Source organism: Anser anser, assembly GCF_964211835.1.
Source record: "Anser anser genome assembly, chromosome: 19".
In the NCBI taxonomy this organism is placed as follows: Eukaryota; Metazoa; Chordata; class Aves; order Anseriformes; family Anatidae; genus Anser; species Anser anser.
The window spans coordinates 12,026,915-12,250,981 of NC_139740.1; the positions used below are offsets into that span (position 1 = coordinate 12,026,915).

The 224,067-nt window shown below is 42.4% G+C and overlaps 3 protein-coding genes and 2 long non-coding RNA genes across 11 annotated transcripts; 2 read left to right on the forward strand and 3 right to left on the reverse strand.

Moving 5' to 3' along the window:
- Nucleotides 1–6,830: 6,830 nt before the first annotated feature.
- LOC310883887 lies at nt 6,831–12,421 on the reverse strand. 3 transcript variants are annotated; one of them, XR_014573912.1, is made up of 5 exons: nt 12,201–12,421; nt 11,172–11,275; nt 9,361–9,557; nt 9,151–9,266; nt 6,831–9,036 (listed from the first exon to the last, which is right to left on the reverse strand). It is a non-coding gene; the product is annotated as an uncharacterized lncRNA (long non-coding RNA). The 3 variants fall into 3 exon arrangements; XR_014573913.1 differs by lacking the exon at nt 12,201–12,421 and adding an exon at nt 11,365–12,172 and having other exon boundaries at nt 9,361–9,582; XR_014573914.1 differs by lacking the exon at nt 12,201–12,421 and adding an exon at nt 11,365–12,165.
- A 13,532-nt stretch (nt 12,422–25,953) lies between these two features.
- CACNG5 (calcium voltage-gated channel auxiliary subunit gamma 5) lies at nt 25,954–42,709 on the reverse strand. Of its 4 annotated transcripts, none has more exons than XM_083804922.1 (8): nt 42,542–42,709; nt 35,763–36,054; nt 31,902–32,057; nt 29,769–30,085; nt 28,807–28,893; nt 28,488–28,628; nt 27,908–28,053; nt 25,954–27,566 (listed from the first exon to the last, which is right to left on the reverse strand). In XM_083804922.1, the coding sequence occupies exons 4-8, from the start codon at nt 29,974–29,976 to the stop codon at nt 27,309–27,311; spliced, it is 840 nt and encodes a 279-aa protein (XP_083661048.1). In that variant the 5' UTR covers nt 29,977–30,085; nt 31,902–32,057; nt 35,763–36,054; nt 42,542–42,709; the 3' UTR covers nt 25,954–27,308. The 4 variants fall into 4 exon arrangements, with proteins under 4 accessions (XP_083661048.1, XP_083661049.1, XP_083661046.1 ...); XM_083804923.1 differs by lacking the exon at nt 42,542–42,709 and adding an exon at nt 41,302–41,443; XM_083804920.1 differs by lacking the exon at nt 31,902–32,057 and having other exon boundaries at nt 42,542–42,708.
- Nucleotides 42,710–42,877: 168 nt separating this feature from the next.
- Nucleotides 42,878–55,379, forward strand: LOC310883888. The gene is made up of 2 exons (XR_014573915.1): nt 42,878–48,251; nt 48,430–55,379. It is a non-coding gene; the product is annotated as an uncharacterized lncRNA (long non-coding RNA).
- Nucleotides 48,601–203,134, reverse strand: PRKCA (protein kinase C alpha). 2 transcript variants are annotated; one of them, XM_083804917.1, is made up of 18 exons: nt 202,767–203,134; nt 199,959–199,990; nt 144,711–144,793; nt 108,823–108,934; nt 107,957–108,085; nt 96,807–96,963; nt 96,578–96,712; nt 95,770–95,866; nt 81,867–81,890; nt 76,659–76,802; nt 76,004–76,177; nt 73,100–73,191; nt 71,463–71,525; nt 70,814–70,952; nt 64,685–64,765; nt 63,081–63,188; nt 60,466–60,606; nt 48,601–55,836 (listed from the first exon to the last, which is right to left on the reverse strand). In XM_083804917.1, the coding sequence occupies exons 1-18, from the start codon at nt 202,937–202,939 to the stop codon at nt 55,672–55,674; spliced, it is 2,049 nt and encodes a 682-aa protein (XP_083661043.1). In that variant the 5' UTR covers nt 202,940–203,134; the 3' UTR covers nt 48,601–55,671. The 2 variants fall into 2 exon arrangements, with proteins under 2 accessions (XP_083661043.1, XP_083661044.1); XM_083804918.1 differs by lacking the exon at nt 81,867–81,890 and having other exon boundaries at nt 202,767–203,131.
- A 12,458-nt stretch (nt 203,135–215,592) lies between these two features.
- APOH (apolipoprotein H) lies at nt 215,593–222,539 on the forward strand. The gene is made up of 9 exons (XM_083804919.1): nt 215,593–215,738; nt 216,074–216,189; nt 216,794–216,970; nt 217,755–217,851; nt 219,242–219,318; nt 219,895–220,083; nt 220,400–220,579; nt 221,107–221,304; nt 222,134–222,539. Exons 1-9 carry the CDS (start codon nt 215,719–215,721, stop codon nt 222,202–222,204), a joined length of 1,125 nt encoding a protein of 374 aa, XP_083661045.1. The 5' UTR covers nt 215,593–215,718; the 3' UTR covers nt 222,205–222,539.
- The last annotated feature ends 1,528 nt before the right edge of the window (nt 222,540–224,067 follow it).

Here is a 224,067-nt window from a genome sequence, read left to right on the forward strand (position 1 = left end):
ATCATTTAAGATCAACTTGCTGCCAGAGCTAGAACTGCAGTCTCTGCAGCTGTGCACAAGTTACCAAAAAAATGGTCCTGATCAGACGTGCCTAACACATGTGTCCAAAGAGCTCTTTTGCCATCTGAATCTCTGCCCAGGAAATGATATCGAACCAGATAAAGCTGTACTGAGAGACTCCTAACTCCACTGGCCTGAGATTATCTAAATCGAGAGGCTTTAAGCCACTCTGTCAAGGATCTCTCTTTGCGTTACTGTTTTCTGCACTCGATGCAATCGGTGCTTTGATAGAGACACCAGCCTGCGAGGGGAAGATGGCAGGTGAGGCACAGGGAACCCAGGGGAAGCTTTGCCATTGTCTCAGCAAGGAAAGCAGAACTCGAAAACCACTCCTAATTCATCAGCTCTTTGAGATGTGCTGAAGGCATGGCCTCTTCCAGCACTTCTGCTTTCATTCTAAGTCCCGACTATTCCAGCTGATCTCAATATTAGCTGGAACTGTATGAAGCTGAACTGAAAGCATGCTGACACTGCCACCTTGCCCTCCTGGGCAGACTCCAGCAGTCACATCTGAAGCATCGGAGGTGAAGGTTGTCCATGAACCTTCTCATTGCCTCAACATGGAGGAAACCTGAATGGACTTGAAGCAGCTGAACAGCACCAAAATTCACATATGCTGATAGGAAAAAAAAAAAAAAAAAGACTTAGAGAAGCTGAAACATGTTGTCATACCCGTGGTTGTAAAACAGACACATCATGAAGACCTTCCAGCACCAAGGGAAGCCTGCAGGAGAGAGTAAAGATGCAGGGGGTCAGAAGATGGGCACACAATCAACCCAAGTGTGCTTGACAATTCCTGCTAGACTAAAAACGATCTCCACCAGCCAGCTCCTGGAAACTGCAATTCCGGTGTCTTTATACACGTATAGTTTCTACAGTTGATAGCTCCCTCCAACCTCAAGTAGGTGAAGCATCCTAAAAAGTTCTGCTGCCTGCTACGAAGAAGCTGCCCTGCTCCACTCCAGAGCTGCCTGTAAACAATGCCGCCTGTAAACAGCAACATTAACTCTGAGCTTATTAATAGGCTATTTGTTAGAATGCATCTTCTTTTATATATATAATCTGACCACGAGTAAAAGATGCTTCAGATAGTTGATTTGCTGCCTCCTAGTGTTTAAGGCACTACTTAATGGTGCCTTGGTAGGAAAGAGCAAAGCTGAAAAACTAGGAGGAGCCTGGCACGAATTCCTGGATCCCCAGTGATGTGGAACACGCATCTCTTCCCTGTTTAGCGACCAGGTACATGGACCGGCAGAAATCCTTCTCTGCTGACTACTGTGTGATAGCAGCAATGAGGAGAGGAAAAGCAGTAGCAATAACAACAAAGCACTGACATTGTGTTTTAAATGAGCTGTAAATATGGCCAGCAGAACGCCATAAAACCTTGCCGCACACATTTCAGCAGAACTGTAATTTGTACTGTGAATTTTTAAAGTTACACTGGTGTCTCAGTGAAGTATTTTATTTGGGCTGAGTAAATGGCAAATGTTGTATCTCTTGATTTTAGGTCTCTTCGCACCTCAAACACTGCCGTATCCCATAGTGATAGGATTGTGGGATTTTTTGGACAAAGAGCTCTATAACAAGCATTCAGCAATAAACTGTAAATACAGAAAATTTTGGCTACTCTAACAAGCTGATGCCACCAGTTTGGGAAGTGCTGAAGTGACTAGGGGACATCACAGGAGCTGGGGACAGCAGAGACCAGTCCCTATAGTGGAACAAACAAAACCACACGCTTCCTGCCCCTGAGCAGCAAAGGCAGGAGGACAACACCAGGCAGAACCTGCAAACGCTCTCAGCACCCATGGGTGCTGTGCTGGCCCAGCGCTGCCCTCGAGGGCTTGCGCAGAGCGCTCAGGAAGCAGGAGGCTCTGCCCAAGGGAGCGCGAGTCTCTGCGGCTGGAAAGTAAAACTGCTTGTGGAGAACGACGACAAATTGCAGCAGCCTGAGTTGTGAAAAGCCTTGACAAAATATTTAACGTGGGGGAAAAAAAAGGGAACACTTGCCAATTGCTAGAGCCTTCCTAATTCAGATTATTAGATGGTTACTGGCACTGCTATTAAAGAGACACTGTTTTCTGAGTGATCTGCTCAAGGAAGGGCTGGAATACACCTACGGGTTTTCAGTGTGCCTTCAGCTCTGCTAATAGAGAGAAAAAAATTCTTCTCATATGAGACTCAATTATTCAATTTGATTAACAAATAAGTAATGTGCTATTTATTTTGTGATGTATCCAGTAAATATGTGCCTAGGAAATTCAATAGATAAATCTCTAGATACTCTTTTCGGTTAATCACATTATATTTATTTATTTATTTTTAATATCTGTCTATGAGAACGTTGTTCAAGAATGAGACCGAGGTTTAAAAAAAAAGTCAAAAAACAAAATAAAAACCCACCAAACCTAAAAAAAACAAAAGGAATTAGCTTTCCACTGAGCTCCACACAACCATGGTGCCGTGTGACTAATGCTACTATAATTCACTTAATAGAATGAGAAAATAACAATAGCTTTTCTGGTTGGAAATGTAAATAACCTCTTTTTCATAGCAGAGACCCATTACAAGGTCAACATCTACTGTCAGACTTCGCAATTAGGCTCATTAAAACTGTCATGTTAAATTGTATTTTTTTCTTGAAAGAAGGACAACACTTTCAACAAGATTTTTTTTTTTCCTTTGGCAAAAAAGGCCTGCTTTGCTTGAAATTTAAACCTGTTCTTAGAGGGAACCCTAAATCCAAACCTCTGCTTCTGCCCTGTCCGTTTTTTGCATTATTTGGGTGACTGATTATATCAAATGTTTTTGCCTTTTTTACTGGATTTTTTTAAAAACATCTTTCACAGGAAATAATTCCAACAAGACCAGTGTTAAAAAAAATGGCTTCTAGGTAGCAAGGAAAAAACCCACAGCATCTTGACTGAACAGGCTGGCAGATGTTGACTTTTTACCCATAACTGTTATGCCAGTAATGCTTCTGTAAAAAGGTGCGTTCCCATCTTACAAGTGTTAGAATGGAAAATAAATAGGAATGGCAAATATTGCATGCCAAAGATTACATGCAAACGATCAGAAATTCAAATCCCCTCTCAGAGGGGACATTGCAGGGGTAATGAGAAGATGCAGAAGCTTTTCAATCTCCAAAATCAGTCCCTCATGCAACATTGTAGAGGCAGACGAACCAAACGGGGCAGCATGGGCGGAAAGGATTATTTAATGAGTATTGGCTGATGAGACACCCACAGACACCCCAGACCACAGCCTTGCAAAAGAAAGTGCCAGAAGCCATTCCAATTTGCAATAAACTGATTATGTGTTGGGGATTTTCTTGCTGCTGAGACAAACCATACAGCTTTATTTATGGTTCTTTGCACATCTGCAGCCTGGTAGATGCAGGAGAGGGCGCGTGGGTTTCCCATGCAGCGCCGTGGGAATTGGAGAGCACGAGGCAGTGCCGGGCTTCTGGCTGCCCTCCCAGCCCCTCTGGAACAGAGGGTATTAAATGGAGTAAAAACCATAGAGCCCTCGTGTTTTGGTAACAGGCAAGCGAGCAGCCCAACGCCATCCTCCCAAGGCACTGCTCTAAGGGCTGCTGAAAGCCCTGGGGACAGAGGGCTGGGGATGCACAAGCTCTGTGCCACCCTACACGAGCATCCCAGAGCCACTCGGGGCAGTGGGTGCCATAGGGGATGTTGTGGGGACCACAGGGGCTCTCTCTGGCTTCTGATGGGCAGGAGGTGAAGGACAGGACGATTTGGTTACTAAAAGTTTGAGCGTAACCACCTCAGTTACTGCACAGAACTCTGCCTTGCTGACAGTAACAGCCAGGTCTGGCTGCAAACACCCTCACATATTCACTCTCCTACCTTCACGGCTTTCAGGGGGCTCGCAGGCTGTACACACCAGCTTTTCTTACTTCAGTAGCATGGCCAGTGCTCATCCCAGAGTGCCAAGCCAGGACTGGAGAAGGAAGAGTAGCATGCTCCACGGGAGGAAAGAAAAGTGAAGTAGATTTTACTCAGTTGCTAAAAGCTTGGAGTAAATTGCAGTGTTGTAATTGCAGCAGTTGAGATAGCCAGAAAACTACATTTAATATTCCATTTTTCTGCTTCCCCACCCCCAAGGCATTTTTTCCTCAGTGGGGGAGAGCACTAACAATGACTTCAATAACAGAATAAAATTTAAAGCCCAGATCTTTCCAATTCTGCTCATTCCTTTAAGCTATTCCAGTCCCCTTTATGTTTTTCCTGCATACACACATCTGTCTTCTTCAAAGCCTTAACCATCTCTGACACACCTGACCTTTCCATCCAAGCACAATGGCTAGATGCAAAGAGAAAAAAAAAAACCCTTTACTTACTGCAAGTAACTCTTTGTTTTGCCAGTCCCACGCCTGAAAATTTTGCTGCTGCAGGAAGTAAAGCGGTGAGCAACCTTTCCTTCTCCTTTGAAAAATGGAACTGTCATCTCTTAGAGGGAAATAACAGCTTATCTTTATTTTGTCAAACAGACATGACTTAGTTATTAGAGTCTTCTAAGAAAATGCTACAAGAAGAATTAGGACAGTGTTGTTGCAGAAATGCCAAGAGTTCAGAAATTAATTTGACAAGATCTGGGAGATCTCTGATATCTAATTAAACTTTCTGTGACAGCTGTGTTATGTAAATACTGAAGTCATATTAAAAATAAAGAATCAGGTAAAACTATTTTCCCTGTTCAATTAGTAGATGGTGCAGCCGTTCAACAGCCACTGCTCTGATTAGGCCCATTCGCTTCCTACCAGCAAGTACAGTTTCATCTACATGCACACAGAGTTCATCCACTTAAATCAAGAGATCCAATAAATTTAATATATTTGGGTAATATTACTACATATTTGGCTGGAGTTTATACAAGCACCTCTCTCCTCCACTTAGTGAATGAGACCACACACTGCCATATGGTAGGGCACACGCAGCTCTGTTTTTGAAGTTCTTAGAATAATTTCTGTAGGAAAACCTTATTACACAGACGAAGAATTTAGGCCAAGAGGAATTATTGCTAATAGATTCTGACCTCAACAGCCTGTAACGCAGGCTGGCTTTGCACTCAGAAATGTTTGCATCAACCCTATATCTCATAGCTGTGCTAAAACATATCCATTTATCATTTAAAGAATCCACTACATCCATTAGTAAATTGTTCTAATGGTTAATTATCAGCAGTATAAAAAGGATATGATTATCCCCAGCTTGAGCCTCCAGGGGCTTCACCAGTGCGTGGATTATAGTGCTGCAATTCACATTCAAAACCATCAACTTAATGGAAATGCAAGAAACACTTCTGAAACCAAAGAGGTTGACTCCAATTAGCCAGCATCTGAACATCAGAGCAAGCCAGCCCGGGCTTACAGGGTAAACAGGATTCAAGCATAAAATATGGCCCAAGTCCATCCCCACTCACCTCTCATTCTGCCATGGGCTTGGTCTTTTTGGCCAAGGAAAGTCCATGCATCTCCAGGGCCAGGTGCTAGCCGAAGTGGGGCTGCAGAGCAAGTTGCTAAGTAAGTTTATCAACACCAGTTAATCCTGGAAGCCACGACTCTGGCACATGAGCACAACCACAAGGTGTGTGTCATGTAGCTAGAGAATGGGATTAATAACCCCAGCTTCGGTGCTTCCATCGGAGCTGCAAATGGGAACAGGAACCCTGAGTCCGCTTGTTGCTGCTGGACTCATCTTCAGCAAATGCAGATGTGCTAAACAAAGAACAATACTCAAAAGCTGCACTGCACATATGAAGTGTTTGACACTACAATAAAAGATATAATTGGTTCTGTTATTTGTGGCAATTTCTAACTGATTATTGGTGGTCTTAGTACTGGGGCTGGCTGGAGGAAAGAAGAGAATTTGCCATTAAAGTGTCTGAAAAACTCCAATAATTTTATTTGCTCTTCCTCCTACCCCAGATTTTCTGATGCAAAGACATGAAAATTAGTTGAATTTCAAGTTCAGTTTGTTCTTTGATAGATGAATATTCATTTTTCAACCAGTATTTTCTCCCCCTCAGAACCCCCAGCTCTTTCCCCCACCATCTTTTCCCATTTATTCTCCATTTAAGAATAATTTTCAGCTTGCTTGGCAGAAAACACATCTGAGGGCTGCAGGTCCTTTGGGGCCAGCAGTCACCTCTGCTCAGGCAGCCAGAGGGGACACGCACTGCTCCAGCTGTGGCCCCAGGAGGAGCGACAGCACCACCTCCATCAGCAAAGTCCATGAGCTTCTCCCTACCTGTTAAGCAGAAATAAAGGTAGAGTTTTTTTCTTAACATTTTTTTTTAGTTTGCAAGTTTTTTTTTTTAAAAACAAAGGTTTTTCCAAATTACTAAAAAAAAAAAAAAAAAGTAAAACCCAACCTCCCTACCACAGTGTTTTATTCTGGAGGCAGAGGACATCAAATCCCATAAGCAGTTTTCAGTGCTCTTGCGAAGCACAGCTCAGCAACATTACACCTCCCTCAAAACAGCTCTGTTCCTTGGTAGCCCCCAAACCCACAGCGACTAATGAATAAGACAACAATGGGTTGTTGTTTTACTTCCCATTCCCAACACTCATCCTGCATTAGGCTCCGTCATTTCACAGCTCCCCTGATGTAACACGATGTGGCAGAACATACCCTGATCCAGAAGTGAACCCTGATGCAAGGCAGAGCAGATGCCTTGGACTGAAGCTGCTCCTTCCTTGCATTTACTACCTTTGATCCACGTTTTCTGCTCGTGACAGGCTGTTAAATAAATACAAGTGACAAGGCTTAGTAGGAGTTTGTTTTTCTGCAGCTTGCTTTCTTTTTGTTCAGCTCTCCAAGCGAAGCGTCTTGGTGACAAATACACAAACTCCATTACCAATTAATGATTTTAGCCCTCTGTCCTCTACTCCCCAGTGCCAGTTCTACACATTAGCCTGAGTAACATTCAAAGATAATTGTGTTTTGTTTATTTGTTTTGGGGAGTAATGGTAATCAGACAGGCAAGTCCCAGTCCTTACCAAAGCTGTAATTCTGTTTTCAAACGTTGCCTGCTATGAAGAGAGCTAGAAAAGCACACACTGTAGATGCTTGAGGTAAAAACGTTACTTTCCTTCTCACAGTCTTAGTATTTTCCCCTTCCAAGAAGAGGGTATTTTTCTTAGCACCCAGGGCACTTTTAGGGGCAGGATTTCTGCAGACTCTTTATTCATTTTGTCACTTCTTAAAGCCCACCCTTATTACATACTGCAGTTAACAGAAGTGAGAAGTCGTTCTTTGTACTATGTCAGCCCCAGAACACAATACAAATGGTCAGAATAACACATTTGTACACAGAGATCCCTTTCTAAGTTTGAAGAAATGTTTTGTGACTATTTGCAGAAGTAGTTACTGACTCTGGGTACCTAAACATCCAACACGGCTGAAGCAGCATGACTTTCAAAGATTGGATACTTGGGACCTTTGCAAGCAGGAATATCAGAAGTGAGATGCTCTTCGGAACTGAGGTAAATCAATGCACGAAAACACTGCAAGCCCTCTGTGGAAGGCCAACGTTTGATTAACACTGAGTGCAGGCAGAGGCAATACAGCCTGAGCACTTCAGCACTGCTGCAGAGCACAGTGAGCAAGGGGCGAGCTTCAAACAGCCTCAGCTTGCTGCCTTCGGAGATGCAAAGCCTTGCTGAACAGCCGTGACCATGCTGCACGTTAACCGAGGAGCCGTGAGACACAGTTGGCAAAACATATTAGCCTCTTCCGCTCTGATAATTAGTTTAGTGAAAAATTATTGCATTATCTGTTTGGTTTCACTGGAGACCAATTGCAGTCTTAAAAAAAAAAAAAAAAAAAAAAAGGAAAAGCTCACATTAGGTGCTTTTAATAAGACAAATTCTATCGTCTTTCCAAACAAGATTTAAAACTCACTTACCACGTGAGTAATTAGCACAAGTCAGGTTGGAGGCCAAAAACATTATTTAGTAATAGAATTAATTTTGCTTAGAAAGAAACTGCATTCTGTGGATTTTAATGAGAAGTGTCAAGGCAATGCATTTAAAACACTGCAAGTGCACGGTTAACATGGCTCTGGGACGTGGTTCAGATTTTAGCAAATACGTTCCCAGCCTCGTGGTCAACATTAAAGATTTTGCTCCAGCTAAAAGCAGGGAGGTGTAATCCTAGCAGGGCCATATTGCACAGCAGGTGTTCATCTCGCAGATGGGTTGAAATCAATTACCAGCATTGACTGCTGCACCACTGGGCAAGAAGTCTGAGATCCTCCAAATTACCCTCAGATTGTCCATATTTGCATCCTAAAGTGGTGCTGGAGACAGTTTTCCAAGTACAGAAAGCCCTTCCCCTACAAAAACAACCTGTCTTTTTTCCAGGAACATGACACCAAGCTGTATTTTCTCATGTGCTGCATTTTTTTTTTCCAGTGATACAGGCAAATATACTTATCAGTACAAGGGATTCAGAAAAAAAAAAAAAAAGACTACATTCAGCCACCTCCAGCAAAACTAGCAGAATGCACTCGACAAAACTTGTGCTCCGTAATGAAATTCCTACGTAGGCATTCAGTGCTTAAGAACTAGGACAAACTATGCTGTAAGGAGCAGAATATGTAAACGTGGCAAAGAGCTTCATTTTATATGCTGGCTTCAGAGGGGTTACTTCCAGTTGACAGCAGTGTAAACGAGACCAGAATAGCACCCATGCCCACCAGCAGAAACACAAAACTGGCTTTGTATAAAAAAACAAGATAGAAACATCCCCCCCAAAGGTCCATGCATAAGGTATTTTCAGTAAGGAGGTGGAGTGTTTGCATCTCTGCCATGAATCCATTCAGATCCTCTTGAGTGGTAGTTTGAGACAACAGCTCTGGAGCCAAATTGTCAGCTTGCAAGCACCCTATGGACTCGCCAGCTCAGCCCTGTGGTAATTCTGCAAGCGCAGCGTTGCGCGTGCCATGCATCTGCAGCACAAACAGCACGGTGGGAATTTTCATCAAAATCAGTCAGCAGTGACAAATGGGGGAAAAAAAAAAAAAAAAAGAGAGAAAATAGAAGCAAGAAGTATGGCATCTCACCGCTGTCTGAGTGGTGCTTCTGGGAAGACAACAGGATGGTTGCTGGCCTCGGGGGTAGGTTTCCAAGCCCTCTCAGGGACCCTTCGGCTCTGGGGCATCTCCCACAAACGTGTCTCCTTGAGGCACAAGTTCTCATTGCAAACCAGCAGCGGAGTTGGGAGTTAGAGAAGGCGCCCAGCTCCCCCTGACAGGGCTCCCAGGCCCACTTACCAGCCAGCTGTGCCGGTGGCTAGCCCATCCTGTGAGCGTTGGCCAGGGCACCCCTTGCCAGAGCAAACCCACGGGCAGGGCTGCAGCAAAGGGCTTGCCATAGCAATGCTGGCCTGGCCTGGCGCAAGCAGCTTTCCTCCAAGTTCACAGCAGCACAGCCAAAACACAGATTTCTCACAGCAAGGTCTGAAAAAAGCCTAAGCACAAGACAGCCCGACAGTCCTGAAAGAAGTCAGCGATCTGAGGAAAATGGGTTTGTAGGTGATGCAGAGCTCTCACAGATCCACACTGGAGCTGCTGACCTCTTCACGTCTGCAAAACCTACTTTCTGCCCAGGTCACAAAGGAGGCTGTGTTTCCTAGAAGGCAGCTTTGAGGGTTTTGCGACTCCTGGAAAGCCATGACACAAGCAGCTGGGGCAGGACCTTTGCTAGTAAAACCAGCAGACTTAGCTCTCCACAGCGCGTTCAGCCTCCTTTCAGGCACTTGCCCTCACTTCTGAGCTGACCACCACATCAAGCAGCCATCCCCACTGGTGATGCTGAGCTCCACAGGCTGCTTTTGTACTCTGTTTTTTCTCATCCTGACCCCTCAGACATGTTCTCTAAAAGTAATCTCATCGCAGGGGCCTTATACTGATAATGTTAAGCCAGCAGCAGCTGGGCCAGGCAACACACGGCAAGATGTGTGGGTTGCTGCATCCTCCCCTGCACCCCTGGGCACATCCAGACCAAGCCCCAGCTCCCTGCCAACCCTGGCGAAATCCCAAAGATCTGCCCGAGCCAGGGTGGCAAAAATCTCAGGCTTTGGACCAAGAATAGTTATGTCCATGAAAGCATTTCACCATCTTAAACGAGTCAGTCTATTTTTTCTAGCAGCCATCCTGATTAATAAGGGTCTTGAAAATTTGACCAAAAGCAAACACATCGCCTGAAAATCAGTCCTGTGTCAAGAGCTTACGGACCAGCGAGAGCCCTGTTCCTGGCAGCTGTAGTGAGTTCAGCCAGAAAATCCTTTAGCTAATGACTGGGGCACACTGAAACCCAACTAGAATATTTGACTGGGGAGAAGATTAGACATTTCCATTGTCATCTTTAGTAAAACAGAGACCTGTTAAGGATTATGTGGCTGTTATGGCAAACTTCAATTGAAATGGGATGCTACTTGTCTCATTAATATTTCAGATGTGTTCGAATGCACTATGGCAAAAAATATATTACTCAGAAGCAAATTCAGGTAGGAAGAAAAAAACAAGTTTCATTAAATAATGAACACTCACTGTGCTAAACCATCCTGAGACTCAGCCCAATAGTGTCAAAGAAAAAGTCCTGGTGTTCTACTTATAAGGCAAAATTACCTATTCATTTAGGAAAAGTAATCATGCTCAGTTAGACACACCAGACAAGCATATGAAAAGAAAAATTGCTTTGAAGCTGCTCCTCATAGCAAGCCTAGACAGCTTGAGAAGAAAACTCTGCCACCGAGTATTTCTTTTTTAAATAAAAGTGTACATTAGAAAGTCTATTAAATAAGCGTTGTGAATTGGCAATCTTTTTGTTACGTAACACTTCTGAATCTTTAAGAGAACATTAGTGCAATATAGCTCATTTTGCCAGTTGAAAACACTTCCCAGCTGAAGGTATTCCTTGTGTTAGCAGGGGAGAGCAGGACACGCTCCCACAGCTGTCCCGCTTGCTTGGAGCACAACCTGCCAGTTTTAGGAAGGTACAGGGCTGGAAAGTTAGCTTTCACCTTTAAAGCTTTGAACTACTAGTAATTAGTCTAACCTGGGAGGGAAGCTTTGTTACTTACCTTTATCTGATCATAATAAGTGTTGAAGAAATAAGGATTTAAGCCAAAAGCTCCCACACGGATCTCAGAGGATCCAGCTCTGCACCAGGCTCAGGACTTTTATCCTGCGTTTGGACAAAGCCATAGGTAAACAAATAAAGGAAAAAAGAATCCTGGTGTGGAGAGAAAGCACAGCCAAGCTTGCCATGGTCACCTGGCAGCACAGGAAGGCCTGCTGTGGGAGGCAGCAGCCAGAGCCAGGCCCTTCCCCGGGCTGGATCCAGCCCCAGAGAACGGCCTGCCGCCGAGCTCTTCACAGAGCAGAGCGGGAGCTGCAGCTCCCTCCCCACGTAAAAACCTGAGGAGACTTTTCTGAAGCTAGGGAAACAGTTTCCTGGGACGCCAGGGTTTTATCATCCCCTCTAGCTAAAGCTGTCTGGAGCACAGGGCTTTGGAGAGGTCCTGCAGCGGGCAGCATCCAGCTGCAGCCGGGGATTAGGCGAAACCCCAAAGCCCCAGCGGTAACTGAGCCTTGCTGCAGTGGAAGATGGATGGAGGAATTTGCAGCACGGTTCATCCACGCAGGAGTTTACCACCTGATTACAGCATTCCCTGGCTGAGAGGTGGAGGAACTCATTAATGTTTTTAATCAAGGTATCCCTCACTAGGGTCATAATTGTTTACTACAGCCCACCTCCTCCACCCTGCTCCTGTTCAGGGGGTAACATCTCTCATTTCTATCCACATATGCTCTATAGTCAAGAGACAGATAAGATTGGGTTTTTGAGCTCTTTCTCCATGCATAGTGAGTGAATTTGCCGAACCTGCCTCATCAGGTAGCATTTTATTCCCTTCTTACAAAAGTATAAGCCCTTATTTTTTTCCCCTCCTCTCCCAGAAAACCTTCTCCCAGAGCTCTTCTGTTCCCTTGGTCACAGCCTGGCTACACTGATATCAGGAGAGCTTTTCTTGTGAAGGCAGGAACATAGAAATATGCTTTTTAAAGTTAGCAGAAAGCAGCTTTTGCTTCACACCAGCAAACCCTCTTACCTCCCTTTAGGCTCACTGGGATAATCCAAGGCAAAGAGGCTCCCACCTGCCCCAACAAGCAGGGATCTCACAGCAGCTGAGATCACCAGACACAGTTCAGTGGTCAGTTTGACCTTTTTTTTTCTAAGCAGGAAATTCACCTGTGGCGGCTCAAAGAGCAAACCCAGCAGGTTCTCCAGCAGCACAGGGCACCACAGGAGACCTCAGCTGAAGCCCACAGAAGCTCCTGAGAAAAGCAGGCTTCAAAACATTTTTCTTTTTTAAAAAAATAAAAAAAATAAAAAAGCATCAGTGCTAGAACAGAGAAGAGGAACCTTACCTGAGCCATTGCCTCCACCCTCCCAGCAGGGCAGCCTGCTGCAGCTTTGCTTGGCCAGAGCAGAAACCCCCTCACAGGTGCCTCATTTGTCACTGCAGACCTTTTATAGCCCCACCACTTGCCCCGCTCTCTCAAGATAAGCCCAAACTCGAGGGATTTCACCCCTAAACTCGAGGGATTTTGTCTAGCTGTGGGGCTAGGTGGGGACACACCGCTGTGATGCTGTGCACTGAAAAATCAAAAGCTTGTAAAGTTTTGGGTAATACCACAGCTGCTTGTGCCAGGCACTCAAAGCAAACTCGTCTGCCACCTTCTGTTCCTGAAGGGATATTACGGTCATGGAAGAATTTTTTCCAATTTTCCTTTGTGCCTGTGGGCAGCTCTGGTAGGTAGGGAGCGATGCGAGGATTTCTCCAACCAGAGGCTGGTTTCTGGCTCCCTACACCTGGCCAGGGGCACAGCCACACTAATTGGACACGATAAGCAGGAGAGGCACTTGCATTTCAGTGATAATTGGGAAACAGAAGGGGACAGATACACGATGAGTGCCAGGGCCATGGCTTCCAGCGTGCCTGCCCAGGCATCTCCCCCAGGTACGTCTGATAGTGACGGGAATTTCCTCCCAGACAAAGCTTGGCGTGGGTTTGCATTACAGCAATGCAAACTGACGGCTGCACATGGCCGTATGGCTAAAAACTGGGTTGCCTATAGCCATATCGATGAATCACAGCGCTTGCTTCGTGATGGACTTGCTTAATCAGGCAGGAATAGGTCCGTCTGCTGCCGAGCAGCCGTGCAGGAGCGCTGCTGCACTGCCCTCGGGGGGAGTGGGGACGGCACAAACCCGGGAGGCTTCTGCTGCATCCCCAGGCTCAGTGACTGAACGGCTAATTGAGAAAAATAATCAGGAACAATGACTGCTCCACAATGGCAGCAAATTGGGTTGGTGCTCTAAATGGTCCTCGATTGCTCTGTACAGATGCTAATTGGAATAGTTCCTTTCTGCAGCGCAGTCAGCACAAATCTCAGAACCCGAGCTAGCTTCTCTTTTTTGGCAAGCCATCTGTCATGCTAATACACCCCGCTGCTGAGAGCTGATGCCTGGCTTTTTCCTCCAGCACCGTTAGGAAGAGCGGGTGCTGCACCTCTCCTGGCCTTGGTGCTGGGTCCCAGTGGGCTGTGGGTGCTGTGCAGCACCCCACAGCCTTTCCACAGCTGCGTGCTGCCCGGCCCTGCCTGCCGTGATTCCTGCCACAGCACCCAGGTGCCCTCCTGCAGCAGCGGCCTGCAGACCTCAGAATTGCTTTGAGAAGGAATTGCAAATAAGCCCCTTGGCCAATGCTTCTCTTTCCCAGGGATTGATTTATCCTGGTACCTATGATTGCGTCTCAAGATGCATCTAATGATTCATTCCCTTTAATAATACAAGCAGATATTGAAGAGGTCTTCAGCTTCCTGAGATGGGCTCTTTTAATGAGAACAATATTCTCATTTGTTTTCTTTTCAAAATAATAACTGGGAAACTCAGGGGGATTCTTGGTCTCGGCACATCCTTAGTTTATGAGGAATTTTTTGAGCTCTCTGCCCCTGCCATGCTCAGCAAGCTGCTGATGGACATGGGAGGATGTGCTCATCCAGCCCTCATACATGCCAGCAGATTTTCTGTCCCATCTCCTCGTCGCCAGTGTTGTCACATCACTTGGCCAGGTCATTTCCCTTGTTCTCCCTGTCCCAGGCTGTCCACGTGTAAGCTGGGACAGCCCATCTTCCCTTCCCAGTGTTGCAGCCCAGCTGATGCAAGGCAGCTTTTATTAGGGCAGCATTTACTAAGGGGTTAATTCTGTCCACACCGAGCCATTCAATTCTTATCAACAAAAATCCATGCGTTATGTGTAGCTGTGTCCCCGAGGTGGTTGCAGAGGCCCTGCAAATCAAAGTTCAGCTGCCAGAAATCACACCAAAGAGGTGTTTATTGATTTATCCCTTTTGCCAGAATAAAAGCTGCTCCATTATATGAAAAAGCTTGAGTCCCGGAGCTATGGACCTGCAGAAGGGCAGGATAGTCCCCCAGGCAGGCTCTTTTTCCTTTGGGGCATTTGTTCCCATTCGGCTCACTTATATCTAACAACGTGAACACTGAGTATCCTCAATGCCTAAGCAAAGGCAGGAGTATGGTACCTTTTTCTTGATAAAAGCATAAAAGCAGCATGCCTACAGAATGGGAAATAGGGTACAGTGAGTCTTCGGGAATCATATTTGACAGCGTCTGGTGACTGGTGCCTGGCACCTGCAGTCAGCATCTCATCAAGGGGCTCCTGCCGGATTGTGTGCTCAGAGTCACTGGCAAAACACAAATACAGTGCAAAAACGGTTATTCAGCTCCAAAATGCCATCCATGGTACATGGGGTAGGAGGCGTGGGAAGATTTGCTGGAGTCGTTGAGGCCGCAGAGGAGGTGGGTTGTCAGGCTCACAGGGATGCTTTTACCTGGGTATTTGCTGCTGTATTTTTACCTTTGTTTTTCAGAAAGTTCCCAATTCCTTGTCTGCCCCATCCAGCACAAGACTCCATGATCTTCCCATTCCCCCCGCTGCTTTAGTTGGCTCCTTTGCTTCTGCATTCTCCGTTTCCTTTTTCCAAGCCCATGTTCTTGTTTAACATCGCCTGTTCGAAGGTGCTGCATTTTCTCCATCATGGTACTACTCAAGTAGGTCTTCAAAGGTCCTTCTTTCTGCCCTAAGGACCTTTCATATTCTATTCCCATTCAACAACATTTTCTCTGTCTGCTAACAATTCATAAAACTTTCAGGTTTTTTTTTGTTGTTGTTGTTCCCTTTCTTCCTAAGAAGCGGTTTGTGTAATGTCTGCAGTGCTGACTGCGGGTGTTTGTGTGTATGTAACTTTGCATGACCTGTCATTCTGTCTCCATACCTTTTGAACCTTCAAGACATTTCATCTCGATGTAGAATGCAAGCTGGAACAATATCCAAGCACTACAAAGTCACTGAAAAGTAGGGAGCTGGATAAAAGAAGCAGAGGATGCTAATGCCCCTCCTGGGGGAAGGATTGCTGTGGGAGTGCATCTCCACCAGCCATCATCAACTCCGCACACAGGCCCTGGATCCATCAGAAACCAGGCTTGCTTTGTTGCTCCACTGCTTGTGAAAATATTAGTTTCCATATTAACTTTTTTCACATCCTTCCACTGGCCCCAGGTTTTCTGCTGATTCAGCAGCGTGTGCTGGTTTAACTCAGAGCAGGAGCATCTGTGGGAAATAGCACCCTGATGGTGCCCAGCAAGGCACCAAAGCAGGTGCACTACCAGGACGGTGATGGTATCATTTACCTCCACTCTGGGCACTGCTTGCTCCCACAGCAACACTTTTTGCCACTGACTTCACCCTTTTTTGCCCAATTTAATTGCTCCAGCTGCACATTTGTACCACTGCCACAGCAGGTTTCCCTTGTTTTGACTGTGTTACGTTAGTACTTTTCTGTTCTTAAATAACACTATATATGTATATGTATAGAGAGAGAGAGCTGAGTCTACCCCAGTTTTTTTTGTTTTTTTTTTTTTTTTAAGTATTTCTGCTCTGTCAAAATCCCGGTAGCCTGTGGAATGACACCTGAACAACGACTCGAGCTCTGCTTTTAGGATCTGAAGAAACTACTTTCTGCAGGACGAACATAGTTTATAGAGGGGAGAGCCACTTTTGCCTCTCCAAAAGGAGTTTCATCTGCTTTTTTGGTGGCTCGTGTTCCCAGAAACAACCTTTTCCATGCCCAGACAGCAGGCACAGCAGAGCCCAGGGGTCCCCCAGACCGGAGCATCCCATGCTTGCTGTGCACCGCGCTGCCGGAGCTGCTCGGGTGCCTCCTGGCTCGCTTCCCTCCTTATTCACTAGCACAGGTCACTTCTCCGATTTGAAATAGCGTGTCATACCTGCCGAGAGCAGGGCTCGGTGCAGCTGGGGAGCCCTTACAGCATCCCTGGAGGGAGCTGCTGTGCGGCAGGGCCAGCAGAGGGAGCTGCGCTCCCGGCGCTCCTCTGCCCGCTGCCGGCCTGCGGGGCTCGGGGGGGCTCTGCTGCAAAACCTTCCAGCAGCCTTGTGAGGAGCAGGGCAAGGGGCAACCTGCTCCACAGGCTCATTCTGCAATATTTTTAACTTAAAAAAAAAAAAAAAAAAGAGATCCAGGTGTTGGTAAAATTAACAGCGAACTTTACAACCTCCCATCTCTTTCAGGAAGGAAGAATAGATGGGTATTTTCCTGTGACTGTTATTTAATTATTGATCCCTGCCTTGCCTAAATGCAAGTAGTGGAGCTGCCAAAAGTGGCATTCACCACCCTGCCAGGTGCTGTTCCCCTCTCAGCCCGGCAGTGACAGCACCTCTCAGCTGGGCACTTGGCATCCAGGCCCCCTGACACAGTTTGCAGAGGAAAAGCAAATGTTATCAATGCTCTGTGCTGAAAAGCATCCCAACCCGGGCAGGGAGCAAAGGGATGGTGCTGAGCCCCTGCTTTGCCTGTGGATCCCAGCTGCCGGGAGCCCATAGGTGCAGGGGCAGGCAGGAGACCCCATGCCCCGAATCCGAAGCAGCTGGTTTAAGCCCAGCTTGCACTGTAGCTCCCTGCACTGACCCGCTCAGGGCAAAAAATCCTTTGGGATGTTCAGAGGAGGGGGGAGCCCTCAAACGCAAGTGGCAAGAGCCTCGTGATGCCGCCTGCTACCACCCAGCCCTGCCTGAGACCAGCCCTGCACGCGCTGTCCATCGCCATCTCTGCTACGGGGCTGCTCTGGGGGCTGCGCTCACCCAGCTGCGGATGTAAGCGCATGCAAAGTGCAGAATCAGTCTCCTCAGGGTGGATACGAGAGAATCGTCCTGGCTACTCCTAAATATTTCAGTCTGTGGGCTTCCCTCAGCCTTGTCAGCAAAGCTCCCTCGCAGACTGGATGCCGCGCAGAGGCAGGCCGTGGGGAGCTCTCTGCATCCATTTGCATCATGAATATTTGATGCCACGAGTGCTGCAGCTGGGATGCCGCAGAAACCACGGCTCTTCCCATGCCCTCTGCCAAACCTTCCGGTTGGATTTTGTCCCATTTCACCTCCTCTGGCCCAGCAGTGTTTTTGTCTGCTGGACTGAAGGGTCCTCTCGTGTCTGATGTCTTCTGTGCTGCGATCCAGCTTCCCTCCGACCTTTTAAATAGCTGGTGCTTTGTCTCCATTTCATTGTAAATCATGAAAAATGTTAACTCCCTCACTGAGGGAGTAAGAAACAGAGACCGAGCTTCCTAAGAGTTTCTCATTCCCCCCAATCCACTGGAATTACCTTTGCATCTTTCCCATGGGCTTCCCCGTTGATGGAAGTTGGAGTTGAATTGATGGCCTCACCTTCGAACGTCCCAGTCTGAAGGTCTCACAGCCTTGACCAGGAAAATACAAAGGTCCACATCATTTATGTGCCAGTCTTTTAATTGAATTGCCTAAACAGGCCCCAGCCATTCCAAGTTTTAATTATTACTCCGAGCAAAATTATACCTAATTTATTTTCAAGCATCTTTCCTGACATCTTAAAACAAACAAAAAAGCAAAGACCTTCAAACAAATGGGATGGGCTTGTATATCTATTTGCACAAAACTTTAAGTTGTATTTCATATGCCTAAGGCTCGGGCAGGGGCTGTGCTGAGCCCCCTCACACAGCCTTTTTCTGGGGCTTCAGGGCATCACCATCCCATGGTCCTTCTCTAACAAAGGCCACATAGAGCTAACCCCCTTAGTTTTTTGTGCACATTATAAATAAAGCACCAGAAAAATAAGAAGGTATAGTAAAAGCACAATTCTTTGTAGCTAATTTTTACCTTATGTCTCTGTTTCAGGCTCCTCATTTTCCTGGGGGTGCAGGTCCCCAGGATGGCCCTTACAGCAGTTTCTATAAGCAGCTTCAATTTCTTTTGCACAGGAAACATGGGGAGAAAGCATCTTGCTCAGTGCTAATCACCACATAGGGCAAGCAAAACGTGAAACCTCTAGAAAAATATTATTATTTGTATGCATACTACAGGAAGCACGTTTCATCCAAAGTTCCCAATGTACCAGTGTGCCTATGAGGAATATTTTTTCTTTTTATAAATAGGCAAACAGAGAACCCAGACACGGTTTGCTGCAGAGGGTTTTTTTTCCTTTTGAACCTGCAGCAGCCCCATGCATGCCGTGGGTCCCTGCATGTGGCTGTCACCTCCTGGTGCAGTCTCCCATGGGAAACAGGTCAGATTTGCCCCCACATATTTTCCTGGACCAAATTAAAGTGTGGATGTTGCTCCTGAGCACTCCCTCATTACACGCCAGGAGAGGGACTAATGCCTTTGTTGCTTTACTTCAATGCTCCATCTTCTCCCCTCATACAAAGTGATTCCTGGCTTGCTTTCAATATGACAATTATTAACAAATGCTTGGAAAAATGCAAACATTTAAGAATTGTTGGGGGGAGGGGGAAGAAAAAGCCTCCAGGAGTGTGGAGGTGGCAGTGTTATAATCTCAGGCTGTCATGGGTTTAACGTTATTAAACAACTCCTTAAAATAGCAGCCGTAAGTTTTCCTGTGCAGAGCTCAATCCAGAGGGGCCATGGCATGCTGGTGCTGTCGGAGGCTCTGGGCACAGAAGCTGGCCACAAAACCCCAAAGAGAAGCTTTTGTAAGGTGCTCTGGGGCCCCATGTCCATGGCAGACGGGACAAGGAGCTTGTCTGGCTGGCAATGAAGCTTCGTGCCACGGTGGCCCAGGAATCAGCCCTCACCCAGTCCCACCAGGCTCAGCCCTGCTGACATGAACAGAGTTTCTGCTGCATTTTTAATTGTGGAAATGTATTTACATGAATAAAATACAGCTCAGTTGGGGATATGACCTACTTTTATACGGAATGATAAAACAACTGAAGGTTTTATTTTTACTGCATTTATTTCAACTGTTCTCTGTCAGACAGATGCTGAAGCAGATCAATAGGAAATCCACAACCGTCAGGCTGCTTTCTTCTGGAAGTGATCGCGTTTTGACTGAGATGACTGCGAGCTGCTCCATTTCCATGACGGAGCCTGTAACCTTTGGATCAGTAGAGCAGTTTTGACAGCATATAATTTATACGGGGATAAATTATTTGATGTGGGTGGGGAGAAGGGGTTTTCATGTACATGCTCTGCACTGCTAGTAAGACCCTCTCTGCTTACCTAAATTATGAATAATAATTCTAAATAATATATATTTATACTGTCATGGACAAGCACAGGTCACTCTGAAATTCATTTAGCACTGCAGGAACTGGGGATGCTCTGTCAAAAAACAAACCCTGTAATTCCTGCGAAAACAGAACACGCCATTTGCTTTTTAAGGGTAAATAGAAGACTGCACTCAGGTATTTGTCCAGTACTGAGGCAAAGCAGTTTTAAAAGCCATGTTATTTTAATGTCCCTGGGGGCCTGTGGGTGGCTCCTGGGGAGGACGAGGTCACCGGTCCCTGCTCTGCCCTCTGTCACTGGCCTCCAAACCCACATAATTCCTGCTTTTGTTCCTTTGCCACCTGTCCCGAGTGGGACAAACAGAGTCCCCATCTCACAGGGAAGGGTCACAGTCTGCTCACACACCTTTCCTCCTGCAAGAGCTGGCACAATGGGAGCATGACTGACACCCTGTGCTGGGACGGCGGCATGCTGAGACTGCAGACACGGCTGCTGCTTGCTCATACACGACACAGATAGCTCCCCCTTGCTCTGGGAACATCCCATTTCTCCCCCAGAGGTAAGACCACCCAGCTCATCTCCAGATAAGCAGAATGACATTTGGGTACTTAATCAAATTAACTCTCATTAATTAAACAACACCTTTCTGCTTTCTTCACAGACTTTCCCCCTCAAATTGCAGCGGGAAGCTGGCACATGTGAGGATGCCAGGCGGACACGAGGACCTCGAGGTTGTATTTTTGTGAATGAACACCCCATTGAAGACATTATCACTGCAGTAAAAGAAGAAATGAGAAGGCATTTCCCTCTACCACCCTCTCTGTGCCTTCCATTTCCTCTCCCGCAACAGCCCACCACCAGGTGCTTGCCAACACACACGTGCTCAGCAGAGCACTTTGCTTTTGCTTGGCTCTGGCCACAATCCGCATCCCGTGGGACGTCAGCGTGTGCCTGCGCACTTTGTTGGTTCAGCAGAGCGCTGAACGCAGCCTCACCTGAGTACTGTGTGCAGTTTTGGGCACCACAGTATAAGAACATAAAACTACTAGAGAGTGTCCAAAGCAGGGCTACAAAGATGGTGAAGGGTCTAGAGTAGAAGACACATGAGGAGTAGCTGAGGTCACTTGGTTTGTTTGTCCCAGAGAAGAGGCCTCTGAGGGGAGGCCTCATGGCAGCCTGCAGCTCCCTCACGAGGGGAGCGGAGGGGCAGGCGCTGAGCTCTGCTCTCTGGGGACAGCGACAGGACCCGAGGGAACGGCATGGAGCTGGGACAGGGGAGGGTCAGGCTGGGTGCTCGGGAAAGGTTCTTCACCCAGAGGGCAGTCAGGCACTGGGACAGGCTCACCCGGGAAGCGGCCAAAGCACCGAGCCTGTCAGAGTTCAAGAAACGTTTGCACAACGCTCTCAGACACATGGTCTGATTTTTGGGTGGTCCTGTGTGGAGCTAGGCTTTGGACTCGTTGATCCATGTAGGTCCCTTCCAGTTCAGGATATTCTGTGATTCGTCTACATGCAGACTTACAGGTGCTCGATGGTCACTGGGACTAGTTAGGGCAATGTGGACTTTGCTCCAGAACGAGCAATTTAAACAGAAACCAAGCAGGCCTGGCTTGGGCAAACAGGCTGGCTTGCACAGCCCTGCGAGCAGCATGAGCTACAGCAACCTGAGCTTATGCAGCTGCAGGAGTCACCCAGCACCTCCTCTGCACCCTCACACGTGGTTTTCCTCTCAGAAAAGTGAATGCACTCTGCCCTAACATTAAAGATTAAAAGCAGCTGCACCTCATCACAGCCAGAAGATTTATCGGGAGCCAATGTCAAAAATGATGGCTTATTGGGGAATAAACTAGAATGCTGGCACTGCGTATTTTCAAGGCATATAAATCACAACTTGTGTGGGAATAATCCACCTTTCAGTGGAAATGGAGAGAGGGGTGAGGTTTAGGGATTTCTGAGATGATTCAAACAAAAATGCTGGACAGAGCCTGCAGAGCACTGTGGTACAGATTGCCCAGGGCTTGAAAGCATCCTGGTAGAGCCAAGATATTTATCAAGTACAGCCCTCGGGACTGGAGTCTGGCAACACAGCCAAGTGGGGCTAATCTTTTGGTTGAAATACTGCTGCAAATAATCTGCAGATAATAATAAATTCATTTTTCCCCCTACAAAGTGAATTGGCCAGAGGCTGAGGGATGAAGTGGTGTGAAAACAAGAGAAAGGGAGGAGGCTGGCACATGACCAGAGGTGCTCTGACCTGCACCAGCGATGGGCACCAGGTCAGGGATGTTGACAGCGTCGCAACCTCTTCATGTTTGCTCTGGGTTCACCTTCATGGCACAATCCAGCACAGCAGACCGCCTAAAGGTTCTTTCACGTGCCACCCAAAAAGAGCTGGGGACACAGCTATCAGAGGACCCTGCACCACGCTGCCCCAAATCAATGTGGTCTGCAGGTCTGGCACACATCTGCAGCCCCGGGGGAGGACTGGGTGACGGGCAGTCCCATGCCATAAGGAACAACCTCTCCAGTCCTTTAAAATTGTTGCATCATGGTTTAAAATCAAAGGCACACAGGGTGATCACTGCAGCCATCGCCTGCCCTTTATAACCGCTGCCCACTGAGATCCTCATGATCCAAAATGCCAGGTATATAAAACCTTACACAAAAAGAAAGCAAAGAGGCAGATCTTCCCTTCCTATAAGGTACTGTATCCATGGGAACAGGATGCAGTTTGATAGCCACAAAATAGTGACAGGCAGGAGACCTGCAGTGCAGGGACAGAGGTCAGCAGAGCACCCTGACCACAGCGGGGCACAGGTGGCACCTGCTAGGCACCCAGGGTGCTGGGGATATCCTCCTCTGCACCCCACACGTCACAACTTCATCATATACGGGAGAGCTGTGGTGCAGACAGAAAAGTTAAAGAGCTGCTGTGGTCCTCAGAGAAAGGAGAGAGAGTGGAACAAAGGCGGCCTGGGCAGCAAGCGATGCTGCAGAGGGGTACAGAAGAGCCCAGCAGGAGGCCCTGGAACTGCAAAAGTGGGGAGGAAAACGCTGCCGCTTCTAGTTAAGCATGATGTCAGGCTTCTATCTCATTTTATTTTTTTATTCTGAAATAAATACATCTCATAAGAAAAGAAGAAGGGAAAAAAAAATACTCTCAATTACTTCTTCCCTTAGTGGAGGGCTATTGACCTGGGTGGCTGTTTGCCTGCTCACACAGCGCTCCCACCACGCACGCACCGGTTCTGCATCATTAACAAGCTAACAGCAGGGAGGAACGAGGCTATTTAATTTCTTAGCATACCTTGAATAGCCCATGGGGCTAACTCATGTTTGGGAAAATGAATACACAATGCTGACAAATAGCATTTATAAGGCAGAACAAGGGCTCACAAGCAGGGCTCTCTGCACTGGAAACCACCAACCTGCACACAGCATTCCCAGGTCAGCTCCTCACCCTGCACAGTGACACTTGGCTGAAACCCACCTAAACACGGTCTCTTTGGGGCTGGTCAGTGTGGATGTAAGGGCTCAGGTCCCCAGCCCTGCTTCTGTGGAGACAGCAGCAGGGTTTGACTGGAGTTCACTCTCCCTGGGCCTGCTACAGCAGCAGCTTCATGCATCAGAGCAGGGCTCGGTTGCTCCAAAACTTGCCCAAACCTCCCCACCCCACAGCAACAGCTTCACAAGCTTCCAGCCAAGCAGCATGCCCAGTCTGCACCCCTGCAGGTTTGGGGTTCCTTCCTTACCTTTACCTCCCCAGTGGCTCTCCATGTCCACTAGCAGTGCAGGTGCAAGAGAACAGCACTGGAGGGCATTTCAGCCACATCTTTATACATCTACATAGATACTTCTTCCACTGCGTGGAAAGGAGCTCTGGAGCTATAAGCTGCTAGAGCAGCAAATGAAGCAGAGCGTGCCCCAGCACAGCCTCGTTATTCCCAGCTGCTTAATTATTGCTCACAACTGGTCTCTAATGATCCTCTTGTATCCTCACCTCACAATTCAATGAGGTTTTTTAGGCCTCTCCTAACTAACAGCAGCCTGAGCTGCTCACTGCAGGGCCCTATTCCCCCCAGGGTGTGGGGACACCTCCGTGACAAGGGGCAGGACGCAGAGCCTGTGTGCTGGGAGAGGGGAGCTTCCATTGCCCAGGAGATACCAGCCAGACAATGCCTCCTGGGATGTCCTCGCTGGGGTTACACAGAGGGGCTGTGACTGAAAACAAACCCAAACATGTAATCCTGGGATTCTCTGATTCCAGGAAGAAGCTGCAGAGTTCAGCAGGGGCAGGGAGCACAGCAACCTGGGTGTGGATCAGGCAGCACTGTTTTTTTTTTTAACATTTAATCCCAGTAATTTGCTGTAACATTATGGTTCAAGCACCCACGGCCATGTGCACAAAGGGTCTGATACCAGTGTCGGTCATGCAAAACATGAGATTTTTTTTCTTCAAAGAGTGCAAATGGTTCTCTATGAAGCATCACAAGAGCAATTACCTTCCTGCATCCCCGTGAGCAGTTTGGCTCATCCTGCTGGGGTACAGAAGTGGAGGTGTGAGTTTAAGCACTCCAGTCCTGTAGGTGTTAAACTTCTAATTTAAACGCTAGCTTATCCCCAACCTTTGCTTTTCTTTTACTGCAATCCAAGAGACGGACACAGGACAGTGCGAGGCTGGCACAGAAATTAGGGTGGGAGAGAAACCAAAGCAAGTGACGTTATTTGGGGATGTGGCATAACAGAGATTAAGGTGGGGTGAGGACTGGGAGAGGTGGTCGAATGATGAGTAGGCGTTCCCCCTGGGTACTAAGGTTATTTTTTGGCACTTATTGCCCTGGAGCACATCAGCCACAGGGTGATGCTCTGAGGACATCACAGCATGGCCAGGCTCTGTGGCTCTCTTGCCCCACAGCCTCAGCCATGCCGTGCTGGTGTCCCCTGTGATGGCATTGACCAGCACGTGGGCAGTGACACCCCCCCACAGCCTGGGCTTCCCCAAGGACCACACTTCCCTGTCCAAACACAGCATTTACTGAGCCAACAACCACTTATTTTGACAGATTTCTGACCACAGTCCCGTGCTTATGAAGGGCTCCTGCTCACCAGGTAAATGTGTGAACTTCCAGGTTCACAAATGGAGCCAGATGATGACAACCTCCCCGGCGAATTAAAATAATTACTTTTCTAATTCACTCCTAGGCTCTGCTAAACCCTCTGGGGCCTTGAGGAACGCGTGAAGTTCTTCCATGCCTTCTGTTTGTGTAGGCAGATGCTTAAAGTGAGTAATACTGTATTTAATCACTACAAAGGAAAGCTCCACAGTGGGACAGGGATGTCCCAGGATGCCGGGCAGGATTAACTGCACTGAGCATCCCTGCATGGGGAGGGAGCCGGCTGGGACAGCCCACGTGCCCCTGGGCAGCAGCAATGTAATTCTGCATCTATGCAGTCCCAAAGGTCTCCCTTCCAAGAAGATGAGCTGAGAATATATAAGGGGCCCACCAAGAGGAAAATGCAAAGGCAGCAACCTTTGAGGCACCATCAAGCAGTAACACCAAGTCCAGCAAACTAGACTGAAATTGTCCTTCCTACAGGGACTGCAAAGCCACTGGATCAGCTGTCACAAGGCCAAAGGTGTTCAAGGTCACATTTTGGGACCAACTCGCCACTTTAGCCAAGTTTGCCTGGATGGATGGGCCCTGGGGCTGCAAAGGAGCTGCAGGTTTCATACAAAAAGCAGCTGCAAGGGGCAGTGCCCAGACAAGGCTGCAGTGGGGGCTGCTCCAGAGGCGTGGGGATACGTTGTGCTTCCACGCTTGGCCCTTCCTGGCAGCTAACCCCTCACAGCACGGTCATGGCGTGGTTTTAGTATGAGAACATGGGCACTTGGGGGAAGTACAAAGAGCAGGGGTAAGCGTAACTGTGTTCACAGAAAGCTGCCCTGGTTTTATACCTTAGCAAATCAGGAGTAAAGGATGCTAGATGACTTTACTTGCTTATCTGAGGGCAGTGGAGAGGACATTGTCTTGTTCGAGGGCTGGCTGGATATACTCTTACAGCGAGGTCCCCAGGACGGGCGTCAGCATCAGTGCAGATAGCAGCTCCTGCTCAAGACTTGGATCCGACTTTGGAGCAGTTCATGAATAACAACTAATAATAAAGCAATGCAAACATTCATTAAACATTATGCTACAAATGAGGTCAAAACTGCGTATATTCTATTTGTTTTAATTACAGTAAGACAAAACCAGCTCGAATATACCAAGAATCCCCAGAGGGTTTTGTTTTGCACAACGGAAATATTCAGAAAGGCTCAAAATAACAAAACCAGAACTCAAGGTTGGAGGAAGCTCCTTCTGCGAGGCAATGAGCTTGCAGCTGGCACAGAGCACGAGAGGGAGCGCCATGCTGTCATCCCCTGCCCTGTCCGATGGATGCTCTCAGCCTGGCAGCGGTCAGTGTTCTAGGACCAAAGTGCATCATATGACAGCTTAAAACTTAAACCTCAAAATAAGTTTCATACGCACACACATACACACAAAAAAAGCAGCTAAAATTGCATTTTTCTGCAAAAATAAAACATAGACCAACTACTTTGCTATTGTGGACTAGTGCCATGAATTTCAGCTGTGTCACTTCACACCAGTTTGGAGTCTTGCCTTTCACTGAAATAACTTGCAGGGCCTTGCTCAGATGGCTGTGATTTTCCTAAATCCTGTGCCTAATGTTTCCTATGGGAAGGTTTTAGGTAGTTTTCCACTCAATCCTGCACTGAAATCCTCCCAGTCACTCTTCAGACCTCATCAATGGGATGGTGGAGGAGACCTGGATGCCTGAGCCACCCCAGCAGCACGGGCACCCATGGCTGCAGTGTCTCCAGTTCCACATGGGATGGGGAAGTGACACTTTGCAAATGGCCACCAAGAAAACCCAACCTGCTTGCGTCTGAGCCTGCTGAGGTATAGTCGAGAAAGATGGCTATTTCCCATTGCAGCCTGGTTAAAAGTGATATCCAACGAGAGGTATCAACCAGTAAACATCGAATCAAGACAAAATTCTTATTTTTCTAATGATGACTATGTCTTGGAAATTTACATAGATCTTTTAGGCCTGCTGGTGCTGAGGCCAGTGAATCTACAATTAAATGATAGCCAAATGCACAAACTTTTGCAGCTTACCTAAACCAAAAAAATACACCTTTTTTTTTTCCTAGTTCTACTTTATATTCTTTTTTTCTGCTCTGGAGTCCAGCCCTGGATTTGTCCCTCAGGCAGAACTGCTGTTTGCTCAGCGGGAAGAGCTGGAAGAAGAGGGCTTCGGAGACATTTCAGTTATGTAGGGAAGAATAAATAATAAAAAAACAGGGACCAACAAAGAAAAGAAAATATCCCAATTCCCAAGGTTACATTATTGGTTATATAACCAATCTCTATGGTTATATTTACGCTCCTATAAATAGAGAATTGCCCTGAAAGAGAGGCCTAAAAATGATGAGTGGAGTCAGGACAGTGACCATCGGCTGGTGGGCCCGGGGAGGCACGGGGGAGGTGACACTCAGCACGGGGACGAGGACATCTGGTCGTAGTCAGGGCACTTGAGCAGAGCTGGGTAGCTGCTGTTCATCTGCAGGGACGCCTCGCTGGAGATGTCCGACGGGCTGCGTCCCCGTGCCCACGCGTCCGGGTGCAAGAACTGCCCCGAGTAGTCGGAGCAGTTGCTCAGGCGGGGCCGGTAGAAGCCAGGGTGAGGCCGGTAAATGTCCTCGGCGGTGTATCGCTTCATGAACAGGTACACGGACATCACCCCAGCGCTCTGGAGGGGAGAGAAGAAAAATAAATGGCTCTCTTTGCCCTGATGATGGCTCGCAAGTGCTCATGAGGAAAGTTGTTTCCCTGCAGTACACATGGAGGCCCAAGCCCCTCTCTGGCTCCTCTGTCTTCATGCTCTGCATCAAATCATGATCAGTTGTCCCCTTGCTGCTCCAGGCACGTGCCCCATTATATGTACCTCCCACCATACTGTATATTACCCCCATAATCTACCCTTAACACCTCTCCCAGTCCTCTTTCTGCTCCCAGCCTGTGCCCACACTCACACACAATGGCTGAGAACAGACAATGCTCATTACAGGGATGTCCCGGAGCCGCCGGTACCTCTGTGAGAAGGAAGGAGATGGCAGAGAACGCGAACGACCAGCCGTATTTGTAATTGAAGAACGTTTCCGAGTCCTTGGTCCTGTTGAGCATCTCGTCGTTAATGCTGGATATGTAAAGGACCAGCCCCACCACCAGGGACAGACCTGGGGAGAAAGAGAGGAGAAAGGCAGTGAGAAACGCTTCGGGGATTGAAGCTGGTGAAGCAGCAGCTGTCTTTAGGAGCAGAGTGGTGGGTGAAAATGTAAAACTGTGGAAGGGTGCTTGAAATAACCGGGAAAGGAGGCTGCTTTCCTGCAGAGCTCACCCAGGGCACTTCTCCCATGTCAGTCAGAGCATCACGTGCTCGAGCTTGTCCTCCCGCGCTCCCTGTGCACACCCAGGAGCTGGCTTCAGAGCTCGGCTGTCACAGCTATTTGTTCAACACTTGCATAATCCCATAAATAAAACACCCTCTTGGCTCATGCAGAAACATCCCGGCTGAGGAGTTTGAAGTTTCTGTGACCACGTCGCCACGAGCCAGAGAGCATCCTTCATACCCAAGGATTTTCCGAGGAGCACCTTGCTCATCAGTACTCACCCGACAGGATGAAGAATATCCCCGACACGAAGGCAAGGATGGTCCTGTGCGGGCGGACGTGGCCGATGTTGCTCAGGATGAAGCCGATGAACATGAAGAAGAGGCTGACCAGAGGGAAGGGGGTGGCAGAGCGGATCATCTCTGGTGGGAGAGGAGCAGAGGACAGGTCAGGGCCCCGGGGTCCTGCCTCGCTGCCAGGTGGATGTGGGTGCGTGGGTGGGTGGATGGAGCGTGTTCAGCAATGGCACAAAGGGCTTTACTGGGAGGTAACAGCCCTTTGATGTCTTACGGGACACAAAGACCCCACAGAATCACTTACTCAGGACATTGACTGTGGATTCGGATGTCAGCTGGATGTTCATGGGCATGACGTATTCTATAGTGAAGCACCGGCCACGCTCCTCACCTGCAGCAAACAGAGACCGAGTCAGGCCTGCAGTCTGCGTATCTGCTTGTTTTCAGGGGGGGAGGGAGTGCCTTTAAGATTAATTTCAGTGCATGCAAGAACATAATCTCGCTGTTTAGTGCTGCTTCCGTCTCGGATGTTCGTGTGGCACACTGAACAGCATGGTGAGTAAAATCCTTCCTCTCACACTGCCCTGTCCAGTGAGCTTGGGAAGAATTTGTTCATCTGAGAGCTCCAAACCTCACTGTGGTTTCCGGGATTTCCTTGGATCTTATAGGGGATCTGCTTGGGGAGAGGAAGGATTCCCTTGTGCCTAAAAATGTGAACTCTGAGGCCAAAGGGTTTGGAGTCAGCCCAGGGGAGCCCTCAGAGCGCCTCCCTCCTCCCAGCTTCCAAAAGCAGCGGCTGCAACCCCACGACATTTTGGCTCTGTCAGCCTGAAACTCCCATTCACTGTGTTTTGTCTACCTCCATCCCCTCAGCCAAACTGTTTCATCAAAACCAGCACGAGCGGAGGAGACGTTTCAGCTGACCTGAATCCCAATGTCGCAGGGACAAAGAGGAGGTTTGAGCAGCTGCCCAGGCTCTGGGATGGACGGAGGGAGCGAGGGGTTGCGGGGCTGCTGCCTCGTGGGCAGCAGGGTCCTGCACTGCAGCAACAAATCATCCCAATGCCTGCATGCAATGAACAGCAAATTTATCCATCCGGCTGCTCCAGCCAGCCATGGGGTGACCGCAGCACTTGCAGGGGCTGTGCCTGACTTTGGAAGTAAAACGGGCACAAACCTCTCCAAAGCCAGCTTCCCCCAGCCCTTCCCCACGACAAGCAGCAAACGCTGCCCTAGCAGGGCACATTTTGGGGCAAGAGGCCATACCTGCCAGGAAGCAGACCCTCCAGAGCCCCGCGTGCAGCGACAGCTTGATTTCGGCCGTCTGGTTCTGGGGCTGGACGATGCCCTCCTCCAGGTAGAGCCAGTAGTCGGTGCTGACGGAGATGCCCAGGAGGCCGAGGCCGCAGACGGCAAACACGCTGCTGAGCAGGGTCAGCGCCTTCCTGCCGCACGCGCTCATCCCCAAAAGCATGGAGGGGGGAACGCCGTGGGGAGAGGGGCTGGGGTCGCTGGTGTCTGCCGCTTCCGTGGGAGAACAGAAGTGTCAAAAGCTTTGTCCTCTGCCCTTGACGTAGGTGGAGCTGAAATAAGCCATCGAACAAATCACAGGGGGCTCTGATGGATGGGGGATGAGTGAACTGCATCCCACCTGAGGCTGCCCCCTGCCCATGTAGCCTGGTGGGTTTGTGGAGCACGGGGCTGGCTGCGAGCAGCCACCAGCAGTGGTTGGGTCATGGTAGGTGGCTGCTCAGCCACAGCCCCCCTGCTCCTCACCCTGGGTTTAGCCAAACCCGGCATCTGAGAGCTCCTGCAACAGGGGCAGCGTGAGCCAGAGCGCCTTGGCACGGGAGCTGCTGGGGCTCGAGGGCACTGCGTTAACACATCAGCAAGAAAACTGCCCGACTGACACACTCCTGTACAGCTCCGGTCACCACCGTGTCCCCATAATATTGCCATTTTTCCTCTTCTAGGGTAAAAGGCCACAAGTGCTGGTGTCAGCTGGGCACAGGCTGAACAGGCGCAAGTGGAGCTGGTGCTTCAGGGGGAGATGGGGCCAAGGAGCTGCAGCCGGGCTCTGGGCAAGCACGAAGGAAGCAGAAAACCTTCCCTCACTCCGTACTTTGCTCATGGGTGTAATATTCCTTTTTTCTTTCATTTTCACTAATTTGTGGAAGTTAGCAGTTCTCACAGTGCCTTGCAGGCTGATAAAGCATCACCAGAAATTGGACTTCGGATGCGGCAGAGAAGTACAATTAATAACGGGGGATGCAAGGGAAAAAGACATCCTAATGAAAGACTAGAGGAATAAAAGCAAGAAGGAAAGGATGCGTGAGAGAGATGGTGTTCTGGGGAGGGGAACAAGGCAGATAGTGCTGTTGATTGCTTTTATAAAGATGACATGAATCACAGGTAAATGTGGGTTGTGTTTATTTTCTAAGGCACATCGTGTTGTTGTTCAGCACTGCAGACAATAAGGAAAAAAAAGTCTGGCTGGACAACAAAGCCACCAAACCTAACACAGCAGCGACAAGGCACATCGTCCTTAGGCAGATTCTTTTAAAAATGGCCCAGGCCTTGTTCCCGCTGCGGGAAGTTTTGTGGGACAAGCGGGAGGTGACTGAGGACAGACCTGGAGCCGAGCACAGATTTTACCCACTGCACCTGATGGCGTGGCAGGGAAGGCAGAGCCCTCCTGAGCAAACACAGCACTTGAACAGCCATTCCCAAATAATGATGGCTAAGTAGCAGAGCTGGGGCACGCTGTGTCGTGCATCTCCCCAGGTGCCAGGTTTTGAGACCACGCAGGAATAACTCGATGCTGTCTGCATGCACGCCCTGTGCTTGGTGCCACAGCAGGTGCTGGGGATGAAGCTGTTTTGGGGATGAGGCTGGCTTGGAAGGGAGGTCCTACTGCTGTCGCTGTGGCAAAAGGGATGGGAGCCAGAGGGCAGGAGCCGAGATGGCAGCGCTTGCTGTGCTGACACACCTGGGTAGGTGAGCAGACTGCATTTTTCTTGCACCTCTGCTGTAAAGGTATTAATACTTACAGTGATTCGAAGAGATGCCAAAAATCCTCATAGCTTGCACTTTCACACTTGAAAGCCTCTGAAGATGCTGCTCTGCCATAGGTCCCTCCCAGAAGCAGACGGTGCTCTGACAGCTATTTCGGAGCAGCAGCAAGCCAGGCTCGTTTGGGGAGCTCAGCTCTTGCAGCGCACACCCTTGGGTAGCCCCCATACACATGCACCCCTGCAGCTGGTCCTACACACACCCCTGCCTGCACCTCCACCTTGCTGGGCAGGGGCAGGGAGGGAAAAGCAGGGAGCGCTGCTGGGAGGCGCGCAAAGTCTTGGGAGAGCTCGAGAGGGAAGGAGAGAGGCTTTTATTATCACATACCGCACCGAGGACAAAGCAGACAAGTACATCTCGGTAGGAAGCAGATGTACTTGCACCCTCAAGCGCTGCAGCCGCTCTGACAGTCCTCTCCCATCTGAAATCAAGGATTTGGCTCTTCCTACGTTCACACCGAGCTGCTTCCCAGAAGGTACCGACCTACGGGAAGGGGAGTGCTGTCACTTACAGACAGCCCAAGCAAATGCTCCGGCTCCTGCTCCTGCAAACTCTCCACCTTTGCCTTTGCTAAAGAGGCTCATTTTTAATGTTGTTATTTAACATTTTCTTCAGCCCAGGAAATCCAGGACGTCTCCCCAGCAGTGACTGTGGGTATTTGTGTTCTGTCCCCAGGCTGGGCATGGCAGCAGATGGGCAAAGCCCTCAGGCAGCTGCTGGTAGAGGTGCAGTGGGGGGGACATGGGGTCCTTTTCAGTCCTATTTACCTTCAGCTCTGTGTCCCTGCCACAATGTCTCTTGCAAGCCAGGCACATGCTGCTGGCTGCACGAGGTGCACGGAGGAGAAGCCCAGAGCTTTTTTTTCTTTTTTTTTTTCCTTTCTTTCTTTTTCCTGAGGAATAAGTAGGCAGCAGCTAAAGAAGAAATAGAAGTTTTGGGACAAGAGAAGCACATCCTGCAAAGGTGGCACTGCACCTCGATAGTCCAGCAGCAACGAGGGTACCCTCGCTGTCAAGGGAATGGGCTGGCATAAAGCTGCAGAAGTTAGGACACCACTGTAGTGCTTTACTGAATGGGAACGTGTCCTTTCCCAGCCCTGCACAGGTCCAAAAATATGACCATGCAAAGCGCAGATACTCTGGCTCAACTGTTCTCCTCCCTAACTTGCGACCATATTTTCTAGTTGCCGCATCAAAATGAACAGTGTTTACTACAGGATGCCTCATCCCTCTTGGCATTTTGGTGCCAAAATGGTAAAAGGAGCTGGAATCTATTCTTGGCTCATGTATCATCAACAAAGGTCCTTACTGCACTTTTTTGTTGTTGTTAATAAGGTACCAAAAATAAAAGTAGGGAGTATGTGAAAGTCCAAATAAAACCGTTCAGAGGGAAATAGATATATACGTGACTCCTTTGCTGTCTACCAACACCAGGGATTAGGAAATAGACCGGTTTGGCATCATTTATATTGGTCATTGGGGTGACGCTAGCAGCAGGAAGAGGGCTCAGGCAGCAGAATCACGCCTCTCAATTGCCTCATTTCTTTTCACTCTCACACTTCAATTTCCATGTAATCACGGGTTCATTAGAGAGCAATACTTATTACTGCCGAGCTGGAAAATAAAATCAAGGCTGATGAAGAGGGGGCCGGGGAGGCAGGGATGGTGCCCCCAGCACAACGCTTCCCCCCGTCCAGTGCTGCTGGAATTAGCTGGGCCCCAAGAGAAAGATTTTTCAAGGACACAAAGAGAAGCTGGCGTGGTTTTCAGCAGGGATTTAGTTCCTGGTAACCTTTACAAACTGTGCAATGCTCCATACAGATGAAAAGGTGATGCTGTTCGGTTCCAACAGTATCTGTATTTTAAATTTAAATGAATATCACCACCAAGATTTCCAAGAAGTAGGACCTTAGAACAGTTCCTGCTCCTTCAGCCACACTGTGCCTGCTTGTAGTAGCCCAGGAAATGTTAAAGGCAGCCTGCAGTGTAGCCTGCAGGTCTCATGATGAATTTATTTTTGTCTTGGAGCCATAGCTTCTGATGTGAAGCGCACATGCCCCTTGCTGGGACTGAGCCCTGCAGAAACCAAAGTGAATGTTGGCTTTGCAGCCACCAAGGTCCAGCAGTGACCTGGAGTCCTGCTCCATGGTCGTAAGTAGAAGACATTGTCCTCCTCCTGATTTCTGAGCCCAGCCCTCACTGATGCAACTCAGAGCAACAGGCCGCTGCCCTGGACTATATGGAGGGGCTGAGAAAAGTAAATGTCACCACTGAGCTGCCCGGGCTGGAGGAGCCGTATCAATACCTCTCTGCTGGCAAGTTGAGTGTAGCACAGCGCTCCCTCCTTGCCTGGGCGAGGGGAGAAAGAGCAGGGCTGAGCCAGGCCAAGCAGGCAGCTATTGATTTCCAGGAGGCTAGAGCACCATTTCTAATTCCCTGACATTTGCGGCGAAGGGAAGCACAGCCCAGGTTATCGGAGGGAAGGCTCGGTTTGTAGCGGGGTGCTGGGATCCAGCACGAGCCTGTTCCTCCAACAGCCCCGCTGCAAGCCAGAGGCAGAGGCAGCTCAGAGGTTAAGCCATGGATCTGGAGCAGTGGGAGAGGAGAACACAAAGGAGGAGGAATGAAACCTAGAGAAAGGGGGATAGGAAACCCACTGAGTGCGTGAGAGATGTACAAAGAGCGCCGGGGAACGGCACAAGAGGAGAGCGAGTTGCGGCGGAGCTGAACTGAAAGGAGCAGCGCCCACCAAGCTGTGACGAGAAAACTGGGCTGGCTAAAAATAAAGGGCCTTCAAGTAGCACGATCTGCTCCTCAGGATGCAGCACAGGCCACGGTGGGGGCAAGAACAAATAGGTCAAGGAGAGGGGCTCGCTCCAACCCCACTGCTCACAGCTGCGAACATGGGGGCAGCCAGGCACGGGTGGTCACCAGCCCCCAGGCTGCTCAGCACCACGCTGCTCCCTCTGGGCATATGCCCCAAAGCCTCACCTGGTCATTTGTAACCCTAACGCAGCAGGAAGGTGCTGGTGCAACCACGTAGTAGTGTCCGCTGAGCTCGCAGGGCACGTGGCCCCCTGCCGGTGCCCTGCTCGAGCCCGGCCACAGCACAGATCTCAGGACACGTATTATATAGGAGGGCATAAATATATAAGGCAGCTTTACAGAGCTGCATTAGTGTCACAAAGAAATGTGTCGGCTCGGTTTCTGAGAAAGAAATCGCATATTGGAAAAAATAAGTACAGAAATAAATCTTTTAGATGTGGAGGAGGTTTAGCCCGATATTAAGAAATGAAGCAGTCCAGCTCATGGCAGTGTGAACAAACGCTAGTAACTGCTCCATCCAGCAGCCATAAACTTCAAAAGAATCAATACCGGACTTGAAAGCTTCCCTTGGCTGCAAACAGCGGCGCTGCGCTGCCAGCCCGGCACGGTGCATAGCCATTACAGCGGGGTAGAAACACAAGCATTGACTCAATCAAGCACGCTGGGCTCACAGGCTCTTAAGAGAGTTGTTTCTTTGTTAAAAAAAAAAAAAAAAAAAAAAGGAAGGCTGGTTATGAGTTAAAGTCTAGCTTAAGCCACACCAATGATAATCCTATCAATTTTTTGCTTGTCATCAGACACAAGGAACACCTGAAAAACAATTAGGATTAAAATGTGCGACTGCCACACACTGTTAATGGTCACCAGTGACAAATTTTATGATGGGGTTGCTTAGGATTTGTCTTTTAACTGCCCTTTCTGCATGGACCAGATTTGCAGCTGAGTCCACCTTCAGCTTGAGAACCAAAGACAAGGGGATAAAACGATATTCCCAAGGTCACAGGAGCAGCAGCTGAGATTTACCTCCCAGCCCCAGACCTTTAACCAGATGCTTTCCCGAAACGGCCGCCTCTGCCGTGCCCGCGCCGCCACGCTCGCTGAAGCACTGGCTGTGTTCCAGCTCATTCACACTAATGGCTTTGGATGATGCCAGCGACTTCCAACAAATAAAACCATCGACTGAACGGCCCCCCCCCCCCCGGCCCCAGCTCCCACGCCGCCAGCACAGCCCGTCTGCACACACTCATTCACTCGGTCTTACAGGACCCACAAATATCCCCCCAAACCTCCCACCGAGCATCTCCTCCCTGCTAGCAGCAGCACCCGCGTGCCTTGTTTCTCCTCGGCATTTTACAGCACTTACCTCTTAATGCCAGCTGAAGCAACGTTGTCACAAGTGGAAAATCAGCGATGTTTGCTTCCGAGCTCAGCAGCTCAGGTGCTGGCAGAGCAGGAGGGGAGCTCGCAGCAAGGAGGGGGCCCCGGCTGGTGCTTTGGCTGCGGGGTGCTCAGGAGCAGCTGGACACAGTGAGGCTTTGGCGAAGGTCTGGGGCCACGGGAGAGGCTCTCTCTGCCCCGGACTGACTCACATAAGGGTGTCACAAGGCTGGGACACGGGGACAGGCAGATGGCAGGCAGGTCTCGCAGCTCTGACCCTGTGGTTTTGGAGGAAAGCAGCACATGAAATGCGTTTCTCAGGAGGGAAATAGGAGGTGAAGCATGGAGCTTGGAATATTGCCCATGCACCCAACTCCTGTTCTTGAGGAGCAAACTACGTATATATACACATTCAAAGTTTCCATCAGTAGCAATAGCTGACACCTTTCCTTACTGGACCCTTCCCAACACCCTTTCACCCCCTGCATATGAGAGCTGGCACCCGATAGTCACCCACTGCGCTGTGTCAGTACTCCCTGTCAGGGACACGACCCAAACCACTGGCTTCAATCCTCTACAAAGAGCTATAAAGGAAGAATAAAAGGGGGGATATTTAGCGCTGCAAAGCAGATCAGCTGGGGACTTTGCTATAAGATGAGCAGAAATCTCATTGCAGTGTCATGTGGAGCTGTGCTTGCCCATTAACTTCTGCATGCCGTAAATCACAGGTTGCAATTGATGCAACCTGATGATCCCGTGACCCTGTTCTGGCGTCAGCTTAGTGCTTCCCTCAGCTCACCTTGGCTGGCACGGACGGAGCCTGAGGAAAGGCAGCAGCACAGATAAATGATGGCAACATGATCTCCATTTGTACGTGGCCGCTGGGGCAGTGCAGCTGGCTCAGCTGCGGACATCCAGCTCGCTGCGGGACTGGGGTGAAATATTGGATCTCTAACAGTTGGTTTGTGTTCACTTCCACTTGTCATTTAGGATGGTATGAAGTCCTGTAACAGTCTTGTGTATTAAAAAGAGGTGAAGAAATCTCCTCCTTGCATATGACAGCTTTTCAATGTCTCTGTGTCCTTCCAGCAGCAAGGCTGCTGAAGAGCTCGGGCACCTCTTCCATAAGATATTCATGTTTTAAACTGAGGTGGGTATGGACAGAGAGCATGTACCACTGTAAGGTTTTTCCCTCTGCCCTTCAGACACCATGAGTTATGAACACGACTGCAGGAAGCTTCCCTGGGCTGGGAGCTTTTACTGCTGCAGGACATCTGAGGACAAGCCCCAGGTACGAGCCCAGGTTCCACCCGTCGCTGAGCGGAGCGGGGCCAGCACCCCTGTTTCCTTCTTCTCCCCTTAATGGCAGTGCGTGACAGCTTGAGCTAAATTAAGCAGCGCTGGGAGGAAAAAATAGCATCAGGAGCAAATTGAAACTCTTCCGCCTCCCCCGTGCCTGTGCTGGGAGAGGCGATCCCGGTACCTGCACAGGCAGCTGCGGGAGCTCCCCGACGCGCAGCTCTCCTCCGCAGCGCCCACGGCTGCACGGCTCCTGTGGATATTTTCCATATGATAAGTGAGACAAAGCAAGGAATCCCCCGAGCACCATTTTCACCACTGAGCGAGGAAGGCTGCAGGCAGTGGTGTGATGCACAGGCTGTGTGTGTGCTGGCCGCAGAGACCCGCCTGTCCCAGCTTTGCCACAAAGCCTCCGAGTACTGAAACACCCCATGAAGAAAGAGAAGGGCTGCAATATCCACACCGTGGATGAGCATCTTAAGACCTGAAAGGCTGTTAGCAGCTGTCATTAAACCCAGTTACCAAACGCTGAGGACTTCAGGACCCAGTTTCTGAGACACTGGGAGTGTTGTGTGGGTGCACAAGTCCTCATGTTCACCCACGGAGCTGCTGCAGAAGTTTGGTCCCGTCTTCACACAGGGAAGGTCTTTGCCTTGTGTGGCTTGTTGGGTTTAATAGTGAGGTTATGTGGTAATGAAGAACATAATAATCACTTACACCACATCTGGGGGTGTTAAACTTTCTAATGCCCTGATTTTAGCAAAGATTCATTGCCAGTGCCAGGCTGTAACTGAACACCCCAGCGGAGAGGCTAGAGAAAACCACGCAGGACACAGCAGCCTGCACCCAGGCAGTGGCGGTGGGGCTGGAGGAGCACGGCTGGGGGGGCCCAGCCCAGCCTGGGGATGACATCTGCGGGAGCAGCTGGGCGAGAGGCTCAGTGTCACCCCTCCACGGCCAGCACCTATAGCAGGTGAAACTTGGTCTGAGTGCATGGAGATGGTCTTCACCTGCGCCCTGCTCCTGTCCACATGCTCCCTCCGTAACATCGCCACTTGTTCCTGCAGCACCTCTCCTCCACCTCTGCATGATCTGATGTTTCTGCTCCGTTTGGTCCGGAGGGTGTTTTGCAGTTTACTGCAGGACAGTGGGCACACATGACAGTGACCTGGAGAAGTCGCTTTCTTCTTCAGCCATCCTCATTTCAGCTAGAAAAAGGGCAATTTTGTGTGGCTTTGCTTCCTGCCTATAGCCCACCGTTTCCGTACTGCAGGAGGGAATGTTGCTTCCAAGCAACACCTCCAGCGTCAGGACGATTTAGTGCAACTTTCCAAATCACCCAGTTTCCTAGGTCAGGTTTGCTGCCTTGCTTCTTCCAGGGTCTCCCAACGTAGCTGGGAGAGAGGACGATTTTCTATCAAACATCAGGTCAGTGCTGCTCCGAACATCCCTCCGAGAGCCACCACCGCTGAGCTGCCACAGCAGCAGGAACCAGGGATAAGAGCAGGGCCAAGGATGGCACGAAACGAAAGCAAAGATGCTGCTCAGGTTGGGCATTTTGGCCATGCTGAGGGCAAAGCTTTTGCATGGGACACAGCACCCGTTGAGTGGCTTTGTCCTGGGAACAGGAACACTGGAAAACTCTTCTGATCTGCACGTGTCTAAGCAATGGGTGGTGATTTTGCATTTTTCCCTCTTTACTAATTCTCCACTAGGTGAAGCTTCATCTCCTCCTAATCCACGGCACACCAGTGGGAACATCCTCACCTAGTCCTGATGTTACACTGCCAGCCTGTTGCTGATTTGGGGTTGTGCCCTCTGCATTCAATAGCCGAACCCGCTCAGAGGCCTCCCCCCCTTCTCCACCCAACTTCCTGACTGCCACCGGGCAGGAGGCCTCTACCTGCTGTGCTCCCAGCTCTGCCATCCCCGATCCCCGCTGGCTGTTCCCCGCAGACGGGGACGTCCCCCAGAAGCCCTGGCCCTGCACAGAGTGGGAAAATGGATCACCCGTGACTTGTCCTGGGTCAGCGCTTGCCATCTGCCATGCTGCTCAAATAACGCCCCCTTGGTGCGGCCCTGAGCACCGCTCCAGCAAGGTTTTCCACTGGTGAGCCGTGATAAATCTGCTTTATAATAAAGGAAAAGCAGCAAGTTCCCATCTCCCAGAGGGGCCGGCCACAAACCTCACTCACCTGTAACAGCACATTTTCTGAGCCTGACAATGCGTTAGCTTGGCTCTTGGACAAATCCCATGTTCCCAGTAAATATTTTACTGTAAATGTCAGAATTTTGTGGCTGAGCAGCAGTAAAAATTGATGTGACTTTATTCCAAATCACATTCCCAGAACACACCTAGAACCCAAACCTCCTTTAATTGCAGCAAGATTAAGACTCACAGGTAGCTTTTGAAACCAGGACCTAGACTCCATCACCTAATTGTTTAAAAAATGCCACCCTGAAACCAGGGCTTTAAATCTTTCCAGCTGGCTTCTGAAAAAGCTCCCGGTGCTTTCTGTAGCTGTACACTTGCGCAGATCACAGCTTGCTGATACTGTTAAAGCCTCTGTGGGCTTGTGAATTATTTCCTTTTCTTATCTTCTATTTCCTTCCCTCTCCATAACAGAAGCTGAAGCTGCAAATGTTGCAGGACAGATGCTGCCAGATGGGGATTCATTCAGCTCACTGAATATATTCAGCAGCTACAGAAATACAGGAACAGGAGAAGCAAGCACACAGAACCATCCCTGTCCCTGGATGCCACAGGGAACCGCCGCACGTCGAGGAAGAGAGGAAGGTGAGACGGCAGCGAGACGGGCTGCTGGGAGCCACCCCCAGCCCTTTGGCTTTTTCTGTGGCTCATGAAGTTTTTGAAACTGCCCCTAAAAGGCAGCAGCACGTGAAATTGGTGGGCAGATGAGATGGAGACAGGGGGACGGTCTCCTATCAAAGCTGCCTGCTGGGGTCATGCCACCGGCACCTGCTGTTACTGCGCAAAACTCAGCTCAAGTACTGCTTCCCAGTGCCCCTGCTGGAGCCGTGCTGCTTCAAGTGACCGCAACGCCCTCGCTGCCCTTCCCGAGGCTTGCCTGCACCATGCAGGCCACCTACCAGCCCGGTGCCCTCTGTCCCAAGGAGGTTGGGGTGTGTGAGGGACAGCGATGGGGACAAGTCAGACCCTTTGGGCTTGGGACACCACCAGGGAGCCTCCTGCTGCTTCGCGCCTGGAAGCCACAGCCCTAGAAGTGCCACAAGTCGTGGGCTGATGAAGTTTCACCAAATGCCAAGCAATTAATCAACAGCCAAGCTGCGTGTCAGAAACCCTCTCTGCTCACTGCTCTGGTGGCTGAAATATCACTTTTCATGTGTCACCACCTTTCGCAGGATATGAATAAGTGGTGTGAGGAGAAGGGAAGGCTGGCTCCACATCCCCATTCGCTTGTTCATATGGCAACCCATGATCCAGCATTTTTTTTCCCCTCTACTTTACTTCACTTAACAACCAGGTCAGATTTATGTCATGTAGTCTCACGTGAATTCACACTGCCTTCTCCAAGGGGGTTGCTGCACTGGAAACCACTGGCAGCCCGTGACTTCCAGTGGATTTTATATTCCCTGTGAAAAATACACTTCTTTCCCCCAGATCAATGTCCAAAAGTCTCAGGTGAAGCCCGGAGCTGCTCATGGCACCCCCGTGTCCCTGCTCAGCCTGGAAGAGGAACAGCCCTGGATGAAGAGCCTGGGTTTATGGGTTCGTGGTGTGCCAAGTCCACCGTGGGGCTTTCAGACGGGGCTCGTGTGCCGCCCAAAGGTCCCATTGCTGCTGGGCCAGAGCCAGGCAGGAGGACACGCGAGACTGTGGACACCTTGTGGGTGCCAGGACCCCCGGCACAGCCCCGCAGCAGGGTCTGAGCCCCTGGGGAGATCCAGAGGGACGGCTCCCCTTCCGAAGGGGATGGGGAAAATAACGGTACCGATCCCCTACAACCTGCCGCCCTGCACCCGAGCGCCACCCCCAGCCCCCCCAGCCTTCTGCTCGGCATTAAACTTTTTGGCTTTTCCACCCAACGCGGGGAGCCCCACGGAGGGCGCAGGGCTGTGCGCCCCAGTGCCCACCGGGGGCGGCGTGGGAAGGGTCCCCCCCCGTGTCCCCATGCCCCCTGTGTCCCCATCCCTCCCTTGTCCCCCCATTCCCCCCTCCCGGTGCCCCCATCCCCGGCACTCACCGGCCCCGGGGCTGCTCCGTGCCGTGCCGTGCCGGGAGAGCCCGGGGAGAGGAGGGGAGGGCATCACATGGCGCCGGCGGGGCCAGCCCACCTCCCTCCTTCCCTCCCTCCGTGCCCCCTTTCCCTCCCCTCCTCCCTCCCTCCGTCTCTTCCTCCAGCCATCCCTCCTTCCTTCCCCTCCCTCCTTCTCCATTCCCCCTCCCTCCTTCCCCCGAGCCACCTTCCCTCCATCCCTTCTTCCCGCTTTCCATCCTTCTTCCCACCTCCCTCCCTCCCCTCTATCCCTCCTTCCCCATCCCTCCATCCCCTTTCACCCTTTCTTTTTACTTCCCCCTTCCCTGTAATATTTTTTCCCTCACTCCCTTTTTTTCTATCCCCTCTCCCCCTCATCCTTTGCTTCCCCTCCATCCCTTCTCCCTCCTCCCCATCTGTCCCCAGTCCCTCGGCTGGCTCCAGCCCACCATCAGGGACCCAGCATTGCCCCTGCCCCTCCGTGCACCCCCGGACCCCCTCGGCTGTGCCTGGGCTGAGACCAGCAGTACGGGGTGGGCTGCGCTGCCTGGGACACACTCGTCTGGGAGCTGGGGAAGGGAAATCTGGCTGCGGCCACCGGTGTCACACAAAGGCACATCCGAGGACATGGCAGACAACAGGGAAGATCGGTGGGCAGAAAGCCAGCACGCTGGAGAAAGCCAACTTGGCAGGACTCGGGCCGGGGCAGGGAGAAAGCCAGGGCTAAAGGAGAGAAGGACAATGGGGCAGATGCCGCGGGCCCTGGAAACCATCGCCAGACTGAGTGATTCAGCCAGAACACAGAAAATTAACCGCAAAGCCAAGGATAAGGACGCGGCTCTGTCAGGGTATCCAGCGATGGGACACTTCCTCGGACCCAGCGGGGAGGACAAGAAGAGGGTCACAGGCCATGCAGGTGCCCCTTGCCATGTAGGTGACCGCTGCTGGGTGGGCTGCCACCACAGCACAGGAGGCTCAGGGCCAAGTGACAAATTTGGCCCCAGAGCCCCCCCTGCACAGGGCTTTGGGGGGCTCCTCCAGCCCGTCCCGGCTGTGGCAGCAGCGCAGGGCAGCAGCTCCATGGGGTGGCCCCAAGGGAAGGCACCACTGAGGTCTCCCAGCAGGAAAATAACAAAAGCAATTCATTAATGACAAGTCTAATAAATGCAGTCTCTAATAAATACTTGGTCACAGCTTCTGCACGGCTTTGCCCATACATTGCTCTTACCTCAACCACACTTCCCTAGTTCCCAGCACTCTTGCTGCAGCGTGTCACATCTCTGCCCGACACGTCCTCAGCTAGCGAAGCATGAATATCCTGATGGAATAATTCAGAATAAAGTGAGATATGAGATGTGGAGGAGGTGTTGGCTAGATAGCTGGTTTGAAGTCAATGGAGCCGTGTGCTCTGGCTTGTTGAGCTCTGTTTTGATTTACAGCAATAACAAAAGCTGATGCAGGTGTGTAAGTTTTGATTTTTTCCAGCCGTGTGGTGAAGCCTAATATGACAAATGCCTCTCAGACACCTTTCATTCGCATTTGAGGAGAACTGAAGGCAGCAAATCCACTGGGGATGGCCAGGAAGGACAGAGCGGGCGCTCGGTCAGCAGCACGGGTCCTGCGCTGGAACAAGGGGGCCGAAGAGGTGATGCCCTCCTGGGGAGGCCCCCACACAGCCCCCCAGGAGGAGGCTTCCTGGGATGGAGCTAATCAGCAGGGAATTACCACAGAAGTCACACAGCTGCAAGAGGCAGGTTAGACCTGGATGTTCATCATGTTCTGTCAGGGACATTATTTTAATGCAGTAATTGGCTGAAATTCATCATTCTTCTTTTCTTTTCTCTCTCTTTTTTTTATATATATATAAAGCGATATAAACAAAACAATGCAACACAAAAGAAAGAAGCTAACAAAACCAAACCCATTTTTCTCCAGAAAGGCAATCTGCTATATTAGTTTCCTGGGCACTGGGCAGGGTTATTTGAATACAATACAAATAGAGGCTGCAGTGCATGCAGCCAGTGACATAAATAACCATTACAGTGTAAGAGGTCCCCAGCAGCCATGCATATAATCAATTAGAAATACACATTTTGGGCCTCAGTCTCTTTTTTCCCCCCCTCTGCTTCAATGCAAACGTATTTAGGCTAAAGCATTCAGATGGATTTTCCACTGCTGCTCATCCTGCGCAGCACACGCCGCACTCACACCACGAGCGGTTCCCACCAGGGCACCAGGACCAGGCTGCGAGAGGGCACCCAAACACCTTGCGCAGCCCGAGAAGCACAGCTGAGATCTCCTGCCTCACCAGCAGCCCTCTTTAATTCCTTCCCTCTAAGAGCTGTCGCCCAGCTGACTGCAAAAAGCAGCGGAAAGCCCTTCTGTTTTTTTTTACAGAGCGCACGGCGTGGCAGTCCCAGGCAGGGCGATTGGCACCTTGTGTCCTCTCAGCATCCTCCAAACCTCAGGGCAGGACTTTGCCAAATCCTGCAGCAACAGGATTGTCTTTTTATTTATTTATTTATTATTATTATTATTTGCTTTTAATCTCTCAGCACTGGTGAGACAGTGCCACCTCAGCATTTCTGGAACAGATTCTCTTTAACGTCTCCACTGTTTACTATTTCTTGCTTTAATCCTCTCCCTGCCCCCATGCTCCCCTCCATGACAGGGAGGACCATGCCCTGCAGCCCCGGGGGCTGGAGGCTTTGTGGTTGGGGTGTGCAGGTGAGGGGATGCAGCACAGCTGTGCCGCTTTTACAGGGCTGAGGCAGGAGCAGCTTTGCCAGGCTGCTGGAGCCACCTTCCCTGGCATGTCCAAAATCAGCCTGGAAACACGCAGCTCCATGGACAGCAGAGCTGGCAGTGTTTGGGACAGGCCCGAGGTCCCAGTTGTTGGTGAGCCAGGGCCCAGCTGGCAACACAGTGGCCAAATGAGCACGGTTGGCTTTGACCCTTCCTTTAGTGCAATGCACAGAGACACCTGCTGTGGTCAGAAACAAGCAGTTCCTCAGGGGCTGTCCCTGTCCTTACACCGGGAGAGAAAGCTCTAGATGGATGTGATGTTACTTGTGGTGACTGCCCCTGACCGCACAGCAGATCACGCTGCCTTGGGAGCATCAGTCTCACAGAGGTCCCATCTCCTCTCGGCTCCAAGTGCTTAATTCCTGCAGGTTCCTCTGAAGACCTCCCTCCCGGCCCTTTCCTTTCTGGCAGGGGTAGCTTTGAAGGACTCAGAACCCTGTCCAACAAAACACCTGTCCTGGCAGCCTGACCGGCAGAAAATGGGCCACAAAGTGTTGGGAAGCCTCAGGTTTCCCTCCACTCCCACTCCCTCCGATTTACTCTACACTGAATTATTCAGCCCACGTGCTGCCTCACATCTGCTGTGGTGACGGGCATCAGCTACCGACCACCGGGCCTTGTGCAGCAGGGTTTAAGCAGCATTTTGGGTGCGGGAAGGAAAAGTCTGTGCCAGCCAAAAATTCCGGCGTTTGCTTGAGGAAAGAGGAAGGCAAGCAGGTAGGTGTAATGAACTGGGAAAGCGATGCTGAAGCTGCTGTTTCTGTGTGGGAGGTGACCGGCACTCCCTGCCAGCTGCCTTGGCGCCTGCTATTTCTGCCGTGCTGTAGGCCGCATGGCGGGGCGAGGCCTGTGGAGATGGTGGGGGAGGTGAATGGCAGCCCTGGCTCCTCAGGGAACCCGCTGCAGCTTGAGAAGATTGGGAAACGCTCAAAATGGAGGCTTCTAAGATATTCTTCTTCCATGAGCTTTGGTAACATTTGCAGCCTGGGTTTTGGGTTTTGGTCCCGGTCGCAGCCGTGACAGCAATGGCTCCTGTGGAAGCAGGATGCGGCCTTGGGACCTGTGCTACGAGGCAGCGCCTGCTGTTGTGATCGCTGCTCCTTACCCTAGCCTCATTTTTAAATCTTTCCAACACTGAAAATAGGGAACAAGGGAAATTCATGGCACCGAAGGACAGCAGCTCCTCCCCAGTCTCTGGGGAGGGTTTTCACATGCCGCTCACGCCGTCGCTAAATTAAAGGCATCAGCATTCGTGCGCTGCTGGAGCTGGGGCTCAGCTCGCTGCTTCCCTTGCACATCCCTTGGGCTCAGCCAGCAGCCCCCTTGTAGCAGTTCGGGAGGAAGTGCAAGAAGAGGTGCAACGTTATTTTTAGCTCTGCACCCACACGCTGTGTGAAAGCTTAAAAAAACGAAGTGTGGAGCCTTTCATAGACAGCCCCCCTGAGGGGCTCGGACTCACGGAACAACAAAGGCACACGTGTGAACGGAAGTTACACACTTTATTAAAATAAAACACCCTCTGTAATCATATGGGACTAATTCAAGCTAATAAAAGCCGAGGAGGTGCCAATTCGGAGTTTTGTCCCAGCAGCTTGGCCACTTGCATCTTTTAGCCGGCACGGTGGCCCCGGGCCAGCAGGCAGGGCACTGGAACTTGTTACCAATCTTTTAATGATGTTAGGGTCAGTCAGGCACAAGAACACTAAATTACTTATCCCAAAAGGACCAGGCACTAAGCCAAGGAGTTTTGGGATGCTGTCATTGCTGGCCCAAGCTCTTTCCCACTTTCTGCCCTTGCAGTCACTGCTGGTAGCTTTTATAACAATTTCCAGTGGATTTTTTTTTATTGTTTTTGAAATCACACCTACTCAGTGTCTCAGACACAGTTACACTTGTGTGAGGAGTAAATGAATCCTATTAAAAGAAGAACATCTCTGCCACTGGAAATGCTGAAGCTTTAATGAGGTTGACTATAACTTGCAGTGTTTTATATGGGTTAGGAAGCCTACCTGTTACAGGCACTGAGTTGCATGAAGTGCTCTGGGTAGAAGAGTGTGATAAGCGGGGGTGGATCAAGTCCCCAGAGCTGAACAACAAATCGCAAAGCTGTGGTCCCACATACGCAGCCTGAGAAACAAGGGGTTTGTGTGGGGGCTGCCAGCTAGCTGGGCTTCCTGGAGGCACGTGCAAGCGAAAAATGGAGAATAAACACAGCTTTACTGACAAGGCTGATCCCTGCAAACAGGCCTGGCTGTGCAATGCCAGCAGCTCAGATGCTGCTACAAAACCTGAGTGCCCTGAGCCCCCTGAGCATCCCCTGGGTACAGCCCGGTAACACACACATACATGAGAAGAGGGCTGGGTGGGAAAAAGCCTCCAGGAACAGGGACAAAACCATCAGTCGCGTAGAAACAAGTTGCACAAATACCCTAAATGACATGAACCCCCCTACCAGCCAGCAGAGAGCCACATGTCCATTTCCTCGGGGGAGCAGATGGATTTCTTCTGGCCCATCAGAGCTCCTGTGCTGCTGGGCCCCTCAGAGCGAAGGGAAATTCATCCTGAGCGTGTGAATCACTGCCTCTGCAGCACCAGTGGCAGAAAAAACGGATGGTGATTTTTGACAGCCTTGTCAGGTGAGAATAAGATATCAAACACTTCTCAGCAACCTTTCCATGATTTTTTTTCCCCCTTACTCAGATACTGTACTTTAAATTGGTTTTGGAATTTTTTCCACCCCTCCCCAGGTCATGCAACAGTTTCCCAGGGCAGGATGCAGGGCGCTGATGCAGGGCAGTGACGGGCACGTGTAGTGGCAGCTGGGGGCCGACACCACCACCCTGGCAGCAAATGCAGCAAATCCCTTTGGAAGGAGACAGCATTGATTCATTTCCCATGAGATCTGCCTCCTTTTGTCCCCGCCTTCAGGAAACACAGGACAAACACACACATACAAAAACCCTTGCAGGTAGCTCTGTGGCTGCAGCCTTGCCACTGCCTGCTCCTGGTCAGATCCCTCCCCATTTCTCTGGGTGTAGCAGGATGGTGGGAAGGTGACACCTGCCTGATGTATTTTGGGAAAAGAGCCCTTCGAGGTCAGCCCATCCTTACCTGGCAAGAGCAGCCCTCATCTGGGTCCCTCCTTGGTTTGTCTTTGCTTTACCACAGCTCCATGGGGCTCACTCATTTTTCACTCATTTTTTTTTCTCAGCCCAGCAGCGAGGGTTGCCTTTGACAAACTGGGTGGGATTACAATTACCTTGCAGTAATTAATGCAACCAGCATTTTAGCTACCCTAGCAGTTCTCGGGAGAGGTGGTTAGATTTGCTGCTCACGTACCAGCACTGTAAAAATATTTGGAGATTGCTAAACCAAATACCCCAATCTCTAAAGAGAAGCCAGGCGGGGGAGAGGGAGAGGGAGGACGTGCCTTCAGCCAGCCACAGGTAATTGCTGTGATTTACAGAGCATGGTGTGCTAGGAGCACTCCTGGTAGAGAGCACATTAGCTCTGTGTAGAAGTCAAATAAAACCAGCCAGGTTGAGCTTTGCACCTACTGCACCCACTCCTCAGGTGCCACCACTGGTAGCAGCTGCAGGCTGCAGTTTTCCACCTGTGCCTGCCTTCCCCAGGGACGAGCCTGGTGGGTGGAAATCCCACCAGCCCCTGTCTGAACAACCAAGGGGTTGGGACGGATCCGGGCACAGCAACACGGAGCCCTGAGGACCTCTTTCTGCTTGTGCTGGGCATCTGAACCAGCTCAGGGCAGCGCTGCCCTCCACCAGCTCCCTCTGGTGCTCTGCAAAAAGCTCCCAAGGCGGGAGCAAAGAGGGCTGCATGGGCTGCAGAAGAAGCTGTACATGCCAGAGGAACGCTGAGCAGCGTGCAGCAGCCTGGAAATGCTGTCTCTATGAAAAAAAAAAATGGATTTCAACCATTCCTTTGGGCAAACTCAGCCAGACTTTTCTGCAAATTAAACTAACCCAATTACTGAATTAGCAGGAGATGCAATACATTTGAGAGCAAGCAGAAAAAGAATTTGTCTGTCAAGTTGTCACGGCATTTGTACATCGCTTTCAAAATCTGAAAACAAAATGAGATCAGCCTCGGCAGGGGGAGTGCCCGGGCTCAGGGTGAGTACGGCTGGTGGGGCCGGGAGCCCACGGACCCCGCACATGGCAATCTTATTCCAGGAACTGTTCCTCCACAACTAATTCCCTTTTTTATAACTCTTACTTGTAACAGATTTGCTGACCTTACACACACACCCTTTTCCTAGTTGAGCCTCTTTTTCTCTCGATTTATTACCAGGAATTTAAAAAAGGTCCGTCCTAAAATTCTGTGCATGAACACTTCAAGTCACTGCCGATCAAAGTCTGGACCCGCGCAAGCTCTGTGGCCGATCACACCACAACTGCTGAAGCCTCTGCGGAGTGAGTTTTGAAATGAAATCCCAAAAAGCCAGAGCAAACTCTCACAAAGTAATGGTAAGTATTTTTATTCATACACACTTGCTTTGAAACTACAATTAATATTTAACAAAAGCATTTCATGCAAACAAAGATTGAAGATATTGAGAATTAAGAAAAAAAAAAAGATGCTGTAATTTATACATCAGTCTTGCCCACTATATTTCCAATGATTTTTTTTTTTAAATTAATGGTGTCTCCAAATTTTCTAGTAGCATCTTGCAGATAAATGATGAGAAAATAAATAATGTTCTCCTCTTTATAAATACAAAATGTGGGTCTTAAAATAACAATCAGAAATATGAATGAGTTCAAGGTGGTAGTATTTCTTTTTTAAAAAAAGGTAACATTAAAATAACATGCAATCATTTTAAACATTTCAGGTGTACTCTGTATTGTCGTGCAAAATCGTACATGTGTTGGGATTGCCTGAAGTGTTTTTAAAAGAGGCAACAAGCTTCAGTTTGTTGACATTATTTTTCTTACATTCATTTTAATAGTTCAAGAGAGAACAAATGAAAGGCTTTGTGGGCAGCCAGCCCCGGCTGAAGTTTGTGTTATCGCTGCGAGAATATTTTTGTGTGCCCCAAGTCAGCAAGGCGGCCAAGTGTGCAAGCTCTGCTGCCTTCCCCGGGACTGGAGGCCGTGCTGCTGTAAGGAAGCACAACAGCACGGGCTCTGCTGAGTGGGGCCGGGGCGGCCCGGTACCAGTCTCTGCTCCAGGAGAGCCCCGAAGCACAGACTGGGCTCCAGGCCCCTGGGGGTGCCACCTTGCTCCAGGACAGGAGCGCTCTGACCTCCGCAAGGACTGCGCCGTGGTGCCACCGCTGTCAGCAGCATTGCCCGCGCTGCTCAAAGAGGAGGGCAATAAATGCAACCATGCCAATTCAACTAATTCATGGGAAAAGGCTTATGAACCTCAGAAACCTAATCGTCCTATGAAAACGTTCCTGCCACCTACACAATTACAAAAACCATAACGTCAGCTGTAGACTTTGCAGTACGCCCTGCAGTAAGGGCTGACCATGCGGCCAGATCTGCTGCCGCGGGCTGGAAGCATCCACGGCCGGGTGGCCAGACACGCTGCCAGTGAGCCCAGGGGGCTTCCTGCCAAAACCAGGTGGAGACCCAGCACGGCGACCCCAATGGAAGCAGGTCAGGGCCAGCTGCCAGCGCTGCTGCTACTCTTCCTGTACTCCACTGTTTAGAATTATTAATTGGCTGCTGATCACTTTTTGGACAACGGACACGAATGGAAGAAAGAAACAGAGCTATGGTGGTGATTTGCTTTTAAAATTGAACCACAGCATCACATGTAAGCAAAAGAAGAGGGTGAGGATATATAACAGGAATACATTAAAACATCAATGGAATAAAACTGTCATGGACGGACCAGCTGCGTAACAAAAAAGCACTCCTCCTTCAACAGGAGTCAGTATAAACATTACTACAAAACAGCTGTGCTGACTTTATTTACCCATAGGGAACCACACCCTACAAGGTCAGTTCTGCTAAGACTTCCATTTACATGGAATTTTTACATTGCACGTAGAAATCTCAGGAATGGAAAAGAGGGAAGTGCAGCTGACCCACACCAGCAGCACGCGCATCCTCACGCTGCACCCAGACCCCCATATGCAAAAGCTGTACTCCAGATTCTGTAAGAAACATATCAGATCTGTTTTTATTTTTCTTCAAATGGTTTCAGTAGAATTACTAAAGTTATATAAAAAAGTAGAAATACCATGGTATAACCAGTGATACCATGCGAGTCAAATAAGCTGATATAATAGTAAAAATTATAATAATACTTACACAACTCTTTCCAGGTTAAAAGTGTATTAGAAACATTAACTAAGAAGCCCTCACGCCTCCCTGCGAGGTAAGTAAGTATTATTATCCCCATTTTACAGATGAGGTAACTGAGGCAGAGAGGTCACCAACTCGCCAAGGCCACCGCGGGCATCAGGGGCAGCCCTGGGAGGCTGAGGCTTGTGCTCCTGGCACCCCTCTCCGTCCAGGTTCTCTGAGGAACTGAAGGGCTTTAGTGCATGGTTATTTGTTATAAGGCTGCTGAATTACCAATCGCCACTGGCATGGTTACTGGCTGATATGAAATCACACGTTTATGGAGTCAGTTCTTATTTATCTCTTCAACTCAACTACTTCAGGTCCCGTCTAAGTGTGCGGAGCTGAGGAACAAAGTGCTTTAACTTCTCTACTTTTTTACTACCTTGCAGTTCAGTGTCTGCCTACCACACAGCACACAGGTAACACATTGCCTATAGCTGACACCCACGCTTGCAGACAGAACCTATGTACAATAAGTTATGCTAATGACTAAAAGAACTCAAAATCACATTAAAGGTTTCCAGAAGTTTTGTGGCAGGTCAGAAAGCCCACTGTAAACTCAATACTGCAAATGTGCTTTCTACTCATATGAAAGCTTGATTATTGTATTATTATTATTATTATTTCCAACAAGGTGTTTTGTTTAATAAGGACTTTTCCCCTCTGCTAATCGCATGCATCTCCTGTGGCATTTAACTGGGATTGCATCCAGATGCACCAAATGAGAACAAAAATAATGCAAGTGGTACTGGTCAGTCCTGGCCCTGGACACAGCAACTTTTCTGCTAGAAAGCAAGCTCCTCTCTTGCCTGACCTTTTTAACTTTACAAGAGCCCAGCATTATCTTCGCCCCAAAAGACAGGACAGATTTCAAAGGCCAGCGGCATTTATGTATGATGAACATCTCTTAAACTAACAGCTGATTTCTAGAAGAACTTTCTTCAGTTTATAAAAGGAAATTCAATTGTAGTTCTGTGAAGAATGATCAGAAGTTAAATTGCATTTCTCCTCTAAACTGGATTAAGGCAGAGTATGTTGTTACAGGAGTGTGCTCTCTGCTTCCCATGTCTCTGCAATCCTTGCTAAGAGCACTGAGGCTGTCCTGGAGACCTGCAGTCATTCCCCAGCGAATGAAGACACCCAAGATTTTGCCCAGATGATGAAATAATTTATCTAGAAGCATGTGAAGTCTTGCTTAATCACTGAAAACTGGAAATTTTACATGGCCTAAAGGCCCTACCTGTGCCCTCCGTGGGAAACGGCCTCGCTCCAGTGAAAGGGAAAGAAAAAAAAGACTGATTCCCCAACTTGTCCCTGCCTCAGCTGCCCTGTGACTCGGCCTGTGGGACAGGAAGAAGATCACAAAGTGAGCGGGGGAGTTTCTACCATCACGGAATCACACATCGCCTGTACAAAAAGCAGCACAGCAAATAGTTTAAAACAAAACAAAACAAAACAAAAACAAAACCAGCAGTACAGAAGGGCTTGGAGGTTGTCTTGAATTTGAGAAACTGGAGCAGTGAGTCCAGAGAGATTGTAGCTTTGTGAATCCCAAACAATCCAAAACAATTCAAGCTCTACACAAACCTAAACTTCTAGCACTCGGGATTGGGGTGGCTGCAGAGCCATGCCCCTTGAGGGGTGTTTGGGGGTCAGGGCGCTCGAGCACGTGTGGGACAGACCCAGCTCCCACGGCCCCCACCCAACCTCTCTGCAAGGTGGTGTTCAATTTTACTTCTAGAAATCTTCGTAATACCCTGGGTGCTCGGATTGCTGTTGCTATTGAGTACAAGGGAAAGCAAGGCAGTCCTAATGCCTCTGCTGATAAATGTTCTTTAAGAAGCCAGACTTTGTGGAAAACATTACATAAATAACACCTGCATTAAAAAAGACAGGAACGTGCTTGCCGGATATGTAATGTTATACTTGACATACATTTCTGGGTAACAAACACGCCAGCTGGTGCACTTTGAGTTCTTGCTAAAGGGCTGGTCCAAGTGTTCACGTGCAAGCGCGCATCAAAGAGCAGCGAGGAGTTCCACAAGAATTCAATCCCATTTGACCCGCTTGATTCTTGCAGCATCAAGAAGTTCACAGTACCGTTCAGGAAACACTACAGACACCCGCAGAGGAGATGTGAGATGCCGCAAGCCCATGAACTTGAGGTAAGGACATAAAAGAGGAATTCCTGCTTCTGCAGTGGAAAAAATTGCGGAACAAATGCAAGTGCCTAAGAAACTCATAATGAGAAGCAGCCACAAAACGAGCAGCTCTGTTCAGGTGTTGGACCAGCTCCTTACTGCCATGGTACAGGCAGTGCCACGTCACTGCTGTGATAGCAGCAGCTGCCTGGCTGGATGCCCCTCCACAACTCAAGCAGAACCACTTAGTAACATCTACCCGTTTTCTCTTTCTGGCCTGGGCTAGCTTCATCCTTGTGCTGCTTTTCTTGCTCCAGTATCTTGTGCTCTGCTATTTCTCCCTGTATTTTCCTTTTCAGAAGTCCCCTTTTCACTTCACTTTCTTAAAACATGCATAAAGCCCGCTCTCAGCAGATTTACTCACTTGAGGGCCTCTTCTTTACTCAAAATCTGAGCCTCAAAAATCTGTTGAATCTATTATCTTCTACAGCATGACACCCAGATATTCCTAAATTATGGCAGGCTAGTAATATTTAGAAAAACACAGTCATGAATGCTGTACTAGTCCACATGCCTTATGGTGAAAATCATACCACAATCTTTAGGTATATAATATATAAACAAGAAAATCAACTCCCAGACTTGGCTAACATATTTGACACTGAACGGATTAAAAAATTTACTCCTAAAATGTATTAAAATCATTGAGTTCTGTTTATTTAGGCATCAATCTGGGAAACGGTTAGGTGGTGAATGCCCCTCGTTAGCAGCGTGCTTTCCCGTGCCTTAGAACCGTCCCGTCCGGCCGCTAAGGGCTGACCCCTCTCACCGGGGAGATGCTCCGTGCTCAGAGCTGTGACTGCAAAAGCACTACGGCTGGGCAAAAGCCAAACATCTGGAGTGTTCCAAATCCCGCGTCCTAGGCACCAAAATCTGGCTTTGGAAGGCATCACGGGTGCAGAAGCATGACACAGTTGCCTTTCCCAGCCAACCGCACTTTGCTCAAAAATTGTCCAGTGCGCCACTGGGGTCGCTCCCGTGAGTCGGGACCTTCCACGCGGCTATGGATCTGCAGGACTGGATCTTTCTGACAGAATCTTTGGCACAGGTTCGATGTTTTATTGTAATAAAAGATGATTAGAAAGTAGATCCCTCCCCCCCCCCCCCCCCCAGTTACATATTCTAGTATAAATTTAAGTCTCTTATGGCAAATATCTTACTTTTTGAGTATGTTTACATGCTGGAAAAACTGTAATCAGTCTGCATGCAGCAACAGAGACATCATGCTTCTGGCATCGTCATGCACATCTGACAGACAAAGAGTGCCTATGGCTGCTACCATGAACAAGGCAGAAGGGAAGAGAAAGGAAAATGCACTGACTACTATTTTACATGCTGCAACAAAACCAAAATAAGCACAGAAATATTTACTGATCTTTGAATTAATATCTTCTGGTAAGTTGTAAGAGGAAATATCAAATTTTTTATCTAAGTGATAGGAGAGGAGAAGATTGCATTAATTACAGTGTTCATCATTGCAAATAAAGTCTATTTCCTTCCCTGTAAGTAATAAGCAGATATGAAATGAAAGCCTAATTGAACCTTGTATAAAACCTGCAGGTAGCAATTATTGTTTAAAAGTAGATCTACATTTAAAAAAACAGATGATACCCTAAGTCATTAACAATATCCAAAAACTAAAAAAAAATCCAAACCCCAAAACAAAACCAAAACAACAGCAATAAAACATTTAGCTAAACCTAAATGATGCCGTTCAGAACAAGAACTTTCACAAATAAAGCACAATTTGTTTTATAAAATTTTTATAATACTCTTTATGCTTGATATGATTATGTCAGTAATATAGATCTGCTTATTGTTAACCCTTATTATTAAGAGTTATTACTAAAGATGTAAAATTCATTGCATGAAGCATACGTAAAATGTATTAAATTCCATTCTATCGACAAAACAAGTTTTAGGTGCTTCATTCTGACTTGATTATTTTACAGCCCCAAGTTGTCTGAGTTAAAATTGATTATTTTAGGAGTAAATTTCACTTGATTTTCATGAGTTATTCTGGAGAAATCAGGAAGTCACCTGGGGCTGCATTTTTTGTTAATTTAGTATACACAATGTTTTGTTTGATTTACTGCCCTACACTGCAGACTACAAACACGCACATGTAAATAAGATTTAAGGAGTTACAGTTCTGTTTTACATTCCAGGTTAACAAATTTCTTAGTAAAATATTGGTATTAGTAGAACCGGTTAACAGTAAACTTCAGGAGTTGTGTAAATTAAATTAACTGAACACACAATGGCACCCTGGATCACAGAATAATCTCATGGAGATTAAAATTCACAAAAATATTATTAAAATTATTACTATTATTATTAAAGACAAAATTTCACCCTTGAGTTTATCACATGCTACTTAGCAAAGATCCTAGAGATCTGGCCACTGCTGAAGCGTGTTTAAACGGGGTGTTGCTTACAGGACTGGGTCACGAAGCCTCGGAGTCTACTCTGATTTTATCCCCCCCCTCCCAAATTTGTTTCTGTGAAGTTTTTGAAGCAACTGCTTTCCACAATGCTTTGCAATGCCTCTCCTCCCCAGTGCATTTCAGTCCCGTGTGCCGCTGTTCTCCCCAAAGTCACCATAAGACCCGGGGAGGAGTGGTCCCTCGGGGCCGCGGGCTCCCATCACATGGCATCCCCGCGGAAGGGCTCAGTGCTCGAGGTGTTTTCTCAGACCCGGGGTCTCAGATTATTTCTAACAATAGCACAGTGGAAAAGGGAGAAAAAGGACAGGGGGAAATTGCAAAATGTTATGTACCAAAAACGGGTAACTTTAGACGAGTCAGCGGTGACTTCTAGGAGAATAAATGGGCACTGTATACTAATTCATCTCCCATTAAGACAATGTCTCTGTTGCAAAGCCAAAATCCTGAATAAGTGGCCTTTCCCCCCATCATACACTTTCTAACCCTACAATTTTCAGGCCCAAATGGAATCAACAAGGCAAAACCCTAAAAACTGTAGGGTTAAGGACTGTTCCTCACTGCGGGATTGCTTTCTGTTCTGCTGTTTCATGCTGCGTTTTGTAGAAGGGGGTGTACGAACTGGGGGTTGACATAGGAGAACCCTTCAAAATCTGTTTGGTCTATGTTAGCAATGACCAACTGATCCGGCGGGGTTAACACTGGCTGTCCTCGTGTGAAGAACTTATCGAAGTTTTCAGCACCTTTGCCACACTGCAAGAAAAAAAAAAAGAGAAAAGAAGACTGAAAAAAATCAACAGTACATTGGCAGTCCCAGCTGTTTGCAGATTTCTCAGGATGACTGCAAGACTTTCCCTCACTTCTTACAACTACTTAAAATTTTCTGTTCAGATATTTTAACAAAAAACATCTCAGGCAAACAGAGAGGTTTTAATAGATGATTTCTGATGAAAAGCAGAGTTAGAAAAGTTCCCATCCATCAGCATGAGGTGACAAGTTAAAGAGGCGTAAATATTCAGAGCCAGTGGGATAAAAAAGGAAAAACAAAATATTTTTATGGACATGTATTGGCAAGAGATACTTTATCTGTCAAGTCTTTTGCTTCTCCATAAAACTTTTACAATGCAAAATTAAATTTTTGTGTTAGTCTTTGTTTCTTTCACGATCTGCAGAAAGCTTAATGAAATTCATTTACATACTTCAATTCTTCCTTGTATAGCACATAAACTCCTGTGAATCCATAAACCTGAACAGAGCTACACTGGCATAACATTAACATAAGAGAGCAAAGAGACAGGTTTTACCAAAGGAAATATTATGTACGCTGAAAATACGAGCTAAAGTTGAATATAAAGCTTGGAAAATTATCAACAGATTTACATAGGCATATAGATATATTTGCATGTATGTGTGTTTGTATGTATAATCTTTATTATTGTTGAAATTATACCACATTATAATGCAATTGTCTATTCCCAGATCTAGCTCTTGCTCAGATGCAGAAGATATTTATTCCAAATCACACTTCAGTCCCACTTGGAATGAAGCAGACATGAAATAAAGTCTTGGAGGGTAGTGAAAACCTGGGCGACCTCGCAGAAGACAGCATAAAAAACTGCAAGCACGACCAGACAGTCCTCTAAGTGTGGAGTGGAGACATGAAGATGAATGTGACTCTCTTAAGAAGAAGAACAAGCGCATAAAAGTAAAACGAACTACTTAGCTCTATCTGAAGAGTCACTGCACTCTTTAGTGTGTTAGATTTAGAGGTAGGAATTGGGACGAAATGCTCACCAATGCTCCCCACCATGAGACCCTGCGTATAGCACCTCTGTGCTGGATGCACACTGCAGAGATGCTCAGGTGCAGCAGGTATTTATTTCATCCCTGCCTTCCGAATTTCACCCTGATTTAACCCCCAGGTCTCCTCACAGTGCAGTAATGTCAGGCAGCTCCATAAAACAAAATGGAAGCGATTCCTTTTTCTGAACTTCTCCCAGGAGCTAAACCACCAAATTCCCAGCAAACTCCAGCTGCCTGCCCAAGAAGGGAACTAGGGCAGGGAGCGTACCCTGGGAACAGGTCCACATCACAAAATGTGCTATCACAGCTTGCTTTCTTTTTTCGTCTAAGAGAAGAGACACGTCGTCTCGTGAAGCCCAGCCGAGAAGCATTGTTATATATAGCTACACACGTAACACAATTCATTCAGAACAGAAAACAAAAGAAATCAGGTTTGCAAAAAGATAGTTTGGGGTGATGTAGGAAACAGCTGGAAGGCAGGAGAGCAGCAAGTAAAAGAGGATGAAGGTGGGAGCAGAACAAAATTAGCTTGGGTGCAAGAAAGACTGCATATCTGGGGAAAACCAGACATTGAGTATTGTGGAGAGGTCCAAAGGTAAATCTGTTTATCTCAAACCCATCTGCTATAACAGATTCTTAAACAAAGTCTGGATGTACTATACGTGCAGTGAACACTTCTTGTCATCCCTGACCCTTTTCCTCTATACCCATCCCTGAAGGATGGCTGCACTATCAAATATTTGCGTTAGTGAATGTATATACATTGGGATTGGGAGGATAACATTGCATTATACCATTATCTTCAGATTTAGAGGGTAACTTTGAAAGGGCAGAAGATGACTTGTATGACAGACCAATATTAAACATTGATTTTTCTGAACTAATTTAACATGAATAAAACCTCTCATTTAGAGGAGAAACAAGCAGAAGGGAGGTCTGTTTAAGGGAATTCAAGGATGAGATGTGTGGCTCATGCCCTGTCTTGAAAACCATACAGCTTCCAATCTCCTTGCAAAGCACCTGGCACAAGGACTTGGACACGCCAGCCAGTCTGAGCTGCAAAGAACTGCTGCTGCCCCAGGCACAAGTTGTTTTATATTTCAGATGAAAAATGCATGCTCAGGTACTGCACCACAGTGCTGATAGAAGTAGGCTTGTTCCATCTCCATCTTGTTCCATCTCCATCTAGTTCCATCTAGGCTAATGGTGGTTTGCTTTTTTCACCTGAGGTTCTGTGCTCACTGAGTAACCTGGTGCCCACTGAAGGCAATGCCTTTTGGGACACGGAATGGACAGAGATAAACGTTGACAAGGGGAAAACACTCCATCATTCGGATGAAAGTCAGTGCATCTCCAAATTAACAGTCAAATTTATTTTGGGGCTGTACAGTCGATTCAGAGAAGCAACCGAATGGATATTTCCACAGGGAAGACTTCATTTTGCTTAGCAGATGTTTTACAGAGATGTGTGATGCTTCCACAAAATTATGCTCAATCTTTTTCTCTTTTTCCCCCAATAAATGGAAGCTATTTAAACCAGCTGCATATTGAAACTGAAGTTCTGACTCCATAGGTATCTCATTATTGCTTATATTAGTAGAGATGGAGAAATAACTCATGAAATGTAAACGTAATATGAACAAATTTAATCATTTATCAATCTGTTTGCATGTTCAATTATATATTTTTCTTCACATTAAAGAACACCACTGCTATCTTGAGTGTTAATGGGGTATTAAAGCAGAACTGAAAATCTGGGACTCCCAGAACTTTTACACTCACAAATATGAGAAAACATCCTTCCTGCCAAGTAGTCACTCTATGTCTATGGCCTCTGAAATGTCAGTTTTGAAGGGAAAATGTTATTTAAACCAACTGACTGCTGACCCCAAATCTGCAGCTCCATGCTGGAGTGAGAACCGTGCCTGTGTGTAAAAGCAGCAGGATTATTCCTGCAGCAAAGTGCTTCCCAGAAAAGATGCACCTAGAGTGTTTTTCTGAAGACAGAACAAAATGAAGCTTATAAATATGTCCATGTCTTGACACACATTAAGGTTTGTGTGTTTTTTGATTTCTAGAATCAATATAAATAGAATCAGCAACCACAATAAATGAGTTATACATAGGGTATGTAAATATCAGATTTGGATTTTAAATTATTTTTGTCTGGGAAAGTTCAGCTCCATGTGAATGCCTGAATCTCCTTGGTGTCTTTCAACAGCAGCCTGTATAAACAAAACCGGTCATGATACCCACAGAGAAAGATAACAGCTGCTCTGAACAGGAGCCAGGATCTGCCACCAAGTGTGCTACGATGGAACCAGACCATATTTCAGCATTTAGTATCATCATGCTGGCATTACTTTTAACTTCAAGGAGAGTCTGAGCACTCAGTTCTCAAGCTAATTACACTTACAGATGTGAAGGTAGACTTGTTTTATGATCAACTGTAATTTTGACCTAAAAAGCACATAATGAAAATCTTACATAAAATGTTCTGTAGAGAAGTGCAGCTCCCTTCTGACAGCCAGCTCTGGGAACGGCTGGCCAGGGTTGGCAGTATCAGGTATGGATTTTTACGTACTTACACTCCTCCCTGCGTGCAAAATCTACATTATATGTAAAGGATGATTTCCCCTAGCACTAAACACTTCTTGCCATGCAACTCCCCTCCTGGCGAGGTGAAAAAGGGATTTGTATGCAATAAGGGAGAAATATATTCTGCCTCTGCTCATTAGTTTGTGATACCCCACTAGCACGTCTGTATTGACAAATAAATCAGCGCACAGAGCAATGATCCTATACCTGCAGTGCTAGAGACTGTTACACATCTCAGCTGAAGTGTAAACAGTGTTAGAGAAGAAAGATTTGATGTCAAGACATAACAATTTACAGCTGTTCCTGAAAGCTTATATTCTTGTGTGCAAATAATTTTTTTTGCCCGTCAATAAAGCGCAGGACATGCTGAAAGACTTTCTGTGTCAACAAATGCAGTTCTTCAAATTATGCTGTGCAAATGGTTCTTGCACTAAGGACACTTGTTTGGATTTCTAAAATATTCCTACAGATACACGTGTGTAAAACAGTAATAAACATGAAAAATAAATCAGGTACTATTCCTGCAGACTCAGCAGATCTGGGTTCTGTCACTCTAGGCTGGGGAATGCAAGTCCCTGGGGAACAGAGCCCACTGAAAAGGGAATTCAGTAATTCAGACACTTTTAGTCACTGGATGCTGTTTGGATGCTGTTCACAGGAGACAGTCAGGAATGGCATTTACCACATGCCTCAAGCAGCTGATGCGAATATGCCAGTCTTACCCATTTACAGCATCTCATGCAGTGCATGAATGCCCAATCAGGACTCCAACCACTGTGGGGCTTTTTCACAAGGAGCAAACAACAATGGGTTATGCCATAGGCTGCCAAAACATTAGCAGACTTCCAGATGGGTCTGCCACCATCAAAATGCCCTATTTTAGAAGATTTTCAGCATCATCAAGCCAGCACCACACTGACCCCGCAGGAAAGCACACCCGCAGACACGTGTGGCGAGGGACGTGTCTGGCACCTCACTCACCACTTTGGGCTTGAAAGGTGGCTGGATCTCTCTGTTTTCCAGTTTTTCCCAGTCAATTCTCCTGAAGAAAGCATGTTCCCTGATGTCTCTTTCACCTTCAAGGCCACAGCCGAGGCGCTTTGCAGGATGTTTAGTCATTAGCTACCAAGGAAGAAAACACCAAATGATTACCCTGAGTGCTGGAGTGGAAGCGAGACAGACGTTCCCCAGATTGCAATGTTCTTGCTCCTCTCCTGAAAATGCAAGTTGCTAATAAGATTGCTTTGAAAAGCTAAAATTTATTTTTTGAAGATGAGTTCCCTTGTTTCATCGCTGGAGACAGCATGCCAGCAGCCAAATTAAAGGCCGTGCTTGTGCACTGTTTCCCATTAGCAGAGGCGAGCACTGCAGGCCTGGGTGGGCACACGGTGCCCTGGGCACACCGCGGTCCCGTTGGCTCACAGCACAACTCGCTCCTGCATTTTGCCTTTGGTCTTTCAGCTCAGTCTTATAAATCTCCAGAACAGCTTCTGCCCGACCTCAGCAATCAATTAAACTTAATAAATCCCAGTATACCGAAGCTGTATGAAGTACATTTTTCTGGGCCTGTTGAAGACATCTCATTATGGAGCCTACAGTTTCTTGGCACCCAGCTGACAACATCTCATCCGTGTTTCCTCCCTTGCATCCTTAATGACATCTTGGTCAATACTACACCCAGTTGCATAGATTAAGCAGACTTGGGAAACAAAACAAAACAAAACAAAAACCACAACACCAGCATTGCCAGCTTGGAAACAGTAACGTGCTCCCTAATTAACAAGCTCCTCCAAAAACTTGTTTTTCTGTTGCACATATCATACATTAGGCATTGAGCAAGGCAGCCTTCAGCTCTCAGTTCCTGTGTTATGAGGACTTTTTAAAGCTCTTCTACAAATCATATGTGATTAATACACTGCAGGCAGTGATACCTCAACACATCTTTTTAAAACCTCAGCTGTACCACTTTAGTCTCCCTCCAAATGTTCATTTGATCACATTCCAACTCTGAAACTAGCAGAGACCTGAAGCAGACTTCAGGAAGCCAGCTAGGCACTGGGCTAGGATCACATCACGTCATTCTTCAAGCAACTTCGCCACTTTTGTTAACTTTTCTAAACCCCTCACTTTAACAGTAGGCGATAAAAGAAAATGTGAATAATGTTTCTAGCAGTTGTAATTCAGTTCCAAAGTCACTGAGATCACCAGACCCAAGACGCTCTGAACCAGTGGAAAAGCTGTCAAGCAGAGAATTCAATTTGAGGAGCACAGCGGGCACGTTCGCCTTGCCTGACTGTGCACCGGCCTGGGATTGCTGAGCTGCTGCTGAGTACCAGCCACACAGCTGCTCTCCTACACTGACTTCTTAGCTCAGGTATAATGCTCACTGAAGTCTGGGATTAATTTGTTAGCTTAATGCAGACATTGAAGATGTTACATCACAGAGACTTGACCTTATACCTAGTGGCGCGATGCAATTTCGACTTTCTGAACTCCCTTTGCATAAGCAGCTAGTGGAATAGCAGCAAGCAGGAGAGCTGCAAACAGGATAATTGGATCAGGTTCAAACTGTGCTGGGTGAACGTATGATTTTCACAACAAGGCGTCAATCTCTGTGTACTTTCAAAAATATATCGTTTAGTTTTTGTTAGCCAGAAGCAGCATGTCTACATTGATATAGGCTCCAAAATTAGAGTGGTCTTTTCTTTTACTTTGTTCTAAGCACATTTTCTTTTTCTTGATGATTTTTCCTTTCAGGATTAATATCCAAGTTATGTGCTTAAATTCTTCCAAAGGAAAGGAAAAAAGTAATTACCAAATTAACTGACACTAAGTGCAATGATGTAAGACATCAAAGTAAGGCTTTATAGGGAATGGTTTGGAAAAGCTGCAGAATGACAGTACTCTAGGGAATCACATCACTAGGGAGTCAAGAGAAAGTCAAATACTTTTTTTTTACTGAGCTAATCCCTTCAAATCAAATTATTCTGTTACTTGAAGGGAAAAACAAACAAACAAACAAAAAACCACAACAACTTTGAATCTAAGATAAATCTTTGGCCACGCAGGCTACAACTGGGTCAGGATTTCCCCACAGTTGCCTTGTGCTTATGCTACAGATTTTCACATAGGCTCATCTTTATCTACACTGAAAAATGATTTTTATTAACTCTTTATTCTGCTGCTGTGATTAGGCTTACTGGGCTGAGGACCACAGCACATTTGCTGGAGTATCCGACATACATCCAAACTGGGAAATCTCCTCACCTTGCAAAACTGGGGTTCTGCTGCCAAGGGTTGAGAAGCAAGGCGGGAGGAGACGTTTCACACCATCTTCATGTTTATAATTTCTGCTTTGGAATTGGCAGCTACTGACTCTGACATTTGTTCTTACCATAAAATAAGCAGGCACAGCAGGAGGAGCTGAATACTTATCAGTGACACCAAGCGATGAGCACTTTATGACAATATAACTTAACACAGCCTGACAGAAGTTGCACTTAAAATACTACAGTGCCATAGCAAAGCCAGACAAATTTAGTTATTCATAAAGACTGCCAAAAAGAAACTTAATGATAAAGAAACATCTATCTCACCCCCTTGCAGATGGAGACGGCTTCTTTGGACAGTGATTTTGGATAGGAAACATTATGCTCCATTATGGACTGGAAAAGTTCATCTTCATCTTCTCCATCAAATGGAGGCTGTTAAAAATAAGTCATATGTAAGTTAATTACCTATTTTTTTTCTTTAATTTTCCACATTTTATGAGATGGCATAGTAATACTATACAATACTGGGTCAGGTTAAAGGTGCATTCAGCCCTGCAACCTGCCTCCCAGTCAGGCAGAGATGCCCAAGACATCAGTGTAATCTGTGGTCCTTGCTCAGGAATACACACCAAGCTCGCAGCCATCTGTAGGCTGGGGATCTTCTGACCCAGAAACTTAGTGCTTAGCAGTCTCAGATAGAAATCAAAGAGAAAAGTTCATTTCTGCCTCCAACATGGCAGCAAGGTTCATGAAAGGTTTGCTGGATTATCTTCAATGAGTTTATCTTCACAATCATCTCTAGTTTTTAAAACTGCTGTGCACCGGGCAGCCAGCAGTACTTTAAAGGGTAAAGTCTGGAGACGGTAACTTTCAATTACCTTGTGTTAAGGTACATCCATTCCTCACTTAATTCCAGCTAAACTCCAGTTTGTTTTACAAGACATATGTGTAGACTCTGCTTCTGTGAGGAGGAGGCTGCATTGCCAGACAGGGCTGCATTTTATTTTTAAATACAGGTGATGAGGGAAGTGCCTGTGGGTGAGTCCCCCAGGATATGGACACTGTGTAAGTCTCAGCTAATAATAAATCTCATTGCCTAAGTCTCAGCTAATAATAAATCTCATTGTCTCAAAAGCACTCAGCTGCCTAACATTTGCAGTGCACACTGTAAATGTTAACAACTGCAATTGCAACCCTTTAAAAACTTTTTAAAAATGTTGAGTGGAATTTAGTAGAGAAACTATTAAATGCATTTGGTTAAAATGTATGTTTTAAGCTTAGGAAATGCATACCTCTAGCTAACACTCACTGAAAGCCACCTGCACAAATCTTTTCCAACTCAAGATCAATCGAGTTCCTAAAGTCGGTAGTTATCTGCCATTTACTGTAGTACAGAGTTGCTTTTCTACTTCAATGACTCAGAGAGCAGCATCTCAGTAACTGTGCAGAATAAGGGGTCTGTAACTAAGCTCATTTCAAGCAGTGAGACCCATACTTTACCCCCAGGACACAGAATACAAAAGCTGTATTCGTGTGACTTAACTGCAATGCAGAGCATATGCACAGTCTTATTATGTCTCCCTGCGGTTTCAAGCTACTAAATTATATTTCTTCCATTTGACATGCATTTTCCTGCTAAAGCGTCTCTCTCCCATTCAATTTTGAAGATGGCTATTTAAAACATCATTACAGTACAAAGGAACCGTATTCAAAGGCAGGGCTTTATTATGTGGGTGCAATATAAAGAGCTTAAAACCTAAACACGTTCTCAGTGGAGTCAGAGACAGTCAAGAGTACACAGAGATAATATGAGTATGCAAAGCCCCACGCTTGTCCCCTAGGGGTCTAGCCCTTTAGCAACTTTTGAAAGAGAGCAGCGTTGGACGGGCAGGAAGAGGTCATGGCAAGCACAGGAGGGTAACTCTTACCTGGCCAGCTAACATCTCATAGAGCAGCACTCCGTATGCCCACCAATCCACAGACTTCCCATAGGGCTGGTAAGCAATAATCTGTATAATCACACACACACACAAAACCAAAAATCCTATGTTATCCAACATCCAGTCTGGTGACATATTAGATAAACAGTGACATAGAGACAAACGTAGTTCTTTGCAAGGAGCCAGAAAGCCAACACTGTAATCCTCACTCCAGCTAATCACTGCTTCCAGCTGGAGTTGGACATTTTTGCAAATGCTATTCTAAACCCACCTGCATCGTTTGGTATTCTGGTATCTTGGGGAATTCAGCTCTTAGGAGATCTTGAGATGTGCATTTGAAGGCAAAGAAGGCAGTAGAGTAGCACGATGTAGGAGACAAGACAAACATTTTTTCCATCCATGTCAAAGCTTCATGTCACGAGACTCACTAATTTACAGGCTATTAATAGTTAAGACTTTCTTTTCAATATTTATGGTTTTGTTCCACTCTAAAATGAATAAAAATTTAAGAGCAAAACCCCAAAAGGCTCAGTTACGTTTTCCCAAGTTGCATGATTGAGATACTCTTAGTAGGAAACCAGATACCAGTTACACCAAAAAGAAAGCGGTTTCTGCTGTTCAGCCTAATGGAAACATCAAGTGTTTTGCGTCCTCTGGGTTCACATCTGACTCACCCAGAAGCACAAATTGAGTGCTGAAACAATGAGAGGCTGCGAGTGCAAACAGCACGCAGGTCCCCTTGTGCGTCATTTTCTATTATCAAGACCTGCTCAGAGATCAGCGTTCACTTATTTAAGAGATGCGTTTGGGCATCCTGTAGAGGAGTTCGGAGGTTCGGATACCCTCTCAGATCTGTTGTTAAATAACTGTGAAGCAATAGTGGGCATGGTGGAGGGATGCAGCACATCCCACCTGCGCTGGGGAAGAGAACACTGCGGCTTACAATATGTTTTGATGTTTTTACTCTTTGTGAAATAATTGCTAAGACCAGTACAGACCACATATGCTAGATTTCTTAGTTGTCTGAAATAGAAGTTGAACTGGCAAGTTTTGTTGTTTTTCAGGGCTGCCTGGCTACGAAATAGAATTAGAGCCTCTATATGAATACACATTCTTTGCTGGGCTAACAGCAGCACATGAATTTAAAATTACTGCAGTGTTTCTAAGCAAAAAATTTCAAAATAAATCACACTTCAAAATGTATTACACAACCAGAGGTAGTGACAAGATTCTCAGCTTAAAGGTCCTACATAAAGGCTATCTTAATTAATTGTCTTTTAGCAGTAGCCACATACATTGGGCTTTTACAAGGTATATTTGGGACATTCATTTCGTGTTACGGTGGTGGACATACTTGGTTGCCCTTCCTGTCATTTCTATCACCAGCAAGTTCCCAGAGGTCCTGTGGAATCAATGTTGCTTCTACAAAGACTAAACACTTTCAGAACTTTATCCAGAAAAAATCTGACCTTTACACAAAGAAAACATTAAAACATTTCATCCTCAGCCCCTCTCCCACAACGCCTCCTTGCCTGATGGAACAGCAAGCTGTGTTACCAAAACAGAAGGGGATATTTTTCAGAAGGTCATTAATCTGTAAGGGCATTTTGTACAATACACTGCATTTAAGTGGTTTTGGTAGGAACAGCATATTTAAATTAGCAAATGAGAAAAAGAGAGATCCATAGCACTGAGAAAGGAAATCCTAGGAGACAGGCATGGTCTCAGGCTGGCAGTCAGGTCTGTCCAGCATGCCCTGATCTTCTCCTCCTAGTGTCAAGGAGTTTGATGGGAGTACTGAGGAGAGGAAGTATTTCAAAAAGGTAACGCAATGTCATAAAATGAAAGATGTAACAAAGCATGGACCTAAGGATGCCGTTTATTTAACCAGCAAGAAGCAAGTCAAGATTGGGCTGTTCTCTAAACAGCATTCTCATCAGCAAATGCAATCTGCCCCAATTAAATTTGCCTTTGTGAGAGCGTATCAAGTAGAATCAAGAGAGACAGAATTAACATGAAAAAACCTCCTACAGTTAACCTAACATATGGTCAGAGTCACGAGAGCACTAAAATTTCTGTCCTATGTCATCAGCTGAAATATTCATTTGATGCTCCATGTCAACATCAAGAGAGAGAAGCGCATGACAAGTGGAGCAGTGGCCCTTCCAAGCTAGCATGCATCTCTCATGTGAAACCAATCACGTGGTGAAAGAGTGGGATTTTGGAAAAGAAATACATACATCAAGTTCCACTGGGACTAGAAAGGGCATGCTTCAGAGAAGTCCCACTGCAAATGCAATATAAACACCTTCCATTGTCCCTACTGCAATGTAGGAAAAGGTGGTACTTCGCTGTCACTGTCCGTTGATGTACCTAACACTATAAGGCGTTTTCCTTTAATCCTGATTAAACATGCCCATTTGAATCACCTGCTGAACCCCAGTAAGGATATGACACCAGTGAAACACAACAAACCAATGTGCCACGTTCATTCTCCAACCTGTGTGTCACGCACGGAAACCGACGCTTATACCCACACATAACATTGGGAGTTACTCAAAGCATTAATTGGAAAATGCAAAGGAGAGGGAAGGATGCTCATTTCAAGGAAGGAATTACATGTGGGAGGAAGCAGATGAGTTTTGAATATACAGTCAAACGCAGCGGTACGAAGTCAGCAAGTTCTAAACGGCTTATTTTCAGCAGCTCCCTCCTCCTCATCCCGCAATCACCGTGCATTACCTCCCGGCTGCTGCGCCCAGAGCCAGCACTGCCTGCCTGGCAGCAGCTACCGATGTCAGCCTATCTGCAGGTACAGGCTATGATATCTCTTGGAATAAATACAGGCACATTACTAAGGAGGGGCCTATTAACACTTACCTCCTATCTCACTGCAGTGAGCAGAGAGACCCACAGAGCAGTGAGGGGGGCTGTGGGACCAGAAACGAAGACCTGTCCTCTCCTGCTATGGCCTCTGCTTTCTACTGGCCTGGCAGGAATGGAAAGTTGATAGGACTCTTCCTTCCCTTCCTTCTCCATCACTAATTTAAATGATTGCCTTTTTGCATTTCAGATGTCCTATTTCCCCTACCTCTGATTATTTTAAGGGTGCTGCCTTTTCAGGTTCTGTGGATTTGAGAGCTCAGGAGGAATTTCTTGCATCAAGCCAAACTGGCTGAGCAACGTTGACTGCATTTTTTCCTTTTTTTTTTTTTGCCTCCAAGGAAGGCACAGTGAAGAGCAGGACACGGAGATTAATACCAGCAATTTGTAGGAATGTTTAGATCATTGCCACTTGCAGCTGGTAGCCAGTTGGGATGAAAAGATTATATCCCCGAGGCAAAAGAGAAAGTCTTTTGTGAACATGTCTTACGTCTACTGGAAAAGTTAAAGCTCAGTTATTAAAAGAAATAAATATAACTAGCACAAGAAACAGTCAAACGCACGCTTTCCAAACCTTTGCAATACTTACTACCCTCCCCTAATCCTGGCAACTTCAGTTAGAACTTAGGGTCTGAGGCTATTTGACAGAGGAGAAGGGAAAAGGAATTTTTAATTTAAAGCCTGAAATTCAAAATCAGTCTTCTAGCTGCTGCCGGGGTGCTCATGGTAGGGTTCAGTACTGCACCGCAGGCAGCGGGTGGTGCTGCCAGGATCCCCACTAAGCCTCAACATCCATCTCCTTCTGTCTCTCTTGACTAGCCAAGGAAATACAAAGTATTAATCGATTTCAAGGCTATTATACTGCCCTGATCATAAATATTTATGTTTAAGTTCAGCACATCAATAAATACCAAAGAACCACTGTTTGCCTGACAGATGTGGTCAAACCCAGTATTCAGCCAATTCAGCCTCTGCATGCTTCTCAAATTGCATAAAATTAAAAAAAGGAATATTAATGTCAGTGTGTTACACACCAGAGTGTAATAACAAATGCTAACTTCCCCAAGCATACAAAAGGAAGGCAGTATTTTACAGTGAGTGCACGGAAGTGTGCAAATCCACCTTTCTGAATGCAGCACCCCCATTCCCCTGCAGTTCTGTCCCAAGGTCATCCGTGTGAAGCCAGCTGAGATGTCCTTGTGGCCCCATCCGACCCCTGCACCCCAGCCACACTACCTCTGAACTGCCTGGCGATAGCTCACGGAGAGACAGCGGGGGCCCTTCGGACCCCACTATAGTCAAGCCATTTCCCTAACACTGACCAAAAGAGCTAGTTCTGTATTTTTGAGTGCCCCACACTCACAGGACAGCTCTACTCAAGACTTCTCAAACAGTTTATTTAGATTTAGCCCTTTTATCTCCATGCAGCAGGGAACAGTACTCTGGAAACGCATCCTCATTATAATCTATTATACATCTTAGCCCATGGGAACGTGCTGAAATGCTCCTGGAAGCCAGACATCAACCTTACTTTGAAGTTTATCACAGGCCTAGTTAGCAACTTGTTAGTCACAATAACGTCTTCAGAAACTAAAGAAAATTGTCCGAAAAAAAAATACAAAATCTGTTTGTAAGATAATGGAAAGACTGATTTCCTCCCAGTGACTGAATGTTTTGGTAAAAGGTTTATTTCTTCGCATGGGATTTCCAAATAAATTAAAATAAATCATTCCAGCACTGACCTATATTGAGCATTTTGGCACTGATAATACGTTCTTTGGTATTAACTGGCACAAGCCCATTGCCACAGAAAGGAGAATTTTTGATTTGTCATATTGGCTTCATTTATGTTTTGACAGAAGAAAATGAAATACTGCTCTGGTTGTTCTGATATCATGTAGCAAGCAACAGCAATTTGTGGAAAAAAAAAAGTTTTTATAATACACAGTATTTCACTCTGAAAAGCGTGAATTAGCAACTAGAAAAAAATAAACTATTTTTCATTCCAATTTCATAAAGATGACAAAATTTACCTTAGACACTAATTTACTTGTCCGTTTATAAATCTCCTATATTCCAACAAACATTCAATTACAGCCAGAAATGTTCCAGCCAGCGCTGCCTCTTGCTCAGCACTTGGTGAAACACAGCGTCTCTTGGATCAGGATACAGCCTCTTGCCTTGAATTTGCAGCCAAACAAATCAAGACTCTTGAAAGCTCAGTACGCACAAACACCAGATTTTAATATTCATATATTTGAATAATTTCCGAATCACCACATGTGCTTGTTTTTCATGTCTTATACCTAGACTATTGAAATACAAATCATATCCAGACTAAAAAAATCTTAACTCTGAGCTCCCATTTCTCTATCTCAGTGCTTTAAAATAGAGCTGTTTCTCATCACCCAATTTGCATTTTAGACACACTGCAGTTAGGTTTGTGTTTGAATCGGATTTTCAGTGCTTTGGTGGCTTGAATGCAGGAAAGGTACTGGTAAGTCATGGAAAACCCAAGTCAAAGTACGGATTTATTACATCAATTTCATTCAAGTCCTGATCTTACAGCTTAGTTGAGGCTTTTGATGACAGGAATTTTCCCGAGATCAAAAGCAGTACCTCAGGACAACTGCACACTCCCAGTAAGACAGGGCCTGGAGCAGCCCCAAGCAGCTTTGTAGGGAGGTCAGTGAAAAACTTCAAGGCCTCATCAGTCCCTTCCCAAAAATCAATGAGACTCGTGTTTTCCTGAAAATGCTGAACAACCTTTAAAGATATGTATTTTGGCAGCTGTGTGAACCTACCGAGAAAAACATTAAAGAAACTATGTTTGCTCCCAATAAATTTTTTGCTGATCTCATCAGCAAACCCCCTGAACTTTCTCTGACTTCACACTGAAGCACAGTTTTGTATAACAACATTTTCATGCTACAAATTAAAAATCACAAGGGGGTGAGCTTGCTTATTTAGTCTTTGCTAGTACAAACAAAATTTGAAATACTGATCTCATACCAAATAAAGTTTTCCATCAACTAGATACATCTTAAAACAGCGAGGTCTTACTGATGTAACTGTATTAATTCACGAAGTTATTCAGTACACCTACAGAAATACAAATGGTACCATCCACAGAGCATCCAGAGCTCCGGCTATCAACATTTGGAGGTGTGAGATGCGTGTGCTGACAATTCTCATTTGAGAGACTGTAAGATTCTTGAAATGGTAAATATTTACCTCTGGTGCAATGTAGTCTGGAGTGCCACAGAAGGTCCTCGTTGTTACTCCATCTAACATATGTTCTTTGCACATTCCAAAATCAGCAATTTTAATGTGTCCTTCTGAATCCAACATCACATTGTCTAACTTCAGATCTCTATGAAGAATCACAATGATTTAATGTTAATGCTTAGGATCAATTAAGGCCAACTTATCTACTTCTGCGGCCAGGTGAGGGGTATGTGCAGCTATCTGGGGGCAGAGGGATGGGGGATGCGCGTGCACAGCACTCTGCAGTCCCAAGGAAGCTGGGCATCTCCCTGCAGATATACGAGAACAGCCGTAAGCATCGAAACTCGACAATTAATGAAGAGAGAGCTGCGGATGATATGAGCACACTCACACTGACACTTATGAACCTTCATACAAGAAAGCACAAGATGTTACACATTTTTGAGAGTTTTCACTTGAATGAGGCAGAGCACAGAGAAATTCAGGTAAAGCAGAGGCTTTGGTTTACAGTGCTCCAGCAACAATACAACCAACAGAATGCTGCTGCGATTGCTTTTTGTAACATGTTTTAAAAATGCACTGAAAAATTCAAGGAACTGATCATTTAAGAGTTTTAAAAATAGTTCAGAAATGACTTACAACAGATTATACTCACCTATAAATAATCCCTCTGTTATGGAGAAAGAATAATCCAACCGAGATCTCAGCTGCATAGAACCTGTATGAAAAAAGCCCAACAGATTTCATATTGCCTCATGATTTTCCCTCTCACAAAATACTTTGGAAATGCATCATGGTAAAAAAACAATAACTTAAGTATAAAAATATACATTATAGGTAGACATAAAAGATATATTACTTCAAATTTACTTTAACAGATAAAATTAATTTTGAGTATTTGATGATAACATAGTTTTTTTTTTTTTTTTAATTGGAAATTTCTCCCTAGACCAGAAAAATCTTTCTGCAGCTGAAGCACAGCATTTTTACTGCACTGATCAGTCTGCCTGCATAGGTCATTATCTCTAATCACATATCAATGCTGAATTCATGATGCAATTCAATTTACATTGCAATTCATATGGCACTAAATCATTTGCAGAAATAGTATTCCTTTATACAGGCTGTTAATGGATTAATTACATAAAGCTAATTAAAATGATTACCATATAAAATATAATTGCTGAAGGTAGTTAAAGGATATATAATATTGATGGATGTTTGAAGCCTGTTGCTGCACAAATTATAGGCAAGAAGATTATCCAAAGACAAGATTATTTTTTAGGCTAGCATAAGGAAAATGAACGCTTAGCTCTGAAACCAGAGCTATTTGTGGACGTGTGCGAACGAATATGCTCCACAGGCGTGAGTTGTCATAAAGCACCGTTTCCAACGGGTGTTCGGCAAGTTACATTAGCTGGGGACCAAGGGTGTTCTGACACCATTGAGTTTTTATTTAGTGAGTTGTTGACACTCTGTTTTATATCTCAAACGCTTATATTTAGAAGGCCTCTCATTTAAACAAGCCCTGATTATTTAAATCAAAATGAGAAATTATTTTAGCCAAATTCTTAAACGGAGTCTGTCACACTTGATTTTAAAGTTTCACTGGTAAATGACTTATGAAACACTAATAGATGATGACGAGATGTTTTAAGCATGACTAAAATGGTACTGATGGTGTTCACATTTGCATATGTCGCAGATCATTATCAGTTACTCACTGATATGCCAGATGTACAATAATCTAAAAGGGACCATGTATATAAACAACTTCTAATCATTTATTAACTTCTCACAAATAAAACTTCTATAAAAAGTAGAATTACAGAACTTCTTATAAGCTATACATTGAATTTATCTTGTATAAACTATATCGTAATGTGAAGTGTATTTCTATAACGTTCCCTATAATATTAATTCAGATTGAAATGGTCTTGCTTTTTTTTTTTATATATTTGCTTTGAAAAGCAACACAAGAATACTAAGTAATACTTTTAATTTCCTGTTACCTTGTTTAAATTGTCACTTCTAAAGTACAAACTGCATGCCTTTGTTTTGCTGTATTGTTTAATAAAGGTATGACTACCTTTGGCCTGCGTGTGCAAACAACATCTTCAAAATAAACTTCTTCTTCTGGGTCTTAAAAAACGCAATCAAAAAAAGGACAGCCTAGATTTCAGACTAAACCTAGGAAGATGCTACTAGATAGTGTGACAAAGAAATCTAACCCTCTTACAGGGTAAAATTAAGATGATGACACGATTTAAATATATAAACATGAACACTCACACTGCTTGTGGCTCCTTAAATTTTCCTACTTGCTGAATGTGATACATGAGATCACCACCATTCACATATTCCATAACAAAATACAGGCGGTCCTAGGATAAAGTATTAAAGATGCACATAAATACTTTAGACATAATATTAGATATGCATTGATCGGCAAAAAAATCACTGATATGTTATTATAAAGCTTTTAAGATTATTGGGACTGGTTGTACATTCTGGCAGAATTGATAGATCAGGAAATGGAAATGGGATGTTTTGTAAAACCTGCAAGAGTAAATGACTGATGGTATCTGTCTAGTTTTGCCAATTTTAGTGATGCAATTTTATATATTAGTTGTCTACAATGTTCCCATAATTACTCACATATAGTTCTGTCTGCTAAAAATAAATGTCAAAAAGCATTAAAGATGGTTGAAAATTCTTACTTTCAGCCCATTTCTAATGCCTCCTAATAAGTTTTCCTTCTTAGGAAGTATATATTCTCCTTCTCATAACTAAAAGGAGGCAAGAAAAGAAGTTAAAGGGTTTACAAAAGTATCTTCTACCTTCACCAGTGATACCAAGTTCCTTTCTCACAAGACCCTATTTCATCTAAAGAAAGACTGCAATAAAGTATTTTGAAGGGTGCTTTTTCTTCAACAGTTAAGACTTTTAAAATCCATACCCAGGTATCTCAAGTGAAACATGACCACAACATATTTGAGTGCACTTACGTAGTATTTTCCCCACTTAGTGACCTTCAGACAGTAAGACTTGAAGCAATCTGTTCCCCATTTTCCAGAGGACTAAAATTGACCTCTTCCAAGTGCCTTCTGTACAAATACATTGTTCACACTCTACAAACATCTTTTATATAGGGTAGATGATTTAGGCCACCTAGCTTTGAAAATTCTGGCAGACAACATTATGGCAAGCTTGTTTTCTGCAGTTATAATGTGATCCAGATAGCACATAAGATGCATTAATAGTCTTCCTCCCAACTGCAGAAGAGATATTTTTGGCTTCCTCTGATTTATTTATTTTGGATGGAAGCATTATCCTGAAGTATTTATATGAAAGTTCCCAATAATATGATGGGAAAGAGACTCATTATTAAGATGCTCCAGTATAACTTCTACTCCCCCTCCTTCCTTCAGGACCACCAATTGGAAATAGGAAGTCTCAACTTGTCCAGAAACTAAGATTTTAGAACATTAACATACATTTAAAAGCTGTGATTTTCTAAGCTAGGTCCAACAGACGAGCCATGGGCAAAATGGTTAATTGGCCAGATCGGAACTATAAAATTTAGATTTTTATATGAATTGTCTTATTGTAAAATCCATGGCAACAGAAGCCTGCAAGGAAAAAGAGCAGCTAAAAACATTAACAACAATTAATCAGTTTTTTCTATGGCCAAACAGCATATGCTTTTTCTTCTCTTTCATATTCAATTTCTCATTTTTGTAGCTAATACTAATCCTCCATGGCAATTCACAGCACCAAGTGCAAAGTACTCTACACTTAGGGAAACATGAAGTAAATGAGGTAAAGGTGTTTACAATATTTGTCTAGACCTTTATGTGGCCACTTTGTTCTTGTATGTGATCATTCAGAAAAATTATACTGCAAATACTAAAAACCTCAACTTTTTTCCTCCGCTCCCCTTTACGAGAAAACACTAGGCATTTGTACATTTTACATTTAAAAAGAAGCTGTCCAAAAGAAAGATAAGATTAATCAAAGTGGTTTTTCAATTACTGATGACACTAAGCTTTTTGATTACTAATGAAACAATATAAAGATATACATAATTGCAGAGAGATAGAAGTCTATTTCTTACTAGGAGCTCTTATCCTATTACAGCTATCTTCATTTTTTAAGTAGAGGCAGGAAGAATATTATAGAAAGCAAAAAATTACCAAGTGCAATAGTTCCCAGATTCGTGCTTTACTGTGCTTAATTATGTTTGCAAATCTGTTACATTCTGGCCATTTTCTGCTCAGAGATTTGTAGATACTAAACAGAGTTTGAAAATGCCCCTAACAACACAGACAATTGTACTATGAAATGGTGACAGGATGACATGATCTGTTTGTGGAATATTACAATGTTATTACTTCAAACTAACTAGTTTTTTGTTTGTTGTTTTGATTAAAACTATCTGATGTAAAAGATACGGAATAGTCAAGTGGAAAAACAACAACATACGTATGTCCTTTTGTCACCCCATTAAGCTACAGCCCACTGCTGGGGCACTAATTCAGGGCTATCATCATTAAGACAGTTACAAGGCAAGACAAGAAGAGCCTTGACTTTGTATCAATAAAGGCAACTCCAAAAAGCCAGCGCCCACCGAGAGCCAACTGCCTGCCGTGCTGCTTTCAGACCAGCACGGTGCCGCTGGACTGTCAGAGCCATCCTGCAGCCTGTCTTTGGGAGATGTTTTGCAATGTGATGGGGAAATCTCCACTTTGCTTATTTATAGAAAAGGAAGAAAAAAGCCTGATGCTTTCTTCTGCGCCGGGGTACCAGCAAACTAAATTAAATCCATCAACATTGATTCATGAGTAATGCCCTTGTGATAAAATAAGCGCCATTAAGACTTTACAAGTACTATCCTCAGATCCTTAAATGTATTTAGGAACCTTTGAGAATCTGGGTTTAAGGGTCTGACTTAGCAAAGCACACATTATTAAATTTACAAATTTTCCCACTGGTCTGCTGGAACTACTATGTGGAGAAAAATCTCTAATCCTAGATTTTAGGTTAATACATAAGGGGTGTCTCTTTCTTCACTGTTTCCTATGTGCAGAACCTATGGAATATAGGTTGGATAATAATAGAAGTTATTGAACTGACATAATTCGCGATCACACGGTATGGAAAACATCACAGTTGCAAGAAAGAGAGCTCACGTACAACTGTTTGGAAACAAGAGTGAAGCTGTGTTAGGAACGGTGGTTTATCCTGCAAAGCCAGCACTCGTTTTTCAACCATTGTACACTCAACATCATCGTCCTGAATCACCACATCTTTTTTCAGTATTTTGATTGCATAGAGCTCCTCTGTCCCTTTTCTGTCTGCCAGCATCACCTGCACAAAAAGAAACAAGAGTGAAAATCTTCCTACCTACCAATGGGAGAAGGTGACTCATATGCCCAATGAATTGTATAGATGGCAATCCAGCTCTTGTGTACAGACTAACTCGATCAAAACTCCAAAAATATCATTAGTCACCTACTGCAACGGGCTGTACCAGTTGTTTTAGACAATGCCTGAGCCAAAACTCCCTGGTTTATCACAGGCATATTATATTGCCCAGGGGCCGATAAAATGCTAAATCCCTGGGGACTTCTTCAGTAAAGGGCACGTTATCATGCAAGTATCTGATAAAATGTCAGAAAAATAGCAGTCCTTTCTTTTGACTAACAGATTTCAAATACATACATACATATATATATATATATATATATTATTCATGATTTTTCCCAATCTCCAGCCCTACCAATGCTGGTGACTTCCAGAACTGGCAGAGTGACCTAGGTAGTAAAGGCAAGTTATCAAGAATTCTTACCTTTCCAAAGCTCCCCTTTCCAAGAACCATAAGAAAGTTGAAATCTGTCAGCTTCACCCTGTCCAGATTGTTGGATGGCGCACTTGAATTCCTGTCTTCTGATGAAGTAATGACTTTGTTACCAGCTGGCCCAAGTTTGGCTTTCTGAAGAACATATACACACATATACACACAAAAATGGGAAAGTGAGAAGAGTAGCCTGTTTTCTTGGCAGAATTGGTTAATGTTAGACCGGAGATGACCTTATTTGAGACAGCATTCTTGAGAGAAAGGCTGCATAACAAAATTTGCACAGACACAAGTTCAAAGACTCATTCCAACAATACTTTTGAGTGAATTAAAGTGGAAAACTGTGTTCATGTATAACCAGATAAAAGCAGATAAACTTATCTGGTTATCAGAGCAAAACCAAAGCAAAAACAAAAGCCAAAGGAAAAAAAAAAAAAAAGAGCTTATATTCATGCCAAAAGCAGGCTTAACTGGCATTTTTATTTCAAAATACAAAAAATGCTCTTCAAAAATTTCATGCTATAATCTACATAGGGTATTCTAGATATAAACAGTCTCTTCAACACATTCTCTTTTAAAACGTAATTCTTAAAGACACTCTGCATAGCAAAAGTTAGGAAATCTTTGACATGCATTAAGAAAAACAACCTGCATCAAAAAAAAGAAAGAAAAAAAGAATTAATGCAGATGAACATGGCCACTTTCAAACTAGCATTACAATCAACTTTGATTTTCAATCAAGTGTTGATCTGGAAAAGGGAGGAAGGGAAGCTGTGGGTGCCCCGTCCCTGGAGGTACCCAAGGCCAGGCTGGAGGGGGCTTTGGACAGCCTGGGCTGGTGGGAGGTGTCCCTGCCCATGGTAGGGGGGTGGAATGATGGCCTGTAAGGTCCTTCCAACATGAACCAGTCTATGATTCTATTATATTCAAAGGTTCTGTCTTGGCAAGACAGTCTGGTTCGCAGAAGGTTGCAGCAGTCTCAGTATTTCACATGAGACACCATGTAGTTGCACAGGTAAGTTGCATTTCAAATCTTGAAGTTAACGAAAGAGAAAAAAGTAAGACTCACCAAAAGATAATGCAGGCTAGAACACAATATCCCTCTTTTTCTCAAATTTATCCCACATACAAGCAGAAGCAAAGCCAAGAATGTTTAATAACAGAATTACTTCAGGATATAAGTGCTTTCCTCCAAGAATCTAGTGAGTTGGCATGTAAATAATCTCTAATATGGTTAATTTATTTTGTGCCATTGACATATGCTTGACATTTAAGGATAACTACTTTTCTCACTATACCACAAAAGGACAGTAGTTGCATATTATCCAATTTACAGATAAAAAAAATAGATCTAGAAATCAGTGTATCCAGAGTCACACAATAAATCACTTTAAAAGCTTGGTCTGGCATATAACTTTTGCAGCTTCACTGGAAATTGAAAAATACAAACTTTCATCTCCCCAGACAAGTTTAGAAACCTAACGTTGGAAGGGATGGCTTGATTCAGAGACTCCACCCTCTACTGCTGTGGGCAGGCATGTCAGATAAACCTCCCATAAACTAACCACACCTGCAAGAGCATATTAGGCTTTATAAATGCAGAAAATCTACTGGCCATATGGATATGGGTTTTGGCAGTTTACATCTTTTTTGTTTGTTTTGTTTTTTGTTTGTTTGTAATACAGCTTAAAACATGGAATTCCTTCCACCATCATTAATATTTGAGTGCATGAAAGCAGCACCTGGAGATGCCAGTCAGGATGGGGGACTGCACAAACATTTAGGAAGAGCAAATCCTGAGCATCAGCCTAGGTCCCTGATTCTGCAAGGCATTGTCCCTCAGCAGGTGCTGCTGCTGGTGCAAATCCAGGGGCTTTAATGGAGCTTTTTGCCTTTCAAGGCCTTAAGACTTCTGCAAGACCCATGCAAGACTGAGCCTTAAGCAAATGAAGTAAAAAAAAACAACAAACAAACAAACAACAATAAACAAAACAAAACAAAAACCAAAACCCTAATATCCTGTATTTTTACAAGTTGAAGAAATGGTTTAAATGAGCACCTTTGCTGGACATGTCTTTGTGACTCTCACATACGTGATCTCAAGATAAAAGTTCTTGCTCTTGTGATATGAGAAGCAATTTCAATATCCGCTTTGTCACCAAGCAAGAGAATCCAAATCAGGCACTGACTGGAAAATGCTAGTTTTATTTCTTGTACCTTAAACCCACTGTTTGGAAAATGTATCACTTGGAACGATAAAGGAATTTCTGTTCTGAGGCAGCTCGCTCTGTCCGTCCATCCCCAAGCACTGCTCCCCGGGGCTCGGTGTGACCTGTGCCTTCCCGGGGAGCTGCAGCTCCATGGACAGGAGGCTCCGTGTTTGCCTGATTGAACACACAGAGGATGAAACTGCCAAGAAGCGAGGGCAGCATCTTAAAATAATATTGGAGAACCAAGCCAAGGCCTCTCTGCACTCTTGCTAGGAAACGTTTAGATCCAATGAGCTGCTACAGACATGCTCCTTCGCTTCCGGTCTTTTTCACAGTTTAATCAGATCTCTTAATTGGGTAATTTCTTCCTTCACACAGGAGCATTTTCAGGAGCAGACGGGGTTCCTCCAGCTCTGTGAGGCAGGCTTGGGTGCCCACCTACTGCAGGCCGAGGGTGGAGCAGGCAGGAGCTCACCAGAGCACAAGGCAGCTGCGGCCTGCGCTCTGGGAAGCTGGCGATCCCGCTGTTGTGCCACCATCCCCGGTTGCCTTGTTAGCCCCAGTGCTGCCTCGTTAGCCCCAAGAACTGCCCCTGCTCACGAGGCAGGAGGAGCTCGCCCACAGCCCGACATGCTGCACTGTACAGACCTTCTCCTGAGCACGTGCCTTTGGCATCCTGCTGCAAATTTTGGCCCGCTTGAGGAACGAGCCATGTTAGAAAGATAATCCAAACCACAGCTGCACCCCAGAGCAAACAGAGAACCCTGCTGCAAACCATACATGAGAAAACGTGGGAAAAATAGGCACCCATAAAATGCTCAAGAATGACCAGACTGACCCAAAGAAAGCACACGGACCCAAACGGAATGGCCTAAGGACCTGATCAAATTGCTGTCACATTACCGAAGGTTCACCTCCCTTCAGATAGGCCACTGACCCTCCGTTCATGAGCATGAACAAAACCTGTTTTCACAGCTACCATGTGAATTCCTTTTAGTGCTTTCTGGATTACGGTCCTAGTGAAAACACACTGGGAGCTTCAAAGCTGATAAACAAGTAGTGAGAGAAAAATAGGAAACAATACTCATCCCAGACAAAACGTTTTACAGATGATCCATTGAGAGCTTCCCAAAATACCACCACAAAATGCTTCAGTTATGGCTTCGCCACAGGCATATCATTTCATCTTCCTCTTAGTACTATTTACAAAAATTTCCAGAGCTACTGGAACAAAAGTAGACTCTGGGCATGCAAATAAAATCAGATAAACACAGTCCAGTCATTACAGATTCTACCCATGCCACCAAGTTTTTTACTTTAACCTTGACTTCTTGCAGAACCTAACCCACAATACGGGGCAAGACAAAAGTACTTCAGAAACTCATCTAATGATTTCTGGTTATCACTAAAGGATTAGGAAAATTTCTTCAAATACCAAAATTGTTTTGCCTAAAAGTCTACAATAAATGTTGTGCCCTAATGTGAGCATTGGGTGGAGGTACTGGGAAACAATCATTTGCTTACAAGTTTAGTAAAGAATTGGGGAGAGCACCTGGAGAAGACCTCACCTGCCCCCACGCTGTGGCTATTCCTGAAGGGTTTCCACCATCTGCACGTGCCTTCATCACACCCTCTAGTTGAACATTTTGTTGGCTGTGCTGATTGGGATTGTTTAATGGTGCAATATACAATGGGATGACCATGTACGTACAAAGTTTCTTCACATACAACAATGCTAATCTCGTGGTACGAACCACATGGGAAATAACTTGCTGAAAATATATTTCACTAGAAAAACACTTTTCCCCAGCTTTTTGCATACCTTAACATGTGGGGTCATTGTTTCGTCATATGAGAAACAATTTTTCTTTTTACTTCAGATGTGGAGCTACAAACCAAAACTGTTGTTAAAATACAGTCCCAGTGAGAAGCACAATGTATTTTAATTTGCATAAATGAAATGTAAAACCACACACCATTTCTTTCACCATTACCTCTGCATCCAGGGTTGCCCATGATGAATAACTTTACTATATATTAGAAGAGAAGAAAATCTGTTTGAGGCTTATGCTTTCTTAAGGCCAATTTAAGCACTGAAAATAGGACAGATATTGGATAGAAGTGTTTCCCAGAGCTCTGGGAAATGCTGTTTCAACAGTGCTAACCACAGAGGAATAAAGAGACCCAGGGCTCTGGGCTCTGTTTGATAGATAAACCGTGCGTAAGGAGAGCAATTTGTGGTGCAGAGCCTTAGAAACACACAGCTGAAGAGCAGGGCACCGGGACCTGAGCCACGCAGAGAGGAAGGCCCCAGATACAATACCGCAGACCTTGTTCCCTAAAGCTGACATTGTGAAATGCTGCCCAGATCTTTCTGGATTTTGCACAGATCCATCGTTTCCTCTTCAAACTCTGGTCTTGTAAACAGCCCAAGCAATGTATTTTTTTTTCTCAGGTGTTTACACCCAGATTCTCGAATGGGAGCAGGTTTTCTTACAGTTGGATACGGCTCGAAAAAAAGGAATGATGTGGCAAACAGCTGGAATGGATGGAAGAGGTAGATGTGAAAGGAGGAAGAGCGAACTGGGATCACAACCTACTGGTTGCTGTCTTAGAGAGCAACATATTTCTTAAAAAGCAATTCTTACAAAGTTACTTAAATGCTCCATATTATTTTGGGACTTACTCATCCTTATAGCATTACGGGTATCACAATTCAAACTGTTTTATTGATTATATATATTAGGGGTTTTTACAATAGCAGGAATGCCTTTGCTTGCTTAAATTTGTCCACAAACTCCCCCAGCATACTGTAAACTACTTTTATGTTTGATAAAAGCACAGCATTGTCACAACCAAGTCAGCTTGCAGCAAACAAACCAGGATAAAGGCACGTTAAAGATAAATTAGTTTGCACTGGGAGCAGAAGAGTTAATCTTAAAAGAAAACAAGACATGCACATCATCTTACTTCTTTGGCTTGGACGCACCTTATCTCGGCCAGTTCTTTTGCCCTGAAACCACAGGTGAGATGTTATCTATTCAGCCCAAATGCACTTCTTTAGGGAGTTTTATAGAAAGTTACAGTGTGTTACATTGGAGAGCCTCTTGGGATTCGGTACATTCGGACAGCTCAGGTTTTGTAGTAAAAAATGCTCTTCGTAAAGAAATTCTTATGTGTAAAAATTGTTTTTTAATTTATATGTATAGCTGTTCTCCAAAACCTACTGAGAAGTGTGAAGCACAGGAGTGGTTTAGGGGGCAGTAATCCATCACAGCGCTCAGCTTTCAGTCGCACTATGTTCTCATCGAGCCTTTTCAGTGCTGGCTTCCAAAACTGCCAAATCTTGCTGCCAGCCCCCGCCGCCCTCCCTGCGCAGCTGCAGAAGGGCAAGGCCGCATCGTTCCCCACGACGACATGTTCCGGCCGCCACAAGGCCCTGCAGCACGCAGGGCACCGAGGATGTATTTCGTGGTTGTCACGGCAACTCGCTCTGAGCAAGTTCCCGGATGCCCGGTGGGGAGATCTACTGGTAACGGGTTTTCAAGAGGAGAAAGCGGTAAACGAAAATAATATTTAACAACAAGTCCGAATTCATGTTGCTTGTGGGGAGGTGCGTACACATTGAGTACGTGCCACTTCTGTTTGGAAACAGCACGCTTACGGCCACGTTTCATCTGCTACTTGTTGGCTCCACTGACACCTACCGGGAAGAGAAATGGAGAGCCTTGCTGCCAGCAGCTGAGCCTCCTGGAGGCTGGCATCGCTGCTGCTCGCCACACACCAGCCTCGTCTCCCCTCCTCGACTGCAGAGCCCACCTAGCACACACTGCTCTGCCTCGTTCAGCTGTCAACAGCGAGTGAGCGATGCAGCATCAGAGAGCAGCATTCCCGTCAGTCTCCATCACAAAAAAATTACAGTTTTGACAGGCCAGCAGTCTAACGATTAACTGCCCAGGCTTGCTGCAGGCTTTATCTGGGGTCCCAGAGCTTTCTTGAGATCAGCTGAGCAGGAACATCCTCTTGTCATGATTCAATCTCTGTGTAAAACTCTGACAAAATCCCTGCCTCTCACCCTGCAGTAAGGCTTCCCCAGCTCCTCGCTAGACCCCAGCACGCTCCTCAGATAACAAGTTGTCTCAGGCTAGGCTGCCTCGTTCCCACTGTTTCCTATCCTGATTCTGAAATTAGCCCAAAGCCATCGCAGGGCCGTGGGTAACCTTCTGCACATCACTTCCAAATGCTGAGCAGCCACTGGTGAGAAGCAAGGGAAGGAGCAGCCAGACGGTCCCGTTCGGGTGTCACTGCGGCAGCCGATGCCCACTCACGCCCGCCACCGCCTGGACTCGGCACAAGGAGCATCGGAGCAGCTCCGATCTCGAGCAGATGCTCAGAGATGTCACTGGCAGAACTGCAAAGCTCACGCTTGGGATGTAGAAAGGAGAAACTGAAATAGTTGCTCAGAAACTCAGGGAAGGACAAAAAGCCCTCTTAGGGTTTCTAGTCATGAAAGCTCGGTGGGGATTTTGATCAGCCTAACAAGTTGAGCCATTAGCAAGCCTTTAATAATCTAAATAAAGCCAATAAATTTCAAGTCACAATCTGGAGGAAAAAAACCTCCTCCTCAGTGAAATGTGCTCCATCATTGTGGCAGCTTGTTTCTTATATTATTGCATTTCCAATTCCATGTAATTATAGATGTTGTGAAGGGCTATCAATTTCCTACTTTATACGACTTAATTGTCAGGATGGTGATAACTTGAAATGAGAAGAGTTCATTTCTAAGCCCCAGCAAGTCCTAATACTTCACCAGACTGAGTTTTAAGCTCAATAGCACAACTTAATGCAAGCTTATAACTCACTAGCAGAGTTTTGTAGTCATGGAAACAACCCAGAAAAGAGAAAGTTACAGCCTGGGCTCGGGATGGTTTAGCAGCCCAGCAGCTCTAACCAGCGAGGGGACGGCGCGAGCACCAGTTATCTCCTGGTCCAGCCTGAGCTCTTGATCTTGCTGTTAGGTCAGGAAGGACGCAGGGAACTTCCCTCACCATTTTTCCTGCCTGCCTATGAAATGTGTGCTCAGCAACCTAGGGAGATGGTTTTGCACCACATTGCCTGAGAAACAGCACAGCAGACACAGTGTCTGGCTCTTGCACTTCTTTCTGTCGCTTAACAAATGCTTCTAAAGAGCGATTCATCTTTGTTCCCGAGCTAAACAAACTAAATTACAGAAATGTATTGTGCTAGTGGATGCATACACCCATACTTTTGTGCCCAGCAAGGAGCACACCGCTGCTGCCCAGAGGACACCAGCTTCAGGTGCTAAGAAATAAAAATGCTATATATAAAAAATGAAGTAAAATGAATTTTGCTGCAATGCTCCGGAACGATGATATCAGAGCATAGACGAATGACCTGGGTTACAAATAACAGAAGAGAAAACACCGTGTCCCACAAAGGATGCTGCGTGATCACTAAAATCGAATTATTTTGCCTAATTCTCCATAGGCACTGCTCATGGTAAGCAGTGCCTCTTCTAACGCCCTGCAGGTTCACAGGCCTGCACTGAGATGGTTTTACTCCGTGACTCAGAGGTTGCCAGCCCTGTGCGTGTCCCCCAGCACATAAATCATGGCAGAGGCAGGCAGAGGGCTGGGAATCACGGATATCACCCGCAGGCAGAGGTGACCTGAGCAGTACCAAGGAGGGCAGAGGCAGAACTCACGCCTACAGCTGCAAGCTCCTAAATATTTTGACTGGGGGAAAATGATCATAGGTGCCAGATAAAGAGACTTGTACAAAGGGCTGTATGAAAAACTTACAGTGAATTTTATCAAATAGCCATTTAATGTGACGGGTTTGGATCTTTACAAATACATATAGACGCAACAATTTGCATCTTTCCATGTCCTTCAGGACTTTTGCTACAGCCAGCTTTTTGCTCTGGCTGCTATTCTGTGTTCTTTACTGACCCCTTGTGGTTCCTACCTCAGAGCAGAAATTATTTTCCCGAGCTCAACATTACGGTCAAGGGAAGTTTACTCAATATATAAGCTACAAGAGAATCCTAAAGGACAATACAACAGCTTATTATTAAATACCATGCAGCATCTTGGCAGTGCTGCTGCTTTGGGGGGTTTATAACCACATGCCTTATTTATTTTCTTTTACTTTTTCAGTGGTGCTGTGTAGAAGTTAAAACTGTATAAAGTACTCGAGTAAGTGACTTCTAATCAGATTTGTCAGGGACAAGATAAAGGTAACCACATCCCCTAGAAAATGCAGACAACAGAGTCAAAAGACTATGGAAAAGGATGCATTTATCCTAAGAATAGGATGCATTTATCCTCAGAATACCAGTTTCAGGGGATATCGCCCTGTACAAGGGACTTCTGGCTGTGAGCAGCCAAATCTAGAGAGGGAAGAGTTTCCAGCTACCCACTTGGCACCGTCAACGTGTTTAATCTGTTTAATAATCCTGTGGCCACCTGAGTCTACTTTGTTTTCTGCCTTTATTGCCAAACACACCATCCGCTGCAACAGAACAGCGTCTAACTAGATGGAATGTAATTAAAGAGGCTGCCTAGGAATAAAATTCAAGAATTCTCTCTGAAATATCCTGTGATAGTGGCAATAAAAACACAAACAGCGAATATAATTATATTGCTGGCTTTCCAGTCAGTACTGGAATAATGAATCCCTAAGTATAAAAAAAAAAAAAAAAAAAAAAGAGTTGCTCTTACATATGCTCCCTCATTTTAAAACTATGCAAATTACTGCTCATTTTCAATAATAAAAAAATAGGGTGTAGAATTTGCTTTAAGCATAAAACTTATTTCAATATGGACAAAAACTAAAGTTCCGTTCTAAAGCAATCTTCAAAGACTTCAGTTCTACCTGATCTGAGTGCAAATCCCTGCACAAAATCCTCAGGGACGAAAAGCTGCAGACAAGCAGTGATTTTAAAACCTGGGGATCCTGTAACCAGGTCGCACTATGTGATTAATTAACACAAACACACACACACAAAATCAAGGTGGTTTCTGCACGATGTTGTGAAAATAAATTAATCTAAATATATACTTTGCTGGGCGAACAAAAGCAGCATAAATGCATGATCCTTACTAGTATCTAATAAACAATTTATAAATAACTAAGCTGTTTGACCTTGCTCACAGCGTTCTCAAATTTTCTATGATCTTTTAAAATCATTTTTGTACATTTTATTTATTTCTAGCTCAGAAGTGTTATATTATCCTCAGGAACACAGCCTTCCTTCTTCATCTGCTCCTGCTGTTTCCTTTCAATTCCAGTCTTGTAAACTTGGGAACATAACCTCCGCAGCAGTCCCACATAAACTGATTATTGACAGAATTATTACCAAAGATATGCTAATGTCAGTGGCGATTAGCTTGCACAATGCAGCATGCAGGGATGCTTCTGAGCTTAGGTTGGTAATGCTAAGTCCCTGGCAGCAGCAAGCTGAATGGGGATTTGGAACAATTCAGAGAGGAAAGACAGACAACAAACAAGAAAGCTAGCTTTTTTTTTTTTTTCATGAAGAAATGGAATTCCCGAGTCTTGTATCACAAGACTGCCAACTTTCTTTGCTGGGATTCATGTTTCTAATTGACGAGGACTGAGCGAGAATTTTGCCTATGAAGCAGCAGTTTGTGAAACTGTTCAGCTCTTTTTTTTTAGGTGCACTCCTAGGATGAAACCAAAAGTGGACCAAGAACTTTTGTCAGTTTAGATCAGTACACTTCAGGGCCTGGGTTTTACACTGGAGTGACACCACAGCGTTAGACATTACTGTATTTATCCCAGCTGCATTTTCTCAGGGTAGCTTTGGCTCTGTCAGTGCAGCTTAAATGGGCTTTGCAATACCCCGCTGCTGAGATTTTTCCATCTACTACTTTTTCTGTCACACTTCCATGTTGAAGGGTTCTCCCCTCAATTATTACAGCTAAATACACTACGATATACTGCATAAAAGTATAGAAAGTTATTTATTTAAATGCTACCTATAAATTGTTCAAACAAAATTGTTTAAAAATATATTTCAACAGAGAAGCTTGAAGCTTCCCTGCATTAAACAAGTTTCATCAATGAAACCAACATGTGATTTTATTTTCAAATACGAGGAGGTGGAAAGGACCGAGGAAGGGTAACTCACCTTCTGAAAAGCTTTTCTGAGATAAAGATACCAGAGAAAGGATGAAGGTTAAGAGAACATAAGTTACTGATTGTATGACAAATACGATGATTACTGCATTAGGAAATATTTGGCAATGATAAATAATCTCTCTTTTTTTTTTCTGGTTCAGTATTAAAATATTTGTTAAAATCATACTTTAGTAATACAAACAACGTTAAAAAAAAGATTTTTAAATTAAGTCTTTTAAACTCTGGGCTATAAAATCTAAACTGCTCTCGATCAACTTAAACTGTAAAAGTATTATCAGAAGATGGCAATGGCTTCAATAACTGCAGGTTCTTAGAACAGTTTACAGTACAGGAGTTTCACATTTTAATTTAAATTGTAACTAAACCCACGTATGAGACTGGAAGTATGATTTGTGTAACTTTTGCCCTAATAAAGCAAGAAAACCTGATGGAGAGACACTACATGCAAATGAAAAGTGCAGATGTGTATATTGTTAATGCTGATATGCGTCGCTTATGGCAGTATTTCAGTGAGATGGCAGTTAGTGAAGGAAGTAAAATGGGAAGAAGTAGCAGGTGGACTAGCATTTCAGGTATCAGAGCATCTGTGCATATGGGTATTATCGCTTACAATATAGTATATCCCAGCTTACATATAGTATGTAGCACATTATATCATGATACATGCATGCTATTTACCATGTAAATTTATCTACTTAAATATCCAGTGAATGTGCGAATTATTTGATCCGTGGAAGTTATTTAAAGTTCCACAAGTGTATTTCAAATTAAAGATGCACCATTTTCCATGAGAAGGTGCCATTCATTTAACCAAGTCCTTCAAAATGAAAGGCACACCGCAACTGCGGAGGTCTGCTGACCCATTTTTGTAAGTCAACTTCTCATCTGGGGACAACTTTGTGGCAAATTATGGAAGATGCATACTTTATTTTTTAAAATTACTGTTTTTCTTTAGAAGAGCTTGAATTAGAGATTAAAAGGAGTGCATCCTTAAAACACTGTGAGAATGAAATTGAATTTAACAAGCTTCAGACACTCATAGAGGCGGCTTTGTGAAGAGAAAGGTGCAGAACGCCGAGGAGAAAACTACCTTGAAGAAGCAGGCATTGACATGACAGTCCTGGGAAAGGCAGGCAAGGAGAAAAACTGCTGCATTAGTAAAGGGCTTGAGAAGCCAAGCGACATCAGTAGCGCAAGTCAACAAATAAGGACACGGCAGCGAGAATACAGAGATGGGCGCACCTGCTGTGCGCAGAAACCTCACGAAAAAGAAACCATGGCATTAATCACCCTGGCAATAAGGAGCACAGTGCAGCAGAGCACAATGAAGTGCAGGTCTTTGTGTCAGCTGCTATTCGATGTTAACTGCAATCTTGTGCATCCATATGCTTCGTGCGTGAGACATTCCTAACGCCCTTAAACCACTGAAATGCATAAAGCTGAATGTACAGATGTGTGAAGTTCGGGCTCCTATCAACAAACACACACCGCAGACAGGGGCCAGCACAAAAATATTTTTTGAGTTTTTGCCTTGTTTTGAGATATGCATTTAAACTGTCTTTATATATGGGATAAAGAAATCCCCGTTACCAATGTAATTTTCTACATTCTTCATCTTAATAACAACACATATAGTGAGAAAAAACTCACAGAGAACTCACCACCTCATAGGAACCAGGACTGAAGAGGAATGTCCTCTGGTTAAGAACGTTCAAATTCTCTACTTTTAAATATGGTGAGTGGATGGGAAACCTCCGGTAACTGCATATGGGAATTCCCCATGCCAAATGGTAGTATGGAACAGATGGAGTCATCTAACAGCATTTCTATACTGCAGCAGCAAACTATTCTCTAATGATTAAATATGCACAATTTAAAAATAGGAACGAGTGCCACAGCCAAAAAAAGCAGCTTCTCTTTTTATATACATAAAGAGTGTGGATTGATGTGCCAGTGATATTTTGGCTGGTCATGATTTCAGTATACTTAGTGCCTGTTTCCTGGAAAGTAAATTTAATCTTTTCTTTTACAGTTTGAAGCATCAGCAATGTTATTTCTCTTTTCCTTGTCACCTTTGCTGAACTGCCTGAAGTTACTATTATTGCCTCAAAATGGGAACACATACAAGTTAGATATGGATATGGCAGAGATCATATCTTTTATTTATTTCAGAAAAACAAAGAGTAAAGTGACTGCAGCATGACAGCTCTGGGGCAAAAGCACAAGCATCCTTCAAAGGCTGAGAAGAAACGTCTTCTTCACAGCCCTTACAGAACTGTGCACAGAAACCAGAAGACAGAAGAATTTAACTCACAAATTAGCAAAATCTGAAGCTCCCCTATGGCCACCTTTTTTTTTTTTTTTGGTATGAAAATATCAGATTTAATTAGGAAGCTCCTTGGGTTCTGAGGAAGCTGCTGAAGCAGTCCCCGGAGCCTCCTGCCGAGGCGCTGGCCACACGGCTGCAGCACTCGTCCGCAGCCCACACCGCTCCGGCATGTCCCGGCTGCTGATGAAAGGAAAAAAAGAAAATGTCCTTTTGACCTAAAACTGTTGTGAACGTCAGAAAAAATGCCAGATTAATGCAGAAAGTACTGGCCCTCTCCTTTCTAATAACACAGCCAGAAGCTGCTTGAAAAAAATGAAACGGAAGGGAGTGGTAGAGATCTAAGAAAGGCAGCATTGCAGCGAAACAAACCGAAATGATTTACCCATGTTCAGAAAGGGAATGATAAATAAATGAGTTTCTTTAGCACTGACTATAACAACACTGAAACTCATCAGAGAGCTCTGAATGTGCCTTGAAGCCTGCAGACATTTCCAAATAGTGTTTAACCCCAGCTGTGCTGCACGGAGAGAGGCCTGACTCCGTAAATGAGCGCTTGCTCTGGGTGCAGCACATCCACACGCCGATCAGGATAGGCTACTTAATCAGGAATTCAAGCCTGCATTTACACTTGCTCAAGGATTAACACACAAGTTTGGTCAAACAGAGCTCTGCCCTGCGTACTGCGGGAGGTTAGTGGCACATAAGAGGCAGAAATATCTCAGCTCCTGCGTCACTGGAGAGGGGCTAGGTATTTATAACCAAGCCTGATGGCCAAGCACCACACTGTCCCTGTTCTCGTAATTAAAATGGTGAGACATTTAAAAAGACATTTTCTTTAGCTTGGTAATAATGGGTATGTTTAGAAGCACTGAGATGTCACCAAAATGTCACTGACTGTAGGCTTCCAGTTTTCAGATACAGTATCTACCCTCATCTGAACTCTTTCCTCTCTCCTTATGTCTCGATCTGCTTATTCTGCAAAAGAAAAGTACAGTTGTAGCCTGTATACAGCATTCCTCATCGATTCTGGCAGCACAAAGCAGCTAAAAAGCAACTCATGATGAGCCCTGAAAAGAGCCGGGACAGCACGGGGTGCCCAGCCCCACAAGTGGGGAACTGCACAGCCAGGCCAGCTCACCGCACCGAGCTGGCAGCAAAAAGCCCATCAGGAATATGGCCAGGAATAAAAGGAGCTGCTCCTGGGTGCTTCCTCTGCTACCTGGATCAAAGCGTAAAGCCAGCACGAGCCCTTTCCCTGGGTACTCTGCCTGACCTTTCTGCCACAGATCGTTTTACGGGCCTGGCCCACAGCATCGTCCGGTGGATGAAAATGGTTCCTGCTTTTCCTCACACTGACCAGAAATTACTTTGCAGAAAAAGTACTTATTGGGATAGCTTTGTCTGATTACTACGGGGTGATTTCATTGTCATTCACTGAATGAAATGGACTGGTACAAAACCAGCAGCCACGAAAAGCCAAGTCCCATGCTTACCCACAGCTCAGAAGCACTGGAGGCGACAGCAGTGAACAGCTCCTCATTTCCAGCACCGTGCACCAAGCACACCCAAAGACCACACGTGAGAGGTGACAGGCACTGGGGGGCAGCCTCAGCGGAGCAGCCACCCACTGCAGGCTGTCCCAGTGTGGGACTGGGAGAGGACAGGGATGTCCCCAGGGAAGTGCCTCCCAGGGTCCACGGGAGCGGCTCCGCGTGGACGCTGCAGCAGGGTCGATACTCTTGGGAATCAAGGGAATGCCGTGCTCTGCTGAAAACCCTCTCACAGCCACGCTAATGGGAACAGATAGAGCAAAATAAAATGTCCAGCATCTTAACGGTAGGCAGGAGGAGGACCGCTATGCATCCTCCCTACGGATGCCTTAAAATGAAGGCTCTGTGAGCAGCAACCTCCTCCCTTCTAACAAATTGCTTGGGTCACTTTAATCACCAAACTCGGGTGGCTCACATCACTTAATGTACCATATACTTGGTAAATATATCCACACGTAAGGATTATAGCTACTCTGTTCTCTTTAATTAAAAAATGAACATTGCTATGAACCACAGCAGCTGTTTTATTTTTAATAACATTTTCCGTGATGGCGATGTGTAAAGAAGGGGACAGACAGAATAATTAACCAGCCTATTATTAAGCCAGGATGATTCTATTATTCTTCTAAGGTGATATTTAAGTATCAAGAAGTGCTTTATTAGGCAGCAAATTACAGGAAACAGGGCTTCAGAAATCAGAAATAACTTCCTACAGGAGAAGTTCAGAATTTACACATTTATTTTCCTCAAATAAAAAAAGGAGCAATGTCAGAAATGGCAAAAATATTTTACTGCTCAAATTGTAATGAGGTATTAAAACTACAGTAAAGCTGCATTATTTCAATATCCTGCTTTTTTTTATTCTAGGATGAGCAAAATGCTGTACGAGGAAAATAAGGATACGACAAATAGTGCTACTGGAGAGCAAAGCCCTGGCAGTTCGGGTTCACGCAGCCACCTGGGACTGGTGCGAGTTGCCTTGGAAACCTCAGCCCGAACAATTACAGAGCAGCCACAATTATTCTGAATATGCCTGTTGAGAATCCAGTTTCGTTTTGAGATGGCCACCAATAATGCCATTGCGGGGAGAAAACTCACAAGCGAAGGTTAAAACCAAATGAAAAACAGTGACAGATTTTATCCTGCCTCCACTTCCTACAGGAGTGTATTTTTATCTCGAAATATTAATAATGATGTATCATCTGTAAATCACTGAAGACAGATTTGATCATACTGCTGAGTGAACACATAGTTGATTCATAACTTTTAGAGATAGGTGAGATCCAGAAATATGTAGATTTAATAAAACTGGATGTATAGAAAATAGTGCACCTATGCAGAGCATACCTCAACTTCCATGTACTGCACAACCTCATCTAGGAATACATAGACAGTATATAAAAAGAAAATCCTCATAGCAGTAACTAAAAATACTTAGTGAGGTCACTGCATGACTCCATTAACGAAACCCTCGTCGTCCTCACCTCCTCCTTCCCAAACTTGGCCCATTTGCTGGGCAGAATCCCAAACTACTGGGCACAGGTCGGGTGCTCGTTTTTCAGCTGCTTTAGATCTGGCAGAATGGGTCACACACAGACTTTTTCTAATAACAAAATACATTTTACTGTTCAAATTACAAATGCACGTGAATAGAACGTTTTGATTTTTTTTTTTGATTTTTTTTGGAGTATTATTATCAATCCTGCATAGCTGTTGTATGGTAGACTTGCACTGATAAATGACTTCTGTGTCAGGAGGTCCGGTAAGTAAAGCAGCATACTGATGAGATTTGGGTGACTTCAGTAAGAAGTCTGGGTTGTTAAAATGGAGCCAGAAGGCTGTGATAGGATAGTGTAAACAGCTGAAATCAATCTGAGCCCGAGGCCACATCTTAACCATCTTTGTGGAACTAAAGACACGGACAGACATTAAAAAAATTGTCATTGATTTAAATGGGACGTAGCTCCTAAGAGCTTGTGGAGGTTCTACTAAGCATATTGCTAAAGCTCAGACTTAAGGGCAAAGTCGGTTTTAAGATTGTTTTAAGACTTAATAATAATTTTGAAAAGAACCTGAAAATATTTTATCTTCCTTAATATAAGCTAATGAAATTCTCATCCTGAAGTTTCTCTATTCTTGTTCTTCTTTATTTCTTAGGTTTGTTAGCACTCTTTACTCTGAAGACTACCATTATTCATTTTAAATATTTTGTATTATTAATCCAATACTACTGTAGAAATAGTTGTAATTTTGTTCTCAAAATTAAACGAATGTCGCTTGGCTATCAATCACACTGTCACACTCTGAAAAGCAGAACCAAGAACCACAAATTGAGAGTTGGATTAGCAAGCACTCTGAAATTATTCTTTTCTATAAACTGATAAACATGAAGATAGCTCGGTATGACCTCTCTTGGTCTATCCATATTTTTAACCCTCCTGCCAACACCCCCACCTGGTAACATGGCTGTCAAGAGACTTCCTGTAAGGGTTCAAAGCTGATTTCAGAACAGTGGAAATATTTATTTAGAAGATGCTGTTGACTCACAAATAACACTTCTCAGTGCTCTCTACTTGTTCCTTAGCATAGGGTACCTAAAATAAAATGACTTTGTAAGCCAAGATCTAAATGATAAGAAACATAATGTAAAAGATGATCAGAGCCAGCACTACTTATGTACCGTATCAGAATAGCTAATAAGTTAAATACCACCATTCAGACATCTGTGCTGTTACTTTTTATATGTCATGACAGTAATTTCCCCTTGAAACCAACTAAGAACATTACTGAGAAGGTGCTGCTTTCCTCTGTTCCTTCTCACAATGGTAGACTTCAAGCGGTTGAACCCAAATTCTTTTACTGTGTAATACTTTGTTATACTAGCCTTGGTCCAGTTATAATCACACATTTTGTCTGGCTACAAATATTCACATATAGCAGCACTAGGTTTCATAATGTTCGTTATGCGAATCAGTACCAATATTGCAGAGACACTGTGTTCACTGAAAACCTATTCCCTTTCCCTGAGCAATTTGGACCACTAAGATGGTGTCAACCTTGCTACCTGCAGAACAGGCAGAGCCTCGAGTGCACAGTGTGGAAGCTGAACTAACTAGACTTTGAGACAGACTAATTATTTCTGAGACAGAGCTGACCCTATGTGAAGCTGCGGTTTCTCAGACCCAGTCCAGGAGCTTTACGCAATGCAGCCTCCCAGGATTTCTACACCACTTAGTCGCAGGACATAGATAAACCCTGACTACTCATTCTGCATTTACAGTAGGCTCTAGAAAAAAAAAAAACACAAAAAAACCCTAAGAGATTATAAATTCAGTATGCAAACATACCACATGTAATTACTGACATTTTAAAACAGACATTTTTTGTGACTTGTATTTTTGTGCTGTCTCTGTCCTGAGAAAAAAAATAGGTAATTTCCATAGCTCTACCACTAAAATACACGTCCACCCAATTCCAGACTCCGTATATTGCACAGAGACATGTAAGGGGTGAAAAGAATTACTTTTGAAGTTATTCTTTCTAGGGAGGATAAAAGGTAAATATGATCTTGAATAGAAAATGACCTAGTGCAGTGAAATAAAATCACACTGGTCAGATCACAATTGTAAAGAAAGGAAAATGAAATGGAGATTAAAGTACTTCTCAAATGTAAAACAAAAATCATAGTTCATGCTGCAGACAAAAGTATGGTAGCTGATCCAAATGTGTTCAGAAGAAATTGAAGCACCTTTTCTTTTTCTTTCTTGAAAGTTGAACATATGCCGTTTTTCCTCACTTTCTTGGGTTAACCCATCTTTTATAATAACAATGTAGAATTCTGCCTGATGGTGAACATAAAAAATTGCCATTTCAGGTTGAAAGAAACAGCCTTAAGCGTTTGTTAAGCATAACAGGTACATTAATTACTTTTTGGATAAACTGCTAGACTAAAGTTGTAAATGTTCAACTAGAAAAAAGAAATCGGTATTTATTGGAATATTTGAATTCATTATTGCATATGCAACTGGAAAGAGTACTCGGATCAGCTGAATCCAGTACAACCATTGCCAAAACACCTCCATGCCCAAACCATTCTTGTTGCTGGGTTTAATGGACAGCAAGTATTTTGCCGTAATACCACTGCAGTTGTCAGAAGAGGCTGGCTAAGTCTGTTCATTAAGAAACGACTCCTTTGCAAGGCACGGTGAGACCACGCCTGTGACTACCAACCACTCCAACGTGCACTGCAGAGGGCTGGAGGACTGCCGAAAATACTGTTTTTCTTCAGTGGTTCTTTTCTGTACATAACCGGCAATACCACTCCTCCTGAAACTTCCATACCCACATGAGAGAGATCAGAACTTCAGCTGACAGCCTTCTACAGAGACTTTAAAGCTCCAGTTAGTCAGCAGTTGTAACTGTTTTCTCTTAAAAAAATATTCAGTGTGAAACATTTTAGGTAATAAAATGCTGCTGTTTCTGAGACCTTTGTTTTTCAAATTATTAAGGATACTGGCAATAATCGCTTTTGCAGATTTTGGAGTAAGCATTAAAAGACACACTGAAATCATTACACATTCCTGACAAGAAATATTTTACAATACCAATTTATAAGTGTCGTAACAGAGAAGAACTGTCAGATAAATGATGCTACTGTTGAATTATCCCCTTGCCCCAATCTTCAAGAAACCCAAAGGTACATACTGCTGACATAAGCAACAAAAATAATAACACTATATAACTTTGAACAGTTTTTTTTTTTTTTTGTGGTAATAAGGTGAAAACTGTATGCAAAATACAGTTGCATATTTATGCTTAATCCTCACCTCAAACTTCTGTCGAAGCTCTGCATTTCCATCTTCATCAGCATCTGGAATTGGAACATTATAATATTCACCTTCTTCTTGATTCAGCAACTTGTACCTGTAAAATATTTGAGTAAAGAAAATATCGTTACATTTTTATTTATTCCTTTTGGATTTAAAATCTGATTTAGGTGTTTGTACCAATGTCACTTGTATGTAAAGAACTGTTTGCCAAGTTCTAAAGCAAACAGAGAAACAGAGTATATTTCACCTAGCTTATATCTTTAATCACAAACTATCTGTCAAGGCACTGTAATGTACAAGGATTTCATTCCAATCATCCTGTAATATAGTGGAAAAATCAACCTTGAAGAACCTTTTCTCCAGTGCTTCTAAGGCCCTAAACAATTCTCTTCAACGAGACATACTTTTTGAGAAGGTTTGATAAGTTCTATGCATGGTTTGGTAGGTAAGAAGATGGCATTTTATAAAATCAGTTCCCATGTACTTTGAACTTGTGGAGCTATATATATAACTGATATGCTTCATAATGAATATATCATATTTGTGATAAAAATAAAACACATATCACAAGACCATGTACACAGAATTGAGTTTGCAGCAACTCCTGGCTCCAGCAGAAGCTTCATGAACATGACAAAAGAAAAGAATTCCTTTAATTATCCTTCTTTGTTATACATAGCCTATGTTTCCCGGTTTTGGACACATTTTCAGTGATCTCATAGCATGAGATACAGTGAAAAGCCACAAAAAATGTAATTATACTGAAGAAAAATACTATTTCAAAAGTCTCTCCAGAAACTCTTACCATCCGCTGGCTGGCATTTTCATAAGCTCTGACACCCCAAATGAAAGAGATCCCATAAAATCATTTCTGGTTGTTCGATCCCAGTCCCAGACCTCTACGGATAACCGTCGATCTTTGTCTGTAGGTTTTAATTTACTAAAAAGAAGCAGAGAAGAAGCATTTTCAATGCAAAATTCAAATAAATGATTCAATACTTAAAAGGTATTGTATTAAAAGGGGTTAAACTTACAACGTGAATGACTCATTCCAGTGTGGATTCAGAGTAGAACGAATGGTTTTTGTTTTTTGTTTACTTTCATTCTTGGGATCAGGGATAAGTTTCAGTTTAACATAAGGATCTGAAAGTCCATTTGGATCCATGGGAATTAGGTTTTTTGCTTCTCGCACTGTCAATATAAAACAGCCAGCTGATTTGCATGGGATTACAAATCACCATTAACAAAGTAGTAACAAAGTAGTAACCAGAGGAAAGAAACATGTTGAAAGATAAAACAAATAAGATGCAAAACCCACTTGTCAGACTTGGCATGGAAGAAACTAGTTGTTGTAAAGTAAGGTTGCACTTGGTGATATTTATAAGGATGGTAGAGAGAAGTGACAGGAGATGAAAGGAATTCCCAAATGGCGTGCAGCTCCTGGGCACCTCTTTTCTGCAATGGAATGATTAAATGTCCAAATCCATCTTTCTAGAGTTTTAAGCCAGAAGCGTTTCTTTACGCTTTGATTTACTGATCAATCTTAGGTTATACAGCTACAGGACTATCAGCCAAATACTCTACAAGTGATTGTCGGATCCCAACAGATTTCAAAGGACAGGTTGTTTTATACAATCTATCACTGGAAGCTATCGATACCAGACTTCCCTCAGATTCATTGCTCATTACTTGTCAGCTGGAATCACTGTGAGCATCGCCACGACAGCACACAAAGTAAAAACACAGAAAAGAGGAATTTAACTTTGGCTTCACCAAAATATTAACGTAGCTTCTATTTTCACAACGCCAAAATAAAGCACAAAAGGAGTTAAAGAATCTCACGTGGCTACTGATCCTGAGACAAGAATGGCCAACAACCCGCCTGGGGTGGCATTCCCCACCAGGCCGCATCCCTACGCGGAACAAGGAACTGAGGCAGTGGTGGCTTATGACCACATTTATTGGGGGTCTCGGTAACTTTTGGGGTTTAGTCTGGCTGGAGTTACAGCAACAGCTGTGGAGCTTTGTTAGGTAGCTCAGAAGTCACTGCAGAGGCGTGGAGTATTTCCATGGATAAGCAGACAGCACTTCCCTCCCTCCTGCAGGGGACCGGCCTAACGCCCGGTAACATTTACACGGCACGTAAGGCTTTATTGTGTGTCAATGGCATTCAGCCATCAGCTTCTGCTGAACTTCAGAGAAGATTGAATTTCACTCGTGTTGGGAAAAAGTCCCACCCAAACCGGTCAGGCTGCAACGAACCACAGCTAAGAGGGATCGAGTTATCGAGTTGGAGATGAGAAATTCAGAGCCTGTGACTGGGCATCTCAATATCTACTGGGGCAGCAGAGAGCAGGAAACGGCTTTCATCTAGGGATTCCTTTGTGAGATTCCTATTTTAAGATCAAAATTGTTCCTGGAAGGAAAATCTCAAGCAGCTTTGAGAGTGACACAGTTCCTAAGGTATGAAGAAAGGCCAGCAATTAAGAGTGAGTCACTAGAGAGATTATCCTGGATTGACAGTGCACACAGCTACTGCTTTCACAGTGTCAGCATCTGCAAGATTTTTTTAATTTCATCCACCTAACTGAAGAAAAGAAATCTAAAAGGAAAATTAGGAAAGATCAACCCTGAAGTCACCTAATACTACTTGATGGAGAACGTTTCTCACAAAAATTTGAACTTTAGCATCACTTAAGAACTCAATCGGAACTAATGCAAAAAAAAAAAAAGGATATATATGTATGATATATAAATATAAAAATCAGGATCTTTGGTAACAGACAGTTTCTATTGGCTCAAGGCACCCTTCTCCTTTCCCCCCCAGTCTGAATGGCATTTTCACATTATAAGCACAAATTATAGAAATCTCCAGGATTTCCGGCAGTTATTTCCTAGCATGGAGTCTGAAAGGCATCCAAGCAACGCAGACATTCTATAGTGCATTGTTTACTCTCATTAGGTATAGAATAATGAAGGGGGCAGTTTTTGGACAACAGTCAAATGACGTATCAACCAGCTGAAGCACATCTTATCAAAATGCCCTTTGCCCTCCCTTTAAAAATAAAGGCATGGTTGTGTTGGACTGGCAACTGCCCGGCTGCTGCTGAAAGACAGAAAAAAAAGGACAATGAAGCAGAGGACAGATATTACTGTGCTTTACTTCAGGACAGTGAGAGGAGGGATTGTGAAGCGTTGACAACACCCTTGCTATAACAGAGTGGGTTCTGCTCCATCCCCTATACAACACCTCATCTATTTGCTGGTTGCATGCACCTAGCTCTGGGCTGACATTTTTCTTTTACACAGTGGTGAGAGTGGTAGTGCTCAGAATGACCGCGTTCTTCCAAATGACACAGCCGCTAAGTCATCTTTTAGTGCAAATATACTACTCACTATTTAATTTAGGGTGTGGAGGGAAAAGTCTTGGAGGAAAAAAAGGCTGCTGCCATGGAAAATGCATAATTTCAAACAACTTGAACAGCGCTGTTTCTTTAATGAGAGAGTTAGGTGTGGTAGAAAAAGTTGGAAGAGGAAATAACAAGTATAACTGGTACCTTTCTGGTAGGAATATCCAAAATACTTGTAGAAAGAAGCTCTTTCTAAAAGAACTACTTATTTGGAACATACTAGTTTGAGTGCATTTGTCAGGATAATTCTCATGCAGAACAGATATCCTGATGTAAATTAATTATTGAAATTAGATCATGTCTGGAAAGGAATTGCATTAACTTGAACCAACATTTGATAATGATTAAGTTATTTTTCTTAAGTTTGTGCTTTTAAAATGAGAGAAAGAAAATGCTTATTGGCTAAAATTTTAAAATCAAATGAAGTAACATTGACTAACTACATTTCCCAAATAATTGTACCAGAAAAAATATATCGTATTTCAGAAGAACAGAACAGAAGAAAGCATATTTCTTGCAGAGCATTTCATTTGCCATTCTTCACAATCCCTATACCAAGCTGAAAGGAGCTTGCACCAAGGAAAACGATAGCTTTTGATATAGAGAAGAGCCTCCACTCTCATAAGTCTACACGCTCATGAACTCTGCGTTTGCCTTTTGAAGGTTTCCCCACCCAAAATTAGGCTAGAAAAAAATTTCTGTTTTCAATCCTTGAAAAAGATTCAAGGATTATTAAATATTATATATTAAAATTTAGCATAATAAAAGTGATCTTCAAATTATTCTGAGGAAATAACATCAAGATTAAATAACTTAGTTAAATATTTTCAATCCCCAAAGGGCTAAACATCACAAAGTGAGGGAAGGATGAAGTGGCAGACTTCCACACAAACTGCTGTCCTTCCCATCCTGTATTCTTGTTCGTTTGTACTGTGCAATGCCCTTACGGCTGCCCTGCCAGGTTCGGCACATGAGCTATTACTTCAAAATCCACTTTTTGATTTTTGTTTCTATACTGCAACTTGCTGTAAGTGAGGAGAGGCATTGCCTACGTGTCCTACAGCTTCCCAGAAATATACACAGGGAAGTTTTTTTTCCTTTACTAAATTTCCTTTAACAAAAAAGACTTGATTTTAGCATGGTGTCTTCAGTGTAATCTTTTGCATTTAAATTCTGTGTGGGGAGGCTCAGTGTGAGCCCAAGCAGGCTATTCAGAAATTGGCTGTGTGGATGCACAGCCATTCTCCGAGGCTCAGCCATGGAGGGCTCCCTGCAGAAAGCCATCGCTGATCAGCCTTCGCACATGCTGCTGAGCCTCGAAAACACCACTGAGAGCAGGAGGACCTGGCAGCATGTGTACGGATACTTTCTTTTTGCAGGAAACACAGAATAAGAAAAAAGCCCTCAAAACACACAAAAAAAGAGAACCTCAAAGATGAACTAGTACGGAAAGATGCAACATATACTAAATACAGGCTGCTAAAGTCATTATCTCACTCCTTATCTGGCCCATTTGTATTTTTGTCCGTATAATTAGTACCCTTAGACGTCTTTCTTCACTCCTTTTCTTGAGGAAACAGCATGATGATACTTGTGCCAAACTGTGTTTATAAAGAACTAATGTCTTAGTGGCCCACCTCTTTGAGAGCATCCTATTTTTACCGAGACAGGTCAGCTTTCTACTAGGGGGCTGACAAGAAGAGGTTTGCCCTCCCCATCATAGGCACTCTCTCTTGCGTGTGGTGGAAACAGAGTAAGTTAAATGAAAAAGAACTCCAAGAAAACAGATCAACTCACTAAGGCTGAATTCTGCTATCGCTGTAATGATAGCAAGCAATTTCTCATTGCTTTGTAATTATTAGTTAATTAAACTCAGCACTGTGATAGAGACGTTGTTCCAATTTCCAGTTGGTTCAAGTCAGGTGCAGTGCTGCATCACTTGAGGAACTTGGACAGAAACCTAGAATAGCACTTTGCCAGCTTTATGACATAAATATTAAGTATGATAACTATGTCTGTATGCTGCAAAGTAGCTGGTATGAGTTAAATCTCGTAACGTTTTGTCCAGATTAAACTCGTAACAGGGACCGAGAACACACAGACAATCAGGGAGCGAAGAGAAGCATGTACTGAAGTTCCTAACACATCTAAATTTGCCCATATTTCTTTTTAGAAACTAGAAATAGTTGTCACTGTGCCATAAGGAAAAGGTACCATTTTCCTCCTTATTCATAATTAAGAGACCACAAGTGTTTAGTCAGCAGAAAACATGGAATATTTGATGACTCTTCTATTCGATTACGTGTCACTGGTATTACGGTAGTATCCAGAAGCCGAGCCTAAAACCGGGACGCCCACCTTTCCAGGAATAGTATAAAGACAGAAGCAAACACAGAGCTGGTTCTTAGGTACTCATACTTTTAATAAATATCTAAATACGACAGAGTGGGCTGGCAGAGAACTGACACTTTATGTAAAGAGAAGAAATTCAGGCAGAACTTTGAGGAATTTAGGGTGCAGATGACAAAACTTGAACTTTTTTATAGAACATATGGGTCAAACATTGCAAATGATACGCAGTTATGGATTTATAACTTCCTGTGGTATCAGCAGATAAGTTTAGTTACAGGAATGAGAATATAAATGTTTCTGTCCCTAAAAGAAATGAGAATTACTTGCAGCACGAGTTCACTCGGTTCCTTTTCAAGTGAGTCACAGTTACCTTTTTCCTGTATTTTCAAATATTGATAACAAAACAGCTTACTAATCACAGCAACCATTTCTTGCTGATCTTTTACTCCCTACAGGCAGCTTAGAGGAGCAGAAATTTCCCAACTGGACGCAAATATTCCATGAAGTAGGTGCTTTTAAAAGAGGCTTATTTAAGTCTCAAACGGGCTTGCCTGGCAAGCTATCTAGCAAAGTGCGAGAAAAGGGAGAACACTGTTAGCTCAAAGTTTCTGTCTTCCCACAACAAAGCATTAGTAAATTATTTCATAATTCTCATTACCTCCAGAAAAAGCATCTGCTACATTCTCCAGTGATGTGTTCAGAGCACAGATGAATTAGGTGAGAGGCAGAGGACCCTGTACTCCCAGCCAAGGAACTTTCTCCCTTGCATCTTACCACATTCTCTTTTTAATCACAGTTTAAAAGATTTGCCTTTTATCAAAAATAGTTTTTCTTTCAAGCTGTGTACTTATACTCTCTGTATGCAAAATCCAAAGCTGTCTCCAGAACCGCTCAGCTTTTATTCAAGATTTTTTAATATGGTTTTATTGAAACTATCACTGAATGCTTGCTTTCTGGAGCTGGTTGTGACTCACATGTACAACTGGCTCCCCTAAAAATCCTGCTTTTCAGACAATTTCAAAATCCATACAGTGCTTGGTGACTACAAGGGCTTCTTGATATGTGACTTCTCTATTCCGTAACTATTCCCCTGCCTAACTAAATTTTCTTTTAATATCCCTCCTGAGACCAGTGCCTGCTCATTACACCCAATTTCCCGAATCCTGATAGATGGCAACATGATGAATGGAGGCTATGGGAACACCGCGCTTCACAGGTGATTTACACACAAGAAATGGACGAGTGATTAATTTCCTTCCTACAACAACATGAAAAATGAACTAGAGCTTCATGGTGCTTTATTCCTCTGTCTTTTATTACGACAGTCTCTCCCACTAATAAAAAATGTACCATCAACTCTAATGCTACTTAATAAGTACTTGTGCCTGCAGTAGGTTCTCCAGTTTCAGTTTCAACTGCAAGTCTCACAGCAGCAACTGCATTTTATTTTTAAAATGATTGCCTATATAAAAAATATTTTCATAGAAAATACCTGGTACTGAGAAGGATAACTACTTAATAAATCATAAGCCTTAACACAAAAATTGACTCTTGCTGTATCAAACTGTCTGAAAAGGGGTTGAATTTATATTCCTATCTGTTTACATTCTTATACAAATCTGTAGCATTTTTTTTTTTTTCTATGCAGGCAGATGGACATCTATGAAAAACTAATGCTTCTTTTAAATACTGTGCATTGCCTATTCTTTTATGGTAAAGAAAATTTATTGAATGAAATGGGAAGTATTCGTTTGCTACCCGGTCTGGCATTTCTAAAGGCACAGCCCTCTTTTTACCGAGCACAGCAACCCTGCAGATTCTGGGAAAGCCAGAAAAAAAATGATGATATTAGCAAGATAAAACATGCAATTCATATTTGAGATATTAAAAAGCCTCCCACGTGCAAGTAATTATTTGGGATCGCTTTTATAGGTACTTCATACTAACAGCTGGTCATATTGCCAGAATATTCCTATATGTTCCCCTTTTAAAGTCAGTTGCACAATATTATGAAATTGATGATAACAAAGAAATATACTAGTACTGACCTAGGCAAACATAAATGAAATTATTAGAGTGCGTGTGGAGGGATCTTTTAAGGAAGCAATTTATGAGTATCTCAAAATTTGCCAAATTTTTCCGTCCGTCGCTCTAGCTCCTTCGGGCAGAGGCTGCTCACCCAGCTCCCCACAGCATGCAGCGTGACAAAGCATTAATATGCGGTACCATAGGGTGGCTCAGCAGAAGGCATTCATAAATAATTTGAAAAATGTACAGCGGGGAGTAGAGAACTCCTGGGGAGGTTATTGTTGGAGAGCCTGCTCCGTGCTCCCAGCCCCTGCGGAAATCACGCCCAGGTTTCCTCCTCTTTTAAATAACAGAAGCATCACGGAAGAATAAAAACACGTTCACAGTATCCTTTCCATTAAGAAAAATACACTTAAAAACCCGAAAGCTCTGGGCTGTGTGTTTTAATACCGTTTATGTAAGAGGAGGGTGCATTGGATGACAAGGAGTCACCACCAGCCTGCCTCCAGCCGCGCGCCCGTGTCAGGAGGGCAGATCTTTGTTGGCAGCTGCTGTCAGATCCAGCTCCTGGCAGCTGACAGGTCGCAGTCTGGGATCCCAACAATGTGGCAGCTTTTTATATGTCACTGCACCAGATGGGGTGATTTTCTCACAAAGGTTATTGTTTGCTCACTAAAAAAATAATTCAAAAATAAAATAAAAATAAGAACCGTGACTCAACCACCTACGAAAGCACTCAGAAGCCCCCCAAATTATACGATGGGTCGACAAGTAAATGTAAGAGTGACAAAACTTCCAACACACACCAGGAGGAAGACATTTCAGTGAAAAAAAAAAAAATTAAGACTGGCAAAAACTGCTTTATTATGCTTAAAAGCAAAAACCCATCAGTCCAACCTATCAAAGGGTCACAAATTCAGCGATTTCCACAAAAAAACACCAATTCAATATTCTATGAGTTCCTTAGACAAGAGAATTACCGAGCTGATTTACTCCAAGTGCAATAAATTATCAGTATCCAATGCAACTATCAAGGTAGTAGATATAAAATAAACTATTTGTATTTAAAAACTGCAACACAAATGAGCACTGGAAATGGCACTGACTAGCACTGGGGAGATGGTGAGGTTTTGGCAGAGTATAACACTACAAAATTCCTACTAATTTAGGAAAAAGCATCGCAGTCTCTAGCACACACACAGAAAAGACTGTGGCTACCTTTAAGTACTGACGCTGAAGATCCAAAGTACGCACTGAAGTACCCAGGAATGAAATATATTTACGTATAGGACTGAATCATTCCCATGATTAGTTCAATTCAAAACGGGTCAAAATGCTTATATATTTTAGATGGTCTGACCGAGCCACTGGCCAGCTGCATCTGGCCTCTTTCCCAGTATTCACTGGGGAAATAAAAAACAATATTATTTACAAGATTTTATTGGGAAAACAATTAGTAACCAAGCATGTACCGTGGCCATTTTTTGGAAAGAAAAGCGACTACACCTACAAAACCCTCAAAGCTGTGAGGCAGAAGCAAACACAACCTGCCAAGCACTGAGCAGTGCCCCCCAAGTGAGCGGTTCCTGCCGTCATTCAGCGTGTGGCACCCCCAGTAAGAGGTTTCCTTTCCTTCCCTTCCCTTAGTATGGGCTTAGTATATAAATATATATATATATATGCATATTATTATTTATTTATTAATTTTAAAGTGCTTACTTTCAAAGAAACTCATTTTTATTTAAAGAAATTTTCAGAAGCCTTGGAAGTGCTGACAAGCCCCAGCCATACGAACATAACAGCACCATAGCTGTCTCATGCAGAACAAGGTTGTAATAAACATTTTTCTTGTAGTCCAGAAACCCACTTGAATGTTGGATGGAAATGTTTAATCTGTAAACACACAAATAGCAGCCTTTGCCAAGTGCACTCACATCAAAAAGAGCTGAGGAAGAGCATCTACAGAACATCTGTAACAACTTTACCATATCCGTATCTCAGAGAAGACCTTTTCAACTAAAATTCTGATGTAAAAATAAACCTACTTGTATAATTGTTCTACAGCACCTTGGTACCACAAAGACTTGTAGAACCCTTTTGTCCCTAAAAGGGCTATAAATCTGCTGAATCATCACAAAAGAAACATTATTTGTCTGATAATGTACATTGTCAGAAATTGTAGGTCATATTTAAGAACCTTGCTGCAAAATGGCCTAGAGCTATGCAAATATATTATTTTTTTTTTCACTTGGATGATTTTCAAATTAGTTCTCTCTCCTGGTACAATTACTTTCAGAACCCGCATCTCCCTCTCTGAAATGCTTCACTACTCAGTGAAAGCACCTTTCTCCTAATGACAGCATCTTGGACAAATTTACCCCTCCTACGCCGGCAGGAAGCTATTTGAAAAGTTAGCTACAATTAAGTATCACTTGGGATCTGTTCTAGTCCTTTCTAACTAAATTTCATCATACCTCTCCCTTTCAGTGCATTTTACAAGGTTTGACAGGAGAATCTGGAGGCATTCAGATGCAGAGATAACAAAAGCATGAACGAATGATGACAGAAGGGAAGTTTGCTGCTTGTGTAAGATGTGAAAATCCAGCGTGGTGGCCTGATTTCCTTTATGCTGCCTACAAGGGCTATGGTAGCTTTTGTGATTCATTCCCCATGTAAGAAGTGCAGAGGTAGAAGGAACACCCTTCTGGTGCAGAAGATAATAGAAGGAAAGAAAAGAAAATAGTTCAGCTGGGAGGACCTGCAAATGTCATTGAGCCCAACTGCCTGACCACTTCGGGGCTAATCAAAAGTTAGGCTCTAGCCTTTCAACTGAGCAATGCTGAGGCAATATAACAACCCTCAGCATCCCCAGGTTGCTGACAACCCCATCAAAAAGCAAAAGCAGAAGTGGAGATGTCAGCGAAATGTCCTACTTTGTCCTGCTGTAACTTCACCCTCGAATTTGATTCCCTTTTGCAACACCAAGCAGATGCTGATAGCAGCACCTGGTTCCTGCTTCGTTGTGTGGACACTCGATTCCGTTTTGTGCAGTACCAGTTTTAAAGCTGTATTAGTGTTCGTGTAATATGCATGAAGATGTATTAAGATGTGTTGTTGTTTTCGTCATTAAAGCAGTGTTGGTCACCTGTGACGACACATGAACCCATCCCTCTCCTGAAGTAAAAGAGTTTTGATAACTTTATGTTTTATGACCATCTTATACTTGGTTTCGTACGTTATATCATCCTTTGTTTTTAATTACTACAGCATGATTCTGTAATTTCTTAAAGTTCTGAGCAACAAAAAAATACTACTTCCTTTAACAATTTAGATTTAAGAGACTTGCCTCTACCTAAGAAAAAATACAACTAAAATTTTCTGTTATTCCTTCCTGTATGTCAATTTTGTCTATCCTAATTCCCACCCTGTGTTTTCCCTTTGAGTAAATTATTGTAATCTGATTGGCAAAAAACATTTTTGCATATTTCTGTCCAACAGAAAGGAAAAATCAACACTAAAGTTCACTACCAGCTTTGCACTTCAGATATCAGATACTAATTATCAGTTGACCCCAGTTAAAACAGAAAGCACACACAGAGCAAACAAAACATGTGCTGTAAATACAAATTCTTAAGTGGATCCTGAGCGATAAACTCTGCTCTCTGATACGGCACAAGGAAGTTCTGCCGGAGCTAAACAACACATTCATTCTGGGGGCACAAAATGGTCCTTCAACTTGAAAAATATGTTTTCCATATTTTTTTCCTGCAACTTCAGACTTGGAATGAGTTGTGGGGGTGTGGATCCAAAGCTTACTGATAAATTCTGGAAGAAGCATTTCCAAGGAAACGAACTGCCACCCTCTCCTTCCTTCCTTTCTCTCCCTCCTTCCCATCTTGGGAACATTAACCTTACAGAATCTGATCTTTTAAAAATTATTATTTTATAATACACTGGGAGTAATATTCGGGATTGAATCCAAGTTCCTTTGTTTATTAAATACTCTGAAATGCAGGAAATAACTCCTTAGCTGATGGAAGTTCAGAGTATTTCTTGTGTTCTGAAGATGATGGCTAGCTTACTGACCAGTTAGATATCCCTGTGCTGTTTCCTAGAAGGAAAATTGATATTATCATGTTTTTCTAATGAATATTCCTGAACTTTAAAGCTATTACTTTCTTTCATTTTCTGTTTATTTTTAACAAATGTGGATTCTTCAGAATGCCGGTAGCATTTCTTGATTCAAGAACGCAGTGAATGAAATCCTCTCACTTCTGAAGGGAAATACTCTGTCATGGGCTTCAGTTCCCAAAGAAGTTGACCAAAGCATATAAACCCACAGGGCATATTATACATTTAAAAAAACCTGCAACATTTCAAAGTGAGCTGTTTACCTGTTACTTCCAGTTTGTCAGCAGTGACTTCAGCTTTCAGATAAATCCTTCCTCTTTTCTCGGTGTGATCCATGCCGCAGAGGCTCGGGACATTTATTACGCATTGCTTATGCACATTCATATCACAAGCTGTGGATATAAAAATGGTTCAGACAGCTATGAGAAACTAATAATATGATTGCACGGCAAACACTGAGCAAAGTGGAAGTTGAAAACTACCATGCCTAACTGTTGGCAAAATTTGCAGATCATAGCTGCACGCTTTTTGAGTGACCAAAAAGCGTTCCAATATACTAGCTAGTTCCCTTCTACATTTTGTAGAAGGTGAATGAAACATTGCATAAAATAATCTACTTTAGACACCTAAAAGTATTAACGAAGTGCAAGAAAAAAAAAGTGAACATGGAATAAGGACTTGCTGGGAATATGACTGAGAAAACAGAGCACTCCTGCCAGCAGCAGCAATGAAGGGAGTTAGGTTTAAATCGATTATTAGGTTTTCTAGCAAGAGACTTCCAAGACAAATGAAATGCAAGGAAAATATTGGACCTTGGCTACCAAGTGAACTGGAATGTCAGTCTTCAACAGTGCATTCATCTGTCCACTCCAAAGCCAGGTTTCCTCAAAAGCGACATGACAACGCACTTCAGTCATATCAAAGTCCATACAGCACACTCTCAGCAACGGAGGTGGTTTTCATTAGTATATTATTAGCATACTGAAATATCCGCTTGAAACACATCGGTACTATAAAGAGCTCACATTTGAAGTGGCATTTTCAACAGAAAAGAAATAAGAAGTTGTTATTCAGTGTTTCCACGTACTTTTCAAAATACTCTTTCGTAACAAAGCAAAACTTAACTTACTGTCACATTTCATCCCTTGGTGTAGAAGCCCATAAAGAAGTGACCCACAGTGGTCACAGAAGGTTGGGCTCCCATATGTGTGGATCTTAAATTTGTGCTTGCTTCTGGGATCCTGAAAGAAAAACAAAAACAGATTCTTAAGTCTTAAGAAATAAGATTGGCACACCTTTGTTACATTACTTCAAATACTTAAAACCTTCCAGCTCTGCAACCTATGCTACAAAAAATATATTCCAACACATAGCTTGCTCATAACCATTGTAAAAGTACCTACATCAGTGCTGGTATATTGGCCACAGGTTTAGTGCTCAGTTCCTATTTTTCCCTTGCTTTGGTTTTGTCAGAAAGAGTATGTCAGCCTAGTGAACCCAGGCTTGTTCCGATGATTCAGCTACACTAAAACTTCCATTTAGTGACTGTACATAAACATAAAAAACAATGATGGCATCCATCCTGTGGCTGAACTGTCATATATCGTCTGTTTATTTAAAATTTATCATCACCATTCTGAAAAAACAATACAAAATACAGAAGGGAAGTAACATGTAAAGGTAGCCTCTAGAAGTAACAAGTAAAAACGAGTGTAAAATCAGGATCTTGAAGGTGAGATCGTCTTGAAATCCTGCAAATTTAACATCTGTATTCTTAGAAATGAAAGTGAACAAATTTGAACCTGGCAAGTATTAAGATTTTACAGAGATCGCTATTCCTGCCTGGTTTTCCAACAGAGAAATTTATGCTGAGGACATTTTGAGGCTACCAGCAGCTTGGAAATAGTTTCTAATTTAGGACCAGTGAAATGGAATACACCCAAATCCCTTAAAAACAAACACTGCGGATAGGTCCAATACATTCTGTTCCTCTAGGGGCAGAGGTCCCCTTCAGAGAACCACGAACATTGATATGAAAGGTGGAAATCCCAACTTCAGCACTCTCACCCGCCTTGGGCACGTACACAGGTACACAACTTGAGGGACACCCAGCTCGCACAGTCTGTTCCCAACACCTGAAGATGAGCATTGCCAGAACAAACATCCCGACAGCCCTACACTTTCTGTGCACATCAGGTGCTTTGATATCCTTCGTGACTGCCTCCAGCCTCAACAAACGGTTTAGCACAGGTTTGGGAAGCACAATTTCTCTCTGCATTTCAGTCAAACCCGTCACTGCACAATCTCCATCAGAAGCTGGGAAAAAGCTGCAATTCTTAATTGAACACGTTGGGGTTTTAAATCAATTTCCTTCAGATTTTTACAGCCTCATACACTGACAGAAGATGAGGACGGAGGAGCTATGCAATACCAGGTCTTGCAGGCATTCAAACATCCTTAACAAATAAAACTGCAAAATGAGGGCTCAAAAAGTTTTCTCCTGTTTACATTTTATATTGGTTTTAACATACCTCTGCATTAGATAAGAATTACAAATTGTCATCAAAAATAAACCAAGCTTTCAACTTGCATTTGCCAATAGAAGCTTTCAAGAAAAATCAAAATCAAAACACGTTATACAAAAGGCTGACTCTCTTAAAAAATGTAGTATAAGCGCTTCCTCAAGGAATTTGGGAACTCCTGACAGTAATTTAAATGAAAATATGACCGTGAAAAGGCAGAATCTTGCCTTGAAAATGTAATAGTTTGCCATGCTATACTTCATGAAAGTTTTTTGTTTTGGTAGACATTTTTTGTTATATTTTTCTGTACTGATTCTAAGCTTTAGCATGAATCTATAAGCAGTAATTTTCACTGCACAGGTAGAAAATATGTATTACTCGGGATAACCAGTAAGGACTTTACAGCCAGAATTCCAACTGACATTGTATTTCAGTCGTTCTATTTATTATACAGCCTGAGATATGAAACGCAAACTGCTAACAACCATATTTATTTTGTAAACACAGTTAACCGAGATGGAATGACATTCAAAATGCTCCAGAGAACATCTGTTTCGTTATTTATTAAAGATATAGCCAATGGGTGTGGGGTCATGGGAACATTGCTTCAGTAAACGGATATCTGATGGCCTGACTCTGACTAGATATATGCCTACCAAACAATTCAAAATGCATTTTCAAAGCTAATTCTTCCTTAATTTTGTGTTTACAAACAAAACTTGTTGGGAACTTGTTGCCTTATAAATATACCCACTTAAACGTTATTTTGGTAAGCACATCTGTTGCTAAGAAGGACAAAAACCACAGCTACTAAGAATGACACTGAATAAACAGATTTTTAAACTTGTGTTTAACATGCGACATAAGTGGTATTTATGAGTATCATGTAATGATATGGGGGAAAGAACTATGGGAAATTATTACAGTGAGTGTCTAATAGATACATTGAACCTGTGTATTATACTGAAATTATATAACAAGCACTACCAAATAATTCCATTCCAATCAACGGAAACACATGGTAATTAAGTTTAGCAGGGGTGTGTGGGGCTTAAAAACGTTGTGACATTTGAGGACAACCATACCACACTCGGTAACAGCAAAGCATTTATATGAAACAATGAAATAACAACAGTCACGTAAATAAATCAAGTTGGGTCAAACCCTTTCACACCCAAAATCTGTGAAAATGCCCATTGCACGATGTTTAAAATGAACAATTCGATATGATTTAGATTTTTTTTAAGGGAAACAAGTATGTTCTATTGTAATTTATTATGCTGTACACACACACGAGGTCACTTCTTCCAGGCATAGTATAAAAATTCAGAGGACGAAGTAAAACAGCACCAAAACTATTGCTGGAATGGAAACTTCACATGGCGGAAATGCAACTCTTTCAATCTCTTTAATAGAAGTAAATAGAAGGACCTCTGAAAAATTTAAAGGGTAACAAATAAGAGATCAAACTCTTCATTGGTATTTAATCCTGTTTTTCTGTTTCATTCCCAGGCATTGTTTTACATTTGGTAAATTTAAGAATTCAAAACATCAGATTATTGTTTTGCAAGCAAATCTGAGAACAAATAGAGAAAGCTCAGAGATCTCTGCACACCCATCACAGATGATCAAACTGCTCATGTTATTCCCTGAATTGACACGGGCTTCTCATGCACTTGAGATCTATAGTTTACACTTTAATTATAATTATTTTGTAATAATTATTTTGCCGTTACTAATTACTTATATTATTAATTGCAATTAACACTTATTAATTGCTGATACAATTTAATATTTCCCAACGTTAAATACGCATTAAGTGATCTATGTGCATAATTGAGGAAATAACACCATTTTTTGCCAGTACTTTTCAGCTAGAGGTAAACTAGTGAGTTAGAGGAAAGCTCCTGGAGATTTTTTTCAAATATCCCCTTTTAATCAATGTAAACTTTCAATAATTCCTGAAGCATTGCTGGCAGTCATATTTCACAGTAAACACAGGGAGCCAAGCCAGGATATGACAGATGAACTGCCAAATAATGGCTGCTATTTGCAAGAGAATTGAACTTTGCACTAAACTTGGCATAGATTAATTGTGAAACTCCAAAGGGAAAACCCACTTCTGTTTCCAAAATCCATCAAAATTATGAAGGGGGAAAGCAGCAATTGGGAAAGCATTACCACTGTGCTTGTTAAGCAGTGATGAATGACACGCTATATTGAAAGTCCTGTTATTTTCATGCTGAAAAGTGCTTTTCTTTTCTCTGCTTTTACTAAGGCAATTCCAAATTTTTTAAGTAGAACTGTATACAATATATTAAAATTAAAACGGAAAAGGAACTCTGGGCAACGAGTATCACAAACATTGAAATATCTGCCTGTGAAGTACCTTCAAAAGGGCAGAAAGCTAGGGCTCGCGAGTCGATGGCAGCACAACAAATGAGTTTTAGGACCTGTCATGGCACGTGTGGGCACTGAGCCCCTATGAAGATGAATAGGGATTCAGCATGTACACCCCAAAGAGACGTGAAAAATCAACCCCCTATTCATTAATCTCAAAGCTGAGGCATGCTTACAGGGAGACCGACATCCACGGCAATGCAGTGTACGCAGAGGTGCACTGCGTGGACCTACGGAAAGAAAAACTGAAAATTTGAGCAGAAACCGGTCATAAACCCATAGATATTCAGTAGTGACTTCCCCAGACGCCTTTGGCCCCGCCAAACCGGATCAGATTTGCTCCCAAGCCGGATTCCTCCCTCGCTCCAGCAGAGGGAAGCAGAACACGGCGGCTTCTCCCCGTGGGTGCTGAGCTGCACTGGGCCTCCTGCGGCTCTACTGCCACCATCGCTGCCTTTTGGCTTTGTTTAGCAAAAATGAATCAATTTCAGCACCAACTGAAAGCACCCCTTGTCCAGAAACCGTTCCGTCACTTTTCTGGATCAAAGATGGGAGTGGGAAATAATTGAAAGCGCATGGTTAACCAGCAGCAGACGTCAAACTGTGCTCCGACACATTACAAAACAGCTTATGATTATTATCCTTCTGAATTCTTTTTAAAAGCTCCCTTTTGATTAGTATTTTATTCCCATTGATGGCAACATTAAACCCACTATAATTTTGCAGGCATTAAATAATCACTTTGCTTTTAAGGATAAAACACAAAAAGCGCCTCATGCGAGGTTGCAGCCATGGGCATTTTGTACACAAAGCAGCATCACGTTATTACTTACCGAAGTCCTTTCAGAGTATGTGACTTCCAATATCAATAACCGTGTCCCCAAAATGATATCTCTAAGACCAACTTTGATGTCGATTCTGTGATGCTTTACCCAAATTGTATTTAATTCAGCATCTTCTGGGTGACACAGCTAGAAATGGTGAGGTTTTTCAGAAGAAATTTAACCACCACCACAAGCAGATCTGCCATTGCTGGAGCCTCTACTGTTCTAGTTATCAAGGCGGGGGGAAAACAAATGTTTTCAGTCATTTATACCAAGACACACACATGAATTAGGCTTTAGGCAGGATTTAAGATTCTTTTTTTTAATCTCTGCGCTTAGTGGAAGTTTTTTTCCTCATCTGAACTGCTATTTTTGTGATCATTAAGAAGCAGATGATGGAAAAAGCGAGTGTAAAAATATTTCTAAAGATGGTGAAAATTGCCTTTTCCTCTACAAAAATAACAGCAAGTTGCTCTGCGGCAGCACAGCAAGGGGTCCTAAGGTTGCATCAGGGCCTGCAACCCAAGGAACAACTTGGTGTCAATAAATGTAGGCGTACCCAGGTTTTGTTTCTGCCTCCACAACAGAACCACAGGTTTGCCCTTCATCCCCGCCTGGATGCTTACAAATGTCTGTATTTACAAGGTTAAAACGTATAAAAGAGAAGTAAGTCTGAAGTGTCCCAAAGTACTTCACGTAGACAATAAATAAATAAATAAAAATCCTGCGTGTCAGTGGCATAAACGGCGGTACTGCCCGCCTGCATTTCTGTCAAGCACAGGGGGGGAGACGCTGCAGCAGGGATGTGCAGGAGGTGCACACCTTGTGGTGAGAGACAGAAGAAGGGCAGCTCTGTTCTCACTGCAGTAATTGAAACCATTTCCTACTGGGACAGAAACATCAAATCCCACATCCTCATCCTCTGTCCCCACCAAAACGTCCTTAAAGCCAATTGTGAGCCACGCCGCTCCAGCAGGTTGACGAACCCACTGCAGTTTGTACCACGTATATTCACTTAAAAGAGCTTTCCGTTCCCCAAGTGAACACCAAGTTAATGAAACATATCTGAGGAGAATCCAGCGTGTTGCCTCTGTGTGGAGACGAATCCCACGCTCATCCCACACTGTCCTCAGGCAAACTTCTGTTTTGTTAGGGAAAGCTTTCAGACTCCAGCCTTCCTGAGCACCTCACCGGCAGTGACTACAACATCCAAGCCTGCACCCAGACACCTCGACTGCCCGAGCAGCTCTCCTGTGCTCACTGTTTATTTTCCTGTTGAGACGACAAGAACATCAGGCGGGGATTTGCAAGGAAGCAGCTTCAACCTCGAGGAGCCCGGGAACCAAGGAGCCAGATGCTTCTGCTGGAAATAACATCCAGGGCTTAAAATACGGCTCCTAGGATTGTAGCCCAGAAGAGCAATGGCATCAAGTCGCTGCCTAGCTGGTCCCCAGCTCTGTTTGTCCCTGCCTGCACGAGGCTGTGTAATTGGCAAAGGGAAAGCAAAGGGAGCCGGAGACTCTCAGGAATGATTAAGCGGCACGACGAGGTCAGCGATTTAAAGATCACACCACTTACTACAAACTGTACAAATCTTTAAAGCTTATTTGGTATTTCCCTCTGAGAGCCACAGTGTAGAGAAGTGCTGTTGCCTTCCGGAAAGGACACAGCAAGAGAAGCTCACAGCACGTCACGGCATGCCGGACTTCCATCACCTCGAGCCCCAGGTCGGCGTACAGCTGCCAGCAGCGAAGGAGGAGAGGGATGATGGTAGGAAACTACACACCACCTTCCCTGATTAAATAACAGGGCACCCTGAAATAAGGACGTGCAGAACAGTTTGAGGAAAAAATCAAAACAGTACAAGAAATCTTCAAAAGCAAAATGCGAGAGTTTGTTCTGGTAAGCTCTGTTAATTTATGTATATATGAGCTCCTTTCAATAAGACGCATGAACTCAAATTAGTGTTTCACAGCCATCCACCTGCAGACAGCTCCCCTGCCGGCACAGAGCTGGCTCTTCCCAGGAATCCTGGCTGCAGGCAGAATGAGGAGCTTTGCTGGGTAGGCTGAGACACTAAAGGAGGCGTTAATCCCATTCACATCTCCAAGGTGGGCATCCACACACACCTTAACACAGGCAATAGGCAATAGCAGCATTCAAATCAACGGTAATAACGGTGGCGGTGGGATAAGAAAACCAAGATAAAGCAAAAATACAAGTCACAAACAATACGTAAATTCAACTTTAAGACTGTACGACACGGATGCAGTGGAGAAGAGGAGGGACGGGCTCTTTCCATGACAGATTTCCAAACTAACAGGTAGGAGCGAGTCTCAAGTTCCGTAGAACTTGAGTCTTTTGTAAAAAAAATCACACCCCAGCTGACAATAGCAACAAAAAATCCCATTTCTCGTCACTGTTACTAAAGACTACTTCTATGCTTTATTAATCTCAAAGTACACTAAGAAAAAAAATAAACAACTCGTATTTAGTTAATATTGACAATTATCAACCACTTCCTTCTCTATACTTGTACAGAAGAGAACTTCACCCCAGTTCAAAACTGATTGAACAGCAGATTTTTCAGGTCCCTCCTGGAATTCACACTAAATTATTATTTTTAATTAAAAGAAACAGGTGGCCATTGAATCGACTGATTTTGATTGCTGCCTTTTGTTCAAGTTCTTCTGGCATAGAATAGTTTTGATTGAGTTGGCAAATGGAGAAAGAAGATCTGCGTAACACTACTCACAGGGATTTATAATTTCCTAATTACTATCAATACAGTTAAATTCAAAAGGGACTTGGTGTTTACTGGCTTTCTTTTTTCATTCTTTTTTAATGAAAAAACTGCAGTATAATTACAAAAAGCACGTAAACAAAAGATCCTGTCAGAAACTTATTCATGACTAGGAGGAAACGAAGCAAAATTTTGTTTCGGATACAACTCAACAAAATGTTCCAGCCTATCAATCACTGCAAAACAGACATGAATTAAAAACTCGAGTTACAAATGTAATAACCCCTTTTTTTAAAGCTTAGTTTTCTCTTGAGTTTTAAGAGGTTTTAAGCGAATGTTTTAGGATGGTCTAGAGATGCTAGGGATCTGGATTCAAAAGGAGTACTGGAAAGACAGAGGCACAGCTGTCCTGTGCCTTAAGAATATTTTATTTATTCGTTTTATCAATATATTTTTTTAGACAAATACCCTTTAAAACACAAGGTATTCTTTACACCTAGAATACTTTTTACAATACATAGTTCAACGTTGATCAGCTGGAGGAAGTAATTTAAACAAATTCCCATGCTGAAGTGTTGAACAGCAGAAACAACAGCGCAGTTCCTGTGCTTTCCAGTGGAGCTGAAATGCAGTCAGGTGCGGGGCATCGTTAACATGGCAGAGGACTTAACACAAAGAAAGAATGCTGTCCTTGTCATTTGGCTGGGGGACATCAGGCCGCAGGCGAACCACCTTCATTTATTTGTGTACAATAACTTCTCTTTAGGTTTTTAAAATTTCACTACCTGCCACCTTGCTTATTCTAGACGTGATGTGATTTATTTTTTTCTCCCAATATCCTTAGTTGGATCTCCTATTATCCTTCTTTCATTCACTTAAGCACAAAATGAAATGAGATAAAGGCTGAAAACTAACCTAACCTGAAATCCCCATGCCTCTCTGTAAAAGCAGTGACCCCGAGTGCAGAGGTATCAGGTCAAACAATTCAACATCTGTCATGGTTTGCACGCTATTCACACAGATAACCGATACACATTTCTCCAAGAAATAATCAGAATCAAGGTGCGGAAGAACAGGAATGACTCCAAACGTTTTTATTTTTTTTCCAGAAGCCATCACAGCCATAACTCCAGATCTTTTCTGGCATGTTACGACTTAAAGATGTGGTTCTGTGACCTCAAACTTCACGACTGCAAAAATGAAAAGAAAAAAAAATTAATCCAGTATTTTATTTGTGAAGCCAAACCTGCCTTCAGCCAGTCCTGTCTTGTGTGGCTTGAATTAAGGTCTTCACAACTATTACGCCATGGACTTGAGATACGTGTCGGACCCTATATATAGGTACTGCCTCATCTATACCCTACAGTCTCTCTCACCTTCGCTGCAGGGTAAGTGCCGAGACATGGATCGGGGGGGTTATTTTTGTCTTTCTGACAAACCTCGCTGCAATCCTGCATCGCCGCTACAAGAGCAGAGTTTTTGGTATGTCTACTGACAGTGCCTACAATCAGAAACAGCGATTTTTGAAAGGTCGGGGAAGATTTTGGTTCAAAATCAGTCCGATTTTCAAGACTCAGCAGCTTCCTCACATGAGAACTTGTGGGGTGATCTATTGCTCCTTATTTGACTTTTTTACATTTATTTCTTATTTTCTTAACAGACAGACATGAATTTAAAACACCTGAGCAAATTGCCTTCAAAGTCACTCACTGAATAATTCATTTTTGCCTGATATTTTATACATTTGTTAATCACCAAAAACAGGGCAGGAAGGAGGGTAAAATATGTGTAATTTAAGCACGGGGACTCGTTTCAGCTCCGTTTTTTCAGAAGCACAGAAACGAGTACCTATAAAGTAGGCAGACATTTCTTAAGATGGGCATTTCTTAACATTTTCTTCTCCAGAGACAAAAACCCCAGCAAAGGACTGTACATACAAATGCCATTACTGACTGAAGGGTTTGATCCAAGCCCGTGCTTATCTCAGAACCTGGACATGAAAAAGGCTGCACTCCGCAAACCACAGCCAGAATCACACCCTGGTAGATACGGAGGCACAGAGTCCTTGAATGGTCTTTGAAATTGTGTAACCACTGAAACACTATTTATTTATGCCTTGAACAGATGTTTTTCCATATGTCTAAATAACCCTTCTTCAAAAAAGTAATTCAGGCACGTTAAATTTTGCAGACCAAGGAATACGGAGACAGACTCATTAGCATTTAAAGAGTGTGGGGCATATTTCCTATAGCAAAGTCAGTATCTCCTCCTCTGAAAAAGTCACTAATCCTATTCTTCTGAGTAAAGAAAAAATATATAAAATAATAAATTATTATAATTGTAAAAATTATTGTACACCTGAATGTACAAGATGCTCTGTTTGTCCTCGAACCCTGCCCTTATGATGGTAGATCACAGCCAAGCTGTCTTACCCATAGCATTTTTCCACAGCAGTGGAAAATTATTAGCTGATTATAAATTCAGAAAACAATATCAAAACTTTAAGGAAAAGCTGGCAATCCTCTACAAACCCCTGAAAGACAGGCCTGCTTTCAGCACGGCCTCTTGATTCTCAGACATTTGGCAGCATAACTTGTGTTTTAAAACCCAAAGGCAGCGTTACTTTGGGGAGGAAAATGCTTCACCGTGACCACAGAAAAGAGCTCGGTTACATTAAAAATAAAAACTGACACCAAGCTGCCGTCCCTTGGGCTGAATTGGACCCTTTTGAGGTTAGCTAATCAAACAAGTGGACGCAGCGACAAGCCGTGGTGGCGTTAGAAGAGCAGCGAGCTCCTGGGAGCAGCGCTCCGGGGCCACCAGCCCAGCCTTGCTCCTGGGGGGAACGAGCCTCCGCCGCCTGGCAGCGTTAGGAGAAGTCCCTGCAGCATTCAGCACTGCACAGTAATATGATCTATAAATATTTAATCCCTTGCAATTAACTGTGCGCTGTTCAAAGCAGAAAAAATTATGGAGATAGAGAAACCTCCCCCAGCCATTCAGGAACACTGGAAGATAACTTTCTAGCTCAATCTCTCCACTATGCCCATCCTGAGGCCGCTCCATAGACACAATTGTCAATACCACATATTTTTCCTTCTCCTCCTTTAATAACAGTCTTCTTTTCCTCAAGGCTGCTGATGGCAAAGGAGCTTCCCAGATCACACTGAAGGCTTTTCGTTTGGAAGGAAGCCTGCACAGAAGCGCTTTGCTGGCAGAGCACTTCCAAAGGGAGGACGAGTTCCGAGTCCTGCTCCTGATTTCTCAGAAACCTCTGGTGGGCAAGAACATTCCTCAGCGGAGCCTCAGACCATGAAGACTGCACAGCTCCAGCAAGCATTGCAGCATCTACCCGTATCAGACACTGGAAACCTCTCCAAATATTAAAATCTCCCTGTAATGGTGATGTTAGGTAAGGGAACAAACCCAGGACAAACTGCCGCACGTGTGGCATGTCTGGAACCAATCTCAGCAGCTTTGCCTGTTCTGTGTTTACAGAGCTTCACATACTTGCAGGCAAGACTCTTCTGCATCCTTTCTTCTTTCCATCTTCTTTTTGGCACAAGACCTCCCAGCCAGCAGGAATTAATGGTGCCCTAAATGCTGGCATACATCTTTTCTCAAGTTCATCATCCTGAGGGCTACTGGGCCAATTTAATACAGAAAACACATATCCAGGAATAACAGGCAAAAAAGCGAAGAGTGAGAAATAGATAAATAGCTTTTTTTCATTCTTTTAACAAATGAGAAAAACCTTTTCCATTTTGAAATGATTGGAAAATGAATGGAAAAGCTGCGCCTCTGTCCTGCTATTATGAATTTCAGTCCAAACACATGGTGGGAGTCCCCGCAACGATCGCAACTCTAATTCATTTGTCAACATCACGCAGATCAGGCTGGACCCTTGTCTGCTCATCACATCGCTCACCGCATAGACACGGCCTTTTGCTAGGAACTCTGCAGGCTGATACTGCTGGTGAGGAAATAAAGAATTTGGAAAGATCTTAAGTCACATTCATAAAAGTTCCTACAGTGCCTTGTTCAGTCTGGGAACACAAAAAAACGCATCTATGAAAATTGCCTGGCATGTGCCAGAGCAGAATAATTGCATTTTTCCTAATCTGCAAGTAATGTGATGTTTAAAAAGAAGAATAGAAGAAACTGTCCTTCCTCTATAATCCAGTATGTAGCTCAACACAGGCTTTTTCTAGCACTGCTGGCTAAGCCTTTGTAAGGCTGCATCAAAAACAATTATTGAAATTAATCCCAGGAACAAATGGAATTGCACAATATTAATCCTGCTGAAAGAAAAAAATCTGATATGATAAACATATAGCAGACTTACATAAGGAACAAGGAAGGGAAAAAAAAGATCTTTGAAAACCAGGTTTGCTAGCACTGGTCAAGCGTTAGGCCTGTAGGTACACATGAAAAATAAACTTTTCAGTAAAATGTATGCCCTTCCTTCTGTAGCACCCATCTTGGAGACAATCTAGACCTTTACAGCCTATCTAGGAGAACCTGAAGGAAATTAAAGTTTTAGGTTTTTTTTTTCTTTTTTTTTTTTTTTAATTTAATTGAAGATATTAAATTTTGGGGAAAAAATTCCTTCCATAACAGACTACTCCAAGCGCAGAACACAGAAAAACATAAATGCTAAGTAAATATTTATAAACCAGGCAGCCAGAAATTACATTTTGTCTCCAGAAGTCACTTCAGCCCACAAAACCTCTCCTTACCATTAAAAGAAACAAACACAAGGAGGCATTAATACACTTCCTCCAGATGAACTTTTACATGTTAAGGGAAACTAACTGTTTCAGGTAACGCTGTTATAATGTGCATATTCCAAGTTATTAGATTGCGATATAATGCAATTAGCAGGAAGTTACTTGAAATTGTAATATAAATGCTTCTGGTACAGTTTACATTGAGAATTTCATACGCAGGAGGAATATGTCTCATATATTGCCCTTCATTGGCAGTTTCAGTTTTTGGAAAAGAAAAGAAATTAGTAGAAGAATTTCAGACACACTAAATGCTTTATCTATTCAAAAAAAAATAAAGATGTACTGGATCAAGTAGACAAAGTATTCTCCTGCAGCGTCCAACGATTGCGTGCTCTGCACGACACAGCAGTAATAATGATGCAAAATGCCCTCTAGCCACACTGATGCAAGACAAACCAGACAGGCTGTAAACCCGTAAAGTTACGAAGCAGAGGGGACACAACCTAGGAAGGGGGCTGAGCCTGCCGTGCCTTCTGCAGCCCCAACCAGAGTGCCAGCGTGCCCAGCAAACTCAAGGAGGAACTGGGCGAATAAAAGCAATTCCTGGTACAAAAATAAAATATATTTTTTTTCAGTTATAATCCACATCTTAATCTCTTTCACATATCCTGGACAATACACATTTGGTCAAGATCACGCCTGAATGTGAATTTCCCTGTGATTTTAGTTAGAGCACTCTACATCTCCCTTCCATGGCATTTATGGGCAGCTAGAAAGCCTGGCAGGAGTTGCAGTGGATAATGCAAAGCACTTGTTTGCTAGAGCAGCCCCAGCCTTTGCCAGTGCTTTTGTAATTTGACACATTTTTCAACCCACAGGTAGATGTTTTTGCATCTATCACCCTACAGATTAATTCCAGAGAAACAAATTGTTTGGGATATAACTTACAGAAGGAGAAACCTCAGCTCAGCCCCTGGACACACACCGTGACGTGACGAGCAGCTAGTCTAGCAACGAGTAACACCGAAGTCTCACTGCACTGCGGTGGTGAAGCTGCTAAGAACAAACTGTTTGACCAATTTCTGCAAATCAGTTGCTGGGAATTGAAAGGCAACTGCTTGGAACTCTGCTGATTCAAAGTTATCTGATAATTTGTAACATCCTCCTGCTACAACAGAATTACAAGAAAGACAAACTCCAAAGGAGCTGAGGTTGGTAAAGAGGAAAGTTCTACTTTATCCAACAGAGTGAGCAGCAGCTACCAGTACCGTGCATTTCATAATTTCCACTGTCATCAAGAGCAGCCATCCATCCTACCCACCATGCGTACATGGTGGCAAGGCAAAGACGTCTGACCTGCTTTAACGTGGGGTTATTCCGAGATGCAAACAACACAAAGTCAAACTCACCTTCCAAACTAGGGAGACTGCTCCTGCACCTAAGCCAATTGCTTTATGCCCATGCCCTCAAACAGGCATGCAGCGCTGCAACAGGCTTCAGCCGAAAATTAACCAACGTGCCCCCGGGTTACTACGAGCAAAGCAAAATAACACACAAACAAACAGCAAACAAAAAACTGACAATGACTGACTGAATCTGGCACAGAAATCTAGAAAAATACATTATTTAAGAAAATATGATTTGAAAAACAGAAAAAGTATTAGTTCAGGTTCAAACAAAAATGAAGTTTCATAATAAGTGTCAGTTAGAAAAAGACTAGACTTGTAGTAAAACAAAACACACGGTTACAAGATAAACTGGAATAACGTGTTAAATATTTACAAAATCACATCATCTCCCCTAAAGTAAACATATATATTTTTTAAAGTGATTAAAACAAACGTGTGTATTAAACACATGCTTTTCTATGGAATTAATTCACTATTCTGGTGAACACAGTTATTGTTAGTCCCAAATTCATTCAATTGCTTTAAATTCAATTCATTGCTTTATACCCTTGCCCACAGTTTCTGCCATTACCTATGTGCCTGGCTCATCAATCACAGTATTACAGATTGGCACCTCTCTACTTACATTTATCACTTTTCCATTTTCCTTCAGCACTTAGCATCATTAATTTATCAAGTCTCATTCCATTCAACTCCCACAGCTACTTTAAGCATGACAGAGCAAGGTCTTGTTTTATTATTTTTTATTTTTTACATATTTCATGTCAGGCACAACAAATGAGGCTACTCTGCAACAGCAAGACAACATTGGAAAAAAAAGGCTTTTATCATAGCTTAATGAAAGTTTAAGTACACAAAGTATAAACACAGCTCTATGCTGCATTTATTCAGCATTTTTATTTTTAACATAGAAGCAGCAAAACCAGCAAGCCCATTTTCCACATCAAGGGGAGGCGCATCCTCATCCCTACATTATGTAATCTATCTATTTGCAAAGCTTATATTAAAGCATTTAGAGATGTTTTATTGTCACAGTGATGATATTTATTAATTTTTCATCAAAAAGTCCTTCCCAAACAGAGTAAATATTGAGCCTGCCAACCCCCTGGTATTCCAAAATACATCGTCCTACAGAAAACAGCCCAAGTCAGTTCAACACAATTCAGTTAAGTTATTAGCTAACGCCAGACACAGCGAGAGCCTTTCTTACAGTCATCTGGGCAGTTTCAAAGGTCGGAGCAAACCTGGGTTGTGACATGCCGTGTCAGATTCTCTGAACAGAGGCTCTCCTGCCATATCCAGGTTTTCTGAAGATTTTTCAAGTAACTGCTGTTCTAGACCCCCAAATCCCCAAAATGAATGCTAAAGTCTCCCACTTTGTTTTTTTTTTTTTTTAACCATTACCAAATTTTTTTATGTGGGAAGCACAGAACTATTGCCCGGAGACTGCACATCACGCAGCTGGCGGGGCTGGCTGTCAACAAACAGCAAATACCCACAGTGAGGAGACAGAAACACAACGGGTTTGGTCAAACACAACATTTGCCTGTGCAAGCGAGGCCGCTGTGCTGCCTATCTCACAGCCCTAATCCCGATGTAGTCAGCCAGATTTTCTCTTTTCTCATTTTTCCTTTTACATTTCACGTAACGAAGAGCAGGTAAATGAAGTCTCACTCAACAAACCACTGCAAGGGCAGCAGATCTCAAATGTTCCCCCCAAAAAACTCAAGCAGCACGTGTGATCGAGGGATATAACTCAAACACAAAGTCCGGCAGCTGTGCACTTGTTTTTTCAGCGTACAGATGACGCTGTCACATCGCTGCCCTCCATCTCCAGGCCGGTGCTTCAAGTGTATCGCACTCATCTGTGCTCATCATCGATGGGCAGGGACAGAGGCTAATCAAGTATAGATTTAAAATTGTATGAGTGACTTTATCCGATCACTTAGCCTATTCTTCTCCTGTCAGTACCAACTACTCCGCCGATACTCACAGCGCTTAGGTAGGAGTTGGCTCTGGGGGCAGCGCAGCCTCTCTGCACCTCAACATTTACTTACACCTTCCCTGAGCTCTGCTGGAGTGCAGTGGGTTTCAGACCCCGCACTCACCAGCAGTACACTTGTTCCAGTACTTCACAAAATATGCAGCATTGCATTTTTTTTTCCCTTTTGCAGTATCAGGACCCTACATGGCATCTTCGATAGCCTAAAATGGGAAGGGCTTAAAAAGCAGGTTGCCTACGGACTCGGAACATATTCAAAGCTTTGATTTTACAGAACAGAGAATGAGCAGTCTATTTTCTATAAAATTGCTAGTTCCCAAAAGTACAGAACCAAATACATGAAACAACCAACATACTGCACATCTAGCAAGACAGGCGCTCGTGCCCTACCTACATCCTTCACAGTGCGCAGCGCTGATTCCCCAGGAAAAGCTGCTTTCCCCCCCAGAAACAGCAGGTAAGAGCGGCACATCCTCAGGTCCCACCTGGATTAAAACACAAATTGCAGCTCCCAGCGCTGCTCAGCCCAAAGGGCTGCATGGGGCGAAGCCCAGCCCGGCTCGAGGGGCTGCTGAGGGGCTTGGAGACCCCAGGGGATCACAAAGCTGGCTGCTGTGGGCCTACCTGAACCTCAGTTTGCTTTGCTTTGCTTTTCACTCAAGTCCTTCCCTGGAAAAAAAATGACATCTCTTTAATTTAACACAATTAAGTACGAGTTTATTTTCAGCTTGCCTTGACACTGCACTAAATAACTACGTGAAAAACAACGGGATAATGTTCTTGTGTCTGTCTAATCAAAGACTGTGAATCAGGGAGGTACTTTTTAATCAAAGCTCTCTCTGTTAAGCATAGAAGTGTTGAATACACAGGCTGAAATGATGTCTGAAATATGAATACAGAATGTTTCTTAACTAAGATTCCGTGTTTAAAAAAGCTCCTCCGCAGAGAATAACATATACAATTAGCTGTCTGTGTAAACCGCAGGCTGAAAAACAGACAAAAGTTATGGATGAAAAACACTACAAGAAAGTATTCATTATTCTAGCGTTAAAGAAAAAGAAACATTTCATGTTAAACCCTCACCTAAAGCTTTCTATAATGTTCCTTGATAAAACGCCTTGATTAACGCCTTTGCACAGGTTGGTTCCCTATCACACACCCGAGAAGGCTGATTCAGGTTGGAACAGCGATTAGTCCAAGCACACACAGCATGAAAAAAATTAAGTAAATTATTATTATTATTATTAATAATAATAAAAACGATAAAAAAAACAAACCAACCCATATGTCTAAAAACTATGCCTTAACCCTTGGAAAAAGAAACTTTTCTGCAAATAAATTCGGTGCCACATGAATACGAAATCAGTATGCTGACAATGAGATATTCCCATTGTTGGGGCCCTCTGAATCCTGAAGCACAGACATCTGCTTCCAGATCTCTGGGGTTTTGAATTATTTTTAAACTCTGAACAAAGAACACTTAGTACCACGTACTTCCAGTTTCACAGCTGGGTTATTTTAAGCAGGCAAAAAACTCATTGGAATATAACTTTCTTATTTTGAAATATTTTAGCTTGAAGTTATTAATCTGTCCCTTGAGAATTCGGAACATTTTAGAACACTTTTAAATATTCAATATCTTTTAAAGCCACAATCTTCTCACATGGCCTTAAAATAAATGCCTGAAATATCACGCTGCAATAATCCAAATGGAGCCCTTATTAAGGAAGGGGTTCAATTTCTTTTTGATCATAAATCTTTTTCTCCCTACCTTCAATCCCCTGTCCTCTGAAAAGGACAAACACTATCCTTGTAAACATTTCCTGAGGAAACCATTTATTTTCACAGTGCTTTCTGAAGGCAAGGAGAGCTACTCACACGCTTGCTCTGCAACATGGGAGGTTGGGAAGAATTTGAGCTTAGAACAGGAATTCTGTCCCCTTCCCGGTGTGATGCAGGACTCATTTGCTCTGTGTCTAATTACCAATTTGTAAAAACACCTGTGCTGAAGGGCCCTTATCTCGCAGGGCCGTGGAGAGACTTGCAAGAGGCGCCGCAAGGATGCCCGGCCAGGGATCAGGATCCTGAGTTTACAACAGGTGGGGGAGCAGGCAGGAGAGAGAAGCGGCTGAATGAATTAACTGGTAGAGCAGGGAATTATTTAAGTCACAAAGACCAAGCTGCAGGGTGGACTGAATGTCCTGACAAGTCATACGCAGCTTCCTTACAAAATCAGGCTAGGAACTAGGAAATAAGAAGGTAGCAGTAAGAAGCTTGGAGCAAGCTCACCAAGACCTTTGCTAATATTAAATGCCTGCTTTTGCATTTGCTGCTGTTTCATTACGGACTTGCTGATTGTTTCTAGGTTCTTAATGAATTCAAATTCAATTTACTCACAGTAACATCTAGCTTTAGTAAGTTTTCATCTTACGTACTGACAATGAAATTAAATTTTCCTCTTTACTGCAGGATGATGAACTTTGTAGCTAAATCTCAAACTTCAATTTGAAGTACTTACAGATACTCCATCAGCCTTCACTGAACCACCCAAACAGCCAGCAAAATTACTGTGTGCCTTCTCTGTTGTTCTGTATCACAAACAAATAAATGTTCTTCTTTTCTGCAGAATAATCCAATTGCTTTTAAAATACCATTAAATACCTTTTAAAGGAAATTGGGGAATATTATTGTACAGTCACAGCATCTCAGGATGTAATCGCAGAGGATTTTCTGGCTGCAGCAGCTTTATGCAAGGTCAGGACAGTGAAATATCCCAAAGGAAAACCCAGCAAAGCGAGGAAGCGCAGTTCACAAGGTGCCCTACATTGAACCATGCTGCTAACGGACTGTCTTGCTTCAAGACAAACAATGTTTCAAGTCTGTTGGACAGTTGTTCACAATAAATTAATCTGGAGAATTAAAGTATGGTGTGTATGTAACTGTCTTTTCCTATTTCCTTCTTTTTACCTCCCTCTCTGCATAAGCTATCAGCAGAACCTCAACAAATTCATTCTGGCTGACAAGACCCGTAGCACACGGCTGTGCTCATCTGTCCCCACTCTTCAGAGGAAGGCTACAAAGAAACTCCAATGGTCACTAAAAACAATAAAAGAAAATAGCAGGGTAAAATTTGTGATCATCTGAAGGAAAGGTGGCCAATAGCTCAAAACTTCTGCCAGCTAGTTAACGAAGACACTTTGGCAACATCTTCTGCAGAGACAACTTCCAGCAAGAACTGAAACACCATCTGCATGTGTGGAGAAGGGAAAAAGGGTGATTTTACATCAAGGATGAGCTCCTGGTCAGGCCTTCGATGTGAGAGGAAAGTAAAGGCTCAAGAGAGAAATAAAAGGCTAAATTGCTGTGTTAGAAGCATAATTAATTAATCAAAGAGAGCAAACAAGCACTGCAGTGAACTTCAGGAAAATATGACTAATCAATGTCCAGTTAAGTAAACAGAATCAAAAAGCAGAGCTCACCTTACAGCACATGACTGCCCATGCCAGCGGAGGCAGGATGTAACTTAGAAACCTACCAGCAGTGCATGGGCTCTGCTGATTTTCTTGTGCTATCCAGTCAGTGAGAGATGCCCCAAAATCTCTTAAATAGGGCTACAATTTAGGAAGCTACCAAAGCACAGATGTAATATGCAATACACAGATGTAACATATCCTACTGAAATAGTTCAATGTTATTAGTTCTCATCAGAAAAGTTGCAGCAGAAGCTGTGGGTGCCCCATCCCTGGAGGGGGGTTTGGACAGCCGGGACTGGTGGGGGGGTCCCTGCCCACGGCAGGGGGAGGCACTGGGGGGGCTGTAAGGGTCCTTCAAACCCAAAGCGTTTTGTCGTTCTGTGATTCATTCTCTGACAAGTCATCTTGAAGGGACTGTACAGCCTAATAATGTGCTTTGAAGAGCATTAAGGAGGCCAGTCTGTCCAATTCATCCTAATTGAATCAGAGACAGACAGTATATGCTTTCATTTAATTAGGCTGTAGATAAAGAACATCTCAACATATGGAACGCCAGTCAAGGTTAAGTCATTAGATAGCAGTGTAAACTTGAAAATACGTAAGGCCAAAAAACCACGCTGCGTAATTCAGAAGGTTGGTGAAACATCCCTTTCCATCAAAGGATTGGTGTCATGAGGAAAAAGTAAGGAAACACTTCACAAAGAGTTAGCGAAATGTCTAGTAAATTTAGAAATGGGAGCATTTTGAGAAAAATGTAGTTATTGCAAAAGTAATGCTGCTTCTTTCTTTATAGAGACATAATACAATAAGGCATAGTACTCTACCACAAACTATAGTTACAATTAAATAGATTATTCTACCCATCCATTAAGAAGATCTAATTATGGAATATCATTAGCAAGGCCCTAATTCAATTTTTTTTGATTATTACCTATTAGTTTTCTCCCTTTATTGACAGACATCACTTTTAAGTTTTTATCTTTGAAGTTAGAATAACATTAACAGACTTTAACAATTTTTTTTTAAACTAGATATAACTGCATCATTTTGTACAAGGGTTTGGACATCAGAGAAATCAAGTTGAAACACTTTTTCCTATCTAATTTTTTGAAATTCTATCAAATTTTTGTAACCTACGGTTTCCTGTCACTGGACTTATTCATGCCTCCACCTCTCTTTAATCAGAAAGAACAGAAGTTATATAAAAACTGCAAAGCTTATAAAAAATGATTGGAGTGACTGCGTAAGGCTTTTTTACAGTGAAGTGTTCGGTGCTCGTGCGCACATTTAGCTCAACACAACTTCAACACAGGCATAGCTCAGCACCACAGCATCCTGGCGCATCCCCTGCCGGCAACGTTGCTCTGGGCTGTGGCTCTTCGAGTCTCCTACAACAGGACAGCAGGAGTACACCATTTCACATTCCCTTTCCCACTAAAACTATAATTTTTTTTATCCAATTTCACAGGTATCACTCAGCATTATTAGCACAGCAGCAGGGTGTGCTCATTCCACCACCACCAGGGCAGAACTTATTTCTACCTGCCAGAAGATGCACTGTGCACTCCTACACAATCAACGTTTTCCTAAGCACTCTCAATTTTATAGATGCAACACAGTAGATTTGTGACGCTTTAGTTTTCATTACAGTTATAATCTTACTCACTCTTTATTTTTTGTGTTAAAGAAACAGCTTCAATATCAAGTTCATAAATCAAGCGCAGTTCATTAAGCACTGAAAAGACTCCCACTGACATAAATGCAAATTTTGTGTTAATGTTAGAAATGCCTAGAAACCCACTGTTTCTGTGACCTTTTTCTAAATTTGTCTTTACCATCAAGGTTTCTGAAGCAGTATTTTGCATCCAGTACATTTTACAAAACAACTGTTAGCCTGTTCAATTCAAAGAAGCTTTCGTTTGTTTATAGAATCTTCTCTTGAAATGTGGTTTCTTCAAAACCGGTATGCTGAGCCACACTACTTGCAGTACTGAGTTTTTTCTACTCAGATATCAGTGTAAATATAATGAAATATAATGCTTTTCAAATATATAGGTGCTATAAATACTTAATGATATGTAGTGACAGTGTTTATGCACAAATAGGCATGCGACTGCATGAACAAAAGCCAGCGCAAACAGCATGCGTCTTAGTGAAATATTTTAAACCGGGTATAATACACACATTCCCACATTTGGTGTTTGTGATTCATAAACTCCATTTCCAAAAGCTCTGAGTGCCTACTTGCAGCTCCTGCTGACTTCAATGGTGAATGCAAATATTAAGGGGCATGTAGACTGCACGTTATCTGTGCATATATGTCAAATGTGTGTCCATGAGGAATTGCATATCCTTTTTAGAGTAGGGCAAATTTTACCAACAGGCCTTCATTCATAAAATATTGTCATGTTAAAGATTCCTTTTTCAGAAGAGAAAAAAATCTATGTATTAAGGAGGTACTTTATTTTAAAATGTGATCATTTTGAACCACAACTTCAGGAAATGTTTAATTTTTGGAAGCCTGTATTGATTAAGATGCATTGGTCGTTTACTGCAATGACTAATAACCCAAATTCTTGGAGCGTCTCCCAACAGTATTGGCAAAACAAGCAGTAATGAACCTGAGCGAATGGACTGTACTCTGACAGGAGCAGAGAGATTAAAAAAAAGCCCTGCGCAATGACAGCTAATGAGAAAAAAATAAAATGGCACTTCATTCGTTTTAGGACTACTTGAAAATAAACTTTTATTTTAGTGGCCATTTTTGGCCTATTATGCCACTGAAGTGACTTAATTTAGGTATACAACGTACCTCCGACTTTATTTAGGTATACAATGTACCTCCCTGAGGTAGGCCTGAGGCCTTCCGGCGTCTGTCTGGGCACAGCAGCGGTCTCCTCGTTTGACCTGAAGGCTTTATTGTTACAAAATACAAAGCACTGGGAAACACTTTGATTTGATTTCAGCTTGTAAGATCAGTAAACAGCTGCACCTTTTCACATAAGAGCAAAGGATTAGTTTGGAATGGTAGAATAGAACATTTTCTACCCCACTCGTTGCATAATGTGCTTCCAGAAGAAAAAAAAAAGTGTATTTCTATTTTGCTTAATTTTACCTCCGTGTGGCATGTTTCTAAATTAGGCACATTAAAAATAAAGCCATTTGTGGTTGACTGCAGTCTTTCATATTATTTATTGCAAATCCCCTTTATGCAGGGATATTGAACAAAGTCTGTTGATTGCACAGCTCTTTTGGTTTTCATGAATGGTCCCAATCATGCTCTTGGCACACAAGGACACAAGTGACAGATGTTAAAACTCTGAGGGACTGAACATATCTCCTAAAAGTTACAGGACTGCTTTAATTTCTCCTTTATTTTCCACAGCCCTTTTTTCTCTTTCCTGCTTCCTCTACTAAAGAGCTTGCCCTTGGAGGCCAGAACTGAGCCAGAGCCGTCAATTTGCCATTGGCACCTGTTCCTTCACCCTCAGCACTTCCTTGAGTTCTAACCTTCCATATTGACAGCTTCCACCTTTCCTTGGTTAATTCTTATTTCCTTTTTTATATTAACTAGCACCCGCATATGTAGAAGTGCTCTATCTTAATGAAGAAGTAGTGAAAATTACACATTGCTGTTGACTTAATTTAATCTCAAGATTGAGAAATGAATTTCACTCTGCAGAACAAAGTCAACAGGACAAAATGAATAAACTTTGAGGACGACCATATAAAGCCTCTGCTTGTTAAAATTCTTATTTTAATTAAGCAAAGTAAAAAGCTTTTTAGTATGTTCATAAAGCAATGCTGTTAATGTGTGGTGAGGAATGGGATTTTAGGCTTCCAGATTTAACAATACAACATGACTCATTTATTTGTAAGTAGGTCAATCTGTAGGTACTAATATAGACCTTGAAAAATAAAAGTGGATTTGAACTAAGGAAGGATTTCATAAAGCTATTTATAAGAGATATCCAGGTCTTCTGCCTGTTGTGTGCAAGGACTGAGGGGCTCAAATTACCTTTAATTAATTTCAAATTGTTTTCTCAGGAAGAAAATCATTTGGGATAATTCTAGATTTCAAGCTATTCTAGAAAAAAATCTAGAAAACTACTGAACAAAAGTCTGTGGCAGTGAAAGAATATTATTCATAAAAATGACATGCACATACTAATGGCCTTCCTAGCACAGGTTTTATATACATTCTGATGCCTGACTGTCCCCAGCTCCTTCTAACCTCAGCTCTGCCGGAAGGCTGCTTTTTAGCCTTATTTCTGGACAACGTAAATAAGAATTTTTATAAACTGCTACCTAAACAAACAGACTAAAAGTAATCATTCACCTATGCTCATTTGAGTTCCTGTTCAACAAAACTATCACGATTTACACAGTGCTCTTCATTTCAAGAAATCGAGACCATGCAACTATATCGTCTCCCTGTTTTCCAAATCACTGTATCAGTATTGCACATTTGAAATGTGACAGTGCACATTTTATATACTTCACAAAGATCAGAAGTAAAAACTATAAAGAAAGGGGTGCCACACTTCCATAAAGTGATATGCTAACTTTTTAAAGTAAAATAGCAACAGTCTTTTGCTGTGTTCTTTATGTATAATACTTGCTTTCAAAGCTCCAAAAGTCAGACTTCTAAACATTAATGCATTGCAAAGCACCTGTAGAACCATGCATTAGGAATATCTGAAGGACAAAAGCAGGGCTAGAATATTTTCAAAAGGTTTCTTTCTTTCTGAATAAAGATTTTTAATTTCAAAAATAAAATTAAAGCAGATAAATATGCATCACTTTCTTTTTAACCGGATTTTTTCTTTGAAATGAGAAAAACATTATAAAAATAGGTTTTGCTAAAAAGAGATTAGATTTCATTTTCAAGAAGTATCACAGTATTAATGTCAAGTTCTGATGCAACTGCGCTTATTCTATGTGTTTTTAATTGGTGTCTGTGATAAGCGTAAGAGATGGAGAAAAGAGCTTTTAAATTCTTTTGTTTCTCTTCACATGGTCTTACCCAATCTCTGACAACACAGGGACACAGAGAAGAATAATACTGACCACATGGACTAGCAATAATTAACTTACAATTTGCATACTTCACAATTAGACACCCAAAAGAAATTATTGATAATAAAGCAGCTAGTAAGAAAGGAAGAAGGGTTATTTGCAAACTGAATATATATAACCCATCTCAGAATAACTTTTCCAATAAATAAAAAATAAAAAAGAGAAAACCCTAAGATTCAGAAAATGTCTTTTTAAGATGTTAGATAAAAACTGCTTTAAAAATTGTATCACTTCCAGTAAGCTCAGCCTTGAGTGTTGTTGTTTTTTTTTTTTATAAACTCTTCTTAATTAATGTCCATGAAGTTAATCATTTGTTATTATTCTGCTAGTCTTTCAATACCAATAGGGTCCAACCTAAATAGCTACCAGAATAACCAGATTTCAAAAAACTCTTTTTTTTTTTTAAAGAGGAAACAAAAGTAGCCAAATCTATACATATGCTTTTTGTAACTATTCTTATAGAAGCTTTTATCTCCTTTCTGGTCCATTCTTTGCTGGTCTGATGCTCCTGTTGCCGTAGAAACAGACCTGAAGGTAGCTCTGTTACAGACTACAACGGTTTTCCCAACACAGAGAAATTTCTTTCACGCCTTAGTTCAGCAGGTACCCTCCTCATGGGGACAAAAAGAAAAACAAATAAATCAATCTCAGACTCTTATATCTATTAAGTTCTCATTAGCAGAACTTATGATATGCTTTTGCTTTTACTTTATGAGCTCAGCTTACGATCGCTGGTATTTTAAGGATTAAGTTTCATTAATCACACGGGTCACACTCCTGTTTATCTGCAAGGGAATAGCTGAAATCAAATTATGAAAGGAATCATGACTGGCACAACGATGCTTTAGTGGAAGCACCAGCATTTCGTTCTTCAGTGCAGATAATACGCTGTTGGTTTAAAATCTGTGTGCATAAACTTTCATCAGCACGTCACAAAAATCTGACCAATTATAAAAATGAATAATTATTTTCTGATAGTGATATCATGTAATACATGTTCCCTGATATCACTGGCTATTTCAAGGCCATCTGATCTCTTCCAAAACCTAAAGAAAATCTGTGAACTACCTGGTTCATAGTGACGGACAAGTGATGGACAGCTAAGAGGAAGAGGAAACGAACAAATGACAAAAGCAAGCCCAAGCATAAAACGGAGTTTGTTTATGCAAAGCTGCCCAAAGGCTTTACCAGGACCAGACAGAAAAACAGAGCTCAGCAAACAGGAGGGTAGTGGCAGCTGTCTTGCTGGTAAGGGTCTGACCCAACCTCCCCTCACTCTCTTCCCTCTAGCCCGTGATCAAAGCACGATGATAAAAGTATCCTGCTCCTTCCTACAAAGCACAAGTGGTTCTTGTTCCCCCAGCCCCACAGGCAGCTTCTCGGAGTTGTGATTTAAATTAAGAGACAGAGCCTATACCAGTTTATCTCAGTGAGCGTTGGCAAATTTCTCCCAGCACCCCAAGGAAACAGCCACCAAAAATTTACAAAGATAGGTATGCTCCCTGGTGACACATCCCAGAATTATTTGTAGCATATGGGATCTACAGTGCTTTTCAAAATTAGCCCACTCATTTTATTCCAAATTAAGCTTTCATCTAATTTTGGTGCAAGAACTGCCACCTCAAAAACAGACAGTGCTAAAAGCGTTTGGCATTCTGCAAAACTTTCTCAGTGGTCTGTGCCTGCGTACGTTCCTCCCAGCTAATAAGTTCAGTATGCCATAATCAGACTTTTTTTTTTAATAAACATGTGATTGTGGGGGTGGAACCTGACAGAAATGGCTATGTTACATTTTACACATGATATCTCACGTAACAAAACATTATCAGTAAGCCTGACGCTTTTTCCCTCCTCTACGCCCTAATATCACATCATTAATATTTACATACAGCTTAAAGATTGACACAACTAACTTTTGGAAAGGGTTTCCTTGTAAGATGACATGGAAATAATTAAATTCTACTTAAATTGCAGAACTAAATACCCTCTGACAATTGGACAGGGAAAATAAGGGCTGTTGGAAAAACTTCACCTTCAGTTTTGGGGATTCAAAAAAGTTTTGATTGTAAATGAGCAGCCAGCAGATTGCTTAATCAGTTGTATTTACTGCCATTAAAACTGCAACCCTATCAACAAGATTTCTTTTTACTACTGGGAATAACTTTGCTGAGAGCTCTCCTTCTATAATATCACTGCCTAATAATTGTTCTCAAATGCTAACTTCTTATGAAAATCACTGATATTTTTAGATTCATCATTTATATAAATTTCCTATCTCTCAGCAGTACTTTCTCTTCAATTATTAACTCTTTCAAGGATCATCTGTGTTATACTGTATACTGCACAGCAAAAATCAAGAAAAATGTAAACTCAATTTTTTTATGATGCAGTTCTTAGCGATTGAATTGATTTGGCTCGAGAAAAACCAAAAAGATATTCTTTATAAATCCAAAGCCTTCAAAGCTGTGAATTGTCCAATCTCAGGCTATAACAAAGAAAAGCTGAACTGCACCTGCCCCGTGTCTCAGGTGCCAGCCCTATGAACTGAACCACTGAAGATGCGATGGAAGATCCAAGTAAATGTGACTTCAGAGTTGCCATGAGGTGTAGGCAGTCACCCATCTCCCATGTCCATAAAAAGGGGAAGGAGGGGATCTGCACAGCTCTTTTCAAGAGCTCCTTTGAGAAAGTCAGCCCAAGAACTACCTTGGTGGAGCACAAGGAAGTGGGGTTCAAGGAAGCACATGAACTAGCTGCAGGTGCCAGCAGAGCCCGTGCAGACTGTACACACAATGCACACATCATCTTTTTTTTTGGTTTTGGAGATTTCTTTTTTAAATTTCCCTCCCAGTCGTTAAAAGGATCCTTAATTTGCGTGATCCTGTTTGAACTGCAATTTCCTGCCAGTATACTCCAATATCTGCATTTCAAAATCAGCCATTATAGCTGATTAAAAATGATTCTTACATAATTAAAAATAAGAGTTTTGATGGGAAAAACTTCCCTGCAGTTAGTTTGTATGGTTTTGAGATCAAAAACACAAGTATATACCCCAGCAGCATGAAACTTTTATTTTGCCATATGCTACTTTGGATACTCTGCAGAGATTAAGAAGTCAGAGTAATCATAAGAAATGAAATGTTTGGTTTTATAATAAAAGTATTCTTGTACTGTAATTTTTTTTAAAGTACTTACTGCATTGAGTGTGATCTTGTTTATTTTGGTAACTAGGACTAGCTTTCGGGGAAAAGGAAGTAGGAATACAGTAAAGAATATCATATTTTGACAAAAGCTATGTTTGCATTGTAATTGTTTTATAATATCTACTAATGTCTACCGTAGACAAAGTCATTCTGATTAATACACAGTAAGTTGATATCTCAACTTATACATGTAGGGATTTCTATATTTTCTTTCCTTAGGGTATACAATGAAAGATTAATAATTTTATCGCATCAGAGTCGTTTAAGAATCACATCAAAAAATTCATAAAAGTGTCTCCTTAAGAAAGAGTTTTTGATGTTCTAGCAGGCAGTAGACTTTGTTATTTGACAGATTTGCCTGCCTTTGTGTATCTTTTGTAATAAAGTGAGCAGATTTTTATTGTAATTAAAAAGAAAATATTTCTAGTATAAGATTGCCTATTATCCAAAACTCAGATTAGCAAGAACAAAATTCTTGTTGGCTACAATATTTGTCAGTGATGCCTGTTTGTTGTTCAAGTCTCTCACAATGTTAAACATAGATGATTGTTGCATTCACTGCAAAAACAACCAAATGGTTAAAAGCAAATCAGAGGCAGCCTGCTGCCACATTTCATTATCCCTGGAAAAACGGCTGCAAAGCTTTCTGATTAAAATCCCTTTTTAACTACGTTCTACAGTAAGTCTTAATACTATGTTTTTAGTTACTGCCTTCACTTTTCATGACTATTTTTGTTTTTAAAATTTTTTTTTAAATTCCCAGCAAAGACTGGTAAAACAACTTCATCTTTCACTCTGAAACTTGGAAATATTTCTTAAAAAAAACTTGGAAATATTCTGAAACTGTCTTCCTAACATATAAACAGTCTGGATATATAAATAAAGCCAGCAAAACAAAAAAATGAGCAAAGAAAAAAAAAAAAGAATCACAAAAATCAGTGAAGATTTCAGCACCTGGCACTGAACAGAAAAGGAAAAGCAGTAAGATGACTACACGGCTCGGGACAGCTCACCTACATCCATTTCTACATCCATTTACCCCTGCTTAACACAGCGGTGTGGCTCCTGAAGGATTTCTATCACAACAGCAGCTCCTGAGCTGCATGGGGTAATAGTGCCCAGCCAAGGAGCACTGCTCCAAGCCTAACGCCAAGCCCAAGCCCACTGCTGGCCCGCTGAACCTCTGGACTCGTTCCCAAAGGACCGTTTCCCACTGGTGTCCCCCCGCCCAGTATCTGAGGTTCAGCTTTTCTTCTAATTCCAAAACCACAGGGCTCATAACATGAAGAGCATAACACAGCCTCACAGGACTCATCTTGCCTCTCCGCAGTGTCTGAGTGCCAAAATTAAACCTACAGCACCATTTGGAAAAGCACCATAAGCCCCCAAACAAGGTGCCTTCGCTTTTTTAGCGACCTGCTGCAGCATTTACCCCTCATTGCCCCCAAAGCCATCACTGTTTGGCAGCCAAGGCCCCCTCCACAAGCTGCCTGCACGATCCCTTCTTAGACTCCAGCAGCCACGGAAAGCAGCCGAGCACCTTCAAAGACCTTTAGCATTTCCCTTCTTTCCTAAATTCCCCTCCGGAAGGGCTGCAGAAATCTACAAAAAGCACCGAAAATCGGCGTACTCACTTCTCAGCCATCCCTGCACTCCCCTCAGCACCTCTGTGTAAGACGCGGGCCGCGTGCGGCCCACGGGGAGGCCTGGCTCCTGCTGCTGCCTTCACCATCAGCTCACACTGATCCACCACCCCCATTTTATGACCTCACACCATTCTACGTGGAAGAAAATCTGAACTTTTAGTATCGTCCTCCCGAGTTCTCGTCAGCCCTCCTGTCAGCTGCGGGTTGTGTAGCTATATGATACCGCAATATCCAAGCTACTCGTGAGCATATTCGGCTCCTGCAGTGTCCTGTGGAATCTCAGTTGTTCAAATTTAGAATGATTTATTTTTGCCAAATGTGCTTAAGATAATAAAACTCCCAAATAATTTCAATATCAAGAGGCTTATCCACTTTAACATCTTTCCCATCTATGTCACCTTCACCATCCAGGAGGTCAGCTACCCCGCCGCCTGAGATGAGATGGCTTTGCTGGTTCGTTTTGCGTAAGCATAATCTTATCGCTTCGTTCTCTCCCAGGTGCTTAAATATTAAGAACTCACTGCAATTCGGAGTAGGAAAGTCAGATTTAATCTCCCTCGACAGTAGAGTCACTTGCTCCCCCTCCCCCCCCCTTTTTTTTTTTGTCTTTTGAATTTCTATTTATTTATTTAGCTTATAAACCTCCTTTGGATCCTATATTATTCCAAGTCTGAAAGGAGAATAGTGCTGATACAGAGACTGCAATGTCTGAGTTCTTGTGCAATCTATATTGTTTTATAGACTCATTGCTTTAAAAAGTGAATATATTCAGACAGTATTTTAAAGTACTGGTGTTTTATTTTAATTCTAACTCTGAAAACAGTCTGGTTACTACCTTTCTTTAAGAAACAAAGAAAAGATTTAACAATTTTAAAGTATCTTTTTTGAAAGAAATTCAATTAGTGGTCCCTTAAATTCATCTTAGTGAAGCTAGTTACCACCACAGTCAATTCTAGAGGTTGCTCATATATTTACAGTAGTTTACTCAAATTTAAAGCATTTCATCAACAATTTAGAATAGTTTTATGAACACTAAAAAAAAATAAATCTGAATTGGAGATGATGCTTCAAGTAGAGTATAGCAGAAGCAGGCTTGAAGTACAGGAGCTGTTAAATAGTACTCAATAGCATTACCATAAAAGCTGGTCATGAGCAAAAGATGAATATTTTCTATTCAAACTACAGGGACATATTAGATAGCAATAAGGTAAGTTCCTGTATTGGTATTTTGCTAAGACATTAGAGACTTCCAATTTTTTTGATTGTCTGAATTCTTGTTGTTTCAACTGAAACAAAATATTGCTCCCCAGGCACCATCATTTCAGCACTTGCCACAGAGAAGACCACTTTATTCACCAATAATATTTTCCTTTTGGCACAAACCCAGCTCTTATAACCTCTCATTTCAGCTAACCTGAGTAAAACAGAAAGGAGGGGATTTTGGGCTTCCCTCTTTTTTGCATGCACCTTTATTAAGGCATTTAATTTGAAAGTAATAATAATGACTTCTTTTCTCTGTTACAGCTATAGAGTACTGCAGAAAAAATGTTACATGAGGAGACAATATTTGTACACCACTATTTTTAGCATATTAAAGGATTTTATACAGCTGCATGGTCAAAGTTTACTGTTAAATACTTAGCTGTATGGCATGTAAGAAAGGCTAGGAAATAAGAAAAGGGTTGTGCATAGCATAGTCTGAAAATCTTTCTTCGTTTTCTGAATATCCAGAATTTAAAACTAAGCTTCACTGCAACTGTCCAGTACGTTTGGAGAAATTCCTGACACTGCCAGCAGAGCCTCGTCTTTCCTCAGGTCATTGCTGCAGCCAAGAAACTGCTACAAAGAGCTTTGACAAAAACTTAACTACATGACAGAAACCTCTTTGCATGTGATTCAAAGTAATCCAATTCTCTCTTTCAAAAATATAAAAATAAAATTAAAGATATGCTTAGCCCTCACCCTTGTATACACATTCAGCTTCCATGGAAGTCAGAACGCCACTTACAAAAACTAAGGGTTTCCCCCTTTGGATCTTTGCAAACGACTAACAAACTTCACCGCTCAGCAACCCTCCACATCCCTCGGGGCCTGTAGTGTAAATGCCATACCATCCTGCCTCAAGACGAATCTATAAATAAATCCTTGCCATCATGTCCTAGATACCCAGACCTCCGCAGGATGTTTGGGAATACGCACCTTCAAGTACTGACTCCTGTGGCTGTAAAAGGCAATTTTGTTTGAGTGGGAAACATGTACATGGAAATGTTTTTTTATTCTAACCCTGGCTAACTGGCTGCAAGGCACCTACCTGGCCGTTAGACTTTGGGGTCTCCTTGTCAAGTAAAATAAATATAACTGATAATTATTGCAATGAAACATTTGTGAGGATTTCCTGCTTTATGTGAAAAGTGCAGTGAGTGCTAGCTTGTAACTTTTATTGAATCAGAACAATACTCCCTGAAAGGCTCAAGCACTGCATATTCCAAGCTGTTCATCAGCAGACCTGCACCGTCCCTCGGTTCTGACCTACTGGCTCCACACTGCTCTCGCTACGAACATCACACAGCGTTTTGTAAGATGAAAACGGCCGTCTCTCATAATAAACGCCTACCACTTGAGAAAGCTTACAGAAAATAAAATAATAAAAAAAAAAGAACCAACACATTTCCAAGGAGATGTCTTATTGCAAAAAATCAGAAATTTCCTCACCTGAGCAAAACATAAGGAAGATATATTTATGCAGGTGGCTATGTTTATCTCTCTCTCTCTTTTTTTTTTTTTAATATGTTTGACTAGAGAGAGAGAGAGACAGAAAACTGCAACCAGTGTATAGCACTGCTCTGGAAATTTTCTTCCATTAACTGCAATATTGCATTCTCCTACAACTAATGGAAAGGCAAAGACACTGGAGAATTTGAATATGCAAATGAATGGTGCACTTGCACAAAACAATTTAGAAAAGGACTTTTAAAATATTTAAAAATCTGCTAAATATTATGATAAGCTCCACAGTATATTACTTTTCTGAACTAAGCTTGTACTGACTAGGATAGGAATAAGTTACTGAACTGTAAAAGGGCAGACATTATAGTCAAACATTTCTGTAAATTAAAGTATAACATTCTACAATTCTCTTTGTTTAATAGGACCCACTAATGTACCACAGTTTTAATAAAACATTTATTTTCTGTTTACTTTTAATCTTAAAAGCGTTTTTCAGATGTCACTTCTGTGTAAATATTCAAAATGATCATTTTGCAACCCTAATACTAAAATAAGGCATTAGGCTTATATATTTAGTCACCAAAGCAAAAATAAATCAATAAATAAAATCAAGAAATACAGTCAGCAACACTAAAGACTTAAAAACCTGCCACACAGCAGATTCTAAAACAGTGAAGAGATTCTTGGGAAACTTAAATGGCGTCACAAACAAGTGTTCACTCTCATTTATGAGCTCCAGGGAAAAACAAACAGGTAACAAAAATCAAAACCATTCAAGAATCAAACTTTTCATTGCAGATACAGAAGAACTAGCCACAAGTGTCACCACTGAAGTTTTCAAACAACAATGCTTGTTTTTAAACATCTTATTTCGTAACTGAGCATTAAAACAAAACTTGTTTTGTTTTGTTCTGCTTCGTTTTTAGGACCGACCAAAGCAAATCAGCAATGGTATGAGCCGTGTTGAGAGGAGGAGTAGCTGGACAGGCACAGCAGTGTGTTGCTGACCTGCCGGCCCCCTTTAACACTAACATTTTGGCACTGATACTGGTGATGCTGCATTTCACCCAGCCCGACGGCTGCTAAGACTGCTGGGCTGAAGGCAGGAGTGTCAGCATTCATACTGTAGGCACTATTGCCTGCTTTGGCTTTTACTGATAACGCTGCCCTTCACTGGGTTTGGTACCGACAGCAGCTGATATGTAAAGGGCTCCTACCAAAGTCCAGGTGAGAGGTTCTGGAAAAGCAGGTATCGTAGCAGGCAGCACAGCGTCGGTGCTGGCGCTGCCCAGCACCTGATACAGAAGGTGTACACAGGGTTATAAACTTGGAGAATCACCCAAATGCCACCCCAATGAGCCAGCATGCTTGAACCACGCCTAAAGTCATCTGTAGCTCAGGGCAGTTCAAATCCACAACTTCCAAAGTCCAAAAGACTGCTTTAATTGCTACACCTTTCAGACAGAGCCAATTTCCACACCTCCCTACGACGTTTAAATAATTCAGGAGCTTTCAGAAAAGGACCGGTATGAAAAATAATCTTGGCTTCTTGTTCCTGCCTTCACGATTGTTTCTGCCGCACAGCCTGCTAAATGAAGTGCACCTGCCTAATAAAATGCACCAAGAGCCTGCCTGCTACAAACCCGATGAGCCGAAACCAGGCTGCAGACCGGCTCCCTGGCTGCACCAGGCAGGGAGGCTGCACGAACACCTGCAAGCCCTGCTTCATCTTCCACGCGAGGGCTCTGACCACTACAGTATTGTGCCAAAGTCTCTTCCTTTGACTCCTGTCAGAAAAATTGACCTCAGCTCAGTTAATGAATTCCCACAAAGGAGCTGTGCTCTACACTAAAGGGAAAGAGATGCTTAGTGTTCAGCTCAGAATAATCCTCAAAGCTCCCGAGGAGTGCATTGCAGCTACAGTGGCATTTCCTATTCCCTGGTCCTTTTCACCATGCCTAATAAACCTCAGCACCATCCACATTCTTTACAGGTAATCAGTAACTGCTCCGTGCTTGGAGCCAGACTTGCAGAGTCTTACACCCTGACTTGATCTTTGGATCTCCTTCACTTCTGGTGACTACACCCGTACGCTGCAAGGCCCTTGGCACAGATGCTTTGAATCTCGCTGCTGGAGCAAATGTACTTTTGGGGCATCACGAGGCTTAAACTGCAGTATGTAACCAGGGCTGCAGCAGGAGCAGAGGAAAGATGACGAAAATTTGAGATGAGGAGCTAAGAGCAGAAAGTGAACAGGAAGAAAAAGATGTCTGGAGATACAGATCAATAATGGAACATTTTGTGAGATATCAGAACGGAATACGGAAAGAGATGGAAAGGTGAAAAGAAAGGTTTCAGTTATAATTATATTTTTAATCTGATTAAGCTGATTTTAGCAATGGTATGTAGAATATTGTGAAGCTTATTCCATTTTAAGCTGTTGCCAAAATAGTAGTAATTGAAGCTAGGTGATCTCTGGAGAAGGACAATGTCTTAAAAACGTAGTTGCATTTGGAACTCCTAAATAAAGGTCCTATTGTAATCATTTCAACATATTCATGATTACAACTACTTAAATTTAGCATGCCTATTTTGTGACATCATATTCTAAAGTTTATGGCGCGTTTGTGGACCCGTCATTAAGATAGCAGTACCGTTAAACAAGCAGCATCTTTCATTTACACCAGAGAAACAGTTTTTAGTGCAGACCTGAAGTACTTCACTTCTTCTTGCTTACCTACCCGAACAATGTACGATTTGGGACTGGAGTCGTGTCACCTATCTTTACGAATCTAATCTGCCTTTTGATACAGCAGAGAAACTGGACAGCAGAAACTGTCTCCCTCCACTGCCATCCTGACCCAATGCCCTGAGGGGTTACGCTGCTGCGAAGTTGCTGCATCTATCTGCTTCTGAATTCAGTTCCCCAAACCCCAAGTTTTCAAGTAGAATTTTAGAGGACAGTATCACAAAGTTACACCAGTCGGGAGCAGATCAATGAGAGGGTCAGGCCTCCCGGTAAGTGGGGACAGGGCAGGGGGAAAGATAGGAAGAGAAGAAATGGGTGTTGAGGACTGCAGTGTTTCTCCCAGCAACTTCAGTCTGCTGCCACACAGCTCTTAACTTAAGCGTTTCTTATGTGCCTAAATTTAGATTATGTGAAATGTGTTTAAAAAACAAGCTGTCTTAAAAATACTTTCCAGTTCCTGGACATTTCCCTGTACTTGAGCTTAAAAACAAGAAAAGTTTTTAACATCTCTAACTTTCCAGAACCTCTTGCAGCTTCTACCCATATATTGTTCATTGATCTCATGTCTAGCATATTAAAACAATTCATGAGAAGCTCATTAAAACCTAGTAAGAAAAGTCTTCTGGTGTGTTTCATCAGAGGAGATAATAGCCTACAATCTAGAGCATGAATATGTTATAAGAGACAAAACAGAGCCGTTTAGAGAAAGAACACTTGGAATGTATTGTTCCCATAAGCAGATGTTAAATTACTTCACCGTAAAGTGGAATTTACAAATCCCAAAGAAATGTTATTTTTATGTGAACAAACAATTAGTTTATTATTTCAGCAGGGTGACACAAAATTCTTGTACATATGCCTCTCCATGTTGGCAGATGTGTTGAACGTAAAAACTGGTTGTTGACTGAAAATGCTCCTTGTATATGCAAGTATTGACAGGGCAAGATAGAACGGGTATATCCTGACTGGTGTACTATCTCAGGCACGGGAATAATTCAACTTTCAAACAACCTATCTAAGATATGCCTGCTGGCTCAAGATTAGATTGGATCTAATCACTGGCACGTAGCTGGAGCTACAGATCCCTGTGTGCAGAGAGGACACGGACCAGAGTCAACTTTGAGGTTATACCTTGAGATATGATAGATACACAAACAAGCTCAGAAAAATGTGCAGCCTCTCCTGGGCATTGTTAGCATCAAATACACTCAACACAAACCAAACAAAAATAAAACACTGATTTAAGCTTGGGTAAGCACCTCAGGGTTGTCACATTCTGAGGAATATTGATCTCAGTCACACATTCATCTGTAGCTAATTTTCTTAACAAAAATAAATCTTTAAAGTCCATAGATCTTCAATATTCACTTCAGAACACTTAAAAACAACTAGGATTATAAATATTTACCATAAAGAACTTACTGATATTGCTTGCAATGTGTTCTCACTGTTAGGTGCAGCAACATAAAACTATTCATAAGAGCAGCATATCAAATGCCAATGTACTTACATCAGTGTCAGGTCCCTTGTCAGCCCCAGGACATGAGAAAGTGACAAACTCATGGCATCTCTTATGAACCACAAAACAGCAAACTAGGAAGAAAAGGGAAAACAACAGTTAGACTTGCATAGGTTTTGTTTTCTTTTTTTTGAAACAAATGCAGTTACGCAGGAAATAAAATAAAACTTACAGCCAAGTATTTCACCTGTAAGTCAGTCAAAGAAAGTAGAGCCTAATGTTAAATATAGACACACAAAAAAGGCAGACATCAAGTAAACTATATAATTAGAGGAAATAAGTGGGCACTTTTAAAAATCTAAACACTCTACAATGATAATTTTCTAATATTTAACACAGCCCATAGCATTAAAGTTTGGTGTGGGATGAACGACGCTATGAAGCTGCATTTCCTGAATCCAAACCCACAGCTCTAACTGAAGGGCTGTCAATGTGCAAAGAGCAGGGACTGTAAATGAGGCACATTAAACTGGAAGGACACCCATCCTTGGCTGTGAGATCTGTTCACCTGCATGCCTTGATGAAGATGTCTAAGAAAATCCAATGTCTTTACTAGCTAATTACTTCTGTGACAAACCAAAGCTCTGAGTGAAGACTCTTGTGGAGAGCAAAGTGTTCTCGTATCACAGAATGGCAGGAGGTAATGAGAAAAGAAAATTAGCTTCTGATTACAGTACGACTCCCATTTAGAATTTAAGAACGATCTAAAAACTTTTTCGTATAAGGAAAGCTTAATCTAATTATGTCCTGTGATGGAGGCTATAGGCTGTCACACAACAGAGGTCACACACGTGCCCCAAAACCACATAAACAGGATTATTTGCTTGAGAGAGCATACTTCAAAAACCAGGTATTTTAGCTTTTCACCCTTACAGAGGTTCTTTCTTAGTGTTAAGTTTAGTTCTGGTGTTTCACAATCAGACAGTCCACATTTGAGCAAAACAGAATAATCTAGATTTAAGATGGTGAACATCTCGAAGTAAACACTGTACTATCAGGCAAAGTTTTACAGTGACTCAGAAGATTATAACGAAAATTCCAAAGTAGTCTGTAGAGAAACTGTGTATTATACATTCCCTGAACATATTAGGCTGTGTTTCCAATAAATAAAAAACCACGGTTTTAAAGGAGAGTTTTTAAAAAAATCAAATAGATTTCAATTGACTTGCAATAGCAAAATAGCACTGAACTTCCTCAGCTTCAGTGGAAACCAAGTTAAATTCTTGCATTTTTTCAAACTAGCTTATTTCGTGTGTAATCTTTAAGTTTTCTTTCCCATTTATAATGAATATCAAATTCTTTCACCCAATGGAGCGAGCTAGGAAAGATGTTATCACGAGCATCTTGGTGGCACTACAGCATCCAACTCTCGATCCCACCACGATGCCATACTGGCCTCATCCACAGCCCTAAGTCAGCTGGCTGTAAAGAAGTCTGATCCCCCTCACATCCCTCTCCAGCTATTTCTCATCAGCAGCCCATGCAGCAATTGTTTCCAACCGTTCTATTTCTGACATGGCATATGTTTATTCTGCGGACAAATGGTGTAAAATGGGCTTTGCTCCACTGATTCCAGTTCAGCTCTGCTGACTTCACAAGAGGCAGAGTTCTGGCCCAACGCATGCTGCCCACTTGGTTGGCTAGTTTGTTAATCAATCTAAATCCCAATCAATCCTACAATTATCATTTTGATGGTTTGTTTCTACCAACTGAAAGATCACTAAGTGGCAATTACTATTAATATTACTTGCAGCTGAAACACGTTTCACTTCCAAATTGTATTTTTGGTTCCAAACTTTCCACTCTTGAAGACAACAGCCTGATTTCTGTTTGCAGGAGTAAATCACATGAAGAAAAATAATCCTGTTACATCCTCCAGAAAACAAAAAAGTTAAATAATTACTTCTGTGGGCAGTGATTGCATATTTGCAGAAATACAAGATAAACTATGCAAAAGGTCGGAAAAATATCTCCGACGAGGTTGCAGAACTGAGCTGCATTGCTGATGTCTTTCTTATAAACCGAGATCCTAGGGTGGCTAGTCCAGCTCTGCCTTTATTCAGCTACAGGGTAGGTTAGAACAAGTCTGCGTGCTAGGGCATCTATTTGGGTAACATTTATAAAATACTCTAATTGGACCCTACTTCTGGGTTGACAGCCTTCCCCAGCGTATGAAGGAATTCATTCAACTAGAGGCAATGCTGACTCTGCTTTTAATACTGATATGTAGTAAGTGTCACGACATGTAGGAGAACCATTGCCATTCCTTGCTACCACCTCATTCTACGGCTACGACCCGTAGCCACTCACTTCCATGAAAACTATGCCAATCGCCCTACAATGCAAACTCCAATTCAGCTGCCAAAATGAACGATACCCCGTTTGTCCTTCTGGAGTTCAAGCTACACTTCAAGCACACTTATTAATATGCAATGCTCGACTTCCTAAACCTTTCTACTCACCTACTAATTGACTGGGTTGCGCACCTCAACACTGACAGTCTCCATTCTTTCTCCTCCATTTCCCATTTGTACTCGCAGTGGGTTACCCATCTCCACATAGCTCGGTTACTTATTAAGCAATTCCAAAGCATCACTCCTGTCTCACCTTTCACCTTTCGAGAACACTCAAGTGAAAACCAAATAATTTGATGTAAAGATAAACAGTGGGATAGGCTACTCTTGGTGAATCATAAACCTAATAGCTAAAGGATGAGAGTGAGCTAAAATCCCTTGTTAGCAGCAGTCATTTCCATACATAAAATTTGTCTAAATTTTCATTTTTAAAGTCATCCACTAGAGCATACTTCAGAATCTTTCGAGTTTTCTTAGTTTCAAAGCAACACATAACTAGAGAATTCATAATAAAAATTTACTTAGATAGATAAGTGAAAACAAAATATTACCTGCTTAAAATACCATGACATTTTTAGTAATAAAGATGAAAAGTAACCTTTCACTTGTTACTTGTTTTGAAAAGATGTTAATAGCTTCACATCACTTACTGCAGCTGTTAAGAAGTCACATTATGCTCATCACCTTCTCCTAATGAAAGTTATATTACACTACTTTGCAGAGACTGCCAGGAAATTTGTTGCTTTACATTTTAACAAGAGTATAAGCAGAAGAGAGCTGGCACGCATCATGCATAGCTGCTGGAAAGCAACTCCGGGCTGGCAGCTAAGATTAAAAAGAAAATTACTAAAGTATTTTCATGTTTCGACAGCGCAATGTTGATCTGGGGTATGCATACCGTGGGTGTGAACTTCCATCCTTTCCAGCTTTGGACTTGCTGGAGAAAAATACTTCTCACAGCAGCCAGGGAAGGGTGGTGGGGAGCACGGAGAGAACAAACCCAGCCTTGTGCTATGGGATCACGCTCTCCGCTGGCCTCCTGGCACGCTGCTCCTCCTGGCTGCCCCATCCCCAGCACGGCTGCAGGGAGCAGGAGATGCCAAGTGGATGCCAGGAAAGAGGGCAGAGCATGGCAAGGAGCACTCCATGCTTTCTCAAAGCACAACCAGAAGATGCACCACACGGTTTGGGGATTTATGCTACTTAATGGAGGTTAATTCATTCTGGCCAACTTTATTCTGTCAGTTCACAGAGCTGAGAAAAACGTCTTGTTATTAAATATATATATATATATATATATACACAGAGAGAGAGAGTCAGCAGTCACTTATAGTTACAATGCAGTGCTGTAAATTTCAAGCTATTTTCTAAATTATCTGATGTGCGAAGGTTATCGGTATCATACATTATGGGACTTATCCCCTAAAAAACACCGTTACTAGTAGCTTTCATATATGACACAGACTGATGAGACAGAAATGAAACAGTACCGCGGTAAGTAAAAGAAGCAATCTTCTCTATTAGATGATCTATAAAGGAGAAAAGCTCTTGTTGAACCCTAGTCTCCTACACAACGTGGAGACATGCATCTGAAGAGCTTTACGGCCACAAGCATTGCAGATAACTGGGGTAAAAAGTAGCAGGACAGAAGCTGCACATTTTACAATTTGAAATTACTTACAAAAATCCAACAGATATTAAAAAAACAACAACTATACCACTTTTGGGAAAACAAAAAACAAGAAAATGAACAAAAAAACAGGCTAGATGAGACTTCTCAATAGAAGTGAGTATCTCTATACTATACCCTAGATATATTCAATAAAACAAATTAAACTGCACAGAGAGAGCACATAAAAAATTATATACAAGTTTATTAAAAAAAACAACAAGCAGTTCCAAGAGAGTCTAACTGAACTGCCAGTTATTGCCTATAGAGAAATCAGTGAGCTTTTTCAAGTGATCTTTGAGTTATTTCTGTAGTGGTCAAGATTATTCTCCCAACTCTAATTATGATTTTTTTAAATCCTAAGGACCATAAAAATTTTACATTAACTTTACACCTAAGCACATAAACCTTAAAGCTTTGTCTCCACTGTTACACTAAGTTATTTGCCTGACATCAACAGCTCTACATATACTTGCCCACATAATTTGTTTCTAGGTTTTGAGTATTGATTCTTCCAAAGGAAAAGGCAGAAGAAGTCCGACTGGCAGCAGTGGGGAAATTACTCTGCGCATACAATATTTGTTGTTGGGTTTTACTTTTATTGTCTAACAGAACAAGAATTGATTCCAAATTGGACTAAGGAGTTACAATAAAACCAAAATAAGCATGAAATCACTCTCTGCATTAGTCTCCGAGCGTACTAGAGAACTTTAAGGGCCTCTATAGTAGCTTGGAGCACTGTATAATTTTTATGTTGCTATTTTACATGCTTTGCATTTTCAGTGAGGCCACAGAATTTCCCCAAGGGACCCATTTTATGGGCTGACTTTTTCTTGTGCTTCCTGCGCGACACAAAGCAATGAATGAATTTGTCACATGGCATGCATTAGTTCATTCTAAGAATGAATATCGCAATTACATTAAATGGAAATAGGGTACTACTTCAAAACAGACAAGTCATTTAAGGATTAACTACATTTATTATTTTTTTTTAATATCTACTGCTCTTTAAATAAATTTACTAGTAATGAAGTAAACTCATGAACAGAATATATCCAGAGCACAAAGTGTAACATTTAAAGAAGAATGATTTAGCAACTCTCCTCTTTCTCTTGTTCTGAACATGATATGGTTATGACTTGAAAAAAAAATCCATTATTTTGGTTGTATTTAATATAAATGAGGCTGCTTACTATATACCAAACACACAAGTCAGAAGTGCTTCCTCTGAATATTATTAACTTAGTGAATCCACAGGGGATTTTAAAAATTGCATTACCCTAACTTTTCCAACATGTGTAATTTATAACACATCAGCTAGTTTTTCTGCCAGCCTTTCACCCCGTCTACAAGAGAGGGCTATCTCAAGAGAGTAGCTGATACCTGCAATCTTTTCACTTAGCATTTACAATGCCTTTCTCACTAAAACAGCCCACAGCCCAGCGAGATGCAGCCTGTTCCAGGATAACAAGGTTTGTAAGGAAAACAGCCCTCTCCCCAGTCACCATCGCCTGTCCCTAAGCTTTTTAAAACTCTTTTATAGCTGCATGAGGTCACGGAGCACCTTACGGTGCCAACCTGTAGCGCTACACATTGCCTGCTTCATGGATCGTCTTTATTTGCATTGTCATTTCTGCAGTCCTCGAAGTAGCATCAGAAACCTACCTTGAAGTCCAAGTAAACAGCCTACATGAAATCAATATTGATAAATTAGGGCTGATTCTTCATTGTGAGCTCCAAGAGTCTGCTGGCCAATAATTGCTTGCATATCCTGAGGTTCATATGTCTGACCTACAGAATACTCCATTCATTCCCCACAATTTTTCAATTTTGTCATGTTCAATTGGGCTCATTAATTGGGGGCTCTACTAAATCTCTACTACAAAGGTTTACAAAATTTAAGAGAAAGTAATGGTTAACTGCAACACTATCTTATTTGCATGAAAGGATTATACAGATCGCCTGGACAGTCTTAACTCCTCAGGTCATTAACTCCTTTACACTAAGTACAAAACAGACGGACGTCGCCGGTAAGCTGGCTTTGCAAGATCTCCAGCAGTACGCAAATACAGCCTGCATGCCTGGGAGAGACTGCATACATATTTTCATTTACAGCAATGCCGGGGGATAAAGCAATGAATATTTTCCTGCAGCTACATATGGAACATTTTTTAAACAGTTGGGATATAGTACAATATCTCACATAGCCTATTTCCCAGATCTGTCATTTCTACTTTCAATTACAAGGAAAAGAAAGTACCTTATATTGTTTTTTCCCCAAAAACTGTGCTGCAATGCTTGCAAAACAGAAGAGTTTCAAAATATTAAAGTATTTTTCAAGTACAGAATACAAAGTATTCAACACTGTTTCAACCCAGTTATTAAACTATGTACTTTTTTAAAGACAGAGATCACCATTTCTATGAAAAGTCCTTGCTAAAATTTCATGAAGCTATTAATCTTGCTCCTTTGAGGTGTCCCATTTTATAAAAGAATAATAACCCAGGAGCCATCTATCAAAACCAGAACTGAAATAGCTATTTCAAGAACTCGCAATGACAAAAAAGATGACCCACAATACCAGACTTTTTATATCACTTCTGTAGGCTCGAATTCATTGTAGATTAAAAACCTGATCTCACCAGGCTGCAGAACAGCACCAGAGACGCTGCAGGTGCCTGCTGTAGCCTGCTTTGAGCAGTGCACAGGCACAGCAGCAAGGCAGGGCACGGCGCTCGCAATTAAACAACTAGCACAACACAAAGACCACAAATGCTTCCTGTGAAGACTGAGCGTTAGTCCTTCGAGTTTTTCACTCGTTCAGCAACGAGCTGAACCTCAGAAAGGGGATGTCTTAAACAAAGCAGCTGTCTTCAGCTTGGGATATTACCAAGCGCAGAAACAAAGGGCTGAGAGGGCGAGTAGCAGGGAGCAGCACAGGCTGCCTGTATTTCAGGCCTGTCTGAACCGACAGGATGCGACGTGAAACCGATCTCCAGAATGCAGCTGTTGGGTTTTATTCTGTAATACAGCTGGAATCCTGGACGGCTCCTTGCAGGAAGCCAACGGAAAGCAAAGAGCTTTTGGAAATCCCCGCGAACCGCCTCTGCCAGTGCTGCTCGCATACAGCGATCGCGGTCCTACGTAAGTAAACCCTCAGTAGAAGCGAGAGGCATCGCATGGGCATTCCTCCGACATGGGAATCGCTCCCACGCCCCAAGCTCTGCCACAAGCCTTCGTGCTCAGCCACAAGATGCTAAACCTGCTGAAGACAACCATCCGAGGGACGCAGGCGATTTCTTCACCCTTCACCTGACGCTCAGCCACCCCCACGGTCAATTTATCGCAGGCTGCGCCACGCTTCACGGTCATGTTTGAATCGGTTCCCAGCTGGAAGCGCGGAAATCGGAGGAAAGACAGAGGTCGTCCTCAAACAGCTGGAAGGTTTTACCATCAGAGCTTGAGAAATATTTTACTATGAGTTTTATAGCTTGTTTTTCTCGACACTTAACTTAACAGATTAATGATACCAAGCTACGGGTGGTTGTAAACCAAAACAGTTCCTTCCTTTAGCATGGCTCGTAATGGACACAAAAACAAGTGAAACGCCAGAGCTGGATGCCAAGAGCTGCACACGAAGTATTTCAGTGTATTTTGAATTTAGGTCTATGTTTTCAGTTGTGTTTGAGAAACCTTACAACACACTAACAAAATTAATGAACCTTACTTGCCAGTAAACACAATCCACATGCTAATTCCATTATTGCCAAAAGATTTTTTGTTGTTGCTTTTTTCTTTTTTTTTTTTTTTTTCTTCCAGGATGTGAACAAGTGAGGCCAAGATGACATGGAACAAGCTGTTTAAAATAAGAACAGAACCATATCCCAACTACTACACTAATAGAAATAGGATGCCTGTAATTCCTGCTTAGACACAATTGTGCTAAGAGAATTAATTTCCCATTACTAACAGAACAAGCATAATCCATATATAAAAGTTATTAAAAGGATTATAGCATCCTTTGACATTAAGTTTCACATGATCATGAATCCAGAGCAGTGCAATGGGGCTTCAGAAGTATTAAAGCAAAATACTTGTGCCTTGCCCATTTATTTTTAAAAGCAGAGCAGTTCATTCTAAAGGATGAAGATCTAATCCCACAAAGTAAATGTTATTATAGCATTTCGATGCTATTTAACGTTTATGTTTGACGTAGAATTACATAAATTCAGATAAGAAAATAATCACGATCCTTGATCTACAGGAATACCAGCCCAGACAGGCTTCCTTCCCATCAGTGTGACTTCATTTGCTCTTTCCAGTTCCTTTCAGCTTGGGGAAGTTTAAATCAAAAAGATAATTATAAAACTTCTTAAATCTTGTCACAAAAAAAAATCTTATATTGTTTAATGTTAGTCATTATCTCCATAAGAGTTTAAATAAAGCACATTTGGATAGCAAGTTTAACTCCGACAATCAGCTCATTCCTGTTTGCACAGTTCATCAGTTCTGTGGCCTGTTCTGTGGTGTATTCTGTGCTAACATGACTGCATTAAAACTGAAAGATATTAATTTTGTGCCCAACAGACACAAAAAAAAATTGAAAATCATTATTTAGTCTCTTGCTGTCACCAAAACAAATCACTTGGATATAACAAAATTGGCAGTATTCATTGCATTACTGGATTTGCAGTGCAGAACTTAGTAGCTTTAGTTAGAAGATATATAGACATTCCCAATTTGATGCCGGATTGTAATCATTATTAAAATTCAGGTCTTATAATTTAGTCTATATTGGCTATAATTTGATAATTTCATTTGCCTTCATACAAAACAGCCTTCACAGTGGTGCACTAGAAAATGCAGAGGGTAGAAGCAGGGAATGGGACGTATGGTGGGAGAAGGTGTCACACTACAGCAGCTCATGACACCCTGTAAGAATGAAGCTTTCACCTCCTCGTCTCCAGGATTTTGGACCACTGCAGTTTCACGGTCCAAGTGCCAGCAGCCCCTTGCCATTCCTGCCCAAGGCCTTGCAAGCTCCACGCCAAGAGAACAAAGACTTGCATGGTAATAATTATTCTCTGCCTTTCTCAACCTACCCAAAGCATGACTTGAACAGCACAAAAGTGGGAAGGTTCAATAAACATGGCTGAAATTTTCAAAGGATACAAATTAAAAAGAAGTTCTTCTCCTTCTGGACATGAGAGATACTAATGAAACCAACTGATAGTGGATTTGGACACTTTTCACAACGGGTTCAGGCTGGGGTTTTACAACTTAACCACATCCATCCTGCTTTGCACTGTACCGTATCATGAAACTGAAGCTATTTTGTTCATTTAAGATTCTTCCTGTTGCTGTTTCTCTCCACTTTTTTGATGTTATGCAACAGATGGCCAATATTTGTTGCAAGTCTTATCCAATTAAATACATCTTACAAAGGGTCATCTGCTAGAAGCTTCAATGTCACTTTCCTCCTCTCAGCAGTCACAGAAAACACCCCAAAGTAACAGCAACCTCCCAGGAAATCAACAACAACAAACTCTGCACTAGACCAATTACAGTCCGAAATCTATTGCCAAAGTAATTTAAACCACTTAAGACAACAAACTCATAGAGAAACCAATTAAAGAATTAAGAACATTCACCCCTAGCCAATGGGTGGAAGATTTTTTTCCCCAGCATGTTTGAAGGACACATTATTCACTTCCAAGAAGCAGATTCATTTCTTAGGTCTGGTAGTTATGAAAATTACATGGCTGAGTGACTGACACAAGCTACAGCAATTCTTTCCAAATAGCAAAAGTGGTATTTATAGGAAATGCCTGTGGGTTCCGAAGTAGGTAATACACACAACAAAACACGAAACCATGGAAACAGGTCATTTAATTACGAATGAATTATTTACATTTGCAGTAGAACTTTCAAAGAAAAATATTTTTCAAAACAAAGAAGTAGGTGAGGATGGGAGATTTGCAGCAAGGAAACCAATATGGCAACAGTCAGAGGAATTTCTCATTGTACGGTCACTGTAACTCTTACAACTTGGGCATGACTTCAGGCAAATTAAACCAATGGTACCCCCTGGTCTACTAATTCACCACCACATATTCGTGTAAAGCCCTGACCAGTTCCCGCATCCTGGCTCCCCGTGCTTTGCCATCTCAAACATTTGCACACTCAAGGCAACACTGCACTGGGAGCCAGAGCTGGCACAGTGACGATTTCTTCAGTCAGGGTTACACGACCACTTTCATTTGACATATGGCACATTACTGTCAAAACCAGCGGTCCTGTCTGCTTGCTTCTATGTATTGATATTTATGCAGCCAATTTTTTTTTGGCAACGTTGGATTTTAGCTGGATCTGTTCCCTGAGCTAGCTTGATGTACAGAATGTGAATGTTCCCGGAGCACATAAACGGATACAAGACCTCCGTAGCAGCCTAGACTTATGCTAGATTTATACCAGATAGAGCAGCCACGTGCTAACGACCTATGCGAATGTCAGAACTCAATCCATCCTGCATGACGAAGTCAATGAATGGAGATGCTCTCTTCAGGTTGTCTAGATGGTTGACAAAGATATCAAAACATTTTTCAAGCACAGAAAACACTCTGAGAATTCAATCTTTATCTCAGAATATTCCTCAAAATTAAGCCTAAGCTTGAGTTCTTAGAAAACAATAACAGTTATTCTTGTTGTTCTGTCATGTATGTCATATGACATACTCTCGTTGTTATGTCTTGTTATTACATCATAGGTAGAACCTTGACTGCAAATACACTAGGAACAGTATTCAAGCATTTTCCACAGTATGGTCATGACATATTTGTGCAGTTTTTCTTGGCTCACTAAAGCAGCAATATAAACAGTATTTCTCAGTTTATGTCACACAGAATGAGTAGTTTTCTCATGATGTGGCAAGGTAAATACTATTTTCTGTGCCCTACATTTACTAAAAGCAATATATTAGTGTAAGTAATAAGCGAGGCATAAACGTCAGCGACATGCTAGCAGACATTCCTCTGAGAATATTGCTTACTGTAGGACAAGCATTTCAAGCAGCAGTGAGGGACTAGAATTGAGTAAGCCATCATTCAAGCCCAAGAAACCAAAAAGAAGCATTCTACCAGAGCTCTGAGATTGCAACTCCTTTCTACTGACTGTGAAACACAAAAAGAAAGGGTCAAGTCCAAAACTGATGTAAATTACTTTCTGTTACTACTGTCTTTTCTGATTGTTTTTCTTCAATATTTTACTACGTGACATATTAGCACTTTAAAAGAGATCATAAAGGCAAAAAAAGCTAAATCAGTGCACCTCAAATCTGTAATTTAGGAAAACAGCCAAAAGTCAAACTAATTTCAGCTTTAGTCAACAGTTTTTAAAATCACAGATTACTAATAGGCAAAATAAGAAAGCGCTCTATTTTCTTCATTTGTGCTAAAAAAAATATACACAAATATCTCTTGAAAAGAAAATGCTCAAACCACTTTCTTTTGACATTCTGACATAAATAACTATTTCCCCCACTAACTTAACTGTCCCTTCTCTTATATACAGTGCAACAAAGCAATCAAGCCTTTTTGTAAGATGTATTTAACATCATTATAAATTAGTCATTTATGAAGTCTCCACAATGCATTCATGGACACCTGGGATGCTGTATTATTGCAAGACCACTAAAAGTGCTGGTAGGTGAATTAATTTTAAAGAGAAGTTGTTGCTAAAAGCATGGTATAAATCACCCCACTAGATACTTGGGTCAGTTAAAATGGACCTATTTCATTTTTTTGCAGGAAGGAGAAAGTATGTGGCAAAAATTAGGTGTCATCAGACTCCCTGCTTAGCCCTAGTGCTCTTCTAGCACTTCGGTGAGCCGGGCAGAGGGAAAACACAAGGAAAACCAGCCCCTCGGCCTGGCACCCAGCCCCAGCACGACATCTGGGAGCAGTTAGTCACTAGATGCATAATGCACCAAACACGGAGCTGCGTCCTACCGGGCAGCACAGCTCGGCTCTAGGCTGCAGTCAGGTCCCACGTTTCTAAATGACGCTGCTGTGGGAGCAGAACTGCCCGCATCCACGCACGCAACGCACAGCCACGAACGCAAGAACATGCATCCAGTCCCAGCAAACGTCGTGCACAGACAGGACTGCCGAGAGATTCCCATGAGCCCACAGAGAGAAAAGGCACGGATGCCATAATTAAAGCACTTCAGGGGGACAAGGTTTCCTTGTTGTTCCACCAGGCCCACACGATGCTGATGGAAAACAGCAAAAACTCAGCGCAGATGACAAAACCTCCACGTCTGTTAAACAACCCAGAAAGTCACCTTGCTTACATAGTTTCCCCAGTGCTACCACGTATGTTTATGCATCTCTTACTTCCCAAGCCAGGGCATAAACCAGATACTCAGTGCTGCCTCTAAGTCCTAATGGATCAACTTGGCAACTTTTCTCCTGAGGTCTCAGTTTAGCAACAAAGATTATCCTACAGTAAGTTTGGAGCAAGGCTTAAAAAAAAGCCACTTTCTCCCTTGCAAGATTCAAATTCTAGACCTCATACTCAATAGCCTGAATAATGCACTTTTATATAATACAGCTCATTCATTACATCTCACCCACACTTCTTAAATGCTGTTTAATATTTCTGATCATGCACAGTCCATTATTGCAGCCAAAAATGTTTTTTATTTGCAATTACTTTATGCCTTTTAATGCTGCACGCTGCAAGGTGTTTAAATCCTTCACAAATTGAGTTAAAAAAAAATGCAGAAAAACTATGAAAGCAAGATACATATAAGACTGCATGTTCTCCTTGTAAACAATGTGAAACTGTTAGAGAAGTGGCTGGAAAATAACAAATTCCAAGTAGATTCCAACTGGCGCACACAGATAAATTCGACATGAATTATGTTGAAGTGGTGTAATGAGTTCCAGGCTACAAAGTTTGAAAAAGTGAATCCCACAAACAATAGGATCGTACATCAACACACTGCTTTATAAGAAACTTTCAGTATTACTTGATGACAACATGAATTTTTGGTGTGGCAGGAACTTTGCCTTAAAGCTGTTATGGTTAATATGCAAACGTGCCGTTTGTAAATTCAGTGCAGTGTTAAAATGAGACTAAACCAGGTCTTTGGCATGCAGACAGGAGAGAGGGAGCAAGGATGTGAAGAGGTCACAACACACTGCAGCCAGAGTCTTTCCATAGGAAGTTTCTTTGGGAAATTAGTTTCTTCATTGGTTAGGATAAATTAGGATAAAACCATCTTCCTGGACTTGGAGGGCAACCCTAGAACAGCTCCTTGCCTCTGCAGCAAGAGTTCTCCTCTGACACAGGCCAACCACCACCAACCCATCCCACTCTGGACTAGAGGGAGGAAGGTCAGTCTGCAGCTTCACACCTACCTCCCCCAGGTGTAAATCAGCATCACTGCTTAACGAAATGCTTCTGCGGCTGCTCCTCCCTGGCCCTGGGCCAGACCCTTCTTTTTGACTTACTGCAGGATTCCCTCCTGGTCACATCAGGGGCTCCCCCGCTGAGGCAGCAAAGCCCCTTCCTGCACAAGCAGTGATGGATCTGCGTGTGGGCTCAGCCAGGGAACTGCAGAAAGGTCCTGGCACAGCACCACGACCCTGGCACAGCATCGCGGCGCCCGCCCAGGAAGGCGCAGCATCTTCTCAACCCAGATCAGACAGAGGAAAATTCCACTTTCAGGTTCTGTCCCATTTCCCCAGCCATCTGCTACTCCATTATTTTAGCATTACGTAGCACGGAAGCCTAAGACTTTGCTTTGGAATATCAATTGTTAAATTCCAGGGAAAAAAAATACGGAGCCTGAGTTGCATTAAATGTGATTGGTGAGAACTTGCACGGCTGAGAAACCCATCGATCTATTTGCTCTGCGACTCACTGACTGGATAGAACTCATTAGAAACAGATTTATGAAAGTGACTCAGAATTTGGAACAAATTAAAGATGAGTAACAAAAAAAAAGGAACTGAAAAAATGTGTTCTATTCATTTAGAAATGTGCAGTGCTGACAGCACGGACTGAACCAGCTGAGGATACAGCCCCGGTCTCCTGATTTCAAAGCCTTTATATTTGTTTCTTTTTGTGCCCTCACTGCTTTACAGTACAACTGCAGAATAGAGAGGTGGGGTTTCTGTTTTGTTTTTGTTGCTTGTTTGTTTTCAACGTTTTCTTCTTCCTTTTCTTGGGTGTACTTCTGCTAAGTTAAAGCTAACAGCAGTAATACTACTAGCAATAATAGCAATACCAAGTATTAATAGGATCAGGAACTGAGTATCAATTTTCCTACTGCACAATGGAATCTCATTCTTTTCAAAAATCTGTTTTACAGAATACAAAACTTCTTCAATAAGATACTGTTTCAATTGCTTTCAGCTTTTATAAAAATCCTACCAAAATTGAAAACTTTTCCTTTAAGCTACTGCTACACAGCGTAAACTGATATCTCATGCCCTCCTGTTCGTGGGGGAAAACAAGAGCTCCTATTAATGTCTTCGAAGTACACAAGGTTGTTCTTAGTTTGGCTTTTACATCCATTCACAGAGCCATTAACACAGTAAGTCTATTAACAAATGCAAGGGGTTTCACAAGTTCAATTGTGGTAATTAGTCATTATTTCAGCTTTAAATGACTCTCTGCTCTAAAGAAAGATTATGGCTTTTCTTGCTCTATTACCCAATTGGCATTTAAGTCAATCTGCTAAAAATGTATCTGCTTCAATGGAAGCTGAAAATAACCTATTAAAGGAATATGCAAATCTGAGCTTTTTCTCCCTTCTTAATACTTTAATCTAATAAGAACATATTATATTACTAAGAAATTCTGGTTGAATCCGTTATTCAGCTCTCCTTAGTTCTTTCATAATTCCACTTCTGCTGTCATGAGTAAGGCAAAAATATTAAGCTACTTTCATGGCAAGATGTTTATAACAACTTAAGTTATAACACAGGTTGCAGAAAACATTAATCCCAGCTCACATTCCTAGCATTTAGCACGTGGAAGAAAGTACTTCCACAGCACACGACCCACTCAACCCCTTATTTCAAAGCAGATGAGGACACGTCTGTAGAAAGATGCACCAAAAAGTCACTATTCCCAAGATCCCTGCAGCAATGATGGATTACGGCCTTCTGAAATAAGAGTGCTTGTTCCCTTCGAATGTGCAGACGCAAAAAGGAGGCCGAACTCTCCTGCGTGAACAAATACGGCGCTGGGAATTCAGCAGATCGGGTACTGAAAGCCATCGATGCTTGGCATGAAAGGGCCACATCTATGCCTTTCAAAATACTGACATAGACCCAAAAACTGGCTCTTTACACTTCATAGCATTTATAAATTCCTCAGTCATTCAATGCAAGCCAAAAATTAGAAATTTTAAATATTAATGTGATAGCTTAACTTTCTAAGAGTCTCTCCCTCGCATTAACTACCTGAAAGTTTTGGAGCAAGACGCAGCCCGAGCCAGCAGAGCTTCCATTACACTGCTGGTGTTTTGGGACCACGGCACACGCTGTTCTGCCTTACAGTGATGCCTATTTTAGCTCATTTTCAGGAGCTTTTGTACAGTACAAGTCAGTCTCCTGTGCTTTACGCTGGCCTCTTCATTTCAGGACCTTACATGTGAGGCTTTGTTAAATGGTTTTTAAAAACTACCTGTGGTAAAAGAAGAAAAGAAATGAAACCCCATACCATCCTTTTAATGTGGAAAATTATTTCTACTTCAGGATAGTTGTTTGATCCAGGAATTATTAAAACCCCAGCATACTCAAATGGCTTTCAGCCTTTTCAGAGCACGACTCGCCTCTCAGGCATACAGTGTCCATTTAAATTCCACTTCCAGTAACGCTGTACGTATTTATCATTCTGTTTGAGAGGAATCTACAATAAAATCTGTTTCGCTTTAAGAGAAAAAAGCGTATCTGTTCACACAAGGACTTACATTCAGGTTAACACCCTCCTGGCTTCCTCCAAATACCGTCAGCAGAGCTCGCCCTTCGAAGCTCAGGGACACTACTGTCACAGCACAAACCCAGCTCTTCACTTGCTTTTGCTGGGTGAGGCATCACTTGGTTTTATTCCTCGTTTACAGCTGATTTTGATCCGTAAATAAGAAAAAGTCATTTTTTTCCTGACTGAAGCATTATGATTCACCAAGTTACAGTGGGAGGGGGAATTGCATTGGGTTTCCTGATTATCACGGGTTTATAAATGCACACCGGTGGATTTATCTCACCCACGTGTTTAGGCTCTCACGGAGTTCAGAGCTGTTTGAGCTCCTTGCTTGGAGGGAAGCAGGCACTACGTTGAAAAGAAGTGCTTTATCACGTCCTGATGTAAATGCCTGCATCACGTGGACAGGTGTCCCCTTAGAAAAGATGGGCTCTATTAGGAAAATGCGTTAGGATGAGACTAATCACACCTGAGGAGAGCCTGTTTCTCCACACAGGCTGTAAAAGGATTCACTGCACCTCTCAGTTTCAAATTTACAGCATTGGCATTTAGATACGAGTGGATTAAGCTCATCCTATATGTTGGATGAAGTAAAATAAGGTTTAAATTAATAGCATAATCTGTATATGCATTGTGCTCAGAGCCAGCCACTGCTGCCTGGCTGGAGCTGGCCTGTCTGAGCACGCTGCTTCAAATAATGAGAATTCCCTATGCTAGCGCGACCGAACGAGAGCTAATGCACTGCCTCGTGCCTTTTGCTTCCCATTAGTAGGACACTTACTGAAGATTTCCTTCCTAGGGATTTCAGGTTAAAAACTGTTATATCTTTATTCTTGTCTCTAAGTGTTGCCTTCCTTCTACACAGTGAGCGGTTAGGCATTTAATCATGTCAACTTACATCTCACTGCATATACAGGAAATGTAGCAAAAAGCTCATTTAGGGCCAAGCAGCATGTGTGCAAGGACTGTCAGACCTAAGTCCCCTGTAAGTAGAGCACACTCACTTTCATCATTTTTGGTTCATTCCTTCCCTTTTTGGACCAAATTCTGGACATATTATGCAAACTGAAAGAGTAGATGCAAATTCCCTAGCGGCTATTAGTGTGTCTAGACTCATTCATTGACCTAGAAGATGTCTTAATTGCCTCTTTTCTATCTGATGGGAAAAATATGCTCTAATTTTTCCAGGCTGCAATCTTTTATAAGTTTTCTAACCGAAATTGAAACAACTGAATTTCATGGAAAAGCAGCTACATTCCATGTTCCTTGAGACCCAGGATGTGGAGCATTTATCACAGATTTAATTTGATCCACAGGAAACCTCTCTTCATTTAAATGTTTGGTTTCAGGATTTCAGATTTTTGTTGGCTCTTTGCTACTGGAAAAGGTAGTGGCTATACCTATGAATCTCACTAGTTTTTACAACATACTAATAAGCTAAATAGCATTATTTACAGGTATGTTTTTTAATCTGCATTTAACATTTTCACGGTCTTTATTTCAACAGTTTTTACGTTTTTTTGGAAAAGGATGTTTGATAATTTTCAGATGTGTCCAACTTTACAAATGTTATCTGTGACAAAACCAACTGCACTCTCACGCCCTGCTTGGACTAGAAATGACAACGTGAAAATAAAATGGAGCCAGAGACTGTGGTATAACTTCTGCTGGTATTGTTTTTCAAGGGGACAATTAACATATTTTCCTTCTGCATGGCTTGCCAAATGCCTAAACGTAGCCAGCCACCACATGGATTAACAATGTAGTTGTTAGATTAACTGGTACAGAATTTGAGTCTCAAGGTGAAAATCTGTGTTCACACACATCAGAGGTCTTCATTTGTAGCAAGGAACCTGACTCTCCAATGAAGCAACACATTCGGCAGATGCAACATTTTGTGATTTTAAGATTAAAAGAGCCTAAGAAGCTTTTGGACCACGCGTTGCATCAAATTTACACTGCTGCGTCAGTGAGCACTAAAAGCCAAAAAGTATTAGCAGATTTAAGTGAGGATGCATTTCACTGATTGCTTCCTGTTAATGAAATTTTGTTTTAATCATTTAAACTGTTAATGTATTGTTTGTATCAAGAACCTTATAAAAAATTATGGCATACACTGTATATCATGTGTCATTTACGAGATAGTTTTAGCTCTAGGGAATCTCCACAGTTTGAATAATAGATTTTTATACAAAAGGGATCAGCAGTTTGTAATGTTAACTTCTTTTATTCCAATCCCCTCTCTGTGTAATGCCCAACAGAATCAGTAATTAAAGCTGCTTTCTAGAGGTCCCCCAGGTTTCCAAACCAAAGCAGAGCACAAGGACTTTACAACCACAGGGCCTGGGCAACACAGGCAAGAAGCACCCCGATCATCCAGGGTGGACAGACAGCTCACCTCGATTTAGGGTGGCTCACCTCGGTTTAGGGTGCAGCCATTCACAGCAGTTGGTGTTCTCCCTCTGTGCTTCCTCCGTGGGAGCACAGTGACTTTGCTGCCAGAATATTCGTCAGATCTTTGATCCACTGAAGACACTTTAGGATTTTATGATCCCGTTCTAGCACACGTGCACACAGAATATGCAACAAAGTATCCCAAATCCACATTATAACAGAAACTTGAAATAAGCCACACTACGTAGAACAGAATATTTGTTCCTTTGCTCCATACACATAACACATTTTTCCATCCTTTCAACTACTATTTTTATTCTGCTCAAAACAAGGCTGTCTTCAAGGACAACGCGTTCATTCAAAGTATGAACATCTCATTCACGGCCTTTGACAGCCTGAAAAAGAATTTTACTGCAGAACATACAGTTGGGTATTTTCCTCCACCAGACTCCCATCGTGAATAATACTCTTTCAGAGTAGTTTAAGTACTTTCCTGGAAAAGTATAATGACTACAATCCTTTGGCTCCTCATGCTTGTATTTTTCCCTTACCATGTTCTCAAGAATGTATTCATTTCTAAGGCAGAAAATCCTTCTTTTGGCGTGGCTGATCACAGCTCCTTTCACATCAGGGAATCCAGAGAAGGATTACACCAGAGGAGTCTCTCTCTTGGAGTGTATCTATACTGCTTGGGTAGTTTGCTAAGCTGCTGAACAGCGTCTGGCTTCCTAAACTAAATCCTAAAACTGTTAGGATAAACTCTGAACCAACCTTTGTGCTGTAACAATTAAATCCTAGAAATGAATCCAGGAAAATATAAATAGAAAAAGTCTGCATCTGAAACACAGGAAGGCTTCCCTGTGGTTTCTGAAGCAGTTGATGTGTACAGGTTTAATGTGCCAGCCCAGATCTTGTCACGCGAGAGGTCTCAGTAAGGAGCCTGCTGGCAGCTGCATCCTGCTGGGGTCTGACGGGGCACGGAGCTGGCGCCTGCTCCAGACGGGGACTGCGGGTGCTGCGGCCGGTATTTAGGTACCACACAGCAAACATGTTCTCAAGGGATTCCGCTGAAACACGTCAAGTGTCTCAGTATTGGTCTAAATAAGATTTTATTTTAAAATACTTAAAGCATTTATACAGAACAACCATTGTGACAGCACACTTCATGAAAAAATACACGCAAAACAGACTTTTTTTTTAATATGGTTATATGAATCGCTAATTTCGATTTGTCCCCTTTTTAACTTGACTCTGATTTCCAGTCGAGATTGTTAAATCAACATTTTGTATTACTGTAAGCACAGTACTGAACATTTTCTAGTAATAGACTTGTTCTAAACTTCGTTCTAGAGAGGCTATATTACAAATCTGAAACGACTGGAGTGGGAAGGAACTGAAGAATTCGATATTACTATTCCTTTCAAAGACTTTCTATTTTAAGAAATATTTTTGTTATTTGTGGTTGAATTACAAGTCCTTCACCATTATAAAGTATTCTGAATAACATTTTCTACCATAATTTTGACTGCCGGATAATGAAACCTTAATTAGGAATTCTGTATATTGAATTCTGTGCTCCACAGAAACTTCAAGTTTCAATTCTTAGGTGGAATTAGCTTCTTATTAGAAAAAGGGAGACACTAGCATAGAAATGAAAGGAAAATGATGAGTTTAATAAGAAAAGAAGGATCTGCAAAGAGATCAGAATAGCTAAAGGATTTTGGGGCTGGGATGTCTTTCAGCACTGGGGAGAAGAGGCTGAGATGACTCTTGCGATTTCTCCCCTTCAACAATACACAAACCACTTCAGTGATTCATACAGAACAGACCATCATTAATGGTCTTACTGAGTGAGATTAAGCATTTTCTTATACATTGCCACAAAGTCATCATTTTACGGTAGATGCTAATAAGGTATTTCTAAAATATAAGTGAATTTTGTTAGGTATGGGGATGAAACTACTTTCATTGCTCCGAACTGATGTTTCATAGCATTGCAGTAAGGAAAGACCCCACCAGTTTAACACTCACTTATTCCAGTGCAGAAGACTATGCATGCAGCTTTAATTTAATAACGGTTAAAGAACAAGCATTTGAAACAAGGACGTGAAGCAATGGCCACATTACGCTGAGCTGAGCAGACAGCTTCCAGCGGTGTGCCATTTTCATCAAGACTTCAGTCCCAGACGCGAAGCTGCTGTGACAGGTACGACCACGGAGGACAAATAAAAGCTTCTCGCACTGGAAGCCCCTTGTATGAAAAATGCCTTGAAGCAAATTGGAAGAACTAAATAAAATCAGCTTGTTTTCTTCAGCAATTCAGAATTTCAAACTTATACTAACGAGATACAAATGCCCTTTTCTATCATGCATATTATCACACTTTGCAGAAGTAACATTCAGGTGTTCTCAAATAGCAGAAGCACATTCTTGGATTAAAATCCTTCTTAAGTAGCCCCCCAGCAAACTTTGTCAGTTTTGTGTTTCTTGCGGACTACTTGGAAACAAATCACTTCAATTGCTACACATTTTTTCTTACTGTCACTACACACAAGCAAAATCGAAATGATGCAAGCTGACTGCATCGCTGCTTCTTCATCTTGAGGAACATGCTGATTTTGGTACTTTTATTTACTTCTGTGCTTTGCTCTCTGGCTGTATTGTGCTCTGCTTCCTCAGGCTATCAGTAATCCCATTATTGTTTCAAAAATAACAACAAAAAAAGAGGCATTTACTGTGGGTTTTGATGCAGTTATTGACAATAGGGTCCCAGGGGTGGTGATCATGTCTAACTTTTAAAATGAAATAATACTGGTGGAATGCAGCACACGGCAGTTCCAAGATGGATGCTATAATACCACATACTACCATAATAATTCTTACATTTTTTCTTTAATCATTTGATAATCTGTGTGCCGTCTTTCATCTTCATTTTTTTCTAAATATAGGTTGAGGCCTGCTGATACTGACTTTTAATACCTTTGGTGATCTGCTGGCTAACAGTACTTCGTGGCTGTGTCATGGGGCAAGAAAAAGGCAAATTTATTTCTGACACTTGCAGAAATGCTTGAGTATGAATATGCAGTAGTTAAAATTGGAATCAAATTAATGCAAGTGTTTCTGAAAATGTAGAAGACCAAGTACAAATACTTAAATTCTTCCAGGAAGCTTTTTCTATCTTGGACTAAAAGCTTAAACACACGTTTTAGTATTAGATTATCCTAATTTAGGAAATATGTGGACATACGGTGAGATGCACCATTACATTGTAGTATCTGCGTGTTTCCCAAAGTACATTTAATTGAATGGTAACTTGCAAATGGTTTTTAAAAAAAATATTTGTTTCCTTACTGGAAATGCACATTTAAGAATTAAAGTATAATTCTAATGGCTTATTATTGAGTTGTAGAAGCTAACTTCTAGACTCTTAATGTTTCAGCTCAGCATTTCTAAGGACCCTTGTTTTCTTACTGTTTGTGCATTTACAGATTAATGTTTGAATCAAAGGCCCTCAGAAGTTGCTAGGTGACTGAACTGGAAAAGTCTAACCAAATAAGAAAAGCACTTCTTGAAGATGAACTGAAAAGGGAAGCAAACACTATTTGTTCACCTCATTGCTGCCTTAGCATGAATAAAGAGAGCTTCAGAATTAAACCAGAAGCATTTACTCAGAAAATAAATACCTTCTTTCTTCTTTTTTTTGGCATAGCCTTCGAACGACCTACTAAACAGCAAAGCATAGTATTATAAATTTGAGAACTTACACCTATGTAAGTTAGCTTATAAAAAGGAATTTCAAAATTACGCTGTTCTGAAAAACTCTCTTGCTGTTACTCTTCTACATATGACTTGAGTGCGAGCTCAAGCATACCATTTTTGGCACATATTTGCCTTTAAAATCCTGGCTAAACTGGGTTATTATGGAAATCGAGACAGACGCATTTGCAGAATATAGGTCTGAGAAACAAACCAGGGAGAAGTATCAGGAAAAATGTCATCCCTGGAAGGCCACCAGCAGCATTGCACACGAGCAGGGCAACCCCTGCCGTGTACCCACGCCAGCTTTAGTTAGCAGACTCATTAGAACACAGATGGACCAGAAGCATCAAGATAATTTCCAGGTCTTTCCGTGAGATGATGCACAAGCCACGTAATACACTGCTCTACCACGCCAGGGTACAGAACCCTGCAGGGGTAAAATGAAAATTGCAGCAACTTGGCTAAGAGTGCAGCTGTACATGCAGAACCAATGTTGCATGGTCCCTTACCTGTAAATTCCATCCATACAAGAAACACTTTTGGCCTGTTTCTAGGAAACTTTTGACCACAAATTTCTCACAAAAATATAAAAAATAGTCCAGGCAAAAAAATTTAGCTGTAGATAGACCTGAGACATGTTTGTCTTGTTCTTAAAACATTAACATTTACAAAATGTTGTTAGATTAAAATGACATTTTTTATCCTTAAGATATTGTAATTTCAACCAAAGATGAGGTTCAAAAAACATGCTGACAATTTTTACTTACACTAAAACTTGAAACGCCATGAAATAATAAGAGTTTCCGCACAAGAATACGTTTCTAATGTTTGTGAAATTTAACCTTTTTTCCTGAATTGCCTTTGTTGTCATGCCATCCTTTGTTTCCAAGGTAGCAGGAGCAAACAGGAACGTGTACTGAGCCAGTCTTTGGTGTTTTGTATGGACTCACGTTATTCCTCTAACTTCAATCTGTTCTTTTGTGCAAAAATGCCAGAGCTGAGTTCATACAAAACCAGCACACAAGAGTCTCTTCAGATGGTAAGGGAGTTTATATCAGCCAGTCCTAGCTGATAGTTAAAACCAAAGTCAATGAATCAGAGAAATAAAACCGAAGTAGAAAGAGTCACAGAACCAATGGCTCAAAATTTATAGAGAATAACATTGTGGGAAGTTCCATATGGGAAAACACTCACATTCTTCAGCGTTCAGCTCCTTCAGTGGCGATGGCCCTATAAATGCAACTCACTGCATGAATCCCACCACTTCCGCCGATATCCCAAGACATTCGTCGTAACTGAATTCTCCTTACTGGCAGAATATGTGCTGATTCCTGCCAGCTTTGAACAACCAGCCCACTATCTCTACATATGACAAAGAAAACTGAGGCAAACATTCAAATCTGACAGCTTGTTGGAGAAGGGTAGAGGAAATCAATTAAAAGAGAGAGGCAAATATCTTCTCCTCCTCTTCTCCTATCATTCAGAAGATCCACACCGCACTGTACATTGCTGCAACAGCCACGTTGAGTCATCTGGCACTAAAAAGCAAGGCCAAAAGGTTACTGCAAACACCCCTCCTGACCCTGCCTCGATAGATGACTTTCAGCAAAAACAAAATGTTAACGCCGCACTAATTTGTGTGCCAACAGCACTGAGTTCTTTTGCAACTGGGACTTAGAAAATCTTCTGTAGAGAGGAAAGTAACTGGTTTGCAAGCATGGAGTAACTCACTTTTACTCTGAGGTCCTTGTAGAAGTTTTAACTCATCCTGTAAAAAAAGCCTTCAAAAAGTCTACAGCAAGCTAAGCAATGCGAAGACAGCACTAAGTACTTTATATTTTTGCATATAGACATTAGCCTTTCCACACGCTAAAAAAAAAAAAGGCAAAATCAACACTCATTTAGCTTATCAGTTCTGAAACCAAAAAGAAAAGGCATGATCAGGAAGAGGAGGGAGGAGAAAAAAACGCTGACTTCTGCACACCACATTGATGAGGAAAACATTTCCCAATCCAGGCCTTTGTGCAGAACCATGGATGTGGTACATGGCACACTCTAGGAAGTGAGAGATACAACAGTATTTAATCCAAAGAGTCCTACATGGTACAATGTAATTTGATCAGTTTCTAGAAACCAAATTCTTCAGAAAAGGAAGCTTAAGAGCAGCTGAACATCTTCTGCATTCCCGGGTCCAATTACAAAGCTGCCCTTCACTGCTTTTAAAACTCCTTTTCTCTGTTTGTCTAAATGAATTTCCTCTTTCCTGTGTCACGCCTCTTATACGGCACCATGTTCATCTTCCCTACGACATCCCCTCTGTTGGGAAATAACTGCCTTTCCTCAGATTTCCATAGTGAACTGTCTCAGATTCACTTCACTTTCAAAACAGAATTTCAGATGCTTCTCATCTCCTTTTTTTCCCCTCTAATTAGTTATGTAACTGAATGTTTTTATTCATAAAGTTTTCCTGTAGTAATTTTTTTCCGCATTTAACTGTGAAAATAACTTGACATACAGCTTGAAAGACACCATGCAAAATCAAATTATCGTGTGTAATGAGTTATTGCCCTTGAATTTCATTAGATAGAAATGTTATTAAAGATAACTAAGTTTTCCACGCATGTTTAGTATTTACCTAATTTCATTGTAGATGTGGTTTTAAAGAATTATACAGACTGAAATGATAACCACAATACCACATTCAGTTTGTGTTGCCTCAGAAAACAGAATCAGTCAACACCAGACAAAGCTGATTCAGACGGAAGCAGAACGTTAATTTTGTGTCGCATTAATATGCGCAATCCCCAAAGCACTCGCTTTACTTAATATTAATTAGAAAACATTATGTAAGTCTGTTCAAAATATTCAAATCGAGTTTTGTTACATTTTTATTTAGAGCTAGAACATATGATCAGCTTAGCTTCACCAAACTACCTAATTAGCCATCTGCTTCTTGAAATTTTGTTAAATATGTATTATATAGTTTTAACAAAAGGGTATTTTATCATCTCATGTATTCTTCTCTAATCATACTGAAGTGCACGACCAATGAAGTCTTCTCTGTTATACAGAAACATACCCCAAAGAAAAGAGACTGCCCTGCTTGGATCCATCAAAGCCGAGGGACATGAACACAGCTATCGGGAAACCAGGTGAGAACACCTCAAACAACTTGCAGCAACTTTTTTGAAAGCCAGGAAGGAATATTAACCTGCTACAAAACAACAATAACACCACTGCAAAAACATACAAACAAAAACACACAAAAAAACACCAAACACAAGCAGACAGTCAAACGAAAAGAAAAAACACAACCCCCACACAAACCCAACCCATAGTCTTTTGCTCAATAAAAATGTCCATATGCCATGCTCTACTGCTCTCACTTAATCCTTCACTCCACGATGACACTCATCTGTTTATTTCTTCCAACTCTCCCCTCAATACATGAGGGCCTAGAGCACTCAGAACACCAAATTTTGCAAAACGTGTATTGCCAGAGGTTATGCATTAAAAATGACGAAGAGCAACAAGAGGTTACCTTGCCTCCTTGCCACAGGTTTTTAACGTAGTGTCGGACCGAGACCCTCTTACAGCTGTAGGCTCAAGACCGCACGCAGAACCAAGAAAGTCTTTCATGTGCTGGCACCACTTCCTCTGTCCATCCTGGGCTGACCAGAACCCAAAACACGTATAGCTGTTTAAGTATACAGCTGGTGGACAGAAAGGAATAACAAAGCGCTCTGGCTAAACTTCATCAAACAATTTAAGAATATAAGTAGCTTCTTCAACAGACACCTCCTTTTCTTTTACAAGTAGCAATATTCTGAGGAGCAAAAGACTTACCTGAAAGCTGCACTTTCTCTTTCCATTTTGCTGCTTTACTGATCTCTTTAACCAGCAAAGGACCGTGAGAGCTCAGCTAAACCAGCACAACAATCCTAATGCTATTAAGCAGGCAATCCAATTAAGCCATTTCCAAGTAGTGTTTGTCATTAAAGAGAGCTGTAAGTGAACAGCAAGCATGTCCATATCTGAAAATCAGTAATGTGAGTTGTCTAGAAACAATCCTGCCAAGGCTCGGAGCTCAATCTAATACGAACCAAGAGAATATAGTTTCAGGCCATTTGTATTTTTAATGTTGAGAAGCATTTGTACTCCAATCTAAATAACCTTTTTCTTGACTTATGCAAAACAGTTTGGTCACAAAATAGTAAAAAATGTGCTGACAAACAAGCACACAACTCGTCTTGCCAAAATCCTACTCGCATGGCAATGCCAAAGAACGTTACCCTCCAACGAGCCTCATTCCAAGTCCAACTCCAGTTACATTTCCAGTCCTTGCACAGAGCACCACAGTAGTTACTCTGGTCCTTAAGAACATTGTCTCTCTCTGATAGTTTCAAAAACGAAACCAAAAGATGTAGGCTTTCTGAACTGCTAACCTTAAAGTGGACGGAACGCGTGTCTTTGCAGAGGACTGCAGAAGCCACACGCTTTGCATCTAGAGCTGCTAGTGCATAACAAAATGGAAAGGGAAGAACTGGAAGAAGAGACATGCATGTGTGCAGAAAGTCACCTACTAAGCAATGGGATAACCATTTCTTCCCTAACAATTAATCCTTTAAAGGTTGGCTTGAATGGACTAAAAAGCAATCAATCAGCAGCAAGTGTTAAGTATTCACAGCTGGCTCATAGGATGGCTAATACATTCTTGCGCATTTCATCTTCATGAAATTCAATTAAATATTAATATTAATTAATAAAGATTGATAACAATTACATCCCTATAAATATTTAATAAATGGATTGATAGGCCAGAATTTCCTGAACCGTGTTACACAAAATCGTACTGGACACAAGATTACTACTACCTTCCCCACACAGGGCCGGCAAACAATTGCTGCTCACCTACAACAACAAAAAAAGCTAGGAATGGGAAAGACGATGACACTGCACTAAGAGTAACTGGAGTACTTTAGCTGAAAATCTGGCCATATAAGCATGTCATATCATGCACGATGGCAGTAAGAATGGCCATCAGCCATTTCACCACACAGAATCATAGAACAGCTTGGGTTGGAAAGGACCTTAAAGATCTCCCAGTTCCAACCCCCTGCCATGGGCAGGGACAAAATGCTGTCTTGATTTTTAAGTCAGCTCAATACTTAAGGGTAATTTCTGCAGCTATACACACATTTCTTTCCAAGAAAAATTTAGAGACTTAAAGAAAACAGGAGAGATGAACTTCATTCTCTTAAGGAAAGATTCTGGGTTATTTTTTATTTTAAAATAAATAAGCATAGTTATTTTTTAATATAAAGACAAAAAATACATACATCATCTTAAGTACCTCAAACCTAGAAAATAAACAATTTAATTACTTATTTCTATTAATTTCAGCTGCAATGTATTGCTTCTGGTTTCTGTTCTCAAGAGAAGGAAGAAATGTGCATCTAGTTTCATGGAAAAAGTCATTTTGCAAATGCAATCTGTATTATTTCAGACATCAAAAATCCCAGCTGACATTACACAGTACGAAAGTCAGAGAAGAGTGGTAGCAATCCAGGTATTCAGAAAAGATACGAGAGGGGAGAGAACAAGTGAATTTATCAGAGTCTTGATGCGTTTCCAAGAAAGAAACACAAAGTTGATCTTGTGCTCACATCACATCTGAAAATTCTGCTGTTTCTCAGAAGCAAACAAGATGACTGAGTATTGTTTTAATCATAAGCCAGTATTTTCAGTGGATCCACCAAAGACAGTGTCTCAACTGAGCATTTTGGACCCAAATATTGAGCTATGAGTCATCTGACTTACAAGGAGCTAGCTCCTTTGTCTTCTCTAACTCATGCACTGCACGAGAGAAATTGTAAAATCAAATGCAAGGACTGTTGCACCCTAGAATGGCAGAACTGAAATTCAGTGTATGAGTAAACAGCTAAAAGGGAATGCTTTTGTAACACACTACAAGAAATGCTGCATATAAAAGCACTTTTGAGAAATATGGCCGAGGCTGCAAAAGCAGCTTACAGAGTTTAGGCAGTCCGTACATACTCCCAGCCAAATGGCAGCCTGCTTCTCCGGCCAAGCTCAGCACACCAGCGATAGCATTTTAGGTTCAACTTCATGGAAAACACTGATAGTTACTGTAGAAAGAAACTCTACCAACACACTTCTTCATGGGTATAATATAGAAAGACTACAGATTTATGAAATCTGTCGCCTAAATTTTTCAGATAATGAAATTCTCAGGATAAACCAGAAGTTTATTTTTATACCAGTTCTGGTAATTTTTGTCAGTTTGCTTACATTACCTCCTAAAAATATTTTTTTCCATATGAGAAGCGTACATTTCTAGTTGGACCCCACTGATTAGTTTGCTAGAAACAAGCAACCAAAGGATAATAATGTTCTTCTCAACAGCCCAGTAAATCTCAGTCACTAGGCCAACATCAAAAAACCTCACCAACCCCTGACGTCCCCTGAGATGAGCAAGGCAACAAGAGCCCAGGGTGGCAGGGGCGACACATGGCCACAGAGCTCAGAAAAGTGTCACATAACTACTTAAGCTCAAAGAAAGTGACAGCTCAGAGGACGTGCAAGATGCAGCTAAAAGCCAGAAGAGTTTATAAGCAAACACACTACAACACTATTTAATCAGGCAGACCATTCCTGATTTCTACAAGAGAGCTACTGAAAAAAAAACAATCGTTATTTAGCTCAGCAAAGAGCAATAAAATGGTAAAAACACTATCATTAAAAAAAAAAAAAGGAAAACATCAGGTAAAGTAAATAGAAAGAACACAAAAAATTCAAATTGACTTTATTGCCGGTTGCTTGATGATCTACCCAGAGCTGCAGAGGCGATAAAGATCCCAGCCACCCACCCGACCCTCCTCATGCAAACGATTTCCTCAGGACCAGGCCCTGGGTTTTTGCATAGCACCCGAGGACATGAGCAGAGCACGGCCCTGAAGTACGTGAGCCTCCGCCACGTCACAGAGCAGCAGCACCGCACGGCTCACATCCTGGTGCCAGCACAGACGCCTGCGGTCAGCCCAGTTTGACTGAATGGGAAGCACTGGGACCAGACCGGGTGGTGGCTGGCAGCCAAGCACATCAGGCAGCCTATGGTGCACACAAGCTGCAACTAGGGAAATTCCAAAAAAAATTAGGAAAAAGACTTTCATGACAAGGGAGGTCAGCCTCTAGAACAAAAGGTCTGTGCTGGCCAGAGGAGGAGAAATCCCTGCCCCTGGGGATGTCCCAAACCCAAGGGCCATGCCCTGAGCAAGATGACCAAACTTCGAAGCTGGATCCAAGCCCGAGGACGGCCCTGCTTCGAGCAGGGGGCCACGAGAAAGGACTTGCAGAGGTCTCCTCCAGCTCCGCTCTTTCTGGGTGCCCTCTTTCTATCACAGTTTCATGGAAAAGTGAAAGCTGGGGGTGGGGGGGAACAGTTTACTCTCAAAATACTCCACAGCTTTAAAGTCAAGTGATTCAAAAGGTCAGATTATTAGTTGGGGAAAGGAAAGAAATGTCAAGTTCTACTTTCATTACCGCCCACTGTAACTGCGCAGTTGACTGATATTCACAAAGAATATGAAGACTCAGATAAAAGCTTCATCTTAAGCGGCTGCTGCCTGTACTACTTGCTTACCTATTAATTAGAGAAGATAGTAATAGCACAATAATACAGTTCGGTTGTATTCTTAGATCATTCACTGTCTCCCCCTTTTCCCTGTCTTTGAGAAAGGTACACATTACTAACCCATTTCTTGTAAAGCTCAGGGAAGCTGTGTTATCTCTGGAATTAGAACTGTTTGTTATTCCATTTCAAGCTGCAATACTGCATTTATTAAGCATTCAACTTTTTTTTTTTTTTAAATGCACTTAGTATTAAACATATTACTGGCATTTATTACATTGCTGACGTACCACAGAACACCTAAAAACATCAGAAAATTGGTGCTTCGATAGCGCAGACAGATGATGCTGCTGCAGCTGGCTCCAGCTCCATGGGATGCCCCGAGCCTCGCGGGCACCCGCTGCACGTTGGCCTCAGCTCGGCCTTTTTAATTTCTGTTGCTAGTGAATACCAGGGTAACATGCCACCTGTAAGCCTCGGGATTAAGCTGCTATAAACCCATAAGCTGCTATAAACAGTCACACACTCAGCACATATAAGAACTGCCAAAACTTCACGGTAAAAATATCCCCGTAGCACGGTCGCTCCGGTTTGAGCAACCCAGAACGGCAATTTCTTTTGTGAGCGCTGACAAAACATGTCTGTGGAAGGCCACGGCAAAGATGCTGCAACATCAGCCATATGGCACCGGCCAGCTGAGGCATTTATTCTTGGACCACATCGATTTTTATGCATTAAAACAAATACTTGCCTAATATTCAGAAAAAATGTCAGCGCACGTTATTTCCTGTATTGCTGACACTTCAGCTAAGCAGGGCATGGCTTGAAGTAGTTTTCTAAGGCTGAAAGCACCATAATTGCACTGGGTGTTTTTTAACCATGTTTTACATTACCTTCACCACAACATTTACATTTAAGAGATGTTACAAGATGTAAATATATGCAGTCATAATTCAGGCATAGCAAACTACAAAAACATTCATAAAACAGTAAAACTGCCTGGTGTACCCATAAGGGGATACAAGATATTCTTGTCAAGAGAAGCAATTTAAAAACAAAGGAAAAAAACAGCAATTATTTTCTTTTAAAACAAATGCAAAAACTGCTTGCAATTAAACAATAATAACAGAAAAAGAGTGCACGAGAGTACTTTCTTGTACCTATGTCTTCAAAAAAAGGTCTTAATTGTGCTATATAAAAACCGCATCAGGGCGAATTAATACATATGAATATTGTATATATTACTGTAATTATTTGTGGTGACTCTGCTAGGGAGGAGCCTGAGTGAAATACACCTTAGGATGTATTTAGGTGACTGCAGCTCACTTAACAATACCAAAGTTGCCTTTAAGCTACCACACTTAGGTAGCACAAATATTTTTTTCCGCAGGAGTGGGTAGCTCAGTGTAAGTTGCCACACGATGCATCTCCTGCAGTGCATAGAGGACTGTTGGCAATAATTACTCTCTCCAGTTCCTTGGAAGGACTGGACTTTTCCTGTGCAAATCCACTTGCTGGGTCACAGGCATCACGTCCAGTATCTTGCAGATTCGAGATCAGTACCAGCTATTCCGCAGCTCATCAGAGGCTGTGTAATCGGAATAAAACACACACCGGAGGTTCTGGAGGCAAAAAAGTAGCGAGCTAATTTAAAATGAGGCAGGACAGTGTCCCCTAAAGAGATTCTTCTTAAGAAAAAAAAAGTGATACAATGGAAGGCTGGGCATCATTTACAACACCCAATGCACCCTGCTATTACCTTGCCTTACTGAGAGGGGTTGGTGTCCTTAGGGCAGCCCCTTCCAGGCACTTGGGCTAGGCCTGAAGCTTTCACATGCAAATATTTTGAATTCTGTTACTTAAGATCTGTTCCAAACCACGAAGAACAGTTACTTTGGATACAATGCTTTCACTTCGTTTCAATGGCTTGAAAAAGCCAGCAGTATATTTTTCAAATTAAACAAGTATGGTGATAATCAAAAAACTGCTGAGTCCAAAGATACGTTCCTCTTCCTCAGAAAAGTCAAGCATCAGAAGAGAAATCTGCTCTGAGCTGTACATAACGCTGACTTTAAACAGGCAAGTCAAGTCTTAAACAATCAAATTCTCCAGTGAGTCAAGGAATAAATGACTGCCGAGTACTAAAAGCTTGTAAGTGCTGGTTTGGATGCGTTATCCTTGCTGACTGGTTGGTCAGTGGTTATTTCAAGCTCCAAAGGCCACACAACACGCACAGCTCGAACCACGGGCCACATCGACTCTCCTGACCTCCCCAGCTCATGTCACAGTGCTTGCCCACGGTACATTTTCTCACTTTAAAGCAAGTCTAGTTATTTTTCCTGGTTCATTTTTAAGCCGCTAACAAAATCATGAAAAAAAGTGAAGATCAATCAACACATCAGTATTCCATTGCACCGGCTTTGAAGTTTGAAGCACAAATGGTTCAAAATGTAGCAGCTCTTATTTTCTGTTTAACAAATAACGATTTCTCTCTGTGTCACTAATGGAGCTTGAAATTAAAATAGATTTTTAGCTGGGCTCCTGCTCACACACTGGTGCTGCCGGCAGCAGCAGCCCGGCCCGAGCTGCTCCCAAACTCACCCCACACACTCCCAGGAGACCCGCAAAGGGTCACAAAGTTTTAGGACCTAGGACCTTGCTCATTGGGCTTATAAATCGAAAATTAGGTCAAACTTGGACTCCAGCTATCTCAGCTACCGGAAGCAAAGGCTTAAAACTAATTAGAATTAAATCCTCACGTAAGGTATTGTGCAGATGACCTAAGTGTGCTGTACACATTCAAACCCACCTGCGCAAGGAGAAAAGGAACGTGTTTGTCACAACTCGAGCAACACTGCAGCTCTGCTACAAACATCAGCCAAGTCTGCTATTATTTTCAAGCAGCTTCAGGGCAGGTAGGTGAAAAGCATCAGCTTGCCTGGAGCTAACTGCACAAGGTGTACGACTTAAAACCAAAGCTGGGAAAACAGCCTGCACTGAGGCCGTTGAGTTGCCACCTCGCGAGACCTCGTCTCAGTGCAGACGACACGGGGCAGTTCCCTTCCCAACACCATATCAACTGAGCACGTTAAAAACAGCACAAAGTTTGTTTCTGATGTACCCGGTGGGTGGGGGTGCATCACTATAAATGCAGAGTTCTTAAAAAAAATACATCCCTTGAAACAGGTAACGGAGGAAATATTTAAAGAAAACACAAAAATAAATAAGCTCTAGCAAACCGTTTAAATCCCATCTGTATTTTTAGCACAAAGAAGAGTCCTTAGACAACTGCTCTCCTCCCTCCCCCCACAGCTACCATTTAGGAACAAGAGCGCTTCCATCCCCATATCTAGGGAACGAGCTCTTTGGAATAAGAAAATGAAAGGACTGGAATAAATTCAGCAAGAAATCATCAAAGCAGAATAAAGGAGCAGGCTGTATCCTAATGAATATAAAGTGACTTCAAACATGGACTTTAAACACCTTCTGTGCATGGTTTTACAAGCTCAGGAGATGTATTTATGCCCAAAATTGTCCTTCTGCAACTTAAGGAAGGCATTTATTTTGCTTAGAAGACCTGAAGACATCAGTAAGGAGACTAATGTATGCAGCTTTCACCTGCCTACAAGGCTCTTAAATTCTCCAAATGAAAACCAGTGTAATTGCTCTAAAGCAGGTCTCTATAGCAAGACAGCAGTGAAAGGTCAAAAAGACATAAGTGACAAAGGTTCATAAACACAGAACATACACAAGAACATTAAACACTCAAAAACCACATAGCTTGTCTGGCATTGCTGCTAATGGCCTGATTTTAAGAATTTAATCCAGGACATGCCTCCTTTCTCAAAAAGAGGTTGATTAGGTTAATGCAAGGACAGCTACACAGCTGTGAAGAGTATATCCTTTGAAAGCATGTTACAAAATGAAACTGATTTCACATGGCCAACTATGTTACCAATAATATCTACCATTCTCCATCAAACTAAGCAGTTTATCATGGGATTACAAGAAGATTACTGAAATGCATCATATAAAAAACCCTACAAAACAGATTTTGACACAGCGACAGCATGTAAGGAGGAAAAAATACAAAATCTGGTAAAAAAAGCTTAGAACCTTTCTACTCATACTTGGCTCTTTATATCATCATAGTTTTATATTTTCACCAACTTCTATACATTCTAATTAGGATTTTATTTTTTTAATTTTTATCTCATATTATCAGCATTCACTAGCTCAAGAAAAACTTATTAGCTGAATATAGCAAAATCCTACTTAATTGGGAACAGAGGATTGAGAAGAACCTCCAGGGTAATTGAATCCAGCTCCTTGCTGCTACTGGCAACCAGAACAAGATTCTTTCAGAAGGTCATCTCAAAAAAAAAAAAACTTGGTTTCTTGGTCTGCTAATCTCTTCGGAAAGCTATTCCAGGACAGCCTCCTTCTGCTAGGCAGAAAATCTGCAGTTTTCATCCTAAACCTATTAATGACAAACATACACTTATTTGTCCTCAGTTTAACACAGGATCACTGTCACAAATGATACGAGCACTTCTGAGATACAAAGGCCACTGAAGCATTTCATAAGAAGTGAAAAGGAAAATATGTACAGTATGATAGAGAGCGTTTTAGTGCTGAAATAACAGGCTGCATTTTAATGTACAACAGTAGTCTTCAGGTACTTGATGGAAAAAAAAAAATATATATATATATCTCTCTTCAGTATTTGTTGACTAATTCCAACAATTACAAAGTCGAACAACAACATCAGGAAACAGGCAGTACAGGATAAAAGCAAGCTGTAGTACTGTAAGAAAGGTGTTTTGTTTCATTTTTTTAAATTTCTGAAATTGTTGCTGAAAGGGAAGAAAAAGAGCATAAACTTTCATTTATAATAATAAGCTCTCCCTTTATTTTTTTTAAAGGATGGCAAAACCCACTGAAAAATCTAGAGCACATCGTCAGAGACTGAAGGTTTTGCAACAGCATCAAGGGGAGGCACAGTTCAGAACAGCCATAATTACAAAAAACCTTTATACTCATATGTAGAGAGCATTGCATAGACTGTTTTGTTGGAAAACTCCCCACTCAGTTAAGTCAACTACTACTTTGGCCACGCAGGTTCCTACAAAAACTATGAAATTACGCAGAACAGCCACATAATGGAAGTAGTCACAAACACAGGCACTTTCATCTCGTATTTAAATTCAAATTTTTTTAAATCCCCAAAATACCAGCACTCAGTTTCCCCTGTTTAAAACCATGTGTTGAACACTGGTATGGACTTCCACTTATATTTAACAATGAAAACTACAAATAAAATAATTAAAGTTTTCTACTTTAACTGCGTTCTTCTTACATCATACATTTAAGGATATTAATAGAGGCCCTAAAAATAAGCACCATACAGATCAGCCAGGAGAGATACCTAATACTCAACAAAATGCAGTCGAGGGGATGAGTACCACAGCTATTTTTAGCAAGAATAAGATTTTCTCATATAAAGTACTTAAGAGACTAACTAATTTTATGGGAAAATGAAAAAGCTGAAAACACAGAACACCAAAAATGTTGCAACTCATTGTCATCTGGGGATATACCTTATTTCCCTGGTGCATGGCTTTCAAGCAGGAGAACATTCTTTTTGGTATCCCTCATTTCAAAGTTTTCCTACGTTTTAATTGTGAAATCTATCACTTCTAGGGCACCCAACAAAAGCAAAGAGAAGCAAACATTACAGTAACAATTAAAAATAGGTGTGTATATATATATCAGCATAAATTTATCCATATTATCAAACTTTATACAAATACAAATAATGTGCATTTGTGAGACAAATAAATGCTATGTACTTATGTACCACAGGGTCAGAGACACTGGCTCATCACCAAAATCTAATACAAAGGAAATCTTCAGCTGTAAACCGTTTTAAGGCTTTGACGTTATTTAAAATTAAAACAAAGGATCAAGAACTAAACAGACGCATTTCAGATTAGGAACTACATTATTTGGGGGCAAATATAGAAGTTTCTTCTAATGTGACTTAAGCTTGATTAAATTATGATTTCAAATGAATATTATTTTATTCTAAGAGCTATAATTACACAATAACCTGAATATAAATGAGTTCTGTAAGCTTAAAAAATGATGAGAGCTGACAGCACTTAAACTCACCAATTGTCTTAAAAGTTAAATTGGTAAAACTGTTTCCTAGATTTGAAGACAGAATTAACAGCTTCAGCTGTGGAATATTCTACCTAAAAATAGAATATTAGCCAGTATAAATGGAGCATTCTGTAGCAAATTTCTGAGCCATTTTGCAGACAAACTGAGTTTCAACAATAATCTTATGGATTTAACTACCTTGCAACTAAATTCATGTAAACGAAGGTGACAAAAATAAATCACAGCAGGAACAGACCATGGGAATTTTTCCACATACAAGACACTTATTAATTAGTAACACAAAGTGGTAATAATACAGAAATAAAAACTTATTTGCTCTATTCACGTCAGAACGTAATCACTGCATTTCTTTCAGCTTCCTGAAATGATTCTTCCGAGATTGTCTTTTTTTGGCAAGTAAGCTCTTTTCACCCAACATCTTACATATGGTCACCACAAAGCAGGCCGCAGCGTATAGCTTTTATTACCACCACTACTGAATTCAGAATAATAAATCTTTAATGCCATAGCACTCTTGGAGTAAGCTACTTGCAGGATAACTTACAAAAAGGAAAGAAAAAAAATTACATGAGAGCATTAAGTGCCAGTATTAAAACAACATATCACAGAGAATGCAGAGTCCAGTCAAAATTTGCAACAACCAACACCTCTGAGAGTGCTAACAGCAGTGAAACAAGGCGTCTTAAATCTTGTTTTTAATTTCTTCTACAATTTCATAAAAGGAACACCTAAGCCTGTAAAATAATCCACTGCTACTGCCAGGGAGGAAGAAGTCTGAGAGGACAGGGGCAGCTCACGCTCATCCAGCACGATCTGCACAGAAGCAAATGTGCCAAGTCCCAAGGAGAGATTATCTGGTACCAAGATGAGGCTGGCAGTATCAACAATCCTCAGTTAATTATTTCTAAAGAGTAATAATTAATGTCTGGGGGAGGTGGAGTGGTTGCTCCAGATCTTCCGAAGCAAGACATGCGAAGTCCTACCACTTCCAACAAGACGACACTTCCCTTGGCAGAGGTGTTCTGCAGGGAAAAGTGAGAAATTCCCCTCGCAAGCTAAAAATGGCATGGCTCTGAAATGCCAGTTCCCAAATGTTCTAAGTATTTTATTTAAATAGGAGAAACAAAATAGATTGCAGGTATAGTAATATATACTTGTATATGCTTATAAGTAGTTTACCTACAAGTATATATGTAAATAAATAGCGATAGGACAAGGGGTAATGCTTTAAACTAAAAGAAGGTGGGTTTAGATTAGATGTAAGGAAGAAATTCTTCACACTGAGGGTGGTGAGGCCCTGGCCCAGGCAGAAGCTGTGGGTGCCCCATCCCTGGAGGTGCCCAGGGCCAGGCTGGGAGGCTTTGGGCAGCCTGGGCTGGGTCAGGGGGTGGGACGAGATGGGATTTGAGGTCCTTCCAACCCAAACCATTCCAGGATTCCAGGACTCTATGATAATGCTAATTTTTCAAATTGTTACCTGGGGACTGTTGTTAACAGAATAAAGGCAAGGAATAAACTGCCAAGCTGCTGGCCCCACAACAGAGGGGGTGCTCCCCTGCAGCTCCCCCGGCCTCATCCCTCCGCTGCCCATCAGGGAACGATCACGTTTCAGCAGCAGTGCCTGAAGGAATTCATAATATCGGGGGTTCATACCACGCTAATCTTCCATTACCATGAAGTATTTCAGACACATCCAGCACTTGCAGCAATGGGTCTGACTTACTGCACGGCACCGGGTTGCTCAGAGAAGCTCCTACCCTGCACAGCAACGCAGCACGGGGCACACGAAACACATCCTGCTCCTGCACTGAGCGCCCTGCAAATGGTGCTGGACTTCTCCTACTCCGCATGTCATGGAAGTTACTCTTCCGCGTAAGGTATCTGGAAATAAAAGGCTGTAATGTAACACGCTGGGCAGGGGTTTCTAAGTCGTTTTCAACCCATGTAGCTAACTGGTGAAGCTCAGAGTGCAATTTGTTGGGAATAAGAAAAGAAAATGAATCTGATGAAGTCTTCCGGGAGAAGACGCAAGTGGCATGGAATTTCATTATAAATTGATTTCTGGTTATAATATTGAATAAACTTAACATTTAAAGAATCAAAAGAACTGCTTCAGGATACACTGCTAAAATATTTTTGCGTATGCTAAAATGACAGCTAGTGGCAAAGCAAAATAATAGAATCTGAGCATCCTGCCGTTTACTAATTACAGCTTTGATGCAAGTAGTCTTTAATGAAATATCACTAAGCACTCTTCACTTATTGCTAATAATAAAATATCAGCAACTGAAAAGAAAAAAAAACAGCCCACACCTAAGGCCTTGCTGAAGACTCTGAGAACTAGAAGGAAATACTTCATTTCAAATAAGATCCAAGTTGTGAAAACGCGGTGAGACAAAAACTGAATTTTTTCAAATACTTGCAAAACACCATCCTGTGGAAGTTTTAGCTCCTTGGAACACATCCTTTCCTGCAGCTTGCCATTCAGTGTTCGAAACACACGGGAGACCTTTAGCGAGGCGTGCAGGCAGCTGCCGCCCGCTGCCAGGAGCAGGATGCCCGGCAGCATCCAGCTCCCATTCATGTCCCTCGCCCTCTGCCAAGGCTCCTCCTGCTCCCTCTTCTCCTCTTCCTGTTTCTCATCGCCTTCTCCTACGTTTCCACATGCCTGTCCTGATGGCAGGAATTCAGGGCAGGTAAACCCTGCCAGGCGCAAATCCCTGCCAGGCTGGGAGAGGAGCAAAGAGAAGAGAAGAAAATCCCTTATACAAGTTCCACCCCAGGAGCTGCGCCAGGGGCAGGGCATTTCTGGCCCCACTGCCCCGCTCCAGCACAGCCCTGCCACACGTCTGCCCCCTCCAGTACACCCTGTGTGCTCTCCCTCCAGCTTGAGGGCCACCGAAGCAGCGTCAGACCCGAACAGAGGTCAAAGGAGCTGCTCTGGGTATGACGATGAAAAAGCCAATGCCAGGATGAAAGCAGCAATGTCAAGGTGAGCAAATTATTCCATGCGTGAGAGGGTTTGTAGCCACGTTGGACTCTGTATTTTTAATGCATCTTTCTCATTCCATCGGTTTCAAATAAGGAAACATCCCAAAGATGGTGATAGCATGCTGAATTTGTTGCTATCCACTACTATAAATAGTTTTTCCAGGCTTTTTAAGACACAGCTGTACCAAGTTTCTACCAGAAAGAAAATGAAAATCGTACAGACATTGATTTGCTGCATCATTGTCTGTTCCACAAAGGCTGTGGCAGTACCCATCACCATCCCATTTTTTCTGAAGACACATTGGTCACACATTGCAACCTTATTATCTGCAAAAGATGGAATGCCATCTGCAACGAGCTTTTAAAATGCTTCTTCTTTGAAAACAGAACCCAGCCCTGATAACAAGATTCTGAGAGCATGACTGGATAAAATTTGTCTTAACCATGGCCCAAAAACAGTGCCATGCTCTACAAGAAGGAGTCTAAATTTCGGAAATACAGTGCAAATAACAGAGACTAAACCATAAATTTACCTCTTCAGCCCTTGCATGTGGCCTTTCAGCTGCAATTTAACAATGCTGGCGTGGCAGACACCGCTGGGGTACAAAATGATGTGCAAAAACTCTTAGACCCGCACAGATTTCCTCAGTGAGATCCTGAAAGGGACTAGAAAAAAGGGAGCAGTGCACTGACTTCCCAACCTAAATACATAAAATCTTAACTAAGAAATCAGAATACAAGTTCACACCTGTCAAGCAAGTGATAAAATGACAATGTTGGAGCAGTGACAAGCTGGGGTCTGGCATGGGCAGGGTTGTTGCAGTTTACAGAAACTCATCACAGAACTGAATTAGTGCCAGCTAAACGGATGATCCCAGGGACAGATTACTCCAGAGCAAGCAGCCATGGAGAAAGGGATACATTATACATCTGTTCTCCTTTCAACAGCACTTCACTCGCGCAGCATCCTGCAGAAGGCAAAGGAGGTTTAGAAGAGAATACGCTTCCCTGTCAGAGAGCTGGATGGAAGAGGGAGATAACTCCTTCAGGTAAGGCAACTAAATTATAACAATGATTCCTCAGTGAAAGGCAACGTGAAGTGACCCTGCTTCTAGACAGTGACCTCCTCGGGAACATTTGGCTTGGAAACAAGGCAGCAGCTCCCCCAAAACACACCACAGAATAAAGAGCAAGGGCGAAGGCAGGAGGGGCTGGAAGCAGGCAGCGCTGCTCCGAGCTGCCCTGCTCTGTCCCAGACTGCCTCAGCCCTTCAGCGCTCAAACTCTTCAGGACAAAGATCCTGGTAAAAACAAACACATCTTTGCACAAGGCGTCGTGCTTGCGCTCATAAACAAAGTGTCTGTTACACATTTATCTCACGTCCTTGATTCTGGCAGAACCTATCAGCCAAGCACTGCTAAGTTTCACTGTTTTATGGGTGGAACAAATATTACTCTAACACTTAAACGAGACGTAACGCAGCTGCATTTTCAGTGATTTTCAAGAATCTTGAATGAAGACAGAAATGCAGAGTTACTAAGTAAAGACAACGTTTAGGAAACCAGAGATACTTTTAACTCATAGAGTGCCATAAGCACGTTACGATCTGCAAGTGCACATGCACAAAGAAAGCTGAAGGGTATGCACACACAGGTTCTCGTTTATTAACGAGAACTAGAACTTCTGGATCTCTGATAATCTGCTGCCTTTTAAACATATCAGGAATTTGTAAGTTATAAGTTATGTTATCAGAAACCTCGGTATTTTCTCAAGAGAACGTATGCAGATTTTTTTTTTTTTTAACCCTAAAGGAAAACACCATCTCCACAAACGGTTCTTATCAGGGAAATAACCTGGAATTAGAAAAAAAAAATCCAGTGGTTTAGTTCACTCTGCTACAGAAGGCAGAGAGTTTCCCATCAACACAAAAGCCCTTTTGGACACAGCTGTTCTGAAGCCAAGGAAGCTTTGACATTTTAAGTTGTTCAATAGAAGCTCTGGGCTAACTGGTCTCACGAGACAACTTACCGAATAAGATATTCCGAGAGGTTTCCACATCCTAACTCAACTTCAAAGTACTTCACATTTTAAAACCAGCAGTGCCTAATTTTAGGACTATTACAGATGCTGCACATGTTCAGCAATAACCAGCGTTCTACTTCTCCTAAGCCCAAGTCCAAAAGACGCATTAGCAGAAGATTTTTTTTCTACTCTCAGCCTGTGAACTTTTGGAAGGATTCATTACCAAGAGTGATGAAAGAAACTGGCTTTTTATGCTGGATTAGCAAGGAATACAGCACTCATTATCTTTCAGCACCTTGCAAAGCACGGGTGCTGTAACTGCCACTTGAGGAGCGATATTCCCAGCATCTATGCAGAGCACGAGGCTGCAGCAAAGGGAAGATGCTGGGGATGCTTGTATCAGGGCCACAGGACAGGAGGCTTCAGAATTGGGACACGCTGTTACAAAACACTCGGGGCACCAGGTTTTAAGAGCACGCCTTGAGAACCGTCTTCACGGCAACATGGATTATGCCATTAGAACAAATTAACAAAATACCAAAGGTGAGGGTTAAGGAAATGTTAAAGGGTTGAATCGCAGTCCTACGGCTGTCCTTTTAATGCAGAAATTAAGACCATGTTCCTTCAAAAATAAGGAGGCAACATAGCGAGGCTGAGACTGAATGAAGAATTCCAAGCACCTAAAAACTGCAAGCTTTAACTCTCGGGAAGCCACAGATGCATTTCAGGCTCCTGCCCCCCGACTTGCACACAGGAAGATTTCAAACTGACAGAAACCCAAGCAAATCACAGAATTCACTGGGGTGATTGTCAGAGAACAAAACAGTTGGAGAGAAGCCACAGGAGCCCAACTCCAAGCAGGTCTGCTCAGGTTTCTGACGAGCTCACTCACATGGACCACGCTTTGCTGTCCAGCACAGCTGGTACTAAAGCCGCTCCCCACTCTAGCAAGGTTTTTCCCATCCTATTTCACAAAAGACTTAAACATATTTCCAACAGATGCGTTTTGTACTCCAGTAATTTAGTGATATTTCCTGATGACTGGTTAACACAAAAGCTGGAGCTGGTTGATCCAAAGGCTGCATCTGTTACCCTGCGTCTCACCATCGGGTCAGAATGAATTTCTGACTGCTGAAAGAGAGATCACGGAACAAATAAAAGTCTCTGTTTTTAAGCCTTAACCTAGGCATAAATAGTTTGCCTGCACAACAAGAACTAGAATGAAGTGATCTGTATTTCCAAAATAGCCTGAAATGGGGAAAAAAAATAAATAAAAACATTTTCTTATCAATATTACAGATAGCACATACAAAAAAAAATAAAAATACTTCCTGATCACTTTCTCAAGCAAGGTCATTCACTTTCCCATCACCTGTCCTACTTCCTCTTATTTTTATTAACTGCACACAGCAAGGTAACCTGAATGGAAGAACTCAGTCTCCCTGACACTCACCAGCAACTACAGACCCAGCTTGGCCTAAGGAGCAAGTTCCTCCCTCCACAAAACACATCGGCCAAGCCTTCCTCACACACAACCCAAGAGCACTACGGGAAAGTTGTGTCTTAAGTGATGAGGACTTCCTTGCCAAGAACAAATTGCAAGTATATTGTATTCTGCTCCATCGACAACTATTTTTAAATGAGGGAAAATGCAAACAAATAGGCATCTTGGGATCGTTAGGTCTGGCAGATCTCTGTTTGCTGAGAAACAGAGTGTAGGGTTTTCCTAACAGGATTAACACGGTGTAGCGTGGTAGCAATTATACACCACCTACTTAGGCACGACACGGGGTAGCTGAAGCAGCCAAGTCCAGGACAAACCACCAGCTCTGCCTCTTCAAGTTGTGCTCAGCAGTGGCCCTGGGGCCTACGCATGCACTGAGCACAACAGAAACTGTGGAAAAGAGCAGGATGGGACACGCTAGCTGGGACATGGCAGCAAGCCCGTCCCCAGAGGCCAGGCTTTGTGCTTTGATAGGCAGCTGAACTCTGAAGAACAGCACGCCCAGGTGATTTCACCCAGAGGTTTTAGGCATTATACGTGCGCAGGGGACAAAGCCATCCTATGAGTTACCTCTGAAGTAAGGGTTGTGTCTTCTCCTGGCTGGTTCTTCATTGCTGTTAGGGGAGAGGTGTGTATAACGAGAACTGCTGTGCCTGGTCAGCAAGTTGGCTGCTCTCTCCTGGTGGGGCATGTATTTTATCCAATGAATCTTTCAGATGGAGTTTACAGCTCTGCCCTTACAGGCAGGCATAACTAGCATAATGTAAATGATATTGATTATTTATGTGACATAATATTTTGAAGTAAAATTAAGAGACTATAATGCTAGTAAATTAAAATTTGAATACCAGGTCATGCAAATAATTTCCACTCCAGAAAAAAATATATGGAAATTATAGGATAACCTGTCCACATACCAGCATATGTGGGTTACTAAACATTCTGTAAAAAGGGAGTCTTGCTTTACTAAATATTAACTCAGAAATCTGTGTAATACAAGGCTTTGGTTATTCAGAAGATCTCTGCACGGCAAATAAAAATAACTACTAAAGCCTATAGTGGTAACTGCAGATTAAGGTCAGATCCCAATAGGTGTTCCATATAGAACAACAGAACAGGTAGATGTTCTATTGACTGTGATACTGATCCACTCACATAAAGCAGCTTGGAAGATTCAGGCTTTAAAATATTAAGGGGAACATTTATTAGCTCAACATGAATGCGATCCTGCGCTGTTATAAAGAGTCCGACTGCAGGACTGATGTGAATTGTGCTTTGGAAGTTCTGGAAACACATCAGTTAGGCTGCCCGCTGGCCAACCTCGTTTCCATTTTCTACACTTCACATTTGATGGTTCTAAAATTAAACCCTGCTGATTTTATCACCAATTTACTCTTCATTTTGCCATGTTAGATGTCAAATGATCCGTACGTCTGACACTGCCCTTTTAATTATTGCAACAAAAGCCTAAAGATGATACCATACACACGCACACACACCCTTCAAAGGCTCAGTGAAACACAGGCAACGAGAATTCAAAGGTCAATATTTGCATAAATTGTACAAAAGCCAAGAAAGAACAAGATTTATTAAAAATCAAATTCTCTATTAAGTTCTACAATTAGTATTCTTCTAATGTATTGATTTAAATCACAAAATAAGCTTCATGGAGAGTGTTTAGGACTTCATTGAAATTTACTGAGCATATTTATCAATGCTGTCTGCAGAAAGCTTGTTTATAAAAACCTGCATAAACCCAATTAGACCTCCCCAATACGTTAATGATGTATGATGAAGTCTCTTATTCCCTTCATCCATCTTCAGTTACACATTTACTTAAATAATCAATACTCCAAAGTTATGACGCATCCATAAATTCATGGCCTCGCATCAATGAATTTGTTCACTAAATGTCTTCTAACATGAAGGCAGTAACATTAACCTGGCCACCCACATTTCATCATACAGCTGTCAGGATTCAAAAGCACTTAAGATGACAGTAGCAGTAAAAAGCCTTGGGACTTTCGTGTCCCAGTATGCCCATTACAGCAACTTGGTACTTTAAATACCGGAGCTGTAGTTGCAGCAGATGAGTGCAAATGTGCACAACACCACAGACCCAGAGAGAAGTTTAAGGCATGGAGAGCAAACAAAAATCAAAGACCTTCTAGAGAAACCAGGAAAGGGATGCAGTGGTGACAAAGATATGTCTTCCCAGTACAGAAATCTCCTTTATTGGGCATTTTACAGAGTTCTTATTATGTTTTCTACTCTATTACTGATAATAATAATAATAATAAAAGAAAAAAAACTCTGTTTCATTATATCTGTCCCAGGTACTAAGGCAGCCTGCCATATTCTGTTCTGCAGATTTTCAGAAGTACTCTGATCTTAAGGTACCTTCTTGTCTTAGGGATACTTGTTATATAGTAGCCAAACCCGCAGAAATTATGTAAAACATTTGCTTCCACCAAATGCAAATACAAAATACACAAAATCATGAATAAAATACAACCTTTAAATGTTTGTAACAATGTACTTGTATACTAAAATGAAAATTACACCTGGCCTTGTAGCAGTACCACTAATACACAAACTACAATTCTGGTTTTGAAAAGAGTTCAGCCAAGCAAACCCATGCTTGAGCTTAATTAAATGAACAGAACTTCATAGAGTCATCAAAACTGAACTGTTCCTTGTTACACAGCCCCAGGAAGCTGAAGCAGGACTTGAGTTTTGCAGAAATCTTAGCAATAAGCTTCACTGCCTTCTGCAAGCCGGCAAGGGCAGGCATCAGCTTTACAGCCTACAAGATGTGTCAGGCACCCAGTACCTAAGGCAGAACAAAACACTTGGAAGAAGTATTTGGAGAAACAATTGGCAGCAGCATACATAACAGCAGAGAGTAAAGTCATCTAATACGATAGCATGCTGTGCAGTTGACATGATGACTATACGATCTTGTAGGAAACAACGCCGCTAAGAAAAACGTTTAAAACATACCCACTTGCATTTTAAAGCTCTCTTTAGAAACTGTGTTGTGGGACAATGTTCCTTTTAGAGGCAAATCAGGAATACTACTGCACAGGCAATTCAGAAACTAACATAGAGAACCTAAGTCAAATTCAGGGGCTTGTTCGGTTGATTTCTATTAATTTTATAAGAATCTGGAATAGGAGAAAATCAAGATACCCAGAAGCTGCCGCCAACTAGCAGGATGTCATCTTCAGACACACAGAAATCCTCTGTGGATCAAAGGGGGATACAGCACCCTTTAAACACTTCCAAACCAGAAATGCCTCAGGTACAATTCTACCTATGATCCACGTACAGCTTAACACGTCAATAAGACTAAAAAATCCCTAAGACAACAGCAACAAAAACCCACCACTACCTCTCGAAGCCACAGAACAGCTCTGAGTAATACGCTCAGTTCTCAGGGACATCCCCAGGGTTCTCCCAATGAGGTCCCTTCCTCCATCCCTGTCACCCAGAGATCCCATCACCTCCGGCTGGACGTTGGCTCCTAGCCGGGGACATCAGCCCCATGGGCAGCAGGACGGGGCAAAGAAAGAGGCAGGCACTGGACAGCCAGGGGTACCCGAAGACAGGACACCAAAAACCTCTGCGCACGGGGAGTTTTGCAATGGACAGGGAAACAGTGAAACTGCAAAGACATTTAACTCTGAAAGCAATTACAAGGGGGAGTGTTTTGCACTTGCCAGAAGTTAGTTTCAGCTTATCTGCAGAGGGAAGATAAGCACTCAGACCACGATTGTTTCCTAAGATTTAGTGTTAAATTGAGAAAATCTCAAGATCAAGCCACTGAAATACTAACATACACAACAGCTGACCACAAGATAAGGCTTCTTCCTGCACTCTTCACCAAAATGTAAAAGTTACCAATGCTTTAACATTAACAAGACCAATTCCTCAGGACAAAAATGTTTTGAAGTGGATTCTGGCAGATGTGCTGGTGAGTAAAGGGCAAAATAGAAACCCGGCAGGCTGAAAGTTGAAAGAAGAAGCTTCCTCCAACTCATCCAAGTACATGAAAAATGTTTTGTTTAATCAAGAACTAAAATAACACATTTATCACACATTCTGGGGAAGCTAAGATGCTATTAATTTTAAATGAAAATGAGGAGTGAAATATTTGTGCTTTGGAAAGAGGGACCGAGAACCATTGAACACAGGAAAGTTCAAAGCTCTTCAAAATGAGAACGTCTACCCTCCATCCATACCCTGTAGCATGTACTTTTTCCATGTTTAATACTAAAATAACGAAGCACAGTATCTGATCCAATCTGAGTTACTATTTAATTTTTAACATACACCAAGTAGACACACTCATGTACATTATTAGTGCTTTTGAAATGCAAGCATAAGGCAGGCTAATTTCTAAACACCAGATTTATGTAGATTTATAACTTGACAACTGTTAATTAAATTGTTACCAATATTCACTATTCATTACTCTATCATTTTAAGGACCACTTGGAGGAAAATAATTTTCAGAAATATTATCTTTATAAAATTTTGCTGCAGAATAAAAATTGCAACTTCCAATGCAATCAGAAGCCTCATTTATCTACATGCAAACGTTTACAAGATATCCAATAATTAATAGTTTTATACAATTCTTTTTATTAAAACCAAAGAAAAGAGGAGTGATGGTTGCAATACTATTTTAAAATTACAATTCTGGTGTTTTGAAGATGGGTAATTTTCTTAACAAAAAGCAAGAAAAATGAAGAAAACAACCTGACAATTATTACATGAGGTAAATGAACAGGTGATACAAGCTGAGTTGACCATTGTCCCTTCACAGACACCCTTCTGACAGTGTCAACAGTCTATACATGTGACTGTAAACGATGAGAAAATATTCATGTAATTATAATTAAATCAAATAAAATCAAATTGTAACTCAAAAATCAAAGTAAATAAGACTGAAACCCACCAAGAGATACATGTGCATGCATTAGGCTTGCAAGGTAACTGTAACAAATGGCATTCACGGAAGGCAATATTCACAAAAAGGTGCAACTGAGAGGTTAACAGCCGCTAACCGCCTCCCAAGCACTCTAGAGCCCTACACAACCTCATCACGCAGCACTCCGACCTGCAGCATCTACAAGAACTACAAACACGTAAAGGTGGTTCCTGCTACCCACTATACACAAGTCATTTCTCAGACTTTTATACCTTCTACTGCAGAGGTAAAAGCTAGGGAATAGAGCCTGAAGTATTAATTAAATAACTTATTATTTTCACCCTTCACCTCGAAGAGAAACGATCCCCCCCAGACACACACACAAAATAAATAAATAAATAAATCTCAATGCATCTCAAGAGGGAAATCTGTTTTCTTCATCTTTCTGCAACTCTCTTTCCAACATTTCATTAAATTCCGCTCATGGCATAAGTCATTTACATTTGCAAAAATCTTGTATAAAATTAACACCATATGTGGCTGCGTAGCAGCAGTTGATGTGTAGTATTACACTCAAACACGAGGGAAAATAAAGAATATGCCAAACTTTATCTTCCCCAGGTCTCAAACTGGTTTATCTGTCAACTCTGAATGAGCTATCACTCCCACTTGTTTAATTAGAAGCTGAAGAGCTTCACAGAACTGCACCCAGGGCACTGGAACAGTCAGTTTCTTTTAACTGGAACACACTGCTGGGATATCGAACAAATTCAAGTAAACAAACCAAAACTTCACGTCAGAAGTGTGGGAAGGGTGAAGATGTTTCTGCCCTTGAAATGTAATACAAGAGGAAAAAAAATTAAACAAAGAACTTTTGCTGCAAGATAAAATGTAATTATGTTCCAAGCACAAGCACAATATTAAGAAATTTTCTAGAAAGAAAAAAAAGTAGTACAATGGCATATTTCTCTACTTTACTGTCATGGTCTACATTGAATGAATTGTGTATTCAGTGAATTGTGTATCGTACACTTATTTTTATTTGACGCATAGATTTTTTTATTATTTGTGTGTGTGTGGCATGCATGACCACAGTAACAGGGAATCTTCCCTTTTCTGAGGAAGGCGCCTACAGACCTTTTTCTAGAGCAGCGATGCTCAGAGGCAACAGACCTGCATAGAAAACAACTGCCAGAAGCATAACGTATACATCTCCATTAACTAGCAATTAATACTCTGATGGGAACAGTTTTGTAGAGGGAAACACTGCTAGAGCACCCACACCACCCGTGTTCCAGGGGCGTTGCGGCGGATTAGCCGCAGTGTGACCCAGGAGGCCCTTTAGCACCTGGAGGACGTTAGACATGCTCCTACAACGCAGCTTTCTCCTTGGTTTCCCCAAAAAGTGCTCCAAGCCACCCAGTGCTATCAGCTGGGGCACAGTCCGCAGGGACGACAGGGATGCACCTTTCCAGCAGCTTTCCTGGCCCAAACCAGCGCTCCTCGTGTAACCACGCTTGTAGATAAAACTCCTGAGTCCCGACATCTGTCACTGCTGTTCTCAGTAAAAACTTGGAACACGAGTAATTTTTCCAAGATCTGTCAGAGTTCAACAGGAACAGAATCGCAACTTACACTCAGGCAATTAACAGGCCCATGTTTCCTCACAATATGGGACATATGTTGCAAGGGGAAGGAAAGGGACAGCTGAAGGAGGGGAAGAACAGATAAATAAAAGCTGACAAGACAAACGCATAACAAGCATCCTATCTCTGTGCCTGTAATCTGCATGTCAGATTAAGTGCAGATCATTAAAATTATTGTCCTTTGAGAAGGAGTCCACGGATTAGACGGAGGGAAGAAGGCCAATGGGCAGGACAAAGCTGGCCAGAGGAATGATGGAAACGATCTGTGTACAAACACAGTTTGTGCTCCCAGTTTGGTTGTTGTTTTTGGTTTTCTTTTGTTGTTTGTTTTGCTCTCGGGTTCCATTATTGAACAGATGCCTCCAAGTTAAATGCATGGAAATATATTAAAAAGTCAGCTGCTTTAAGTATATCTATATTAAGTCTCCCTCTCCAAAGAATTCATGCTGACCTTTAAGCTACGCAGAAAGCATCAGCAGCCACGGACTCGTAACAACTTCCATGGAATTCATTTCTCAGTCTCAGGCTTATAGAAACCTTAGATAATGTAAACTGTAGCACATGAGTAATTACTACAAAGAGCACACAGCAAAACACACACATTGTTCAAACCGCGGTCGGTAATACCCGCTCTTACCATAGAAATGATAATGATACCAGAGAAACAGCTCTGGCACAGAGAGGGGAACTTTGCAGCTTATCCACCCTTGGCAAAAACATTTCCAAGTAAGGAAGACAGAAAATATTTTTATGGGAAGTAGCACAGCAATGTAACACATTTTTCTTTATTAACTTTTCTTTTGTTGTCGCAAAGAAAACCGAATGTAGTGAAATGAACAAGAAACTGTTGAGGGAACACAAATAGCAGGATGGGAAACTAAGAACTAAGCCTCGACCTATCCACAATAAAGAATTAATTATGCTGCTTCCCCTACAAGCCTGCTATAACAGAACTGAGAATTAATAAAACCTGTATATGTAAACCAGGTCACAGGTGTTCAGGTTTCATCGGTTTAAGTCTTCAGACCACAGATACAGCATTAAAAATGAGTTCTGGACACACGCCCCCACAAGATCTTTAATACAACATTTTGAATGAAAACAGATTTTAAAAGGAGGAGGCACCAGTGGGTTCTTTGGTCTTTTCAGTGTAGAAGAGAGGTCAAGAACCAGCAGATTTAAAAAAAAAAAAAGGGGGGGGGGGAAGGGGAATCAACCACTGATTTAATGCGCAAGTGCTACGATATTTGCAAGGACAGTAAAAAAAAGACTAAAATCCAACCTTTTCCATCTCTATTGAAGTAGTTAGGATGGATGTGTAACTAGCCTAGCACCAGCTGCATGAGGAAACGCGCCTAGCATGATACAGGCTGTCCCAAAAAGCTTCCCATAGCTACTTCAGTTAAAATCCAACATTCATTAAGAGATATTATGAAAATAAATTGAAAGAATGAAGATAGAACAGAATTGGAAAGAGCAATAGTTACACAGATTAGCTAAATATAATCAGCTGCTTTAACTGATTTCTCTAATTTCTATTTACATAAATTAGAAAATGCATGTGAACCTCTCCCTTGGCCAATTATTATCCTCAAGCCAAACGTACTTCAGAGCTGGACTAGAGCAAAACACTGCACTTCAGTAGATGCTGCAGAAATCACGTGAGAGAGGGAAATTGTGCAGTTAACGACTACAAATCTTGCATGTTTGGGAGAGGATTAACAGCAGGCCCTTGAGCAGGAGCAGGAGTTCATTACATTTGTATTACTGCAACTAAATATATTTTCAACTCAAGGAACTTGCTGGGCCTTCAGTTCCAAACTTAAACCAGTCTCAGAATATATGTGAATACATGTTTTTCCACATACTTTCTTCAAATCCTAGTGAATCATTATTAGCTGTGCTCTGCTCACTGGAAAAAAAAAAAAGATACAAAAACAATACAAAAGCCAAACCAAAAAACCCACAAAATTTTCTTAGAAATCAAACCAAAAGGAACAAATATAGATTCTACTCAGGATGTAACAATGAGTATCGAAACAAAAACGAAGCCAAAATTTAACTTAAAAGCTTGCTTAATTTGAAGTCTGATTTCTTACAAGAGGAATGCTCGTACAGTGGCAGACTCAGAAAAACGTTTTAGATGATTCCATTTTTCACATTTCCCTTGCAGTGTTTCCAGGTGCATGTTAGAAGAAAGCTTTCAGTGCCCCTGACAGCTTGCTGTTCTGCTTGACAGCTGAAGAAATCCAAACAAAGCCATAACTCTCTTGAAGAGTCTTACCTTCATGTTTTCACTACCACAAAGACAATCAACAGAAAAACAAACCAGCAGAAAAACAAACCAGCAGAATACGAGCTCTTGTTTCAAAAGCACAGTATTTTAGAACAGTTTATGTTTGTATAAACAGACTGTAAAACACAAATTTCAACAACCGGCAACAACAGCAAAATGCATCCTACAAACAGGAGTAAGGAAGAAAAATATACCTAGGAGAAAGTTAATCTGCAACTTAGTTGTACACCCAAGTGGCAACTCTGAATGTCTACTTGCTGGTATATACAGTAGTTACATTAGAAAACTCACATTAAGAAAGAAAAACTACTTAGGACCTGGACTGTCTCTTGCTAAGCAATTGCACAGTAATAATGCAATTGTATCCTGAACCTCTGCTACATTAAGGGCATTAAAAGCCATACCAAAATTGAATTCGCTGTCCTTTGCTAATTTATGGGGATCCCGTAATAATAAAATTAAAAAAAAAAAAAAGTTTTGCAAAGCTTTTTAACATAATAAATGGAAATTTTTCTCTTTGACTCCACAGGACACATTTAAAGGTTCTTGCTTAATGCTGAAGCTGAACGCTACATCAGAAACACAGGCATGGAAATCAGAAAATATAAAAGGATTACATATAACTGAAAACATGTTCCAAGGCTCAAAGCAAGCCCAAATGAAAAAGTATTAATGGCTAAAAAATATCATTAAGGATTAAAATCTAAGTTTCAACTTTAAAAAAAAAAAACGTACAAAGATATTTTATTTTGAGGGTGTGGTTTCAAAATAACATTTGAACTGCATTTGACACTTTTTTTTAAAGATTTTAAAATATATAAAAGCATACCATGTTAGCTGCAATATTTAATAATGCATAAGCACTAAGTTAGGTGAAAGAATCATCAAATCATGAACTGCGGGCACAAATCGTTGTAAAATAACTGCAGTTTCTTAAGAATATGGCACGGCCTCCCCTCGAGCACAGTGTGGGTACAAAAAGGATGTGGAGATGCTTGGATGCATCCAGAGGAGGACGGCGAAGCCAGCGGAGGGCTGGAAGGCACGTCCTGAGAGGAGAGGCCGAGGGCTCTCGGCTTGTCTGGGCCAGAGGCCAGGAGGCCGAGAGGAGGCCTCATTGCTCCCTGCAGTCCCCGTAGGTCCCTTCCAGCTGAACTACTCTATTCTAGAAGAGTCGAGTACCACTTAATTTCAGTGCATTATAATTACAGACCTCTCCTCTTCCCTTTGGTAATGAAGACCAGAGGAACGTAAAGCGACTTTGGAAATAACAAAACCACCCACCTCTGAAACCTGCCTGGTGTCAAGTTTCTGTCTAGCGGGAGATTTAACAACAAGTCTTGAAAACAGAGCTGAAACAGCTTCTTACAATGGAAACTCTGACAAACCAAGGACTTCAGCTATATCATGAACTGCCACTGTAATATTTTTTCCTTTCCCTCATGTCATACTGAAATTTCCATTATGTTCTTTCATTTGCCTTTCTTTTCTGTAAAGGCAGCAAACTAAAAAGCTAGGGTTTCTTGTTTGTTTGTTTGTTTTGTTTTGCAACCTGCCTTCTAGTTTCACACAGGTTTATTTAATTCTTCACATGCTCACTGACTTCAATCATTACATTTATCCTTTCAGCTTTAGCTGGTGAATTCCCAAATGAAGCTTCAGAAAACTGAAGGGAAAGTTTGATTCAGCTGTTTATCGTGGAATTTTTATTTTTTCAAGACTATCATCCCAAGAGCGTGAATGCTCTTTGATTACAATCAAATATAATGAATGAGAATTTCAGAAAAACAAACAAATGAAAGAACCCAAATCATCACTTCCTGAGCTTATTAGTTAAGACACTTAACTTATCAGTGCAACACCAATAAGTTACTACAAATTATCATAAAACTTGGAATTAAAACCAGCCATATTTCTTATAGATTTTGACTGTGCAAAAATACAGAGAAAAAACGCTGGAGTGCAACATCCTCCATTAAAGAGAAACTGCAGAAGCTTACCCTCATACGGACAGAAGTCAGGTTAGAACTTATTTAGTTTCCTGGAAAACATCACTTCTGAAGCACTAAAAATAATAATAATGCATTTAAAAAAAAAAGTAGGCAGATCTATTGCTTTCATTCTTGCTTATGTTTCCTCATTTGGGAAGATGAGACTGGATTAAAATTTTTAGCTAGCTTCACAAAGATTAGTACTTATCAGACAAAACTATTCCTCCATTGCTACAGTTACAACAGTAGAAGGAATTCCAGCCACAGAGGACCAAATTCTGGAAATGAACTGCCAAACTAAATCTGGCAGGGGACTGCATGCACCATGAGCCACTAGCTGCCTGATGAGAAGAGGGAAGAAAGTCAGCACTGTGCAAATTACAAAACATAAGAACGATAACTGTATAATTTCAACGCAGCTCCAACTATTTTCTATATACCAATGGAAATCTCTAATGAACATCTAAATAATTCCTTAGCCAGAAACCACTCAGCCATCCTGAATGGGATTCAGGAGGAAATGCAACTCCATTATAACGGAGGACCACAGACTGACCCATATAGTGCTGCTCTGAAGTGGTGAGTAGCAAAAAAAAAAATGGAGGATATTCACAGAATTTCATAGTAACATTTTGGAACAGAGACAAAATTGCGCGCAAGATTCGTGGTAAAACCGTGGTTGCATTCCTACCATGCCTTAACAGGGCACGCAACATTTTCACTGTATGTATTAGCCATGCCCCACAGTCGCTCTGCAAGTCTCTACTTGAAGAAAGAAAAATATATTGCAACATCTTTGAAAGGCACCTCATCTACATTCGGTTTCACAAAGGTTTAACTTCAGGAAGTACCAACTAACATCAATTTTCACAAAAATACCACAGAATCCATAATTTCATCAACTAATAAGTAAACACAACATTCAGGATAGTCAAATACACTCTAAAGCATTAGCAAATGACCACTAAAACATGTAATGAAGGAAACAAGCAAAAGGTGAGCTAATGCATACACAAGGTACACCTGCAGGTGAAGTGGGAGGGAAGAAGGTGAGGGAAGAGAAGGGACACCAAAAAGCCTCATCAGTAAGCATGTGACATAGAAAAGGAAGAACAATAGTTGGGTGTGGTTATTTTACAATTAAGCACTGAATAATGATAGGAATTTGGCAATAGCACAGAATATGTGAGATTACAGTAGTTCACGTTCTGGTTTGCATGCATATAGTTATCTTCCACTTTATCAGTTTTCAGTTTCTCAAGGTTAGTAGAATTTATTAAATTGGTGATTTTTTTTTTGGTGGCTTTGTAATTTTTTTGTAATTGAATATTACATTAACAGAGAAAAATGCTGCCTGTCCTAAAATGTAATTCAAACCAAAGGTCCTCCTAAACATACAACGTATGAAAATGAAAAACAGGGAGTTTGGGTTATGAAAGGAAGCCATATGACTAAAAAGTGAATCCATTTTCCAAGACGCCCACACAGACGAGAGCTTCTGATGTGAAAAAATGGTCTCTGCAAAAGCTAAATTGCACAGATTATTTTCATGAAAAGTTAGAAGCTGCACTATATGCAGATTATATGATATTTACTGTGAGGAGATTTAAGAAAGATAACATCTTTTTATTCGCATTATCACAATGACTTGATTGTTCACTGTATACAATATAAATACCAATAGTTATTTAATTGAATAATTGTCTTCCTTTAAAATTTACACAGGCAAAGATGCCTGCATAGATTTTCCAGGCTTGTTTCCTTCCTGCTGCAGGCAAGTTTTGGCTACCTTCAGAGTAAGATGCTACAAAGCGTACTAGCCAACAAAGCGTTTGTGGCTTACCTTGGCACTGAAATCCTTGTTTCCCAAATCCCCTGCATAGAAAAAGAAAAAAAAACACCTGTCTTAGTATGTTTAGTTAACATTTCCTTTCACTGATCTATAACAACGTAGAAAGAGTTTCTTATTAAATTACTTTAGATTTTGCTAAAATAGCAACAGATTTAAAAATGTACACCACAGAACAGCCCACCCATTGCAAAGCAGACAACAATAGCTGTCACCGGCTACATAATTCCAGCTTCTGGCAACAATTATTTTTATTATTATTATTATTTCACAAGCTATTTTGGATCTACAATTATTATTAACGGGGACTATCGCATAATATTTCAACTCACTTAACGCCAGATCTATACTTAACAGCAATATAAAATAACCCAAGCTCCAGAGAAGACCTAGGAAACAAACGCAACAGTTTCTAATCCCAATTTTAGCGATGCACACCAGTGCCTCAGCCTGTTGTACGGAACAGAGGCAGGTTAAAGAGGTTGCTTGTTTCAATATAAGTGAGACAACGGACCCACTGGTTTCATACTGGTTATTCTTCCAGCTTACTTCCTTCATTTCTCTAACAACCGTGCACGCAGTCCTTCCCCAGTGAGTACAGCCACACACCCGTGACCGAAATGCTCTCCAAAGTTACAACACCTGCGCCAAATTGCCCCATTGTTGCTTGTGTTTATTTGTTTGCCTTTAAACATTCAACATTCTCTTTCCACAAAAATAAATGTTTGGAGTATCTGACCTATAAACATTTCTCTGCGTTTTCCCTCTTTGTAGGATGTTTTTCATCTGGAGAGCTGGAGCTGCTTATGCCAAGAGAGAAACCCACCAGAGGCAGGCACCGCAGGAGCCAGGCAGGAGGCTGCTCGCAGCTAACACGCAGTCTAATTAGGAACTTTGTAGAAGTGATTTTTAAGAAGTATATCCATTTTCCCACTTTTTTATTAATTTATTTAGAGAAGGGACAAACTCTTTACTACGCTGTTACATCAGGTGGAAAGGGATGTTACACAGCTTCACATTTTTTCTAAATTCCTACTGCAAAGACACCCAGGTACTGTTCTAGATAGGCCCAAACTAAGAAACCCAGAAGAAATACAACGTTGCTTGCTTACTTGGCAGCCTGCAACTCTACCCTAATGTCACTCTGTTGCTGTTATCACTTGTCTTCACACAAGTAACATGCAAGGGTGCAAATGCAATTGTGAGACAACAAACCTAAGAACACGAAACAGGCTTTAGGTTGTTTGTCTTGTTTTTTTCTTTTTAGACGGTCTCTGTTGTAAAGGGCATTGCTACGGCATCTGCTCCAACAGTCCCGCCAGCCCTTTGTGTCCGAGCTGAGCGCCCCCAGGTCAGCAGGGAGCAGCACCCCGCTCCCTGGGCAGGAGCAACGTGTGTTAAGGGAAAGGTTTGGGAAACACGGCAGCACTTCAGAAACCAATCAGGTAGTTTAAGAAGACAGAGAGGCACGGAATTATTTTAGCCAATATTACATGGTCAAGTGTAATCTAAGAAAAAAGTCTCTCTGCACAGTTCATTGAAAGGCTGTTTTTACTATTCCTTATACCTTAAAGCATATGTTAATAGCCACGTGTCGTTCTGGAAATAGATGAAGCATTTTTCACGGTGCATGGCACTTATTCAAGACCTGTCTATCTTCAGCCGGGGAACCGAAACAAGTTTCAGAGCTGTCACATGCCCCTTTGATGAATGCTCGGAGCTTCCTAGCCTCGCTAGCAGGAAAGGGCTAGAGCGCAGCTCCTCTTGCCACCTGTCAGCGACAGGATATCCTTTCACTTTCAAACCCATCCTGTTGTCAGGTGCCTCTTCTCACCGCAGCCCTTGGCTTTGTTTTTTTATTGTGCCACTTGTCGCCGCGGACAAGAAGCCCGCTGCGTTCCCACACCTGCAGCGCAGCCTGCTCTGGATTCATTTTGAGGCACTTTCCCTAGCTGCCTAACTTTTCCAACGCTGAACTTCGCTTTTTTATTATTTTTTTTTTTCCTCCAAACATGAGAAAACCACAAACCAAGGAAATCAAAGCAAAGAAGTCGTCCTGTTTCTTCTACAGGCGCCCACTCCTTATTCTCCCCCCTTACTCCTCAAATCCATCGGAAGCGTTTCAGGAGCGGGCACAGCCTTCCCCTGGGCGTGCAGAGGGAAGGAAACTCCGGCGGGCAGGCTCAGGGCTGTGCCCAGGCGCATGAGCACACGCGGGGCGCCCTCCCCGGCCGGCTGCAGCCCCCCCAGCCCCTCGGCGGGCTGCGGCCACCCCGGGGCGGCAGCGGGGGCCCCCCCTCCGGGCACAGGGCCCGGCCGGGAGGTGCTGTGCCGGGCCGGGAGGTGCTGTGCCCGGCCGGCCGAGCGATGTGGGTGGTTATAGGAAGAGTTTTCCTCCCTCCCTCCCCGCCCTCGCTCCGGCTGCAGGCTTTTTTTTTTTTTTTTTTTTTTTGGACTCGGGACGACCGCGGGGGGCGGCGGGGGCGGCACCGCGCGCCCCCCATGCCGGGGTGGGACGGGGGGCACGGAGCGGTGCCAAGGTGAAGGAAGGGAGGGGGGCACCCCCAAACACCGGGACCGCCCCCCCCCCCCCCCGGGGGGGCTCAGCTCCGCTCCCAGCACCCGGTGGTGGTGGTGGCGGGGGGGGCTCGGAGCCGGCCGGGAGGAGAACGGCGCTGCCCGGGGACGGCGGCACCGGGGGGCTCCGGAGGGGAGAGGAAGAGGAGGGAGGGAGGGAGGAAGGCGGCCGCCCCCAGCGGGAGTCCCGGAGCGCGGCGGGGAGGGGAGGGGAGGGAGCCTCACCAGATGAAGTCGGTGCAGTGGCTGCAGAAGGTGGGCTGCTTGAAGAACCGCGCGATGAATTTGTGCTCCTTCACCTCGTGCACGTTCTTCTGCCTCAGGGCTCCCTTGCGAGCGAAGCGCCGAGCAGCGTCCGGGGCCGCGGCGGGCTCGGAGCCCGGGAACACGTCGGCCATAGCGCCTTCCTCCTCCTCCTCCTCCTCCTCCTCCTCCTCCTCCTCCTCCTCCTCCGCCGCCGCCGCCGCCGCCGCCGTCCGCCCCGTCCGGCGGCCGCCGAGCCTCTGGCCCCGGCCCCGGCGGTGGGCGCTGCCTCCCGCTCCTGCCTGACGTCGGAGCGGGGCGTAGGGAGCGGGAGGAGGATCCCGGCCCCGGGCCCCGCCGCCTCCTGCTCCGCCCGCGGGGGCAGAGCGAGCCCGGGGCGGGGCGGCACCGGGATGGGGGGGGGGGGGGGCCGCGGGGCGCCGGCACCTGCTGCGGGGCTGCCTGCCTGCAGACACATTGCACACACCGCACACACTGCTCACCCATTGCACGACACCCCCCCCAGGCGCCGACACCCCTCCCCAGCACCGGCCCTTTCCCCTCCCGCAGCCCCCAGGGGCGCAGTGCCCCCAGGCCCCGTTACCCCCACCTCGCCCCGCAGGCAGCCCCCGTCTCCTGCTGCAGCCCCCCCGCGCCCAACTCTTCGCCTGCGTCTGCCCGCACAGCACGCGGCGCTCGGGGATCCTTGGTCCCTTTGCCTTGCACACCCAGCGCTCGCACGTCCCTGGACGTGGAAATGTGACCTGCACCTGGCGTGCAGCCGGTGTTTCACACACCCAGGAAAACAGCGCATCAAGCATGGCCGCGTGGACCTGAAACTGCACCGTACGCGCTAAACAAAGAGAACGAGCCCTAAACGTCCCTTCTTCTAATAAATACCATTCCCACGGCCACAAGTTTTCACTAGGGAGAAGGGATGCCCAGTAAAAGTTCCCCCACCCCACTGCACACCCATACGTCTGTGTAAGTATGTGTCATATCTGTTATTTCCCAAGAACGAAAGAAGGCTAATTAACTCGAGTCTTGCTGATGGGAGAAGGTGTGCACGCAGGCATTCACCACAGAACAGAAATTACTCCTTACACGTTATCTGTCCCATTCCTAATTTTCAAACCCAGCTTTCTGGGTGCAGCCCGGATGAACTGGTATGGCCGTGGCCCGTCTCCAAGTAACTGGCACAGGGATAGACCTGCTTTTTTTCTAAGCTTATGGAATCAGCCCATATGCCCTATAAGCTGTTGCCATATGCCCTTCCTTCATAGATTCCTATTTTGGAAGCAACTGTTTTCAAATTTGATCGGAAATGCAACACAAAAGAAAGATTTTTCATCTGGTTTCTACCTATCATGCACAGACGTTTCAAATCCCTTATTCCTCTTCAGAGGGAATGGATTTTTCGTCTTAATTAACTTATGCCAAAGCATGAGGAGCACTAAGAAACATTTTGTACTCTCATTAAGTGCTCTATCAAGAAATACGGAATGTATTTATTTCCTTTCCTTTAGTGCAGTGTTACAAACAGAGCTACCGAAACTGGAGAATCCGCCTGAATTAGACAACTCCCATTGCACCAGGTTTGGGGGGGTCTGTACATTTTGTAGTTCCTTACAATCTCACAAACCTGCTGAATCATTTTGGATTCCAGTTGCTTTTCCAGGAGTGACTCCGGTCAAGATTCATTCACTGAAACACTGGCGCGTGTCCCAGGCTCCTATTTCCAGCACCTGCTGATCGCCTCGTTAGGCCCCGGGGGAAAGCCAAACCCTGCCGGTCGTGACACTGCGAGATCACGCTGGGATCACTTTGCCTCTGTAAAGCAATCAGTTTATGTCAAACCCTACTAACTATTTGTACATTTTGAACAGGCACCTGAGGCAAGGGAAAAAGTCCCTTGTGTGTGCACAGCAGCCCTCAGGTAACTAGGTAAAGTGCTTCGACACTGTAACCTTCCCTTGATGTGTGTAAGGTGTAACTCTCCTGACTATTGCATTTTGGATGAACACCTCTTAAGCAGTGTTTTTATATATGGATATCTGTAAATATACGTATTCATCTTTAAACGTCAAGAAGTTTTCACTATGCCCAGGACACATTCACAGTGACCTATAACAGGATGCCACGGCCCATTCTCCAGACACTTTCGGTACGTGCTGTCCTAACAGCAGCATCCTCTTGCTGGGAGGCTTTCAGTCGCCTCAACACCCATTTTTCCCTCTGAATTCAGGTCCTGTGGGTGATACAGGAACTCACGCTTCCTCTGCAGATTACTGGAGGAGAGATGCCTGCCAGCCCTTCCCGAGCGCGCACATTCCCAGCAGCAGCCCCTGCCTTGCCCTTCTGCTTAGGGTAGTGTTTGCAATTTGTTTCTGAGTCAGGCCATCTGGACAAGGAGTCAGCGTTATCACTGTTTGTGTTCAGGCATATACGCGGTTATTTAATCGGAGTACCAGCTTTTCGAGCAAGCACCTCTCAGAATTCCCGACTCCAAAGCGCGGTTTATGGGGTCATCTGATAACAAGTTTACTCCTGTATGAATATTGGGTAACATCCTACAGAGTTCATCCCCGCTGGAAGTTCCCATTGGACAGGGTATGAATTCTCTGAAGAATTCAGATGACTGCTGAAACACACAGCTCCTCTAGTCCTGTCTATATTTGCATCAATGCCAACCCCGCTCTGTAAGGACAAGCACCTGTGTCCATTTTCAAAGTGGTTTCTTAGAGTATTTCTACTGCCTATGAACTGCTTTCTCTTTTTATTCATTTGCTGGATCAGTGTGCTATTGCCTCTGTGACTTTCTGATCAAAAAGCAGTAAAAAGATGTCTCCTCCCTAAACAAAAAGGGCAGGAATTGTTCTGTCCTGATTTATGGGCTCTGCACAGCATCAGATTAAATCAAAGACAAAGCCAAGAACACCTTCACCAGTGTCTTAGGCAGTTGTAGCTCTGTTTTATTATTTCCTGCTTGTGAGAAGTATTCAACAAACTGGAATCACTTCCTGCTGGAGACCTATGAGGAAGTTCACAACCTAATTTCTCCCTATATTTCAAAACAAATTACAACCACTTCCTTTTCTAGAGAGTTATTGGAACAAGTAGCTATTTTCTGAACCCCTTTTAGGAAGGGCTACTTGATCATTGCAAACATGTTGTCTAAAAATGATTTGCTTCATCCAGTCTCATCTTTCAAATGAATTTCCCCACAGTCAGCTTATGAGACATTTGTATTGGCAACTGTTGTGGGAGAACTATTTGCCATAAAGAGATCAATATCAATCACGAGTTTCCACTAAAATTCATGATTCAGTCAAATTTCAAAGTCAGGTTTTGCTGTTTCTTTTTCCGTACAACACGTTCTTTGTTTCTCCCTTTGAAATCTATAGAGTCTAGTTTTGAAGCTCCCTTTCTCAAGTCTGTTTGCCACGTTTTGTCCAATAGCTGTTAATTAGGAGATTACGTCCACTACATCTATAGGTTTTCCAGACCCTATTACACATTCCCCACCAAAATCATTATTCTTATTCAGTCGCTTTGGTAATGATGTACTCTAAGCTTTCCCAAAACTCAGGAAAAGGTAGGATGTGGTAACCTAAACACGTGTGAGCGTTAGTTTGCCTGTTACTGGAGTGGTGAGAAGGAGGTAGAAATATTTTGCTTATTCCTATATCAGCACTGGTATCTGTGTCTTTCTGCATCTGTGCATGTAGTCTGTACACCTCCGTGTCTTTCTGTACTTAGACAGATTCTCTTTTCTGCCTTTTTCCCCTCAAAGTTCCTCATGCTATAGGTTTGGAAGTACTGGATCAGTAGACAGATTTTATTATTGAAGTATTCCATGTGACAGCTTGTTCACACATGCTAGTACTAATGCAAAGGTTTGAGTATGCATTAAAACAGTCAGGAAGAAGATGAAGCATAGAAAGTCTTATGAGAAATGGAATTTCACAGAAAGCATACTTCTTAAAAATTCAGGACAAAAAATGGTATGTGATATAAGCGATCATTTGCCAGGGATGAAATTGCAATTCATCGACACCCCCTAATAAGTAAAGTCCTACTTTTCTTGCTACCTGTTAGACGGTGCCGTTATTTCAACTCGTGTTTCCTTGAAAGTGATGCAAAACCCTGTCATACAGATAGCTGGCAGCTGCCTGTGAATTATCCTCGCAGCAGCCCTCCATAGAATTGGAAATAAATGGCTGGTGATGTATTTTATCCTCAATGTTCTGTATATCTTTTTTATATATATCAATGTTCTCATCAGAATACTGAGTGACAACCTATTGTTTTCTTTTCTCATATCTCAGGTGTATTAGAAGCATGCTGAAATATCTCCTACTTATAGAGCTGAATCAGAGCTTGAGGCTGTTACATGCTGAAGTGTGATGGGGGTCCTTTGGGACGTTTCATGGGTTTTTGTCTTTCTAGATTGTATAAATAAAAATTTCTGCCTCAGCTGGAATATTTGCTATCATTGTTGTTTTGCAGATTTTGGCCTTCCCACCACTAGTCTCTCTGGAAAATTACGAATATCACTTCCAAAAAGTAATTCACATTCTTTTGAGTGCATCAGAACAATTCTCTTGTGTAGGGAAATTTTCAGTCTTCAACCGTACACGCACACAAAAAAGGCAGAAAGACTCAGACTTTGAAATACAAACAAAGCACTCAAACCATGTGGAAAAGAACAAACCTCTCTTGTACCAGCTAAACAAGAGCGCCTCTATTACTTTGTTTAGAGAACCATGGCACGCAGGTTCAAAGGAAACAAAGTAGGTGGTTCTTGCCATGGACAATCGGCCCCTGGAATCCCTTGCCCAGAAGAACCAGGCACAAGGACCAGCGGTGCTGCAAGCAGCTTACAGGGGGCTCGGGGGGAGCAAGTCTCTGGAAGGGACAGACGTTGGTGTTACTAACCACAGGCCACAGCTGGCTCTGAAAACTCCCTAACCTGAAAGTGGTCAGAAACTGAAATTCTTAGGAGGAAGCATCGTATCTGCTTGCCTTGTTCTCGCTTCTTCTGCGGTGTGCACCTGTGGCCACCGTTGGAGACAAAATGCTCGGTTAGATGGGCCCTGCCTGCACCAGTAATAACACTTTCTGAGTTTCATTTTCATCTTAAATTAAATACATATATATTTTTACTTTATCCCTGCAGATGAAAAGTTATCCTCAAAATCCTGTATTTTCTCCGGTCATTTTGAACACAAGTGTAAACTGTACAGGTAGGGTTTAAACTTGCAGGGAGGTGTGTGCATATGCAATCCCTCTCAGAGTAAAACGTGTCCATCAAAACGTTGGGGAAGCAGAGTCACTACACTTCCTGATAGTCTGTTGTTATCACCAGTGTGCTTTTCTGACACTGAATAGGACAACAAATAATTTATTTTATACTACCTGACAGCTGGAAAACGGCTGGTTTGGAATATCGATACATGTAGCATCAGACAGCCCATGCTACATCAGGACAAAGTTTCTTTACGCTTGTTATGGGCCATGTGATGTCATCTCCGTGACACCAAAGTTAAATTTCACACTATTTTGTAAGAGCAAGCTCATTTCGCCAAGTGAAGATGAGGTGTGAGCAGATGTTGTATATATGCTGGACTTCGAGATATCATTTTTGACAGCTGAGTATCATTTATCACAAAGGGAACTGTAACTTACGTACCACAGTTGGTTTATTCTAGAGAATAACCCGGAGAAGAAAACAATCCTATCAGCTGGAATACACAGGATATGCACTTCTTTGTGCATGCCGCCATTCTGTTATGACCTGTTGACACAGAGGAAGCCAAATATCACTCCCAATAGCATGATTTCCAATTGCACCACGTCCGTCTGTGCTCTACACAAGTGTTTACATTATGGGAACACTAGTAATTGAAGTGACAAGAGTTTGTCTGGGCAAGCACAACTTTAAAATATTCCTTTAATTTAGAAGAACTGAGAAGAGAAAACACTGATGCAAAGCAGGCTGATGTTAATTTCAAAAGAAAAAAATAATCAAAAAACTTAATGACCATTAACTGAAAAATGAAGTGTGGGAAAATACTCTGCCTCGAAAATATAACACAAGGAAGGACTATGCTAGTATCTAATGTTCATTTGATTCCACTCTGGAATTTTCATTTTCAAAACAAAAAAGAAAACCCCAGAACAGAAACTGTCCTTAAAAGACAGTAGAGTCTATTTTTGGTCTTTTAATCCAGTATTGTGGATTAAAGACTGAAAAGATTAGCAGACTAATACATATCATAACAAGGGAACGTCTCTTCAGGTTGCGTTAAGTAAATCTCACGCTACCATTCAGTTCCACAAGGCATGGTGACCTTAACAGCCTGCAATCACTGTTTGTGAGAATACAAAATGCTACAGATGCTCTTTCACCAGGAATTACGTTTTAAAATTGTTTTGTTCCAGAAAATATAATTTTAAAAATAAAACATCTTATCCACAGTGCTGCTAAGGAAAAAAAAAAAAAAAACAGGGCATCCCTTAGCCAAGTGCCAGCAGATTCTGTTCCAGCTGCATCATAGCACATGTGAGATACGAGCTGGACAGCCAGCTCACTTTGAACAGGTTTGGAGCAGGGTTAAGCCAACTCGTCCAGTGGACTAATATTGCTTGACTGCACTCTGATATCCATGCAAAAACAAAGTGACCCTCTTGTTAATGAAGACAGGCTTAGGCGACATGAAGTGGGAAAATGAGGCTATTTCTAGAAATATAAAGAAAAATGAAAATGTAGGTATTCTTGCTGCTGAGTTTGTGCGCTTTCTGAGTAAATTCAACCTGTATCATAAATATTATGCACTTCATAGGATGATCATGACCTGTTCTTTCCAAAAGATTTGTACATCTTCTCCTTTCAGAGCTCAGATTTACAAGAATGTCGCTGGTACTGGCTCTGGCCATGTCAGAACGACTGTAATTTTATTTCATTCTGATGCCAAAGTGCTGGCAACATCCTCATCTCTCCATGTGCAATGAATAAAGAAAGAAAATTGACTTTTTTTTTTAAACATAAAACTACCAACTAAATGCAAACCTACAATAAAAAGGTGTCTAGGTAATGACAAATTACAACACCAGAATCAAAATTTTCAGCTGTATACAAACATGTCAAGACTGTCAAAGAAGCTCAGCGGCCTTCTGGAAACCAAAAGAGGTAGCTACATTTTCCAAATAAACCAGTATGACAAAAATTTACTTTAATAAAGTGAGCACTTCTGAAAGCATGACCTTCATTTAGTTGTCTAAATAGAATTTAAGCCCTTCTGAAAATCTGATTCCAGTTATTGATACTGGCCCCTTCAAAATCTGCTTCCTCTTAGAAAGGCTTTGCCTTGGATTTATTGCTGAATATTAGAGGCTGTCACAAACTGAAATTAGTTTATTGATATCTTCCTACTCTCTAATGGTCCCCACTATAAAAGCACCATACTTCTTGGTACAATATGAGTCTGTGCACAGGATCCAGACACAGAACGATGTGATGTCATGAGCATTAGGCACAGGGAGCTTACGTAGCAGCAGGATTTTCTCGCAAGTGTCTAGCTGAAGACAAACTAATCTTCCCTATCGGAGTAGCCCTTAGCTCACCAACTTAAGTTTGAATATGCACGTACATTTAAAAAACAGTTTGTGGAAGCTGACGGCCTTCCCTCTGGATCCAATGTTTTGTGAAATTTTCAGTTCTGAGACTGAATGTTCAGCCTTTTCAGACAACAGTAAAATGGGGAATTTTCGCTTTTGCAATAAATTTACTAAGAATACCAGATTAAAAATGTCAGGAAAAATTATAGTCAAATATTTGTGTTGATTAATGATGATTTGGCATAATAACATGACAGGATTAGGGATTTAACTGACAAGTTGATGGCAGTTAGGTATAAGAACAGTGATGAAGTGCCATACAAAAGCCCCAGTGAACCGCTGACAAGCCTCTGGCTGGCTCGTGAAGGTTTGGGCTTTGGCCATGAGGGAGATCAGTATCTATCTACTTTTTGATTACACCGTACAGAGCACAGGAGCTGAATAATAAAGAAGGTAGATTTAGTCATCTGGAACACTCTGGACTTCTGCCCAGAAAGAATTTAACAGCTAATATCCATGGGTTAATAGAGATCATAGGATCTCTAGATTGAAGCTGTCGATTTATTTGGCGATACCAATGGAAGCCTCTGATGCAGCCAAAACACGTTGATTCTAGGCTGCTTTTAGACACATGCTCTTTTCAATGAAGTTTCTAATGCAGATGAATATACCAAACAGCTTCTTGGTTATTGGTCCTCTTATCCATCACTTGGGAAGACCAAGGAATGGCAGTAAATAAATCCGGCGTTAGCTGGGCTTTCTGATAGTATCATGGCCATGTGCCACAGGAGACAGAGCCAGTTTAAAAGCACTCTCATTTACCCACAGAAGTCCTTACCAGAAGGGATGGAGCCAATCTAGGATGAAAACTAGCAAGGATTGCTCCACTGTTTCACAAAGCGGTAAGAATGCTAATGACATTTCTGATGTCCTGGCAGTGTAAAGTGCGTTCCTGCAGCACTGCACTTCCCCTGGAGAGCTTGCATCTGGTCCTGACCAGGTCTGAGCTCTCCCCAGCTTGTAAACAAGATGACAACCTGAGGCAACACACATAAATAAGCATAGCGAGGCTCTCACAGAAACCTGTGGCATCTGGCTTAATAGAAAGCAGAAGAATAATGATGAAGGGAATCTTAATAATGTAGCTTCAGGCTTGGTGGGTGAAAAGAATGAGTTTGGTTTGAGCTTGGAGAGCGCTCTGTCTTCTCCATCCCTGTTACCCTGGCTGGTATCTTCCTTGAAGGCATCTGCGCGTCTCTGATGCACGGAGGCAAAAGGCAACAAGGTGGGATGAGACAAGAGGGTGGGAGGGTCTGTGGCTTGCTACGGTACCTTTGTGTTCCCTTGTCTCAAAAACAGGCCCTTGCAGAGTTGTTCACTGCAGATTCAGACTCACATAGAGGATAATTTGCCCTGAAGTCTACGTAATTCAGCATTCCTGATGAAGAAATATAATGCAGGATTTTTTTTAGACAGATTTTAAAATAAGTTTTATCAGAGGAACAGACTGTTTTACAATATTTGGGTCACAGTACAACTGTGAGAGAGATTCTCTGGATTTTCTGTGCAGGAAATGAGAAGGCGGAGAGGAGGAAGTGGCTTTAAAATGCTCTCTGGTTTTGTACACCGCGAGTTTAATGTATGTGAAAACTGGAACACCTTCACGCCTCTGCGAGGGAGCATAGGCCTGCTAAAACCCAGAAGAAATCCTTGTTGCCAGACCTCTGGATGGCTTGGGTTGGAAGGGACCTTAAAGATCAAGGACCAGGTATTAATGCAGTACTGGGTATTCTAATGCTGGACGTTCAGTAAATCGGTGGGTGCTTGAAGTGATTTAATGTCTGGGACTAAAATGATAATTATTTCACTAACTTCAGAAAAAAACATCCCAGAACATCAGTGGTAAATCCAAGTGCCATCTAACCCCAAAATATGCTACTAAGTGAAAACAATGTTTTTAAGAGTTATTCAGACACTGCTTACTTTTGAAGTCACCAAGACATTCTTCCAGGTCAATATCAGTTACCAAGTGTTTACTTTCAGCATCTCTAAAGGCAGGAAATATAAACATTGACTGGAAAAATGATTCAGTGCAGATGGATCTTGGCTTCTGGCTGGCTGAATATTTTGCTCGTAATGAATACATAAATCTAAATTATCGATACTGCTCTATATTAAATGGAACTGATATTTAGGAAGCAGAAACAGCCTCAGTTGGCCAGAACTACATGCAATTAATTTTCTTTAAGACTAAAAATGATGCAGTTCACCTTCTTACTTTTTATTTGTTATCTCTTCAGTGCAGTGGAGCACTCACTTCAATATCGGATGTATTGAGTGGAGGCGATAAAAATGTTTGTACAGGACATAAATGAACTTTGAACAAATATTAATAGAACTATCTTGGCAACACGAAGGGCAATGATTGGACCCGTAACTTAACACAGGCTCCCACAGAGGAGCAGGCATCCAGCCGCTAGCCACCCGACCATCATCTCCTCGTGCTCCAGGGAGGGGTGGGTGTACACAGGAACACCCAGTGACTGGCATGTGAAGCAAGAGGATCAGAGTGAAAGATGCTGGAATCTGAACATCTCAGCCTTGTAGGAAAAGGATGCAGCTGTTGGTCCAACCAAGTCCCAAGCCCAGCTTTCATGCCAGGGAGAGTGCCTCAGCAAGTGGATGCTGGCACATAAGGAAGGAACGCATTCGAATCTCTTTAATATTTTATCTCAGTATCCCTAACCAATATATTCTTGGTGATGTGAGAAACACCTGCATTTTGAACTGACTAAGCTGTGTCATGCATTTTCTGGTTGAAGAACACTCATAAAAACTTGAGAGCAGCGGATAATGCAGACCCAACACTCATCACCCAGAAGGACAGACAGAAAGTCTGTGGCAGGATCAGAGGTGCGACATATCCTACAATATCATGAAAATTACAGCATCAGCTAGAGAAGCAGGCAGACAGATTAAAGGAAGGTCTGGCTCATTAGCTGGGGGAGCTGTTACTCCGCAGTGACCTGACCTGGAGTCTGGCTAGTTCTTGCAAACTTTCTGCATAATATCTCTCAGAGAGACTGTTTCCTGCCTGGAAGTCTTTGTCTGGCTCCTTATTAGCTAGCGTCCCAATTACCACAAGGCATTTTCCTCATCTTGACAGCTCCAGTTGACCCCTGGTATCAATGAAGAATGCTGCTGCATAGAGTGCTTTTCATCATCATTTTTCTTTTGCAACCCTCTATTTTTTGTTTTTAAACTCTTCAACATGACACATTTTTACCTTCACTTGTAAGGCTTTGCTGGCACATCCTCTCCCCATCTCTTATTTGTTACTGAAACTACTCCGATCAGTCAGCGATGTCAGTCTCCATCATTAAATTGCTATCTTTTTCAAAAATGTGCTCTTGATCTCTGCTATGCTGCCCTTCATATTTTTGTCTTGGCAACACAACTTCTGCAAAGTTCATTCGCATCCCTCCTACATATTCTCCTTTTAGGTTGTGCTAGCACAAAATTGGGTAACAGACTCCTGTGATACTGATACTCTGCACATCATGCTAGCCAATATCATCTCAGTGTGTCCTTGCACTCCTGCCTCTGCTCGCAGCTAGCGTTTCTTCCCTGAGAGTATAAGGCCATTTGTGGCAGAGAACAGCAGTCCCCTCTGTTTTGTCAGTGACCAAATAAATGCAAAGTTCCATTTCATGATTGGGTTTATGAAAGCACTAGCAATAAATAGCATACATGGTAAGGAGTGGGCTGGGTTTGATGGAAAACCAGATGACATAAATAATTGCATGTTATCATCAAGCACAGAAAGAAATAGATTGGTTGCTGATACTCTGCCAAGTTGAACAACTCTTCTCCAGGTACGGAAGAAGGTTCAGTTATTGGCAACATACATCCTGATGTTTCTTATTGCAGAAAAACGTTTTTAAAAAGAGTCACAATACTGGCAGTTATTATCCTGTTGTGTGAAATGCATACTTAAGTATTTCTCTTTCAATTTCATATGCAATTATTCAAAGTTTTACTTCCAATTTTAGAAGTAGCAAAAGTTATCACACACAGCCGATACTCAAACTGCATGCAAAGATCATCATGCCCTTTATTCAACCCACTTTTTCTATTATGTCTCCCTGTCTCTTAAAGTAGCATAGGAAAAACTTTTCAGCTCAAGTTTATGGCTGTAAGGTAGATGGCAGAGTACATTCTGCCATCTGGTGAGCACAGTGAGAAGTGCTCACATGGTCAGCATGTAAACGGATAAAATTGTGCCCATCTATTCCTGGACTATTTTAAACACAGAAAAGAATGCAGTCAGAATAGCAGGCGGATCTAAGGAAGGATTTAAACCAACGGCAAGAAAGTTCACTACAGCATTGCAGTGTGGTGGGAAGGGAAAACTGAAATACTTGTGAAATTTTGTAGAGGAAGAATTAGGCTGTGACAAATGGAAAAATAATCAGATGTAAATACAGAAAATAAAGTCTATATTTCTTGGTTGATTTAGCAGTTGTACTTTGCCCTTTGGCACTGTGCGTTTGGTAAATATTTTGAGCAAGACATTCATATCACTTTCTTTCTGAGAAGACTAGCATGATCCTAATCATTTAATGTTGTGGCTAAAGTTTGTGTTTTACATGCAAACAGGGAAACTTCATGAAGCAAAAATAAACAAACTATTTAAGATCTCAGCAATAAGGGTTTGACATAACCTAGCTTCTCGTTTGAGCTTCAAATGTCCCTCACTCCCCCTCGCAGGCTGTGAGTCAGCGGGGAAGGAGGATACTTAGATTAGAAACACCAAACTGTGGAACAATGATTACACAAATGTTATTTTGGTTGCACTTGAGATGTTCCTGCAGTTAAAAATCTGCTAAATTAGGAGGATTGCAGTGATCAGAACATCAGCTGATAGCTGTGAAGTTTTGACTTGATGACCCCAAATGGGGGAATCAAAACAAGTTTTTATACCACCCAAAACCATGACTCAAATATGAGCCCTTATCACAAATAAGCACAATCTAGAACAATTATTTCACTTTTTTGGCAGCACTGGCATGGTGACCCTTCTCTATACTACTTGTCCAGTAGTTAACTGGTTATCCATTAATTGAAAGATGACAACTGACAATGTGAATCAGATAAAACAGGCCCACAAAGCCTGAAGTTTCAGGCCACATCATCATCTAAATCATTATTAAGCCGGTATTATCACTGGAGGCATATAACACCGCCAATGTCACTGCAATGCTAACCGTTTTGCCTTAAAAAGATCTTTATAACTCTCAGCACTCTTTGGTACATGAAAACGTACAAGCTCAAGTGAGAAACAAAAGCTTCTCAGTGACAGTTCTATTATTTGATCCAATATTGAATTCCAAGCATCCTCATCCTTTAGAGATGCTGAGAAAATAATGTTGTTTTCTCAAAGCCATCAGTCCCAACAGGAGATGCTTTGCAGAAACAACCGGAGCGGAGATGTTTGCAGCCAAGACTGCTGTTTGAATTCCTGCATTATGTACCAGCGCAACATGTGACGGTTATTTCATCCTTTATTCCAGCTACACAAGGACCCTTTTATCTTCTGTTTACCAGGGTGGGAATAAATACAAAGAGTTAATATGTAACCACCCTTTTGTGGCTGCCTTTATTTTTAGGGAAAGAAACGCTAGATTGAGGGTCATTCGGGAAACTGGTGGACCAGCAGCAATGTACTCCCTGGTGCTGGTCGTGTGTGCGGCTGCTCTGACCCACTCTGCTCTTGCAGCAAGAGGTAAGCGTCTTCCACTTTCCAATAGCCACCGCTACCATGGGGCGTGAGGGAGGGAATCTGGAGAAAGCGACGGAACTGTAAAGCCTTTGGATAGTTCTGGTCAAGTGTTTTTGAATGGGAGTTCTCTGAAAGCTGTTTCTTGTCTTTTTTCACTTCCTTTCCTTCATCTCTACAGTGAGGGGAATTTCTGACCCCACCAAACCAACTTGGATTAAAAATGAAATGCTTTAGTTTGTTTCTAAGTCCCCCTCGCCCCATTTTTTCCCCTATATCATTTACCATAATTGCCTCACTTTGAAGAACACCTCATAAATCCAAGGAAAAGCACTTTTTTTCCTCTTAAGTCTAACTGGAGCCACGATAGAGCTGCCAGAGAGAAGGGAAATAATACATTTTTCCTTGCCGATGCTTACTGCAGCCCTCCCTTGCCTCAGTAAGTCAGGTACCTGTAGACGCCAGAAGAACACTTAGCTCAGCATAGGGACATCCAACAGCTGGCTATAATACAGGAACTTGTGCTTCCAGTTTAGAGGTAAGAATATCTCAAACTTCCTGCCCACTTATTTTTCATTTTTTTTTTTATAAAGTGTCTCCTCTCTTCCAGTCTGTTCCAAGCCACCAGAAGTGCTCTTCGCCACAATCAATGTGGTCAAAACCGTGTACGACGTGGGTGAGGAAATCGAGTACACCTGCAGGCCGGGGTTTGTCCCCAACAACGGCCAGAGGAAATACACCTGCCAGCCCACCGGCAAGTGGCCTCTCAACACGCTCCTGTGCCTGCGTAAGTAAAACAAAGTAGAACTTACCCCCAAATTTTGCACCACCTCGTTGACATACCGTGTGCTGAGCTGAAAAGGGTATTTTATAGTCCATGTGATGGATCTGATATGTTAAAACTGATATGTTTTTGTTCTCTGGTTGTTCTTTCCTTGCATTTCTAAGTTTTCTATATAAAAGCAAATGCAGAAGCCATCTTGCTCCCTGCAAAGCCGCTGCCTCCTGCCAAGGAGTTGTGTGCTTTGCTGTATTTTGGGTGCTTTTTTGTTATTACTTTCCTGAGTCAAAATAGGTAAAAAACTTAGATTGCTCTAAGCTTTCTCCTGAAAAATAAATAGTCATCAGAAGACAATCTGGGTGTGGGGGGAAAGAGGTGAAGGCAACAGGAGAAGGAGCTTTCCATACACTTTCCCTTATGCCTCTGCAGCCAGAGAGTGATAGGGACTGGATCCGGACAAAGCAAACCTTAATCTGGCTCAGCCCAGCAGTGCTTGTACTTTAAGTGATGCACATTGGTTGGTAACATCATCTGCCTTTATTGTATCCATTACCACTCATTTTTATCATTTAATTGCAGACAATCATTAGAAGTGATTTAATCACGAAATTTTTGAAGCTACCTTTACTATGCTTTAATAGAGATATATAGTATTTACACTTAGGAAACGTAGCACACAAAAGTGGAAAAAACTGAAAGGCACCCAGACCCCTTTATCACCAACCTGTTTCCACTATCCTAGCTTCATGCCTTGTGAAATAATAGTATCCTTTTTATCTTTAATTAACAGCAAAGAGATGTCCCACTCCTGGACAGCTGCAGCATGGAAAAATTGATTTTATAGACTCTTATTACCAGAGTTCTTTAAGTTTTTCGTGTGAACCAGGGTAAGCACTCCCTTTCTTAGGCTGCTAAATAAGTAATCTAAATCACAGCATTACACTCTACTATCACCTGTGGGAGCATTACGAGCCAGGGAACTTAGAAAATACCACCTTAAAACCCACCTGAACTTCAGACACTTAAAAATGCCCTATTTAGCGATCCTTTACTGTTCAAACTCAATTATTACATCCCAGGGCTTTGTTACTCCAAAGCAACATCTTACAGACAGGAAAACCATCAAAATAGCAGAGATTTTACACAAAGACTTATTCCAGACCTCTTTCCCCTGCTTTTTAAATCCTCTTATTACATCACAAGATGAAATCCTACAGCAGAGAAAGGATAATCACTGTCTAAGTTGTTATGCTGTCAGGCTCTGCAGACTGAAAATTTTGTTTCTGTGTCCTTCCAAGCTCAGTAAATGAAAACATGAGATTAATCCTCACTTAGTCCCTAGACCAAATGCACTTTTACTGAAGGCTGCTTACTGATTCCAGAAACAAGGATGCATTTAAAGAAATAGAGTTATGATAAATGCAGGGATATAGTTGATAACAGTATACAGTCATTCTACTTGGTGAGTAATTAATAAATAGTGCATACCTAGGAAGAGCCTAAGTGAGCCACAGTCTGGAGCTCACTGAAGAACATCAGTAGCCTCAGTTATTCCTTCCTCTGCAGGAGCAAGAGAAGGAATAAATAAATTCAGCTCTGACATCAAGTGTAGCTAAGGGACTTGAATTGATTTAATTTTGTTAATGATATTTTACTAGGCTTCAGCTGTCTGATATTGAAATGATAAATATAGAGGGAGCATTTCTTTAAAACTCAGTGTAAGTAAGTTAGTAGTAACATGCGTACAGAGAACTAGAGAAGCACTTAAAGGGAGTGCATATGTAAATTAAACTGGGTTTTCTGCTATTATAATAAAATAAAGCTCTTCAGTACCTTTAGGTATTGAGTGCTGAGGTTGTTACAAATGAACTGATCCTAATTGCCATAAACGACTGGAATTTCTCCTGAGAACCTATAACATTAACATCACTGATCAAAGATCAATGCTCGCTATTTACGTATATCCACAATATTAACCAGCTGTATAAATTATTGTAACATCAAAATAGAATATTGAGTTGAAAGTACAAAACATCTTTTTTCATCAAGTATTCTTTCTAGAAAATTTTAATACCTGAATATTAACAATTTTTCATATTTGAATCTAAACTTCCTTTGAGGTTAATAAGTGCTTGAATCAGAGAAGGATTTCAGAACTGGACTCTTTTTAAGTCTGTTTGTGAGAAATGGAAACCTTTTTTTTGCAAAGAACAAGTTTATTTTTCTTCATATAAAGGTTCATTAAGCTTTCTGATAACCAGGACTTTTGGTTTTCAGCTACAACCTCATTGGGACAAGAACAAGCCAATGCATGGCAGATGGCAAGTGGAGTGGAACTGTCCCACAGTGTCAACGTACGTGTTTAAATACCAAAAAACTATTCTATCCTTACAGGACGGCTGCTTTACACTGCTCAGAATTACATATACTCTTGTTCAGAGGCCTCCTACTGTGCTGTGCAAAAAGAGATTAGGAAAAATCAAGAAGCAGCTTATATGTTTGGTTTTATATGTGTGGATTTTGGTTACAGAGAAATACAGTTTATAGGTCTGTGTGAAAGGCTAGGATCAGGGATGCTATTTACAGCTGAAGGTAAGATGCTTATCCACTCAAATTCATTTTCCAGGTATATAAAAAGAGGGCATTGTCATGCTTTACAACTGTTATGCATATTTTTGCTATAACTTTTCCTGCATAAACACTTTACTGAAAAAGCAATATACTGCATAACATTGTGTGAAAAATACAGAAAAAATCATGAATTACGTACTCTAAGGCTTCTGAGACTTTAAATCTGATCTTTTTGTTTTGGTAGCTACACTTCCATAAGGTATTTTGTGGGCTTATTTGGCCATAAGCGTGTTGTTCCTGTGATACTATTAACAATTCGATTTTTAAGATTTAATTCTAAGAATATAGTATTTTTCTAGCCGTGACTTGTCCACCTCCACCACTTTCTGAATTTGGAGTCCTTTCTTACCGTCACGTAAAACCTGGAAATATTTCTCACTACATGGACACGATTATTTTTGAATGTGTACCACCCCTTGCACTTATTGGAAATGAGACAGCTACCTGCCAGGCCAACGGGACCTGGAGCAGCATTCCTGAGTGCAGGGGTAAGTAACTTACTTTTAGCAGCATTAAAAAATATAATAGGAATGCTAGAATTGTATATATCAAATTATATGCATAATTTTCTTACAGAAAAATATCATAATGCTATTAAAAACATACACTAGTTATTCTGAAAGTCTGAATTGTGAATGCAATTGTTTATTTATTGTTTTTTAAAATATTTTCCTCTATGTTTGCCTGTGAAAGAGACTGAAATGAATCGCCATGAAAGTTTTAAGTATACTTCCAAATCAATACTGCATCTTCTAGAACTGCAGCATTGATAACGTTTTTCGCTTGTTTGTTTTTGTACCACAGCTGTCACATGTCCCGCTCCATCAGGAATAGAAAATGGATTCTTAAATTTTGCTGTTCGTAGAACATACCACTACAACGAAACCGTCAGCTTCAGCTGCCAATCCAGATACGTGCTAGAAGGACCTAAGCATTCCCGATGTGAAAAGACAGGAAACTGGTCCACAAAGCCAACCTGTAAAGGTATATATATTCCAGCTGTTAGAAACAAATTAATCAAATTTAATATTCCTGAAAGAGCACTGCTCTGATTGTTAATGAGCGACGGCACCTTTGTGGAAGAGCTGCCTTCTCGCAAGTAAACTGAAGCTGTAAATTCAGGGCCTCGATAACCTACGATGGCTCCCAGCGTTCAACATGGCATACCGTGATGTATCTGAACTGACTGCAATAATCAGCTACAAAAATTTATGATGTCTGAATATTTCCTCTCCTCTTCCTATTTGATATAATTAGAAATTTTACTGGGGCTGGATATTCACCAGAAACTTCTGTCCCTACACATAGGGGTGAAAAGTTCTTCAACATCATAGTACCAGCAGAAGTACTATATATGTGTGGGCCACGATATTTTTCATTCTCAAATGTCACTTGTGCAAATTTATCATGGGATCTAATCTAATCTACCTATTTCTAATCTAATCTACCTATTTCTCAAAATGGCACTCTAGTTATCCTTATGTATTGCTTTTAACTGTACTCTTTTACAGAGCCATGTAAAATGCCAGTTAAGAAAGCTGTAGTGTTATACGAGGGAGAGAAGAAAAGAGTTCAGAGTGACCTTAAGGAAGGCATTCTGCATGGCGAAACCGTATCCTTCTTCTGCAAGAATAAAGAGAAGTCCTGTGCCTATACTGTGCCCGTTCAGTGCGTGGATGGCAATCTTACTCTCCCTGCCTGTTTCAAAGGTATGAGCCAGGCTAATTTCAAAACAGCGGCCTGTGTGTGTCGGGGGGCAACGTCACAATTCGTCTTCAAGCCCTATTTGACCAGCTCGTTTGTCTGTCTTGTACTAAAGTTACTGGGCATTTAGGAAGACCTAAGCTAAGGGGAGAACGCACAGCGGTGCTTTTCTGTGATACACCGGGGCCCTGCTTTAATCCCTCTTCTTTTCTGAGAAGGCATTATGCAGAGGCCTAGCCCAGACAACAGGCCATGGGTAACGTGTTCTGGGATTTCACGAATCCTCGCATCAACTTCTAGAGCCTAAATATGGCTTCAGCCTTGAAAATCGAGCGCATTCGCTTCCCCTCTTATATATATATATTTTCTGCTGAAGTATTGCCACTTTACGCTGACTGGTTCTGACATCGGGTCAAGCATTAAGAAGCAGCTGACAGCCATTGTGAGGAACTGAGGCTGGAGAAACTGGCTTGCAGGCACACAGGTGTTTAGAATAAATAAACAGACTAAGTACAGAAGTTTGTCAGCAAGACAAAATGTTTTGCACGTGTTTTTATCAATATTCCTTGCAAGTCTTATTTTCGTTTTGTAAGCAAAGGAAAAAACACAGCCTAATCCATGGTGAAAACATCCTCCCTTACGTTTGGCTTAGCTTCAGATAGATGTAGCCTAACTTTTATTAAAATAGAAATTAAAATAGCGTATTTCTTCCAGCGGTTTTGCAACGATGCAGAAAATCACTGCTTACCCAGCTGTGTCCGCAAGATGTATTGTTTTCAGCTATTGCACGTTTTATTATTTTAACCTGAGTTCTCAACCTCTTGCTTTCAACAGAACGTGGCTTCTTTTCAACTCTTGTGAAGAAGGACCCATCAGACATGAAACCATGTGAAGATCACGAATGAGTTAAAAAAAAGAAATACAGCGCTAAATGCCTTACTGAGGCAAAACATGAGATGTAAGAAAGGACAACCTAAGTCCTGTGAGGGTAAATTCCAGGTGAACTTGGGACTCTCTGAGAACGCGGTTTCAGCTGTTTTCCCTACTGCTGCTATTAGCAGCCTCTTTCACAAGCTATGACACATTATTTCAGCCTTTTTCCATTAACTTCCATCTTCTTTTTTCTGCCTTATTCAACATCCCCACAACACCACTTCTCTTTCCATATTGCCAATGTTTATGTAATTGTAAAGCATTTTCTCAATAGCAACCCCTTTAGAATAAAGTAATTTTCCGCCAATAGTGTGTTCTTATTTAATATTACCTAATCCTCAATCAAATCCTTCAGCTCTTAACTGTTTTATAGAGAAGGCCTTCATCATTAGTAATTAGCTGGGTTCTGATTCCATTTCCTTTCCCCTGTGATAGGGAGTGGACCTTCAATTATAGAGAGACAGAGGGTCATCATAGGATTTTCCAGAATTTATGTAAGTAGAAAGACTGAGCTTTCCAAATGCGTTTAGAAGCTGTCCGATCATCATTTAAATATCAATAGCATCAGATAAAGAATTCTTTTACTCTTAAAAAAAAAAAAAACTTGCTAAAATTAATAAAATTATTTATGTTTTCGTGACTTGAACTTCACCTGAAATGATTGTTTTAAACATCAGTTAATTATTACCACTGTTTAAATATTATGCAACATAGCTGATTCCTTTTTAAAGAAAGAGAACTATGCACCATTGAGCAATAATAATGATTTCTGGTCAGTAAGTAGCTCTGAAGTAAACTATACTTTTCATTTGATTTATGATACAGGTAGATCACATGATCCACTCTGGCAATTTTTGTGCTTATGTCCGTATTTCCATCCAGAAAAAAAAAATATAATTTCAACCTACTAGAAAGTGATAAGTGTACAACAGATATTCCTCTGCAATAGATTACAGCGAGTCACAGGTGCTTCCCTCTGAAGTATAAAATCCTCCTCTGTGATTTGAAGCAGAAGTAAGCCACACAGTAATCAGGCTACTTTAGAACTTTTAAAAAGATCCATTTAACATTAACACCAAGATCAAACTAGAACTGTAAGATGCTAAAGCCACCATTAAAAAAACCTTTGAATGTACTCTTATTAGCTTTTCTTCTTTTAAGGCTGCACATGAATATTTTAACAGTATTCTTCAAATCATTTGTTCTTATACTTTGTATTTTCAAGAAGAGATTGAGGCAGGTGTTATTAAGCGTTTAATACTTGCACTTATGAGGAGTTCAATTCTCTAATGTAGAGAGAGCCCCTTCAGTTACCTGAGTAAATTTCTCTATTTTGTGGGTACAATGTGCACTGTTTTGCTTCCTAAACATGTTTAAAAGGGATCTTTGAACAACATCTGAGAAGCCAAAATATTCATAGCCACCTTTAATAAACACATAAATCATCTGGCAGGAACCTATCTGTTTGGAAATCTCCTCTCAACGTTTTGTGGATAAAACATTGGGATCAGGATGTTCAGGAAGGTAGCTGAGACACCAAACAGTTTAATATTAACTTGTCTTTCATAGCTAAACACTGTGAAGTTGGGATAAGTACAGCTAGCATTTGCTGCCACGCAAATGCTACTTTTCCCTGAAATGATTTGTATTTTGCACAAAAACAGTTGCCCCAGGAACATTCAGATTTTTCTAAGCTATGTTAACAAGTTATCCCAGTTACAGCAGGATGACAACTGATGACGACAGCTGGCCCTGCTTCCTAGCTGAATGTGCAGTATTTGACTACTTGAAAGAATCACCCTTAGGAGTCAATGTTCGTACGCTGAATTTATTGT

What these genes read in the sequence shown, in the direction of transcription:
- CACNG5 (XM_083804922.1), bottom strand. Translation starts at nt 29,976, where the DNA reads ATGCTTTTGGGGATGAGCGCGTGCGGCAGGAAGGCGCTGACCCTGCTC. An exon ending in GAGGGTCTGCTTCCTGGCAG is followed by an intron (nt 28,894 to 29,768) that starts GTATGGCCTCTT and finishes TGTTTGCTGCAG; the next exon opens with GTGAGGAGCGTGGCCGGTGC. An exon ending in TCTCCTTCCTTCTCACAGAG is followed by an intron (nt 27,567 to 27,907) that starts GTACCGGCGGCT and finishes TCTCCCCTCCAG; the next exon opens with AGCGCTGGGGTGATGTCCGT.
- PRKCA (XM_083804917.1), bottom strand. Translation starts at nt 202,939, where the DNA reads ATGGCCGACGTGTTCCCGGGCTCCGAGCCCGCCGCGGCCCCGGACGCT. An exon ending in TGACAAACTGGAAGTAACAG is followed by an intron (nt 96,964 to 107,956) that starts GTAAACAGCTCA and finishes TTATATTGACAG; the next exon opens with TGCGAGAAGCAAAAAACCTA. An exon ending in AACAGAGGGATTATTTATAG is followed by an intron (nt 70,953 to 71,462) that starts GTGAGTATAATC and finishes GATTCTTCATAG; the next exon opens with AGATCTGAAGTTAGACAATG.
- APOH (XM_083804919.1), top strand. Translation starts at nt 215,719, where the DNA reads ATGAAAACGTACAAGCTCAA. An exon ending in AGTTTTTCGTGTGAACCAGG is followed by an intron (nt 217,852 to 219,241) that starts GTAAGCACTCCC and finishes TTTGGTTTTCAG; the next exon opens with CTACAACCTCATTGGGACAA. An exon ending in CAGCATTCCTGAGTGCAGGG is followed by an intron (nt 220,084 to 220,399) that starts GTAAGTAACTTA and finishes TTTGTACCACAG; the next exon opens with CTGTCACATGTCCCGCTCCA.